Here is a 288,358-nt window from a genome sequence, read left to right on the forward strand (position 1 = left end):
ATACATACATAGTGAAGCGCTGTGTTTTTATTACCTTAGAATCTATCTACATACACTGCGGGTCCCCGCACATGGAATTCACCCTTTTGTTTCTTCAGTATCTCTTAACAGACAAATTGCTATACAGATTACGTTTCATAAATATGTTATTTTATTCAGGAAAGAAGCAAAAACGTGACAACATCTTAGTTCCTAGTGAGCATTTAATATTTATTTGCATTCATTCCATTGTCCACGTCTTTGTTGAATACAATGCAACCTGTATTTAGCTTTTTTGGAAAGGAATCAAAGCATGCGGTCATGTGTAAAAACGTGTCCTTGGTAATCTTCATTTAAGCACTTCATTCACTCCAAGTTTGTTTGACTGCTCTGTGTTTGAGCTTAAATCAATCTCTCTTCGTGAGTTCGTGTTTTGCGTGACAGACTTGTGTTTACATCCATACAGGGAGAAGCTGATAATAATCATTGACTTTGAGGTATAGTAGTGCAAGCCCATAGTGACTTGCAGAATTCTTTTGAAAGCCAGTATTGAAATGGAAGGGGATTGTTTGAATAATTTCCAAATATGTACACGCTTTGAAACCACCTGCTAATGTGATTTACAGCTTTTGAAACAAGTGGAAATTAAATTCTGGGGTTAAAATAAGTCTTCGAAAGTATTAACCTGAAGCAGGCACTTGATCCTCTTTACCTTTGTGTCAGGAGAGTTATCTGTAGATAACTCTTTTAACACAGAACATTCAGTTTGTTTGAAATAATTAACCCAGACTAACATCTAACCTACTTTTTGGACTTTAAACCACAGTGCAATGACAGAATGCATAAAAGTTTGGTGCTCATTAGCTGACACTGAGGGCTGTGCAATCTGTCTATCCACAATCACCTGCCCCTTGTCTTGTCTATGTTAAAAGTCATTGGTAGTCCTTCTCGTTAAAACACTGTATTTTCTGCCTATTGTATTGATATTGGAGCCATGGTTAGAGCACTGAGTGTTTCTGCTCTGGGGCTTATAGCCTTGCTATGCTGGTTCACGTGCGAGCCCGTGCAGGCTGGAAAAGTTCTTGTCACACCGATGGATGGCAGCCATTGGCTTAGCATGAAGATCCTAGTGGAGGAGCTGTCTCAACGTGGACACGAGGTGGTGGTCCTCGTACCTGAGACCAGCATTCTGATGGGAAGTTCTGGTAATTACATCACTAAAAGCTTTCCTGTGCCCTACAACAGTGCTGAATTAAACTTTAACTTGAACAATATTAAGAAGCAGGCATTGGAAAAGCCCCCGGATATTTCATCTTTTTTCACAAATTTACGGAACCTGGTCAAATTCGTAAACCTACAGGTGAAAGGTTGTGAAATGCTGCTGTACAATGAAACCATGATGAGGAGTCTCGGAGAGATGGGATTTGATGCCTTGCTCACAGATCCTTTCCTGCCTTGTGGTACCATCATTGCTCAGAAGTTTTCACTTCCCACCATTTACTTCCTGCGCGGGATTCCCTGTCGGCTGGATGAGGCGGCGGCCAAATGCCCTTCACCTCCATCTTTTGTCCCACGTTTCTTCACTGGCTACTCGGATAAGATGAGTTTTGCTCAGAGAATAAACAACATGATTATGACAACAGTGGAACCTTTCCTCTGTCAAACAATGTTTGCCAGCTTTGACGAACTGGGAAGTAGATATCTAGAGAAAGACACTACATACAAAGAGCTTTTAAGTCATGGTGCGATCTGGCTTCTGAGGTATGACTTTACCTTGGAGTACCCCAAACCCATAATGCCTAACACAGTCCAAATAGGGGGCATTAACTGTGCTAAGAGGGATCCCTTGTCAAAGGTAAGCTGTTAATCTTGAATAAAATGAGACATAGACAAATTTGGCGAAAATTTATAAAATAGCATTGTCTAGTATTACTAGCAATATTAATATGGCTTAAAATAACATCCTCTTAACTTTATTGATTGATTTCTAAATAAGCAAAACTAATATCAAGATAATTAAATAAACATTGAAAAGCCATACAAACTTTAAAAACCATGAACAATGTTACTTTTACATTTATGCATTTGGATGATGCTTTTATCTAAAGCAACTTCCATTGCATGATGCTATACATGTGTATTTGAGAATTTGCAGTCCCTGGGATCGAACGCATGAGCTTGGCGTTGCGAGCACCATGCTCTAACCATTGAGCTAAGGGAAAGCTTTGTTCAAATGATTTATGGAGTAAATGGGATACATGTCAAAGTTAATATTCTAATAGCTGTTATGAGGATGCAGTAATGTTTAAATTTCTTACATGCTCTAACAGTCAGTTTGGGAACAGCAGTGCACAATTTTATAACATGATTCATGCCTGAGCCACAGAAGGAAAAGTGTTTCTCCCCCTTTTCACTGTGGCTGATGTAATTCCTGACAGGATATCAGGAGCCCCTTTGTACTTACAGGATAGACCACCAGAGGGAAGAGACATTTCCTGTAGTTAAAATGTGTTTATGCTACAGTTTATGCAGAGAAATTTTGGGATAGATTATTATTTTAATTAGGGAGTGAAGTGAACCAGTCACTTCAAACAGAGAACCGACAGATCTGATCAGTGATGCCACATAAGATTACAGCATATGGGCATTTCTTTGTGGGTGCTTGAAAAAGAAAAGCAAGTCAGCAAGAAAGAACTGCTTGCATTAAATTGTGGTTAACAGTGGAAAGCGTGTTATTGTACTTTGAGCCCAACACTAATTTCTGTTTGTGTGCAGGAGCTGGAGGAGTTTGTCAATGGTTCTGGAGAGCATGGGTTTGTGGTTTTTACTCTGGGCTCGATGGTGTCACAGTTACCCGAAGCCAAAGCCAGAGTGTTCTTCGAGGCATTTAAGCAGATACCTCAGCGGGTAAGCTAAACTATAAAATAAGATGTTACTGTAAATGCAGAAATCCAACTTATACGCTTGCTGTAAATATATATACATGAATGCAAATGACATACTATAATTATTTCATTATACATCAGCCATTTTTATATAAAGTTTAATAATAAGGTTTATAAGGTAATAAGGTTTCTTTTTTATGTTGATTCCATGGAAAATAAGTGATCCAGTGTGAGATCTTTAAGAAAATGTCAATACGCTCATAAATCATATTTGCTCAGGATCTGCATAATTCTAATGGTTGCACTTTATTTTACAGTGCGAGTACTTCAAGTGTTCTTACATAAGAAAGTACTGGGCAATTTAAAGTTACTACATGAGTTAAGGTTAGGTTTAGGGGTAGGTTCAGGTTCAGTACCTAGTGATTACCCAGTTATAGTATTTACTATAACAAGTACACAGTATGTACATGGGAAAGAGGACTGTAAAATAAAGTGCTCCTTCATGATTTTCATTGGTAGGTGCTGTGGAGGTACACAGGACCCGTGCCTGAAGATGCACCAAAGAATGTCAAACTGATGAAGTGGCTTCCCCAAAACGATCTTTTAGGTAAATATAGGTTTTCTTTTATTCCAGCCCTGGTTGGTGTGAGCTTTTTGACATTACATTGCATGAATAATAATGCAAGTTGTAATTAACTTACAAAATCAATAAATAATAGAATGCTAATGCACAAATCATGTTTTATTTTGTATGTCTTGAAGGCCATCCTAAGGTTAAGGCTTTTATTACACATGGCGGATCACATGGAATCTATGAAGGTATCTGTAACGGCGTGCCAATGGTGATGCTTCCGCTGTTTGGCGATCAGGGAGATAACGTCCAACGCTTAGTATCCAGAGGGGTTGCAGAATCTCTGAGTATTTATGATTTGAGCACAGAAAAACTCTTGGTGGCGTTGAAAAAAGTCATCACTGAGAAAAGGTGATGAAATGTACATGTTATAATTTATGCAACAAGAGTCAACTCTGTTATCTTTTGTAAAGGACAGTTCTTCTGAAATATCACTATAGCTTATGTTATGATTTGGATGCTGGTCCCTCAGTATGTAATGATTTATAATTAGCTGTACCCACCTCACGAGAAAGATGATGCTGGTCTAAGTATACTGGAAAACCACCTATTCTAGCTCTAACCAAGACCGGCATGGAAGTTAATACTTGTCTAAATATTTGTATAAATTTAAGGCATCTCAATACCATCTTTTTTCATCTCTTATTTAACAGATACAAGGAAAATATGACAAAGCTTTCAGCCATCCATAGAGACCGTCCTATTGAGCCCTTGGACCTGGCTGTGTTCTGGACTGAGTTTGTTATGAGGCACAAAGGAGCAGAGCACCTCAAACCCGCAGCCCATGAGCTGAATTGGATACAGTACCACAGTCTAGATGTTATCGGCTTTCTACTTCTCATTCTAGTGACTGTTATTTTTGTGACTGTAAAAAGTTGCATGTTCTGTTTCAGGAAGTGCTTCAGGAAGACTCAGAAAAAGAAGAAGGAGTAGTTAAATTATGTGATTGTGAAGTATTTGTTGCGTTGATTGTGTGTGGATTGTGTCTTTGTCTTTTTAATAACTCTGTAACTTAAACCTAGTCCGGGTTTATGCCTCACATGGCCACATTATTTCGATTAAAAAAATTGTAAAAGAAAACATGCTGTCAGGATAAGACACAGAGTTTATATCAAAGTAACAGGCTTCATTTATATTAATATTGTCATTTCAAATTCATACATTTTAAGAACAGCTCACTTCATAATAAACTTTTCTAAATTCAAAAATATTCTATGATCAGGTACCCAAATGACTATTACAACATTACTAAGTATAAAAATGTAACCAATTTTCTGTATTTCTGACTATGAGTAAAATGAATGAATGAATGATTTTATTGCCAAGTATGCTTACACAAAGGTATTTGTTTTTGTTATTGAGCATTCACTATAGAAAGGACGGAGACAAACAAACTGACAACAAAGAATAAAATAAAGAGAAGGAGATTAAGAATAGGCCTACATATAAAAAAATAATCAAATTACAATTAAACAATTTAGATATATGGTATGTGTTTATAAGAGCACAGAAACAAGTGTGCTATAAACAACAAATGTGTAGAAAATAAGTATACTGAAATGTATAATACAATGTATATACAGCACAAATACTAATGTACAACAACAGATATGTGCAGAGTTCATATAAAATAAATACATGTCTATGGTACATTGTGTAGTAGGCCTTCATATTGAACATTATTTTATTATTCAATACAGCTTGTTGTCACTTTCAGCTGTTTATGAAGTGGATGGCCTAAGAAAAGAAACACTTCTTGTGGTCTGTACGATCAACCAGATGGCAACAATTTAAAGAGGGGTGAACATGTGTATGGCCCTGTGTGATTTTAACAGCACAAACCAAAGGGCATAACACAATCCTGAAACTGTTTTCAGAGACCATTCTGAGATCTCATACCTCACTGTGAAAAAATAGCGACATTTACATTATCTAGGATAACCATAAATAACATTTTTTCCTGGACAGGTCCTGCTCAGATGTGCCTTCGGAGCTCGTATTTGTCGACATCGTATGGGTGGGTTGTGCGTATGTCAAGCAAAGTCAGCTCATGTGAGAGTGACTGATCTTTACCATCTTTGGTTATCTTTGGTGGTCTAGTGGGTTAAACCACTGAACTGGTAAATCAAAGGTTGCTGGTTCGATCCCAGCACCCACCACCAGTGTGTCCTTGAGCAAGACACTTTACTCCATGTTGCTCCAGGCGGATTGTCTCTGTAATAAGTAAGTCGCTTTAGATAAAAGAGTCTGCTAAATGTAAATGTAATGTAAATGTTTACCATTGCTTGTTGCTACTTTACCTGGATGACAGGAAACATCCAGGCACGATGCTAGGTGACAGCGGCCGGAGGTTTATCTTTACGGGGAGCATTCATGATGGCAAAAAGTCCCCTTTTTTAAACGAAAATAAAGTTTACAGAAATATAAGACAGAATGGGAGAAGGGGGTTTGCATGGTTTGCAAATTGCAAATTGCAAGCTATGTGGTAGAGATTTCTCTGTAAGCCATGGTGGAGTTTCACCTGTCAGTGTGCTGCCAGTTCCTTTTCAAAATGCAACGGCTGTTTTTATACATTTACATTTACATCTAGTCATTTAACAGATGCTTTTATCCAAAGCGATATGTCATACAGGAGCATTAATAAAATAGGTGCCAATACAAGGTTACTGGTTTCAACAAAAGCTAGACCACTACCTGTTAAGAGAAAGAGAGAGTTTTTTTTAAGTATTCACAGAAGAGATGGGTTGTCAGTAGTTTTTTTAATGTTGTGAGAGACGTAGTTGACCGGACCAAGTTAGGAAGAATGTTCCACCAGGAAGGAGTTGTGAATGAGAATGAACGGTAAAGCGATTTACTGCCCTTATGGGAAGACAATACAAGATGCCGCTGGTTTGCTGAATGCGGTAATCTTTATGGGGTGTAGGAGTGTAGGAGGGTGTGAAAGTATACCGTTGCAGATCCAGTGATAGTCTTGTAGGGAAGCATTTTTTACTTGAATCTGACACGGGCTTCAACCAGTAGCCAGTGGAGAGAGATAAAGAGGGGTGTCAAATGAGCCCTTTTTGGCTGTTGGAAGACGAGGAGTGCTGTTGTGTTCTGAACCAGCTGGAGTGGTTTGATAGCCTTTGCAGGAAGACCAGCAAGAAGAGCATTGCAGTAGTCCAACCTTGACATTACCAGGGTCTGGACAAGGAGTACTGATGAGCTAAACCTTGCAAGATCATTAAGTTAATGCAATGCTTTATAGGTAAGAAATATGTACGTGTATGCAATTTCTCGTTAGGGGCGCTGTAGTTTGTTTATTTAGCGAGTTTCACTTCTGGTTGCATTGTTATAACTTTTCCTCTAATATCTTGGATTTGACTTGTAAAGTAGTTCATAAATGCATCACTGTTATGCTGATATCCAGATTTTTGTTAATTTAGCCACAGTGTTAAATAAAAACCTAAAGTTGTGCTGGTTTTCTTCAATTAGTGAAGAAAAGTAGGCGGATCTATGTTTAACAAGTGTTGCATCGTTTCACTGTCTGGTTCAGTGCACGTTTCCAGAGTTTGGGAGAAGATGGACCATTATTGGAATTGAACACTGGGCCATATTCAGAGTATGTCATTGTGGGAATATTATTCAATATCATACTAGTTAATTTATTATACAAATGCAAGATCTCACTGAAAATTTTTTTCCACAGGATCATTCACTGGAAACAGACTCTCTTCACGTTAGATACACCAGTGACAGTTGAGAAAGTGGATGCCATCGTGGGCTCCATACGTCTTGAGAGAAATCCGATCAGGAAAACATCACATGTCAATCACATTTTCATGGAACATAAACAGCACAGAAATTTCCAAGGCATTTATTTAAAAAAACTTGAATTACCACAAAACAGTATATCACTATAGCGTCTTTAGAATGCTACATTCCACAGAACTGTTTTCATAGACCTTGAAAGTATGGAACTTATTTCCATATTATCAAACCAGTATACTGCACAAACTCTGACACAAAGTATTTATCTGGCCACAAATGTAGCATCACATGTATTGTAAAAAACATTCTTTTTCATCTTTACATAACCCAACATATTGCAAAAGAGTAAACATGGATTTTATGCATTATTTTGGATTTCGTCTTGGTTACGTCTGTAACCTCAGTTCCCTGATGGAGGGAATGAGACATTGTGTTGAGAACAACAGATGGGGTTCGCCCTCGGAACCAATCCACTCTGACTACTATAGAAAAAGCCGATGATATTTGGCGGATGAAATTTGCATGCCGGTCTCCACCCCGGATGTCCGGTATAAAAGGAAGCCGGCGTGCAGCAATCATTTACCTCTTGTTCTGAAGAGCCTGAGAGCCTCTCACGACTGCAGCAAAATACGATACGTGTTTGTGGCATAAGGGACACAACGTCTCATTCCCTCCATCAGGGAACTGAGGTTACAGATATTAAACAAAACGTTCCCTTTCTGTCGGTCTCTAGACGTTGTGTTTGTGCTTTTGCAGGCATACGCCCCCCCGGATGCCAGTCCTACATGTCGCCACGCAGGACGAGGGCTGACACTGGGTTTACGCGAAGGTTGTGAACCCTTTAAGGTGTTTGGGCATAGCCCAACCCGCAGCTCTACAGATGTCTGCTAGAGAGGCGCTTCTGGCCAGTGCCCAGGAGGTGGCTATACCCCGTGTGGAGTAAGCCCTCACTGCCAATATGCATGGGAGATTCTGAGATCGGTATGCCGTCGTAAAGGCATCCACGACCCAGTACGCAAGCCTTCCCCTTCTGATGTCCTCCAACACAGACAAGGAGCTGGTCAGAGCTACTGAAGCTCTGCGTGCGGTCCAGGACACAACACAGATGGGGTTGGGTCTTCCTGCCCGATGGGGGACGCCTGCAAGTCCACCACTTGGTCCCGGAAGGGAGAAGTGGGAACTTTGGGCACGTATCCGGGCCTGGGTCTCAAGATAACGTGAGAGTTACAAAAGGGCTGGGGCTGGGCTGAATTTAAGGCCCCCCCCAGGAACCACGTTAGGGTCCCAAAAGGGAATGGAGTGGAGATGAGGCGGATTCCGCCCTCTCGCGCCCCTTAGGAACCTGGTTATAAGGGTCGTGCTGCCCTAGAAACTTTGCATCAACTGAGTCGTGATGAGTAGCCATAGCGACTACATACACATTCAGTGTGGAGGGAAGATGTTAGTCTCCAGCTTTTTAGGAAGGACAACACGATTCCGATCGAGCACCTCAGTAGGTCTTCTCGTTGAGAGAGACACCAGGACGAGAAGAGGCGCCATCTAGAGGCGTATAACCACCTAGTAGATGGGGCCCTAGCCTGGATGATGGTCTCCGCCATAGAGGGGGAGTAGCCATCTCAGGATCTTCTCGTCCCGCCTAGAGACCGGGCCGAGGGGGGCCTCGGACAGGGAGTAACAAAGCGGGTAATGGTGGTGTTGCGGGAGGTAAACAGGTTTACCTGGGCCTGTCCGAACAGCAACCAAATGAGCTGGACTGCGGGGGTGGAGTCGCCACTTTCCGCGAGGCATATACTGACGAGAAAGCGCGTTGGCTGTCAGTTTTGTTCAGTTTGCCCAGGATGTGTGTGGCCCGCAGGGAGCGGATCACCTGTTGACTCAACCGGAGGAGGCGTCGAGCAAGTCGTGTTAGCCGCCGTGAGTGTACGCGACCCTGATGATTAATGTACGCCACAGCTGTAGTGCTTGTCCAGCACGCGCTTGTCCCGCACAAGAGGCCGCAGCCTTCTCAGTGCAAGTAGCACATCCCACAACTCTTGGCAATTGATATGCCAGCGCAGGTGGGGGTTCGTCCAACGCCCGGCCGTCTTGGGAACGATGAAGTGCGGGCTGTAACCCACTGAACATCTTGGTTTTGAGGGACGAACTCGATACCTGTTTTGCCAGAAGGGTGTTTACCTCTACTTGAAGTACGGAGGCGTCCCTGCCTCTGACAAAGGGGTCCTGGGCTGCCAGACGTCATGCGGGATCTCGTGGCCTCTAGGCGGCCGAGTCGCTGCGCGGTAAAATGTGGCTAACTTCACCGTCAAAAACTGCTGAGCGCAGTCCTCGACGGTGTTACCAACAACCCTCCCTGCGAGACGGGTGCATCAAGAAAGCGGACTTTCTCTGTGTCACTCTTCTGCGCAAGGTACAGCCGGGGGTGTCTCTCCTGGACCACATCGCCCAACCCAAGGCCCATGGCTCTAATGTGAGATAACGGATCTCACATGGAGATCCTGCAATATACCTGGGCTGGCCTTACCCGTGAGGAGCTCTCTCAACGCCTTGGCCTGGTGGACCTGCAGGATGGCCATGGCGTAGAGAGAGGAGGCAGCCTGGCCCGCGGCAGCGCAAGCCTTCGACACCAGTGATGCCGAAGTCCTACACGCTTTGGACGGTAGCCGTGGCCGATTCCCACAGGTGGCAGCCGTCTGCGGCACAGGTGTACTGCAGCCGCACGTTCCACCCGGGGGATCTCGACGTAGCCTTTGGCTGCCCCACCATCGAGGGAAGTGAGGGAGCTGAAGCTGATTTGACTGGAGCGGGCCGTGAGTGGAGCGCTCCAAGTTTTCTAACACCTCCGGAACCGCCGAGAAGCCCAGGGGAAGGTCGGTGAAGGTAGGGACGATCCGCTGCTCTACGTCGTAGATCCGGCAATGTAGAAGAAGATGAATTCATTGAATTTGTTTTGTTCGTAGTCATGAGTGAAGGCTCTGAAGAACAAAAGGTAAATGAATAGTGCACGCCAGCTTCCTTTTATACCGGACATCCGGGGGCGGATACCGGCATGCAAATTTCATTCGCCAAATTTCATTGGCCTTTTCTGTAGTAGTCAGAGTTGATTGGTTCTCAAGGGCGAACCCCATCTGTCGTTCTCGACACAACGTTGAGAGACCGACAGAAAGGGAAATACCGTTATATGGTTGACTTAATTTATTTTTAAATGTGTAGCAGTAGCAGTAGGTTTTAGTTTATATAATTTGAAGGCTGTACAACAAAGCAGTAAATGTTTTAAAAGCATTGTTTAGCATCATGTTGAAAATCATCATAGGGTGAAAAATACATATTTTATCAAGTCCTGTGTAAATATCAAGTTCTGTATGACTCAAAAATCTTTGTGTAAATACATCTCTTCATTATTATTCTATGCAATGATGAGCATCAAAACATTTTGTGCATACATACACTGTGCATTATGTACATGACAATGAAGCTGCATAGAATTTAGTTTTCCATTGTACTCCTAATTTTGGCTCTTGTTTTAGAACGTGTGTTGACTTCTGATTTCGAGCATGTTGATGAACCTGTGACATAAGGCTGAAATGGGGGATCATGTTCACCTTCCTCATTTTCGCTCTCCGATTGTCCTGCATCCGTCTGCTTCTGGTGCATTCTGCAGTGTTTCTCAAAGGTGGACATCTTTATAAATATCTTGTTGCACAACTTGCAATGATAAATTTGCTCTCCGTTGCGTATGTGCAGTTTCAGCTGCAGATAAGAGGAGCGTGCGAATGCATCCGCGCACACGCTACAACAGAGCGTCCCGCTGTTCTGGTGGCTTCTTTCATGTTGTTTCAGCATCGACACTGACCTGAAGCCCTTGTGACATGTGGTACACATGTACCTGCCCTCACCCAACTCCAGAGCTTGATGGTTAAGCAGGTGGGCTGATGTGCGGAAGGCCTTCCCACACTTGTCGCATTTAAAAGGCCTCTCGCCTGTGTGCAAGCGCATGTGAATTACAAGTCCGGCCTTCTGCGTGAAAGCCTTGTCACACTGTGCACATTTGAAAGGCTTTTCACCTGTGTGTAGCCTCCGATGAGTTTTCAAGTGCGAGGCTCGGCCAAAGCTCTTGTTGCAGTCGGGGCATTTGAAAGGCTTCTCCCCTGAGTGGGTGGCCTTGTGGCACAAAAGCTGGGAGGACTGCATGAACATTTTGGAACATATGCTGCATTTGTACTTTCTTTCTCCATTGTGTGAGCGCATGTGGAGTGCTAAATGAGAAGATGAAATAAAGGTCTTGGAGCAGATCCGGCACGTATGAGGTTTCTCCCCAGCATGGGTGCGTTTGTGCAGAACCAAACCGGAAGATAGGCTAAAGCTTTTGTCACAGTATGGGCATTTGAAAGGCTTTGCATCAGTGTGCATTCGCTGGTGCCTGCTGACCGTAGTTGACCGTTCTTTGGGAGAAGACTTGTCACAAAAACCACAGGGTTGGGATCGAGGCTTAGAAGAGTGGGACATAGCGGAGTGGTTTAAAAGAGCATCGCTTTGTTAACCCTACAATGGAAAAACACTGCATGAGTTAAGATATCATTTTGTGTTTAAGTTTGTTTGGGATGGGAGGAAGACACCTTAAATCTTAAGACTACCTTCAATATTTTAACCACAATTACTTTTTTTCCAGACTTGCATAAAACGTTTTATACTAGCCTTGTATCACTGCATGAATGCTAGAGGAGCCAAAATCTCCTGATGCAGAGACTGATCTGTCATAAGGGATGTAAATGACTCATTCATCCTTCCAGATGCAGCTAAAAATTCCCTTCCTCTATATAAAACCCTATAACACAAACACTTTCTGTCAGTATCTGTTTTTAGAATGTTAAACAGGTGAGGGACACCTTTGACATGTGTAACCTTAGCCCAGTTTTACTGCACCAGACAGACTGAGACCAGTTTTACTGCCCTTATGTTTTTTGTTGTCCTTATATTGTTCCAATTGCTTCTATTGTTTACCTCATTTGTGAGTCGCTTTGGATAAAAGCGTCTTCTAAATGTAAATGTAAGTCCATACTGAAGGACGGAGTGAATATGACTGATCTATTTTTGAATCGGCGTTAAATTGGTTATCCTCATATTGATTTATTATTAAATCATATATATTTTGCTATCGTCATTCATACATAAACGTCTGCATCGGTAAATGACACTGCGTGATTTTTTTCCGTTTGTTTGATGGATGTTAGTGATTCGGAAATCTCTCGTATATAAAACGCACTGTCAGCTCAAATAACAGAAAGGAAAACGAAGTTTTAAGGGTTGAAATGAGAGCAGGTTTGACTAATGCACGCAAAACTAATCAAATCAGCAAGAATCGCTCTGATCCGCATATTTACATATCTGCAGTAGATTATCCACTGGGCGTGGCATGATCCACAGGATGAATATACACACACAGGCGTGCGGTCATGAATCGGACACATTGTGGATTTAACCGCTGTTCTTCCGAGCTGTCATATATGCGCCATTCGTGAGGAGAGAGTAAATGTGACCTACCTCAATTTCCACACATCGAGGAAATCTGCCATAAATAACGAATGCTACTTATGTGTAGAAGGGATCGGTAGAGATGAGACAACTAACAGTTGTTACAGACAATATTGGACTGTAACAAAACGTTTAAGTTTGGAGCAAAAATACGACCCGAGAATGAAACCAAAGATAAATGTGATATAACAGTGAAATATTTCACTCGCATTCGTGTTAAGTCATGACGTAAACTATAAAATAGATTTAATTCTGCCTTGCTATCAAAATAAAAGTCCGTTCAGCTCACGTTAAATCCCTTAAAACCATAATAAACCGTGTAATTGTTGTTCGCCATACGTCTCACTTTGGACAAAACCTCGGCACGTTACTCATCCCGCCTGTCTACCACAGTCAACGGTTTACTGAGGAGACTTTGCTGTGACTTGCTAGGCAGAACCCCATATAGACTTTAAGGGATTGTTCACCCATAACTGAAAAATCTGTCATAATTTACTAACCCTCTTGTCATTTCAAACCAATATAAATATGAATATATATTTTGAAGAATGTTGGTTACCGAACATCAACAGCATCCATTCAAATCTATTGTATGGACACAAAACCAACACGAGTCAATGAGTAACACTGTGGTTTAGTTACCAACATTCTTCAGAACATCTTTCCCCAAGAATTAGATTTATGACTACATTCTGCATACACCACATTTACTAAAACTTTTTCTTGTGCTATCCAACATACCCACACACTCATTAAGTTAAACATGTGTTGCTCAGTCTGTTATTAATGGTATACAAAAAACAGACACACAGTGTCATTGGTGTCATTAAATTTATTCAAAATAAATATGCAGTGTTTGAATAATACTGTACAGTCTTGGCTTAACGCATTTCCTTTTTCCAAGAAATGCAATAGAAAAGATAACAACGGATAAAATCAGGCTGACAATGTAAATTGGTCCTCTACAATAAAATCTCAATCACACACCAAAGATGACCCTGAGATCTGCTAGAGACAGTTTAGTGAATGATGATCCTGTTCCAGACAAGACTTTCTGGGCCAGCTCCTTCTTTTTCTCCTGTAAAGAGGAGATCTTGTCCTCCACTGTCCCTTCACAGACAAACCTGTGGGACATTCAACCACAAATTTAGTATTTGACTTCCGTCTTCTTTTACTCACCCTCAAGTTGTTCCAAACTGCTGATCACAAAGGAAGATATTTGGAATAATGTTGCATTTTCAGTTCTGTGACATCATTGACTACCAAAGTAGATGTGTGGTAGTCAGAGGTGCCCTAGAACTGCTTTCTTTCCTAACATTCTTTCAAACATATTTATTTGTGTTCAACAGAACAAAGAAATGTATACAGGTTTGGAACAACTTGAGGGTGAGTAAATGATGACAGAATTTTCATTTTAAGGTGAACTATCCCTTTAAACAGACATAAATTTTGATCTTCACCTATGTATTGTAACATCTCTGTGTTGTCCCACCCTGTAGATTCTATCACAGGCCTGGTCCTCAAGTGCTGGGTTCCTGTGAATAAAGGCACAACTCATTAACACAACAAGAGAATTCAGACCTGAGAACTGAGTTTGTACTTCTAGGCGAACTTAAGTTATTTAGTAAACAAGTCTGTCTGTGGTTTCAGAGTACCCTATAACACTGACATCTCAGCATTCACAAACGCTAACAAGTGGAAAGGATTCAGATCTTCAATGGAACAACACTGTTAATGATTCACATTTTCAAAAACATCTCACCAGTGCATGTCCATTAGGAAAAGATGATTTCCTCCGATCAGATTTAGACCCACTCCTCCAGCACACAAAGATACCAGCATCACCTACATTACAAAACATCCCAATGTTTCTTCATTTAAGTGGGCGAAACACTTAAACCAGTTATTGAGAGTACCAATTGTTTAACATATTATAAATAAATTAAAATCTATGACACTCTTTGACCTCAATTATGTGACAGAATGAGACAAATACCTGCGGCCCTTTAGGGTTGGTGTTAAACTCCTCTACTAGATCCATTCTGCGTTTGGGATTGACCGTGCCGTCAATTACAGCAAATTTAAGGCCCATTTTTTTCAAGTGACCAGCAACTATTTGCAGCATACTGGTCCACTGAGACACAATCACACTGCCAACCAATTAAGAAAACGTAAGAAGATCATCAATAATAAATGGCTTAAGAAATAATCTGAATTATGTGATGTTTTTATGGAACTATATGTGATTTTAAGGCTACAGTCTCCATTGGACCATTGAAGTATGCATTTGATAGCAACAATCATAAAGGACTATTTAAAATTACACAGTGTGCATCCAGTTTTACTTTCATTGCATGGAAAAGAACCGTAAGAATAATGCAAAAACATGAGAGTTAATGAGTATCATCATTAAATTAATTTTTGTGTGAACCAAAATACTTTATAACTGCAGGTTACGTACCTCTTGTGATCTTTCTTTCGAATCACTCTTAACTCTGTCAAAATGGCTGATATCTAAAATAAAACAACATCATCAGTACATAACACATATTATTATACATGAGAATATACTGCAGAGGCTTTACACACATAGTACATGTGTGATCGGTCACCTTAGTGCTTTCACGACTCTCCTGAAAGACCTCTGAACGGAAGCGGCTGCCGTTCAGCGAGACCATGTCCTTCTGATCAGAGTCTGCAGGCTCAGCCAGAGATAAAGCACACAGCTGCTCTTCTAGAGACAGAGTCACACCGTCCCCCTGCATCTCTGACTGATCCAGGGTCTGTTGAACACATCATTTTCTGTCAGTCAAAGAGGTCACCCAGAGAGAACTATCTTGAGAGATTGTTCATTCATCTAAAAAGGCACTTGCTTGGTTGGACCTCTGAAAGTTTGTGATTTCAAATCTTATTTTGTTTAAAAGTATGGGTATTTTTAACCACTGTCTATTGGTAGTTGACGAATATGCAGTAAAAATGTCCTTTCAAGAAACCCTTACATCACACTTTTTTTATTTAACTTTGACAATGTTTTAAAAATGTAAATATATAAATTAATAAATTATTGGACAAAACATTACAATCTAAGGTAAAAAAAAATAAAAAGTTTCCCCTAGTAAACAATCAATATGTTACTGCAACTTTTCTAGTGTCTCCCTACTGTACAGCACAGCTTATTGTAATTCAAAATATATTCATTAAGATGTTAATTCATTTTATAAAGTATAAGGCTTCTCTTTCTATAAGGAATCATTTTGATTCTATTTTCCTTCTGTGTCTTTCTCTAAGGATCTCCTCCTTGAATCATCAATCATTTTCTCTCTTTAGATCTGTGTGGTCTCTCTTCCTACATCTATTTTTCTCCCTCAATTCTTTTCGTCTCTAAACGAAAGTAGAACCACATTTTATGTATTTTCATGACCCTTACAACAATACATTTTCTACATTTCTGCTTTTTTTTATTCATAACTATTCGTAACCATAACATTTGTGAACACCACAAATTATCAAAAATGAATGAGAAATGAGTTAAATAATTATTATTTAATTGTTTGAAATGCTGTTAAAAAAGACCTTGTCCTCTTGTGTGACAGTGCAGTTCACACCAGTGGACATTGTCAGTCACAACGAAGGACGATTCGCCATTTTGTCTCCGCTAATGACTTGCTGTTTCTAGCTAACCTGTCAAGAGCACAACAGACAAATTGACCATGTACACAAGTCATCTGCCTCACATGGGCTTCAGTAACATGATCTTGAATGGGGTCTTTCTAGCAAATTAATGTTATTGTGGATTTGCCCGATTTTAAAATTAGGATCTGGTATCAAACCGAAAGACTTGGTTTTCAGTGACAAAATGTATCAAGTTCCTACCCCCTTTAGAAATATACAAATGAAAAAAATGATTAACATTTCATAGAAAAGACACTTGTAAAATTATGACTGATGTATTTATTAAAAAATTTAAGCACACTTTAGAAGAATTTTGCGATTTGCCTCATTTCCATGTCATGTTAACAACCTACATTCAGTCTCCACCATATGGCGTAGTTACAGCAGCTACCAGCAGGGGCTGTTGTGACCATGTTAACCAGCCAAACTTTGGAGTGGGGTCTGATTGCGGAGTGCAAGACAGAGGCGTAACTGGTAATGGGCGGAACTTGTAATGGGCGTAACCTGTAATTGTCGCAATCACACAGAACAACGCGAGATATCAAAAACTTCACATTGTCGGCGAGATGGCAGATAGTATAGATACAGCGGTAAGGATATTTTCCCGAGATTAAAGTTTAAATTTAATAGTTTAAGTAATTTTCATGCAATAGTAGAGTAACACACATATTTGTATCGTTTCGTCTACAATTTATTAAAACTAGGGCTGTCAACATTAACGTATGCAATTATTTTTTGTGAATGAGTGAATGGCTGCGGGGGTGAATGAATGAATGGTTGGGGGAGTGAATGAGTGAAAAAGAAAAAAGGGATGTATATATAACTAATAAACAATTAATAAATGAATGCATTGTGTGTTTCTTAAATGAAGATTTGTTGAAGTATGCTGAAATATTTAGAACTCTAACATCTTCAGAAATTGTGTATAACAAACGTAATCTTTTTAATTTATTTGTTTATTAAACTGAACTTGTGTCACACATATAAACTGTGACATTATGTAGTAATGTAGTGTTGTAATGTGGAGGTGGCCAGCAGAGGGAGTATTTTACTATCATGCCATTGTGTTTTCCTGTGCAACGTTGAAGAGTGTTCCCGGTAGGAATCGGATGTTGGACGTCACAGATGGTCGAATGTTCCACATGTAAATAAACCCAGAGTTAATATTTCCTTCCTGTCTTGTAATGGTGTGTCACAAAGGATATCACGCATACATCTGGAGAAGAAAAGCAATTAAAAGCTGCTACCGGTACGGAGCGAGTAGTAACACCGCTAGAGGGCGGAGTCTACTTGCGCTGCACAAAATTAATAAATAGGCCAAATGATGCGTCGCTGAATTAATTAAACTACACAGTTAATAATACACAATAAGTGATTAATAAAGAAATGCTTAAATGTAAAAACAAGATGCTGTTTGTCTTTGTTAATAATTATAGTGTCCTAAGGAAACAGTCGTGACTTTAGTTTCGCGTTTGTATCAGTGCACACACTTGCTCCATGAATCCAAAATATTTACTTTTTCCGTCAAAAACCAGTACATACTATTAAAGCATAAAATAAGAAGGTGATCTTGTCAACATCTCATTTTTGATATCTCGCGTTGTTCCGTGTGATTTGGACAATTACAGGTTCTGCCCATTACAAGTTCCGCCCATTACCAGTTACGCCTCTGTCTTGCACTCCGCAATCAGACACTATTGAAACTTTGTCTAAGTCCTTGATGTCTGTAAAAGTGAGTGTGTGTGAGAGAAACCGTCACCTTTTTGAGCAGAGACAGGTGACAGCAGCACTGTCGAAGTCGCAGCAGGAGTGAGAGAATGTGGATGGTGCTGGAGGCCTGATTCTGCTGTGAAGAAGACATCGTATCCTGCTGAGACATCCCAAACTCCCGAGCGACTTAAACACAAGAACAAACCAGCTGTCTATTATCTCTGAATCATAAATGAACACTCTGATAAACCCCTTGATCTTTATTAACTGTAATAATAAACTCACACCTAAATTAAGCATCAACTAGTAGAGTTGTCGCGTTAACCGCTGTTTTGTACTACTTTGAATGCATGTTCGGCATTTAGCATTGGACAAAACTTTTTTATAACCTGTCTCTCTTTCATTTAAAAAGTTAATGCTCAAGTGAAGTAATAGCCTATTTATTTTGATTTTATCTTTTTATTTGCTGTATTTTTATTTAAACTGTTTTTAGGTGATAGGCTAATTTAGTTTTTCATTTTTCAGATTCAAGGCATGGTTCATGGTGTTCTGTTCTGAATTTAACAATAAACAAAAAAGAAGTATAACCTGTCTCTCTGTCATTAAAAAACAAAATATATATATATATATATATATACTACATGGTAACAACTGATCAATAAATCTTTAAATGCACTAATATATTGATAATTCACTCAGGTAATTTGCAAAAAAAATAAAAGTGGGTGGGTGGGTGCGGTAATACCGCCAACCGCGCTATTGTGCCACCCATATTTACTGCAAGGGAAATTTCCTTACCGCGGCAGGACTATTAAGTAGGTGATGTCACCTAGAATACTTGGCATCACTTTATTTGTTTACACGGTAACAAAGATGCATTCAAGAGTCCTTGATAATGACAGCAATAATTAATCATTCAAAAAAATATATAGTTTTTTTTAGCTGCAAAACATTTAAAAAATTGTCAGTATTGTAATTATTCACGTGCCATTGTGGGTTTTATTAAAACAGCAATTGAATGGGAACAAATTGCCACTATCTCAGTTGACTGATCTGTCAAGCAGTCGTCAAAATGACCAAAATGCACATACCCAAATGCAAAAGTTAATCATTTCAATCGACTGAACAAGAGAACATGATGTCCATAACAAGTCAGTCCATGGTACAACAAACTGTCCTTACCTTTTTCAAAGGGATTACTATGGTCTCCCTTTTTAGTTTCTCCTCCCTCATGTCTTTTAAGGTAGTTCTGTAGTGTGGACCTATAAAAGAACAAAACAAACCACAAAGATTTCCACATCACGTGTACAAACGTCAAGAAATCTACGAAACACGCATTTAGATGCCAGGCTGGATTATGGTATACCTGGATTGTGCAAACACAACATCATACACGGCCTGCTCATCTTCAGACAGCTTTAACCTGTGGACCTCACATGTGCGATCAGGCAGACAAACCTACAACAACAACACAAAGGTTTTATTGACCACTGGGCTAAGCATATGTTAACTTGGACTGTTTAAAAGCTCACAGACATGCTGTCTTTGTTTGCATGTGTGTGTGTGTGTGCATGTACCAGTGGTTTGCCATCAGAGTCCAGCTGGTTTTTGGTTCTTCGGAGCAGCAGCGTTCTGGTAAGAATGTTCAATCTCTCTCCTCCTCTCTTTGAGCCATTATCCACCTGAGCTTTCCAAAGCTTGTACTCATCGAACGGAGAACATCTCAGAAATCTGCACAGCACATGAAGACAGTACTACACATAAAAATCGAATCAATTTAAAAGTATCGTTACAAGTCAATCCCCACCCATCACAGGAAATAAAAATGTATCTTCTGTAGCTAGTGAGCAATGTCATCATATCGTACTTCAGCAGTGAATACATATCCAGCAAGTTGTTCTGAATGGGGGTTCCGGTGACAGCCCAGCGGGATCTGGCCCGCAGCTTACACACCGCCATGGACGTCTGGACTTTAGGGTTTTTAATGTTGTGGGCCTCATCAAGAATCATGCGTGCCCATGCAACTCGCAAGAGGGGAGGCATGTCTGAAGTCTACAACAGCAAAAATATACATTTTGTTAACGTGTTGGTTAAATAAATCTATAACAAGTGTCCAAGATAAACATATCATACCACACGATCAGAATCCTGAGAAGGCTTTTCTGCATCTTCCTTCCTAACAGGGATCTCCTTTGAGACCAGACTGTATGTGGTGATCACCACATCATGCTCAGCAAGGCTGGTGGAAAGACAGATAAGCTACATATTATAGCAACTGAAAATATGTATAAGCAAGCTTATAAAACCAAACCCAAAAACTGACATCTGTCATTTTCGAGCGTGACATCCCCAAAGATTTACATTTGTGTCTACATGAGAGAAACTCCAATCTGAAAAAGAGTAATTACAATATAGAGTACTGGGTCTACTATTCCTTAAAGCACTGCAGATACGGTGGAGTCCCACAACATGAGTTTTGTGATAAACTCAATTTATGAATCAAGACCAACCACAATTTAGATTCGAATCGACCAAAGACATCACACAAAAATATCAGTAAGTGTGCACCCTACACGCTAGCACTCCTCTGTCGGTTGGGGCCATGGTACAAGCACACACTGAGTTGATTGCTCTTCACGCGCTTTTCAATCTCTATCTTCCAGTGATGCACCAGAGAAGCAGGACAGATGATCAATGTCCCCTGAGAGGCCACAAGGGTTGAATCTGAGGACGACAAGTCATAATTTACCATCTGCACATACACTTGGAGTTTCTGTGGGCAATGATTCAGGGATAAATACCATTTTTAGAGATCCATTCCTCTAATTTTTCATCTTTCTTCTTCTGAGACAGAATGAGAGCGATCATAGTGAGGGTCTTGCCCAGGCCCATGTCATCAGCTTAAGACAAAACAATTTTGGTGACACAACACTCCAAAATGTACTGAATTGGTTATAACTTCGCTTTCAGAGCTTTATGAACAATGTCACATTACCGATTTCCAGATAATTTTTTTGGTTGATTAAATTGAGAATTACCCAGAATTCCTCCACAGGGCTTTTGTGTCTCTCTCCACAGCAGCCAGGTCAGAGCTCTCCTCTGATGGGGCATCAGTTCCACCTAGTGAGGTAAAATCATCCTGCTACTGTCACTACACGTGCACATCACATATCCTGCACTACACAGGATAGGATAAATACAGAATAATACTGTATATGTACACTTGCCTTGATTCCTTTGGGATCCTGTGCTTCCGTGTCCTCTGAGGGGCAGGACTCCAGCGAGTTGTGCAGATGGTCGATAGTCTCAGTGGTGGCATTGCGGACAGCTAACAGTCTGTTCTCAGTCATCCGGCCTCCGTAGAAGGCCTGGTCCTGAGCATTCACTGCACACACGGCCAGCCAAACCATCATTTAATACATTTGCAAATGAAATGACATGGAAAATCAATTGTAAGAGGAATGTAATTGAAACCCATACCTCCAAACACCTGCGAGTAGGTCTGGCTCATGTTCAGGCCCAGTGAGCTGCCTGAGGCCTCCTGGGCTGCAGCTGTGGGTAAGAACTTGGTGCCTCCAGGTCGGCTAAATGGATTGGACTGGATGGGTGTGGGTTTCTGCTCTGCCTTGGGTTTGTCTTTATCTTGAGACTCTATAATTAAATAAGAAGGATTTCTTCACATTTCATGAAGCAACTAAGAGTAGTTGTTTGGCGTGTTTCACACTGCTTGCATAAGCACCATTGATGCCTGTCTTAACAATGACAGCTTTTTCTGTAAATATATTTCACCTTGCTTTATATAGCACATACCTTGTCCTACAATAGACTATTCTTATTTTTTACTCGTACATATTTACATACACACATAGCTTTTCTCTCTATATCTTTATCTTATTTTATTGTTTTGTATTCTTAATTTTTTTATACCCCATAGGCCCTTCTTTAAATCATCTGTGTACTGTATTCTATTGTGATGTGGTCGCTGTGTACTGTTGTTCCTGTTTCTGTGTACTGGACACTCCTGTCACCAAAACAAACTCCTTGTATGTGCAAACATACTTGGCAATAAAGCTCTTTCGGATTCTAGTAAAAAAAACACTTCTTTATTTCTACTTTTCCACCTTTTTGAATATACTAAACTCATCAAAACTAGAGTAGCTCAATTGTAACTGTGGGAATTTTGTTACAAATAAAAGCATCTAAAAAACTGTTACATTATAGCTCTTTTTCTATTCAGGGCTATTCTATCTATATTGGCTGTTTTTCCCTTATTATCTGGTCCAAATCATCAATTTCAAAAGCAATTTGTTGCTAATGAAAGAAATTAATGTCGGCACAGCAGATTTAAGCATACGCCTTGAGATCAAAAGATTATTATTAATAATCATTAGAAACATTTCAGTCAAGCATTTCCAATCTTTTGACTGGTCTGCTACTGTATAAAATTCACCAATAACCAAGTCTTTATTATTTCTCACTAGTCTTCACAATATTATCTGATTTTAACTACACAGTTATCACATCCCAAAAAATGCTGAATATAATCACGATATCTACTGAATTTAATGTTTTTTTAAAGGGAATAAATAAATTATGCTATCAATTAAATTAATGTTTAATTTTGTTCATTTTTTGTTTTCTCAACAATATATGATCAATATAATTAACAATATAATTAAATATAGCCAGCCAGAGAAAGAGTCTGTTACCATTCCTGCTCTTAAAGCAAAACTGTAACCAGGTGGTTAATTATTTACGATTATATTACATTAAGCTGGATTTATTTTAGTATGAAATCTCTATGCACATTTATTGTACCACTTATAGGAGATGTGTGAAACCGGCCTTAAAGAAATAAAGTCAGTCTCACCGGACAGAGAAGCTGTGGTCAGACTAAGAGACTCCAACGCATCTTCCAGCTCCTTCACCTGACTTTTCAATCGCTCTCCTTTATCTGGCAGAGCAGATACATTCACCACTGATAGAGTAGCCTAAGAAACACATGAAAAATTTGAGATATAAAAATCTTTCAAAAACATCTTGATATATTTGTTGAATTTGATAATAATGCAATAAAGAAAGAGTAACCTTCTTCTGCTTGAGCTGGGCTGTCAGGTGACTGTGAATGGTGACTGGGTCCTCAGATTGACTTTCGACTTTAGTAGCAGACTGGAAGCCGGTGTAAGAGGTGAGTGTTTTCTGAACAGGTGCAGTCCGAGCTCTCTGCTGGGGGGCAGGATGTACAGACACAACCCGAACATCATCATCATCACTCCACTCACCAAACTGAGAGCTCACGACACCCTTGTGGCCCTTCTCCTGACTGTGGTTTGGTTCTGTCTTCTGATCATTACATGTCGGTTTTTCAGAAACTGGTATATCTTGTAGAGTAGAGCTTGGGGTTGGTTTGCTTTTGCTTTGAGTTTTATCTGAGCTTTGCTTATTTGGAATGACATCCTTCTCTGCTTCATTATCTACTGCAGTTTTCTTATCAAGTCCACATGAGCTCTTTGAAGCACTTTGAGAAGAGCTTCCTGTTGCTATAGACTTCTGCCCCTTCTGGTCTTTGATGCTACAAGATTCACTTGCTTTTTCCGCCAGCTTTTGAACACTTGTACTTTCCTCAGCACCGTTTGGACTTTCAGGGCACTTTGTGTCCTCCGCCGGTTCCCCGTGTCTCTCATCATCAGACACTCTCTTCCTTATCTTCATCCCAGCAGGGAGTTTCTTGCTCCTCCAGGAATCTGAAACTGCACAGTTTCCTCCCTCACCATTCAATCCCCCTTGACCCACAAACCTTCTTTCTGTCTCAATTGATTTGGCATTTCCTCCCTCATTTTCAGTCTTTTCGAGATCTTCAATGTTCACGTGCGTATTGTCTCGTTTCACCTCTTCTTTATGCCGTTCCTTGTCCGGATCTGCCCTACATTGGGTTTTGTCCTGTTTGTTGGTAAGTTTGAAAGGGTTTCTGACTGGAGGGAGGATGGAGGGTTGGTTTTTGTCTGATATATCAGGTCTTCCCTCAGGATCTTTCTGCAAGAACATGTGTTATTAACAAAAAGATGCTCAAGACTTATTTTATTCTAAATGTTAATATGCTAAACTTTGATATTATGTAATATATTACTAAATGAAATGTGTGTACCTCTCTCCATGGAACACAACCGCACCACTTCTGTCCCTGTGTTTTACCCACTGTGCAGCGATAAAACAACCTGATATGTAATGAGTAAAAACAGCACAGTTTCAGTGATTGCAGCATATTCTAACATACAGGTAACTTGAAAACATTTTACTTGTTGTTGTTATATTTACTTGTGTTTGTCATGTTTGTCATTGTATATCAGTGTTTGTAATTCAACCATAGAGTCCTCATGCTGAAGGCAGTGAGATGGGGGAATTCTATACCGACAAGAAAACAGCATATTTTCATACAGATGTGTCAATAAAACACATGGCATTGTCTGTCTTATTAAACATTGCATGCATGACTCTGTATACTCACTCAGTAGGCAGTGCGAAGTTGCAGGGTGTTGAATCACGGGCAGTACAAACATAAAAGCTCTTGCCTTTACTCGGCCCGTCCTTTACACCAGTCTTCAACAAGCATGCGCTGCCTGAGAAACAGAACTTATCATTTTTTCATTCAGTCTTTACAATACACTACAAGGACTTTTACATCTAGACTTGTAGGACAAATCATTTCAAACTCGTTGTGTTCTGCAGTAAAGTACTTACCGTGAATTTCACAAATAATTATTTCCATGTTTATTTTGAAGCTTTCAAACTCCACTGCTAATCACCGGCTTCAGTTTCGCTATGACAAACCCGCTGTCGCAGTTTTGATGACGTCATGAACGTTTAGCAAGCTTTTAAAAATCACATTTAAATGTGATTTTAAATGTTTATGTTCACACTTGTACATTCCGAAGTATAAATAAATAGCAAAGTCAAATAAAAAATATACATTTTGTACATAATGCTTTTATTGTTTGTAATTCAAAAAAAAGACCGGTTCTTTTTGGTTGACAAAATGTTCTTCGCCAAAATACCATAGTAACCTGGAATTTGCCACCACTGCCATAAAAGAAACTGACATGACAGATAGTATAAGATAACAAAACTACAGCGACCTTTCTTACTTTGAATATAACACTTTATGAAACACTTTGCAGCCTTAACATGTGAAAATAACAAATTATAAAACCTTTAGTCTTTTTCCAGCAGGTGGAGCCATGGGTAAATAAATGGAGCGCAAGTATACAAAAAGAGATAAACAATGAGGCTTTTCATTACGGGTATAATAATAGGTATTCAAAATTGAAAACATCAAATATAGGATAGATAATGCATTTGATTTACATGTTTTATGTGAGAAACTTTTGTTGTCTAAGTTGTAGCTTCCTTCTTAATGGCTTCAGTCAAAGGTTCATTATAACACAGAACACGTTCAACGTTACTGCTGTTATTTATGGGTCTTCTCTAAATATGATTTTTGAGTTCAGAGCATGACTTATCTGCAGTATCATCTTGGAGTCTAAACACACAGTTTTTGACAAACATGCTGACAATACAAATTAAGTATTTGCTGAGCTTACACTTCATCTAAACTGTGTTCAGGCAGGAAACATATCTGCATGCTCTCTAAAGAAATAAATGCAGAATTACATGAAATGCCATCTGGAGCAGCAATATTTCATGTCGTCATTAAAGGACACAAGCATGAAAAGTTTTGAAGTTCTGTACATGTGTTTGCATTATTTAAAAACTTTGGCCTCTTTATCCTATTCATTCAACTTTTGCATGGATGCACATAGTCAAAAACAATGTGTAATATTGGGGTGTAATATTGTAATATTGGGGCAGGATCTGTTTTACCCAACTGCCAAGATTCTTCCAAAAAAAATGTGTGTGTGTGCATGCGCCAAAATGATGGTGATGACACAGTGACGAAATTTTTGTATTTATGCAGACAGGCTATTTGTCCTTTGAGAGTCTGATACTTGCAGTAGGACCAAGACAATTACAAGTACAAAAGTACAAGATTTTAGCTCGCAGCACCCGTGAGTTCTGTTGCAACAACTGAATCCCCAAATCCAAACAAGACCACTGAAATTTGAGTTTGGTCATAGTGCATTTGGATGTACACTTAGCTGAATGCAGGTTAGTCAATAAATTGCTTTACATGAAATCTATCAACCGTAGCCCTACCCATAATGCAAAAAGAGTTAGAACGAGTTAAAAAAATTCAAACCTCCTATTTCTAATTGTGACAGTAAGCCCCCGCCTGACAAATCACCATATTCATCACCTGAGGCCTCTGTGTGAGAGGCAACAGCATATGTCGAGCGAATGAAAAGCTGAAACAGTGTCAAAAAGAAAGAAATAAAGGCAGAGAAAGTGTAAGAACGATGATGCTACATACAGCAATTCCAGTGCCGTATGGTTTAAAGTTTGTATAGTGTGGCACAAGAGACAGGATTCTAATCCACTTCTCACTGAAAAGGCTTTCTCCTTTTTCTGTCACAGTACAGATCCTAAAGGCATTGGTTTTCAGTTGATTTAAGACTTAAATACTTTTTATTTAAAAGTTTAGGTTTAGGGTATGGTTAGGGGTGGACCGGTGTAGGGCATTATATCTCAATAAGTTGCTATCATTTTAATATTTTTACAAATATAATGATTTACACTCATAACTGCATAATGTTTAATATTTTGGGTTATTGTAAAAAGCATTGCTGCCTTGAGTGGGCTATTTGTTCTCAGTGTAAATAAACAGTTAAATAAAAATAATACATTTTATTAATGTGTCTAATCACTCATGTCCATTGGAAACATTAATAACTACACTTTTTTGTTTTGATTACGTTACTGTTACAATGATGTCACGGCATTAGTCAAGGTCATGTGTCATGAGCGGTCTTGTCTAAATGGCGCAAAAAGAATTTCAGATGCATCTTACTGAACATAAATGTCCTCATGCAGGAGTTCATCAGCGTTAGCTTGCAGGCCTGCGTTTTGCATGCAGGCCAGCAGTAATGTAAGAACGCGGCTCCCACCCAAAAACTCAAATTTCCTGTTTATTTACTCACCCCAATGGCCATCTGAGATGTAGCTGACATTTTTTCTTGAGTAGAACAATAAAGAAGATTGTTTTGTAAATCCACAGCCCTATTCCCATAATGAGAGTCTATGGGGTCCACCTGTCTTTGAGTTCCTAAAGCACATAATTCCAAAAAAGCGGGTCCTTGAGACATGTTGACGTCTTGTGAAGCAAATCATTCAATATTTTCAGAAAACTTAATGATATTTTGAATAATATTAACCATACTGTGCAGCCTCTGCACACGTTCCGATCCTGGGTGGCATACCAGCGTCTGGGGCGTTTAGCGCTACCTTCAGAATGGGAGTGTTGAGTGTATTTTCTGCGACAATCGCTCAACACCACATAGACTCCCTTTCTATGAAGCAAAAAGGCAGCAGATATACCATACAATCTTTTCTCCATGGTTCTTCTCAAGCAATAATGTCATCTACATCTCAGATGGCCTGGGGGTGAGTAAATAAACAGCAAATTTGAGAATTTGGGTGAACTATCCCTTTAACACTAATAACAGAAGCATTAGTTTTGCCTTTTTATATTGGACCCGAGCTGGACAATAAAACAAGCAGATTGACTAGGAGACATTTGCAAGCAGGAATTCAAGGGACGTTTCATAGAAGTGTTTTAGGGTTATGCGCACACACACAATATCCGTGTATTAAACAGAACAGCTTTCACACCCGATGTCGTGGAAGCTGTTTTTTGACTGTTGGTTTTCTTAGAATGTGTGTAGCGGAATTCTTATTACCAGCTGTAGGACTGTGATGAAAGTGAAAGTAGTTAGGCGCACAGCTCAGTCAAATGTTTACGATCTCTGATAACTAAACACTACTTCAGCGGTTCTTCTTCTTCTCTCAGGAAAACCTTGCCTCCTTGTTTGGCGTATCCATGTGGGAGGAAGTTACAAAAGACACTAGGAATAGTGACATCATGTACCCGGGAAGTAGAGGGTTGTAGTCTCATTCAAGTCGTTCTGTGTAGTCCTTGAAAAGCCAATTCTGTTAAAGACAATATCTTGCTTGGCATTGAACTTTGAGCTTTATAATTTTGCAGGTGTTATTTATGTTCTAACAGCAACAGCAACATCACACTTAAATTGTAAGTAACATATGATTTTTAAGGTCCTACTTTGGTTTATGAGTGTCCAAAAACAAGTTTATGTACATAGAAGGTGTAAAAACCCTATTATGTCGTACTAATAGGCAGTTATTCTTACCTTACTTCTTGACTGACTCTCAAATGATTCATTCCGCGATTCAACCGTCTAATCACCTCCTATCCGCTAGCCTAGTGTCATGTGATTGGTCAGATGGTGTAGTCTGTTTGTGATTAATTGCATTCAGCATGTGCCTCAAACGGAAGGCCTATCATCATTACGGGAGTCTACTGTGATTGGTCAAACACGTTCATCATGTGTCGCAATGGAAAGCCTACCATCATTACTGTATTACGGTTTACAGGTGGTTAGATATTAGAAACAGTTTATAGAGAGAGATGGCGGGGATTTTACCTTACCAGTTTGAGCCGGAGTGTGACGAAGAAACATCCGAAGATGATAGTAGATAATAGGGATGATCCATACATTATCAGCCATATCGATATCGACTGGTAAAAGGTCATTTTTTAATCGTATCGGCCAATAATCAAATTTAGGCCAACATATTATAGCCGATAAACCATAAATAATTTCCTCTGGTTAAACTTCTTCAGCTGCACGCTTCTCACAGTTAAAATACTGTACAGTACTATCTTTCTGTTGATATCATTCATTTATTGCTATTAGCAACATTGTTGATGTCGGTAAAGTATGTAGACAAAAAGTTTTTATAAATGTGTAAATTACAGGAACAAAAGTATATTGTTCGAATTAACTGTTGTCTGAATACTGTCTGTTTTAAGACCTGTTAGACATGTCAATAGTAAAGAAACATTATGTTGGTTGCTCTGGACGAACATCTATAATTTGTTTATTAAATAAGAAATATACCAGAAAAGTTTGAAGGTTAAAGAACTGTTAACTAGTGTAAAGTATAGGCTTGGTACATGATTTTCAAGGGGAAAAAGAGAACTATTGGTCACCTTGTTTTCTGCAGAAAGTGTTTTCAAATTAAAGCAGTTGTACACTTTTTACCTTTTGGTTAAGTCTTAGGGAATTTTATATTAATATTTAGAGAATGTTTATCGGCTATATATCGGTTATTGGCTTTAAATGTTAAAGAATTACCGGTTATCGTTATGGGCCATCAATGTACATATCCGTGCATCCCTAGTAGATAATAGATAGACGATAATAAAAGATTGAACACTTAAATAAGCCGAATACATAGCTAGATTAACAAACTGTAACATCCCAGAAATAACGGTATGGTAATAGTAGCATTATATGCATTAGCTAAACACAGACATAAGGTACACAAATATTTCTTGAAGTTAAGACAAAAATAAATTGTCACACTTTCAGGTTGTGATTCGGTGGAGCTAACAGGTCCAAATAAAGTTGGTATTGAACACAGGTTCTAGACATGATGCACATGCATCACGAATGAGCGACAGTGTTTGGGGAAGGAGGCGGGGACTATTTCTAATGACGTAGATAAGCGACGGTTAGAGACTCGGACTAGGTCATGTCTCGTTTGCGTGATTCAGAGTCGACTCCCTTTTTTACGAGGCAAAAACTTTGTAATTCATTCACCTTCGGACTTACAACTTTGCAGACTGCTTACTTTCAAACATGGCAACATAACAGACTGCATGAGATGTAATTTTCATGATCTAATGTTACCTACTCTTTAACTAAAGGTTGAAAATGGGATCGCGGGGAATGGCCCCTTTAAGCCAAAACAACTCAATAGGGTTGCCATCCTGAGTGAGCCGACAGAATTTGAACCTTGTTGAGGATCCCGCAGACGTGTCCTGTCCATCTTGAGCTTCTCAGAAGAAAGGCAAGAAGAAGAGGAGGCATAGAACAAGTTAATTCATTCTTTTCCAATCTGCCCAACACTGCACTTAATTTGTTTATTTTTAAAAAACAATCATTGGATGGACATGTGTGTCATTGATCTGCTTTGATTTGTTCTTAACAGATCCTGCACAGAGGCGGAGCAAAACCAATGACTCCTGTGTTGAGGAGTTGTGTGGGCTGCTGGGTGGAGTCTATCTATCCAGCACGCCCACCGTAAGACCAACATCAGCTCCTGTACCTGAATGAGTTGAGCAAATGCTCTCAATTTATAAGTGTTTCAATGATTGCAGAAAAAATGGTACTTTGTAGAAGGCGTCCACCCCCTGCCACAAGATCTGGTATAAACAAGGAACCCCCTGTCACACCAGCTCATGTAGCTTCAGCTCCTCAGTGAGTTATACATAATGTGTCGGTGTATAAGTGTTCAAATGTTTAAAGGAAAATTGGTACTTAAAAGTACTTTTGTCTATTTTTAGGCTTCATCCTCCTGCCAGAGGGCTCTTTTAAAGACAGGACCCCCTGTCACACTAGCTCCTGTCTCCTCAGTGAGTTAAACACAATTTCTCAATGTATAACTGTTCAAATGTCTGCAGAAAAGAATGGTACTTAAAAGTACTTTCATTTTCTAATTTAAGGCTCCGTCCTCCTGTCACAGGGCTGTTTAAAAAACAGGACCATCTTGTCACACCAGATGCTCCTTCTTAGTGAGTTAAACATAATGTCTTGATTTATAAGTGCATGAAAGTTTGCAGAAAAGGTACTTAAAATGCTTAAATATTTTTCTTGATTTTAGGCATCATCCCCCTCCACCTGATGTGACGACATTTCAATTTAAACAGCCTCCGACATTTAGTAAGATGAGTTACATTTTCTTCTCTCTGACCAACAGCGTCAGCTTTTTCCTCATTACTTCCCTGAGGTACAAATACAACATCTCCTGGAGGAACAAAAGCCTGAGATGTTGACTTTGACTCTAGGGAGTGTGTGAGAGACAGGACAAAAAATGTATGAATGTATCAAAGCATAACCTTTTACATGAATAATATACAGTTTCATAGTAATTTCTTTATATAAAATGTGTTGTTTACCTGCTATCACATCTAATTTGCTTGAGTATTTTACACATTTTTATCACTTGTGTTTCCTTCTTGACCCACTTTTCTCATCTAGTTTCTTCTTTTCCATATCTGGAATTTAGGACTCACCTTCTATTTTCCATGTTGCCACCATTAATAAACATGATACCCACGCTTTCGAAAGAAAAATTGAAATTGTGTAAACTTGCTACAGTATCAAGAGCAAATATGAGATTTTATTTTGCTAATGTGCCTGCTTAAGGTTCTGAATTTTTTTTGTTTTTGTTTCGGAAATAGCCTAATAAAACAGTTGCAGTAAAGTATTTTTTTTCCATTTCCACTAGGGCTCTCATTCAGACTTAAAGTTTGTGTTTACATAAAATACTGTGCATATACATTTTGTATTCATAAACACATAACCATACATACTTATATTTAAGAAAATATAAGAAAATATTACGTGTATATATAATTTCCATTATTGTTAAATGTAAATAAATACATCAAAATATTTCCTAAATATAATTAATAAAACACTAAATTAAAATGCACAGTAAACAGACATACTGTATATATTTCATATTATGTAAACACAAACGTTTATTCTGGATGGGTTTGAGCTGTTAACAGTCTGCAATGCAAAGACTGTCACTAACCTAAGTTGGCATCACAATGTAATGGTGTTGTGAATGATTGCCCAAGTGTTTTTATGGTATTCTAGGTAGAAGATATAATTTAGCAATATCACTTTGTAACTAGCATTCTGCATGCGCACCAGCGGTGGATATGGTTTAGATTCATTGGCGGACCCTAGCTGAGGACATCTTTTATATTTTTAAACCATATAGAACATCACACTTTATAGAACCAGCATGTGGATGAAAGCTGGAAATGCTCATTTCAATACAATATACTTACACAAACAAACAAGTAACCAGGAGCATATCTCTTCTTCTGACTTAATAAGCCTTTGTGTGTCTACAGTCTGTGAAATATAGAGGGCATGTGTGGGTGAGACCAAATGTGAAACCAGGCAGAAGCTTCAAAGGTATTAAATAAAATGATTTCCTTTGATGTACCCAGTGGGGCTATAGTTGGGGTCAGTCAGTCAGTAAATGAAAATATTGTAACTGCAGTTAAAGCACTCTGGTTAGTTCGAAAAATACAGTTTTTGAACAAAATCTAGTTATGCTGAAGATACCACCTAAACCTGTATTGCTGGTCTCAGCAGGTCTACTGTAGCTGGTTTTCTAAACGTTTAATTGGTTGACCTGTTGGTCTCCCCCCTTGCCAGATGATCAAAACCTCCCCAAAACCATAAAAACATACCATCTTAACCAGGAAGGCAGGCTGTAAGACCTACTGACCTTTTAAGTTTCATTTTCTGGTTGTTTGGCAGAAGAAGGCAATTATTTGCAAGTTCCACTGTACCAGTTAAATATTAAGATTTATTATAATCATAGTTTATTCGCTGGTGAATCTCTGTTTACAGTCTGCTATTGTCACTGGTCTTCTTAGCTGGGAGCTCTTTCATGAGGTGTTGCTTTTAAACTGGTATTGTGTACGTGATTCTGTGTTGGTTTTATGATTAGACTGGGAGGCAGCGTCTGTCAAGTGTGTGCAACCTGGTCCATTATTCTGCTGAAGAGCACATACATGTGGCACGCCGATCATAATGCGTATGTGTAACAATCATTTTTTTTTGTATTACTTGTTATTTTGGTGATAACTCCCTTGCTGTGCTGTTCTGCTTGTTGCGTTTCAAGTCTGGAGAAGCATTGTTAATGTATCATGTTGTAAGTGTGATGGTATAATGATGAGTGAGCACTTCTATATGGGAAAGAAGTGCGCGGAGGGCCAAGGCTCAAACGTCACAGTTCTCTATACTCAAACATGTTTTTTACTGGCCCAGATCATGTTTTTCTCTGCTGCTAAAGTGAAATTCACAGGTTAGTAGTGTACCTGTGAAGGGAATCAGGGTATCTGAAGTACCTTTCGCTTAACAGCACCATTTTGCAATGAGAAAAACACTTTTGTTTTTAGACTACTGCTAATTGAAAACTGAATCCAATTCAAATCCAACTCTCTGCATAATTCGTAAACTCTCTGAAGAGAGTTTTTTTGAAGCTTAGTGAGACTCCACCACAGGAATCAATATAATGGCAACAAATCAAACTGACCTCATTTTCCCACAAATGAAAGCCTTAATTTACATAACACTTAACACAGAAGTAGGTAACTGGAGACCCGGTTTAATAAGAAGGTTAATAATGAAACCCTTCAGCCCAATCTGAAACATTTCAAGCAGCAAAATGAGATGCTAGGTACATTTCCCTAATAAGCAATAACACAGAAAGCAAAACACTCGCTTCGAGGCGAATCCAAAGACAGTAGCCTAATACTCACATGAAGGGCCCTATTTTAACGATCTGAAACGCAAGTGTCAAAGCGCGAAGCGCAAGTAACTTTGTGGGCGGGTCTCGGCGCTGTGGCTATTTTCCCGGCGGGATAAATGGCTCTTGCGCCCGGCGCAAATCTAAAATGGGTTGGTCTGAAGTAGCTTCATTATTCATAGGTGTGGTTTGGGCGTAACGTGAAATAAACCAATCAGAGCGTCATCCAACATTCCCTTTAAAAGCAGGTGCGCAAGTTCCATTATGGACTGCTATTATTATGGCGTATTTACCAGGCGCAAAAATATGAGCAAGCTCAACTCAACTGGTAAGTTGAAGACTAAGGTTTTTAATGTACTTACATTATGGTAAAGGTGATTTCACAGTCTTTTTTTCAGTCTTTCAGTTTTTTTCAGTTTTTCAGTCGATTTTTTTTCCTGGTTCTTGACGGACAAACCAATTTGGCAGATGTCCTTATATACATATATGTCTTATTGCCACTATTGGGCAAAATGGTCTGATCCTTAATTACTACAATTAGCCTGAATAATTTGTAAGCTAGATTTATGCCTATTTTTTCACATCTTCGTGGCACACCACAATGATTTCCGTCATCTCATGTGTTAATAATTTTTTAGTGTAACAATTTATGATTTGCAAAAATAACTGTTGCATCTGTGTAGATTACATGAGCAAAGTGTATGCGCGTTGTGCACGCTATACATTATGGTCAAGCATGCGCCCTTAAAATAGCATAATGAACAACGCGCAACGCGCCACTGACTTTAGACTAGGTTTTTTCTGGTCAGTGGCGCAATTGTTTAATGGAACAGCAAAATAGCACCAGGGATTGTTTGCGCCGGAACACGCCTCCTTTTTTGCGCTGAACCGCCCAGGGAGCGCAAGTTCTTTCACTAGTTTAGCGACGTGCTTCTGTGGAGGGAAAAGCGCGCTCTGCGCGGGTGCAAAATAGGAATGACACATGCGTCGGTGTACAAAGTCAATTGCGCTGGGTGCAAGATAGGGCCCGAAGTGTTCTAGAACAGAGCTCATTTAAACTATGCTGAGTCACTATAGAAAACTACACATTAAGGGTTCATCTATTAGGAATGGCTTTAGATTGTGGTGAGAGCTGGGTATTAAACAAGCTAGCACAACAGAGAACTTAAAGGCAGCAATAGCCTGAGTTTTCGATCATGTTTTATTTGAGGCATGTTTACATATCCGAGAACCTGGTCAAAATTTACCTCAGTGGTCTGATGATGTATTTTATGAGTGAATTCAATCAAATGTTGGTCTTTCAATCCTACGGTCCCTGTTGAAAAAAACAGCATATGCTGGTTTGGAATGTTGATGCTGGTTTCCTGGTTTAAGCTAGTCACATGCTAGTATAAGCTGGTAATGTGCTGGTTTAAGATGGTAATGTGCTGGTGTAAGCTGGTAATGTGCTGGTTCAAGCTGGTAATGTGCTAGTATAAACTGGTAATGTGCTGGTTTAAGATGGTAATGTGCTGGTTTAAGATGGTCATGTGCTGGTGTAAACTGGTAATGTGCTGGTTTAAACTGGTAATGTGCTGGTTTAAGATGGTCATGTGCTGGTTTAAGATGGCCATGTGCTGGTGAAAGCTGGTAATGTGCTGGTTTAAGCTGGTAATGTGCTAGTATAAGATGGTAATGTGCTGGTTTAAACTGGTAATGTGCTGGTGTAGGTAATGTGCTGGTTTAAGATGGTAATGTGCTAGTATAAACTGGTTATGTGTTGGTTTAAGCTGGTAATGTGCTGGTTTAAGATGGTCATGTGCTGGTGTAAACTGGTAATGTGCTGGTTTAAGCTGGTAATGTGCTTGTTTAAGATGGTAATGTGCTGGTTTAAGCTGGTCATGTGCTGGTGTAAACTGGTAATGTGCTGGTTTAAGCTGGTAATGTGCTGGTTTAAACTGGTAATGTTCTGGTTTAAGATGGTCATGTGCTGGTTTAAACTGGCCATGTGCTGGTGTAAGCTGGTAATGTGCTGGTTTAAGATGGTAATGTGCTAGTATAAGATGGTAATGTGCTGGTTTAAACTAGTAATGAATTGTTTTTAATTAACATTTGTTTATAAATTGTTTCATTTGTAATATTTAATACCTATTATGTTATTCATAATTAGTTTGTATATTCTATTAAATAAAAACATATTGTTACTGTTATTATATTAGGCTATATAAGATAAGTTCACAACATTTACTCACAAATTTAAAGGCTGCTATTGGACCATTGAAGGAAAACGTAATATTATGCGGCGCATTACTTTGTAGAGATCTTGCGAACTACTAGCTACGTAAGAAGAAATAGTGCAAACGAATTACGTACAGAGTTAAGCCCATTTCATACTGCACGAGTGGGCTACGCGTAGGTAGAGCGTTAGCAGTGCGTGCCTATTGTCCTTTCACACAGAGGCGTAGCTTACGCAAGGGACGTGTCCCCCGCACTTTTCCTTGGACAGTTGTGTTCTCGACATGTTGAGGTTTTAATGGAGCAATGTATATAAATGCAGAATGATTTAAAATTCAAAAAGATAAGATAGTTTATACATGAGTATACGTTTCTATGGCACCCAGCTTGTCACGTCACAACAGGCACAGAGTGTAGCTTGTAGCTAGGACTTTAAGTTCACATTTAAGAAAGAAAATAAAAATGGCTGGTGCAACCCTACCCTGGTCCTTTGCTGGTTTAAGATGGTCAAACAAGCATGAAAATATAACCCAGCATATGATGTTTTTTTCAATAGTGTTGCTTCTTACCTTTGGATTGTGATCTACTCGATGGGTGAACTTCATAACGGACAGTTTTGCTTAAATGAGGGCTCAGCTGACTATGATATTGTAATATGAAGTGTATAGTCAATAGATAATTGAATCTTGCATCATAAAAGAAAGAAGCAACAGTATAATTGTTGTAGATAATTGTCTGTGAGTTTCGAGAAGAATGGTTCATTACAGATTGTTTAATAAAAAATGTTTCTGATGTCTATTGAGGTGAGGCATGGGTGTTACAATCTATAGGGGTGTTACGCACACCAAAAGGTATTTTTGAGGTACAAAAATGTCAAATTAAAGAAACAGATTGCCAAACATGTCAGGTTTGAGATTAACATGAGAAAAATTTACATTTTATTATACTGTAATGTCTGGCCCCCCAGCTGCTTGAATATGCCCACATCGCCAAACTGAAGATAAAATAATAAACAGTGCTTGGAAAATGCATGTGAACGCATTGGATTTACCTAAAGTATACGAATTGTATTTCATTAGTAAAGCATGTCGACGAAAACCACAAAGAAAAGCCTTCAGTCCAGAAATATATTATTGGTGCATGTTCGAGGTTTGAAAAACAATACCAAGTTTTTGTGGAGTTGTGAAAAAAATTGTTTGGAAGACACGTTTAGAATTAGAGATAAAAACAGAACACTAACTGCCTTGTGTTTTAGGGCTACTATGTTATTACTGATAAAAAGTGAATCATCACAACTTTCATATTATCAGGACATTTTCCTGAAGGTCAATCTGGTTCAGCAATAAAACAGAAAAAGCAGTAAATCAATAAGGGAAGGGCTTTAACAGAAAAAAAAACCTTCTGGAAAGGCCCAGTCAGAGTCTTGACCTCAACCTTACTGAAATGCTTCTGGTCTGACCTAAAGAAAGACATTTAAACCAGAGCTCCAAAGAATATTGCTGAACTAAAAGAGCAAAATTCCTCCTGTCTATTGTCCAGGTCTGTTGAAAGAGGCTCAACCAATTAAATCCAATCCACGCTGTTTTGTAAATGCTTACACAATGTGTTCAAAATAAACATAAAATTAACAATAATTTCTGTTTAAATCTATATTTATAGGGCTGGGTGCACAGTACAGTGCAATAGATGATTGTTGCTTGTCAGACTGACATAATCACAGCGTTCATGCTAAATTGGTAGATGTAGGCCTATGCTTTCAATTTACAATGAGTAATTTTGGATGAAAGTATCTACCAAATTAAAACAATAAAGGTATTCATTTTAGTGAGATCTTCCCAGCAACATACGTCTTTTTATCTTCTTTTCCGCTATTTCCCTCACAACTTTCTTCCAATGCATTTGTCCCTATTTTTTGTCTGAAAAATAGCATTAGGACCATAACCCCTGCTGCAGATGTTATTGAACACTTCCATGTTCACCACAGAGACACGGTGATGATTTCTGCTCTCCAACACTTTTGTGTTATTTTACAAACACTACAGAGGCACACACCTGTGGCACGGGTTTGCTTCCATCAGATAGTAATTCCTTTTCCATTCAGCGCATTCATAGGCCCATGACAAAGCACAGCCAGTCGTGTCAGCAAATTGATTCCGCAGCATTCAGACAGGTAATGTAATGAAGGAGAGCAGGGAGACTGAATTTACAAATTCTGAGTTTCTCCCGCCGGCCAAGCAATGAGAAACACAATCCCCCATACAGCACGGAGGGAGAGAATTATTAATATTCATGAGCAGAATGGAGTTTTAAAGTCAGGATGAGTTATGATATGTGTGATGGGATTTGGTCCTGGCCTCTGGTGGTCACGCCATGCTGTGTAAGCAGGTAGGACAGTCGCAGGAGACAGCACCATTTATCCCGTCTGACAAGCAGACATCGGGTCAAGAGAACCTTTCTCACGAGTGCAAATTAAGACAAGAAAACGGCTGTTGTAAACAATGATGTAAATACAATTGTAAGATGAACTGATAACATGTTTGAGTGTGTAATAACACATACTGGACCATCACACTTAGGAAAACAAAGCAAAAAGACATGTCCTCTTCGATTATAATTCAGACAGCCAGATGCAGACCCCTTTGTCCACTATTTCATGCGAGCAGCTGGAGGGGACTTCAGCTCCAAAGTGAGGTTTCCCCACTGCTAGGAAAGGTTAACAAGACCTGGCCCACTATAATAACACAATCTGCAGCCTCCCATCTCATCCCCTCGCAAGCCAAACTGTCTGACTTATCCTGACCAGATAAGACACTGGAAAATGAATATGTCAGACACCATTGTTACCTTTAAAACAGCGTCTTTAGAAATGTATTTTTTCAAAGAATTTAGTGCTTTGGAGGTCAAGGACAGAGGGGATTTGCAAAATGTACTGATGTTATTTCAGATGCACTCGAGAAACGTGAAGAAACTGTAAATGTATTCATTTTCAGTTTTTGTTTATCTGGTGGATATTCCAATCATATCTGTCAAATCAGTGTGTTACAGTGATAGTTCACCCAAAAATGAAAATTCTGTCATCATTTACTCACCCTCCTTTCATTACAAACCTGTTTGACTTACATTCTTCCACAGAACACAAAAGAAGATATTTCGAAGAATGCTGTTAACTAGTTACCATTGACTTGCATTGGTTTTGTGTCTATACAATAGAAGTGAGTGGGTCTTTGGTCTTTGTTTGGTTACCAGGATTCTTCAAAAGAAGAAAGAAAGAAAATCATACAGGTTTGAAATGACAAGAGGGCAAGTAAATGATGATAGAATTTTCCTTTTTGGGTGAATTAAACACTTTGCTCGATAGACAATTTTGCCAGAAATAAACAAAACTGGTTTAGAAGCACTTGTTTCAGTTTTTCTTTCACATATCTAATCACGTCTTCAAGATGTTTGTTTAACATTTCGATTCCGTTCTAAATGTTTCGTCGGTTGTTTTTTGTTCCAACACTGTTTAGTTAAAAAACAACCATAGTTGTTTTTGTCTTGCAAAATGGTTAGCTTGCTGGGTTATTATGATGTAATGACACAAATTCATAGTCTTATTTTAAAGCACTGTAACCATTCAAAAGAAACATGGAACATGAAGTACCTAAACATACCAAAAACACAATCTAAAGCGCTGTGCACCGAATGTTTTATTGCAATCAACTAACAATAGCAAAGTGTCTTTCAGAATAGCCATTGCTACAATTGAATAAAGTATATGTGAAGGATTAAAAAACACAAAAGTACAACAAAAGCACAACAAGCATATAAAAATCGATGGCAATTATTTTTAAGATTCAGTGCACTATTTTGGTTATTTAAATATTTAAAAAAGAACATAAAAATCACCACTTGAAAAAGCAGCACTGGCTGAACCGAACACAAATCAACACAATGTTTTTTCATTAGTTTTTCCTGCAGCTACACAGCCAAAACATGCAGCCCTCGAAATGCATTGACAACATTGTGAGAACATTATGATTCAGCTGGGCGTGTTGAACTACAAAAACACTATTTAAAGTTCTGAATAATTCTGTACAGATTGAACTGCAATATTACACTGTCAGACTCAATACAATACCACCCATCTCCCACTTGGGAAAAGCCAACCCAGAACCATTTCTCACAGTACCAATTTACAGAACCTGAACGTATAGGTCACACAACTAAAACTATTTACTGTATTACATTAGCAGGTATATTCATTTATTGGATTAAACATCTTGCTTGTTTTAATAGATGTTCACGTACCTACAATACATTTTGTTAAACTGACAATATATTATGAACAACCAGACCGGTTTGGTGGCATTATAACTAAATAATGGTTTAAATCATATTGTTGGATCAGCATGGCCTTCCACAAGGAGAATGGAGAGGGTGGGATTCATCTGACATGTCAAAAATGTCACAACTCTCAGTTTCAAACATGAAAATGTCCCCTTACTCATCATGCACTGTACAGTTTGACAAAACTGAGTAGAGATAAAGAGAGCTAGATTATCAACGTATCATCTGTATGAAGATTTTTCAATCATCCTGATTCACAGTCGGATTATTTCCCATCATCCGGTGACTGCACAGTAAATCTTGGTTCTGCAAAATATGGAGATTTATAAAGTTCACAGATTCGATCTAGTTGTTTTATGGTTCAATAAATAAGACAATCACAATGTTCAAGTGGATCTACATTTCATTTACAGAAAAGCTGCGAGAGGTTTCAAATACAGTCAAGATGCGCGTAACACACACTTGTCGCATTGTCAACGTGTGAACAAATTCTTAAGCATGTTGCCTAAAAGTGAGACGACCATTTTGGTTACATGTCACTGCTACTAGACAACATATTATGTTTGGTAGTCCTTGACATGCTTGAAATAAAAGGAAAATTAAGATACAATCCATTCACACTTGAGCTAATGAACAAATGCTTTCAGTACAGATGTTGGCGAGAACCTTTTCAATTGAAGCGCGCGTGGATTGTAGTGAAGTATAATAATATTTGTTGCAGAAATGAGTTGGCAGTGTCTTTCCAATGTCCTCATGGAAACAAACAACATGGAAACAAACAATAATTTCGATCATACATTAACCTTCAGAAATATACAGCACACATTTATCTCAGAACAATTTTGTGTTTTCAAGTTATGGAATGGCGCATGAAGTTCACACGACTGTTTCACTTCTTTCAGTGGCAGTAGTTTGGGCACCATGTTTCAAACACAAACCCATAGAGAAGAGCAACACCACGTGATGTAACTTACAATATATAACAAAATGTCTAATCACCTTCGTAAATCAACATTTACATTAGTAGGAGCTTAGAATTCATATACACAGAACGTCTCTAAGCTAACAAGATTTGATTTTCTCTCAGATCATTTACAGGGCATGAATAATGATGAAAAGACCTTGGCACTAAAGACGTCCCTGGAGTCAGTATTGTTCTGACTGTCCTTAAAGCCTTCCTCAAGATATTCCAAAATTCCAGAGAGGAGAGAAAAACCCTTCATGCTCGACAGATCTTTTCACGTCAGCTTCCTTTTGTTTCCATTTAGCACAAAAGGGTCATGTTTTGTATATTTACAACACAAACTTCGCTCTGAAGGGTGTTTAGGGGATAAATTGATTTTCTTCACCATTGTGATTGACAAAATTTACCAATTTGTAGAAACATCTAAACACCAGTGATGTGGAAACATGTTAGCATCTCACTGTCTTTTCCAACTGGATGACATCAGACGGTTTGCGTTACTGGATATATTGGACTGCCACGATAGGTTGTTTCTACACAAGCCTCATTTTAACACCGTGGCTTTAAATCTGATTTTCAATGTGTGGCTTTTGAAGTTTAATTTGTCTTTGGCAGTGAGGATGAGCTGGGGTTACATTTATATCCTGGAGTCAGTGGGCAATGAGCGCTCTCTATCGTCTGTATATATCCGTTGAAACGAGGCAGTTCTGAGATCAGTTCCGTGGCACACAAGCACACACACAAAATCATAGAATATACATCCGTAGTCACCCTTCCAAATCTTTTTCGTCCTTCATCCGTATACCGCTTTTTAAAACTTTCATGGTCCAGCAAAAATCTCATGACCTTCCAGAACCGAAAATCAGCACTGTCATGACAAAACAACAAATAATATGATGTGGTTTGCACCAGACTTTATACACAGGAGAAAAAGCAAAAATATAACTCCGCGCTTTCTCATACTGGAGAGGGAATAGAGGCGAGGACGTTGGCATCTGTCACGTGCCACACCGGTAAAATACATCACGGCCCACAGACACTGTACCTCAAAGAAATAAACGTTCTCACACACGAGTATGAATGATAAGTACAAATCATATTTAAAAAAAGAAAGCAATCGAAATGTCTAGGCATCACCACCAGCAGCCACTGTAGCCATGGCAACTTCAACAGAGGAAGGTCTTTAGTCAGTCATATGGACGGATTGACAGGTCAGGCTAGAAGCCCAGATTACTTCTAGTGGCCTCATCGTGGACGAGGAGAAGAAAAAGAGAGAGAAATAGTGTAGATGAGCGAGTCTCTAAGTGAGACGGTGTCACGTCCATGTCACTGTTACTCCACAGAACCAGGGTGAAGGCTGAGAGCAGGGGGGTCCAGACAGGTGGGGGAATAGCTGAGGTGGGGCTCTTTGATCCACAGGAGGGGAGCACCGTTCTTGCCTTCCTGATTCTTACTGTAGCTGCGGCTCTTGTAACGCATCAGCAGGACGGCGATGAGGAGGATGCCGAAGATCGGGAAAGGGTAGAAGAAGACGAAGTAGAACAGCGAGTCGTTGGAACACACCACAGACTGTACAGTAGACACTGCGGGGGAAAGAGGTGGAATGGAGAATGTCAGTCAGATAAAAGAGCAGCTGAATTAAATGTATACTAGTTACTGAATATTGCAAATAGTACACTATCTAATGCATACTATTAACTAAAAATAGTATAAAACAGTAGTAATTTTGCAATGACGAATGTTTATTACAGTACTACGCTTTACTATTATCAACTAGAGGTAAAATAATACATCAATGTATTTTATGTCGCAATACAAATAAAAACTACGCACTGTATTTAAGAGATTTGCCGATTGGTTTATGCTTTGATGCCTATTTAAAGGAACAGTTCACCCCAAAATTTGAATTCATAAATTAATTTACTCACCCGCAGGTTGTTCCAAATATGTATACATTTCTTTGTTCTGATAAACACGGAGAAAGATACATGGAAGAATGCTTGTAACCAAACAGTTCTTGGCCACCATTGAGTATATTTCCCAAATGGGTGAGTAAACGATGACAGAATTTGATTTTTTGGGTGAACTGTCCCTTTACTGGTTGAGCTGCCAACGTACGACCTATGTCAACATGTGTTTTAATGTTTTTAATGTTTTCATCTCGTGCCTCCTTTACAATGGTTTAACTTTGTAATTCCTTTAATATAATATTTTTTTAATTTTATTTTTTAAATGACAAATTTGTTTAATTTTTATTTAAATACACAAATTCAATTAAACATTAAATGTTGTTGTATAAAGACTGAATTCTTTAAAATATTAAAAAAGTTTAAAAAAATGTGTTAATGTTTTGGAAACAAATACATTTTTGTTTTAATTTGATCCAAATATAGTATACATATATACAGTGTGTATACATGCCATATAATACAATATTAGAGGCAGTACACTAGTCTGAATACAGCACAGGGATTTGTTCTAACCAACCAGGACTGCGATGTGCATCATACTTGTTGTTTCCATTCATTTCAAATCGTATTGGTCCTGTGCCAAAGAAGTATTTCTTAAACATAACACATTCTAATGGAAGTGATTCTGTTCCTTCACGCATCATTAAACAGTCAGTACAGACAGAAAAAATACTTATTGCTCTTTTGTAAAAGCAATACTCTGAAAATAATACACCAGATGTCCTTTATGTTCAAGTGGTTTGTGCTTGTAAAAAGCGAAACCTCACCCTGCTCCAGAACGTTAACAATGGTGACCCCGGAGTTGTTGGTGGCCAGGCGGTACCAAGCATTGCGTGGATTCAGCAACCACTCCTCTACGTGGCAATAATAATAGCCCACGTCTCTGAGCCGAGCTTTCTGGATGGTCAGACTGTAGAGATCGGAGGCGGTGCGCTCAAACTGCAGGCGAGAGTTCGGACCAGGCTTCTCGGTGGGGCTGCAGTTGCCGTTACCGAACACGGCATCGTGACCGATGGAGAAGGCGCACTGCTGCTCATCCTCCTCCTCCTGTCCCAGACGGTACATGTACCAGGACACGGAGAAACGGGAATCTGTAGAAGACTGAGAGAGGATCCTGCAGCCCAGGCGGATTGATCCGTCTGCAGCAATAGTGATGTTGGATTCTTCTTCTCCAACTTGTAAATTTACCACTGCAAACAAAAGACAGATTTAAAAATCATTGTCGCATCCTACTGTCTGTTGTCTCATTTTTAACCCATGTGTGTAGGATTTAAAAAAGAACCAATGAGTACTTTGATTTGTCCCATTCAGGAACTGTATCAAAAGTAAAAAAGTCACCATAGGAATAAAATCTGTTTCTGTGTTAACTAAAGGATCAGAGGTTGAAAATGGATTTTCATATTCTAAAATCTCTAATTTCTGCAGGGCGTCACACATTGTGGAACTAGCTATTCGGTATGTCACGCTTAAATGAAGGTGGGGATCATCACATTTTGCATGAGAATTCGCAGGGCCCGAGCTGTGATCGGGCTAAAAATAAGACTTTAAGGAGCTCCTCTTATCTTCCGCTCATGTGAAAAGCAGTGTAATTTCACTTTGAAGATGGCAGATTAGGAGGTGGTGAACTTCTCATCTACAATCTTTTTGTGAATACATATATGTGCATGCTATTTCAGGGAACGACTCTTCAGGAAGGTGATACGATGCTTTTTCACATCCCCGGGGAAATTAAAATTGGAGAGTTTTCAAGCACATCTATATGAGATTTCTCTCAAAGGCAGATCTAGTTAGGCAACGCTAAAATGACGATTAAATGCACTACACTAGAGAAAATGAATTACACAGTTAAGAACCCATAAGATTTTTACAAAAAAGTAGCTTATATCATCACCTGGTCAGTTTGTGTCCTGATTTGCATTATTTATAATAATTGTATAATTTCTTTTCTCGTTCAGTTATCTCACCAGCTAAAATCAACCAACACTATTTTCTGTGCCAAAACTCTCTTTCGTGACCTTCTTTAACTTGGTGGAGCAGATGTCTTGACCACCTGTGCATCTGAAGTTACTTGCTTAATGGCCCAGAGGACAAACTACAGATTGAAATGTGTCTGAGTAACAGCGGCAAGCCGATGACCCATGTGTTGGGCAATAATACTGATGAGGGTGTCAAGTTGGTTCTTTTTTATAAGGATGTGGAGGAGGAATAAGACCCCCGTTCTTCAGCTTTGATACACCAGGCTTGTTTGTGATGCCAAACGCCCTGAATGTAGATGAGAGTAGGCGTCTGAAGTCAGTGGAGGAGTAAAGAAAACAATTCTCACTTCTCGTAATTGAATAGAAAGCTACGCAGGATAAAGCAAATGCTTCACTTGCATTCATAGATTCTCTGGAAGCAAATGTTTTGAAATCAAACTGCTTGAATTTTAAAAGGAAAGTTCACCCAAAAAAAATTGTATTCACCCTTATGTCATTCAAAATCTGTGTATGACTCTTTCTTTAGTGTAACTCAAAAGAAGATATTCCATACAATGGAAGTCAATGGGGGCCAATGTTGTTTGGTTACAGGTTTGGACATGAGGGTGAATAAATGATGAAAATTTTTGGATGATGCATATGTAAGCCAGTGTACCTACACATTTTTTACTATCTATCTTCAAGTAAATATGAGCGCATTTTTTAAATTTGAGTAAATTATTATACACAAAGGGGAAGAAGTAAGTCTTTGTGAAAAGACGGACACTAATCGACCTTCGGGTGTGGCACGGAGGACAAGAAACGGATTAATAGTTGGGGGAGTTTACAGAAGGGGTCTTCACGGGGGGCTGCGCGGGGTGAAGAACGGAACAGCAGCTGTGTGGTGCTCAGATGGGCTTCATGCATAAGGCCTCTGGGATCTGGCTCCTATCAGCTGGGATCGTGACTGCTACTACTGTAGTTTTCGGATTCACCCTCACCGCCCGCATTGTGGGCAAAGTGTGAGTGATAATGTCGGGACGCATGTGGGAGGGCTCACCCGGGGGGCCAACACCCTACAGACTGCCTTTGGAGTTGTCACATGTATGAAGGCTCTGTCTCGTTTTATCTCTTTCTTTTATATGCTGATGAATGATTCAGCTTGGGTAGCCATGAGGCTCAGGATGGCTGAGGTCCACAGTGGTCTCAGGGGGAGAATGTTTTCATGCTGCTTTTTCCCCCAGGCAGATGGCCTGATATGCCCATGGGACTGTGACACACACCTACATCTGAATCTCAATGGTTGCAATATCTTCTATAGGAATACATGCCAACTCTGTTAGTTGGGTGCCAATATACATATTACAACTTCCTTCTTACCTGGCTGTCTCACCGCCACATGAGTAAAGCCAGAGGTGTCTTGTGCCAGGCGGTACCAGGCACCATCGGGGTCCATGAGCCACTCTTCCACAAGGCAATAGTACGTTCCAGAATCACTGGTCTCGGCGCGGTGCAAGGTCAGGCCGTACAACCGAGGAGAGAGCCTTTCCGACTGCACACGGCTGCGCAGACGCTCCTCCTCTGCATATGCTCCGTACTCAAACGCTCCAGTGTGCTCGATCTTTAACAGCAGCTCGTCGGGTTCTCCAGGCTCGGCTTTCCGGGCGTACCACAGCACGGCATGCCGGGACTCAGGGCTGGTTTCAGAGGTGATGGAACAGTTGACGCGCACCCGGCTGTCCTCCAGAAACTGCAAGCTTTGGTTGGACTTGTGCACACGTAGTTTACTCACTATAGGAAAAACAAAAGAAGGGCATTAGTTTGGATAATTATTTTAAAGGAATAGTTCACCAAAATGTTTTATCATTTAAAAATCCTCATGTCATTCAAAACCTGCGTGATTTTCTTTCTTCTGCAGAACACAAAAGAAGGTATTAAGAAGAACATTGGTCCCCATTGACTGCCATTGTACGGACACAAAACCACAGCAACATTATTTATTAAAATATCTTCTCTTGTGTTCGGCATAAAAAAAAGTTATATACAGGTGGTGAAGAACATAATAAATGATGACAGAATAAATGATGACAGATTTTTATTCATTTACTCCTTTCCCTTCAACAGTTTAGGCCTTTTTGCACCAAACCAAAACAAACAGTGAAATGACTTGCATCTGAAGTCAAAAACAAATATTCATCAGGCTAAATAAACACAATTTACCCATGTACAACAAACCGGTTCAAAGGAAACATGGATTTAGGTCTGTACTACAAAGCTTTCATGATTCCATTCATGAATTCCTATTCACAACAAACATTTGGCCTTGATGTGAACAGGCCTTTGATCATTATGGATATGCGTTGTTGCTGAGGGTATGCTGGTAAGGGTTATGCCAGACCGAGACAGAAATAAGACGTAAGAAATACACTCTTAGGAGCGCAGGGCTGCCGGGATCCGTCACATTCTTATTGAATTACCTACAGGTGCATCAGGTGTGACCACCATGGGCAAAGGCTGCCATTTCACACCATGTGTGGATTTATGAGCACCAGAGGAGCTTAAGAAAACACACTTTCACACCTTCACATACAAGTTTCACAAACTTACAAATGCACTAAATATGTGCAGAAAACACATGCACACAAGGACTTAAAAGCGAGGAGAGCAGATGTCCTACATGGGCGTTCCTGATATTTGGCATGGGACAGTTCAGGCACACTTTCAAACGCATGAAACATATGCTACTGCATCACTTCTGCCCTTGTCCCTCAACACACGCACACAAACAGACGCTCGACAACAGAACACAAAACTAGTGAGACTTCATTAGAACAGTTTGTTCTAAAACATATTTTATACCTAAAAAGGAATGAGCATCTGTTTAACTTCACATTCCATTTTTTTCTGCTTTAATGGCTCTTTGCTTAAAATCCAATTTCCACTGACAATTTGGCTCTAGTAATCCCCATTACGCATTTCTGCACTTCTAGCAAAGTCCTGTGATTCATCTCTAAACCTGGACCGTCTCCAGAATAACAGTGGCATGAACATTCTTATGTATCTAACTAGTCCAAAAACAATCCCTGCAGCAAAGCTCTTCAATTCAATTGTATGATCATGTCAAATCTTACTGTTTCACACACTATGTCTTTTCTTTTTGGTGTAAAAACGGAGCGGCATGTTGTTCAATTTTATAAGGACTTTAAACAAATTAAATGGGCTTTGTTCCATATTACTTCTAAGCAAAACCATAAAGATATAGTTTATGTTATATATACCAGATAAAGTGTTATATATATTAACTTACAAAACATGCCCATAAACATACTTGCATAAAACTGAGAAATAAATCAAAGTGATAAGTATATTTTATGTGACAGCTGTGTGTTTGACATACTTCGGTTTCTTACCATACTTATATCTGTAGATGTCAAGTCAAGAGATTATTGCAACACATTCAGGTGCATGAAATGTTTATTTATAGAGTGGTGTAAAGCCTTGCAGAGATGTCGAAGTTAATTTCCCCACAGTATATCTTCAAAACAGAAGATGCCAACAACAGACAAAAACAGCATTGACAAATCACAACAGTGATGTTTATAGAAATAAACTGTTCATTGTCTGTTTGGGTATTGTGTATATTTTACAATGTCCTGCATGCTCCTCTGAAACGACTTAACGTGGTTCTTACTAGTATAAGGAACAATTAAAAATGTTTATTAAAGACAAATAGAAAAGAATTCAAATTAACCAAATGAAAACGAATGTGTGTTTTTTCATGCGTGTATGATTGTAATTTTGAGGTGAGTCAACCAGCTCTTTAAATTTTATACACCTATTAAATACCAACACAAATATATCATTGCTGTCCTTCTGAAACCTCAGATTTCCAGATTTGCTCTTTGTCAGAAAATGTATATGATTAAAGGGATACTTCACCCAAAAATGACAACTCTGTCACAAACTACTCCCCCCCCCCACACTCAAAGAAAAATGTTAGCAACTGGCATTTCTGGGACATCATTGACTATCATAGTAGGAAAACATTTAATGGTACTCAAAGGTGCCATAATAAGGTGTGTTTTCCTAAATTCTTCAAAATATTTATTTTTGTGTTAAAAAAAGATACAATAATTTCTCCTACTACGGCAGTCAATGATGTACCAGAAATGTCAAATGCTAACATCGTTTCTTTGAGTTCAACAGAACAAAAAAACTACACAGGCTTGGAAGAACTTCAGTGAGTAATTCGTGACAGAATATTCATCTTTGAGTGGAGTATTCCTTTAAATACGGTGTATTCAAAGCTGACAAGTACTTATACGGAGATACAAGGTTTCAGAAGGACAAATGCTGTTCATTTTATATATTTATTTTATAATGAACAAAATCTGTACTCTGTACCTGCACAATAACAACAATAAATAATGTTATAAAAAAATACATTTTAAGAGTTTTATATGAACTTTCAGCCATTATCAAAGCTAGCTGGCATTTCTTCTGTTCATGCAAAATGGCATTTTATGTGCCTTCAAAACGTCTTGGTTACGTATGTAACCTCAGTTCCCTGATGGAGGGAACGAGACGTTGTGTCGAGAACGACAGATGGGGTTCGCCCTTGAGAACCAATCAACTCTGACTACTATAGAAAAGGCCAATGAAATTTGGCGAATGCAATTTGCATGCCGGGCTCCGCCCCCGGAAATCCGGTATAAAAGGAGGCCGGCGTGCAGCATTCACTTACCTTTGTTCTGAAGAGCCTGAGACCTCTCAAACTGCAGCAGAATACGATACGTGTTCGTGGCATAAGGGACACAACGTCTCGTTCCCTCCATCAGGGAACTGAGGTTACATACGTAACCAAGACGTTCCCTTTCTGTCGGTCTCTCGACGTTGTGTCGAGAACGACAGATGGGGTTGCCTATGGAAAACGCCACAACGCTGTATCGCGTCACAATCTCTAGCGAAGCGACGGTAACAAGCCTGGGCGTGTCATCTCGAAGCTTTCGTGAGACTGTAACCTTCCAGTGTGGTGGTCGGGGGGTTCCAGAGCTTTCTTGGAGAAAGATGGGTACAGCCCTGACCGGTAACTTTCACGGACGGGGCCTTAGCTCTCTATAGGCGAGAGGCCGTCCAGATCAGTTTACACCGGGTAAGCGCGACTCTTAATCAGAGAAGCGCTACAGAGGCCACCTCCTACCCGTGGGGAGGAATATGGTGGATATAGGTATGGTCTCGTCCTTGGAGGAGAACGCATGGAACGTGCGGACTGAGTAGTTAACCGCGAGGTGGAGGCCCACCTGGGGAAGCTCATGGGTTACCAGGAGTGGGAACCATTCTCATGAGGATACATCAGACGGAACAGCCCACGGAGGGGGTGTTACAGACGTCCGGTAGCACTAGGTCCGGTTAGAGCTATCTGTGATAGCTCACATGGTATCCCGGCCTAAGGGGGAAGGCTGCTCTGCCCAGCCAGCCCCCAGGGGGTGCTTGTTTGGTGATGGATGGAATGCCTATTCTTAACCAGTGTCTGGGTAAGAAGGGAGGCTGGTGAGGTACCAGTTTCTTAGCGATGTGTTCGGGTAAGAAGAAAAGGTAAATAGCACACTGACCCAACCTGTTAGAGGGTGGAAAGGTGCTTTCGCAGGCATACGCCCCCCCGGATGCAAGTCCTACATGTCGCCACGCAGGACGTGGGCTGACACCGGGTTTACGCGAAGGTTGTTAACCCTTGCGAAGGTGTTTGGGCATAGCCCAACCCGCAGCTCTACAGATGTCTGCTAGAGAGGCGCTTCTGCCAGTGTCCAGGAGGTGGCTAAACTCCGTGTGGAGTGAGCCCTCACTGCCAATGGGCATGGGAGATTCTGAGATCGGAATGCCGTCGTAACGGCGTCCACGACCCAGTGCGCCAGCCTCTGTTTGGAGACAGCCTTCCCCTTCTGCTGTCCTCCAACAGACACGGAGCTGGTCAGAGCTTCAGAGCTCTGCGTGCGGTCCAGTACGTACTGGACACAACACTAATCGGGTTGGGTCTTCCTCCCCTATGGGGAGCGCCTGCAAGTTCAACACTTGGCCCCGGAGGGAGTAGTGGGAACTTCTTGGGCACGCATCCGGGCCTGGGTCTCAAGATAACGTGAGAGTTTCCAGGGCCGAGTTTAAGGCAATCCAGGGACACGGAGGATGCTCGGTGGTCCCCTACCCTCTTGAAGGAAGTGAGCGCCGTCAGGAGGGCCGTCTTACTCTATGAGGAAGATCGGAACCTCCGAGGGGCTCTTTGGGGGGCCCTGAGGCTCCCCAGGACCACTTAGGGTCCCAAGAGGGTATGGAGCGGAGATGAGGCGGATTCCGCCCTCTCGCTGCTTAGGAACCTGGTGACCAGGTCGTGTTGCCCTAGAAACTTTCCACCGACTGAGTCGTGATGAGTGGCAATAGCGACTACATACACTTTCAGTGTGGAAGGGAGATGTTAGTCTCCAGTCTCGTGAGGAGGGGAACACAATCCTGATCAAGCACCTCAGTGGGTCTTTCTCGTTGAGAAAGACAACAGGACGAGAAGAGGCACCGTCTAGAGGCGTGTAACCGCCTAGTAGATGGGGCCCTAGCCTGGGTGATGGTCTCAGCCGTATAGGGGGAGTAGCCATCTTAGGATCTTCTCGTCCCGTCTAGAGACCAGACATGGGTGTTCCAGAGGTCTGATCTGGGATGCCAGAACGTGTCCTTCCCCTGAGAGAGCAGGTCCTCTGTCAGGGGAATGGTTCAGGGGGAGTCGCTGTCCAGAGCATCGGCTCTGAGGCCAAGTGCGGTTAGACCGGTGTGGTGTAACCAATAACACTTGGTGCTCCTGCTCCCTGACCTTGCACAGAGTCTGTACAAGAAGGCTCCTGGGGGGAAGGTGTGCTTCGGCCCATCCCGCGGCCAGCTGTGCGCAAGGATATCCGTGCCGAGGGCAGGGACTATCAAGCGGGCAAATGGTGGTGTTACGGGAGGTGAACAGGTTTTACCTGGGCCTACCCGAACAGCCTCCAAATGAGCTGGACTGCACGGGGGTGGAGTCGCCACTCTCCACGAGGCATAAACTGGCGAGAAAGCACGTCGGCTGTCTAGTTCAGTTTGCCCGGGGTGTGTGGCCTGCAGGGAACGAGTCACCTGTTGACTCCACCGGAGGAGGCGTCGAGCAAGTTGTGTTTAGCTGCTGTGTGCGAACGCCACCCTGACGATCTGTATTCGCTACAGCTATAGTGCTGTCCTCGGAACAGCACGTGCATGTCTCGCACGAGAGGCCGTAGCCTGCTCAGTGCAAGTAGCATAGCCCACAACTCTTGGCAATTGATATGCCAGCGCAGGCGGGGGTTCGTCCAACACCCCACCTGCGTGCCCGTTGCACACTACACCGCACCCCTGCAGGGAGACTTCAGTCGTCACCACGACCTGCCTCATAACCTGCTCAGAGGGACCTGAGTCCGTCGAAAAAGTCATAAAGACTAGGGGTTATGGTGCGTCGGCATCAGGGCGGCATCACCATGCGCCTGCTGCCGGTGTGCCACGCTCTCCTCGGAACTCGACTCTGAAACCAGTGTTGGAGCGGTGTCATGTGCATCAACTCGAGGGGTATTAACCCGCGAGGACGCCATGTGTCCCAGGAGCCTCTGAATTGTTTCAGGGGGACCGCTGTCTGCCTAAAATGTTCATTTCAGACAGTTCAACACTGGTTGGGCACAACTGCGGACAGGTGTGCCGACATGGTGACAGAGCTGAGTTCCATACCGAGAAAGAGGATGCTCTGCACTGGGGAGAGCTTGCCCCTCTCTTGGTTGACCTGGAGTCCCAATCAACCTAGGTGCCGGAGCACCAGGTCCCTTTGTGTACATAATAGATCTCGCGAGTGTGCCAAGATAGGCCAGTCGCTGAGATAGTTTAGTACCCGCTCGCCTTCCTCCTCTCAGGGAGAAAGGGCGGTCAGGGACAGACCGAAAGGGAGGACTCTGTACTGATATGCCCGCCTCTCGCACGCGAACCGTGGGAACGGCCGGTGTCGAGGAGGATCGAGACATGAAAGTAAGCGTCCTTCAGGTCGATTGCCACGAACCAATCCTGACACCTCATAGATGTCAGGACGCGCCTCTGTGTGAGCACCCTGAATGGCAGCTTGTGAAGGTGCTCTGTTCAGGGTACGCAGCCTTTGGGGGCAACCCGCCGTCTTTCTTGGGAACGATGAAGTGCGGGTGGTGACCCACTGAACATCTTGGTTTTGAGGGACGAACTCGATGCCTGTTTTGCCAGAAGGGTGGTGACCTCTACCCGAAGTACGGAGGCGTCCCTGCCTCTGACAGAGGGAGAGATGATGCCCCGAAACTTGGGTGAGTCTCTGGCGAACTGGATCGAGTAACCAAGACGGACCGCCCTCATTAGCCAGCGAGACAGTGTGGGCAGCTCTCGAGCTCCCAGGGACTGTGACAGGGTGACCAAGGGGACGGTCTGCTTCATCATTCCCACGGGGGGTGGTTCGTCGGCTGGCGGAGCTAACCATGTCGCGGGGAGTCCCCGGAGGGAAGGTTTTTGCTCCGCCTGCTTACCTGCCTGGCGGGACAACGGCACGCACTGTCGGTTTGAGAGTGGTGACGGCTGTCGTATGTGTACGACCTCACGCCTCGCCAGGGTGTGAGGTCGGTTCGCCGAGCACAGTCCAGTGGAGTGTGCGATCGGCTGCAAGTAAACCCGGGGAGAACAGAAAACTAGTGTAGAGTAAGTGGGCGCCAAGCCCTAACAAGGGCCCGGCTTTGGTGACGAGGCAGGAGTCGTCCCGTACCGACCGATCAGAGCCGTGGCTGTGAAGGTTCGGGCCCGATGTTGTTCTCCCTGGGGTCTTCCCGTCAGTGTCCCTTCTCGCGAGGAGGTTGCTGACGGGGTGGAGGTTTCCCCCTCGACCTCTGCTTCCGGGGTGCCGCCTGTGGGGGCACAGGAACCGGAGCCGATGTCGAAAGGGTCCTGGGTTGCAGGGAAGCAATGCCAGTTCATATAAAACTCTTAAAATGTATTTTTTTATAACATTATTTATTGTTGTTATTGTGCAGGTACAGAGTACAGATTTTGTTCATTATAAAATAAATATATAAAATGAACAGTAGTTAACCGCGAGGTGGAGGCCCACCTGGGGAAGCTCATGGGTTACCAGGAGTGGGAACCATTCTCATGAGGATACATCAGACGGAACAGCCCACGGAGGGGGTGTTACAGACGTCCGGTAGCACTAGGTCCGGTTAGAGCTATCTGTGATAGCTCACATGGTATCCCGGCCTAAGGGGGAAGGCTGCTCTGCCCAGCCAGCCCCCAGGGGGTGCTTGTTTGGTGATGGATGGAATGCCTATTCTTAACCAGTGTCTGGGTAAGAAGGGAGGCTGGTGAGGTACCAGTTTCTTAGCGATGTGTTCGGGTAAGAAGAAAAGGTAAATAGCACACTGACCCAACCTGTTAGAGGGTGGAAAGGTGCTTTCGCAGGCATACGCCCCCCCGGATGCAAGTCCTACATGTCGCCACGCAGGACGTGGGCTGACACCGGGTTTACGCGAAGGTTGTTAACCCTTGCGAAGGTGTTTGGGCATAGCCCAACCCGCAGCTCTACAGATGTCTGCTAGAGAGGCGCTTCTGCCAGTGTCCAGGAGGTGGCTAAACTCCGTGTGGAGTGAGCCCTCACTGCCAATGGGCATGGGAGATTCTGAGATCGGAATGCCGTCGTAACGGCGTCCACGACCCAGTGCGCCAGCCTCTGTTTGGAGACAGCCTTCCCCTTCTGCTGTCCTCCAACAGACACGGAGCTGGTCAGAGCTTCAGAGCTCTGCGTGCGGTCCAGTACGTACTGGACACAACACTAATCGGGTTGGGTCTTCCTCCCCTATGGGGAGCGCCTGCAAGTTCAACACTTGGCCCCGGAGGGAGTAGTGGGAACTTCTTGGGCACGCATCCGGGCCTGGGTCTCAAGATAACGTGAGAGTTTCCAGGGCCGAGTTTAAGGCAATCCAGGGACACGGAGGATGCTCGGTGGTCCCCTACCCTCTTGAAGGAAGTGAGCGCCGTCAGGAGGGCCGTCTTACTCTATGAGGAAGATCGGAACCTCCGAGGGGCTCTTTGGGGGGCCCTGAGGCTCCCCAGGACCACTTAGGGTCCCAAGAGGGTATGGAGCGGAGATGAGGCGGATTCCGCCCTCTCGCTGCTTAGGAACCTGGTGACCAGGTCGTGTTGCCCTAGAAACTTTCCACCGACTGAGTCGTGATGAGTGGCAATAGCGACTACATACACTTTCAGTGTGGAAGGGAGATGTTAGTCTCCAGTCTCGTGAGGAGGGGAACACAATCCTGATCAAGCACCTCAGTGGGTCTTTCTCGTTGAGAAAGACAACAGGACGAGAAGAGGCACCGTCTAGAGGCGTGTAACCGCCTAGTAGATGGGGCCCTAGCCTGGGTGATGGTCTCAGCCGTATAGGGGGAGTAGCCATCTTAGGATCTTCTCGTCCCGTCTAGAGACCAGACATGGGTGTTCCAGAGGTCTGATCTGGGATGCCAGAACGTGTCCTTCCCCTGAGAGAGCAGGTCCTCTGTCAGGGGAATGGTTCAGGGGGAGTCGCTGTCCAGAGCATCGGCTCTGAGGCCAAGTGCGGTTAGACCGGTGTGGTGTAACCAATAACACTTGGTGCTCCTGCTCCCTGACCTTGCACAGAGTCTGTACAAGAAGGCTCCTGGGGGGAAGGTGTGCTTCGGCCCATCCCGCGGCCAGCTGTGCGCAAGGATATCCGTGCCGAGGGCAGGGACTATCAAGCGGGCAAATGGTGGTGTTACGGGAGGTGAACAGGTTTTACCTGGGCCTACCCGAACAGCCTCCAAATGAGCTGGACTGCACGGGGGTGGAGTCGCCACTCTCCACGAGGCATAAACTGGCGAGAAAGCACGTCGGCTGTCTAGTTCAGTTTGCCCGGGGTGTGTGGCCTGCAGGGAACGAGTCACCTGTTGACTCCACCGGAGGAGGCGTCGAGCAAGTTGTGTTTAGCTGCTGTGTGCGAACGCCACCCTGACGATCTGTATTCGCTACAGCTATAGTGCTGTCCTCGGAACAGCACGTGCATGTCTCGCACGAGAGGCCGTAGCCTGCTCAGTGCAAGTAGCATAGCCCACAACTCTTGGCAATTGATATGCCAGCGCAGGCGGGGGTTCGTCCAACACCCCACCTGCGTGCCCGTTGCACACTACACCGCACCCCTGCAGGGAGACTTCAGTCGTCACCACGACCTGCCTCATAACCTGCTCAGAGGGACCTGAGTCCGTCGAAAAAGTCATAAAGACTAGGGGTTATGGTGCGTCGGCATCAGGGCGGCATCACCATGCGCCTGCTGCCGGTGTGCCACGCTCTCCTCGGAACTCGACTCTGAAACCAGTGTTGGAGCGGTGTCATGTGCATCAACTCGAGGGGTATTAACCCGCGAGGACGCCATGTGTCCCAGGAGCCTCTGAATTGTTTCAGGGGGACCGCTGTCTGCCTAAAATGTTCATTTCAGACAGTTCAACACTGGTTGGGCACAACTGCGGACAGGTGTGCCGACATGGTGACAGAGCTGAGTTCCATACCGAGAAAGAGGATGCTCTGCACTGGGGAGAGCTTGCCCCTCTCTTGGTTGACCTGGAGTCCCAATCAACCTAGGTGCCGGAGCACCAGGTCCCTTTGTGTACATAATAGATCTCGCGAGTGTGCCAAGATAGGCCAGTCGCTGAGATAGTTTAGTACCCGCTCGCCTTCCTCCTCTCAGGGAGAAAGGGCGGTCAGGGACAGACCGAAAGGGAGGACTCTGTACTGATATGCCCGCCTCTCGCACGCGAACCGTGGGAACGGCCGGTGTCGAGGAGGATCGAGACATGAAAGTAAGCGTCCTTCAGGTCGATTGCCACGAACCAATCCTGACACCTCATAGATGTCAGGACGCGCCTCTGTGTGAGCACCCTGAATGGCAGCTTGTGAAGGTGCTCTGTTCAGGGTACGCAGCCTTTGGGGGCAACCCGCCGTCTTTCTTGGGAACGATGAAGTGCGGGTGGTGACCCACTGAACATCTTGGTTTTGAGGGACGAACTCGATGCCTGTTTTGCCAGAAGGGTGGTGACCTCTACCCGAAGTACGGAGGCGTCCCTGCCTCTGACAGAGGGAGAGATGATGCCCCGAAACTTGGGTGAGTCTCTGGCGAACTGGATCGAGTAACCAAGACGGACCGCCCTCATTAGCCAGCGAGACAGTGTGGGCAGCTCTCGAGCTCCCAGGGACTGTGACAGGGTGACCAAGGGGACGGTCTGCTTCATCATTCCCACGGGGGGTGGTTCGTCGGCTGGCGGAGCTAACCATGTCGCGGGGAGTCCCCGGAGGGAAGGTTTTTGCTCCGCCTGCTTACCTGCCTGGCGGGACAACGGCACGCACTGTCGGTTTGAGAGTGGTGACGGCTGTCGTATGTGTACGACCTCACGCCTCGCCAGGGTGTGAGGTCGGTTCGCCGAGCACAGTCCAGTGGAGTGTGCGATCGGCTGCAAGTAAACCCGGGGAGAACAGAAAACTAGTGTAGAGTAAGTGGGCGCCAAGCCCTAACAAGGGCCCGGCTTTGGTGACGAGGCAGGAGTCGTCCCGTACCGACCGATCAGAGCCGTGGCTGTGAAGGTTCGGGCCCGATGTTGTTCTCCCTGGGGTCTTCCCGTCAGTGTCCCTTCTCGCGAGGAGGTTGCTGACGGGGTGGAGGTTTCCCCCTCGACCTCTGCTTCCGGGGTGCCGCCTGTGGGGGCACAGGAACCGGAGCCGATGTCGAAAGGGTCCTGGGTTGCAGGGAAGCAGACGTCACGTGAGATCTCGGAGGCCTGTAGGCGGCCGAGTCGCGGCGTGAAAAAAATGTGGTTAATTGCCACTGTCTGCTTCGCCGTCAAAAAACTGCTGAGCGCAGTCCTCGACGGTGTTACCAACAACCCACCCTGCGAGATGAGTGCATCAAGAAAGCGGACTTCCTTGCTGTCACTCTTCTGCACAAGGTATAGCCGGGGGTGTCTCTCCTGGACCACTACCGTGGACATCGTCCGACCCAGGGCCCGTGCCGCCGCCTTAGTCGCCCGTAGAGCGCTGTCAGCGGTGGCACGGAGATCCTGCATTATACCCGGGTCAGCCTTACCCTCGTGGAGCCCTCTCAACGCCCTGGCCTGGCGGACCTGCAGGATGGCCAAGGCATAGAGAGAGGAGGCAGCCTGGCCCGCAACATCGCAAGCTTTCGACACCAGTGATGCCGAAGTCTTACGTGCTTTGGACGGTAGGAGTGGTCGATCCCCCCCCAGGTGGTAGCCGTCCGCGGCACAGGTGCACCGCAGGCGGACGTTCCACCCGGGGGATCTCGACGCAGTCCTTGGCTGCCTCACCATCGAGGGAAGTAAGGGAGCCGGAGCTGGTTTCACTGGAACGGTCCGTGAGTGGAGCGTTCCAAGTTTTACACAGCTCCTCATGCACCTCCGGGAAAAACATGGCACCCGGGGTGGGCGCGGTTTGCACCGCGCACCGACCTCGGGAACCACGCATCCCCGGGTTAGCACGGATGACATCACTTCTGCTTCCTCCTGAACTCGACCGCTGGGGGTGGAGTTTGGATTCGGCAGAGTCGGATGCCAGTCTCCCTCCGATGCTGCGAGCGACATCTCATCTACGTCACACATCGTTTCCGAGTGTGTGCGTGAGGATCCGGACGGTATGCCACCGCCGGTTGGGGAACGTTCAGAAGAGCGAATCGGGGTGCGATCGGCCCGTGAGCACTTGGCTGGCGGGTTTACGTTCGCAGAGTTCCCCGTATCACTAACGCTGCTAACGTGGGTGGTCATCGGGGCCGTAGCCACAGATGTCACAGCCCGGGTAGCAGACGAAATGGTGGCTGGTTCCCGTAGGAAGACAGCCACCCGTGACCGCAACTTCTGAATGACAATCTGCCCGCAGTGCAGGCAGATGTGTCAACGAACGCTGCTTCAGTGTGCTGGACGCCCAGACACCTAATGCAGCGATCGTGTCCATCCCCCTCCTCGATGAGGGTGCCGCACCCAAGAGAACAGCGGGACATGCCGCGCTGGAGAATGCTCAGTCAGTCCTGAAAAGGACTTTTAGAAAAAATCTCTAACACCTCCGGAACCGCCGAGACGCCCAGGGGAAGGTCGCTGCAGGAAGGGACGATCCGCTGTAACACGTCGTAGCACCAGCGTGTAGTTGTAGAGGATTGAATCCTGAGTTGTACTCATGAGCGATGGCTCTGAAGAACAAAAGGTAAGTGAATGCTGCACGCCGGCCTCCTTTTATACCGGATTTCCGGGGGCGGAGCCCGGCATGCAAATTGCATTCGCCAAATTTCATTGGCCTTTTCTATAGTAGTCAGAGTTGATTGGTTCTCAAGGGCGAACCCCATCTGTCGTTCTCGACACAACGTCGAGAGACCGACAGAAAGGGAACTGAGAGTTATTGATTCTTATATAAGACTCTTAAACTCCTGGGAGTCACTCCTCTGGGATTCTCTTCAGAACACTGGCGTCTAATCGCATACAATCCTCTACAGCAAAACTAATGGATAGGATATATGTCACACCATATACTCATTTTAATTTCTTTAGTCGCGAAAACAGAATCTCTAAACAAAGAGTTGCTATTCTTCATTTTTATTCCGTGTGATAAATCGTCTGGAAGTTGTTGTGAATGATCACAGGTGCATTCAGCGTTGCTTAAGCACCGTTTCTAGAAAAGCGTTTACAAACACAATGCAATTTTCAAAGCACCTAATACTGTTGTTTGACTACAGGAATCATACATTATTGCACAGATTAACATGAGGTTATTTATTCAGAGGGAATTGCAGGAGTTACGCGCGGCAGCTCAGAGTTGAGGATTTGTTTAGTTCGCCAGACACCAGAAAAGCAATACGGTAAACATGATTGGAAACATTTGCTTTTACTTCAAACTCCCTCCTGCTCTGTGCTATTCTTGGCAATGGTGTGAAGCAGCGGTGGATTTAGATGAAAACTCCACTCTCTTTATACCCCTTCAATTTTCTAATAAAGAAAATGAGAATCTCAGGCAGAAAAGAGGTCCAACGGTCAATGCACATTCTCCGCGGATGTTCTTTCATTAGCTCCCGGGAGCTGTTATCCAATCGGATTATCTCCACAATAATATTAACCAGTTATAAGCACTCCCTTTGTAGATTTCTCATCATTCTCTTGCTTTTAGGGTTGCCCGTTCTTTTCAGATGATATAGGGTGAGATCTGAACTCGTGAGGTCTCCCGCACGTCTCAGTGTGAAGACAAGCACCCAATTACAGTCTGACAGAATCTTCTCTGACTCCACCGGGCATGATTAAACAATCCAATTAAATAAGGCATTTGTTTCTGACAAAACTGCAAACCATTTTTTCTGCTGTAAATCGAATTGGGAAAATCAATAAATGTACTAAAAAGCAAGCGAGAGAAAGAAGAAAAGGATGCAGAGATCGGAATAAATGAAGCAAATCAAGCCGCACGTTTGTAAAGCTCAGAGGCTGATTAGAGTCAGTTTGTGACGGCTTTCAGAAACGGCGAGGCGGCAGAGGAGGGGGAGGCTGGCAGCAGAAAAAGCAAACAGAGAAAATGTTGAGTGCATTTGTGATTTTCTAAGACGACAGCACCCGGCGTTCCCTCCTCCTGCGTGTGTCCAATTTGTTAGCCCCAGTTAATTGCCAACACACTGAGCTGCCGAGATAAAGATTCCTTTATTTGGTTTGTTTATTGATAAATGATTTATTTATTACAACAGCCACAATCTCCAAGGATAATGCAGACTAGCAGTAAAGAACAATAATAAAAACATCTATTTGCAACGCGATAAACATGTATTGCTTGTAATTCTACTTTTGCACAAAATTTTGAGATACTAAAGAGGTATTGCTTATATCTGTTTGTTGAATGTCCAGTGTGTAGTCTTTTGGAGGATCCTTTGACATAAATGCAATATAATAAACATAACTATGTCTTCAGGCCGTACAGAATGATGCATTGTGTTTTTATTACCTTAGAACAGTGTTTCGCAACTGGTGGGTCGTGACCCAAAAGTTCAAGTGGGTCGCGGAGTGTACAGTTTAAGAAACAACATCAACAACAAAAATGTTATTCTAAATGTTTTGGAAGATGCCTGAGCGAGTGAGTGATCGCTGTTTCAATTCAGTATCTCTGTTTAGGTGAGATGTTATCAGGCTGAATGTCAGTGTCATTATTCTATCGTTATTTTCTTAACTTGTTACGAAATGAAAAGTCATTCGCCTCAGAAAAACGTATTATCGTGTCCTGTCAGATGTTATACAGTGCGATACTGGTTTTCACTGAACCGCAAAAGAACCTACGAACATGCATGTAATATGTGAAATAAATGTTAAGTGCCTGTCAGCCACCATAGTACTTTAAAAGGGAGGGTTGAAGTGAGCCATTGGTTGCAATTCGCAACCTCACCACTAGATGCTGCTAAAATCTCTGCATTGATCGTTTAAGTCGTGATTTACAAAATACTGTAACCTGGCTGAAGCCGCTATTTATTTTAAGTAAAGGTACTATTTAAACAGCCATTTATGAGCACTGTTTATTACCACACTTAAAGAGTTCATAACTAAGGTTCTACATTTTTTTTTATGGAGTGTCCAACAACAAGTTTATGTACAGAGAAGGTGTAAAAACACTATTATTTCAAAATAATAGGTAATTATTCTAACCTTACTTCTTGACTAACTCTCAAATGGTTCGTTCCGCATTCATCTGTCTAATACCCTCCTTTCCACTTGCCTAGTCTGATGTGATTGGTCAGATGGTCTAGTCTGCTAGTGATTGGTCTATCACGAATGAGGCTCACAAGCTACTGTGGTTGGCGGTGAAGAGTAAAGTTTTCACGGCAGTCCTAGCAAATCACAGGCGCGGACTATATGAAGAGCTCTTTTCCAAAACGCATTAAACGCCAAACTTGTCATGCCATTTTGCTGTGTACTAAACCTATTCACTGCTCCATCAATCTTTCATGCCAAATCGCTATATTTCCTTGTTTAAAATGTACCGCAAGATGCAGTTTCTTTCCAAAACCCTTGAAGTCCCGAACCTGTTTTTAGCCTAAATGCGATATGTCTTCTCGACAAATCAATTTGATCGTTAGTGGTATTTGTATGTGTTATTTCTAAATTATTTGTCGTATGTGGTGGAAAATATTGAAACATGAAATTGAAAATATTTATTTTATTTTACTATTTAGTTTGTTTCTATTTATTTTATTTGGCTGTTATTTATTTCATGCATTTGAATTTATTTGATTTATATTCATTTATAGTATGAGTCCCGGATGTCATATGTTACATGTTCTCTTGTTTGTTTGTTTTTAAAAAGAATTAAACAAAAATAATTTGAAAAAAGGATGGATTTGTAGCGTTTTGAAGAAAATTTAAATCAAATTTGAATTTTTAATCGACAATATTGTTGTTTCATTTAACAATCATTGTTTAACATGTTCAGACTGAGCCAACAGATTATTCGCAACAAGTCGATTGTTCACCTCCTTTGTGAGTAACTATGGAAAAAGTGTCTTCTAAAATAAGTACATATAAATGTCAAGTAAGAACTTGAAAACTTTAGAAACCAAAAAGAGCATTGATTTAAAGGTTCTTACACAAGACCATAAACCTAAAAGAAAGTCTAAACCTCAAATATTCCCAATTGGCAGAAAACATTGAGCTATGTCTGGCTGTGGGCAGCACCTGCTGCTCTGAATAATGTCTGAAGATCCAAACATTAGTTAAGAGGGACTGATCTAACTGAAGTGTGAAGTATCAATTTCATATTTCAAAATATATTGGAATCAAATGCAAGAAATAAACTGGCACTCTTAACAAATGCTTTAGACGTTTTTATAAATCACATTATGGACAAAACATGTTTGTGACTTACAATGGGACTGGAACCTACAAATGCTTTTTTTCCATTATTAAATAAGTGATATTTTAGGAGATCTGTTTATGACACAAAAATCACAGGTAGTCATTAGGGAGGAACAGTTAATAGGTAGCTACTAATTTCAACTCCCACTGACAGTTGAAGAGTCCTTACGTCTGTCTATCATTCACAACATATTCATATCCTAGCTTATGCATATTTATGTCTCACAAAAGTACATCTATTAGCCAGAACACGAGAGGAGACCGAGAAACTATCAGGATGCAAACAGAATAGGTTTTTTGGTGTGTTCTGTTTTTAAAAAACGAGAGAGAGAGGGTTAATTTTCTGCCTTGCAGATGTAAAGTGGCTTTGAGTGGAGCATTCACATGTGGAGGTGGATAATCATTATAGATGGAAAGGGCATGCAGAAGAGCGCCAAAGAGGAGAAGACGAACATTTAACACGTAAAAGAGGAGAGGAATTAACAAAGGGGGAAAGTGAACGGGAAAGCGAGCAAATGATGATGTTTTGGTTCGCAATAGTGGTGAAAGAGCAGCTCACTATGAACAGAATGAGGTAACACTTTACACCAAAGATTATGATCAATTTTTATTATTATTTTTAGTATGCGGAAAACAAGAAATAAAGATGTCAAATAAAACATTTGTGACTATCAACCACATTAAAAATTCACATTACACATCCAAATGTGAGACACGTCTGTCAATGGTTAAATATTTGTAAAACTCACAAACACACATGTAGGGTGACCAAGAGTCATTTTTATATAAAAAATCATAAGAAAAGGAAATATGGAAATATATTGTCACCCTACAGTGACAATATTCTAAATTCTCTTTTCTGACCATTTGTGATCAGATGTTAAAGGGATAGTGCATCCAAAAAGTGAAGATTCCAACATAATTTATCCACCCACATGTCCAATCCTTTATTAATGGCCTCCTGCAGAACACAATAGAAGATATTATGAAGAAGACTGACCAAACAACACTGACCCCCATTGACTTCTATTATATGGACACAAAACCACTGAGACATTTCTCAATAGCCTATATAAGATTTTTGGTTCCACAGAGGACAGAGTCACACACATTTTAAGTGGAGTCCACATTTGGCATCTAAAACTGCGCGGATAACGCGAGCCGTGCCGCATTCTCTCTTTAAATGACCCACGGTGAATGCAAAGGCACTCCAAAAAGTTTAACTCTTTCCATCTCGATGCGGTGCTGACGCGCCTATAAGAATATGCAAATATGCACCCTACTTTTGCGCACCTGCCGCATGTCTACTTTGAAAATAACAAACTTTCGCGTGCGAAAGACACAAAATGTCAATCTGTCCTTAAGAAAACATGAAGAAAAATAAATTATGACAGATAAAAGGGTGGAAAATATTTTGGGTAAACCATCACTTTAATACATTATCTTAATAAACTGGGCCAATTAGCTTACATAACTGAAACTACAGAAGCGGAGTAAGTAAAAACGAAAAAGCATCAAAAAGTAACTATTGGATTTTACACAACAGTAACTGCCTAAACCAAGCACCCCAAATACCTATCTTAAACCTCTAAACGTAACTGCTCTTCCCTTAGCCTAGCACGCTAATCCAAGCAGCAGACCCTGCAATGTGCAATACGGTTAGATACAAATAATGCTTAACCCAAGTATAAAAAGATTTTTGTTATTTTTGGGGGGGGGGGGGTGGGAGGTTGTCTTCCCTCAGGAGAGCATTTTAGTCCTTCGTCTGTTACAGAAACATAATGGGAGTCTAATATCCATGCTAATGAGGCCGATGCGTCTCTGATTCTTTTGTGTTGGAGAAAGATTTCCAGTCGTCTTCTACAATGCAATTAGGCCTATGGTAATTATGTGGATCTGTGCTCGGCCACAGATGAGACCTTGATACGTTCAACACTGCTATCCTCCTATAATTCCTCTCCTAGCATTGACATATGTGTGTCCTTTAACTCAACCAGAGACAGATTAGTGTTGGTCCATGTCTAAGTAGCCATATCAGGTTAATGTGAATGAAATCTGTGGTTAGAAAGCGTTGCACGGGAATAATGTGTGCCGAGGTCTACAAGAGTGGCCAAAGTTATGTGTTTATATGCACACGCGGAGAAGCATTCATTAAATCTAAAGTCTTTGGTGTCTAAAGGTGCAACATATTTGTCAGCTTAAAACTGTGACAGCGACCTCTTAATTTTGGGGGCAAAATGACAGATGAAGTCTTTAAGATTTAATTACATGTAAGATTTAAGAATAAAATATTTTAACCAAAAGTGCCACTGTGGTGTTTCATCCCTGATGTGGTCTATATATTCATGCTCGGCTTCAGTAGGTAAAGATTGACATTTAATAAACACAAACTGTTCCGTCTCAATTTTATACTGCTTCTGATTTTCCAACCCCTATGTAAATAAGGCTTACATCTAAAAAACAGCAAAAAAAAAAAATGTTTGACATCTTCTGAGGCTTTGATTAAAATTTAAATGAGAACAGAGTTTATGTCTTGTCCCAGACGCTGATGTATATGTAAAAGGGAGAATTTTTAAAGACACATCATTAATTCAGACAGCTGGTGATGAATACAGACATGTGTTTGAGGGTTGAAAGTGTTCTTATAAGTGGTCTAAAAAGCGCGTGAGCGCAAACAAATTTTCAAAATACGCAAAATGACACTTGACGGTCCATCAGTTAAGATTTTCATATATGGTTTATTAAACAGACTCTGAGCATTTTGAAATGCATTCTGGGATGTCCTTCTTGGCAATAGTCCAAAGGACACATTCAATGATGCACTACAAATAGGCAAAAGAAAGTATCTCATTGCTGCCAACACCTTTTAGAACACCCTATGCAACAGTAGGGCACGGGCACGTATGATGCATTAAAATCCTGGCTGGCCACTATGTGTGTGTCTGTGTGTGTTTATACTATACGGACCCCGGTGAATATGGTGGGAGACAGTGCTACATATACTGACCTTCAGCATCTCTTTAGAGCTAATTAATAACATAACCCTTATGAAATAATTGTTGATATTATTGCTTCAGAAAAAAATGTGGTTCGTCAATCTTCCATTGTGTCTGTGAATGTCATAGAGCTAGGTCTATTGTTTGGGCACCGGGATGAAAAATAAGTCAGTGGGAGAGCTCTAGTGATTGAATTAGAAGCTCAAAGCCAATGAGCTCTGGAAGAAAGATAAGGTGCTCTACATAGAGACTCCTGGGAACAACCTGGAGAATATACAGTAGCAGGTCATTGGTTCTCAGATGTTACAGGCAAAGTCCCAAACATCCATCAAATCTGAACATTTGGGTAGCATGGTGTCACAAAACCGGTGTCACTAATATTTCATGCATGGTGAAACGATGCCACATAAATATTCCCTGTAATTAAACGGACGGTTGACCCCCCAAAAAATTCTAGCATCCTTTACTCACACTCAAGTTTCAAATCAATGTTTTTGGCCACCATTGACTAACATAGTAGGAAGGTAGTCAAAAGTGCCCCAGAACGGTTTGTTTTCCTGCATTCTTCAAAATATTTATAAAAAAATTTCCTACTATGGTACTCAATGGTGGCCAAGAACTGTTTAGTTACAAATTACAAATAAATTCTACAGATTTGGAACAACTTGAGGGTGAGTAAATGATGACAGAATTTTCATTTTTGGGTGAACTGTCCCTTTAAGATAAATGATGATGCTGCAAGATTCTAATCGATTCCATTGATTCCGATTAACTGACATTTCTGCAGACCTAAGGAATTCAAATGTAATCATTAAAAATATTTTGTAATTTGATATTAGCATCCCCCACCTGGATAGAATCAACCAAAACTCTTCTATCAGACCGGATACAAGTAGGCCACTTTTAAAGCTTTATACAGCTCACGATAAAACTGGTGTGTGGATTCCGATCAGCGTCTTATCCTGCATTGTAAAAGAAAAAATGTTGGCCGCGCACTGAAGTCTTAGGGGGCCTACACACTAGGCATTCACACATTTAGCAGATGCTTTAATGCAATGCAACTCACTGTGCAAGAGAAAGCGTACTACAGAAAACTCAGATTCAGAAGGGTGTAGAAAGAGCCTGTTTGAAATAAAATAACAATAGAGTGAATTAGAATTACAAATCACTACTCCAATTGTACCTATTTATTTCTTCTTTGGTCACAAGACAGATTAAATAGCACTCTCTGATGCTCGTAGATGCATGAAGTTAGAGTTTATATGAATTCAACAGTTTGGGAAGTTAGATGAAAATAGTAACATGTCACAGTGAGCACAATAAACATCTTCATGAATACATCAAAAGACAATACACCTGCATGGGATACTATTTGGGATCTTTGGGGTGAATAACATTTTGGAGTAGGGAGTTTTCTTGGAAAGGCTTTTGGGGCGCAAAAAGAGGGTGAAGGATGCTCAAGAGAGACTGAAGCAGAATGTGAAACTAAGCTTTTGAGAATGGAAAAACAGTATCTGTGGGAGAGATGGAGAGAGAAACTGATAAATTCTCTTTGCCCTAAAGGAAGATTGCGGCACATAGTGGAATACTCTGCTTGTAATGAAGATGGACAGCAGCGATCCATCCATGAGAGACATTGATATGGTTTCCAATACGATTCAGCCGGCATCAATTAAGGGCACAGTGAGAGCCATCAGTTGGCAGGCTGGCTGGTGCCCAACAGGCCACGACAGGTGTGGGGGCGCATTGATCCGTCAATGCCAGTACCCATTTATGTTAAAAATGTTTAACACTATAACAGGGGCCGCTGGGACAACACTGGGACAATTAATGAGAAATAGTCTGTGCGTATCACAAACAAGAGGGTTACAAGAGAATAGTAGGAAAGTCTTGAGAGAGAGAGAGAAAGAGGTAATCAATATTAATTATTCCTTAATGGTAACTTGATTACTCTTTAAACTCATAAAAACATCAAACAATGAGCTATGTTCTCTTCATCTGTCTCACAAACATAATTCTAAAGATACTTTAAAGTAACAGTTCACCCTCAAGTTGTTCCAAATCTGTATATTTTTGTTCTAATGAACAGAGGAATATATTTGGAAGAATGCTTGTTACCAAACAGTTCTTGGCCACCATGGACTACCATAGTATGGAAAATGTCTTTATAAATGTCTGTGTTCTGTTGAACACAATATAAAATATTTTGAAGATTGTATGAAAGCAAACAGTTCTTTGATTTCAATCATTCTTCCAAATATATCTTTCTCTGTGTTCATCAGAAAAAAGATTGCTTCAGGTGTTGTGACATTTTTTTCTTATTATTTTTTTACTGCAAAAAATGTAAGATGTATTGATTTATTTTGGAAGCACCGTATTCGCTGTGCAGTAAATGTTCTGTATCTGGTTACATGGTTGTCTTTTGGTACTGTATTCTATGTAGGGCAACACCAATCCCGTCTCTTTTTCATAACTCATCCTGTTCACACTGAGAAACTAATGCAGAAATGTTCATATTCCACATCTGACTGCTTCATTAATCTAAGCCGGGGATGGCCCCATTAAGACACATCCACTGGTATAACCATGCACAGATTAGATTGTGTCACGATGTTGGAAGGTTAGGCAGCATCCCCAGAGATCGGCAAGAACGAAACGTGTTTGTTCTTATTGCATTTCGCACATGCCATAAAAGCACAAACGCAATCACGGAAGGGGAAGAAAAGCCTAATATTCGCATTTAAATGGAGAATCTTGTTTTAAATGTGAAAAGTGTTATAAAGTTGGGCTTCACCAGGGAAAAATCATATTGCAACCCCTGCCGAGATGCTGTTTGCGTGTGAAGGAGAAATCACACTGGATATCTGATGAAATCACCGCTAGAGGAGTTTCCCTCTACTGCACTTAAAGACACAAGAATTCTAATTTGAGCTCAACTTTTAGAAGAGGAAGATGAATATCAACGCCACAAGGCTTAGCATCAACCTGCCAGCTTTGTTTCATTAAGTGGCACGATCGGGACATCTTAATGAACACGAGCAACGCCTGAAGCGACCTACACTTAACCAGAGGGAGGAAACTTCAGACGTCCATCTCGCGCCGGCTTCCTCCTGAGAGAGAGAATCACATAAGCTGCTCTCTCAACCCACGCGGCTTACGTATAACAGAAATCCATCAGGAGGTAGGTGTGGGAGTGTATGTGTACACATAAATATTTAGAATGAGCATATTATGTAGTTTCATCATTCTAGATTAAATGTAAAGTGCTCGGGAGAGAAAAAAAAAGTGAAATATCAAGATTCTGTAGATGGGAGGAGATCGGTATGTTCTTAAAGTTGGCATGATGAACCTTCTCAGGAAAGAAGCATTGATGAATGGAAGGCATTACATAAGAAGTGTGATAGTGTTTGACAGCAATGCATAGCATCTGTCCTCAGGGCACAACCGTGTCGAGCAGACCACCGCCACACTAACTATTCTTTCCCTCAGAAAAACCCTGCAGTCTATACAAACAATCAATTTTCTGCTGTAATTATTGAGATCTTCATTGTGTTTAGATGGAAATAAACAAATAAACACTAAATGCTTATGATAAGTGATTATATGGTCATGTAGCGTACGTAATAATGTGTAAAAGCAGTAAGAAAATCACAATTATCAATGGTAATGATGGTTATTAGCAACTATGAATCATGGAAGTATCTGCTGCATGATTAGTATTTAAGGCTTGTAATAATAAGAGTCATCAATCTCATCCACACGAACATACACACCACTTATCTCTTGTTGTGAAACCTACTGTAAACAAACTGATATCAAGGATGCATGTTAAAGGTTCCATGTTAAATTTGAGGATCTATTGACAGAACTGCAATATAATATACATAACTATGTCTTCAGAGGTGTATAAAGACCTTACATATGAAGCGTTATGTTTTTTTTTTTAGAATTAGCTATTTCTAGCTATTTCACCGCGGGTTCGCTTACATGGAATTGGCCACGTTGTATCAACAGTTGACCTTATTGGACAAACTGCTCTTCAGAGAATTCCTTTGGCAAAGAAGTGAAAACGTTCCGACATCTTAGTCCTGTGTAATCCACCATTTTGCTTCAAATGGGAGGGGTGGAGTCGTTGGTTGTAATTCACAACCACACCACTAGATGTAACTCATTTTCATATACAGGATATTTAAAGGGATATTTCACCACAAAATGAGAATTCTTCAAAGTACTCTCCAAGATGCCATTTCAAACATGCAAGACTAGCTTCTGCAGAACAAAAAAGGAGATATTTTAAAGAACGTTGGAATCCAAACATTGGACCCTGTTAAATGCCATTGTACGAACATTTCTCATAATATAACAGTCAGGGCTCCACATTATGGTTATTTTTGGGTGACCTATCAATTTACTATTAAAGACGAGGCAGACAAAACATTTCAACCCTACTGGTCGATCAGTCTGAACACTGGTATCGAATACAGTCTATGGTGGATATAGATTTCACTGGCACAGTATGTGAGTCTCTCATCTGCTACATAAGAGAAATCCATAGGAAAAAAATTAAACACAAGCAAAAATCTGAGTGTTTTATGGACAGCAACCTACGGAGTGTATAGCATGCAGCAGATTATGAATCCGACAAGCTTCTCATCAAAGTTAATGCGGTTTTCATTGTTTTCTCCTTCTGTTATTCCTCTGATGTACTCAAAGTTTGGTGAAATGTGTATCATACCATTTAACACAGAAATCTCTTGATGTAAAGCATCTTACATCATTAAAGTGATACGAGAGACAAACTGCGAGGAGAAAAAATGCGACGAAGTGAAGAGACAGTGAGGAGAGAGACTGTGTGAATTCTCTCTTTCTTCTCCTCTTGAGAAATGAAGGGCAGTCACGTTTTGTGGCATCACAGGTCTGTGAGAAACCCCTGGGGTGGCCGAGAAAAATGCACAAAGTGAACCATGTATTATATATGAAGAAAAAACTTTAAAGGTAAGCAGATGCAACCAGTCTTAAGAAACCAAAACATCATGTTCACAGGCATAAGAAAGTCTTCTATCAAGGTCTGTGAGCACACAATCCACACTTTTTCAGACCAGTAGGTGTTTGTTTTCATTGTGTGAACCAAACCATTCTTGCAACAGTTCTACATTTATTGCATTTACACTGAGCCGCTCCATCTCACACAGTCATGCGGCGAGAAGCTTTGCCTTATACATATTAAACAGGCACTTCTGGAGACATGATTTAATGTCTCTCAATAATGCATTCAGTCATATCCATGAAGCTTTCACACATCATTATCTCCACTCCTGTTGCCATTTCTCCGAGAGAATTTTCTTCACGCAACTTGTTCCTCCAAATGTCAGCTTGCAACATTTAGCTAAAAGTATTTAACATTTAGAAAACTATTGTTAAAAGGATGAAATGAGGAACTGGAACGGCTCGCATTCAGTTTGTGAAACATTTCTCTAAAATGAACCTTCACGCTGAGAGCCTGTATTGTATGTGGGATAATACGAGGCCTCTTTATTCTTTGTGTAAAAACTTCACAGCCAATCAAACGCTCGGACGCGTTATGGCTGACGGTTACTGATCACATTGGCGCTGAGGTGAGGCTGTATTCAGAGACCGAACATGGCAGAGATGCTTTGAGGATCCATCAGGGCTGTTCTGAAATGTCAATAATGAAGTACACATCAACATTTGTAGGATGAAGCTCTACATTGTAAGAACGCCAAATGTCTGGCAGAGCTGCTTGAGCAAGTGGTAACACCGGTGACACACCTGCCTAATCATCTCATCTTTGACATCCCTAGTAAGGCTAGAAGTCGATGCATATTTGGACGAATTTAGACCCTTTAAAAAAAGAAAGGGTAAGTTTCACAAAATGAAAATTCTTCTTATCTCAAACTTGAATGACTTTCTTTCTTCTGCAGAACACAAAGATATTTTCAAGAATGTTGGTGACCGAGCAACGGCAGTACAGCATTGTTTTTTTTAAAACAGAGGTGAAATGGTGCCACCGTTGATCGTCCAACAACATTCTTCAAAATATCTTCTTTTGTGTTCTTCAGAAGAAAAAAGTCAAACAGGCTTAAAATGACAAGAAATTCTTTTTCGGTGAACTAACCCTTAAGAAAAAGCTCTGTGGATAATGTGTGCGCTCTCTTACCGCATGGCTTTCATTGCAGAACCAAGAGTAAAATGCAAACCTGCGAAACTAAACAAGTGCTCAGGATGATAAGTTGATTCCCAAATCAGGTGCCGGCATTCCTCTTGTGTGAACGAGGTCACAAAGCCAGTGGAGCAAATGCATCTTAAACAGGCGTGAATGCAAGTTTGTGTCATCAATCCTGATTGTGCTTATAATATAAGGGCTTAAATGTAGGTTTCGTTTTAAGAATCGGTGTCATTAAAGGAATAGTTCACCCAAAAATGAAAATCTATCATCATTTAATCACACTCTTGTTTTACTTTATTCTGCAGAACACAAAAGAAGATATTTTGAAAAGTGTTGTTAACCAAACCATGGCGGTACCCAATGACTTGCATTGGTTTTGTGTCCATAAATGTGAATGGGTACCACTGTTGTTGAGTTACCAACATTCTTCAAAATGTCTTTTATGTTTTGCAGAGAAAGAAAGTGATATACAGGACATAAGGGTGAGTAAATGATGACCGAATTTTAATTTATGGGTGAACTATCCCTTTAAGACAGTATACTATAGACGTCTATGGATAATCAGGGAATCTGCTTTACTAAACCACTCTGTATAACTATATATAACCTACTACTGCTAAACCTCTTTCAAGTCAGCAAAAAGCTGTACTCAGAGCTCAAGCTGTGAGAAAAGCATGAGATGCTGCATTTTCTCCCTCAATAACATGAAAGAACTTTAAATGGCATGTGACTCTGATTACAATGTGTAAACGGAGGGAGGTGGAACTGGTTTACACATCAGTAGTCACTGGTGTCACACTGGTCACACACTATTGAGAAAACAGCTGCCCACGACTGCCCACTGACAACAGTGTCGGGTCTGCCGTTTATTCAATTCCATCCTTACTGCCCAATGCCAAACATTAAAGCTTAACTGTTTTCATATCCTTGGATACACAGTCTGCATAGCATACTACAAAACTAGAAAATACAGTAAGTTGAAAGAATAAAATGAACATAGGAAAGACAAACACAGAACAAATACAAAAACAGAACAAAAATAGAAATTAAGCAAAATGCCTGTAGTTTTTCCAGACAGTTATTATGTTATACAGACAAAATATAAAGAGATGCAGAGGAGTGATGTAAATATTGTTAACATTAGCGTTATATGTCAATAAGGGCTTTACATGGAAAGGTTTAATACACACACAGATTTGATCGATAGACAAAATCTTTTTGTCCTGGTTGTTTACATTTACTTTACTGAAGAAAACACTTTTTACAAACCATGCTACCAAAGTGTGACTGAGAAAAGTAGCCTGTTGTCAGCAGACGGCGCACAAGAACCAAAATCTGGACATACTCTATATTACTGATACTATGAAAAGACAATCCTACTTTTTTACATTCTAGTATCAACTTGGTACTGAATTACAATACTTTTTACATTTCTGGGATGTATAGTATGATTGCCTGACAAAGCATTATGTGTCAACTTCCTTCACCAACTTCTGTATTCTTTCTGTTTTTGTCAGGTTTGATACTTCCTGTATAATCCTAGCAGGAACAAAACCTTGAGGCAACGCAGCTCTGATTTCTCAGCATCAGGTAGAACTTCCTGTCTGCAGACATCAATGTGTTAGACAGCCCAGCAGGAAGTTAGACACGGCGATGAAAGGCAAAGGAGCTCACAGGATCCTGAGCTTTCACCCCTCCACTGCATCCTCAATATCTCTCACTTCACTTTGAAGAGACCTTCTGGAACCGAGAGATGTGGCCGAGCAAAACCGTTTAAAACTTTAGCATCTGTTCTCAGTGTACTATAGTGTAGCTGCGAGAAATTATAATAAAAATCAGAGTGATATTCATACTAGTAATTGCTACTTGATCCTGCCCAAAAGCTCAGCATAGAGATAAGAGATGCACCAGCTGCAATAAAGCTTTTGATATCATGATGTGCATGTTCAATTGTGAGTAAATGGGTATCAATATAATAGTTAATAGGATTTAAAATGATAATGGAATTTAAAATGTTTGGATGCAATTGATACATTGCATACGCATGCCATTTTATGATGAGATGTTTTTCTGTTTTTAAAATCCAATATCCTTAAAAAATACAATCTAAGCTTTGTAATAAGGCAACCCCAGGCTGGAGTGAGCCAATGTACCTACAAGGAACTCTTCAACGGGCTGATCAAAACCGCCTGTTGCCAGAGGGCAGGGAGCAGGCCTGAGGGGTAAAGCAGAACATGTTACCCCTTCTGTGTTGTCTCAGAGCCATTAGCTCCTGCCAAGTCCCTCCACCAATTCTTACCAAGGAGTTTATTTACACAAGAAAGCAACAAACACTTGAGAAAAAAGATGAAAATCAATCAAACACGCTTGTGTGTCAAACATATTAAAATTTAACTTCATGACGCATAGTGTTCAGGTTACAAATGAGACCAACTAACTAAAATGCGCAAAAGTACATAAAAAACACATTGGAGATAAAGAATAAACTAGGTTCTGCTGTACTGACTAGGTCATAGAGACACTACAGCTCAGCACATGAGAGGAGAAGTGCGTTTCCATGCCAATGGGCTCTATAGAGATGGTTTGGCTCAGCAACAATGGAGTGTTTGGAATCAGGTGCACTACAGCTTGGGTTTACAAGAAAGCTAGGACATTCTTGCTGTAGAAAACCTGTTTTTCAGCTCCACAAATAATCTTTTAGAAAATGTTTTGAATGTCATTGGACACTCTTATAAAAAATCATCGTAAAACAAAAAACAGCATTTCTTACTGTTGTTCTACAATGATAATAAATCCTTTAAAAAATGGAATGCAGTGTCACAGGATTGGACGCTCTTAAAAAAATGAAAGAAAAGAAAATAGTTTGTACTGATATAAGATAATAAGCATGATGAATGATACTACATTAATATAAAATATTCAAAAAGTGCTTGAAGCTTCCAGAATCTTTCTGTCATTTGTTTGAATTAATTTTGATGAAAAATGTGGTAGCTAAAAAAAGCTACCCTTTAGTATTGTAGAATGACTCACTATACGCTCATTCCAAATGAACAATTAGTAAAGTTGACTAGTTTGTACATTTTTTGTTGGTTAGTTTTCTGGTCAATTATTTCTAACATGGCCACAATTTTTCATAAGAAATTCACTCACGTGCTTGCCTTATGTAGCGTTATCTTTTAGGCAAATAAAAAGAAATAAGTGTAGAGAACCAGAAGCTTTCTTTCTGTGTCTCACCCAGGAGGCCGGAGCCAACTAAGGGGCCTTATCAAACTTGCAAAGAGGTCTAAAGAATTAAAATTATTTAAAATGAAACAAACCGTCATTAAAAAAGCTTTAAAAACAAAAATGATCAGTGTTTGATTATTGTTAATAACGAAAATATGTTATAGTTTAGTATAATATAGTTAAATAAGATCCAAAATACTTTATTGAGGAAATTTTGAGTGGGAGGGGCTTACAAATATCATTGCGGACAACGGGAGTAGGGGTCTTAAAGTCACTGTTCTGTTAGAGCATACTATATTAATAAAAAAAGATTGTTGGCTCATTACAGATGGTAGTAAATCTATTTAAAATTGAGGTAAACCTGTGTGTATGCACGTGTGTGTGCTTGTGTGTGTGAGGTCAGTGAAAGGGGTGGCCTTTTGGGAATGACATTGGCCACTCTTGGGAGTAAAGTCCAAAGAGAGTGAATTTAATGAGCTCCAATTTTTGCACTAATGATCCTCTCTTTCTACCTAAGTCATCCCCCACCCTCCACCATTCCCCTCTTCATATTCTTCTGTAATTGCTTTCTCTGGTATTGAGGATATTAACAACCTCTTTCTCCTGAACTCAAGCCATTCGGAGGGTCTCCCCAACCTTCACACACACATCACAGCCATTTCCATTACTCTTACGAGCATAGAGAGGCCAATATTTCCTAAAACACCCACATGCACACAACATAAGGAGCAGACAGAGTGAATGGAGGAAAAGAGGAAGTTGTGAAACTAGGCCAGACTACAACATGATGCATTAGCAGTGAAATCTTTATTTGTGCAAGTAACAAAGTGTGAATTGTCATTAATGTATGCTTGTAGCATTTATGCTAATTTTTGAATGTTGGAGAATAACTCCAGCCTGCCATGAGCACATTTTGGTACAAACCCTTCGCTTAAAGTTTCTACAAAACTTTAAAGGGCGTTGTAAATACAGTCATGGTTTTCCCTCGTTTTTTTTTCAAGCAGTGTGGTAGCTTACATGTACCTTTCCTGCGTTTTTTAGACTCACCAGGCTGCAGTACATTGATGCCCAGCAGGTTGGAGGTGCGGTTGGCCACTTGGCTCCAGGTGCCATCGTAATTCCTCCTATAAAGCAGGGCAGCGCACTGATATGTTCCAGCCTCCTTACGTCCGGCTCGGGTGACGCTGAGGCGAAAGTTGGTGTTAGTGGCCGTACGATCCACTGTAGTACGCGTGCCAAGGCCCAGCAGCTGATCGCCCCACTGCAGAGTGCCGTCACGAGTGAACGTCACCAAATCCAGAAACTCTCCGTCGCGCTCTGTTGGCTGAAAGCGCCATGTGACTGCAGCAGGAACGCTGGGATTGTGCCGTGGCTTTACAATGCACTGCAGGTCAAACGAGTCTCCGTATGTCACACTGGGCGTACGGGAGGATGCAGAAACGAAGAAGACAGATTCTGTCAAGAAAACAAAACAGAGAAAGGGTTAATGGTGGAGATCGTAGTTTCTGCACCACCGGTTAGAAATTTAAAATATTGACAGTTTTTGAACATTTTTCAAACAATCTCCCTGTCTATCATTGCTGTACAGTACAAACAAGCTGCATTGCAAATCAAGTTAAGGAACCCCCAAATCACAATACTATAGGGAGCCAAAGAGATTGCGTGTTTTTGTATGCCAACCCAGAAGATAGCGGCCCACGGGTTCCCTCGATCGAAAGCCTATGCATTTTTCTCATGGACTTTTGGAAAATAGCAAAAAATAAGCTCTGTGATTAACAAAGGGTTATGACACTTAGATGTTTTGTCTATCAAGATAATCTTTACAAGTTTACACGACATGTATTAAATTTGAAGCTGAAGTACAATCTGCAGAAGTAAAAAGGTAACACAATGCTATCAAAAGACTACAATTAAGGTTGCACTTAATCAACATCCCCATCACCAAGCCTCCGACAACTCTTTCAAACTTTATTAAAAATGTATTCCCTGGTGACTCATTACTCCGTGAATGAATCCACCAGATCTACATTTTAAGATATTTGTCCCAATGTTGAATTATTTGTGCGTTTTTTAAGACACAATTAGGCTTTTCAAAAATCGCAAGTGGGTTATAATTGGTGTGTTTTATGTCATAAAATCAAAGTATTTAGAGGTTTTGTCTACCTTATTTCGGGCGACTTACCAAAAAACCCACCATAAAATTTTGATAAATCAATATGTAAACATTAAATATATTTTAAAACAAAAACAGATTCTGCACTTTTAGGCAAATAAACAAACAAAGACCATATTTTCTAGCTTTACTCATTTTTATCAACACTTGAAGGTGGGTAAGATTGATTAATAAAACAACATTCCAAAAATTTTCATCTTAGCTAATGCATGTACTTATGTTAACAAACACAACCTTATGTTAAAGTGCTACCTTATTGTCGAAGAACTCATGTAAAAGATTCACAACAGTGCCCCCTATGGTATAACTGTAAAAAAGTGTGAAAACCATGTATAAAATATGAACATAGTGTCATGACAACAAAAAAGCAGGTCTGATATAAACTAAATGAAAGGATAAAACCAAAGCGTACTTTAAAAGCCAACGCTATTCTTTTCGCCAGAATTTCATTAACAAATTGGAAATGTACTTTTTGTACGCAGACACAAAGGACTATACTGTATATTTGCATATCAGTTCAAAGCTTGACTCTTTCCTGCTGTGGAAGTAGCTCTTCATTTTTGCTGCTAGCGCCTGTGCCCGAGCTTGTCACACATCTGAACGTAGCAAGTAAATATGATAAAAAAAGAGAACACCGGGAGGCTTAATTGTTAATTCACAGCTGATACTTACGCGCCTCTGAATGTGCTAATGGGCATATAGCCAACAAGGAATTCCTACTGGCACCCATGAAAAGCAATTTTCATCTGCATTGCTCATACTGTACAAGGTCATGAGAAGAAAGATCATTAAGAGGGAATGCCCAACAGATTTTGGGATCGAATTTCTGGAACTGGAATTGTTTTCCCTTTGAAAGAGCAAAGCATCATTTTGATACTTCTCAGCATTTGAAGGAGTTGACAGCAGCTGGAGGCTATATGGCCCTGAGGATGGAAGGATTTATTCCCAGTTTGCTTGCGAGTTCCCTAATAGTGCTACACTGCTGTGATGTGGCAGGGGGCAGGTTAGCACAACACCCACCAGGTCCCATCAGTGGTACCACACAGTCTGTCAGGAGTTGAGAGGGTAAATTGTGTTTGGAGGAACTGTGTCCTTCAATTATGTAAATTATATATTACAGGAATAGGGTAGTCATGTAAGATGACTACATTATAAGGCTGCTACTTCTGAATGTTAAATAGCTTTGAAGAGCAAGACTACGTAAGCTTAAAGAAACCCTAGAGTTTAGATGCACACTGGGTTGAGAAATGTTAGCTTGTTTGGGTTGAGAAGCAAAGCTTAAGAATGGCAGAGCTAGTGTATCGTTTTATTTTGACGAAATTTGGACAATGTGACCTGTGGCCCGCCTACACAACCTAGCAGGCAGCAACATCGAAAAGCTGCCAAAAGTAGATCACACACACAAAGGAGCAAAGAAGGAAATCTTCTCCGGCTTTACTTCTTTCATGAATAATGACATCAGCAAGATGCCAGAATAAGGCCAGAAGATGAACCATAGTGTGACAATCAAAAGAATTCTTAACATATTTTATGATAAAAAGGAGTGGAAAAGAGCAGAAAATAAATGGAAGATGGCTAAAATATATAAGAGAGGCTTGAGTATGTGTGACTCATAGATCTCAAAAGAATGATAGGATGCTCACTGGGAGTGATAAGAGAGAGAAATAAATAGATCAGATGAAAGGGACACAGATGAGTGATTTTAAACGTATATCTTTTATGTTCTGATGGATCTGAGCGCCTAACTCTATTGTAAACACGATCAGAATGTGCTTTTAATCCATCCTGCTTTTCTCTGCAGACAACAGGGAGTCACAATCCATGTGTTCTCCTGAGGGGAAGGCTTCAGGATACAGAGAAATATTCTTTATAACAAAGCACGAGAGCTTGACAAAACAGAATCAAGGGCGTTTATGAATTATAGATCAAGTTACCAGTTTCCTTCAGTGTAAAATCCGTTCCGAACTCATTTTTGGTGCATTTTAGTGAAAACAAAACTGAAATAATGACTTTCTTACTTAGTCTTTTTTTCTTGTTTCCAGTAAAAATGTCTAAACATTCTTGAATCAAGATAATTTTCTTGATGGGCAAACTGACCTAAGAAAATAAGTGTTGTTTTTAGTCCAAAAAATATGAAATTTCAGTGAATTTGTGCTTAAAACAAGCAAACAAATCTGCCAATGGGGTAAGAAAAAGAATCTTGAATTTAGTGACTAAGGAAAAGGTAAACCTTAACTCCAGATTATTTTTCTTACCCCAATGGCAGATTTTTTTGCTTGTTTTTTGTCAAAAATATGAAATGTCAGTGAATTTGTGCTTAAAACAAGCCCTTATTTCTTAGGACATTTTGCTCATGAGAAAATGCTTCTTGATTCAAGAATTTGTAGACATTTTTACTGGAAAACAAGAAAAAAAACTCAGTAAGAAAGTCATTTTTTGCAGTGTATAAATGTTGTAGACCGTGAAAGGTTTGATGAGAGGTAAACCATATCTGTTAAGGAATAGGAAATAAACATTTTCATTAGACTCCCCGTCTCAAGTGTTGTGCTAATGGGTACAAGCCATAATCTTTTAACTTCCCCTTAACAAATAAGTTTGTTTGTGTTTAAAAATGCACCAGATGCCTAAGTGATCAAAAATAACTGGTACACAGTATCATACGCAAACATAAAACGTGAGAATGTCTTGTGAACGTCGCCATAGGCTTGTATTTAGTGTGAATGGAGCCACTGTACAGTATGTTTAAGAACTAGAGTTTTAAATCAATGATCACAGGCTCAACCACCATAACTAGAAATATGGATGAAAGACACTTAAACAGATGTCTGAGAGTGAGTACAGACAGAACCAGACTGACAGAGTTTTCTTGTGTTGACTATTCCAGACACACAGATTTGCTGAAAAAAAAATGTCGCGCACATCCACCCAGGGGGAAAAGAGACGGGAACAATCTTGCGGATTAAAGAGTGAAGTGAGAAGATCTTCACTCAGTCCTGACTTCAGCTTGTGCATCAGCATCTGTAGCCCTTGCGTATTACATTGGACACTTCTCTTCTAACATATACACTTTATCTAAATATGTTGAAATTAATATGCTATGGGTAAAACCAATGCAAGTTAAAAGCCATTTCCCTCCAATGAACCATCAATGGGGTACATGCATATGTGGCGAAGACGTACTTGCGCTAAAATCTCAGCCAGCTGAGCCACTTCCACTCTCTTGTGCTGAGGTAGTTTTTCATAGATAAGGATGTGTTTAGTAAGAAATTTGAAATTCAGCAAACTGACAACACTACGGTTGAACATTGCTATATGCCAAAAGGTTTACTTAGCTTTTTCATATTTGTGAATGTAGTTTGAAACCGATAAAGCCTGAAGCTCTTCTCCATTTTGGTTGACAATGTATGACGTAGTGTTGGATAATTTGACTCGCATCGTTGACTGTAATCCTATCTGGATCAAATGGTTTCAATTCACCTAAGGGCATGGTTGAGGTCATTCAATCTTATTACTGTACCTCGACACAATGGTCTCACATATATATTTATTTATTCCTGACCCTATCATACATGTGTCACGGTTTTAGTCTGTTCAGTTTGTTTGGTTTTGTCTTCTGTGTTCCTTGCCTGTGTTGATCATTAGTTAATTAGTCCCTCACCTGATTCTGTTTAACCTGGATCCGTTACGTTATTTTAGAGTGCCTTACGATCATCCCTGACCCCTTGTTCTGTTTTTTTTATCCCAAAAGCCTGAGCGTGCGGTGTAAGGCACGCCTCCCAGCGAACGGAGTGTCTGCCAGAGCCGACCGCAGACTGAGAGCCGACGGCAGCGACTCAAGCGCAAGTATGTAAGTCTGCAACTGAGCCTGTCATCACCCTGGAGCCTGAGCCTCAACATACTTTTGACTAGGTGTGTGAGCTGGCTACACCGTGCGCCACCGCGGGAGTACTTGTGGAGTTTGACGGGCTAGTGAGCTATTGCAAAGGGTTAGCTGTTATTGGACTGTGCTATATCTGACTGGGTGAATGAAGAGGAATATTGCTGTTCCAATATTGCTCCCTCCGCTGGTCCCGCCCAGCTCTTGCAAATCCTCGTTGGTCCCGCCCAGCTCTTCGTCAGCCAGCACCTACTCTTCAGCCTCCAAGAAGGTCCCAACTAGCCTCCCTCTCCCGTCTCATAGGTTGTTGTCAGCCGGTCCGTCAGCCGGTTTGTCTGGGATACGGAGACTCCTGAGCTCACCCTTTGCACACCAGCGCCGTTGGGTTGGATAATCTTCGGGATCTCCAGCCGCCAGATACCTCGGGGGTTGAGTATCACATGTCTCTGCCCCCAGCCTCCGAGACCCAGTCTCCACCGCGGTGCTCCTACACAGCAGCTACACCTTGGGTCCTTTCTCTCTCATCTCCACCATGGCCCGTCACATCCCACCTGGTCCACCAGGCTCTCTCTTCATCTGGCTCTGCCTTGGTCAGTTGTCAACCATCTGCCGCCTCAGAACTCCAATCCTCTAGCTACGCCTCGTCACTCGCCCCTTTGGCTCTGTCAGGCTCCTCCTTCCCTCTGGCTACCCCTCTATCCTCGGTCGCCTGAGTCGCTGCTTCGCTTGGCCCTCCGGACCATTGGAGTCACCCTGGCCCTGTGTGTGCGGCTCCACCCTTGGCTCCTCTTCCATGTTGCCGACCATCCCATCTCCACCATGGCACCTCCTCGCTACACCCTCACACACTACCTGTGGGCCGTAACCCTGGCTGGTCTGTGGCTCTCACATTTGATCTATTCATGTGTTGCTAAAGCTATGATCTACCAGTTGAGCTACAGAAACACCAAATCTCATATCTCAGCCTGTATCTGCCATCCAATGAATTAATATTGCTTTTGTGGCTATAGCAAATAAAAATAAATAGTAAGAAATGGTGTAAATTGTGTCATATTTTACTGGGCTCACCTCTGGGTGTCATATGTTATCTAGCCAAATGATTCCAGTGCTACAGGGTGGCCTCCAGCCATTCAGCACCCACACCACTACCAGACACTAATGAGAATGTGAGCACTCTGTCTATCAGCAGTATAACACTGGAAACTGAGCCCTGCTTTATACACCCTGTTGTGATACTTCATCCACACAGAGTCACCCGTTATCAATACAAGAACATACAACACGGCTATTTTTACCCAGCCAAACACCGACAGACCTGTCACAGCTTAACACACAACAGACCAAGAGCAAACCAAGACAACCTGAACACATTATGATTTTAAAAAAATCACTTACTTCAACACACCTGTTTTAAGTTTGTACCTGCCAAAGGTGCTTTACGTTTTTCATAGAATGCAGAAAAATGTCCATCTGAGGTATGTTTCCTAAAATATCACACTTGTCTCTATGACAACCTGTGTTAAGTGCACACAAAAATGTGAAATTTGTTTTTGTCGGATGTATACCACTAGGTGTAACTGGTATCTTGTAATGAATCTCCAAGAACCTATTTATGTAAAGTTTAATGTTTCTGTTTATTTGATATTTTTTATTTGACATTAAAATGAAGCTTTGCTGTTCTTCTGTGTCATCTCTGATTACACGGATCTTCAAACGTTTCTGTTTTCATTTTTTCAGAGGGTGGGGCTTTAGAGGAGGGGTGTGGCTGAATATGGCAGGAATTCCAGAATGGCTAATATGAACATTTACACAGTTGATGTCAAGAGATTTGCACTGATAGTTTCAACAGAGCTGATGAAATGCTTCAATAAAGCTGATCTTGACATTAGAGCAAATAAAAATGATAAATTACATCGCAGAGGAAGTAATAAGCAATAAATTACCTAGTCGAACCAATAAAAAAGGGCACGTTTTTGTCATCTCACAAAATCTTAAAATGCAACTAGATGCTGAATAAAAAGATGAACCTTAAAGTTGCAGCTCATTGTTTGGTCAAACAGCTAGTCCCGCCCCAAGCTAACACCAATGTTTGAGCTTCAATCTAAGTGCAATATTTGAGAGTCACTTGTGTTCTGCACAGACCTTTCGGCTTATGACATTACCACAATAGTGATTTGAAAGCACTGATCCTGCATCACTCTTGGAACGCTGATGAGTCTGCGCAGAGTCGCATAAAGTTGAACACACTTAAGAAAGTCAGCCTATAAATGCCTTCCTATAGTTGTTGCACACAGCTATGGGATTGAAGTAAATATTTTCAAGCCTCAAAAAAGCAACCCAGCACAAAGCAGCAGGATAGTGCATCAAACATATTGTATGTTATTAAGAACTCCTCAAGCATCTTTACTAAAAACCACTCATCGTCACATATCTGTTTGAGGATTTGACAATCTCTTTCCTCCAAACTTGCTACCCAGTCAAGTTGTTTCCTCTCTGCAGCGCATGTGTGCATGCTCATTACACACCCAGTTAAAAAACAGACTGGCAAGTCACGGCTATTGATCGTGATGGAGAGCTGACAGCAGCAGCGGTCCACTGGGACTCACATACATGATGCTTTGTAAGCACGAGCACGAGCCGGCTATTGAGTGCATGTGGACGGAAGCCAGCTTTACATCGAGTGAACATGTCACTTCCTTTCTCACTCTGCGCTGCGCTTGAGTGAGTGCATGTTCCTGTCACTGTGGGAGCTCAAGTGTGTTTGTATGAGTCTGTGTACGGTGGAAGGAAGAGGCATTTATGATGTCATAAATATGATGTGATGTTGACAGTAAAAATACACTACACTTGATTTCCCAACATTGCCTGGGGTGGAATAATGTATGGCTGTTGCCTGTAATCCCCAGGGAGTTAATGTGGTCTTTATAGTTCTCTCAAATTGTATTTCTTATTGAACAAACCAATTTCTATTGGGCAGAGCATTAAGCCACCTAAGAAGTCCCCAATAAATATAAAGAAATATATACCATAATTATTATTATATTTCAGATTATTATAATTAATAATAACTAAAATATATATATATACACATTTACTTTATAAATTATAATTAAAACAAATAATAAAACTCAATGTTATCAATAGTCGATGTTAGAATGAACCTTAGAATTTTGTACGAATAAGTTAGTACAGTGATTGACTTACCAACTGATTTTACAGTGATGGACTTCACGGCAGTTTCGTCTCCGATCTGCTGCCAGATCAAGTTGGGGGCATTACCGCTCTGAGTCCACTCCGTTGCGCTGCAGCGGTACTGGCCGTCATCTGTGGGAAGGGTATTGTACAGGGACAGGGTGAATGTGTCAGGTCGAACCCGCTCCACCCAGACCTCCCCGTAGCTGCTGCGCTCCCTAAATGTGGACCCGGGTGTGACTATGCCATCACGGTCCACAGACGCCACGTCCACTGCAGGACCTACCCCCTCCTTATCCATCCACTGCCAGGTCACGGACACAGAACCCAGAGTGTTGTTAACAAAGCAGGTCAACTGGATGGTCTCTCCTTCCATAATCTCTGAAGAGTTACTGAATAATGATACAGTGAAGTTACTTCCTACGAAAGAGAGTGGAGAGAAAATGATGATGAGACAAGAAAGAGGAGAGGTCATTCTATAAAAGACCAACACAGAATAATTATACTTCATGTAACATATGAAATAAAGTCTTCAAATATTTTATTGCATTTTTACACAAGAAATAAAACAAACCCTGACGAAGCTAAATTTGTGAGTTGTATCCTTAAAGCAAAGTTTACTTGGCAGCCAGCATACAATAGATATACAAAGCTCCTATCTTTACTTAAATGAATACTTTACCAAATAATGAAAGTTCCTTCATCATTTACTCCAAACCTGTATGACTTTCTTTCTTCTGCAGAACACAAACAATATTTTTCAAGAACATTCGTAACCATACAACACGGCCCCCTATTGACCTCCATGGTATGTTCCACAAAAGAAAGAGTAATTTACAGGTTTAGAATGACCTGTAAAATGATGAATGAATTGTTTTTTTTTGCTTATCCCTTTAAACGGCAAAATAACAAATCTTAAAAAATGTTTGTTAACATTACATTTCACTTACAGGTCAAATCCTAGATAAAATGTACCAATAATAAAACCTAATGTATTATAAGACCATGAAGCAGCTCACGATAGGTCTGTCTAACATGTAATATATTTGAGCTAAATCAACTAATAATCTACTATTATGCTCTATAGCAGCCTATTGTAATCTTCAGACAACGAGTTTTCGGGGAGAGCTTCCTGATCAAAATGTCTATAACCCAAGAGTTCTTGTGTAGATCTAAGCCTTTGCAGACATCTACAAAGATTTTCCACACAAAAAAACACATTCCTACAACAGAGGCTATTTAGGGACAAAGTATGTGCCCTCCCCACGGGTTATGCATGGCTATGTTTAAAAAGCAAATGCCATCCTACATGGCAGAACCAAAATATATAATGAAACTTCTTCAATTAATAATGTGTGTCATTTCTCAAAGGAGCTGCAATAAGACCATACACTTTATTATACACTATATCATACTCTATCATACACTATTATTAGACACTCTCACCTGTCCAAGTTTTCTTTCTTTCAGTATTTTCTCTCAGTCCTATTGATTTTGATTGTAACACTATCACTGTCAAACAGTATTTATGCATGCAAGTGAAAACCAAGCCCTGCGTCAGTTGTAATCTGTCAGTATTGTGTACTGCTGGTGTATACTGTTTAGTGAGGTCTACAGCAGTAGAAGAAAGCAAATACGAGTACCAAAGGTGCTGTCTCAAATGCTGCAGTTATCAATCTACCGCCCTAACAACCCTACAAACACTTCAGACGGCCTCCGGTGGGATCAAATCAAAAAAGAGCAAGGCATCTTCTAATAAAGTGCTTCATTCAAGAACCTTTCCAAGTGTCTTTTCCTTCTTTCTATGATCCATCCTAATAGGAAAATTGACTGCGAGGGTTGAAACTGATGTTATTTAATACATATTTAAGACTAATGGCTGGAGATCCTTCCGGACCCTGTTAGAACAGGAGCCCTGAGAGATTCATAGAAGAAGGATTTCCCTCAAACTAAAGAATCTGATAGTCCTGTTGCCGGCTCTGCTCCAGGGTCTTCTTGACATCAGGAAGGAAAGATGCCTGAATTGGAAAGGACTCATTGAGAGTGAGTTGCCCGCCCTCCTGGAGCTGTTCTGGGCTGGAAGAGGCTTGAAGGGTCTAAGTGGAACAGATGGATACTCACTAACCCTTTGATTAACCTCCTATTTCTCATCTAACTATCCATCAACCCCTTGAGCCCAGTTGTGGCGTCTTTGCATGGGCACGGCGCAGCCACTTTTGGGACTTTGGGCAACAGCGTACTGCGTTCTCTCCCTTTCTGCACTTTCATTTCATGCCTGTTAGTCTTGGCTTTTCGGAGTAGCTGTCACTTGAAACGCAAAGCTATTTCAAGAGATTTTTAGACCTCTGCAGTTGTGAAAGAAATGTGCACCAAAATATTCATACAGGACACATTATAATACCCATTTAAGCCTTTCAACAGAGCTGGGAAGATTGCTTTGAAATTGTTGCTTTTCAAGCTTCAAGCACGCCTTAGAAACAGAATTAGCACAAGCTAATCACAGGAAGCAGCTAACTAGAGGTTTCGAAGGAGTGTTTATCTGGCACAAAACTATTTTTTAGGGCAAAAGATGTGAAGGGCATTTAAACAGATACATTTAAGCTAAACAAAGTGAACACAGAGATGAACAGCAGTATTTACAGAAGCATGCTTAAGAGTAAATAAGAAGGGAACTATAAAAAAAGTCCAAACTGTTATTTTTTTTACTGTTATGAGGTAAACAAGATCAAAATAATCCACTTTTGGTACACCGAGTTATCTTTTCATTTAATAACTGAACCGTTGAGAGGTATCAGCTGAGGACTAAAGGCCCCAGTCAAAATCAGCTATACCGCCGGGGGCCAATAAGGAACCGTGATACTCACTGAGAGGAGTAACAATGATCTGAACATTACGGGACCGTTTGCTGCGGTCGATGAATTCCCCAGTGAGCGTCTTTTCCCGTTCGGTCACTCTGCAGATGTACTTCCCAGAATCCTCAGGTAGCAGCCGCTGCAGTTTGAGCAGGTGGACGGAGGGGCTCTCTTTCCGTACGGTGAGGAGGCCGGCTGCCTCCCGCTCCACGTAGTTGGTTCCCATTAAGGGCACGGCGCTGGGCCCTATCACGGCTACGGGCGAGCTGCTGAAGACCCACGACACCGAGAAGAAGCGCTCTGGAACATTCTGCGCGTCAATGGTGCAGTGGAGCTCCAGCGGCTCACCAGCCGTGTAGGCCCGGCGCTCTGAGGTTAACTGAATACTGAAGTCCCGGTCTGTGAGAGGAGGAGAGATAAACATATGGAGTGATTAAAATGTACAGTCGGTGAACTTCTGGGCACATCGCAATAATTTAAATTGAAGCTTCATTTAACTCTTTCACCGCCATTGACGAGTTATCTCGTCATTTAAAAAAAAAAAAACTTCCCCGCCAAAGACGAGTTATTACGGCAATCAGTGTTTGTACTGTTGGAAAGCAGGTGGCACTATTACACACCACTGGGAAAAAGTACAGAATCCCAGAACCTAGAACGTATATGTTTTAGTGGTTTTTAATGATTGTTCTGTGTGGAATCTGGGCGGAATCTGGGCGGAATCTTTGACAAAACACGTTAAATATCTCAACAGTTTAATCAAAATGATGCATTTTTGAAGAAACCTACCCACATCTACGGAGTGATAAAAAATGAACAAATGAAGATAGAAGATCAAGGTTTCTTTTGTTTAAAAGCTGAGACTCTGTTCTTTCATTTGACATATTGTTTGTCCATATATTCTTTACAGAAAATTTACTGTGAGACATTAAATTTGGGTGAAAATGTAAAAAAAACGCTGGCGTAGACTGTCAACTTTTTTTTAATGAGGCTGGCGGCAAATGAGTTAAAAAAGCTAATGAATCCTTTATTCTTATTCAAATGCACTGATTCTTCAAGCAACTTTTAAGCAAATCAGAAAGTATTCAAAGACTAGATGAGAATGTTTTAAAAAAAAAATCAACAGGTTTTTCTTTCAAAAACATAAAACATTGTAATGTTCTAATGCAAATTGTTTGCGTTGTTTCAGATACATAAATAAAATCAGCTGCAAAAATCTTTCAATTCATTCATTGCAGTGAATGCAATGTAAGGCCATATAATCACACATTTCCCACATATTGTGAGAAAAAGGAAGCAGTAGGAACCCACGTAAAACCGCTGTAAACACGTTTGAAGACGAACACATTAAAATGATTTCTCCAAACTAGCTCTTTGATACATAAACTTTTATGTCTTCACTTCTGCAGCCCATTTTGTCCCATTACTCAAGACTCATCAGTAGACTCATTTCTAAATGATACACACAGTTTGTGCTCATCAGAACAGCATTTCTTCACTTCATTTAACTTCTTCAGAGGTGATTGCCCTGGGCTCTAATTACTACAACACGCTTCCTGAACTCCCCTCATGCTGCGTAACTACGTGTCTCTCTCGGAGAGCGGGAACTCAGGAAATGTACAGCGGGGTGATGATGTGTGTTTTTACATGCAGTCATTATTTGCGTCTCAAGCTGCGCGCTGCTCTCCAAAATGATGGCACAGTAAACATGCCCGTGCTAAAAACAGAATTTACAGATCACAGGAAAAAGGCCAGTGGCTGTTTTGTTTCTACTTCTGTTCTAAAGCAGCATGATGCTCTATTAGGACATTATTGGCCGCCTGACTGGAGCCGGTCTACGTATTAGGCCTAAATCTGCATGCTTGAGACAGATGAATTAGCATTGAAGATAAAGGTGCACATGGGAACAAGTCAGGGAAAAAAATGCAGTGAGAAAATAATGGAGGGGTGTGTTCGATAGTTTTACAACGCATGATCTTTAACAATTGAAATGTATAAGACCAGAGGAATATACTGAATTAAAGTTGAAAAAAGGTGTAAGGCTGTGGAGAACATGCTTTTCCAATCCTAATTCTTGTTTTCATACCCTTAGTGGATAATCACCACGTTCCATATCTAAGAACAAAGGATGGTTCATGATGGACAACTCCTTATCATTATCAAAAAACAAATACTAGTCCATTTCAAATAAGTATAGTAGTTGTAATAAGGTTCGAACTCCTACTTTTTTATAGTCACTTTTATAGTGAAAGACCTTTCATGTGGCAATGATCAAGAGGAGTCAATGATCTAGGGACCACGCTACAGTACATGTCAGAGCCAGAAAACTTTAGGAGTGACCTGGATTGGAACAATAAAAGAGATAAGGAACAAAAAGAGGAATGTTTCCACTTTAAAAAAATGTAGGTAAATGTTTAAATTATTCAGCATGTAATCCCACAGCTTGTGGTGATGTGCTCGAACGCTACGTGAGGGTAATGGTTTGAGTACAAATTGATATAATATGGAAAGTATGTTATCTCTACTTTGTCATTTCCAGTCCTCTTATCCTGGAAGTGATGACTGACAGACAAGAAGTACTAAAGTGCTTTGTAAATAAGTTACTCAAACTCTTTTTCTAAACTCGTCATCCAACTCAAGGACTTAAAAGTTTCCAACCTGTCTTCTGCTTTTAAGGTCTCTTATAATTTACACTCAACTTTTGACCTACTGTAATCTGTTAAAGAGATAGTTTACCCAAAAATAAACATTTTGTCTTTTATTGAGCCTTGTGTTGTTCAAAATATGTTTATCACTCTCTCTGTTAAACATAAGAGAAGATATTTAAATGTCTCAGTGTTTCTTGACCATACAATGGATGTCAATTGGGGCCAGTGTTGTTTGTTTACTATCATTCTTACAAATGTCTTTTGTGTTCTGCAGAAGAAAGAACGTCAAACAGGTTTGAAATGACACAAGGGTGAGTAAATAATGAAAGAAATATATTTTTTGGATGAACAATCCCTTTAAGTACAATACAACGACTGTGAGGAAATCGCATATCTTTATGACAGAGACACTTAAAAAGTCACATTAATAAAGAACTGAAAATGGGCAGAAAATGTCAGAATGTAGGGTTAACTGTTTAGGGTTAACTGCGTGAATGACTGCCTTATTATTCAGTATGCATAATACAGAAGATTTGTATGACAGATAACCGGAGAGAAAGAGGCAATTGTTTTGTGATGGGTGCAGTCATAACTATGGTAACTAAAAGGTGGGTGTGTGAACACAAGCTGCTGTGTGGGATTCGTTGCCAAAAGCCTCGCCACAAAACGACTCCCTCGATCTGCTGTTCTACCTGCTTCAATGAGCCGTTTGATGTCCTATTAATGCTTACCTCAAAACTTCTGTTTCCCCTCACAGTTCATCAGAGCAATAAACACATTAACACACAGATGAGACATACAAGCGTTTACACACATTGTGCATTAGACACATGGTGTGCATCGAGTTAATGTCAACATTATTATGCAAAACGGAGAAATCGCACATGATCATGATTGTTGCAGTCTTCCTTAACTGGAACACCCCTACTGGAAAATCCTCTGTTTTGGAAGATGGTTTCTATTAAAGTCCAAGCTGGGTATTAGCTGGTCCTAGCCGGTCATTGGTTTGTTGGCTGTCGACCATTTTTTCAAAACCAGTGTCACCCTCATGCCATATGTTGCTGATTTTTTGGTCGACTGTGTTTGCCATGGTTTATTTGGACTGCCTAATGACCAGCTTGGACCAGCTGGAAACCAGCAACTAGAATCCAAGCAACCAACTAAAACCCATTCAACCAGGTCAACCAAAAATGAAAATACACAACTGTTTATCTCAAAGGAAATCCACCCAATCACCCCTGCACTTGCATGTGCGTTTTCAATTGTATCTTCCTTGCCTAAAAGGCCACTGGCTAGTACACAGAGAACATTGTGACCGTCATGTCTAGCTGAAGGGGACTTGGACGCAGCCAGCTAGAAAAGGGGATTACAGAGACAAATCTGTCTTCCTCCGTCTCAGTGTTGCTCTTGAAGTACTCTCTGGAATTTTTAATGAGAATCTCACTAAGATGAAGCCCGGCCTGCGTATACAAGGATAGAGCAGTAATGACTTCACCCTGACTCGCCTTAAACCCAAATTAAAAATATGTCTCACAATAAAGTCTTAAACAAGCCGCATAAACCTTTCTTAAGTGTCAGAATCTTGTAAAGAAGCGGATAACAAAAAAGGGTCTCTGTGACCCTGAGGAATCTGAATCTCTTTGTTTTTCAACATGGCTGTGAATCTGAGCCCAGTTTAAATTGGCTATTTGCTCTGAACACTAGTGGGCTGTCAACGTCATTGTGTGTCTTGTGTTAAAGTACAGTATCTGACAAACTAGGGCACTACAATGCTTACAGTAAAACAGATGACGTTCTCTAAAAGCTTTCATAAACCATTTACTGTAAATGATTCTGTACACTGACTTTCAAAAAGGCACTTAACAATAAACAGGATTAATGAGTTTATAATATGCGATCGAATCACTGAACAATGTTAGCTTTTAAAGGTTCCTACTTCCACGCGTTTGTAGCATTTTATTTTTTTATCCACTTACAGATAAAATTTCTTGCAGTACATACAGTCTACAATTTATAAATGCATAATTTCTCGGAACCTTAAAATTAAATTGTTGCCCTTATCCACACCCTTTCATACAACACGCACTTCTCAAGACCCTTGACCGATAAGACAGGCAGTTTTAAAAAGCCACCCGTAGCTCCCGCCCTGCCGCGTATTTGATGAGGAGTTTCGCTGTCGCCTCCCATTTCGATCAAATCTGCCAGGCCTGTGTGCTTTGAGATTGAGTTACAGCCTTGTGATCAGTCAGTCAGACAGCGACAGGGTTTGTGTCCGCTGTACATGCCGTCTCACGCTCAGGACAGACAGAGGCTTCTGTAATAAATTGGAAAGTAATGGACTGACGCCAGAGATGAGGGAGACATTATTCTGCCCCAGTCTCTGTTTTGTGAAATATGGGTATCCCAGAGAACCAAGAGTTTAGATGTATGACATGCTCTGCATTGTGTCGAAGAAATATTTCACCCCAAACAACAAACTTATATACGGTGTGTGAGGGAGAAACTGAAATGTGTTATTCACTGAAAAACGACTGTAGCTTTCAAATCAAATTTGGCTCGTTTTAAAAGTATTTGCTATGTTTGATGTCAATGACATCAGATGTAACTGGTTCTTGCGTGCCTCATGATTCACTGATGTAATTTTTGCCAACTTGACAGTACCAGTCACCATTCATTTTTATTGTGCAGAACTAAAAGTGTCATGCCTGTAAAAAAAAGTTCACATTTTACAGAAAATGATGGATGTTTGGAAAGACATGTGAAGAATAAACAATCCACAGATGTGCTGGAGTCAGATGAGTCAGGGTGACTGGCTCATTACCTGATATGAAGACACCACTGAGAGTTCAGTATGCTACGAATGTTAAGAGGATCAACCACCTCTTTGGGACCGTGTTTTGTTTCAATATGCTTTTTTACATTGAGACACAATATATTGTTCACTAAATAAGCTTAAAATAGCTTTCTCTGGCAAAAATTATAGAGGATTTAAAACCCACTAGAATGATTTGAATTGCTTTAATGGCAAAAACGTTTTTTTTTTGCTTTAAAACATCCAAAAACCAGCAAGGGGTCTTACTTGATGTTTCACTGTTTCCCGAATGTTTTCAACAATTGAATCTTCAGAAGCAAATTCACAACTCATTGCTTGTCAATTGGGTCATGTCAGTCATATTCTCAGTTGTTTGCATACAGCAGACACAACTCAAAGATGTTTTGGATTTACTATTTATAGATATGTGTTTATGTAAAATGATTATTTTTGTTTTATTCTGTAAACTACTAACAATTCTCCCAAATTTAAAATAAAAATATAGTTTTTACTTGCATTAGTTGGCAGAAAATGAAAACTGGAGAAACAGGTCAAAATAATAGAAATGGTTCTCTGTATTTATTCAGACCTCAAATACTGCAAATAAAACAAGTTTCATGTTCACCTTTAAGCAATACAACATTAATTATCTGTACATAAAATTTGTGATAACCTGGATCAGTTTTCATATGTTTTGTCAGTCTTTCACATTGCTGTTTGATGACTTTATGTCACTCAGATTTGATTTTGTTCAAATTCAACAGACACTGGGCAAAAATGCTGATTAAATGAACATTTGGAATGGTCTCTCACGACTATATGACATCAAAGTATCACATGGGTGATTCAAAAGAATCTGCTCACCTGTGGGCTGCACTTTGACTGAGGTCTTCTCGGACTCTTTCCGTGTCAGCGAGTACCAAGAGCGATCTGGGTCCTGGATCCACTCTGAGGCCTCGCAGTAGAACTCTCCTTGGTCTACTGGCTGGAGCTTGTAGATGGTAAGACGGTAGGAGGTGGCACTTGTCTTGTCCAATCGCACATCTCCTGAGGACAGACGCTGACGGTACTGTCCACCGGGTCTTAGAACGAAGTCCCGAGACAGGGTGACCAGGTCTCGCGGAGCGGAACCGGGCTCATCAGAGGGGCGCACGTACCAGCCCACAGATACATGTGTGTGCTGGGTTGTCTGTCGTGTGACCTCGCAGCTTAGCTGTAGCGTTTCCCCCTCCACTTTCGAGAGAGTCTGAGCGGACGCCGTCACAGCCAGGGTGTCCGGAATCACTGCAGGGAGGGAGAAGAAGAGATCAGGTTAGTTTGAGGATAGAGTTCATGAACAATTAAACACACACGAACAATAAAACACCATCAAAGTCATTTTATTTTCCTCCCATTAACATTTAAACAGGATTCTTTCCTGCAGGGCTGCTCAAACCCAACCTTCTTATTATACAACGTAGTGCCTCAAGAAAAAAGTAACTTTTTATGTCCTTTAGAATCTCTAATTTACCAACTGTCTCCTTTCAGCCTCATCCACCTTTTTCCAAAATATGGCTAAGCAGAATCTAAAGCTTGAGCATAGACACACTCTCCTATGCACGTATACTGTATGTCTACATGAGAGGAGACCAGACATGACAGCAGATAAACCAACATACAAATGCAGCTTTGTGTGATGTGTGCACCAAGGTTATTTTAGTTAGTTTTTTTAGTCAATTTATTAGTTTTGCTTTGTTTACATATTGTCAATAATTTCATTTTTTTAAGACCCTTTTTTTATCCTGCTTTAACACTGCTAGAAGATTCTCTTGTTGAAACAACATCACTCTCCATCTCAGCAGCAGTGCATTTTAGTGCCGTTCTGACCACACGCTTCCATTTGTTACCGCAATGTCAACCCAACATCATATTCTCCATCCTATTACTGCTATATGTCTTTGTGTGTTGCTAGTGTTGATAGCGGCGGTCAAATGTTCAGTCTGAAAACAGAGCCTTGGAGGCTGTAAAAAAAATCGACTAAACCGGGTAAGAAATGGGCATTTATGACAACAATAACAATATTGGCAGCCATAAAACTTATCGAATACATTTAATTGGAGGGTAATAAATATAACACAAAGCTCTACCTTACCCTTCAAAAGTTTGGACTGAATTTATGTTTGTCATGATCTTAAAAAACTTTACCTCTAAGGCCTACACTTAAACATGCAAAATTAGTTTTGTGGACAAATATTGCACCTACGTATGATTTTCATAAAAACACAAAAATTTCATATTCTTATTTAAATGAACAATTTGGACCAGACAGTGAAAGAAAACCAGCCAACAAGTGCTCAGAATACTTGGAAACTCCTTCAATACTATTTAAAAAAAGCATCCCAAGTGGCAACTCATGAAGTTGGTTTGGAGCCGAGAGTGTGCAGAGCTGTTATCTTGGCAGAAGGGACTTTGAAGAAGATAAAAATACTGGGTAGTTTAAATTCATTTAGATTTTGTCATTGAGCAGAGCCATTTTATTTTGTTCCCCAAACCATTTTAAGTACAAGAGTAAGTAAACAATAAAGCGTTTACCATGTTTAAGTATAACCCCATAATATTCATATTTGCGTTAATTTTTAGTTCAAACAATTTTATCCTTTTAATGTGTGAAAAGGAGTCATTCAGAATTATGAGAAGGAGTAATAAAAGAGAAGGTGAGCCTAAACTTATCTTATGGGAATAGAAGTATATTAGCGATGATGGTAAGTCTACATCCGCAAAACCCCTACATCACTGGCCGAACTCCAAGCTGATGATTGTAAAGTGTCATGGAAATGGAAAAGTGCTAGCAGCGCCTGATGAGCTGCATCTGGTGCTTCTTGCACCATGTCCCCCCTCTAAGAATGCAGGACTGCACATCTCCGACATTCAATAGGGTTCCATGTAAAGCCACCCAGTCGGCCATCGGACAGTAAACACAATGAACTGTGCCGATAGCAACCGATTAAATGCTTCTGTCTCACCATCGGTAAACTGCTTTTGAAATTGCCTGCAGGAAGTACACGCTCTTATGAAGTAAACAGAAGTGCCTGAATCACTTGTCACTATATGACACCAATCGAGGAATATCTAATCAAGACCAAATTATACAAGTGACACTGCCCATCTGTAAGGCATAAGCAGGCGCAGATGGAATCCGCATCTGTAGAGGGAAGAAAAACATTATACAAATTCCCAATCCTCTTGTGTGTTTATTAAATATTTTGGTTATACTTTGAGCTACAAATAAATGACGTTATCTCAAAAATCAATAGATATCACTGTTAGTTCATACTGCTATTAACACTCTTTCAGAAAAGCGTATGCCAGTAAACGTTTTTGATTTCCCCATCCACTCAACAATCCTACCAACTGTATATTCTATAAAATGTAGAAAGTGCTTCTTGTGTCAGCTGACCCAAAAGAAACCCCATGCCATTATATTCTCTCAAAGTATGGCTTTTACGGACAGCTACTATATGTTAAAAGCCTTCATGAATCAGTTTACAACAGTGTGTATCTATTTCACCACACTTGTCCCTGAATAAATGAAAACCAATTCTGACGGTAAGCTTCAAGTGAATGTACCAGCACATCTAAAAATTGTCCCTTTGGGTTCCAGCAAGAAGGTTAACCTGACAAGAGCACAATTATTCAACTTCCCGTTTGCTTACCCAATATCACTGCTGATTTTCATGATGCTAATGAAACAGAAGCGAGCAGGGTAGGGCGGGCACGAGGCTTACATAAAACTAATGAAATAAGAGACTGCGTGAGAAAAAAAATGAGTCACAGAGAAGCAACGGCAGAAGACGGCGATGCAAATTAAACAAAGAAAGAAAGAAAGGAAACAGAGGCAAGACGGCACTGTTTAACAGCGGGTTACTTTTGCCGTGCTTTGAAGAATCGCAGATGTTAGATGCAAAGACAGAATAATAAAAGGAAATAGTCAAATGAGGCTAAGGGGGAGTGCTGGGACTGAGGTGGTGGCCCTCCGCTGGGTTTTTTAATAAGGGGCCCAACTGTGTCTCTTACACCCTGATGAACAAGCGGGAGGATCCACCACCTTATAAATCACAGCAGAGAGGGAGAGAGAAGGCAGGAAGACGCGGGGAAAGGATGACAAGGATAAAGAGAGTGGGATTTTTTTACTTGTGCATCTCTGATGTTCTTGCGCTCTTCGTTGTATGTCTAGAAGAGATGATGTTAGTGTAGGAGTGTGCACATTCGGATACATAGATGCTTTTGTGTAGGAGTGCATGCGAGTGTGCGTTAGTATGTAGGCGAGGACCTGAGGGACAATCGTCACTACCGTAGCACCACGTACGCCCCCGCAATCATCTCCCACTCGATATAACCATTATACATTATGATCCTGGTAATGAGGGAAACTCAATAATCGTTTTTCGTCTTAGCATAGACCCATACCAAACAAACAAGAAACCCACACTCCCCAGAGGAAAGCGAATCGATATTTAAATATTAGCTATCATATTCTTCAGATATGAGCTCGTTACCATAACAACCACTCAACATGGTCCCATGGAAACCGCTAGCTGTTTCCATGCCAACATCAAATCCCTAACTTGTAAGGCATATAGCTATTGATGGCATCGAACAACTACTTCATATAAGCTCTTTTGAGTTAAGTCACCAAATCAGGCCTGAAGCACAGAGCTAGTGCTAATCTCAAACTATTAGCATTCACTTCCCCGGCGGACCAAGACTAACAGAGAAAGAGATTGAGACATCTCAGTTCTCAGCCTGTCTGAGCTCAAAACTTATCACTTATGGAATAAGAGAAAATCTAAAAGGACCTGTCAGGCAGGGAAGGGGACTATGACCAAAATCTACTTAGATGCTTTCCAATAGTTCAGTGGTAAGGGCATTGTGTCAACAACGCAAGGTTGATGGTTCGATCCCAGGGGATTGCACATACCGATGTAAAAATGTATAGGACATTGCAATGTAAGTCGCTTTGGATAAAAGCGTCTGCCAAATGCACGAATGTAAATGTAGATGCAGTTACTGTATTCAAAACTGTGATTTATTTTTATCTGCAAATTCAACCCAGAAATGTGTGACATTACTTACTTTAAAAATGATGTGTTAATCTGACAGCTACAGTAATTAAGTAGTTTGTAAATGAAAGGCAGACTACCGAGTTGAGAATTTTCTATATTTAAAGTTCATGATGAGAACAAAAAATATTCATAACAAATGAATAAGTCTAACATAAGTGCTGTGTCACATTGTGCAAAACATTAGTTAAAAACAAAGCATAATAAATAAAATTGGATGAGGGATGTTTAAACGGTTGTAAAAGATGAGGAGCTGTCTAAACTCAAAGCACTCATCTGTTACAGTCTGAAGAGTATTTTGTGCTGTAGCTTTTTTATCTATATTTTTGGCTGTAATATTAAAGGTCCAGTATATGAAATTTTGCGGCCTCTAGCGGTGAGGTTGTGAATTGCAACCAACGGCTGACTCCACCCCTTCCTTTAAAAGCACTACAGAGGCTGACACAACAAAGATGTTGTCATGTTTTCACTTCTTTGTCGAAGGAGATCATTTACAGAACACGCGCTGAAGAGCAATTTGTGCGTTTAGGGCTACTGTAGAAACGACAGTGAATTCAATGCATTTCATGAAAGTCGATAGAAATAGCTCATTCTAAGTAATAAAATCTAAACGTTATATATACAATACAATATATATACAACTCTGAAGACATACTGTAGTAATGCATATAATATTGCACGTCTGTCAATAGATCCTCCAAAATACTACATACTGATCCTAAATTAATAACATCACATATACAGTCATGCCAGAAAGTCCTAACGTCAATCAGATTTAGCAGTTATTCATATATCTGGACTGGATAAGGGTGTAAGTACACCAGGAGCTTCAATCTCAGAGATGAGATGCAGCCTGCAGAGCGAGAAGACAATTTTACATTTGAAGTCTATAGGCTTGTGTCGTTGCCTTTTATTGACTAAAATAATTTTGGAAAGCAAAAGTCAAAAACAGTGCAGCTGAAGCTTGTTAAACTTCACGTGGGTTCAAAACCTGAGTAGATGACATGACTCGGACGCCACAAAGATTCCCTCTTTAGCCAGCTGTCCACTTATGGGCTTGAAACAACTTGATAAAGGTCAGGAGTGGTGCAATTTCCCCAACCGCTGAGACTGACAACCTCCCTGTTAGAAATGAAACAGGGAAACCAAAAATGCCTACTTCTGACAGTTCTTGCTGATTCTGTCACATGTGCAACATCTCATTTTAGCAGCAAATCAACAAGAAGTTTGACTATATAAGAACCGCCATGTGAACTTAAGAAACATGCTTTCGTTTCTTTTATGAAGCTTTATAGATTACTTTATATAGCTCAAACATCTGGATGTGCTTTGTAATGTGCTTTTGCAAAAATGGTGAATCTCTTATATGAAGTGCTCTCCCACAGCACTCCATCGGCGCTGAAGTGAGCAACCTGCGTGGGTACCAAAGGTTAACATGAGAATTAGCTGGGGGTAACTTGCATCCTCTTCAACAGCCGCAATTCAATTTGCCTTACACGTCAGTAAAGAAAAATTCAACTGAATGAGTGCCGATCCCTCCTGGTGCTCCAGCAAATGAGCTACTCTCCGCTTACCTCGTCTCCATTACAATATCAAACAGTGGCTCTGCCAAGAAAAGGCTGACAATTAACATAATCCAGCAGTTAATGCAAACGCAAACAAGTTAAGGATTCATTTAACAATTAGAGGAGAGGAGAGCAGATGAGAAGGAAAGTGGGAAACACCTTGTCAAATACGTCCATCCTCCAAATAGCACAATAGCTTCTTTAAAACCTCCTTGACGTCACTTCATTGTGAGGAAAAAAGCTGTTCAGGATGTTGTTGGAGAGCAAATGTGGTGAGATGTCTTAGAGGATCTATTGACAGAAATGCAATATAATATACATAACTGTCTTCAGTGATGTCTTCATTGGTGTAATAAAGACCTTACATAATGAAGCTTTATGTTTTTAATACCTTAGAATTAACCTTCTTTCGACATACAACGCATGTTTCCTTACATGGAATTTCGTCATGTTTCTACTGTAGCCCTAAACGAACAAACTGCTCTAAAAAACATGTTTCATAAACATGTTATCTCCTCTGTGTCAGCCACTGTAGTGCTTCAAAAGGGAGGTGTGGAGTGAGCCGTTGGTTGCAATTCACAACCTCACCGCTAGATGGCGCTACATTTTATAAACTGGATCTTTAAGTAATTGAATTAAAATGTAGTCTCGTGACAAGTCCACTAAACTGATGGGGGTTTAAACTCTAAAGACACTGAAATTGCAATTCAATAGTGTGTATATCAATCATTTCCCGTTCAATAGTCATGGCACTAATCAGGGAATCTGCAAACCATTGTTCCCTAAAAATTCCCACAAAGCAATGCAGAAACCAGGAAGGAACACTACATTTAATAAAGGTTAAATATTTTAAATATAATAATGGTTCAATGAAAAGGAATCAGAACCTGGACTCGATATACAGAACTGGAATTGGAACTGGAAAATGACTTGTATAACTCAACCCTTCGCATGGCTATATTGAATAAAGCTTTTGACAAATTAGAATTGATGATTGGAACTAAACTTTTTTTTAACATAATAAACATTTGTCTTTTGAAAAGTTAGTTCTCATTTCATGATGATATGCAATAGAGAGCTAAGGGAGCAGAAAGCTGGATAGAGAGCTCAATGTTCCAGTATAGGAAACATTGATACTGTAAACTAGTAATGATGAGTAATACTAGTCCAACCATAACATGTGCTCCAATTGTTGATGTTCCTCACAAGATCAATACAAATCTGCTTTTTAATATACTGATACACAACCTAGGGAGCTAGAGAGCTGACTTAGACACACCCATAGTTTAATATTCCAATAGTTATTGATTCCAGTAGTGTCCCATTAACATGGTATTGAGTATTAAATTAAATTAATATTCAGTAAAGAACACTAAGCTTATTGAAAAAAAATCTGTGATTCTCTTTACATAAAAGACACCGTACACGCAATGTTGTCTCATTGAAATCTGCCTCAAACATGATATCTTAGAAGGCAATATAGGAGACTCCTTTTTGCAATAGCCTTCTTGTTAGAAGTATGATGTTTGTTGACCCAGTATAAATAGCTCACTATTGTATGTTTTAAAGCTACAGTAGCATCAACAAAACGCCTCTCCTCCCGCCATGTCTTCTCCTGCCCTGCATCACTCCGCATTCTCTTCCAAATTTCTTCCAATCATTCTTGTTCCTCACTCTCCCTCCTTACAAAGGGTGAGCAGTAACACACTGGCCAACGATTTAAGTGCAATCACACAGTGGCTGAGAGCAAAATAATGTGCAAACTATGGCCGAACAAAAGAGATGGGGAGAGGTGAGCAGACAGATTGCGACAGAGGAGATTTAAAGAGGTCGTCAGAGCAACAACTTTACACCCCACACTCAGTGGGTGAGCTGCGATTCACTGTCACATCAAAAGCACAGTGGAAAGAGAACACAGGGAAATAGTGCATCTATTCACTCCAAAGCCCTCGCTCGCTGTGACAGACCCTCACACATCAGCGCTAGACTTTCATTTATACAGTCTATCAATTCAACCTTGTCTTCGTGTCCCTTCGTCTCTGCCACTTTCTCTCTATTCGCACAGGCACTCACACAGGGCTCCTTTTGTTTAATGCACGTTTCAATTAAAATGGTTTTGGATGACATCACACGGAGTACTGAGACATGAAGGGCAGGAGAAAGGAGAAAACATCACAGGGGCAGAATAAAGTGTTACAGTGGGTTTTGATAGACGTTGATGTGCTTTTCCTTTTGCACAAATGCACAGGACTGAACGAAAGATTGGTTGTAGAAGACAGTGAGTGATAAATCTGTTGCAAGGATCTTTTGTCCTTTCCTTTCGTCTGCTCTGGTGATGTCATTAATGGTTTATATATCTGACTGAAAGACCGTTGGGGGAGAGTGAGCGAGAGATCCATCCTTTTCTCAGCTGGTCTGGAACTTTGAGGTTCACACTGGACTTTTTAAACGTGCAAAATTACTTTCGGTCACCTAGAACTGTCACACTATGAAAATATATAATGTAAATTCTCCAACAACACCATTAAATTGTTAGATCTCCTCCTGGTGCATGATAATGCCCGGCCTTATGTGGCCAGAGTCTGTAGGCAGTTTCTGGATGATGAAGGAATTGATGTCATTGACTGGCCCTCGCATTCCCCAGACCTTAATCCAGTTGAGAACCTCTGAGATCTCATGTATGTAGCGAAACTTCCCGAATATCTGTGCTTTGAGTGTTCTGTCAGGAAAGTGAATCTACTGTAACTTTTCTTTTGCGGGCAGAGCCATGTTTATAAATTGTCAAGATGGATTTGAATTTCTCTCTGTTGTTGTATTTTAGTTTCCCAGCAAATAAAGTAAATTTAAAGGGACAGTTCACCAAAAATTAAAGTCTGTCATCATTTTTTATATATATTTACTCGCCTTCAAGTTGTTCCAAATCTGTATACATTTCTTTGTTCTGACAGAGAAAAAAAATTCTGATCAAGGCTTGTATCTTTGTTCTGAAGATATTTTATAGAATGTAGGAAAGCAAACAGTTCTGGGGCACTTTTTGGTCTACTACCATTGTAATTTTTCCAACCATGGTAGTCAGTGGTGGGCAAGAATTGTTTAATTACAAGCATTCTTCCAAAATATCTTTCTCTTTTTTCATCAGAATACATAAATTGAAACAGATTTGGAACAACTTGAGGGTGAGTAAATATATATAAAAAATGATGACAGACTTTAATTTTGGGTGAACTGTCCCTTTAAAGCTACTTGTTTGCTGGGAAACTAAAAGAAATTTAAATTCATATCCATCTTGACAATTTATAAACATTGCTCTGCCAGCAAAAGAAAAGTTACAATAGATGCACTTTCCTGACAGAACACTCAAAGTACAGACATCCTGGAAGTTTCGCTACTCATTTAAACAGATACAGCACACACTGATAACGTACCGTCCCATTAGGGGAGCTCAAGGAGCTGTGTGACAGCAGCGCAGTATGTGTCTGTCTGCCAGAAAATGAGAGACACTGTCATTAACCTCGTCCTCATTATGACAAACAGTCATATTGACATATTTAATTATAAATGCACTGCTTTTTCTTAAATTGTTAATTTAAATTTTCCCAGAACTGTTATTTTTAATATTTTTTAGACTACTGCCAATTTATTTTATTGTTAATATTACTTTTTATATTATATAATATCTTTTTTTGTTGCACAATTTTAAATTGTACGTAGCTATGCTGGAAACCTGCTGGTCATGGCCATTAAACTAAACTTTAAGTTTAGTCAAGTTTCAAACAATGAGAGAGAGATGCTGCCTAATTGATTTCCATAACAAACAACACACACACACACACACACACACACACACAGACATGATCTTGAAGTCAAAGCTATGGAGAATCGGCCTTGAGAGGGAACAAAGAATCACATGAATCAGACTCAAGAGCTCTGAATTCATAACATCCATTGAAAAAAAAAAACAGTCCAAGCCACTGGAGTCATTAGTCACTATCCAGTGATCTATGTGCACTTGCACAGGACTTTCCGGAAGTCTTCTCCAAGTACAGAGCCATGGGAGCGTTTAGAAGTGCTTCCGTTCTGTCGTTAAATCCACCCTGCCCACGGGAGGACATCAGAATGCCAGACTTAATTGAGATCTGTTCTCAAAACCAGCCTTTGTTTTCTTCTCTTCTTCATAAAGATGCAAACACGATGTTGAAAGAACTTAAAATTCAACTCTTTGCTCAAGAGAGGAAACATTCTTTCTCAAACTCTTTAAGGGAGCATTTCTGTTGGGCTTCTGTGAAGATCAGTTTGACAGCCCACCAACTCTGGCGACAGACAATAAGATTGATACGTACCAGGTCGGGTCCCATGGAAGAAAAAAATGCTTACCCATTCGAGCTGACACTTACCGCTTTTTCAGGAGTTTAAATTTTCGATCATGAACAATTTCAAGAATATTTAAGGATTCTCCACAGAGCTATGATGAGTACAGAATAACTCACTTTACATTTTTAGACTCTTGCCAAGCGTGAATCACTCTCTGTCTCCCAGAGATATAAATATACTCCACTCTATTTAGACAGTAAAGAGGGTAAATGTCATTTCTATTGGCTTAGTACGGAAATAACGCTTGAGTTTATTGTAAGAGATTGTGGGGTTAGCTGCCCTCTTCAATTGTACTGTTTGCACAGTCTAAAGAAAGTCTCTGTTTTTGTCAAAAGTCAGAAGCAAATATGCCGAGAGCAGAGTGGCCTTAGGCCAGCGATCAATAGTGCGGTTTCAATATGCTTATGTATCAGGCACAAAATAAAAGAGTAGAAGTCATCAACAACACAGGCGATATGAGAGACAAGGAGACTGAGAACTAGGGGGTTGCATTTATAATCCACTCGCAGGTGTTTGTGCCCCAAGAGCTCTGACACAATTCACAACACTGGGAGACATACAACAAACGTTGAGTCAAAAACTTTGAGCTCTCTGTTTGCAGGGGCAGAGCTTTAAAGTTGGGCTTATTTACAGCTGCCGTGTCAGTTGATGCCGACTCCATCTTTGATCCAGGCTGAAATGACACAGTAACCCGTCAGCATGCTGTGTTTGTGTACACTGATGCAGATGAGAGACAGGACAAAAGAACAAATGAGACCCGGACGGATGTAGCGATATGAGTCTGACGTCTGAAAAGAACCAAATCCCAAGAAATAAGACAGGGGAATGTTACGATACGCCTGGGCAAACACATTTCGCTCATGTCTGCAACGGCAAGAAGACTTTCTCGGCTGTTTCGGAGCACATGGGAGAACTCTGTGGGGGTTTCTTACCACTCCAAATCTAATTAGAGACCATCAGAGCCGCATCCATTGTAAAGTCTGCTAAGATAATTAGCTCCTCTAATTGCATTCTAAAATATTGAATATAGGGATATGAAAAAGGAAAACTGCTCGTTTCTCCTCCAGGACGCACCGTCTACATCTCTGATTCACTATCATTTTCTCTTGCTGATAAAGGTCAAATAATATGAACTCAATGATGGTGCTGTAATTGGGTTTCGTTGAGAGAAAACAGTGTAAATAAGGCATTCCTGTGTCTGGCTTTTGAATCTGCCCCATAGCAAAATGACTTTTATATTTGTTGTGAAGGGGCAATTAGTTGTGTATACAAGATAAAAGCCAATCACAACAACTAGGAGCAAAAGCAATATCTTTGATAGCTGTAAGAGATGGATTGGGGGGCTCTAAACATAACTGTTAGCGAAACTAATTGAAATGTGTTGTTGCTGAGAAATGAAAATTGGCTGAAAGCAGTTTTCAAAAGAATACATTCAACATGTCAAATCTTCACGAGCAGGTGGCTGGTATGATGATCATATGAAGCACTTGAATTGTGCACATAGTGAAGAGCATGTGAATTAAATCATAGACACTAAAAACACGAGAAGTTTTACTATGCATATAATGAACAGATAATAATGCGTAAAAAAAAAAAATCGAGATAAACCGATCAACCTTAATACATGACTAGATCAGGGGTCCAGGGGTCCCTCAGAAGGTTGCAAGGGGCCCCCAGGAAATTATAGGGGAGAAGATCAAGCAAATATTGTAAAATTCTTCATTATTATTATTTCTTTTCCAAGTCTTTATAAGCATAATATAAGATATTATCTATACTGATTTGGGGGTCCTTGCCAACATAGAGTGAAGGCCCCATCGATAAGACAACTAGTCAACCACCATGAAGGTATTCAATGAATACAAAAGGTTTAAAAGTTAAAGGAACACATTTAATTGCCCTAAAGGGACAGTTCAGCCAATGATGACGAGAAGATATTTTAAAGAATGTGGAAAGCAAACAGTTCTGTGGAACTACCAACAGGAAATTCAAAAGAAGCACTAACAAACCACCCACTCCCTCACTTCACTCATTCTGACACACAATGCAATGTGAAAAGAAAGGCTACAGCCATGGAAAGGATGATGAGTCAGAGATGGTGAGTGCATATGAGAGGCCAAAGCGAGGATAGAAAAAAATAATGGAAAGAATAGATAATGCATGATGCATGTGGTGGGGGTGTAGGTCAGAGGACTAATGTAAGAGGAAGTGCAGATGAGACAGGAAATGCATTTGCAGTGGGTCACAATCACAAGCCACCCGGATGAATGTGGCTGAAATCTACATGGATCCATCGGACAGAGTCTTTACTGTGCCTTCTATAGATAAAAGCTGTAATTGTGTGCCTGTTAAAATAGGCAGGTTGTTATTAAGATGGCCACAGAGTAAATTGACTTTAACCGTTTCATACAGTACTTCATATAGTTTTTTACAAACTGAATGCTGAATTGCATAAATCTGCTTGTATAAAGCATATAGAGAGCACTGATGCTGCCTTTAATCTAAAAGGACTGGGGGAAATTTTTACAGCCAGGTAATAACTGTCGAAAAGTTGTGAATAAATGTGCCTTTAGTCAATTAAAAGCTTTATTAAAAGCGAAGTCTCCTTAGGAAGTGTCGGACAGGTACCAGATGGTCTTTACTTCCTTTCTCCCTTACACTAGAATTCTGGGTGTTTTTGCTGTCGCTTTTCAGAATATATAAAGTAATAAACACATTTTTTACAGCACTTATGGATTCAGTGATAAATCTAAAATTGTTCCCGCGGTTGTGTGATGTCAAGTTACCATTGTGACAACACAAGATACAAGATTACACAAAGATGTATTCAACTTTTCTAGAAAGGTGATAAACAGATTTAAAAAGAGAAGATTAAAAATAGCATTCCAAAGGAAAGATAAGCTTGAGTTAAGTGTTGATTGGACATTCCCCCAATGTGCACAGTGGGTTAGAATTCAATAGCAGACCGTGATTTATTTCGGTGTTTATTGTATGATGATCTTTTTTAGCTAGGCGCCAACAAAGTTATAAGCCGTATGATGCATTCTAGCATATTAAAGTCCGTTCGAAATGTTAAAAGTGCTGTCGTGTAATTCAGCCTTTAGATAAAGAAAAGATGAGTGAAGAAGAGAGAAAAGAGGGGAATAAAGATATAATGAGAGACAGAACGCTCTGATGTTATGTGGAGTGGTGAGTTGGCTCGGCTCTTAGCCTGCAGAGCTTGGATGAGAGTGAGGGACACAGCAGGGGAGCCATACATAATATAACGCTCAGCAGCTGGACATATAAGCAGGCATGCCCTGCTATGAATCTGTATCTCGTAGAATTCTGCAAAAAACTCAGCAGATCGCCACAGAATTTGAATTCCCCTCATTTTAAGTTTTAAATATACCTAAAGTAGGAAAACAAGTAGGCCTACATTACTATTTTGATAAAACACAGAATATGTTTTTACACGTACAGTATTTAACCACAACTTTCATGCGTCTTGGCATGCTTTTATATTTTTCACATTGCTGTTGGGTGACTTTTGACACATACGGTTTGCTTTTGTTGGAATTCAACAGACAGCAGAAAGGAATGCATCCATAAATGCTTATTTAAGACAAATTTGGAGCGGTCACTTAGTTTATTTGTATCTGTAAATGCATGTGATAGAAGCACTTTTGTGTTCGACTGACTGTAGCTTTTAAAAGTCTGTAAGTGTGCTTTATATAAATTTACACAGTTCAGATAGTTCTAATGGGCTCCACTAATCACACTGAAGCTCTTTTTCGAAAGAATTGGTCACAGCTCTAAAGAGGCCTGAGGTAATTTACTCCATCTGAAATGGAACAAGGAACAAGCGTATCTGGATGGAAAATGGAATATTTGACACAGGTTCCACAGCACATTAATTTGGCAGCATCTTAATTGCGTTGGCGCTTGGCACTGCAGTAGGGATCGATACTTGCGTAGTTAAGGGCAGGCAGGCATCGCCGGCTCCATCTATAATTCAAACGAGCCTTCATAATGAGAGACTATTAGCCATCCCTCTAAAGAGAGCATCCCCATGCAAACCGAGCTGTCAGAGCAGCTGTCAATCCTCATTTCGCATTTACAGGCTTATTAGCCTTCTCTCTTTTAATATTTCCCTTTTAACATGGCGTACTACAAGGAGATCTTTTCAACAAATCATGTGATAATTACAAAGCAAAATGAGAGGAAAGAAAAAATAGATTGTAAAAAACAATGCTGTCCGTCTTCACACCGTGTGTGTAGGTGTGCGTTTTTCCATGAAGAAAACCAGCAGCTCACTAAATCACACTTTGCAGTACACGCTTCATTAGATCCAGTAGCGTAAGAAGGTCACTGTGGTGTGCACCGTAACGATTCTCTCTTTCACTTACACCAACGTATACGTCTACATGCAGAGAACTAGAAACACTCATTCTAAAATTACACCGTGTCCAATCGCCTCTAATCTAAACAGCATGGGGTCCGCTCAGCTTTCACAAAGAAGAGACCAGAGAAAGATGGCAGAAACATTCTTGGTAATACCTCTCACTGAGAGGGAAAGTTGTGCTCATTTAAGACACGTGCGGATAAAAAAGCCTGTTTGCCCAGTGTAACAATTCTCCATAAAAGGGAAGGAAGGAGTCGGGAACCGGAAGACATTTCAAAACATTTAATAAAGTAATATAACAGCCGGCGGCCCCTCACGGACGACCGCCGGCGAACAAAACATAAACATAAATAAAAATACAAACATAACACAATTTCCGGCCCGGTCCTCTCTCTTCGACGGTCCGGTCGCTCGTTCCTTTTATATGCTCCCAATCTCCTACATGATTCGAGCCCGGTGTGCGCACAGCTGGCACTCATTCACAATTACTCACCGGACTCGAACCACGGTCTCGCCCCGCCTACTCTACTACACCCAGTTTCAGTTAGTCAATTTGTTTTGTACATTTTCTTTATACTGTATGTAGGTGGTGCTGGTCTGCCACTATTCTGGGATTTCTGAGTTGTGAGTTCCAAGTTGTCTTAAGCATATAAATTGGTTGCTAGGGTACTGTGTCCCTGCTAGGGTATTTCTAGGTGGTTGCTAGGGTGTTGTGTCCGGTTGTCTGACCTAAGTAAAAAAAGCCATCATTTATTCACCCTTCTGTCATTCAAAATCTGTATATGACTCTTTCTTCTGTCAAAAAGATATTTTGATAAATTTCTCTTTGGTTTTGTATACATAAAATAGAAGTCAATGGGGTTCAATGTTGTTCGGTAACCAATATACTTCTAAATATCGTTTTTTTGTTCCGCAGAAGAATGAAAGTCAGACAAGTGTAGAATGGCATGAGGGTGAGTGCAAGAATTTTCAATTTTGAATGAACGATCCCTTTAAGAAACAAGTGGTGTAACTTGTCCCACTCTCCACTAATACACAAACAACAGTTCAACTAAAACCATACAAAAAACCTTCTCAAACAGCTTCAGCCTGACAAACAACAAAAAGACACGGCACAGGTTAAAAGGCTTTCCGCTGCCAAGAGAGTGGTAATGACAGGGAGCGAGACAAGAGTGTGCCCTGCTGTCTTTCGAAGCTCCAACTGTGAGACACTTAGTATATCAGACTCTGTGGGGTTGGGGCGTGGAGACAGTCCCTCACGCAGCCGTTGCCTCCACCTGTAACCCTCATCAGACATACATCACCCACTGCAGAATATGCCAGAGAGTAATCTGACCTCGACCCCCTCGGCTGTCCATTCACTGATGTGTGGCAGCCGGAGAATTCGGTGAGTGTAATGGTGCAGCGCTCAGGGTCAAAGGAATGGAATGTTTTGCTGGGTGACGAAATGGAAAAGGGGCATTTCCTATTGAGGAAGAGCTTTAATGTGCTTCAATCTGAAAATGAAACATGTTTTTCTTCACCTAAGTCTCTGTGATGGTATCAGATACTATAGTAATACTTGCAATAATGATTCTTTTAATCATGATATATATACACTTAAAGTGGCCTAAGTTGGTTTGCTGGTCTTAGCTGGCCTCTACGTCGCGTCGATCTGGTCTGGTTTGCTAGTTTTGCATCTTCAGTGTTATGGAATTTGTTATATCCTGAAACTACAAGGTAGTCACCCTTCTTAAACTTTACTTAAACTTTCTCTTTCTTCCCCACTTTCAAGACTCATCAGACTGAAATTGCTATATTGGCAGCAAGTCCTTCCGTCTCATTCTCTGATGTTACCCTTTCTCTGTGCGTCTGCCAGATTCATCTCTCTTTCTGTCATTATAACAGTCCTGCAGCAGAATCCCATTCCATACTTCATTCCTTCCTTGTCCCGTTTTCGTTCTTCACCATCCAATTATCTCTTTTCTTTGCATCGCTGTTCTTTCTCAACTTCTGTCACTTTTTATGGCTGCTGAAAACTCAATTCTATATTGAAAAGTCATTGTACATGACTGGACACGCACACACACTATCGGGCCGCGTCAGCACTTTCCTTAAATCAGTCTAATCAATAGCCACAGTAAAACCTGGTTCTCAAGTGCTGTATACAGTAAACCAAAGCCAGTCCCAAGCGTTTACATTCTAGAGTGAAGGGTCTGGAAAGACTGTTAGCAACCGAGAACTGTTTGTTCTCAGAAATTCTTCAAAATATTTTCTTTTGTGTTGAACAGAACAAACACAATTCTACAATAAGGCTTTCTATTATGGTAATCAATTGTGCCCCAGAAATCTCAGTTGCTTACATTCTTCCAAATATCTTTCTTTGTGTTAACACAACGTTAAGGGTAATTCATGACAGTATTTTTGTTTTTGGATGAACTATGGCTTTGAGGAACAAGGTTATCTGAAATGCATTATGCTATACAATAATAGAGCTCTCTGGTCAATTTAAGATCAGTCTCTGTGAACGTTTGTACAGAATACACCAATAAATAACTGAGATCATACTGCCATCATATATGTTTATGTAAGCATTAGACAGTATCTTATAGGTTTTAGAAGAGAGCGAGAAACTCAGCATGAGGAGAAGAGCTGCTTGTTCCATCACTTATGACCCCAGAGCGGTCAGCACCAGGATTTATTAAGAGAATGACAGAGCATGACTGCAAATAAGTGCTTAGAAACAGAAGGCACAATTAAAGACACCTGCTCTCCGAGATGACTTCACCCACACAGAAGCCCTGAAACACAAAGTTTAATGTTGGAATCAGGCTAAGCTAATAAAGTGATACTAAAACAAGAACAAATTGCACAGCATATGTACATTTTGTATAACATAAATACAAAAATGTCAAACTATCTTTGAATTTATCCAAACTAGTGCAGTAAACACCAATTTCCAAATTATAATTTAGTTACAATTACAAACTTCACATCAGCTTATCCCCCAGCGCGTTACATCACTCATACCTGCATCTACTGTATATCTGTGCGAATATCAGCAGGGATGGGCCAGGGCTGATCTGTCAGAGGAAGACTGATAGCCACTTTCCATTTGAAGAAGAACACAGCGTCTGCAAAGTCACGGTACTCTCATTTCCATTACCATTTATCTGCAAATCCATCAGATCAATCTCAAGATTTAGATCATGACTTAGACTCTGTGCACGTGTGTGCATTTGCACTCTTCCTCTTATCCAATCTATTCACAAGCTTCTGTTTCCAAAATTACCAATTTGCCCTTCCCCGATTCCCAATTTAAGATTGTTCTCATTTTAGGCTTACACGCACACGCTTCTGCGATTCCGTACATCAGCGCTGCATCTAAATGAAAAGCCCCTGTGGTTATAAGCGCTCATTATACCTGTGTGCAGATGGAGACAAGCTGCAGTCACCAGGCTGAGATAGGCCCGTGTGTCTCCAGAGACGGGGCCGCCCTGCAGGGGGCCAAAACATCTCGGGCTCAGCCTGCATACACTGTATTCTCAGCCGACATCTGGCTGCCGTCTTCAAACACATCAGCATGAGCCCATATGTCCCTAGCTGATGCACAACTGTATCTATTTTTTGAGACGGAGCACGTCTTTATGCTGATCTGTGTAGTGAGGCGTTATAGAATACAGACAAGTACACTACTAAGTGTGTCACTGACGACAGCTGCACTACTGATGTTGTCTCGGTTCCAATGGAAGTTTGTGTTAACTCATCACAAATCAATGTTTGCTATCCAAACCCACCTGCATGAAATGAGGGACTAGATCAGCAGAAAGTCTTTAAAACAAGGCGTGACTTAATAACCGTTTCTTCATTGACTGTATACAAAGTTGAATTGAGCTTACTTTAAACTTTTAAGTCAAAAGTAAAACTAAACAAAGACACAATACCTTGGCATGAAGCTTCTCCACATCATGACTTAAGGTGCTGTACAGCTGGAATTGTACTCAGACCATCTCTCTTTTCAAGATGAATATTATTGAATTAGGTGTCCTGAAATATCACACCTGTCTCTGTGAGAGGCCTAGGACTGTTAAATTGCACAAAATCCCCTCTTGGGAATCATTCTAGTTAAAGGGATAGTACAACCAAAAACGAAAACTCTCTTGAACAAAAACAAAAGAGGATATTTTGAAGAATGTTGTTAAAAGAACAACAGTGTAACACATTAAGTTATTCTATATATACACAAAATGTATGTCTATGGGTACTGCCGTGGTTCAGTTAACAACATTCTTTAAATTATGTTCTTTTGTGTTCTGACAAAGTCATAAAAGACATAAAATGACAAGAGAGTGAGTAAATGATGAAAGAATTTTCATTTTGGGGTTTTCATTTATGCCTTTAAGGTCCACATTCATGATATTGTGCTAATACTGAGATGACGAGTTGATTTTCTCCTGGTCCTTATGTATTTCAACAAGATATTCGGAAAACACCTTGTGGAAACAGAGGGCATGCTTAAAACAAAACATCTATTTTAAAACATTGCTTACAGCACATTAAAGTGTCAATTTGACACTCTGAAGCATCTTAAAATAAATGCACAAGCTGTGAATTTGAAAAGTACAGAAAATCTATTCATCCCTAAGTTGCACACAACTTTACTGTTGCACACATTGAAAACAAACTGACAAACACACATACTTGTAGATGAGATGCATCTGTGGGCCAAATCAAAGACAATGGAAGACTGTTAAGAATTGTGTCAAGTGCAAAATCACTTTGATTTCTCCACTCAGACAAATCAACCAGCAGCGATGCTACAGAATGAAAATATAACCGGGGAGCAAATTGCACTCTTTATGTAAAACGTCATCTTCTATGCCAAAAGCACCCTTTGAAAAGACCTTAACAATGTGTACATGTACATCAATAATGCGATTATTTCCAATAATCATAGTCAGGACTTAATTGCAGTAACATTTTTACACATGAGAACACCTCTTTGCTCCCATTTACATGGAAGTTTTATTAGTCTGATTATTTGCTATAACAAAGAGCAAAAACGATGATCTCAGATACACTAGTTGTGTGATACTGGCTATCATTTTAATATATATTTGCGTCGAATGCAAAACACCGCAATGTGGATGTATTTCATGGTTATTCGGCACCGTAATGAATATAGAAATATGATGGAAAATAGAGCAACTTGAGTGTGATGAGTGTTAGCAAGCTGAGAACTGGCACCAGAAACTTTCCGGTTTCCTGCCCTGAGCTACTTACACTGTTTGTTGTTATATGTTTACATACTAAATCTATTTACTACATAAACACATGACAACATGCTTAAGTGAGTAAGCTCAAGGTGGGTAACCGGAAAATTCCAGATTCCAGATATTCAGAAAGGAGAGAATTAACCCCGACACCCAACCCCAGGTTGCTCCAGGGAAATTGTCTCAGTTAAAGTCTGTAACAAGATAAAGAAATTCCAGCAACCTTACTTGAGTGGCAATAAATAAATAAACCAACATTCAAGCGATGGCAGCCAGTTGGTCAGGCTAAGAAACCATTCACACTGATGCTTAAAGAGGTCGCCGAGTCGCTGTTCAGTTGTTTGCTAGTTGGCATTTCTACTCGACTTCGGTATACAAGTGTATGTGGAGGGTACAGGGAGTCAAATCAGCTCAATGCTGTCACAACGCCAACAGTCCCTGCCGTCTCAAATGAGCAACTCTCATTAGAAATGACTGACTTCCTAGCTTGCTGAACCGTTGCCTGTTTTAACGCTTTTTAAGTCAACTCTAAGTGAACTGAGTGGAGTGTTGTGAATGAGCTAACTGTGGCTCTAGGTGCAGAGGTTACTGGAGTAACACATCCCTCCAGGGGTTGGACTACAGAGTGTCTCATGGAAGCGTATGCTTGTGTGGGGGTTGTAGGGTGAGATAACCTCTGTTGTATAAGGTGCAAGGTTTTAGAAGGTGAGTTTAGCTGAATCCTACACAAGCTGTTTTTATCCAGCATGCTTCTCTCGGCTGATGGCATGCTAATTATAGTGCTAATCCTATACACATAACACCCCTGACAAAAACAATATTGCTGCTGGTGATGGGTGTTCATAGCAACTCTCTTGCTTTTAATGTTATTTTTTATATGTGATATTTATATCCTCTTCAATATGAAAGTGAATACCCTCGCTCATGTGCCTGACAGCAACGCACACACGTTATAGTACAATTATTTATTTATTTTAAAGACTGCAGAGAGGGAACGGGCAGTTCAGAAACATTACGTATCTCCTCATGCATACTGAAATGTTTATTTAAGTGTGGTGCACTTCAAAAAAATAAATTTCCCTGTGCTGATGATATGGTATGGACTTGAATACTAATTCTTGTTCGAGTAAGCATGAGAAACCATCAATACTTTTCGAAATGTTCACACTTTTGGAATAAACAGAAGCCGCTGTCTCTACTATCAGTTCAGTTAAGAGTATGGCATGTAACTGTAGTTTATTAAAACTAAAAACTATTAAAACATGCCTGTTCATTGAAATCAAATGCATTATCAGCCTACATAAATGTCATTGGAAAACTTCTACTGGGAAAGGAAAATTGTAAAAGTTGTCTCCGCAATAAACTGAAATAAGTTGAGAAACTAGAAATAAATTTAAACTAGATTAAAATTAAACTGAAAAACAAGTTAACTTAAATTGCAATTAAAAAAATACAAAAAAATATAATAAAATAAAAGCACACACTAACATATTTATATATATATATATATATATATATATATATATATAATATAATAACAAAAAAATATAAACAAAAGCCAATAATCAGTCACTTTATATATCACCACTATACCATATATAATCCATACTGCTATTTAAAACATAATATTTCAGTTTTCTTTAGTTATCTTTACATGGATTTGACATCAAACAGACAAATTTTGCTAAACAGTTCAACTTAAATCAACATAAATCATTTTCATAAGATTACAATTGTGAATCGCAGTAAAGGTAAGCAGACCATATTTGAACTCAAAATTTGAAAAAATTAAAGATCCTCTCCTTGAAATCCTATCAGACTTATTTCATTCTGTATTAACAAAAGACATGTCACACACATCAACTGACAGCCACACCCTGAAATGCCCCTCCTTGACCCCGTGGGGCACAGCTGCTCTGATTTCAATGCCACAATGCAGAATAATAAAAGAAAGATGGAGAATCTCTAATTATAAACACAACCACAGGGTCTCTATCAATCCCAGCCTTGGGCACACACGCCGCTTTTATTTGTGTGTGTGTGCGCATGGGCTCAGAGGGCAACCTGACACAGCCGTGCGGTCAGCTCTGCTGCCTGCTGTTTTTGTTGCCACACAAAGAGAGAAAGATCTAAGAGGTCATACTGAATTAAGTCAGTGGGACTTTCCGCCAGCCTCAGTTCAGTAACAACTGTCTTCTGCTATGACAAAATTTCCCGTGGAAAAACGAGACAGGACAACTGGTCTGCCTCAATGGAAAATTGCAGACACCAGAGAAACAACTGGAGCTGCATCATTGTTAACCACAATACTGCTGAGTCAGAAAAGGATGTCTGGGGTTTCGGAATTATAGGCGCATGCCTTCCGACAGCAGATGTTCTGACTTGATTGCCACCTCAATCCAAATTAACATGAAAAAATTGTATCACACATCGTTATATGAGGCAGATTATGCGACAAAACCATATTTCCATGTAAATTTTTGAAGCAGGTGGACGGTAGGGAAGGTGGGAGGGAAAGACGCAATAGGAAAAAAAGTATAGGTTATATTCTTGTGGGTGGTGAATGACTAGGGTTGGGCTAGTAACCGGGGTGTCAGAATCTTGGGGCTCGATCATGTAGCCCACTGAACCAGAATAAATGGTACACTTCAGCTTGCAAACATTAAAAGTACTTCCTGCAAAATTTAAGGTGCATCTTTTGCCTCCGCAATAAAGCAGTAAAAACACAGATCTGAGCATTCCGATCTGAGCATCCTAGCTTTAAAGACGTCTAAAAGTGTCAAAGCACAATTTTCAAGGAGTTTAACACCGTTTCAAACTCCCAGCTGGAGAGGAGAAACCAACTGCGTAGCTGCTTGAGCGTACCAGGACGCCAAGACAGTCAAAGGAGCCTCTCCACTTAACAAAATCCCTGATGGAAGCTTTATTTATAATCATTTCAACAAAAATAACCATTTCAAACACCCTAAAATGTGACATAGCTAGATCACGTCTGGACCCGATTTGGTGTCAGAGCCAGGATTAGTGCAGCATCACCAGATCTTTATCATTGGGATAATCAGCTCATCATTAAGGGGGGAATCTAATGGGATATTAGGGGTAAAAGAGCCCAGTAATCGGATTACAGCGATGAGCTCATTAGCCGTACCTCTATTCCCTAAAACATCAAGTTTTGCAATTTGATTTTCAGAGCTGAAAAACAATAAGCAGTAGCGTAAACAAATCAATAGAGTTAATCTTCAAATCTTCCCAAATGAATCAAGAATTTATAGTGCTGTAATTGGACACGCCGGAGAAACGCAAGAGAAAAACCATTATAGATAGTACAACTACGACAACTAGCAAGCATCTCATTCTCATAATGTACGTTTCAAAGCCCGTTTTGGAATCAGAGAAATGATGTTGCCATCTGAAGCAAAACGCAGACACGCAACAGCAAGAAGTAGATAGAGTAGTGTTGAGAAAAATAAATGCATAGAGAGGAAGGAGGATAACATGAACAACACAACAGCAGGAAGGAAGATGAAAATGAGAAAGGATCAGTGCACACTAAAATTGATGTATGGCATGCAGCCACGATAGGACAATTGATCCAAGACGAAGTAAAAGATAGAATTAAACCAGAGAAATAAACAGCAGTGAACAGAAGTAAATATTTGCCTGTTCACTCAATCTTTCCCGATAACGTTGAAACCTCTTCTGGGAATCCGTCTAGTAACTCAGCCGAACTGGAGTATATCAGCCGGGCTGACTGACCGCGCTGCCAGATAAGTGCTTAGACCAGCAGAAATACACAAGGTATAGAGAGAAGCTTCAAATGAATGCCACTATTTCTCACAATATGTTCTAAAAATCCACCGCACATCCACTTGGACCCCCTGCAGCAGACAGCCAAACAGCATGAAGCCCTGTGGATGGCAATTGGCCTCAAGAGTTACCAAAGTTTGAGTTCAACCATTAATTTCACTATGATTTCAATCTTTACATGGTGTAACTCAGTAACTAATAAAGATATCAAAGTTATATTTTTACAAAATGATCATGTAGAAAATTGTCAATCACAAAAAATACCATAGCTGAGATTTTAAAGACCACTGGGTCCTGTTTCAAACTAAAAGCTAGTTAAAAATATTAGTAAAAAAAAAAAAAACTATGGTGTTTTGATTCATGTTATGATCTTATATATGTTGTCATCAGGGGACTGTTTATTTTCACTCTGTGTCAGTAGTGCCACCAAACAGAACAGCTGAAGTAATGACTTTCAAATAGGTTTACCAAACAATCTCTCAAAAAGTCAAATGTTTTGATAGCGCCACAGAACTCAACATTTCATGGAACTCAACCAAACAACTTAAAGCTGTCTCTGAATATAGCCAACATAAGAAAACATACTTGTCTTATACTGTAGAATAAAAATGGAAAAGAGAATCATTGAAACCAGAGAAAATACATTTTTAACTGTTATGGGGGGTCTAAAAGTACAAGGGGTGACTGTTCTTTCAAGATAAACATTGACATACACAAAACAGGCCTTCATAAGCTCCCTAGCAAATAGCTTGAACCTGTTTACACTGTCTGCAGGCAGTTAACAAGGCAAATTAACATTTTCCCCTTCAACAAAAAAAATCATAATTAATGACTAAAGTAATTTATGTTAAACGTATTCAAAAAGCCAGCTCCATCACAGCACGGATAAAAAAAAAAAGGGGTGAAAATAAGGATTCTGCCCCATGTGCTTCGAGGGATTTGGCACCCACAACACTCCCCATCACTGTGCCCCCGACACAGTCCTTCTGTCACTCACTTGCTATCCTCTCCTGTCTCTCTTTTTCCATCTCGTCTCTCAGTTGTACCCTCAGCGGTACCCGCCCCCTCCTCATGTCTCTCCACACTTTTCTATTCATCTATTCAAAAGCGCCGCCAGTCGCAGATGGGCAACACTGCTGACCAATTAAACAACTCCTTTGGATGGCTAAAATTACAGTCCTTACCATCTGATCGTAAAAGCAGAACACAACGCTGAACTGGCAGAGCGTGGTGCTAGCAACAGATAGGTCATGGGTTTAAGTCCAAGGCATGCCATGATGTGTAATACAGTTTTTTATGCCAGCACGTTGTGTGGGTGAGGTATTGCTCTTGCAAATCAAACGTGGGGGACTTTGTCAAAGGATTAAGGCTACAAAAGCTCAAATAATAAAACCACAATGGGATAACAGGATGTTGTCCTTTGATGACGTGCCAATGAGAAAATCCCTCTAGAATTCCTTTGAATAAACAACCACAAATACTACAGAGACTTCTCCGGTGTGGAAATCAAAGGTAAAAAAGGGTCGTAACGAGAGGTCAAAGCCATTTACGTGCTAGACTGAGCAACCACCGGTGAGAAATCAGGAGCATGTAGGGCCAAGCTAATATCATAACTGGCTACGAACTGTGGACAGAACAAAAGAAAGTCATCCAAGTTGGACTGTGGGGGAAAATAAGCAGGGCATTGTTCCATTAATGATCAACCAGACTACAGGATCACAGGTGGCGCTGAGGGCAGCAGCATTGGATCCCAAAAGCAGGGCATGCACTTGTGAAGATGCCCAGAGGCTTGGCCAGGAGACGGGTGGGGTAGAGGTGGTGCTGACAGGTGGAGGGCAGATGCACCCGTTCCAGTTCAATAAAAAGAAGGCAGGATGTGAGGTAGCGATGAATGAATTTTCCCTACAGAATAACATGCTGGGCGGAGGAGACTGGGAGTGGGCACAGGTGGCAGCATATGTGCCCTTTCCTGCTCTATTGAATGCGACTAAAATAAGCTTGAAGAGATGATATCCAGAACCTCCATTATAACTCTATATTAACAAAGGCGAAATGGAGAGAGAGAGAGAGAGAGCTACAGAATACGCACAAACGCATCTGCACAGCTTCTTGAGCATACTCATCGCGGATTAAGTTTGACACATGTTCGAGTTCGAAACATGTAAGGTACAAATGAGTGTGTGCTCTACCAGACCATCAGGGGGCAGCGCTGAGTCACGTCATTCACAGACCCACTGCAAGTTATTGATAGAGGAAGTCATTCGCCATAGCAAAAATCTGCATCACTTATGTAGGGTTTCAAAAAAGGGGCTGCACGCGGACCCTCCTGATGGCCAAAATTACGTCAATCATGCTGATGGACGGACCATACTCGCCCCTTAAGATGATAATATAGTTTAATGTACATGCAGGTTATATTGATGTCAGATTCCACACTTGATGAGGGCAGGTGATAATGATAAGGGTGACATCAAAATTGCAGACATTGATTTTGTGAATCTGACAAAGCCAATAGCACCACTTGAACAGAAGTATAAGTTTGGGACTTACTGATTTCGACGCTAAGCTACTGCGCTAATTTGCTGTGATTCAGGTTGTCAAACAGCTGAAATTGTAAAGAGGTGCCGGCAGCTGTTTGGAGTAATCCGGATTGTGACATCACCTCAATGAGCTGGACTTTAAAGACAACAGATTGTGGAATTCATCCCGTGTTAGAACCAAGGAAACCCCTGTTGGTGTCTCCATCCACCTCAAAGGCAGTTGCTTGAATGTTGCAGAACCAATCAGATACATTTGCTATCTGTGTTCATGGGAACCATGGAGGTTGGCCAACCATTCAAGTTGAAAAAAGTTATAAAATGACTGCAAGACAATGCATCACAAGAATACAAACCATTTAAAACCTCTCAAAATCCTGAGCTGAGACTCTAAAGGCAGGACATTGGTACGGGCCAATTTGGTAAGATTGTCAATGATGGGTGCATTTTGGATCTAGATGGTGAATTTGGGCATTTCTTCAACATCGAGCAGCTTTACGCCCCATCCATCCATCCATTTTCTACCGCTTATCCGAAACTACCTCGGGTCACGGGGAACCTGCGCCTATCTCAGGAGTCATCGGGCATCAAGGCAGGATACACCCTGGACGGAGTGCTTTACGCCCCAATGGGATGAATTTTATTAAGATAAAAGCTTTAATCTTTTTTTTCCTTTTTGGTCACAGTTAGGTCAGGAAATTACATCTTTACCATGTCCACAACTTTGAAGCAAAACACCCACTTAGACTATCTGACAGCAGGGCTAACTGGACCAAGTTGACCCGAGTTGACTTACCAAACGTGTAACGTGCTCTGCAATATGACTGCAAATACTTTACCTATAAAGAGCATTCAGCCTTAAAGGCTTAGACATCAATTCATTTAATTCCCTCTCCATTTTAATTAGATTCTTGCCAGCTAAAATGCAAATTGACCCTTGCACAAATTATAGACATGGGATGAGCAAGTTCAAACGTTCATCAGGTGTGGAACTGAAATATGATGAAATCCCAGGGACAGGTTTTCACAGAACATGAATCTAGTTGGTTTTGATATGGTCATGGTTGCTTTTGATTTTAAATGCATACCTATCCAGTCTTTTACCTTGAGAAAATTAGACAGGCTGAAGATTTGCAGTAAGTATGTGTAAATGCTCCGTATAATGCTCTGAGGGCACATCTGCACCAAATAAAGCTATTATCTTCAAGGCTTTGAGGACAGGCTCGCTCGACAATTTTAGTTTAAAAGTGTCCTGGATATTCAGAGATGAGCTGAAAACTCCTGCTGTGCTGAAGAAATAAGGGATGTGAAAATCTACATATTTTTGAAATCAACAAAGTGCCGGGTGGCATGAACGACTTGTCGACCAATGAGTTTTAAAAAGCTCTTTATAATGAGAATGGTTATAAGTTAGGCAATCCAATCAAGTGTCATGTTTAAGATGCAAAATAAGTTTTTTATAATCCTGATAGGTCAGATGTCAATATTTGTTAGTTTAAATACCCATGTAAAGGGTCTTTTTTAAAGTTTTTAAAGCAGATTTTTGTTCATGGACAGGTTAATGAATTGCCACACATCCACAATAGTCCATATTCCTTTTAAATGGGCACATGAAAATGAAAATAAAATAACTGTTCTTCGGTCTGTGAAGAATAGTCTCTTCTCCATTTACCGTGTTTTATTGCTTCTGTTTTGTACATTTTATTTAACAGAAATCCTACAAAGTATGTTTAAAAACATGCAAATCTGTATTGTCACATTTTTCTTTTTAAAAATAAAAAGCTCATGTTAAGAGTAGACTTTTCTGATGTCTGGTTACATGAGGTGTTTCAGGCAGGTCTGTTGAGCATTCCCTTTTAGATAGAATGCATCTTTTGTTCCGACACTTCAACTTTTGCTATTTAGTGTGTCTAATACATGCATAGGCTACTTAAAACACACCAAAGACACAGAAAAACATGTGTACAGGTTGATGTGTATGAGCTCTTTAAAAGATAAGACTATTTACAAATTGTTTAACAGCTCAACAGTACAGCAAGCTAAATAAATATGAACGAGAAGCCACTTAAACTGGTCAACCACTTCTGTCGTCTAGGTAGCTAGAACCATACTGTCCCTGAGAGAAAGTTTTGCTTATAACAAACTAGGGGACATACAATCCACTTCAGTTCTTTAGCTCTAAACTAATTATGTCAGACATTTTAACTAAATCAAAATTTTCAATTCCAAATAATGAGAAAAGTGATTAACATTTTAATGAGCCGGGTGAAATGGTAATATCTTTCACTAACTCCAGGGAACGTTGATTATTGATTCAGGGCTACAGTGTAGTTATCCACGCACCGGTGCACCTTGTCTGCCTCATTTTATGGCTTACACAATATGCTGCACACATACAAAGATAAAGCAAAGGTGAACTTGCGATTGTGTTCGAAACAATAGACGGGGAGTCACTTTCGATAATAGCATGTGAATTTGTTAATGGATTTGCATTTTCAAAAAAACCTAATGAACAAAAACGTATGATGACAAGGTCACCTGGACGAAAGACACAGCACATATTCAAGAGACATGATCAAAGTATGATGAGGTTTAATGGGCTGGTGCGGACAGAGAGAGCCTGATGTGCCCGTTCTGATTTATATGATTTATAAGCATCTTATTCATCCGTTCCCCCCTCTATTTATTGCTTCATAACTCTGCTATGACCTAAAGGAGGTGCACAAGAAAGGTGAACCGTCTGGGAATAATTTTAAGCCTTAGTGAGCACCATAAAAAACTTGTACTGCAATACACAGATAGGCTAAAGACGTACTGATGCTTGTATGATAATAAGTTCACAGAGAGGCAACTCTAAGGGCACCTTGAGCGTCTCTCTTTTACACAGATGCGCAAACAGAAGGAAGAAAACACGGATATCTTCATTGACGCTAGGTGAACCGGGGGATAAACAAGTTATACCGGGGGTGTTCAATACCGCACTAAAAATTTGGAGCTGGAACTAAACTCTACAGGGCCTCAGCTCTACGGAAGCCAAAACCAGATGCTGTCAATAGGACTGAATACAGCGTGTGGTCAACTGAATTCATTTACAAACACATTCATGTTCATTCCACAGGATTTTTTCCAGTCATTAAGCAAAGCTGAGATGTAAAAAGCCTGGGGTTTCAAGGTAAGCAAATCAAATCTAAAAAACGACACAGTGGGAATGGTTTGGCTCATATTTCCAATGTAAAGAGGCACCCGGCTGACACCCTCAAAATATAAATCTATTAAGCTTCCCTCATTAGCCGAGAGCTTGTTAATTTTCATGTTATTTGGCCAACGGTGATTCGAGCCATATTCCATCACCACGTACCAAACAGCAAACCATGTTTCTTCTCCCTGATGTGCCCTTTACCAAGAACATGACTAACTAAGGAGCTCCATCAACCAATAGTGGGAGGGGTGTTCTCAGCAAAACATTACCGGACACGTGACTTCCTGTATTCTAGTTCTCCTCCAGCATCAACTTGTTAAACTTTTCCCGTTATGCACTTTTTCCCTTAATAGGTCTCCCAGCCATTTATTGTCGAGTTCCCTTCAATCCACTGATAGCTTTCTGGCAACTGCTGGCTGGTAACGGTGAAGAGTGTTCAGAGCAAATTACAGCTCTAATATTACTGCAATTACTGCTAAAGCCAGTCTGATCGTGCCCGAGGAGGCATCTGGGTACACTTTATACCATTATCCCATTACTCTATAAGCCCTTGCAATCGCTGGTGAGACTAACATGAAGACGGGCAAAATGAAATGAAAAAATCTTGCTCAAAGTGAAGACACATCTAAAGTCAAACATGTCACGCATAATCATACATTCCAAATAAAAAGAAGAAAACCAGAGCGAAAAAATCAGTTGAGGAAGGTTATGGATTCATGCGCAAGTCCAACATTTCTGCAAGACAATATTTGAAAAGAGAAAAACAGAAAAATGCATCACTGAGAATTTCCAGCATATTCATTATGAAATGCGTGGACTGGCATGAACCTGTCAAAGCCAAATCATTTGAAGAAACAATTAATTTCTGTACAGTTCATACTCTCTCCAAGACCACCCATGAGAACCAGTAAAATAAATTGTTCTACTCTAAAAATCTGTGCTTCGTGACAACAAGAGTGAATCACTGATGTGTGAACTGTAACTCTGTCTGAATGTGAATGATATGAAGTGGCAGACCATCCTTAACTACATCCAAACTATGTCTGAAAGGGGCTTCATCCATTTTAGTTATTTTATATTTTGGAATAGATCACGTAAAATGTCCCCACCGTCTGACAGATATCGCTGAAATGGGTGTCTTGAGAAATCACACCTGCCTCTACAACATCCGGAAATGCTCTATCTGTCAATCATGATGCACAATTGGGTTTGCTGAAATGTCTTTGGAAGGTGGAGTTGAGGAGACAGGGTGTGAAGTGATATGTGCAATCTAAATAATTAATGTGGAGAATAAAATGTTCAGGTTTAGAGAGAGATGCAGAAACTGACCAGAGGTCTGACAGAATGAAAGCATACCGATAACAGCAGGAAAATAACCTCCAACACTCCTCCACTGTCTCCCTTCATCTTGTACACCCAGCTTGTCTCCCCCATTCCCTTCTTATAAATCTCTCGCCCAGCATTCTTCTTCCCCGAATTCTCCTCAGTTGTCTAGAATGTCTCGTTGAGTCTTCATATGTCTCCCCCTCTCTGTTTTTATCTACAAACCCAAATGGACGATTTAAAGACTTACTGATAGTTTATACAGGATTCAACTCATATAAAGAATGTATCTTTCCTAAGCCAGAATGTGAAATTGTTCGAGTTAAGTCTGCAGTCTGTCTCCAATAGACCACAGATGGCCATATGAACTACACGCACACCACAGGGATGAAAACAAAAATGAGCGAAAATCGAAAGTGTCACACACATAAAAGCACATAAAGGGACAGCGTAAGGAAATGTTAACAATGTGATTATACCTCTCCCCTCTCTACACACTAAAAACCAATAGTATGCCAGGCAAGAAAATCCTCAAATCAATTTCCGCTTGCAGAGGTGAATGTACTAAAGTCACAGAATAATGGGACAGGACAATTTAGTTGGTTCAAAGAAGTTTAGAATTAAGATAACCCGGATTCTGTATAGGAGATGAGTGCTGATGTCAGCAGAACCATTTTCAAGGGATGGTTCAGCCGAAAATGAAAATTATTTTTTACTCAACATGATCTTTTTTTCTTCTGCAGAACACAAAAAAATGTTTAGAAGAAAGTCGGTTACCAAACAACATTGGCACCTATTGATTTGCATTTTATGGAGACAAACCCACAGAGATATTTCTCTGAATATCTTCTTTTGTAATCCACATTAGAAACAGCTGAGAGTAAAGAATGGTTTTTATTTTTATGTGAACAAACCTATTAAGATACATTAGCCACCACCACCCCACACACACTCTATGCAAATACTTTTCCTCAACCCTTTCCATATCATAATCATCCCCACCCTATAAAATCAAACCTAGCGGAGTCTACTACTTTTTTTTCACTTTATTATTGTGTACAGAAGCTCTAACCAAATTATTATTTTCCCCTAAAGCCTGTCAGCAGAGATCCTTTCATATGTCCACTACTGTCAAAAATAGAACATGTGGTAGTAAATCCAAACCACAGTACAAAAAAGTGGTTGGCAAAAACGTTGTATTGTTATTGTCTTGACTAGTTTGTAGTCGGTCATCATTAAAGGCAGTAAAACACTCTGGTCTTTGAAGTCATTAAATATGCATTACAGATACCTTTCTTATTCAAATTAGAATTGGGCTTCCAGCGACTACAAAACAACTACGCCCCCAGAAAACGTATTCATTTTGAGAAGCGAGCTCCATGTTGCTGGCATAAGCCCTGCTCTCACCATATTAAACATTTACAATATACAGCATTTTCTCATAAAAAACTAATTTCCTCCCCTGCAGGTTCAAAACTTGAACCACCTCAATGTTTTTTTATGAATTCATCCAGTTTAACAGTTTCTGCTATGAATGTGTCTCTGGAGGCTGTAAGCATTGTCTTAAGATTTGGAAATATACTTGTGTTTCCTTTTCTATTTAAAGAGGTGTATTTGACATTTGCTGGAGGTTTTTTGTTGTTAAACTTTGTGTACAGTATATGAAAATTAAACTTATTTAAAGGAGGGGGTGCCGCTGTAGCTAAGTAGGTGAAGAACTGGCAACCCACTTAAAACAAATAATGCAATTCATCAAAGTTTCCTATGGGAAAACCTGTCACCATATACTCACCCTCAAGTTGTTCCAAAACTGTATAAAATTCTTTGTATTGTTGAACACAAAAGAAGAATGGGGCACCGTTGACTACCATAGTTGTATTTCCCACATTATGGAAGTCGATAGTGTGACAGAACTGTTTTGATACAAATATACTTCAATATATTTTTTGTTTATAGTAAACAAATTTACACAGGTTCAGAACAACCTGAGTAAATGATGTCAGAATTTTCATTTTTGTGTGAACAGTCCCTTTAAGATGGCACTGCTTCACTACTGTCGTCTAAAGCAGGGGTTACCAAAGTAGGGGTCAAGGGGGGTCTCAAGGCCGCGCGAATGGGGTCACAAGACGATTTCCAGAAATGTTTTATAATAATGATAATAGGAATAGCGTATTTTATCAACAAGTGTAACAAATATAAAAATATTAGTTAAGGTAAAATAAACCATGCAAATAAAAAGCCATCAGCCTTTAGAATTTCCTCCCCCTCGATCGTGACCCCTGGTGATTACGTCACATTAGCAAACGCATTAGGTTAGGTTCCAATATGTGCAGGCAGATAATTTTTCAGGCTTTAAATTTAGGATATTTTTATTTGTCGAAATGAAACGTTGGTAAATATCAACCAAAGACAACGCAGGAATGCCAGCGGAGGAGGGCGGAGAACCGCTGCAGTCAGAAAGGGCATCTTCCTCAGGTACGAAAAGAGGCCGGGGTTTGCATAAAAAGGACAACCATCAGCACTCAAATCAGTTTGATGAAATTTGACCACCTGCAGTGATAGTTCATGGTTTATGTCTAACAACAGGTAAAATAATGAGTTAATAACTGTAGTCAAATTATGTTAGACTGTGATCTTTTGTGTTGGCATTATGTACGTGTTTGGAGAGACCTAATAAGTTCATTTGCGCAGTTCCGTGCAATGTTTGTATACTTCACCCACCTCCGAGGATAGTGGGGGTCTTGAGTCCCTGTTACTTTGGGGGTCGCGAGCTGAAAAGTTTGGGAAACCCTATTATAAAGAAACAAAGTAGCTTATACAACTTTAATTAAGTTATAATTTTTAACTCTATATTTATATATGATAATTTATGATAATGATAAATATTCTTTTTTAAATCCAACAGGCACTGAGGTATCAGTAAAGTATCCGCACTCTATTAAAATAAAGAAACTTCAGAATTAATTCCTGTCCTAAATGAAACCACAGCAGGTTCTTGAGCTTCATTAAACTAAGGAACTTCCCTGCACTATGTGATGGCATCACTGGATGTTTTAGGCTCCTGTCCAGGATTCTTCGAAAGCCGGGTAAGATCGTGCCTCTCCTCACACTTTAATGAGGTACCACGCCAAACACCAGCCTGCAACCTTTGACTCACGTTAGCACACATCTGAGAGCCGGAGCTTGGCTTCCAAATTACTAACACACTGCTGGACTCCTCTCTGTCAGAATACACTCAATGACAACTTTGAAGAAGGGCTAGCAATAAAGCTCTTTAAGAATCACACGCTGACGCCCGACTTCACGTGTTGTGCCATGATAAAGAGGATGGATCTCTCATCACCAGCTTGGAGTGCACCCTTCCATTCTGTGGGCCTGCTGGTCTGGTTCAGTGTTTAATATTATTCTCAGTGTAATGTAGAGCAGTGAGAGTGTGCATTTATTGGGGGCGGAGGGCTTACAGCCACATTGTGTAAAGAGTCCAGGCTGTTGTTGTTTTTTTGTTGAGATTCAGTGAGGGCTGGTGCGTAGGATGAAAAGCTTGAGATCTTCTCCCACTCTTCTGAATCAATGCTGGAAGAGTCTGGGAAAATGACGGAAGCTCCAGTACTTCCACTCAGATACTACTGAGGCTGATGATATTACACTCCATGTTGGGGAACAAGTAACATTGTTACTTCTCAAAGAACCAATTATATTACAAAGTTTCTTTAAATGGAAAATACAACCTGATCTCATGGAAAAATGTAACAGTTTATGAGGTGGTGTTCTGTAAGAACAGGTACAATGTGAATCGTACAATTTTGTTTAGAAATAAAACAAGGAAAAAAGGTGCAAAAAGGTGCAAAAGCATTGAATGAGAAATGAGCAGTTTCAGGGTTATGGATGTGACATTTCCAGTCAGAACATGAAATATACATTTTCAGAAAATGTGTTTATTACTATTATATTGAATAATTTGTTTCAATTAGACTAAACTCCTGATAATTAAGTGATATCCGTCTATGCACAAGTCTTTTTTATTTAAAAAGAGAGAACAATTTATGAGTTATGGATTTGAAAAAGAAATTTTTATGAGACAACATATTTTATAGTTTTTGTAGGAATAAAACCAGAAACAATAATACCCAGCAAATGGATATTAATAAAACAAAAATTGTTACTATAATTTTATTTTCATGTGCCTATTTATGAGAAATATGAGCCGTTCTGGATGTGATAAGTGAATCGTTCAATTTTATGTTCTATAAAGAGCGCCATCCCTTCTCCATTTGTTGGGTATTATTGTTTCTTGTTTGCATTTTAATTCACCGAAATAATATAAAGTATGTTGTCTCTCAAAAAAGATACTTAAAAAAGATCCTTTAAAAGCTTTTACATATAAAAAAAATCCTGTTTAATTATACTTTTTTTCACAAATATTTTTCAACAGTGGTTTCAACAGAATTTACATACGTCTCCTTTAAATAAAATGAAAAGTAAAAGTACATAATTTATAAACACAGTCAGATATTTCCTCACACTATTAGCGTCCAAATCAACCCAAGTCTGTAACGCAAGTTACGTATATGTGACTTCTTTAAAGAGGGCGTAACACAGGGGGTTTCTGCCAATCTCATAATAATCTTGAGTACCTATAGAGTAATATGACATACTTCGTATATTCGACGAGTATTTGGTTTGATCACATTTATAAAAGAAAGATAGAGCTTTACGATTGTTTCCGAAAACATACGGCGTGTGCTGGGGGAGGGGTAGGCTGAACTAGGTAAAGTTGTTATGAAACAGTTTTAGATGTTCGAAAAAAAACGTTCCAAAACCTGTACGATGGCCGGGGGAGTGTATCGAGCACAGAAATACTACGTAATACGCCCAACTTGTTTTTTTGAGAAGTTGACCATGTTAAGCATGAGAAGACAGCACGTTTAACATTATAAAGAAGTCAGAATGCATGAAACACTGTTGTAGGGACGCTTTAACACCAATTGTACGAATACACAATTACTAACACAGAGCAACACAAACACACTGTTCTCAAGGTTATCAAAACACGGTTACCACAGTAAAAGAAAAAGTGTTAACAGCCATGTGAAATGCCAACGAGATAAAGCCATAAAATTATCTACAACGTATGTGGTCCCACTCAGAATTTTCCCTACCACTCTCAACTCTAGTCACACGATGAAGCGCTCATCACTAATCATAGTGTGTACATCCATTTCTATGTGATTTACAGGTGTATCAGGTTCCAGCTTGTCCAAGTGTGCTGTTGCAACTCGATTCCAGTAATTCTCAGGTAAACGGTTTCCCTTCTTCTGCAGTCACCCTGTTCATAGAATGACACACCTCTGACGAAATGCAATTGATCTCACCTCTGTCTGTCTCGGTCATATGTTTTGCTTGTATTCACTTCTAGCTCCTCGATTCTCATGTTACAGGTTGTTTAAGGTGGCTTGGTTCCAGGGGCCTGACTCACGAGATGTTGTGGAGTATAAGGCCGAGATGTTTGTCCCTGAAATGAACCAGATCGCTTACGTAGCATTTTAACTCCAATCGAACCAAACCGACACATGTAGCTGTGGTGGGGAGTCAATGTTTGAAAGGACTGCATTATTTCACCTCAATACTGTATAGATTTTCTCATGCCACAAATCAATATTTTTGTCACAGTTTTCATATTAATATTTTTGGAAAACAGAGTGAGTCAGCGAGAAAGTAAAGTTGACTGTAGAATAAGGTCGCATACTGTTCGTCCTGAATAGTATTCGATATTGGAATTAGTATGTTGAAACAGGTATTTTCCAAGTACCTAGAAAAAGTAAAAGTGTAGATCCGCAAACACTCAAACAGGCTAATGGGCTAATATTACCAACAATTCCCCTCGAGAGGGCGGAGTTTAGTGATGCTCCACTCTATTAAAAAATTAAATAAGTGACGCATCACCAAATTAATAAATGGAATTATAAAGTTAACATTACATGAGAAACGGTATAAAAAGAAATATATTTTTTTGATGTACGTGAATGACAGATCACAATGTTGTCCAGGCAACAAGCTTGAATATTTCCTACATATTTTCAAAGTTGAATATAACAGGTAAGTTGGTTCTCTGAATGATGGTTCAACCAAAAAAAATGTCATAAAGAGTAAATACATGAGATCATGAAAATTACATTTCATGCAGTGTGTAATGTTGCCGTGTTTGAAATGTTGCCGTGTCTGCCAAGTTGTAAATCCGAAGGTGAATGAATAACAAAGTTATTGGCTAGGAAAAAAGGGACTCGACTCTGAATAACGCAAACGAGTCGTGCTTAGTCTGATTTGCGAACCGCCGTAGATTTACATCACTACATACAGTATAGTTCCCACCTACGTTTTGCTAAGGAGTGCCCGCGAAAACTTCACTCTTCTCCCCCAAACACTGTAGCTCGTGAGCCTCATTCGTGGTAGACCAATCACAGCAGACTAGGCCATCTGACCAATCATATCAGCTAGGCTAGCAGAAAGGAGGGGATTAGACAGATGAATTATGGAACGAATCATTTGAAAGTAATTCAAGAAGTAAGGTAAGAATAACTGCCTATTATTACAAAATATAAGTGTTTTTACACCTTCTATGTACATAAACTTGTTATTGGACACTCCATAAACCAAAGTAGGACCTTAAAAATCCCTAGTTATGTACTCTTAAAAAAAAAAAAAAAAATCCGTTCAAATAATCTTTGTAGCTTTTCAGTTCAATTTGATAACAGACATCTAATTCAGATTTCCAGCGTCTCCTGTTTTAAATATTATTACTTCCTAATTTAACAATTTCTTAAAAATCTCTGATAAACCCACTGACCAATGTCACACTTTATTCCAGCCCATAAAAGCATAATACCCATTCATTTTTATCTCTTTATAAACACATTTCACTTAAATAAAATGCACTGTTCACAAAAATCTCTAATTCATTCCTCTGGGACATCGTGTAAAGCATGTCAGAGCGTGGAACAGTAACTGAGGGGGTTGGATCTTAAAAAAGGGTCAACTGTGTTTCTCTCTCTCGTTATTAATTTAATCTTTCACTATCTCCTGACCTTTCTTTCTCTCTTTAGCCATCCTCAGCACATCTTTATTTTCTCTCACTTCAAACCTTCTCGTAAATCCGATGTGGCTGAATGTTCTCATATGAAACCTTCAGACCACTAGTATAAATCCAGACGGTTCGAACACACTGCAGGGCTTTAAAAGAGAGCAGATAAGGAGAGATTTTGGCATGACCGATGGAAACTTTAAACACCCTACATGCATATCAGCTCCGTTCTCCAGCAAACAGACACGCTCCATATCTCCTCAGCAGGAATCTATGACTTTCTAACCTCAAACATAAGCTAACTCCCATTTCCATGTGATAAAACGTATCACTAAGGTATGTGTTTTTTTATGAGAAAGAAATGAATTAATGATCAAACTAATGTCATGTGTGGTACCTGTGAGACCCATATGGAGCTGAGATCAAAGACCACAGCATGGAAGAGAGAGAAATTAAAGGGTAAAAAGTCACATCAGCACATGCAAACACACACAACACAGTTTGGTGGTAACTGTTTTGTAACAGTGACTGAGGAAGAGATTTGTTTGACAGAAAGCTCAACGCAATAAAATGTTAACTAACAAATACATAAATAAACAAATGCAAAACAAAAACTCGACACAGTGCCCAAAACCCAGTCGTGATTGTATTGCTTTTGTTTGAACAGAGTTGCATCATGGGGACAAAAGAAACAAACAAGCGAGGAGACAAACATTTGAAACGTACAAGGACAAAACTCTAAATCTTCCGCAGCAGCAGCAGCTGTTTAATAAATCATTGCAGCTGAATGAGGCAGATTAGCTGAGGATGTTCCCCCATTTGCTCCATTCTTTTTCTTTAGCAATAGCAGAGAGTGATTCGCCTCAACCCACTGGCATCAGAAACAGCCAGTCGCCAGAAGCACATGTAGAGACAACCATTTATTTTGACGAAATTAACTAAATTAAATCATCTCATTTCATCAGAAGCCAGAGAGCAGATATAGACTACCACAATAAACAGCAGATACAACGAGGACTAAACGAGAGGAGATAAAAGATAAAGCTATGATATTTCTTTCATAGATTGCGCAAAACTACTGAGACTTCAGTAACACCAGAGGTGGAAAGAGTACTGGAAATTTGTACTTAAAAATAGCGCAGTAAAAGTACCGATACAGTAATAAAAATATTCTCCAGTAAAAGTAAACTGTTTTTAAACTACTTAAAAAGTACAATTCCTGAAAAAAATACTCAATTACAGTAATTGGAGTATTTGTAATTCGTTACTTTCCACCACTGAGTAACACTAGAAGTAAGTGCTTGAAAATACATCAGCATTACATTTAAAATCTTTGAGAAGAAGAAAATATTATAATGTGTAGAACCATGTTGCATTGTAGATTTATGACAATTAAAGCACATATCTGTAATTTTTTTATTTTTTATAAGTGATTATTATTTGTATAATGCCATCATGTTATTTGGTATATATTTTTTTATTTAATTCAGCATTATACAGCCACAAATATTTGATGCTATATATATAAGATTTAGTATATTTTTTATTTTTTATTTTACATTATTATTTTCTAACTACTTTCAAATTAAAGCAACTATGCTATAAAACGAAAAGTCATACAAATAAGAAATTATATAAATGTTATATATGAAAATAAAGTCTATTTAGTTTTTTTACCTTTGGTTAAAATATAACACGAATGTTCTTTTTTGAGAGATCGATGCCAAATTGCTTCTGGCTATATACAGGATATTATTATAGTTTGACTTTCATTACACAAAAACCAAAGAATGATAAAAGTAAAAAGTAACAGTTCTTAATTTTTCTTTTTGACACAGTGGTTTTATACAACAGCACGCAGCAGCTGAACTGATGGAAGTTTATAGTGATGAGGAATAAAAAGCAGAGGGGTGTTGCTGTGTAGTCCTGTAACTCGAGAGAGGCCGTGGGGAAGTGGGTTAAGAGGTTAGAGACACACAGAGGCTCCAGTGAGTATCTGCTGTCTTCCCTCGCCTCATGTTCACTTCCTAAAAATACATCTTACAATCAGTACAGCTATAACTCCTTTCTGCATGAACAGAACCAAGTCCTGTCCTACATTCAGCTCACTCAATTCCAGCCTATATATAAAGCACGCAGATCATCCATTAACCCATGAAGATACACATACAAATATCTAAACATGTCAAATCTATCTGATATCACATTCACCACAGTCAACAAGTTTAATCAGCAACATTTCATCAACATGCCTCAGCTGTTAGCTTAACTTAAAAATGCAACACGCACACCCACCCAGTGTGCATCCAGACTCTGTGGCATCCCACACACACCCACAACCTTGACAGTCTGCATGACAGTTTGTCTGAATATCCTTGCACATACACACACACAAACTAACAACACTGGTTTATAGCTGACAATTTTGACCAGTGGAGTTACTCCTGATATACATCGCTTCCTGACAGTGGCTCTGTTCCAAACCCTACAACGCGAGTTGTCTTTTGCTCCTGTATGACATATCGCTTATTGCTTCCTGAACTCTCTGTAAGCCACTTTGGATAAAAGCGTCTGCTAAATTAATAAATGTAAAGTAAATGTCTACCTAGACTGAATTTTTAGGCATCAAAGACACACTTCATAAGCGAAGACTTTTCCAAACAGTGGGAAGCATAATGTAGTATGCAAGTACTAAAAATACAGTTTTGTGTTCCAACAAAGTATTACATTCTTCCTGTCCTCCCTTGCTCATCAAACAGATGATGAACTTTACCACAGCTTTTACCTTTGACCTCAGCCTGGCATTCAGGCATAGTCCTGTCTGACAGAGATATGAGGAGGTTTCTGTGCAGTTGCTGTTTTGATGCCGATGCACTGTGTGAATTTCAGGATGTGATGAAAGATCAGACTAAAGAACAGCTGTGAAGGTCATCGCTGCCACACTCAAAAACACCCTCTACCTCAAACAAACTTGAAGTCCTGTTTCACCCTGTTCCAAGTGGAGGGATTAAGCTTGGATCAACACTGCATTAATTAGAAATATAAAATCCACGCTGGGAGTAACAGACACAGAACAGCATAAATGTGTTTTTTTCACTGTTGCACTTGTATGTAGAAAAACATGACGAGTCTGGGAATTGTAGACGTCATGGAGGATGATGTTTTATTAAAAAAATTATTAAACACTATAGCAGGGGTACTTTTCCTTGAGGTCCAGATTCCCAAAGTACACTGTAAAAGATGTCTGTAGAAATTACAGTATTACTGGCAGCAGTTTGCCAGTAACTTACTGTAAATTAACATTTATGAAATTAACAAAAAAATAAGAAAAAACTGAAAATTAACAAAAATAACAGCCAAATAACAACCTCATGCAAAGCATTTTTGGGAATCAAAATTAGAAGAAAAGAGAAAGAAAATGATCAAATAACAGTCTCATGCAAAGCATTCTGGAACCAAAATCCATTTTTAAATTTAGTAATTTCAGCGTCTGCAAAATAACTACATGTAGACATGTAAATGTTGATCTCTGGTTCCACGAATGCTTTGCATGATGCTGTTATTTTAATATTTAATATATTTATTTATTTATTTATTTATTTATCTGTTAACAAAAGGTTGCCAATAAATTAGATAAACATACATCTACAATAAGTTACTGACAACTAGCTGCATAAGTACAGCAAAAACATTTAAAGTGTATGAACAGGATGCGGGCCAGTTTTTATCTTATTATTTATTGCATTTTCTTCCTTTTATAGCCTACTGTTTTTGTTGCTGTTACTTAAAGGTCATATATTAAAACATGCACACAAATATTGCATCCATTATTTGGGCCTATTCATTATATTTAATTAAAAGGGACATTGTCTTTTTAATTGTATTTTATATTCCTTAATGCGTTTGGTTACCCAAAAATGAAATTGCTGTTAATTACTCATCCCCAGTCCCCCAGTACTTCAAAGATGTGGTCGGCATTGTTTTTTCAATTAGATATTTATAAAGATATTTGGTTGATATTTAAGTCAAATGAATAAAAGTCAAACACGCTAATAAAATCAACACAAAAGTAATCCCTGCCCCTTGACGTTAAACTGGCGTCTAATAAAGCGAATCAATTGTGGTCTGTTGAAGAAACTGAACGCTATATCATAGATAGGGCTATATAGCATCTTCGTGTGGGGCACTTAGAAGGGCAGATCTTTTGAAGTGCAAGTTCTGGAGGAAGATGAACAGCTGTTTTCGTAAATATAGCTGTTTAAATCATACATAATGAATATAGTAATAAAACAACATAGTTATTGCCTTATCTGAGAACTTCCTGCAGTTATTTACAAGGGCAGAAAACATGTTTGGGAACGCGACCTATCATGTGCGCAAACCGACTGCCTGTGGCTGTGGAGTCCCGATTATAAAATTGTAAATAACATTTTGTTTCTTGGAAAGATCGATCAAATCAATTATATTATATAATGTTCAAATATTTATAAAGCTTCAACATCAACAGACTGGCCCATTTAAGCCACATAGAAAATAGAAAGAGCACAGAAACCGGCGATAAAGAGTAACTTGATAGTCTAGTTCTGTGGCTGCGCTATTTTTTATGTGACCTTTTTCTATTTCAAAACGTAATTTGGAAGTCACACCTAATAAATCAGTAAATCCTAATCCCAACCTATGACAATGTGACACAGCATAGGAGAGAGCAAAACGGAGAACAGCAATCTCAGAATGGGGGTGTAGAGCATCATGCCTCTCCATGCACAGGTGGCTCTCAGTGTGACGGCCCCCGGCCCACACTTAACACGACTCGTGACTCACCTATTCCATATTAAAACAATTCCTGCTGGTCCACATGTCATTTTGCGCAGGCATGCCTACAATACAGCTTCTCGAGACGTCACGAGGTGCACGTGAGCCTTACAACACGTCTGCTGGTAACAGTTAAACCCACACAGTTAGTCAAAATCAACAGACGTACTGTTAACAATGAGTGTTTCAAGTTACGGTCACTCGCACAAACATGTGCGACAAGGGAGGATAGATTTACAATGTCTAACAAACAGATGAGGAGACGGGTCGTGTGTGAGCTGAGAGCATAAAGTTCAATTACAATTATAATAAAGAGGACCATTGATACTGATTTGATAGTGGCAGGTGGCAAGGCAGCATTAAAGGCCTGTGCCCTACTTAATAACAGGGTGGGCTGGCACACAGATGGACTGGCATTCTGTCAGGTTGCTTCTCCATTACTCCGGCAGAATAGTGACTGATTCGTGCAACATAAATCCACTCAGGCATTAAAAGTTCACCAATTAGCGCGGATCCATTAACAAGAGCGATGACAAACTGGAGAGGCTTCAGGCTCAAGGCTACAAATAGAAGCACGTTTCAATCAATCTAACACATCCCAGACTAAATGCATAAGGTACTATAAGTGCAACTATTTTTAGTAAGGACTAAGAGAATGGCTCCAATGTCCAATATGTAACTGAATCATTAAGACAGGAACAGTCGTTCATGAAAAATTTCTAGCTGAAGAACATAGCTAATGATTTGGGTGTGGTTCCTAAAGAAAGCCATAAGACAGCTTTAAAGGATAGGATGCTATATGGCATGATTTGCATTATTTTTTAAGCATAAAAGCTAGGATATCTGTATCGGCTAATAAATGGTCTTTTTTTTAATGGTATCTCATCAGCCAGCTGCTAACAGTTAAAATACAGTACAGTACTGTCTTTCTGTCATGATCATTCACTTGCTATTAGCAAAACATTGTTGATGTAGGTACAGTATGTAGATATTTATGAATGTGTAAATTATACAGATACGAACAAAAGCATCTTGTTTCAATCAGACTGCTGTTTGAATGCTTTCTGTCTTGAGACCTGTTAGACTTGTGGCTATTAAGAACACGTTTCTGGGTGGCTCTGGAAGAACATCTTTAATTTGTTTATTAAATAAAAATTATACCAGAAAAGTTTGAAAGTTAAAGAATCTTTAACTAGTGTACAGTAGACTTGGTACATGATTTTCAAGGGAAAATGAGAACTAATGGTTAGCTTGTTTTCTGCTGTCAATGTTAATGAAAGCAGTTATCTACTTTTTGCCTTTTGTTTTAGTCTCAGAAAATGTTATATTAATATTTAGATACTGAATATCGGCAATCATATCGGTTATCGGCTTCCAAAGAATTATCATTATCGAATTTACATATTGGTGCATCCCTAATAAAAGCCACATTCGTTATAACAACACACTATATACAAGCTTTTCATAAAGTCATTTAGGTTTTAAATGATTACATAGTAAGTAAATGATAACAGGGTGAACTGTTCCTAAACAAAAGACCAGACTCACCAGTGAGGTTGGTACGAGCGCTGTAAGAGCCCAGGTAGCTGCTGTCAGTGTTGGGGGTGTAACACTCGAACATGCCCTGGTCAGTGACCCTCAGCTTGGTTATGTGCAACAGGCCCGAGTCTCCACTCAACCTCTCGACGTAGATCTCCTTGTTGTTGACGCGCTGGGAGTACAAAGCATAAGCGTAGTTTTGCTGGGATGTGCTGACGATGCGGATCTCTCTATCAGGAGCGTTGTAAAGGTACATGGACCACTCAAAGTCCTGCTCCACCCCTTCCTTGTAGCCGGTTACGTTACACCAGATGGTGATGTGAGAGCCTTCCGTTCGAATCAGGGGTCCCTGGCTGCACGGTAACCTGCCGCTGGGCTAAGCAAGAGCACGCTGGAGAAAATGAGAGAGAAAGAGACATAAGAAAAACTGGTGAACTATGAAGATTGATGTTGATTTTTCCAACTTTTGTTTTAATAATGGCTGTATAATATAAGGAAAGTATTGTAATATTGTAAATTTGCATATCGCTTGTAACTATTGCAAGCTGTATGCTATATAACAGAGCCAAGGGAAACAAATTCATTAAAAAAGTGTGTCTAAACTTTTGTCCAGAAATAACTGTCTGTGCTTTCGAGAATTTTACACCACCTGCATCTGTAAGATTATAGGTGCGCTGAACAGAGGAAAATCTGTTGACTGACATTCTATCTGCGCCATAGCCTGTCCGAGTCTGACAAAATTTTGATCAAGTGAAGACAAGTGTGAACAGTTGGAGTCGAGGGAACGGTGAGAAAGCCATTCCTCAGATCTCATTGTCCAATCTGTGACGTGAAAAAGACGCAGCCCATCTGCTGCCATGTCACGTCTGGTATTGGTCTGTGACAATGAGTGTCCATGCGTGTGTGGGTGAGCGTTCCCCATGGCTCTGAAGAGACATCAGTGATTTAATTACTTCTAAATATGCATCTCTGGGACAGTTTGCTAGTTTTCCTGCGGTGGACTGAAAGTGGCCTTGATCTCTTTATCGGTTTCCCTCCCTCTTGTATCCCACTCCCACCCATAAATGCCATTGCTTTCCTCATACCGGCCGCCTACATGCAGACACTCCAGAAACTGTGCTAACCACCAGTGAAACAGCATACAAACAACTCAATAGAGTACTGATAGAGAGGTGGGTTACCTTTTTGTCTATGGCACAACAAAGCACATGGGACTTTTGGGTTCAAGTCCAACCCTAACCAAACACACCTGCTTTAAATGATCAAAGTAATCCCAAAGACATCGATGAGCTGGTTTAGCGGTGTTTAAAACAAGATAAATGCTTATCCAGGAATACAAGTGAATGCCCTGGAACAATGTTTCCAACGAAAAACTGCCCTATTAGACAAGTAGGGTCCATCTAAAAAATCCATTCTGTGTTTTACATATTTTTTAATGCACAAAACAATAGAAAGAGGAAAATGATTAGCTGATGTGGTTAAATACACACTTGTTCCTGGAAGACCCCCCAACAGTAAACATTTAGGATGTTCACATCATGGACCTCTCTGTAAATGAGTTTAATCAGGTGTGTTTGATTAGAGAGACAGCCAAAATGTGCACCATTGGGGGCTGTCCAGGAACAGGGCTGGGAACTGTTGGGTTAACAAGGCCATTTACAGGAAAAACACACACAGGGGGGTGTTTGCCGCAGGGAGTGACAGACACAGCAAAGATCATGGACACTTATGCTGGCTCACATGTGAACAGGATTTGAAGCTTTTATTTCCTCATACAGCTCTCAGAATCACTTATAAAAGAAACATATACACTAATATACTACTACAGAATTATTTAAAGGGATAGTTCAACCAGAAATAAAAATCCCATGTGTTGGTAAAAACCTGCACTTGACTCTTTTTTTTGTTGGAATACAATTTTTTTTTATATCTTAATGGTTTTGTGTCCAAGCCATGATGTCCAGTCAATAGGACTAATACTGTGTGGTAAAAAAAGATATTTTAAAAATGAATAAATATATATTTTGTGTTCTGAAGAAGAAAGAAAGTCAAGTTTGGAGTGGCATGAGGGTGAGGAAATTATAAAAGAATTTTAATTTTTCTGCGAACTGTCCCTTTAAGTCCACTGGTAAAAAAATGCAGTGTTATCGGTAGGCCTACGAAATATTCCAAAAAGCTTTCAAAATATTATGAACTGATCAAACAGAGTTTAGAACCTTTAAAATCCCCAGGGTCCATTACGCACTTCCCGTAAGCCTGGAGTGACATCCCAGCATTTAAACCCTGTCATTCAGTAGATAAAAGTGACCATAAACCATCAAGTCTGATTCCAGCGGGATGAAGATTTCATATGACATTAAATCCAGACACTTTTGAGATTTTTAACTGGAACGTCCACGTCAGGCACGTTCCTCTTTTTAAAGCGCCTGCTGAAAGCAGCATTTTCATGTGGGTCACGGAAGACTTCACCAAAATAACCAGCTCGGGCCTGCCTTCACTACGCAGCATTAAATATGGATCACATATAAAACCTGCAACAAATCGTGTTCTCTCTCAATGCGGAGGAAGAGGCAAATGAGAGGCCACACATTTTTTTGTGATGGGAACAAGGTTATTTTAGTGTACTAAAATTAGCCTTATATAATATGTTCTGTTAATAAATAAATATTTTATAAAAACTTCAAGTTAATTATCATTAGAAATGTTACCTCAGCAATAAACTGAAATAAGTTTGAGTTGAGTAACAAAGAAAAAAAAAACTGAATTTTTTTTTATTGAAAAATGACTTAAACACATTACCAAACGGCTATAAAATTATCACTTAGACTAGGCGAGATATAAGTGAAAGATGCGTTTGAGTTTTTTGGACTACAATTCGTTAACTGAAAATATTGATTTATAATTAGAACTGTTGGGTCCAATTTTGTTGTAAACGTCAGACATTCATCAACACCCATAAAAATATGTGTAAATAAATATGTAAAGTGTCAATTGTATGAAGTTTTATTTGATTTAACAGGGATTGCAATAGAGAGGCAAAAGTAACAGACTGCAGCTTTAAATATGCTAATGATCCACAACTGCACTTTTTGCTAATTACAAATTACATCTTGAATTTGTAATCCCCCTGGCTCCTACATCTTCCACAGCTTGAAAGAGAATGACACTTCTGGTGTATTACTAATCTAAACCCTTGGTGATTGGGCAGTATACACTAATGATACAGAGCTAATACCCATCCTACCATTACCCTACAAATGGATGCGAAGAGAGTCCCACGGGAACAAGGAGAGAACATGAAAACATCAGCCACTTCAAAAACATGCCAACAATTAAAGGGCAGATAAAAGACAAAGATACTAGAATATAAAAACCTAGATCAGACTGGATCTAATGCAATCAGAGCATCTGTTTACCAAAAAGAATAAGCTTTAGAGACAATGCAGAGTACAGGGAAATGGAGAGTACAGTCTAGTCTTTGGTCAGCACAAAATTCAAGGTTGCAGGCTCTGATAAATACCGGTCCGTGAGAGACTCCCACATTCTCTCTCCCATGTCTGCTGTTTGTCTTGCTTTAATTGCCTCTCACACCTCGAGCCCTAAACCACTTTAATGGAGCGTCAGTGCGTATAGGCACAAGCCATGATCCTGCGGAGCCGGGCACGGGAGAGTAACTCGATGCCCCTCACAAATACACATGCTCTGGTGTTTTAACAGCAACAGTCGCACAGAAAAACTGGCCCAGGCCATTATCGCTATCACCACACCTCACAAATTCCAAACCCAGCGGAGCAATTACTAAAATATCTTCTGCTCATTTGACGCTAGCTGGAGTGCACACACTCACTCATACGGAGAGCACAGAGGGGCCCGGGTAGGAAATGTTAGCCAATTAGGATATAGCAGCCGGTCCATTGACCTGAAGTGAGAATCTTATTAAGAAAGAATGCCACTTGGTGATAGGCCCAAAATCAAATTTTTTAATCAATTATCAATTTATTCAATCTTTTTTTTCTGAGCGGTGTGAACACCAAATATCCAATCTTTGCTTAACAGATTTGGGCCTCTTTTATATGTGGTCATTAATGCCATTGTGTGACCTAGTGACCCACGTCTTACTTCAGATGGGACAACTTCCATTTTTAACCACACTTTTATAATTGTAACATGCACATAAGGCTTTCGCAGTGGCTTTATATCGTTGGTATGTTCAAAATTAACAATTAAATGTATAAATGAAATGTCTGTCATTATATTCACCTTCATGCCATTTCACAAGTACATCCTTTTAAAAGTAGTCCAAATAGAAGTCTATACAACTTATTTAATGTCATTGCTGCCAAATGATGCCTTTTTATTCATGTTGTAACTTAACGCGAGGAACACATTTTTTCCTTAAAAAAGCTAGAAACTTCTGAATGTATTAAGTATAATATTTTTAATGGCACAGAAAAATAATAGCATATTGGTTAAACATTAGAGTGAGTAAATCATCACCCAATTTTCATGATTAGATTAATTATACCTTTAAGCCTTGTATTGTGATTATAGACTTAAGAATGGAACCACTTAAATTAATTCTTCAAGGTGCTGGATTTCTGTCTGATACACTGCGATCTTAGAATGAGTCAGACAAAATGTCAAGTTGACTCTCATGTAACAGATTGCTGGTTTTACAGTGCTCTGCTGATTTTTGTGTTACAGATTTAAGAATCCCATTCCAACTGAAGATAAGGAGGAATGTGGGAATACTATGGTTACCTGGAGGATAGATTTGAGAGGTGCAAGCCAGGTTCTGTGCGTCTAGTTAAGCGTGCCAAAATGCATAAACAGATGTTTAAGCAAACAGACCTGAGCATCTCTGCGATTTTAATTGCATTCACATTAAAGCATTGAAGTGCGCTAAATTATCCGCATTTCATGCCTTTTTTGACACAGCTGAGGCCTCATTAAGTCCAGCTTGCAATGTTCAGACAAAATATCTGAATTATGGCAGAGTAGCTAAATTATTCATTATCTGGTAAATTTCACTTAATAACAAGCTTAAGCGGTTTACAATAAATAATATATTAAAAGAAAGACACAAATCTTTTTAAATCTGGTATCTGGTATATTTTTGAAATGTATTGTGCAAAAATAGGATTTTTTTTTAAACATACCAATTTATCCATAATAAATTGGTTCAAATATACAATTAATCAAATTAGAATTACACTATATTACCACAGCAGATGACCAACAATTAATTAGGGATAAAAAATCAGTATAAGCGTTCCTGTAAGCTATTTTTGAATATAATAAAAGCCCATATTGCCTGATGTACTGTGGTCTTTCCAAACAAACTGTCCAATAAATACCTTCAAGGTTTAGTGTTTTGTCCATGTTGTACCATACACCTGAACATGAAGAGGAATTTAAAGCAAATATTGAACCCCTCGAACCTCACTTTTGGCAACTACTGTATGTTAGAACAGATGCAAATACAACAAGGTTGTGAGATTTCTATCTAGGAGACAGAAAATATCTTGATAGCTTCATGAATGGGCTTTTCAGTAAGTCCTTGTAATTATAGGAGCACCAACGTGTGTGTGTTTGTTGTTCTCTTCCAGGTCAGGACAGGGACCCCAGTCAGTACCTCAGCTGTGCCGCGTAAAAACAACACAGATCTTTTAGTACACGCAGACGGGGGGTGACACGCTGCTTCCTCTGTGTGTGTGTGTGTGTGTGTGTGCGCGTGTGCAAGCAGCTGGAGGCACAGCTGTACTGGTGTGGCTCCCTATAAACGTGTATGGGTCCAGAAAAGTATTAACTGTATTTGGCTGTTTAACTGCTCAATGTCAGGAAGAGAAAAAGGCAGAGAGTTCCAGTCCCAACGGGAGGCCAGGAAATGAGGAGTAAGCTCATGGTCTGTGATTAGATCAATATAAAAGCTTTCCAAGAGCAGAGACATGACCACAGCAGCCCTTCTGATATCTGCTCTCTGTGGGGATGTCAAAGGAGAATCCTGGTCCAGTCTGTTAAATAGGTTGTGGTAAGACTGAGGCTCTGTCCCGATACCTAGTGAGCTGTCTACTTAGGGAGCATTTTAGGACATCATGGGCACATAATCATGACATACACCCAAAAGGGTCCTTCTTTAGTGAGAAAGCTTTCCCATCATACAATGTGGTACCCCAGTTGCAAAATGCATCATTTTAAAAGATATTTGAAATGGCCAACCTGGTCTTAACTGGTTTTAAGCTGGTCTGCCCAAGCTGATGCCAACTGGTTTAGCTATTCAGCCCAATGGTCTCCTAGTTGGAAAGGGTGTTTGTGTGCGGCCACTTGTGAGGTTCCATTCCAATTATGATGATCTTTTAGAAGGCCGTCAATGTATGAAATAGAAAGCAAAGCTACAAATGAAACGCAGCCTAAATGCCATAGCCTCGGAGCTAAAAGAGCAAACTAGTAGAGCCGTAAGTAAAACCCTTTTGATTCACATTCATAAGAGCTTTCTAGCCTGCTATGTGTGCAAAAACCAGCAACACCAACGCAACCAGCCCTTGAGACCTGACTACAACAGGATATGTAGAATGACTAATGAGGGGCATGTAGAAATACAGGAAAAGAGTCTGTGTGTGATGTAGGGATGTGTCATGCATGTGCGGGTTATATGTAAATGATTGAAAAATAGGAGGGGGCATTTTGATGTCACACAAAAAGTGGATTCACAGTGTTGATGCAAATGGTGTCGGATAAAATAACCAAAATGCCTCGGTCTCCTGGCATGTTTGTATATGGCTGTTACAGAGTACAAACTGGTGTTAAAGGTCCAATGATTAATTTTTCTGTTGGTCCTATTGACAGAAATGCAATATAATACACATAACTATGTCTTCAGAGGTGTATAAAGACCTTACATAATGAAGAGTTATGTTTTTATTACCTTAACATGAGCTTTTGCATACACCATGGGTCCCCTTGCCCGTAATCTGCAATTTGTTTCTACAGTATCCATAAACGGACAAACTGCTCTAGAGAGCGTCTATCATTAATACATTATCTCCTTCGGCAAAGAAGCGGAAACGTGATGACATCTTAGTTCTGTGCCAGCCACCGTAGTGCTCAATGCCACTAAAATTCATAAACTGGACCTTCAAATGTTTTCAAAAGGTTGAAAAATAGTACTTTTAAAATTGTTGTGTTGTGGTCGATCAGCTGTCATTTCTAAACAATCATGTCCATTCCTTGGAAAGTCGTTGCATGTGATACCCAGAGGGTTAGATGGGCAACATGGTTTCCTGGGTCGAGAACAAAACAGGCCAGCAGGAAATAAAAAGAGGTACACAGAACTGGATAATGAACTGAAGGGTGTAATTTGACTGTGGCTATGCATTAGAAACTATGGAGGACCCCGGAGTAGCAAAGAACCCATCGTGCATAGACCACCAGATGTAATTTGTACTGGTTGCAATGGGATCGTTGTAAAACTGGACCCCAGCATACATAAAGAGCAAGTGCATCATTAGTACAAACTGTGTCTTCAGGCACAATTCCCTCCATCAATAAATAAATAACTGTAGTAGCATTTTTTTTTACTTAATGCCGCTCTCCTTTTTCACGCATCCTACCATTCACTTCCATTACAGCAGCAGTCAGTGGACTTCAGCCTCCAAGCAGCGGTGTGCATGCCCGAAAGGCTATTTAGATGAAGAATGAATGGCCCCGTAGACCGTGCCGCGCCCAGCCAGTCGAAAAAACGATATGAAACATTCATTTCTAGGCATGTGGAGCCATATTTACAATATATGCAAAGCTACTCCATCTTCTTCCCCCACCCCTTGGCAATTTTATTGTGCGTTTTTTCAAGTGCACGGTATCGGGATACATTTCTGCTTGAGCTCATGAATCCATTTGAAATCTTGAAATGATCCGCGTTTTTTACTCAGTTTTTGCCATAAAGCATTTTAATAGGATTTACATTCTGAATGTGACGTCTTTTCAAAATAATCACTGCTCAAGGCTCTTAAGATGATAAACTATCTTTCCATAAACTCAAACAGCCCTGTTGATATTACGAAAATGAATTAAATGCAATAAAAAAGACTCCTGAAACGAGGTCTTAAAGAGATGCAAGCGGTTGTCAAGCACGGTCTCATTTTCGTCACAACCCGGTCCATTGTTGGTTGGCTATCATAATTTTGAGTTCCATCTGCCAAACGGAAGTTAAAAAGAGAGTGTCTGTCTGTTTGTCGTGATGTGCATGTTAGCAGCATTGCAGGACAAGAACATGGCGTCTAGATGTCTGATCACCGCTAAAAGGAATGACCACAACATAAAAACCTTATGTCCATCGGAAATTGTCTGGTACAACATCAAGAGCAGTATCATGGATGAGAATTTTATAACTATAACGGTCACACTAAGTATTTTACGCAAATACATAATATAAATCAATATTGGGGGTTAAAAAAATTTAGCAAGTCTTTCCACCTTTATCATTAAGTAATAAAAAAACTTAAAGTCCCAGTGAAATTAACAATTAAAATCACTTCTTTTTAGTAAAATATTGCAGCATGATATTGCAAATATGTGGGTCATTCTCTTTTTAAATTTGTCGGCAGCGAATATATGTTTTTCTGTGTCTTTGGTGTGTTACAAGTTGCCCATGCATGTATTAGATAATACATTTTTTTTTATTAAATTGTAAAAATAAAAGTGTCGGAACAAAATATGCATTCTATCTAAAAGCTAATGTTCACCCAGACTTGTAATGCCTTGTGTAACCACACCTCCACAAATCTATGTCAGTTCGTGGTATGATTTGACTAAGACCGTCCAAATGTATACGCAAGTAAGGTGGGCGTACCTCTCAGTACAATTTCTTTGGAACCAGATGTTCCAAATATGGTTAGAGGCGTTACATTTCCGGTACACGCTGGCTGTAATCGACCAATCACTATGCACTGGTTAACTGGCCAATCATAGCACACCGCTTCAGAGCTGGCGTTTCAGATAGGTGGGGCAAAGAGGAGATACGAACATGCATGGTATGTGAAAGATACAGCGTTTTGTAATGTTAAATCATGTATACACATTGCATTACATAATATTCGATTTAACCGTGTCATATGATATGACCCCTTTAATATCTGAAAATGCACCTGTAGTGACTTCTTCTTAAATGACGTATGTTAGATGGCTTGGGAGAGCATCCGTTAACACCTCCCCTTCAATTGTCAGTCTGCTCCCAGCTTTATTTAAAAATGCAATGGCTGTTTTTATATATCCAATCAAATTGCAGAGGAAGACGAAAGCCCCGCCCACTGTTTTTCTCAATCGAAATTCCATTTTACTCAGAAATGCATCAAAACACGGAAGTAAAAACGATCGCAATATCACCGGGACTTTAAAAGGAGAAAAATGCTATACAAAAATGTACTTCCTGGCTGAAAGAAATCGTTGACTGTTGACACATTGCTGTCTGGTGAAAAGATACTGGAACCAGCCTCAAGTTTCCCTTTCGACACTGTAGTGAATAGTTTTTATTAATTCTGTGTGAATGGTTAGGTTAAAAAATCCTATTTAAATGCTACACAATATCATTGAAGTACTCAAGATATCAGGTAAGCTTTTTCCATCCCTAATTTATTCTCCTGTGTTCATGCTTGAAAAGGTTTACTTCAGTAAATAAGAGGATTGTGGCAAATTGAGGTCTGCACACAATGGCTCATAAAATATCAACACATAAAGTGCTGAACATATGCTCAAGACAACTGATGCGACCTAGAACGAAGTCACACATCACATTTTATTCTTCTCATACAGAGCTACATAACTCAGAAGAAAATACAATAAAACCTTCAATCCCTAGGTTCCCTTTGTCTTTCTCTCCTCACTAAACATTTCTTTCTTTTCTTCTCCATTCTGCTGTTTTCACGTGACCACATGTGAGAGAATTCCTGCTGCTCGTGTCTGTTTCATAGATCTTTGAACCCTTTCAGCAAGGTTTAGCGGGCTCACAGAGACTTCAAAGTAAAACGACAGCTCACGTAGGCTGAAAATGAGGTTCTAAATCCCTCATCAGAGGTGTTCTACCTGCACTCCGACGACCACAGCTGCCTCTCCTAACACGGCATTAACCCACACTCTATTGAAGCTCAATCCAGAGAAGATCAGTGTCTGGGGTTTTGAAACCTAGTAAGCTGCCTACAGAGACAGCATTTTAAGGCCTCATACTGTAGGTGTGCACCTGACACTGTTTAAAACTCCTTTTAAAAAGTCACAGTGAAAAATCAAAACTGTTCTTTTTTTTTCTCTGAATATTGTAGTGTTTTTAATATATGATTTATCCGTTCACTTCATTGATTTTTTTTATTAATACAACTAATTTGGTTCACTTGCATTAATAATTTTTAAATAAAAAACATGAAGAAACTGATCTCTGTCACTTTTCTTCCTTTCACAAGTTATGGTGCAAGGGCGGGGCTATCGGAGACACATTTCTGCCCATCCTTCCGCAACATATCCCTTAAAAGATGCAATTCTGCCTCTATTCGTTTTAGCAATACTCAACCTATCAGTACCCAACAGAACAAATCAAGCCCCACCAATATTTTTCTTTTCATTTTAGAAGATGTTTTACACTGATATGTAACAGTAGGAATAAAGACAATTGCCTCTTCTGTATATGCAGACTTTTAGACACTTTTAGCCTTGTTATAACATAGCATTTTGTATCCCGGAATGCATTGCAGTACAGGAAAAAAATAATCAAACCTGGCATATGAGAAGCACTAAACCGTAACACTGACAAAAAAAGTATTACATTTTAGGCAATAATAAAATACAGTTCATGTAATTCAACTACAAATACATTGACTATACAGTTTACACAATATTTGCATACATTGTGTAAAGTATTATGACATTACCTTAGCGACACGCTAACATTGGCAGCTCACAATTAAAAAACAGGAAAAAAAACTCAACAAATGTACCCACTAAGCACTTCAGCTGTTCTATATTATCAAACTGGTGCATGCCGGACACTTAGCACCGACGTCCCATAGAGAGCTAGAACCAGGACGAACGCACACATGGGATGGTTGTGTCAGGATTATGCACAAATGACAAAGATAAGGCGAATAAAGAACTAATCCAGTGTTGAAGCATGCCATGTCTTCCCCTACAGAGGCACAATCTCAACTTCATTATAGTGTGACACCCTCAAACCTGCTATGGATAATCCCACTTCACACACATACACACACATCTCGGTGTCAGAGTCGCTGTAACAAACGAGAACAAAAAAGCCCCGTTTCTGTGTCAAACACACCCTCTCAGGTGCCCAAAGTCGTCACTTCAAACAGACTCTCAAGATGTGTGCCCTGAGCTCTGAAACTCAGTCCCACAGAACGAACCTTCAAACGCTCAGACGGCATTGCTCGCTCCTTTCTCTTTTTCAACCGCGTTTTATCGGCGCGCTCAGCACAACACAAGAGTAAATGGCAGAGCTTGCACACAAAGCTCGAGTGTTGTGCTTGAATAAACACCTGTGCCGCCAGATACAACAGGCCAAGGGGGATAACAAGCATGGGGCAGAAAATCCACTGGATGTGCTCCACTTAAACACAACCTAGGATAGACACACAGGTACCCTCCAAATAGAGAGAGAAAGAGAGAGAGAAAGAGAGAGAGAGAGAGATAGAGAGCGAGGATGAAAACCAAAGTTCCAGTTATTGTGAAGGCCCTGTCACATGACTCGCATGGCATCAAGGCTCTAATGCATCTTCAAACACGAGTGTTTGATAATGCTTTGACCTGCACGTGAAAGAATCTGCAGATAGTGTCACAGAAAAAAAACATTGACACGTTGGGGAACAAAAGGTCATGAGAAAGGCCTTAAAAAGTATTCTCCACTTCTTGTTAGAGGGCTTGTGACAGTGGAGTGTGATGTCAGCACTTATGTGTTACTTAATCCACATGTTCTATCAAATTCCAGACCACATCTTTATACAGTAGCATCAGAATGACACTGCTGTATGCCATGACTGCAAAACAGCCTCGAACAGCCCTAAGAAACAGCAGATGTCTGACTGAAACATTCTATGGCAAACTTCAGTTTTTGTTTCTGCTAGAGCCATTGAGAGTCGCGTCAACTGTGAAGATACCAATGGGGGGAAAAAAGCAATGGCGGTTCATGGATTAAACAGGTTGAAGGGATTAATAGTTCCATAAAGGTGATAAGGTCATTTGTAAAATGTATGTAAAAAACGTTTAGTTAAAACACTCACAGAGGTAGATAGTGGAACGCAGTAGGTAACTCATTTTTTTAAAAACATCTTGCATTATTTCTAAATGTACACAATTCAACACCTTAAAAATCACAAGAAGACATAATTAACGCTGAAAAAATGAATTGCGCATATATAAATATATACACATTTTAATATATCTAATGTGGCCCTGAGCAGATTATTTCACATGACAGATGTTTACATATAGTTTACAATTGGAAAGATTATTCAACTGTCCACTGGTCTTCAAAAATATCCTCCTAGTCCTGCACAAAGGTTTGATTTATAGCATCTTCTTCATATGTAACAGCTCTTCGACAGTGACTGTATAATGTTAAGATATTTTAACACTCAGGACGACTAAAAGACTAAATTAAATACACAAAATAATTATTCAAAATATTACAAAAGGAGCAAACATTCACTGATGCTCAAGAAGGCAACACAACACACTTACAGTCAGGTGTAAACTTTATTACAGGATAATCTATGTTCTTATCATATAGCTGGGATTCAATCACTAACCATATGCCAAAGACAATCACAGCCATGTTGTTACTCAGTACAACAGCACTTTTGCTCATTCAATAGTGCTTAATTATAGAAAATACATGAGTGTGTGAATGACGTCGCTGTCATTACGAAGCAGCTTTCCACTGGAGAACACAGCATCCTGCATTAGCTACTGAAGTGTGCATTAGCATCTGCCTTTTAAAACGCTGATGCATTAGAAGGCCAACGTGGAGCAAAAAAGCACTTATAAGACTCAGAACAGCTAGTTATTGGAACTGTGCATTTTGCCCCTTACTTCTTAATGGACGTATCACACAAGCAGAAGAGCAAAGGCTATTTTGTCGAGCGTCCCTGTAATTGGCAGCCATTTAGCCCTCCAAAGCCACTCCATCTTTAGCTTCAAAAGGAAACCTGCTGCTAAACACAATAGCTGAGAGAGCTGGCCCCTGTTTAACACGGATTCATTTCTTTCAAGGGATTGGCTCGCTGCAGACCTACGGTTATCCATTCGGAGTATTATCTGCTTTTAAGCGAAAGCATCGACCTCGAAGATAAAGCCAGTTCATGGATCTTGCAGTTGGCTATTTATTGTGGCTCTATGAAGCTGCTATTCTTTTGTTGGGTCAGGATGTTTCTCCACTGGACGGTAGCTGACGGTTTTAGATTAACTGTAGTGCTTGTTTCTCTGTGTTCAGGCACACACTGGACTTATTAATCTTCTACAGTATGAACACTATCCTCAGGACAAGGGAACCGGTGGTAAAGCGGTCCACTTCTGACTGCACATGTACATTAATACAAACCACAGTAGTGTCTGTGGTCAGGACAGCTGATGCCCAACACGCCTCTACATTACAAGGGTCCTAATAAAAAAACTAGGCCAGACAGGACATTTATGTGAAACATGTGTGGACAGCAGTGGAACATGCATGTTATCGAAATGTTACATTTTACAGGGTCAGATAACAGAAAGATAAAAAAGTCTGGGGTTAGAGGTCCAAAAAGGCAAAAACATTGGCAATCCCATATATCAGTCAAATCCAGCTACATACTATAGCTTCTGCACTAAAAGGCCTTGAGTGAGCAAAGTGGTGATAAAATATGTGTGGTCTTGTACGTTTATAAATCAACCGAAGCATGAGCTTAGGATCAAATGCCCATTGAGCGCCCACACACCGTACCTTGACTCTCTTATAAACATGCCTACTGCTTGCCAGTTTTGTTTGCATCAACTAAAAATCATCTGTTCTCATACGACAGGTTGGCTTCTACGCAAATTTTAAGTAGTCGGGGTGCACCAGTCTGCCTGAAAACAAAGTTGTGTTTAAAAGGCACTGGACTGAGAGAATGAGTGCTTTGAAGAAGAACGAATCAACGGATTTGACAGTTTGCAAGTCTGATAGTGCCAATCTTGGAAATATACTTAAACTAGGTGCCAATCTTTGAGCCATTTAAACAAGATACTCCACTTCGGTACTACTTTTAACAGCTATATATTCCAGTTTCAAAAGCTGCCCATAGTTGCCTTACATGACCAATTGAAAGACCCTTCTCGTTTAAGTAGGTGGTTCTTGGCCATTGTATGCTTCAATGTAGACCAGACGTTATATTGTCAAATATTGTCAATGTGAGACTAACTGCACCCAAGATACATTCAAACCCAGCCAGTGGGAGCTCAAAGATCAGTGCTCTCTCTCCCAGCAAGGGGATATGAGCCATTCAGCCATCTGCTGACCTGCTGAGTTCTTCTCTCCATTAATAATCCATCGACCCATCTAACACTTTGCTTTTTACCGTGAAACACAAAGGTCAGAAAGAGGGGTTAACATCTACACATCTCATACACGCATTTTAAATATGTATGATCACTTTTATGTTGCAAAGACTTTAGAAAGACATTAGAAAGTCATAAATGCATTTATATGTTACAGAAAGCGCAGGTTTTGATCTTTCAAATCAGAAATTTTACTCAAACGCCAAGAAAAAACAGGCAGCTAGGTAAATACATGCTATATGTGCTTTCTCTCAAACACCATCATATGCAAAACCTTCACAACAGGCCTGTACATATGTCCTGAATTTTCAGATATGATGACTAAGTGAGTTGGCATTGAACTACTTTGTAAGAAAGGCCTCTTTCACACTCAGTACTTTATATTAAAGGTGACTCATGGGCCTTTAAATAGAATAGAATATGTATCTTCTCCAGCTATAAATGGCTGCTTTAATTACCAAAACAAGTAAAACAGTTGATAAATCTTTCAAAAAAACGATTCCTTTACAATAAGACTTAACACAACTGGATGCAAAAGCCCGTAGAGTTGCAGCTTTATTTCACGACACGACAGCAATACTTTCACAGTTTTTAGTTAATCCTGAGGCAAAGGGGGCCGTAAAATTCATTAGTGCCACAGACAGAGGAAATCGCTAACACATTTAACTTGTCAGCAGTGATACTGCATGCTTTAAATGTAGCTGTGGCGTTTATCGATCTAGATAGTTAATTTACTAGTTAATTTCATTTGAGATCAATATTAATCTCAGTTTCCACTTGCTAATTCTGCAGTATCTATAAAGAAGACGTAACAACAGTTCTGAGCTTCTTTATCTTAAATACAACCGGTTTAACCATGTCCAAACCAGATGTGATGCAACATCACACGTTTTTGGACAGTTTTTGTACTGATCAGCGATCATGGATTCAATATTTAAAAAAATTTGTGGCCTCATGTCACGTCACGTCTGGTTAGAGATGGTGTCTGCTTTCAAACTTCAGTCCTGCGCTATATTATGTTAGACGATGTTTTATATCCCCCAAAGGAACACATGAGAGTTCTTTGCCAAAACCCCTAAATTATGTGTGCTGTGAACAGGTTAACAACATCAAATTTATGACCATTGTTGCACTGCTAGGTAACTTTACCTGAGACCATTTCACAGCTGTAGTACACTGGAGAAGCAAGATAAAAACCTGACAAAAAAGTTTTTTGCATTTTAAATTGTGGTAATTGGAATCAGGACGTTTGAACATACATATTTAATCTATGTTCACTTTCCTTCAGAATCATTGAATCTCCATATGTTGTGTTCACCCTTTATGTTTGTCACTGGTTTTGCAAATATCTAACAGATAAAAAGAGCTTGTCAACTTTGACAATACAGTTCTTTATCATTTTAAAAGTACAGTCATTTTTCATTTTTCAAGAAAAAGTGAAGTTGGACATCAAAGGTTTCAGAACAGAGACAGCGATGATATGATTTGGACATTGGATATTTTGATGCTGCCATTCCACCATTAAACACAACCTCTTAAATCTTATAAAAAAATGACACACTGGTGAAAATGTATTTTAAACCCCATATCTACCTCTAACCCCAAGATCTGTTTTGGTTTGTGAGAATGTTGCTCCAGGACCAAAATGAGGTATTGATCTTGAAATATGTATCACTAGGATAAAATCTCATGAAATCATACTAAGCCCTGAGTCATAACAGAATCTGTTCATTCATCCCACGCCCATACACTGACCCGCCTTATTGCTGTCCCTTGAGTCCCCTCGTGAATTAATCATAATCCGGTAGGAGACACCCTATTTCACAGTTTCATCTATCATTACCGTGGCGTGGACATGGTAAAAAATTCAGTATTTGGGACCAGTCTACTCAACAGCGCTTTAAAAGCCCCCCCCCCCCCATCTAATTGTAATTTCCGGCAGATTCACTCTGTCTGCGATGCTGAGTGTCTAGTCTGCCCGGCCCCAGACCCCCTCCAGACACACAGACCTACTCCCTACTTGGAGCGTTTGTCTTTCCCTCCCCCCTCTCCATTACTCCTTTTGTTTGTTGAGCAGTGTGGAGGGGAAAGTGGAGGTACAACCAAAGAACACTTGTGGACCTGATAACCACAAAGCAAATACATCACACAGGACCAGGGCCTGGTCATATTACGGTTCAATATTTTTCATTCTTTTAACAATATTCAATATATAAACTCAATATTTATGTCCTTGCTCGTAAATGGCCTAAAAGGTTTTTTTTTCAAGAAGTGAAAAATTATTGAGAACTAAATAAATAATTAGATTGAATATGCTTGAAGCTGCAATCTTTAAGTTTTGCGACTATATCTCTGCTTGACACACAAAATTTCTTCACATACTCATCTTTACGAGGGTCAAGAACTGCAATAGGCATATCGCAATGGTTTTTAATAACCAAATGATTTTAGAACTTCGACAAGTTATAGTTTTAGGTCTGCAGAGAGACAAATAAACTGTACCATGTGTCCAGTGGTGTGACAGCAAAAATGTAGATAACAAAATGTTAATAATACATTCTTTTACATTATTAATGTTTGTATTTATTTATCATATAAGATAGCATATAAGAGAGATATATCTTTACTCTTAGTTATTTTCTAAATTGATGCCGTCACACCATAAAACACATTTAATCTGAAATCTCATATCACATTGGTTTGCAAGTTATCAACACTGTTAAAGAAAAAAAATTAGTATGAGAAATCATAAATGACATAATTTTGACAATTTTCTATACTCTTAACTTTAAATTATACATCCTTATTATAAGCGTATCATTGCAAATCAGACTGAGATTTTTGTTTAGTTTCAGTTCAAAAATAGTTATAGATTGAAGCTTAAAAATTAATAAAAGTGTGAATGTTCCATATTTGGCTCACAGTGGAAATGCAACGCACTGAACTTACTCATGCATCCTCAGCTAATAACAGATTTTAGCATTTAACTCAAAATGTCCATCTGTATGTGTGTGCATTCAGCACAACATTGAAAAGGCAACTAATTAACAATTAATTAGTCTCTTCTGGCAGGCTTTCTTAACAATTGTCAGTCACACTTAGCTTTTAGATGGCAGCGTGGCCAGAAAGAAAAGTAGAACCCTTCATCCTCTAATCCCACATTTCTAACCCACCATTATGGCCATCCACTCGCTTCTTTGTTCTAAAGAAAACAGACAGCAGCCATCAGACCAAAGTTAATGAAGCCCTGCCAGAATAATGACGCCGTTATTCTATCGTTTTAAGTGCGATCACTCAGATGCCTCGGGTTTGCTTAAACAGTAATGCAGAGAGTGACTTCAGAGAGTTAGCTTTTCGCCTATATCCAGAAGTAGTTCTCGGGCTCAACAGACACTAATCATTAGGGTTGGCATTGTGACTGGTGTTCAGTCACAATGCCAGAGAGAAGTGGAGACTGCTGGTGGTACCTGGGTTTTGTGAGTGTCCAGGAGCTCTGGTCATGTTGGCTCGACAAAGCAAACTTTCAGTACGTCTTCTACCAATTCAAAACCAAATTTTTCGACTCAAGACTTTCATCCGTGAAACTTGGCACAGTCCTGTTATGTTTCTGTTTACTTTTTTTTCTTACTGATAGGACATATGGCTTTCCTGAAGTGCACAAAATCTCATAGGCTTCCACTGAAAACTTCTGACTGTAATTCTTCCAAGAGCTTTAAAAATGCATCCACCAACCTTTATACAACCCTACAGCTTGTTCTGAGTGGCGTTGCAGTATCTTTACCCATCCCACAATCGAACCCACAAACTTACATTGAAAGTGTTCTTATATCTGTATAGAATAGTTAAGGGATAGTGCACCCAAAAATTCAAATTATGTCATCATTTACTCACATTCGAGTTGTTACAAACCTGTATACATTTTGTTGTTCTGTTGAACACAAAGACAGAAATTTAAAAGAATGGTTGTAACCATTCTGGGGAACTTTGAAATGCCATAGTGGGGGAAAACTACTATGGAACTCAATTGTGCTCCAAAACTGTTTGGTTTCATACATTCCCAAAATATATTTGTCTTATTAAACACAAAATAAGGGACAATTTTTTTGGGAGAACAATCCCTTTAAGAATTCAATCCATAGCTGTCAAATAGTCTAAAAGTAACCACATACAAAGTATTTACAAAGTTTCTATGTGTTAGGTCTACATAACCTAAAACATTTCTTACCCTTAGATTGCTAAACTAAAAAAATGCAAACAGATTTTCTTAAACATTCCTTGTCTGGTTATCAGATGTGCAATGGCAGAAGATATAACAGCACATACCAAATTGTCTTTGGGTGGGTGAAAGGGCTTCTGCTTGGCATTGGGGGTGTGCTGTGTGCGTGTGGGGGGCGGGGGTGCACACAATGGTGCTCAGCTGTTTGGAGATGGGGGCAGGAGGATCTGTCTTACTCAAAGGAAAATTCAAAGTCGTCACAGCTACATTTAAAGTTGGCGCTAAAGGTCCAAAATGCGGACGAAGTATTAATGTTTCCTGGTCAGATCCTCAGAGAAGGCCTAGTCTTCCATGTTACTTTGTAAGTGTAGAACAGCCAGAGGCGGGTACCAGGCATAGATCAGAACCCACTGCCAAACTCTTGTGTAATAGCCAAGAGGGCACAAATGAGTTTACCAACCCCAACCCCCTGCTGCATGTTTCCATTTTGTTTAGATCTAATCTGAGCCACTTCAGGCGAGCACACATATACAGTACCCGCGCACACAAATGCGCAAGGAAGAGACAAAAATAAACCACAAAGCCATGAAAATGCATAGAGACATTGGTGCTTCAAAGTACAATCACGAACACATGAGCCTATATAGTCAAGCAGTAGCAGCCAAGATAATGATAAACAACATGAAAGAGACATCAGACACACCTGAATTAAATGCTTTCTTGATGCTTGATGCCTCTGGCACATCGACATATCATAAAAGGACAAAAAGTAAATTATGAAACATAGTTATAGATCTAGATATAGATCTAAATGTATTTATATATCAGGAGGTAGAATCTTATAAACAGGATAAGGACCCAAACGTGAATTTCCATATACTTGGATTTTAAACGGTTACAGTCCATCAAAGAAAATCTCTTATTTGAGACAACATCGGAAATTACATCACATAAACATCTGAAAAAAATGACAAGTAAATGTGAGGGAAACTTTAAGAAGACTATTTTGAGTCATGTATTGATTAGCATTTAGATGTCAGGCTGAGAGATTACAACGTTGCATGGGTCTCGCCTGCCAGTCAAGTGTTCAGTCAGACTGCTGCAAGGCGGGTGGGCCGTGTAGCCGTTGAGATTGAGAAGACAACATTCATGTTCATAATCGCAAATTACCATCCCACACAAATAATGACCCAGGTGCATTGCCCAAACCAAACACATCTTCCAGATTCTGTGAATACATAACCTGCACTAAACAGATTTGACCAAAACCGGTCAACCTGAAGTACTTTTTTTAAACATCCCACAATCTTTAATCATAAACTATGAAGCGTAAGCCTCGCCATGCCGTGAAAAGTAAAATGAAAACATAACCATCTCCATCTGAAATGTTTACTAGAATAATTGAAGTGGAATTACCAGCTGATGTAGACAGTTCACACAGAGGGTAATTACCTGTGAATATACACAGAAATCATCTCTATGGTGATTAATAATCCTCTGAACCGTGAAAAATGAACACCATGTTACACACACGTCACACATAGGATGTATTACACAGATGACAAACAAGACCGTGGCATATACTTAGGCAAGCATTTAAAAGTCACGTATTGGCGTTTTGGGGCTGAAAGGGTCACTTTAGTGTCAGACAGCTGAGAGTCCCTCAACTACCACGACAGTCGAGGTTTTCAAAGGGCACTGATGTTCTTTCAACAACTGCGTTGCACTAGAGTGACACTCAGATGACTGAAGAGTCATAGAGAAGAACCGAGAGAGATATCACAGAGTTGGGTGGGAGGTGTGAAGAGGTTCTTCTGAAAGACAGCGTTGATCATGGGCCTACAAACATGTATTAGCAATGTATTTGTGCAATGTGTGTGCTCTACAAAAGCTTAACATTATGGTGGGTTTCTTAACTCCATGTGCAGAAGCTGAATATTGGGCATAGACAACACAGAGGTCTAACATTGTAAAGTTTTAGAATGAGCAATGCCTTTAAATGTCAGTCATCTAGTTTTCTGTTTCCACTGAGACAACCTTTCCATAACAATAACAGATTCATTTTATAGAAACTAAACTTGAATGCCACAGCATTACAGAGAATGTGTTATTCTGTTCCAGGATTACAAAATAAGGACCATAAATAAATGTTTGGTGTGGACCTTAACAGACATTACCCTCAAGATACCTAAGGACAATTTGAAAACCAACTACAAGACAAGACTCCATCAACCGAGCCACTAACTTCAGTATTAAAAGTCCAAAGGATACATTTTTTGGAGGATCTATTGACCAAAATGAAATGGAATATACATAACTATGTCTTCAGAGGTTTATAAAGACCTTACATAATGAAGCATAATTTTAATCGCCCTAGAATGAGCTATTTCTATCTACATACACCACTGGTATCCTTGCATGGAATTCGCCATGTTGTTTCTACAGTAGCTCATCCATCCATCCATCCATCCATCCATTTTCTACCGCTTATCCGGGGCCGGGTCGCGGGGGCCGCAGTCTAAGCAGGGATGCCCAGACTTCCCTCTCCCTAGACACTTCCTCCAGCTCTTCCGGGGGGACACCGAGGCGTTCCCAGGCCAGCCGGGAGACATAGTCCCTCCACCGTGTCCTAGGTCTTCCCCGGGGTCTCCTCCCGATGGGACATGCCGGGAACACCTTCCCGGGAAGACGTCCAGGGGGCATCCGAAAAAGATGCCCGAGCCACCTCAGCTGACCCCTCTCGATGTGGAGGAGCAGCGGATCTACTCTGAGCTCCTTCAGAGTAACCGAGCTTCTCACCCTATCTCTAAGGGATCGCCCAGCCACCCTGCGGAGAATGCTCATTTCGGCCGCCTGTATCCGGGATCTTGTCCTTTCGGTCATGACCCACAGCTCATGACCATAGGTGAGAGTAGGAATGTAGATTGACCGGTACAGTACCCCTACTGACAAATAGGGATGCACCGAATGTTCGGACACCGAATGTTCGGACACCGAAAATAGCAAAAACCACATGTTCGGTATTCGATATTCAGTAGCAGAATATGTGAAATGGACGGAAACGGGCTGTCTTAAAGTAGCCGGGCTATTCGTGACATCTTTTGACATCATACAGTGGTCGTGTGCACTTGTAATCAAATGTATATAGACTGTCCACATCCATGTTTAGCGATTAATTTTGATGAGGTGCAGAACTTACATCGAATGAGATGGGTGTGTAGGTGGAAATGTGAGCAGCCAAATTGCTGAAATAGAAACGGCCGTTGCTTGTTGTGCAGCGCTGTCGCGGTTGTTTAGGAAAAACCTCTGATAAAAATGGAAAGGATACGTGGCGTGTAAGCCCGCCATATGTGGAATTGGTATCGGTTTCGGCTTTATTAAGGCTAGCCTAGTGAACGTCTGGGAATGGGAACATTGTTTTTTGTGAACTCCATGCAGTGAGACTAACCTTGGATAATGAGTTCGAGTCAGCAGGAGGTTAATAAAGGCTTCAAACAAACACCTGAAATATTCTCTCTTTCTCTCTCCTGACGTCTCTTTTCTCATCCTTCTTAATATTCACCTTTAAAGTGACAGTCTGCTCTACTGCCTTCAAAAGCTTGCATAAAAATAGTGTGAAATTAGTATACTTGGGGTGTTTCTCAAATGGGACAACGATGCCTATAAGGACCCTTTTTCCTTCAACAAACATTGTGTTCAGACAAATGCGTTGCTTTTATCAACCGCTCACATGCCTGCCCAATTTGAAAGACACAATGTATATAGTCTTGATATAAGAATTAACAACAGGCCATGTAAAAAATGTATTTCCTACGAGTGAAAAAAGCTAATTACGATCACAATGTCTACGCTAAAAAATGTTTTTAAAGTTGCGTTTACCAGTTTGAGGGCCTTTTCACTTTTGTGAACCAGGTTGGTCTTTACCAGAGTCATTGAGAGAGTTGAGTCAACTCCGTTGACTTCAATGGAACAGTTTTTTCACAGTAGTGGCAGTTCATCGATGCTCTCAATAGTTCCCGGAAGTTAAAGTAACGCATTAGAGCTGCAGTTACACGGACCGATTGTGATTTACTTTTAATCCATTTCAGGCGCAAGTCATTTAATGAACAAAAAATGAATGAAATAAAGCATTTAAAGAGAATATATAACTTCCTGGAACTATATGAAGGCATCATTAGTCACGTGACACTTGAGAATTTTTAACTTCCGTGATCGCAAATCTCTCTCAAGGGCTCTGGTCTTTACGGCCTCTCGTGCTATTTCGTGAGCAGTAACAGGATAACACAGATGAGAAGAAAGGGCGATGAGGGAAGTACGGAGCAGTAAAATGAAATGAGGAACGTTGTGCCGTCCATCTTTGAAAGGCTCTGCTGTTTGACCAGCTTACATGCAAATAAAAATTAGCCAATTCGTGTACATGTAAATTTCCTCAAAAACCCTAGAGCTCTTCTCTTCTTCCATCTATGAAGACGTTCTTCACAAAAATATGATCATTTGCGAGTCAATTATTCAGGAAAGTAGAAGCCACATGGAAAGTTGGGGAACACAATGTAAACCTTATAAGCTCATCAATATTAATTTGGACAATACAAAAAACGAATGTCACGTAACCTAGGCATAATGTCCCCGCATTAAAAAGAATATCAGATCTAAGAGTCTAGTTAGTCTCTTTTAAACACAGTCCAAAGAATTATTTTTTTCCAAGCATTTTAATGCCACATCCAGGGCAAAATGATGCATACGATTTCATTTCTGCAAGTAATTCTCTGACCCAAAGCTTGCAGTGCAATAGTTGGCATGCAAGCCCACAGACACGGCTCTCAGCTGAGAACGTACATGCAGAAACAGATGAGAAATCTTTATGTGCTATGAAAGCCAAGAGTCAGCCAACGGTCCATTCTCATTCAGTACCCTCCCTGCAGAACTATGTCTCTTGTCTGGGAGGGTACGGCCATCTGTTGTGTGTGAAGAGGTAGAGAGGTCTGAATGACTATGCTAGACTGGTGATGTAAAGAACGGGGATGAAATTGTTTGGGGAGGGAAGGAGGGTATGTAAAGACGATAAATGTTTCGTCTGAGTCTGACACTAGGTCTTTCCTGTCTACACCAGTTTAAAAAGTGTTTTTCATGCAGAAAGGAAAGTGTTGATTAATGAGAGAATGGGCTGTTATATCCTGACTCTATTTATCTGCTCGTATGGGGGGGGGGCTACAGTCTCTTGGGGTTAGACTGAGTAGAGTCCAGACTCAGTGTCACATTAACCTAGTTTAAGAGCGAAACATGCTTACTGTTTCACAAAAACACTACACACAAACACAAAAACTCCAGCTGTCCAGCAGCTGGTAGTAATGTCTAGACTAGTCATCTTTAATAGACAAACCTAAAAATAATCAAACTAGCAAAGGAAAACAAAAATCCATCCATGCATCTGGTACCGGTGACTAATACACTGTTCCCTTCCACACTGTCAATCATGTCAAATCCAAATGCAAACATGACCCAATGACACACTATTACAGTAAATGACATCATACAGGTGTGTGCGGTCATGTCTAAACTGTGGGCAAACGAAGGTGTGTTGCTTTGTCTCACGTTTCGACAGTACCGTTTAAGCACCCTTGAGCTGTAGGTGAATATTTAAAACAGTAAGTTATCCAAGCATGCTTAAGGGTGAATTGTGCAGTGTGCCAAGATCAATCAATGTGTCCAATGTTTGCTTGATTTAACCCATAGGTACATCAATCTCCCGCAGGGCTTTCTAAACCTACATTAACCTGAGACTAAACCCCACTCATCTGACCAGAGCTGTTAAGAACCAGCTTGTGTTTGTCAAAGTGGGGGAAACACAAGTCAGGAAATGCATCTTGGGTCAGTATCAATTCAGCCACTTGGATTCACATTAATATTAAACAAGGATGGTTTCAGACAACGCTCACTGGATATTCCGCTTCCAAGTGCATTCTCACACCCACACTGCTTCTATACAAGAATCTATAAGGTCTTAATACATTTTATACAGCCAACAGGACAGCTTTAAAATGCATATGATCATATAGCTCAGTGAGGAAACCATCAAACCATTTTCCCTACTTTGCCATTCATCTGACATAATACAATAACTAAAACATTAAAGGACCTGAAAAATATATCAATAGTCAATTTGTCAGTTTGAGTGCAATTGACCACATCAAAGACCAAAATACTAGTAGTGCTATTCTTTTATCTTTACTTCTCTGGCTTATACAACTTGTATAAAAGCTTTAACTATGAGCATCACTAGTTACAGAGGTTGTCTTTATTCTTTCCAATATCAGGGTCATTAATCAAAAATGACACTAAACAGCAACAAGTTTTTATTAAACACAGCCCATGTATAAGATGTCCTACAATAAATGAAAAAACAGACATGCAATTCATCAGCTCTTGGTTTCCATTTAAAAGTGTGAATGATGAAATACGTGGTAAAAGCGTAACTCACCAAAAACAGCAAAGGCTATAATAAGCCATTTGATTTCCATAGTTCCCCAGATTAAGTCCTGATATCGTTACAAAATAACAAAATGTGTTTATGATAATTTACTATTCCGCACTGAGAGCTCGACCTTCAATGATCAGTCCGGATGGAGTTGTAAACGCGTACACCTGTTCGGACCTCGTCAAAGTGCGTATATACCGACTCCAACGACCGACTCTCTTCCAAGTGAGACGTATCTAGCCTGGTTGAAGGATGAATATCCAGCCTCACTGGTTAAAACGCTCGTGCGATTGATGAAACCGTTTGGTTGATGTCCTCGGATAAATAATATCCGCCGTTCACACGAATGAATCCGATATCGGGAGTTGAACGATTGCACAGCGCCTCGCAGATCTCTATTGTGCTGCTGATCCCAGCACGGCGAAATGCGCGCAGCCCACGCGTGGACGAGGAGAGGGGTGATACCAGTTTGTCCAGTTTGCGTCAAATAACCGTGGTTGCGAATTAACTTCTTCAACGTGTGGTTTCTCAGTCTGACTAATTTCTGACAAGAGGTGCAGCTGTAGTTTGTCTCTGTGAAGAGCAATACGATGATGTTGCCGCTCTCGCGATCACCTTCTGCTCTTCTCTATTGTCACACACGACACGGAATGACTCCCACGAAAAGACACTAGGCGGCCCAGCCCATTTCGACTTTCACTCGCGCGGGCTGCTGCCGGAGGATAACCGAATTCTACGAGGACCACGGTGTATAGTTTAAATATCCCGGGAAATAAATGGGATTCAGGGTTTTTGCTTACCAAATCACAGACGTATTCATTTCATTAGTATTGCTCCGTTGCCTGGATTCAGTTGTCTCTAGCGACAGCAGTTTCTGAAGCTCACTTTTGTTTGCAAATTCAGTTTAATAGGCGCTATATACATTCGTTCATTCTGCGTGTACTTTAATCCCTGTTTGTCAATTTCCTCAATTTACCTTCAAAACGCACAATTTGTTTGTTGAAACGGATATTTACAACGTTTGTAAGCGATTGTTTATACATCGGTCGTTGATTTATCCGCGTGCACCGAGCTTTATACGACTATTCTTGTGATTCGTTTTGTTATTGTATTGTTTACATACGCGACCGCAGGAGAAAAGGTCAATTAGGGCAAATGTTGAATATTATTTCCTGCAGTCCTAAGGTTCTCTTTTTAAACTAGCACTCCTCCCACTTTACCGGTAAATAAACCCACCCCTTGGCGGAACTCCAAGCCAAACCACTCCCTTTTATCCAAGTAGGGGTCTCTGCAGGTCCGAGAAATGGGCGTGTCGAAAGGTTTCTCGTTGGTCGAAGGTGCTCTGCCGTGGCATACCACATACGTCATTTCTTTTAAACCGGAAGAAGGTCGCGGTAAGGTCGGCGTCTGTAGTGCAAAGTTTGCAAACTTGTGAATTTGTGAACATAAGCCCTTAAAAACTGAATTTTTTTTCAGATAAGTCTGTGTTTTTGCTTAATTTCTTGGTAATAAAGCAAAGAAGGTAACTAACATCCCTTACTTTTTTAGAAGCATCTGTCGTTAGGTTTTGAGTCATTTTGCATGTTATTGTTTACATATAGGCTAGTAAATCATAGTTGTACTAAAAGATCGATATGCTTTTTACTGTATGACAGATATGTTGTTGCTATTCTATAGTGACACCAAGGAAAGCAATTTATTTTGAACTTTAAAAGCTAGTGCAGTAAGTGTTATTTTAGAGACATTGTACCACCCTTTAAATAATAATTGTAATTTGATTTTGACACTTAATCGGCTGTTCCTTAAATATCAGTTATTTCTAAATAGTTCAACTCCATAATTATGCAATCCCCTGTGACTTAATTTTACATAACAATGAAACGCAATATGATATTAACAAAACCCTATCCTGCTTCTTTTCGTTTTCATTTTAAACATATGTATGTGATTTAGGTAATCTTATGTTCTTATGTTAGGATTCTTTTCATTTTTAATCAAATGACATATAATACAAACACAATATTTTATTGTGAAGTATAAGATGTTTGAACAATAGAGAAGAACAATACACAGGTCATGCTCCAGATTATGTTTAACTAATAAGTACATACAGCCGGACGGGGATAGATATGAAACCCTGACCAAAGTCAAAATGATTTTAGACGAATAAAATCATTTGACCAACGATTGCCCATTATGAAATGTAACCAAAGCCAATAATATCCTGTGTTACCACTAAAGTGACAATACAGCCAGCGGGCAGTTTTAGGTGTATTTGCTGACATCAAGCTGTTCTCGGCGACGCTGACAGCCCGGTGATCACAGAGAACCTCATAACAGGTCGAGGCCACTTATAGGCCCTAGTATCCAAAGAGTATAGAGACACTTTACAGTATCTTTGTTAATCAACTGCAGATACTTGGATTCATATTTAAAATATTCGATACAAAAACACCAGGCAGCATTCGTGGCCAATTGAAAAGACTTTTCTGCACTCCCCTACCTTTCAGAATGCCTCCACCTTTTGGCACGCCCAATTCTCCGACCAGCAGATACCCCTGTCTCTTTTTACCAAGGGTAATAGCTCCCCCCTAGTTTTCAAGCAAGTCAATAAAGAAGCCATAGGTTGTTGGGTAGCCACCTATCAGCATATATTTAAAAAATGTGTATAACATAAGGCTATTATTGATGATATGACAATGATGATTTGTATACTAATTTGAAAAATACTTTTATAATGCGTTTTGTTTTGACTTTCTATGGGGGGTTGTAATTTATCACACCGGTCAACAAAATTTGGATCAAAAGAGACTTTTGATGCCCATGCTCTCAAGTGAATATCTGTGCTCTGACATTTAATACGTCTAATATATAATCTAAAAGTATATTCAAATAGTTATTATATTGTTTTAATCAAACACAATCTTATTGGCATATCATTCTTATCATCAAAAAAAACATTACTGTCTGAAGCAATTCCCAGAGGATTTCAGTAGTCCTGTTTTGGGCACCACCATTGTGTCTCTCAGCACTTCACTTCTGCATCCACAATGAAGGGCTTTTCAAAATCAATTTAAATCAATCTGACGTAAAGGTCAAGGATAAGATTTCTGTCAGTGAAAGTTGTGTTTTACTGTAGCACAAGTGATAAAAATTTTTTTTGCCATTGTTCTGTAAAGAAAAGTGATATAATCATGATTGTTTCAATATTATTATTAAGAGCAATGAAATTGGAAGGAATATTATGTAATGTTTGCATGTATGGTCTAATCTTGCTCTCTTTCAGTAATTTCAGAAAATGATTCAGAATCAGTAATTTAAACTTTTGGTAGTGTTCACTTGTTGTGTTTGACATCTAGATTAGAAGATAGATGACAAATTGATCTATTGATAAACATTTATTTGTCAGTTACCTGTGTGTTTAACTGGTGATATTTACCGGCAGAATGATGCAGAATTCCATGTCTAGTCTTGGGCACTCAGTTACAAATACAGCACCAACATTGTAAATAAATCATGAATTTATACCACTAATATTGGGCAGTGGCAGATAAAAGGCACCCTCATAAACCCCTATTACATCCCATACAAAAGCATTTCATCGGTTAATTCCCAAAACTCATATTTGTAAAATGCACAACTGAGCCATCTGCTTAATGGTTTCCTGGCCCATAATAAGGAAAACGAAAAATGGTTTCATGGTCAGTGTTTAAAAGCTTTATGCAGACTTCAAGCAGCAACTTAACATACTGTTGTTGCCTTAGGGAGATAGATTTGCTTAGGCTTTTCATCTGACTGTTGCATATTTTGCAGCACATTCAAAATGTAAATAAATCATTCATTTCCTCCTTTTGCCATGTCTCTGGGGCTCTTCTGTTAGCTCATAACGGAATAGAGCTCAAATGTGAGTTTTTATTTTTCCCTCTTATCCAGTGTGTATAACACACAAATAAAAATACACTCATATGCCTTAGAATTACAGAATGAGCCAAAATTGGGTTACTGTCTAGATTCACGGTGATAATGTGGAATATCCAATAATTAAGTATAGATTTTTTCTTTTTTTAAATGTCATGATAATCAAACATTATTATTATCAACATTTGGTACACTGTAAAAAGTTTGCAAAAAACTAGACTTAAATTCCAGATGCTAGGTTGCCAGAAACAAACTTAAAATAACATTTAGATAAAATTCAAGTAATCTGTTTTTTATGTTATTTTATAACGAACATGTAATTTGCAGTCTATTTCTGTAATTTCAAAATATGTGAAGTATTTTTTTAAAGTATATGTGTTAACACATTAAAATGTACTATGTCTTTTTTCGATTATTCACATGAGAATATATACATAAAAAAAAGTTTTTTAAAATGTACAAATTAAAGTCACAATAATTTACATGAGGTGGCTGATTTGTATCAATGATATGAATCAATTGACATAAATATTAAATACTAAATCCCCTCCCCTAACCCCTCCCCTTAACCTGTCACTGGTGTATGAATGAGATTGAACGAATAGATACGAATTAGCCAACTCGTAAAATTTGGCTTACTTTTACAAAATTATGAATTTGTGTTAAAACATCATTGAGTTTGATGGATTTTGTCGTGGTACACAAAGGGACTCAGATGCAGGTAAGGTTAACACAGTTTATTTAGACAGGACTCCACAGAGAGAAACATAAGTAAGGCATGGAACTCGGGTCCAAACACTCAGGTACACAGCTGGCTGAGAAAACCAAAATCATCAAAATCCGGGAAAGGTAAACGGGAACCAAACGGTATGGGAGAAAATAATCCAAACCGGCTCACAGATTGCCATGTTCCTACGAATATATGAAAAGGTTACGCACCAAGCACAGCGAGAGCAACACAGTTACAAAATAATTACATCGCCACAAAGAGAGCTGGCACAGCCAAGCTAAAATAGAGGGAAACACAGATGAGGAACAGGTGAGGGTAATTAACAAAGAGAGGAGGCTAAACAGGGTACCAGACGAGATAAATATACAAAGGACAAAATACAGCAGAAACGTAAAACACAAACCATAAAATAAAACAAAAGGCAAAGCCTGACAGGATTCATGTCATTCTGAAAGATTATTATCCTCTCTGTCAAGCAGAAAAGTCTATTTTAAGCCTTTACATGTATTTCCTTTTTTTGTATTGACCTGTAACCTTTTAATGGACCATAAAGCCCAATGCCTATTAAAAAAAAGGTCACGCTGTACATTTATATACTGAACTGGAATTGCTGGCAGTCAGTCTAATAATGTTCCATGAACATTCTGCAAATTCAACACTTTTTTATTGAGTCTGTGTTGCAAAGGCTCTCCTCGCAAATAAAAGTATATTTTCAAGCACCAGTTATGGACTTTATCTGACACACACACATCCAGAGTTACACTGGGGAGCAGTGTTATAAGCTAAAGTAAAATATTCAGCACGGTAATTTAAGTGCAGGAAGATTTGATGTGCTGAATTGCTCGGATGCTCACTTTCTAGCAGATTGTATCAAAACAAATTTAGAACAATAATTAAGTCTGAAACGATCTTGTTTTCACTGTTAGGGCTCATAAATCCACCAAATCATCCAAGTGCCATTGTTTTACAACCGTGGCTACTGCTATGACAATGATTATGTTTCTATAGAACACATTTTCTGTTTTCATATTTTTGTGTATTTAGCACTTCGGGCCTTGTTCTCTATAAGGTTTTCTGAAAAAAACAACGAGTTCCATAATTATTTAGATTGGCTTGAAAGTGGCATTGCCGAACCAATAGACAAATGTTAACCAGAAAGCGCATTAGGTTCATTGGCTTCACCAGAAGAAAGCTAGATGGAACTCGAAAAAAAATGAATATTTTATTAATTTGTGTTAACTTGACTCAGAGGCATGCTTTTGAATAAAACATGACATCCAGTATAAGAGGTTTGGTGAGGGAAGAACTTTTCAAAGATGAAAAGCTTGTATTAATAAGCATTAAGAAGGAGGAAGAGAAACATGCTTTGTTATACTTCTGTATCATTTTTGTTTCTCTTTTTCCAAAATGAGAAGTGCTGACAATAAAACGGCAAGGTCAATAGGACATTACAGTATAATATTTCTCATAACTGAAATAGGAGGGTAATGAAACATATGTGGCTATTCTGACATTACAATCAGATGTCAGAGACAGTCGCAGGGGTAATCCTTTCTCATTGGTGGGCTGGACAGGCGTTTTCACAGTTCCACATACTGACAGGGCTGGTGATAATATCACCTGGAAAGCAAGATATCACTTGTGATTACAACTCTGGAAGGAGATGATGTGTAAATTGATGAAATAAAGTGATTCATGACAGCTAGTGAGAACAGTGTGAGCTCCTCAAAAGAAAGGATGACAGGTTAAGCCAGACAGACCGCCTCCGATTTAGAGACGTCCAATGAAGTTAGCCCTTATTTTGACTGTGCTTTCTCTTTGAGTAAAAATCAGAGCGGGACCAAATAGAATTTAAATGGTTATACATTGTTTTAGCAGAGAGATAGAGAGACAAAGAACAAATTAGTAGTTTAACCACTGTGCATAGACATGTCATCTATGATACAAAATAAAACAGTAAAACAGTCTTCCATGCAGACACCTGGACTTGAGGGCAGAACAAAAGCAAGGTGAAATGACATGTCATTAATACAGAGGGATGTCAAATAGCTACATCTTTCTGGAAATCAAATATTCATTGTAGACTTTTAATGTTAAGTATTAACATAAAATTACAATGCTTTACTAGTACATTTCCTCATTCAGTGTTAAAGAGTACGTAGCATGAGATCATGAAAATGACATTTCATCCAGTCTGTTCTGTTGCAGTGTTTGAAAGTAAGCTGTCTGCCAAGTTGTAAGTCCGAAGGTGAATAAATAACAAAGTTATTTGCTTGTAAAAATGGGAGTCGACTCTGAATCACACAAACGAGACGTGGAATAGTTCACCTAAGTGTCATGGTTTCACCTCTCCTGGTCAGGTATTTCTTGGTTTAGAGGTGGAATCATACAGAATCCTTTGTTTCATGTGGGGAGAGATGTTTTTTGACCTTGTGGTCTTCCATACTCTCCCCGAGTCGCGTCATCGTTCCTACCCTCCTGTTTCCTAGTTTGTGTTAATTAGCTTACCTTGATTGTTTATCCCTTGCACCTGTTCCCTCTTGGTTTCTCTCCCTATAAGAGTCCTCATGTTTCATTGTCCTGTGCGCGTTCATTGTAAGTCTTACCTTGCCCGTGTCTTACCTTGCCCGTGTCTTACCTTGCCCGTGTCTTACCTTGCCCGTGTCTTACCTTGCCCGTGTCTTACCTTGCCCGTGTCTTACCTTGCCCGTGTCTTACCTTGCCCGTGTCTTACCTTGCCCGTGTCTTACCTTGCCCGTGTCTTACCTTGCCCGTGTCTTACCTTGCCCGTGTCTTACCTTGCCCGTGTCTTACCTTGCCCGTGTCTTACCTTGCCCGTGTCTTACCTTGCCCGTGTCTTACCTTGCCCGTGTCTTACCTTGCCCGTGTCTTACCTTGCCCGTGTCTTACCTTGCCCGTGTCTTACCTTGCCCGTGTCTTACCTTGCCCGTGTCTTACCTTGCCCGTGTCTTACCTTGCCCGTGTCTTACCTTGCCCGTGTCTTACCTTGCCCGTGTCTTACCTTGCCCGTGTCTTACCTTGCCCGTGTCTTACCTTGCCCGTGTCTTTCTTTCTTACCTTGCCCGGTTGAAGTCACCAGTTTTCCTTGTACCCTTGTTCCTGTTTCCGGTTACCCTGAGTTCTAGTAAGTGTTAGTTTAGTTTTGTATCAAGTGTTTGTGTTCTTAGTTTAGTAAGTCAGTGTCCTTGTCTTTATTTATATATATTACCCTGTATTGTTTTCCCCCTCGTGGGTTTTGTTTTGCCTCTTTGTAAAATAAATTATCTGTTAACCCCGTCATTCCTGAGTCCTGCCTGCAATTGAGTTCTCCCTGCATTGTCTTCCTTGCAGTTCATGACACTAAGTATCTACGTCACTGCCGCTTATTTCTCCTCCCCCAAACACTGTCGCTCGTTCGTGATCTGTTTATCATGTCTAGAGCCTGTGTTCTACGGTGTGAAACTAAGTCCATCTTATTTCAACTACCAAAGAAAGAACGTCTGAGGAAAAAATGGTTACAATTCATTTTTCCAACGATGCCAAAGGAGTATAACCCCATGGTTGTACTGTGCACGCGTCTTTTCACCGAACATTGGTTTAATAACCTTGGCGTGTTGACTGCAGGGTATGTGAAACGACTATCCTTGAAAGAGGGGGAATACAAACTCTTTTTGGACCTGCTAGCTCCACCGAATCCCATGGAGTTTGTTGTGGTTTAGCGTCTTCTTCCTCGTCAGACTCGGGCTCAATTGGTACGGTAAAATCGCTGCCACCTCTAGCTACACATATAATATACATGACATCCAACCACATGTAAACCGTAATCCTGTAATTATGGTAGGCGTTCCATTTGCGACAAATGATGAATGCGTTTGACCAATAACAACAGACTACACCATCTGACCAATCACATGACACAAGGTTAGCGGGTAGGCGGGGCCTAGACGGATGAATCGCGAAACGAATCATTTGAGAGTCAGTCAAGAAGTAAGGTACAAATAACTGCCTATTATTACGACATTATAGTGTTTTTACACCTTGCATGTACATAAACTTGTTGTTGCACACTCCATAAACCAAAGTAGGAACTAATAAACCATATGCTAGGTACTCTTTGAGTAAAAAATCATAAACGTGTGATTTCTTAAGGCTAAGATTACATATTACACAAACTTGTCATATGAAATCTTTTAATGACACTATGCTATGATTCCCTTAGGCGTTTTGGACTTAAAACATCTTTGAGAGATAGCTAAAAGAACCAGAAAATTATAAAAAGTTGTTGTATTTCCATGGGATCCCAATAAGGGAAATGTAGTTCTTTCTGATCCTAAAATATATGGCAATCGAGAAATATATACTACCATTCGCAAGTCACTTCCCAATCTTTACTTATATGTTTTTTCCACATAGGTCATTTTAAGTGTTCAGATGTCTTAAGATCATAAGATTTTGAACATTTCCGTCAAGTGGTCCAGTGGATGAAATTTATCGGCATCTAGCGGTGAGGTTTGCGAATTGCAACCAACGGCTCAATCCACCTCTCCCAGAGCTGATTCTTCAAATAGGCAAACTATGCTAGTTGAGGAGGGCCCCTGGACAACCAAGGGGCCTCCTTGAGAACTATAAGTTACTATAATGTAAACAAGACGCGGATTCAACTTGCCTTCAGAGGGTTCTGTTACAAACTTTGCAGGAATCATTTAGAAATTTTCTTTTTAATACATAATTCTTTTCATTACTGTGACATACTCGGACAACTTGCAGTGCGTGCAGGTGATGATATCTGCATAGTGTGAGGATGCATCTTACATATGCCTTCGATACAAAGCTATCCGTCTGTAGCGGAAAAACGGTGAAGCAAAAAGAAAAAGAACAAGTTTGTGTTTTGTTCATTTTTAAAGTCTTTTTTAGTTTGATCAACTTATGGAACTACATATTTTCAAAACGGTTGGTTTGACTGGATGTTCGATAGTCATGAATTTAGGGACCTTCTCCAAAGTTATTTAAACATTAATATTCTAACTTCAATTGCATTTACAGGGAATATCTTATTCACATAACCAGCTGTACAATGTTCATGTGAGTCTCAGCTATAATGCACACGACTGTATTTCGTTTGCCCATGATAATATGTAATTTTTGTGTTATCACATTTAGAGAATAATTTCTATAGATAATAAAGTTTTCTATTTGAATGCTTTATTCATGTGCTGTGAATGTTTTATTTTTGTTAAACACTCATTTGATTAATAAAAAGCTAGATGGTTCCAGAGCCATATGTTACTTTATGTAAAAGATTATTTACACGTTAATCAAAATGTTAATTTAATTTATATTTAATTGTTCTTAAGGTCAGTTTTAAGGTTTACAGATCTTACAGCTTTCATTCGTTTAAGTGAGTCAATTGATTTATCATTTTATTTGTTATCGGTTATAGTTGTGCTCATCTAATTGGAACTATTATGACAAGGGTCCCTCACAAAGGTTTGCTAAGGGCCCCCAGACATCTAAGATCGGCACTGACTCCTCCCTTAAGCACTACGGTGGCTGACAAGGGACTAAGAGGCCGTTTACACAAGACCGTTTTCAACTTAAAATGGAAAAGTTTTTATGCGTTTTGTCCGCTCATTTACACAAAAACGTCACTTAGGGGGACTGAAATGCAAACTTTTGAAAACGGATCTTAAAGTGCAAGATTTTGAAAACAACGGCATTATCGTTTCCGTTTAAACTCTAATGGTGATATCATACGCATGCAGATTATGTGTTCAGTCTGTAGGCATGTAGCCTGGTAATACCAAACTCTCCTACTTCGCATTGCTTTGAAGATCGAAATGGCTTGAGTCCGGAATGGCTTAATTGACAAACCGTTTTCTTTCTTGTGGGCAGGCGCTGAAGTTTAAAATCATTGGTGTACCTGAAAGCCAATCACATAACGATGGTTATGATGTATGTTATGCGCCGGCTCAGGCACTTTGAACTTCTGCTGTAAACACAGGTATGCGGCGAAAAAAAAATTATCGAGCGAAATACCGGATTGAAAATGGCTGTGAACGACTTTAAGAGATTATGTGAAGTAAATCTACGCATCCACAGTACAATAAGTGCATCTAAACTAACATTTGACAGTGGAGACAAACAAGAACATATTTGCAGCCCAACTGTCAAAGTTAGGATTAGTTCTGTTCAACACAGGTCTTTGTTCATTTGGAGCCGGAAATTCTGCAAATTAATTGCAAGATCACAGCACGACATGGAAATATTCAAGGATTGGGAAAGAAAGGAGACACTAACCTGTCAAAAGGGTGCAAGTTCAATCTCAACAAATAAAAGAGCACGAAATACACCCTCTAAAACTCCAAGGACCATAAAAAAGGCCATGAACTTCCCATCACGGAGCAGTGTCACTGAGGTAGGTTAAATCACAATTATCGCCATGCCGGATTTTGGTCCCCCCAGTTGATAAATTAAACTTTCCCAAAACCTGTCGGGAGTAGGGACACAAAATTACCTACATTCAAAAGGTGAACCAAAGACTCTTCTTGTTTGGCCTTCAGTTGGCAAATGCCGGGAATATTCCCGCAACAGAGCGAATAACATCCCTTGTCTCAATGTCCTATATCGTTTTAGATTTCCCTAACTACAATCTTAAATTAGGCGCTTAGTGTCTACGTCTCAGCTCGCCCTCTGTTCACTGGTTGGTCGGCTGGTATGGAGCCGGAGATAAACAGGGAGATGGTTTGTAAATCGGACTGAGTACAGAAGCGAAATGAAATTGATATAATAATGACAAAAAAAATGACAATAAAAATATCAATAATGACAGCCTACATGCTGCATATTTGTGCCGCGTGACATACTTATTATCATTTCTCCAGCAAAAAGTAGATTTACTGCACCACTACAACCAGCGGAGACATAGTATTTATATGTACACTAATATAAACACACATTCTCGCCGACAAAGTGTATTAAAATCACTTTTAGATAAAAACAGTGAATTCTGATGTGTGCAAGCATGTTTTTTTTTATAGTGCAACAGCACCAACCACTTGCCTGGGATGCATAATACAGCGCTAGTATTCATTTTTGCTTTATTCGCTTAAAGCCACGGGCGAAAATAATCAGGTTGAACAGAAACAGGTGTGAACTAATTAACTACTAACGGAACAGATGAGGGAACACAGCCAAAACGGGAACACAGAACTAAACCAAAACATAACAGAACTGTGACAGTTTGCCCCCTTCCGGAAAGGCACGTCCTTGCACACACAAGGATAGTCCAACAGAGGAGGGAGGGTGGGGGTTCAGGAGGGGGACGTGGAGCAGGAGAGGGGCAAAAACAGAAACGAGTCCCGGCATAAGTCCATGGGGGCGTGGAGGGTGGTAGGAGCCAATGGGAAGCCAGGAGCAGGAGGAGCTTGATGTTGGTCCAGAGACCAGCCAGGGTGGTGGCCCACAGCGGAGTCCCTGGAGGGAGATGCCATGATGGAGATAAGAGCTGGTGACAACAAGGGGCCGACTGCCGGAGACGACAATGGTGGAGAAGTGGCCCAGGGTGTAGACAAGCACACGGAGAGTCAGGGTGACACAGGGGATCCGGAGGGTCAAGGCTGATCCAGCAGCTCAGGTGGGGATCCGGATAACCGCAACAGAGCCAGAGCGACCAAGGATGAAGGTGGTGCTGGAGGGAAAGAGAAGGCTGACAGAGCCATTGGGGCGTGGTGACGAGGTGTAGCCAGAGGATTCCTGAGGAGGCGGACGGTCGATGACTGGCCAAAGCATACCCGGAGGGACGGGGGAGGCTGGTGGAGCTGGTTGGATGACGGCTACGGTGGATATGAGGGAGGCAGGTACCAAGGTGTAGCCAATGGGTCGGAGGATGGAGGCGGAGACATGCAATACTCCAGCCACCAAGGTAGCTGGCGGCTGGAGATCCTGAAGCTCATCCAACCCAACAGCTCTAGCATGCAGAGTGTGAGCTGAGGTGCTTTCAGGTGTCAGCAGACCTAGGGCTGATGGACAGGCTGTCAGCAAGAGAGGAGGCGGAAGGGGGAGGCTAGGTGGGAATTCTCTGATGCTAGAGATGAGGTACTGGCTGATGAATGGGAGCTGGGCAGGACCAGCGGAGACGAGGAAGAGCTGGGCGAGACCAACAGAGATGAGGAAGAGCTGAATGGGACCAGCGGGAAAGGGAGCAGCCAGAATTCCACTTCATTAGTAACATAATGGCTTTATATAAAGCATGACGAAGGAGTAGAGTTGCAAATAGTAGTTTTAATATGTCCACAGGCAAATATACCACATGTTATTGCAAACAATACCGGACCAGGAACACAGGCAAACACAGGGCTGAACAGAAACAGTTGTAAACTAATTAACTACTTAGGGAACAGATGAGGGCGCACTGGCAAAATGGGAGCACAGAACTAAACCAAAACATTACAGAACTGTTACATTAAGATGTTTTCACTTCTTTGATGAAGTAGGTAACGCATTTACGAAATGTGCTCTGTAGTAGTTTGTTCGTTTAGGGTTACTGAAGAAACAGACATTCTGCATTTATTTCATCAAATGGGCACATAGGAAAGTGCTTTGGTGGTGATTGTTGCTGTTAAGTGTTTTGAAGAAAATTAAATCCTTGGAGCCTTGAAACCTGGCAGGGGGTTTACCAGTGGTTCCCTATCACTGAAATTTTGTGGACAGTGTAGCATTCTTCAGAAATGATGTGCACAGGGCCATCTGGGAAGACGTATTCCCCAATAAGCGTACCATTCACAATTTAATTTCCTCCACCTGCTTCTCATCACAGGTGGGTCATCAAACATTCTTTATTCCTTACATTCCCTCTCTGTTTACAATCAGTGACTCACTCTGTAATAAACATAATCATTGCTATAAGGAGCTGTAGAATGCCAAAATTATTATTTGAACTGTAAAGCATGACAGAGGTGTGTATTAAAGTCTGTTTTGGTATAAGGATATTGATAAAGAACCAGGGGAGCATCTTGTTCTGAGTAATCACCAACTTTCAGTGCTCCTTCTGAACCGCTTTTAAATGAGGAGAGGTACAATTCAGGCTGGTTTCCATCTCTTGGTCTGCTAAGCGCATGTCTGTGTTTTGCCGCTGTCCAATGTGCTGAACGGAGTGCATAATTTGTGCCGGAGTGAAGAAGTTGGTAACCCAACAGTACTGGCCCCCATTCACTTATGTGGACAGAAAACCAATTCAAGTGAATGGGGACCATGTAACAACATTCTTCAAAGTATCTTCTTTTATGGTCTGTGGAAGAAAGAAGGTCATACAGGTTTGACATTTCAAGAGGGTGAGTAAATAAGGACAGAATTTTTATTTTGGGGTGAGCTATCAGTTTAGTCATTTACAATAACAGCTTATAACGTAAATTTATTTGAAACTAATTTGCAATGAATGACACTCTGAAGCAAACATCATAATTTCTACCACTGCTTTTTTGTCCTTTTCCCAGATGTATCCTATGTACTCATTTACATTATCATCACTTAATTATCAATTCTCCAAATTTTGAACAGTTTTGTAGCAAATGTCACATTGTTCGCACTGAGGCACAGCTATGAAATGTTTGCTCATCAATTAGGGTGCGACGATGGGGAGTCCAGCTGCACACCGAGCCCACCTGCTCTGAGCACAACGCCAATCACTCCTCACCCTCCGATCCCCGGCAGCTGCAGGAATGGCCACAGACCGGCACAGTCCCAGCATTCGAGCTGAAAAACACACACAGAAGTTTAATCACTCATTGCAACATGCCTGATGCTGGAAGTTTCAATGTAGTGTCAAAAAGCCTGAGTGTGTTATATAATCCTTTTTCGAGTTTGAGAGGGTGTGAAAACAGTGGGCTGGTTTGGGACACGCAGCGGAGTTGAAGTAGTGTTGAATAGTGAAGAGAGGGAGAGAGAGAACATGAAAAGCAAAGAGTTTTGCCGGGAGAAGGAAATGGTTGAGTGGTGATGATTAATGTTATACAGAGTGAACTTTACTTAAGTAAATAGTTCTCCAAAAAGAGAGGAAGAGAGAGGGAGGTATATGAGAGGAGAAAGTCAAGTATTTTTAATATGTCTTTTCAAAGTGTTTGCTTATTTGCATTTCATCACTGAAACATTTCCAGAGGGATGTGCAAACAAAATTTGACGGATGTCTTTGAAACATTTCAGATTTATAAAGTATATGCTGTTGTTTTCAATGTTTGCACAAAATAATTAGAATGTTTTATCATCGCATCCCAGATTATAAAATCTCTTACTGACTACTTGGTGATACACAGGTAGAAAAGTCTACAACAAACACAGACGGCACATTTAATCACAGTTGTTTAACATGTTTTCTTGAAGTTGTGAAAAAGTGTCACGTTAGAATATTATATGTTTTTGGCATTGCGTGCTGGCAGAGAAAAGACATAATGATATTCAGGTAAATGTAATGTTTGCAAGTATTCCAATTAAATAAATACATGACATGCAATGAAGCAGCTGGCTACACAAAGCTCAAAAAGTAGATGTAATAAACTCAAATTGGGCTCCATCCAGTGGGCCAATAATGACTTTCATTGACTTTCTGAGGTGCTGGCAAATTTCACAGTCAGAATTTATTTGGTAGAGATTTCACTTCACACAGAGCCAGTGTCCTCCCCAGCGCCTGTGTGTATGTGTGTGTGCCCGGCACAAAGACTGACACAGTGTGACTCTCTCTCTCTTTAAAGTTCTGGCTTCTTCCCACACCGTCACTCGCAAGCCCATCTTCTTTGTGTCCTCCCTCTCTCTCCGGTCCGATAATGCTCTTAGCAACACACACAGACAGACAGACATAGGGAGGTGTAGGATGCTCATGAAGAAATAAGTTGCTGTATCTCATCAATAATACAGTTGCCTGGTCAACAAACACATCAGTCCAGGCAAACCTGTCCAAAATTCACTCAATACAGAAAAATGTGTTATATATGACGACTATTTGAGAACTCTATTTCCGGGTTCAAGTCGCTATGCCTCAGTCAAAAAATGTGTGCCATCAGATTTAACAATCAGATTATATGTGTAGAGTGGATGATAGTGAAGTGACAAAATTTGTCACCACATGCAAACTCATCCTTTTTTAGGGCCACAACACTAACATCAAACATGTCTTTTGCCATTTACAAAGTCAACGGCTATTACAAAGTTTTTTACAAAATTTTATTACACACTATTTTACAAAATTTAATTTAGTCTTAATTTAATTGCCTCTATAGCTAAAATATAAAAGTAAAAAAAAATGAATACATTGAATGGCTGTAAACATGCGTTTAGGAATGTGTGGTGGTGTTTACTGCTATTGATCAAATTAAAAAAGGGTAAAAATAAGAATATAGCTAAAGTGTTGTTGAAGAAGAAATAAATCTATATCCTGACTAATGCAGGTTGTGCTGGAGTCTGTCATGTTATTCCTTTTTTCATCACAAACATGAAGGCTATATAAGCGACAGACCAGCTGTGCTCAGTTTAACTGTTAACTTTTTTTCACCAGGAAAAATGACAAAATAGTTGTTGTTTAAAAGCATTTCCCATGTCACAAGGTTCCAGTGATATATCAATGCAGCAGTTCCATGAGCCTTGAGTAATAAGCTCTTTGTTATTGAATCAAAAATGTATGTGTGTGTGTATTAGAGGTTGGCATATATATATATATATATATTTTAATCTAGATTAATCTAGATTAATCTTGAAATTAATCTAGATTAATCTAGATTAAAATGGCTCATTTGAATTCTGCCGAAGGCATTCAGAATATGTGTGCTACCTAAATAATGACTAAAAGTAAGTCTTTGAGAACGTGTTTCTCAAGCCAGGTGGCACATTAGACCAGGGGCTCATCTCCTGTTTCCAAAATGCATCACAAACTGCTTGAGAAAGCTGTTCTACTATCATAATTGGTGATGAAAATAAATTATGTTCAATAAGATATACTTACATTTACATTTACATTTACATGTAAATTTGTGTTTACTTCCGCATTAGCTAAGGGATGCTTTGAGTTTAGGTGGTGCTTGAGACTGGAAGAGCTCCTACAGTACATTTACATTTAGTCATTTAGTAGACGCTTTTATCCAAAGCGACTTACAAAGAGTGAGGGAGCAACAAGCGATATGTCATACAGGAGCCATAATACATTAGATCTCAATACAAAGTTACTGGTTTCAACTAAAGCTAGACCACTACCTGTTGAGAGAAAGTGTTTTTTTAAACCAATTCCGCATTGCACAAGGTGCAAACAACCTTAGTCTTGTCGATGTTCCCATTGGGAAGCTTGATAAAAATAAATTTTCCCTGAAGCAACCCGGTGGCTTCATAGCTGCATCCATGTTAGCATGTCACGTTTGATGTGGTAATTTCACAGTAATGTTATGTTGTGTTCATACCAAACGCGAATGGCGCGTCAAGCGCGAGTGATTTACATGTTATGTCAATGCAAAGACGTTATAGACCTACTTGCGGCGCGAATCGCGCGAATGAAGCCCTGGTTATGAGATCATGAGGCGGGGCGAATGACGCGAATTGCGCGAATCACGCGAGTTGAAAAATCCTGTTCTCGCCCAGTACAGTGCAATTAAGCTGGTATACATCCGCGCTAAAATATCAAGGTAAAAGTCATCATAGCTTGCGTAGTATAGACCCAGCTCCCAACCCAATTTTGAGAATAGACGAACGGCGACATTTTTTTTTATCGCGCGATAAGAGTCTCACGTTAACGCAGCACGTTAACGCCGTTAACGGCCCACCACTAGTGTGTATACAAAGTTTTTTTTTTACATTGTAGGGAGCTTTAGTAAAATCCTTAACCATCTATGATGTAATCCAATAATATGTCTACCTAAAGTCTCCACCATATATAAAATGTGTATGTGTGCTTATTTTACATTTATACACACACACGGTGGGAGCCGACAAATCATCATCTGGAATGTATATACAACAATAAAATTAATATCATAATAAAAATATACAATTAAATGAAATACTAATTTACTGTGTCAACGTCCTTGTTTCAGGGGAACCCTTATTTAATCTAGTCTGGGTTGCACATATGAGGATTAGCAGGGTGAGAGCATGACACACACAATATTCATGTTGGCATCTGTTAATTTGGCTAGCTTCTACACTTGAATTTGTGAATACATGTGGAACTGAAGTCAACATCAAAGATATTAAGCGTTTTTTCACCTTTACAAACCTTTCTATTTTGATATCTAAACTACCGTATGCTCAGGTGTATTGTTGGATGCATTTTATAATTTACATTCAGCATATTGAGATGCATAAACATTGATTTTATCAGATGACATACTGTCATGGTTCCGCCATCATGTCATGTCTATTCTTGGTCTTGGGGCGGAGTCATGGCATAGCTTTAGGTTGTGTGTGGAGGCGGAGACAGTAATCCTATCGGCTTGCTATACTCTCTCTCCACTTCGCGTCTTTGTTCCCGCCATCTCGTTTCCTTTTTACCATCCCATTATTGTTTCATCCCTGTCACCTGGTCCCTGTTAATTATCCTTTGTCTGTCTCCCCTATAAAACAACCTCATGATTATTGTATAGTCATATAACCTGTGCTCATGCATTCTGTGATCATTGTATATTGTGTACCGGTGTTCCTGTTGAGGATTATCATCTGTCCAGTCTAGTAATTGTTCTGTCTAGTTTATGTTAAGTGTTTTTTTTTTCAGTCTAGTGATAGTAAGTCTACGTCCTGTCTTTACTCCGCTTGTCTTTTTATGTTATAGGCCTACCCCTCGCGGGTTTTTTGTTTTCTGTTTTTATTTTATAAATAAAAAATATTTTTGTTTTCACCTAAATGCTGCCTGCAGTTGGGTTCTTTGGAGCGATTCCTGACAACATACATTTTGGGATGAGACCCTCCAGATAAAACCAGTGTTATATCTTTACAACTGTTAGGAATTAACCCTGAAAAACCTTTGATTATTGTAAAAGTAAATAATTTACAGTTTTTATATAAGACTTTATATTCGTCTTTCATGTGTATGACATGAATAACTATTCATGTTTTAATATGATGCAACTAGAGTAATGCATTTTAAAAGGAAATACATTTATTAAGTCTGTGTGGTAAGACTATGGAAATGAACCCTTAAAGTGGTAATTACTTTGAGAAGTGACAGTTGTGAAAGTGGCGTATGTTCAAGATGTAATTGTGACACTCTGAGATTAGAGGAAGAGCCAATGTCAATCAGCACTGAGCATTAATACACACAACTCACATTTCTTCAGTCATGTGGGCTACAAGAATAAAACCTGATAGTGTGGGTGTGTATGGCAGGTCAGCCCTCACTTATCCCTTTCCTTCTCAATGCTTAAGCTTTCTCGGGAATAGAGCACCCAGAAGACTCCATCACCATGACAGCAGCTTAGCCTGAAAGAGACAAGTGGGAGGAGAGCTCAACTGTCAATCATTTAACCCCCAACACCGCAAACGTACACTTTTTGGAATAAACTTTGTTTTATGTTATTTTATACAAAAAAAGAGAAATCATTCATTTGTAATTTTGATATTTCTGTGCCATCATATGTTTGTCAGTGGCACTGTGTATGATCCATGTAGCATTTGACTAAACAGATGATTCACACCGCAGGAAAAGTGAATGTTTTGTGACGTGGGCGACCCACAGGGTATTGTTCTCCACAGGTCCTGTGGAGTGGTTGATGGGTGAGGTGTGGGGAGAAGACATAGGCGTGCATGTTGGTACTCAAAGGCCAGTGAGGGAGGATTGAGCTGTGACTCAGTTGTGACTCAGACTGTGGCAAAGATGCTGTTTTAGATCCACAACAGCACTTACACAGTGGCCGAGTTTGAGCTCTGCAAGCTTAATGTTAACCGTTACCATGGAGATCTCCACAGGGGCCCTTTCTGAAATCTATCAGATTTTGCTAAGTGTAAAGAAGTGCTTTTAAACCAACTTGTTTACGTCTGGTTGTTGCTCTACACACCCTTATTCGCCGCTTGCATTCTTTGCTTGGATCATGTGGATGTGTTATCTTTAAAAGCTGCAATGAGGAAAATAACCCATTAACCAGATGGTTACACTTAACTCTGCAGTCTACTTCATTGCCGCAATGACCTTTCTTTCTTTCTTTGTCTTACTTTCTTGTTTCTTGTCAGGACTTGGTGTGTGTCCGACAAGCACAGATTATTTAGCACCTGTCAGAACACTGAAGCTCTGCCTTGACAGCAGTTCTGCCATTCTATGCACTGCCCTGCTGAAAAAAAAAAAAACATCCCAGAAATTCTAAAAGTTTCCATTAAAACACCATTATGATACATAAACTTTTTGTATTAAAACCATTAAAACATTTTGTGTGTTTTGGACATTATTCCAACATACTTTTCCTGTATACAGTATATATAGCATGCACAGATATTGGGTTATACACTTTTATATACAAAGACACACTACAAATTTACACATACAAATATTTTTTCTAATGATTGATTTGCCTTGATTTATGTTCATACTATAATTCAAGTCAAGGGTATTTCTACAGCTCTTAAATTTGCATTGTGACTACCTTAGAACAAAGCACCTTTGGAGAAAAACACATTGTAGAACAAACACAATACAAATCAGAATAGAAGTTATGTCATTAAGATATAAAAATCGAACTGTTAGATTGGAAGTGATATTAACAAGCAGCAGTGCAAGCGTTCTGGATGCGACATTTTCGTTTAAAACATGAAATATAAATTAAGACAAGAGAATGTATATTACCAGTATATTAAAGCATCTGTTCACATTTTCTTATACCTCTATTGATAGTCTATGCACAAGTTTTCTATAAACGTATAGGAATGTAACAAAAGACTTTTTGAGAGACAACATACTTGTAGGATTTGTGTGAATTAAAATGCACAAACCAGAATCAATACAATTCAACAAACAGTGAAGGTTAGGTAGTCACAGTGCATTCTGGGATTAAAGTCTCCGTAAAGTATTTATGCCTTTCATTTTGGCACAAACTAGATATCTTTGATGTCAGTATTCTATAATTACACGTACACAGCTGTAACTGCTGAAACTGTGATTTCCGCCCCTCAAATGTTGTTGTTGTAGGCAATTTTTTTTAAACCGAGTTAGAATTGAAAACAATATATCAGATATCTCCACATGGTTGACATGATGCTTCTGTGAGGAGAGAGCATAATTAAATAGGAAACAACTCTAATACGTCTCCTAGGAATTGTTTTCCGAATAAGGCAGTATTGAAAACCATAATCTTTCACTTGAACAAAGACTGGTCATCTGTAAAGTCTTCATGGTGGGTCACAGAGAGAATCAATAAACTGCTCTAAAGATGACAATACAATTGCTGGTATTAAGAAAACTCAGCAGTGCTCTGTTGTATCCTCATGACAGATATGATAAAGTCTTTCTTGTGTAAATGAAATCAAACAGCAATGATGTCAATGACACAGAAACAGTCAATAATGTTCTGCCTTATGCAATGTTTTCATAATTCATGCAATGTTTGTCTTATAAAAAATGGTGAATTGTTAGTATAGTGGCTAGATGAAACAAATGTACTGTCTGCATAACATATTTTATGTAATAAATATACTTTCTGTTATCAGAAATGTTCCCCATTTAACAGGAAGTATCTTTATTTTAGTGCTTTGATGCCCTCATTTGATGTTTTTTTTTGGCACAGGCTTTTAAAGGAATAATTCACTCAAAAATAATACATTCACAATACTGTTTTCATGGTCTTTGTGATTCTCAAAATTTCACTCTGATAAACATCCCTTGGATTTCACCAAAATGAAAGAACAGATTTGGAATAACATGAATTTTCAATTTAACTATTTCTTTGAAGATTATATATAGATTTGTAGATTATGGTACATTACTGATGTGACACACGTGAAACATGCATGGGACAATGGAATTAAACAAGCTTAATTAAAAATAAAGTTTTATGTTAAACACGGTCTTTCGAGTACTAATTTGCTGTCAATCAATTATAGTATTTTACTCAACAACAAAAAAGATCTGTGGTTCAACATATTTTTTAATATAATATCAGGCTAAAATACTGAATGCAAATATTTATTTTCCCCAGTAATCTAGTTTTTAAAGGTCCAAAGGAATTAAAAGTTTTTTTGAGATTGTTAAAAAATGTCAACCTTAATGATTTCTTTAAAGTTGTGTGATCCAAAACATTGACAAATTTCACATGTAGAAAATATAAGCATTCAAGCTTACAGTCTCTCACTTCGAACAAAATGGATCATCAACAGTTTTTACAACATTATCCTGCACTTCAGCTTCTAGTCCAATTCTTCTGACCAATCCAGAGCTCTCTAGAATCTACAGAATCTTGCATCCACCCCTACTATTGGCTTTTTAAAAGGGCAAGAGTCTCATTATGTCCCTTCCTAATTTCCTGTTTAACAGGAAGTTACATCATTGCATGAAACAAAGCAACTTAATATTCGTTATTTTTATTCAAATAAACCAGTATTCCTGAAATCCACATGTTTTTAAGTGGATATAAAAATATCCTCCTTGAGGAAGACGTGGGATATAATTTGTCACGGACAAAAAAATAGAGACTGAATTCATGATATCACACTGACACATTAGACGACAGCCTCAGTGATAAAAAAATATAATAAATAAACATCTGCAGTGAATGCAGGCAGCTGGTAAGCTTCTCTTTGGATGACATTTGTCATCCAGTATAAAGAAAACCTGATAAGTTGTAGTATAACGTTTTTTTTGTGTGTGTGTGTGTGTGGTGATTTAGCTGCAGCACACGTCTGGTATCTTTTCAGAATGCTTCACTCTCTGGATGATGGGCATGAATGATCTTTTCTTACCCAGTGATCCCCTTTTTGCTGACCAAGCATTCTGCCTGACATCTGTCAAAAGAGAAAGATGAGAAACGCACGCCGACAAAATCATAGACTCATTGTTGGTGGGGAGAGGAAACATCTGTAGTAATTACTGAAAAGGATTTGCACCAAAACCACAGCAAAATAATAGCCAGGATATGTCTTCGGACTGACTAAGCCCACCTATTGGTTTGTGACTAAGTCCATTATACAAAATGAAACGCACAGAAATGGAACGCTCTGTAATGAGGTTGATGACAAATCACTGAAACATACTTGGGTTTTTCCATTTGCTTCTATCTTTCCATTTGTATGGACAAGTGTCACAACAGCATTATAAACGGATTAGAAGTCTTGCGGTCGACCCGTCTGTTTAGAGGATAATCTTTCTCAGATGACAGGTGAACAACAGGTTTCAGATAAGAGTTTACGTTTTTGTAAATGGGCAACAAAGCACCTTTTGATCAAAGCCCAAACTCTATTCAAGATACTGGGGGAAAAAAAACTTGTTGTCTGACAGACCTCACGACCAATCACTCATATACAGTATATACAGCTTTGTGTGATGAACAGGTCATTCTTTCCTCTTAAATGAGACAAGTCATAAATTAGGTCTGAAAACAAATATGGCACCAAATTCTAATTTGGTTTGAAGCATATATGTACAGCGTGGTCAAACAAAGTTATAAACAGCACCATACGGTTTATGTCCTATTTTGATGCACCAAACAAACAGATGGGTTGAAATAATTTTTTTCAGATTTTTTGCACACTTTTTCTTCAAGCATTAAAGGAGGCATGAATTAAAATCACAATTTTAACCTGAGCTTTGTTATATAAGAGGGAATTGTATTCACGCGAACATCATGTAAGTGTCAGAACTGAGAAGGCCCTTGTTACTGAGATTGCATCTGTTATTGACACCAGGCCCAGCGATCGCTATGTCCTGGAAAGCACATATCTTTGATGACATTGATAGGTTGAACACCACCTCCTATCTTATGTGAGTAAAACATTTTTGTACTATGCGTCACTATGCTTTGTTAGAAATCGCTTGATGTGCCCTGAGCACTGTTTACTCAAGATTAGTATTACCTGGGGACCTCCAGTCATTTGTAATAATTGCAGATGTTGTCTGTGATCTTAAGCCTGTGTAAAAGAGGTCTCTGTGATTTGGTGGGCTCATATGTCATTTTTTTTAAGGTTTTATCCACAGTTTGCGAATAATGGAGGCTGTTTTGAAGTGTTTTTGATATTATTTCGGGTCCTGGGTGATATCCATAAGCAGTGTTGGGTGTAACTAGTTACTAAGTAATTAGTTACTGTAATTTAATTACTTTTCCCAAGAAAAAGTAAAGTAAGGGATTACTCATATGTTTTCTGTAATTTAATTACAGTTACTTTTGATGTACTTAAACTAAATACTTTGTGAAATATATGTGTGTGCAATAGTGTTTTTGACATCAAACTTCAAAGTCTTACTTTAAAATCTGTGCTTTAATGTATAATTCTCACATTTGTAATACTTTGGTCAGTTAATAATTTTATTTATTTGAATGAATTAAATAAGCCCTTTCATGTCTATCCTTGAATCACTTAACTAATCAAGGTTGATGTAGGATATAGAAAGTAATTAGTAATGAGTAACTAAATACTTTTTGGACAGAGTAATTTGGAGAGTAATCTAATTACACTATTGAATATGTAATAAGTAACTAGTAATTAATTACTTTTTCAGAGTAACTTACCCAAAACTGTCCATAAGATACCGGTAGTCTTACGTTTGATTATTTATCATGGAAACTCTCATTTGAGATCCGCGATCGCTGTGATCTTTTGTCCGGTTCGAGATCACTGGGCTCAAATGCTTTCAGTTATGGTCGTATATCATTAAAAGCAATACAAGTATAGGCGATACAAACTATACGCAAAGCCTTGCCATCACATCCGGGAAATAAGTCAATATATTTGAATAAAATCATCCTCCATGAATGCGTCACATGAAATACTGATGTGGGGAGGTCATTTACTAATCACAGGAGGTCTTCTGATGCCGTGCGAAAACTGTGAATGGTGCTAATGTGTAACCTAACGTTACGTCTCAAACCAAATTCACCGAAGGCTCCAACTACACAAGCTGCTATCCAATCAAAGCAGTGGGCGTTTACTTATAAAGTCTTCACTGCGGCACGGCCATTAAAACTAATCGTTTGTAGAGCTGGCCTCAAAACCTATAAGGCATATAACTTCTTGATTTAGATATTATTGAATGTAAAAATCATTTGAACATCATAACTAGACCTCATACAACAGTATTAAACAATAAACATGGCCATTTCATGAGACCTATAAACTAAACCTATAACCCATGTGAAGTAAGAGAACATGCAACTCATCCACTCCACAGCACACCTGAGACACCAGCGGCCATCCTAGCCAGAATGTAACTGAGAATAATTTACCACAATGATGCTGTCATCCTCAATATCTCTCAACACTGGAAATCATTTAATATACCTAACAGTGCTTGTCTGCCCAGCTGAGCTACCTTCCAAAATGTCCTCTTCAAACACACATGTTGTCAACCCATTAGAGAGGTCAGGGCTGAATTAGGCCCTCATCTCAAACCAGGTTGTATTATAATCACATGTTGTAAGAGCTTTGTCGAAGACTGCTTTTTTTAGAAAGCAAATTATGAGTTTTATAATCACGTTGCTCAGGTAAACATCACGTTTGCTATTGTCAACTCAGGGTTAGGGATTTATTCTCTCATACTATTTTGAGCCCAGTAGAAGATTGCTTTTTTTTTAATGATTTTTTTGCGTTTAACTAGGCTGTTGCAGTGTCAGTTTGATTTCTAGGTGCTTGTGTAGATTTGGCACCCTGGGGTGGGTTTCCGAACCCACCATATAAAATCATTTCAGATTGCATTGGAAAAAATATGCCACAACTCCTTGTGTCTTTTCTGAATTCAAAGCGCACGTACAGTAAAAACCACTTGGCCGGGCTGCTTGTCTTTGTTCATTCATGTCATATGCTGTCACCATCCACTGGCCTTAGATGGTGTGTGACAGGGAGCTGTGCTGGTCTGCACGTCAGCCAGATGTGGGTGTGAGGATGAACATGAGGAGCAGATGTCCCCTCTCATAACTCATCTTCTGCTGTCTGATGATAGCCACCTCAGGTCATATCAACTGCATCCACTCTTAGAAGGATGACAGCTATGCTCTGAGAGGAGGGTTAAATTTGTATTTCTCATCATTCACCAAATACTGTACCTGCATGAAAATTCTAGTAAACAATTCCCAAACATATTAAAGGTCCAGTGTTTGACATTTAGTGGCATCGCAATTGCAAATTGTGAACATTTCACTCCAACTCTTTTGAAGCACTTTGGTGGCTGACACAGAACTAAGATGTCGTCACATTTTCACTATTTTGCACAAAGATATGGCGTATTTACGAACTGCGCTCTTTAGAGCAGTTTGTCCATTTAGGGCTACCGTAGAAACAACATGGTGAATTCCATGCAAGGGGACCCGTGGTAGATGGAAATAGCTCTTTCTAAGTATAATAAAAGCACAACGCTTCATTATGTAAGGTCTTGATACACCCCTGAGACTCAATTAAACATATTATATTGCATTTCTGTCAATAGATCATCCTAAATATTACACAGAGCACCTTTAAATAAATGGCAGCATGAATGAACAGTCAATCTACATGTTCATTGATTTTCAGAACCAAAGCATAAGACATAGGAAAACAACAACAGTTATTCTATATGACATGAAAATACCATATTATTAACCAGCATTAGAAACTCCTATAAACTACTATACACTACCAGTCAAGTACCTCTTCCTTCTTAGCATGGACAAAAGGAGCTGCATAGTAGGTTTTTCTCATCAAGAACAATAATTTGAGGGAACACTGGTTATGCAGACAGCACAACATGTTTCAGTAATGATAACAGAATAATTGGTTGTAATCACAGATCTAACATCAGCCAAAACAAAGCTCTCATTGAAGACACAAACCGTGAAAAATCCACATGATGGAAACTGTGAACACTAGTTTGTTCGGTGGCTTGTTGCAAATGGGAGATGCTAACAAAAAAGAACACAAACACAGAGAAATGAATTGTTGCGGATAGAGTGTATGGCGATAGAGTGGCTTATTTAAATGATTTAATGAAGTCATCAACTCTGTTGCATCAAGTGGACCTTTCGCTGCTGTAAATGTCGCTGCGTTAAGAATGAACAGTGTCACGACATGATTCAGAGAAGCTGTTTTCATGGTAGAAAAATAATCAGTGACAACAACATAACGCCTTGTGTTGCCATGACATTGGGAAAAAAGACATTAAGAAACATTCTCAGGTGAAAATGTCACAATGACAAAGATAAACTGTCTGCAACAAAACAAAATTTTGCCATGTCGCTCCAAATATTGAGCATTAGCTGTGTGATAAGAGCAGACATCACGTCTCATTTTGGATTCTCTCCTCACAGAAACGGCCACAAGGGGCATTAAGGGGAAATGTCACATTGACTGTGGCATTTCTTTCCACCGATCGCAATATTAATACAGAGCTGTGCAGGTGAATTGGTGAGCTGCTATCAGATAAGAGTATTGGGTTTTAAGAGGTTTAAGGTGGATTTGTAGATCCATTCATCTTGTCTGTGGCTGAAGCAATGGATTGTTTAAAAAAGATTAACTGTCTTGGTGGATAGGACACAATATTGCTTAAACTAACACTTTTCCAATAATAAAAGAAAGTTCAACTTGTGATATGACAGATTCACATTTGTCCTTGGTACTCACTTAACATTTTTTCTAGAATGGCAATGTTTTTAAGATGAGAAAGTTTGGCTCTGGTTTATAATAATGCGAGTCAATAGTTTGGTTTTAATTTATTTATTTCCTTGGTTCACTGAGCATTAAAGGATAGTTCACCCGAAAATACAAATTCTGTCATCGTTTATTCACCCTCATGTTGTTCAAAATCTGCATTAGACTCTTTCTTCTGTGGAACACAAAAGAAGATATTTTTAGAAATGCCTTTATGGTTTTGTGTCCATAAAATGGAAGTCAATGGGGGACAGAGTTGTTTGGTTACCAACATTATTCAAAATATCTTCTTTTTACTTCTGCAGAAGAAAGAAAGTCATACAGGTTTGGAATGACATGAAGGTGAGTAAATGAAAACTCTTAACAATTTATTAATATTGAATATAAAGTAGTAGCAACTAAAATGAATCAATTATTTTATGGTAAGTGAATTATTAAAAAGACAATTCGCTCAGCACCCTCATGTTGTTTCAAACCCATATTACATTTTTTTCATGGAACACATTGAGAAAGACGCAATACTTGTCTGGAACATGAGGCTGAATAATGCATGACAACATTTTAGAAGTTAGATGTCATACGGAAACTACTTTTTCAGAAAAAATAACTAAATTCTGTCCTTCTCTTCTCAATTAATTTGATGAATAACCCTCCTAAATCTCATGAAAGCTTCAGAACTGTTAGCAGTGCGACTCAGTTTCCTCAACAATATTTGTTCCAGCCATCCCAAGTGTCTGCTGTCAAAGCAACTCTCTCCCAGGGTGCCAAATAAAATGATATGCTTGAAAATCCCAGTATATTCGTATTGTATGTCTCTTCATCATTAATTCATCTTCTCTTTGTGTAGCTGTCAATGTTATTTGTTTGACAGAGATGCAAAATGATTTATTGAAGACATATCTGAGTAATTCCACAGTGACATATGAAAATAATGATGCCACACAGCAAAAAAACACTGCTTGGGAAAGCCAAAATGTCTTCATTGACATAGATTGTTGGATATAAAAACTAAAGAAAAATGATGTTTGCCCATTGTCAAGTCAATTGCAGTGTTTTAACATGGGTTGCTAAGGATTGCTCTATATTGTTTTGCTCTGCTTTATAATGCTAAAGTTCATATTATTATGGATGCTAATCTTCTGCCTGTAGGATATACAGATTTAAGCAGTTTAGCTCTAAACTTTGTGAGATTTCTCGAGAATGTTTCACTCTGTGTACAAAAATAATGTCAGGCATTTATCCATAAGTCATTTGACGAGGAGTCTCAACCTTTATCAGTCTAAGGGCCCCTCGGTGGATAGAAAGAAGGAGCAGAAACATTCTGTTACACATTGTATGAATTTGAGTGTTTTACTTTAAACCCGGCCATAAAGCATGTGTATGGTAGAACAGATTAGCATACTTCGCTACTTTGATTCGTACTTTGCAAAGGTATTAAAATAAGTATTGTCAATAGGATTGTTTTGCTCATGCATATTTTAACAATATGTTATTTTAAATCAAATAATAAAAGCAATATCATGTTATAAGCATATACTGCAAGCTTAACTGTGATTTTGTTATAGACACAAAGTTACATAGACACAGAATGATGAATGCATGAGATGCTCTGTCAACAAACATTTAAATAATGTAAAGTATGTACATAAGTAATGTAAAGTATGTAACAGCTTTCCTGTGGCTCAATGGTAAGAGCATTGCGATAACAACGCAAGGTTGTTGGTTCGATCCCAGGGGATTGCAAGTACCTATGCAAAACGTATAGGATAAAGCAATGTAAGTCACCCAGGATAAAAGCGTTTGCCAAATGCCTAAATGTAAGTAAAGAAAAAACAACATCATCGTTTTAGGACTTGTGTGTATACAGTATATACATAGCCATGGTAAATCAAGAGACCATTTCAAAGGCAATTTTCAGCTGTTCTGAATGTACTATTTATATGTATGTGTTTGGGCAAAATTATTATTTTGGTTTCATTCTGTGAACTACAAAAACATTTCTCCCAAATTTAAACTAAAATAGTGTTTGCCTATATTTGCAGTAAATACAATCTGGAGGAACTTGTCAAAATAATAGAAAAAGAAGCTCTGTATTTTTTTTAGATCTCAAATCCAGCAAAGTTCATATTCACTTTGAAGCAATATAGTAATATTAGTAGGTGTATTTCGGAAAAGTTCCCAAATTATTTTTGAGTGAGATAGCCCGGATTTATATCAGTTTTCATGTTACTTGTCATGCTGTCAGTCTTTCACATTGCTGTTGGATGTCTTTATGTCACTCATAAGGTTCAATATTGTTGAAATTCAACATACACCGGACTGGAATGGCCACAATACATCTAGAAATGTTGCATACATAAAACACATGCTGTTACGAATGGTCAATATGACAAAACCATTCTGTAGTGATGTTCTGACTGCACACAGAGAAACTGACAATGATTCACAAGGACCTCACGACAGAAGATTTAGAAACTGTTTTATGAGCACAGGAATTAAGCTTGTTTGTGGCATCTGGTCTGTGCCTAAAAGCCTAAAAACACAACTGAAAATCAAACTTAATTACATTCACACATATTCATCAATATTTTTCTTATGAAGCTGTCAAGAGAGAACAAAAACTGAAGTTTGAGTTTTTCATAAAAACCTATAGATTGTTTAATACAGTCAAACATCGCTCAAAAACAAACAAGTAAGCAGCAGCTCATGGTGCATTGCCAGTGGAATAACAACAATATCTTGTCCTGTCACCATGAATCTCGCTGCAGTAAGTGATGGCAGAACGACTGAGATTACAAACTGCTCCTGCAAGTCCGAATGAGAATTATTAGTTTGTGGATGACAGTTTAATATATTGTGCAGGGCCAAAAATCACATTAATTTAACTCCCACCAATTTAAAATGACTGTCATGGGAGAAAAGAGTGACCAAAGATGAAGCGATGTTAGAGACCCTCATTCATTAGCATGATCATGTTATTGTGCTTGTGTGATGGAATAAAGCTCCGTAACCAACAACCACCTTTTGTAAATTCCACCAATAACTCTCCATTGTTCAATGTTAAAACCTGAAGCTGTAAATAATTACTGAACTTGCCAGTGAAAGTAATTGGTATTCCCACACCAAACTTGCATAAAAGACAGTCTATAACAACTTTGCCAGTTTAAAAGAATTATTATTCAAAACCAAGTGTTATTTTATTATTGGAGGATGATCTGGATGCTATATATAGTTTATGATATATTCCAAAAAAACAGATCAACAAATGTTCACTAAGTTGTCTTTATCAGTACCAGAATGGGAAGTCCAAAGAATTCAAAGTAGAAAATTTTTATATTCAAAAACTATTTTCAAGTGTCTTAATCTATGTGTCACAGAACGGCAAAAGACGGCAAAAGGTAAGATCTTCAAATAGTTTATTGACAACCACACAGGAGAACAACAGATAAGAAGACGTGGAGAACTTGAAAGACATGGAGAACTTGAAGGACGAGGAGAACTTGAAGTACGTGGAGAACTTGAAAGTATAGCAGGTAGGTAATTATTTTCTGTATTCATGCGAGACCAGACAATGACTGAATGTGAACGTCTTTTTTAAAGTGGTTGATGGGGGTGATCATGAGGAGCAGGTGGCCGTGAGTAAAAGCGAGCATGAGCGGGGTGCGGGCATGGTGAATCAGAAACAGAATGAGTGTGACAACCCCAAAATTCATACAGGCCACAGACATAAAGAACCAACAAAGTACCAGCCAATAGAAAGAGAGCTATGGTTGTGAATACCTTTAATAAAATAAACATGAAGTATTGTTATTTTTGTGACATATTTGTCACTGGTCCAGTGTGTAACTTTTCGGAGGATGTATTGACAGAAATGCAATATAATATACATAAATGTCTTCAGAGGTGTATTAAGACCTTACACAATGAAGCGTTATGTTTTGTGTCATCTTCTTAACAAACTGGCCATCTCTGATGATCTCTGTGCATGTGCCATTTTTAGCGACCATATATTTAAGCTGTGTCTCCCTTTGTGTGGCCTTCATTATGTCTGTGCTGTTGACAGAAGATTCAACTTGGTAAGTTATGATGCAAAGACATGTTTTTTTAATAATAATGATTTTTATTATTATTATAATTGTAAAACAAACAATGGTTAGAAGTAAAAGTTGCACACAGTGGATTTTTCTGTAGTGGTGGGGATGTTATGTTTGGAACAAGTGCAAAAAACATAAAACATGATCACACTTTGATTTGAATCGTATTACCAAGCAGTTACACATGTTTGACATTTTTGGAAAGCTTGTTTGGATCACCGGGTATAGAGAACAAGGGCACGTCAATGCACAAACACTGATACCTACAGACTACTTTTTAGCATCGTTCCATATACAGAATTTTTAGTTTTGTGGGATTTTTCACTTCACTAGCAAGCTGTGTCTCGGGGGATGCTTGAATGTCTTTGTAAAAGATTTAAGAGATCTGATTCTCAGGAATGGCGCTTCCCCAGCTCATCTCAATTCTCCTTCCATATGGGCATTTTCGTGAGAAGGTTTGTGAGCGAAAGGGAGGTTTAGAAAAACGCTCCCAACATGTCGAGAGCTTTTTCTGGAAAGGAGGAGAATGAGGAAAAAGTGCAGAAAGAAAAAGAAAAGAAAGAGAAGCGATAAAGACCTGTGTTAATGTGTAGATGCAGGTGTGAAGAGGAGAGTGTGAAGGAGAGAAAGCGATCTTTTTATAGACCTTCTGTAAATACACTGTGGAGACAGCAGAACATTATGCAATAGAACAGATTTCGCAAGGCTTTTGCATATTACCACTCGCTCTTGAAATTTTAGTTACAGACTGCAGTGTTTCAGACAGCTTTCAATTGAGCACTTTTGTTTTAAAAACAAAGCAGATTTGAATTCACAATATATAAGTACTAAATTGGTTTCTATAATGCAAATAATATGCAAACACTATCATAGTTCTGCTAGAAGGGTAGAAGGGTATAAAGAAAATAAGATCGAAAGAAGTTGGATTTGGAGAGAGAATGAGTGAATATATAAGTGACAATATATGGAATAAAGGAGAGATGAGGAGAGGATAGGAGTAAAGGCAATATGTGAGAAAAAACCTGAATAGCAGAGATCAGAGCCCTGAAATAAGATGAGCTTTGATTTCACACTCTTGTGCATGTGCTGTCTTTAGAGATACAGTGCTAGAGGACCTCTCTCTCTCTCTCTCTCTCTCTCTCTCTCTCGCTTTCTCTCTCTCTCTCTCTCTCTACTTCAACTTTTCCTGAATATTATTTATCACTCTACATCTTTCAACATATCGGGAGTACTGCTCTGTGTTTTTTCATGTGGAGTAAGTAAGTAAGGTTAAGGGATCTGTAATATTTATGAATACAGACTTTTAAGCAGATGGATATAAGTTGTGATATATTAAGCACTGACAACCAATGCATAAAAGTTTATTCAAGTGTGCTTGTATACTCCTTTTAAACTAAGAGTACGTTTACACTATGAAAAATGGAAACGTTTTTTCCTTTGCGTTTTCGCAAAGTTTCACGTACACACGACGGCGATTTCAGAACGATCTGCATTTATATGGATATGGAAAATGAGTAAAAACACTGTATTATGCATACCAGCCCAGGGAATGGCCCTGTTGTGCTATAAAGAAACCCTTCGTGCCTGCGCAGATATCCACACCCATTTTTAAAACTAAAAGTGTTTTTAATACGCATTGTCGGCGTGTATGTGCGTCTACAGTTTGTGTATGTAAATACTATGTTTCTGCAGGTTGTAGTGGTGCAGAAAATATACTTTTGGATGGAGAAATGATAATGGGTATGTCCAGAGTTGGGTAGTAACTGATTACTTTTATTCTGGATTAAAAAATCAGATTTTGAAACCAGGTTTTCAGTGCTCAAAAATGCAGTTGTCGTGTAAATGAACAGCCAAAACACATACCGTACAAAGTTTTCCGTTTTTAGTCGAAAACGGTCTTGTGAAAACAGCCTCTATAATAAAGTATTTTTTCAGTCCACTTTTTATGGACAGTTATATATTCTAAATTATACTTATACTAAAAATATAAATTTGACCTATATGTACATTTACATAATTTAGCCAATGCTTTTATACAAAGCAACATAAAATAAACAAACATTTAACATTTTATCAAATCTTGTAATCAGTCTTTTAATGGAGATCCAGACTTAAAACTATAATTAAGTATCTTAAGTATAGGGGAGAGGGGAGAGGGGGGCACAATATAATGCTTTTTTAGTTTTTGCTCAATCACTTAAGAAATATTTGAGCTTGATTAATCATCTTACACAAGCAGCATACACGTCTCTGCTACAAATCAACACTCAAAGTTTGTTTCTTGAACATACCGATGATGCACATTCACAGCAAAAAATGCGTTGTTACAACTTACCCCATGGGTGGGGTTCATTGTAACAGATAAAGGGTTCATGGTAACACCTGCTAGAAAGTTCTGTTTAAACACATAAAAGATAACTCAATTTATTGAGTATTAAGGTGGATATTGTTTGTACATCTATCTTTAAAATATGGATATCTCCACATGCAGCCATCCCTAATCTAACCATCCTTCTATTATACATCAATACAATGAGAAAAAGTCTGCACAATATTAACAAAAAATCAAAATTGTACATAACTCTGGCTAATATTGTCTTAATTATTACATTGTTTTCATCTCATTGTCTTAGTTGTAACACTGTCACATCGTTGACTTTCGACTAGGTTTTAGTTGGTCTATAGCGCAGTCTATTTTAGTTTCCTCAAAATAGCAATGGCAACAATGCGCCTGAACACACCTCTTTTTCAAACCAGCACGCCCATTGGCGCACAAATGGGCATAAATGCTTTTGCTATATAAACAACGCGGCGCAGGACGTGAAAATGAAAACTGCCATTGTCATGATTCCACTATCATTTCATGTTTATTTCGAGTTATTTGAGTGGAGTCATGGCATAACCTATGGTTTTATGTGAGATTGAACGTTTCTTTCTCGTGTCTCGTCATTGTTCCCTGCATCACGTTCCTCGTCAGCCTCTCCTTAGTGCTAATCCCCAGCACCTGTTGCTCGTTATGATCCTGTGTTTGTTCCCCATATAAAACACCCTCGTGTTCTTTGTCTTGTGCTCGTGCATTGTACCTGTATGCTGTGTGTAATACCTGGTCCTCGTCTGATTTGTTCTAAGTGTTCGAAGTAAGTGTCAGTTCAGTGTCTTAGCAAGTGTTTGTTTTTGTATCCAGTTTTAATTAGTCAGTGTCCTTGTTTATTGTTAAAGTTATATATAGTCCTGTTTTACCCCATCGTGGGTTTTTGTTTTGTTTATTGTTTAATAAATATCTTTGTCAACCCCTTCATCTGCCTTGTCTGTGCCTGCACTTGGGTTCTCCTGCCATGTCCATGATCGTTCATGACAGAATGCACGAGCCATCCAGAACCCAGCAGGCAGTCAAGGTGAACTGCTTGCGGTCCCGCCAGGCACGCCACCTCTGCGGTATCCATCAAGGTAACGACGACCTGGGGACCTACGTCGATAGGTTCCTCGATGCCGCAGAGGAGGTGGTCTTTGGGGAGGAGGAGTTGGCGGTTTTGTTCAGCCGCGGCCTCAGGGATCCTCTGTCGCCAGCGGAGATGAGGATGCTGCGACCGCTGGACTTCGATGTCATGTGGCGGTATGCCACGAACAGGTCGGAGTCCAGGGTCCCAGTACAGTCCTATTTTCCATCTCCGCTGGTCGCAATCCCTGAGGGTCGTACCCTGCAGGTCGGGTTTATGGGCATCACCGCTCCCTCCGCCTCGTCCGCAGCAGCTTCACCACCTCCATCTGGTCTCCGTGGCAAGCGTGGGAGGAGAACTTCTTCGGGGTCTTCCTCGGAGGCCTCCAACCCCGAACCTGCTTTGCCCTTCACCTCCTTCCTTCAGCCGACCACCAGACGGGTGGCTCGGCTGAAAAAGAAGAGGCAGCGGAGGGCAGCTGGGAGTCCGGTGGTCCCGAGTCCGGTGGTCCCGAGTCCGGTGGTCCCGAGTCCGGTGGTCCCGAGTCCGGTGGTCCCGAGGCCGGTGGTCCCGAGTCCCAAATATTTTTTGGGGGGCGCTGTGGGGAGGTCACGGGCCGAGCGTCCAGCCCGGCTGCAGATTCTCCCCAGAAACCGGAACCCAGGCTGGTCCAGCAGCCGCCAGAGGTCGCTGCCCAGCCGCCGTCAAGTCCGGCTGCCCAGCCGCCGTCAAGTCCGGCTGCCCAGCCGCCGTCAAGTCCGGCTGCCCAGCCGCCGTCAAGTCCGGCTGCCCAGCCGCCGTCAAGTCCGGCTGCCCAGCCGCCGTCAAGTCCGGCTGCCCAGCCGCCGTCAAGTCCGGCTGCCCAGCCGCCGTCAAGTCCGGCTGCCCAGCCGCCGTCCAGTCCGGTATAAATATTTATCCCTCAATGTGTTGGACATCGGTTTCTAAATGTAAAGAATTATTGGTTATCGTTATTGGTCAAAATGACCATATCGGTGCATCCCTAGGTGAAACTAGAAAAAAAGAACTGCGCCAGATGTATGTTGAAGAAATTTACTTGCTGTCAAAACACTCTTTGTCTAATATCTCTGTGAAAAGAAATCAAAACTTTTTGAAAACCATGTCCGCCTTAAAGTGGGGCCAATTTGGTCCCCAATAATAGATGATGAGTGAACAAATTATGAAAGAATTTTCATTTTTGGGTGAAATATCCCTTTATTAAAATAAACATACAGAGTTTTTGAAAGTTTTGTAACGGTATATAGGCAGAACAATAACAATGTAAGTCAGACAAAGAATAAAACAATTTGCATTGATAAACATCAACATACAAGCCAAAGTAACTCTGTATATAAACACTTTACCAGTATCAATGAATTGAGAGATACAGTCAAAGATGAACACAAACCCAGGCTCTCTAAATCACTAATAAGGTAAAAAACAGAGTGTCTACCTACTTCACGCAATCCTGAAATAAGGAAAAACCCAGACCTTTAGAAACCCCCCCCTCTCACTCCAGCCAAACTTATCTCGCCACTTCACAGCTCTGGTCTGAAACACAGACAACTAAACTAATACAAAGTGTGAAATATCAGCACTCCCCACCTGGCCACTCAAATTATAGGTAACTCATGCAAATTTGTGAATAAGCAAGGTGGTAGGGTTCCGGGCACATCCTTAAACTATCCCACAATTCTCCATACTGCTCTAACTACAAGTTCTGAAGCCACAATGGCTCCCTATATAATGTTTTATGCCCCCTTTACAATGTTCCATTAACTCATATAAGACAGCTCATCACACCTTCCAGTGCATAAAGATCATAGACAAGCAATGATAAAACTGATAAAACCTGCTTGGAAATAAGATGGGCATGCTAAGTAGTCTAAATGGATGAAGAGACATAAAAGCCAACGAGTTCAATTGAAATCTAGTATCACCTAATGTAACTCAATGAATTCTAGCAATAATGGGTCATCAGTACAAAGTAAATCCCTCCACACATGAGCATTTACCCTATCTCCATTAAACCTTTACCTCTGGTATCCACAGACCCTTGAGTACCACTCACACTAGGCTTTTTACAGCCTAATGCACAAAATGCTCACACCTAATACTCAACATAATCACACAGCCTTGAGTCTGTCCTCTTCAATCCTGTGGCTCTGCTTTCTGTTCCACATGTAATCTCTGCATCATATAACCTCAGGTATTGACAAGCAGGTATTCTTTTATTCATAGGCCTCATGAAATTTGCATTTGCCTGACACTTAAAGATATTGTAAAGGCATTGTTAGTGATTTTAGAGTCCCGATCTCTTGGAAATTACTGTGTTTATGAATTCTTTACAGAACAAAAACATAAATTATTCATCATAGTTGAACTTGCAACCTTTCAACGTCAACAGGTCCACAAGCAATTAAAAGATAAATAAGAAGAGTCCTTGTTGAAATGTTGGAAAAATCTAGTGCGTTGATTGTTAAATGTTTTTCAGGATAATCTTAGTGGACAGAAATTAACAGGTTTTCTGATAAAAAAGATATGAGGAAGACTGTTAACAACTGAGATTTCTGTCGCAACATTGGCTACCATTCAAACAGTTGTCAAAGGAGACCTAAAACCGTTTCTCTAAATTCTTCAAAAAATTATTTTGTGTTTCCAAAGAGAGCCAAACAAATATGAAAAAGGTCTGTGGTAGTCAATGGTGCTCCAAATATCTTTCTTTTTCATCAGAATAAAAGAAATTTAAACAGATTTAGAACAAATTGACGTTGAGTAAATCATGACAGAATTTTTATTTTTGAGAGTAAAAATGTGTCTGATCTAAACATAGGAAAGCCCACACACGTATACATAAACATCACAAAGCATTTTCAATTGCCTGACATCTACAAGGTGACAGAGGGTATGATACAAGCATCTTATGATCAGATAATACTGTGTGGCTTAAATACCAATGAGCATTCTGCCTCAAATGTCATGTTTGAGGTGAGATTAAAAAGTATATTAGAGAGCAAGAGTGTGTATACTTTTGTTGTGATTTATCGTCATGCACTGGTGTCAGAAGAAAAAACACTGGGATAGAACATGGGTTGTATCACTCCACTCGTCTGTGTTCACAGTTTTCCAGGCAGGCAGTCAGTCTTGCATCGCTCGGTGACATGAAATCGTTGATCCTGCTTTGGTTTTCTTGGAAATGTTTATTGTAATTGCAGAAAAAAACTCATCGATATGCAGTATTGTACAGTGTCTAAAATAAGTTATTTTACATTTATTTCCGTTTAATAAAACTATAGTTATACATCAGCTTTTTTAAGCTAAGAGGTGAATGTGACTGACATGTAGAATTTAAAGACATCTCACAGAAATCCGGTAGAATTTACACCAGAACAGCCAGAGTTTGACCATCAGCTAGTAAAATTACCCATGCACATGCTGTTTAGATTTGGCTTTAAAAACATTTTGTCACTTTTTAATGCACTGTCTCCACAAAGTAATGTCTAGAGTCATAAAATGTCTGTTTTTAGTCATCATTTGTCCCGTTTTGTGTTTAATTTGAATAAGAGAACAACACAAGATAACAATAAAGTTGGGGTAGCCTTATCATAAAAAATAGCTTTATTGATTACATCATTGTTTGGATTTTTTTTCAGGAAATGAGTAGATAGCAACACGGTAGCAAACAATGAACAATAAAACAAATTAATAATTATTCCAAGGTTTGTACGTTTTTGAGTAGGCTAATAGATCTTAATTTAAACGTACATTGTGAGACTGTTTACAGTAAGCCAACACTTAGTCAATGACTGCACAACAATAAAGTCATCATACGTGTAAATTTGACCCGATGGTGCTTAAATGTCCTAATCTGGTTTTATCTAAACTCTTTCTTTACATTAGGGGATTGTAAATAACACAATTTTAGTAAAAGTCAATGACTGGGAGACTTGGATATTTTATTGAAATTCTGTTTTGTACAAAAAACATCCATCGGTAAATTTTACCCCATTGCAGCTCTAGGCAATCCTTGACTGCTACTAATACAATGATTATATAATTTTTTGTTTTGTTGAACACAAAATTTGATATTTTTAACACTTTAGGAAAGCAAAGCATTCTGAGGCACCTTTAATGTAATTCATGACAGAATTTTCATTTTGGGGTTGAGAATTCCTTTATCTTCCACTTTCTGTGGCTGAACATCAGACGCTTAGCCAGCGGTCCATTGGCCTGACAGGTTACAGTTAACTCTATTAATAAGGTAAAAACATAGGGTAGACAGGATAACTGTGCAAAACTGGCAGTTTTAATATAAACATTAATTAATTTAGCAGACGGTTTTATGCAAAGCGACTTAAAGAGCTCAGGGAGCATTAAAGCGATATGTCATACAGGAGCAATAACATAAAAGGTGCTTAAACCAAGTGTGGAAAAGTTCAATAAAAGGAAGGAAGGAGACGGGAACCGGAAGACATTTAAACATTTAATAAAGTAATAACAGCCGGCGGCCCCTCACGGCCGACCGCCGGCGAGCCGGTCGCTCGTTCTCTTATATGCTCCCGATCTCCTACGTGATTCGAGACCGAGCACAGCTGGCGCTCTTTAACAATTATTCACCTGTCTCGAACCACGGTCTCGCCCCGCCTACGCCACTACACCAAGTTACTAGTTTCCACAAAAGCCAGAACAATACCTGAAGAGAAAGAGCAAGGGTAAATATTACTAAAAGTAAAAGTAAACATTACTTTTAGACCTAAAGTTTATCATTGGTCTATTGTTCAAAAAACAACAAGGCCTGTTATTATATCAATGTTTCTTGTTTCTGTGTATGTTGGCATAGCTGTAATGCATTCAAACTGCTTTTGGCCTTATATCTGGCCAAACCGTAATAACAGTTGACTTAGGACAGGGTGGATTGAAACACAGTTGTGAATTCTCTTTGATGTCCAAGGTACAGCTGCCTGTTACTTTGTTTTCACTGAGCACAGTGTTCTCAAATGCAGATCTGGATCATTATAAATTATCTGACTCACGATCTGGGATAAAATGAGCTGTGAATTTGTATGCTGTAAAGTATGTGCTACAAAGTGAAATATATAAGCTATTTACAGTATTTTACTGTGGCAATGTAAAAAATGCATGAGCAAAAGCAGACATGGGTTACAAATAGAAAAGAGATTTTTCAACAGTGAACTTTTGCACTACTATCAACATTGAACTGAAATGAAAAAAATATATATAAAAACACTTTACTCGTCTGCTGACAGGTCCTGCCTAAAACTTATAACTGGTTGAGTCAGCGCATGCTTAATATCGCTCGTGTCCTTCTGAAACCTTGCATCTCCATATTTCAAATGTTTTATTTTGTGCTATAAATCATTGTTATTACTCATTCTTTATATTTGTAACTGAGTAAATATCTAACCAATAAAACATATTAAATGTGCATGTAAACACAGTATTTACTCATTTAAAAAGTACAGTGTTTCCATTTCCTGAAAAAACACAAGTTTGGACATCAGAGGTTTTAGAAGGACAGTGACGATATGCACAAGCTATTCAATTGTTATTGTTACAACAATTTATAATTTGGGTAAACCATCTGCAAAAATGTATAAATATAAAACGTTACATATACCCTTCAATGGCAAAAAGTATAAATTTAAGAATGCAAAGACTTTTGATCCCTTCTGCCCATATATTTTACCAGGACCAGATGAGTTTTTATTTATTTATGCCAAAGTCAGTTTCAATTTTATCTATCTCAACCCCTTCTGTCTCCAACAATAGAGGATTAAAAAAAGAAGTTTCCCCGTGGTGAGAGGCGGACGCAAAAAGGCACCATTTTCAATGACACACGCATTACATTCCCTCTTTCTTGCAGAGAAAATAACGTTATTATTATTTCAACACACACAAAATAAATATGGAGGACAAAAAATAAAACAATATATCTCACTTAAATCTCATACATGGACTGTGTTTTCATTTGTTGAACAAATACAAAGACTATTTTTACTCACAATTGCCCATTGAAAAGCTAATTTACTCTGTCTGAATGTAAATTGTGATGTGTAAACAGCTGTGCTGGCTAACAGGTCAACCGTTCTCTATTGTTAAAGGAGATGCTAATGAGGTTTTAAAAGTGGATATGTTTAAAGGATGAGGGGGCACCAGGCACTTAAACAAACACACAGACATCTTTCTGATGTGAGGGACTGAACACTGAATTAGGCTATACATAATCTATATCACCCACTTATAAAACTCGAATCTGAGACTTGTAGGCATGTAAAAATACACGACAAATGAGAAACAAGATAAACTGCTTTATAATTGGAGATACTGAGAGGTATGCTTTGTTTCAACATACACACAAAGGCATTGGTTGTGTTCATTCAGCCTTCTATAACTGCTTTTCAGTTGTATCTTTGTATTGCAGCATTGTATTGGTCTGTGTTCTATTGAATTTACACTACGCATAATGGATCTGGTGATTTTGTAACACCCTGAAGGCTTATAGAAGAGTCCTGATAGGCCCGACTGCAATGTACATTCTTTCATTTGTTATTCTCTTGTGCATGTGTACAGTATTTGACTGGTTTTGCTGTCCAGTTGATTCGTGATATAGTTACTTGCTTAACATGTCATATGAAAAAATCAAACAATCTGTTTACACCGGACGCGCTTGTTGCGACACACGGCTTGTTTTAATGGGATTGTCACGTCGTTCCGCGCCACATCCATTTTGAACTAAATTTTTAATTATATTGGACTCTAATGCGTTCTATTGTATTTTGTCACGTTGTGCCACATCAGGGCTGAATTATCCAATGATAAATGGTCTCTCTTTCGATGCGCCGGGATCATCTCAGTGAGCGGCAGGAAGAAGCAGCACATTCGACAGATGACCCCTTGATGAAATAGAGGCTATGTGAAAGAATATAACCAAAATGGCCGCTTTTTATAGTAATTTGTTGTCCCGTCAAAACTTACAATAGAAACTGAAAATATGTAAATTAAAACTGCTTTAATGTTGTAAATAGCCTATAATCTATAGACTAAATTAGAATACCCTCATGGTTGTCCTGAAAATCTCAAAAGGTAAGAGATTTTTTTAAATGTATCTAGTGGTGTTTCTTTGCAAATTATGAATTTTGATTTAATCTTGATGCAGGTCTAACTGCCTTACTTTACCGATTTTCAGCCTTCATTATTAGAAAATATTGCCAAAGGTTTAATCACACAGACTCACATATAGGCTAAAGAAATATAGCCTACAACATATTCGTTAATGCTGTAACACATTACATGCTTACTTAAGAACGTGAGTCGCGACTCGCGAGGTGTTTGTTACGCAATTAAAGTTTAACAAATGGACAAATTACAATCATTGACAAAGTCTGCCCTTTTATTCTTAGAAAATTAAGATATTTATAAGAAAATATTTTGAAAATTACACTTTAGAATATTCTTAAGAACGTCCTATACTTTTTTAAATAAAGTTCTTATATTTTATCTTATGAACAGTTTTGAGAATCAGGAATGTTTGTGTGTGAATTATGGAAGAATCGGATAGAACTGAATTAATAGAGGTGTGTCATGATCCCGCCATCGTTTCATGTTTATTCTTGGTCTTGTGACAGAGTCATGGCATAGCCTTAGGTTTTGTGTGGAAAGAGAGATTTTTGACCTTTCGGTCTTCTATACTCTCTCTCAGGTCCTCGTCTCTGTTCCCGTTAACCTTCCCTGAGTGTTTCATTACCCACACCTGCCCCTTGTTAATCATCCTTTGTCTGTCTCCCTATATAAGATGCTCCTGTCTATTGTCCTGAGCTCGTTCGTTGTATTTACCTGTCTGTGGTTGTCTGCTTATTGGCTACGTTTGCTTGTACGCCCAAACTAATGCATTTTGCCTAGTTTTCACCTTGCTGTCTACCTTGCCTTGTGTTGACCTTGCCGTGTATTTAGTTAGTCTTGTTCCTATCATTTTGTGTAAGTCGAGTTTCTTATTTTGTCCCCCTAGTGGGAAGTGTTTGTTTTTCAGTTATTTTATTGGTCCTGTCGGGTTTGCACCCCACCGTGGGTTTTTGCTGTGTCAATAAATTGTTTCATGTTTAACCCCTACATCGCCTGCGTGCACTTGTGTTCATGGTTCCGCCATCTTGTCTTGTCTATTCTTGGTCTTGGGGAGGAGCCATGGCATAGCCTAAGGTTCTTTGTGGAGAGAGAGTTTGAGCTTTAGGGATCCTCTCACTCTCTCTCCGAGTCTCGTCTGTGTTTCCCGCCCTTTTCGTCTCGTAAGCTTTCCCTTAGTGTTTGATCTCTGTCACCTATTCCTCATTAATTATCCTGTGTAGTTCTCCCTTCTATAATGTCTTATCGTGTCTTGTCCTGTGCTCGTTCGTTTTGTATTTCTCCTTGTTTCCTGGCTCTGTAAGTGGTCTTGAATATTACTCTTGCCTTACCTAGTCTTGTATGTATTTAGTGTCCTGTCTAGTCAAAGTTTATATATTTTTTGTTAGTTATCTGGTTACCTGTTTTGTCCCCCTCGTGGGAAGTGTTTGTTTTGTAGATATTCTTAGTTTAATTTTCCCCCATCGAGCGTGTTTGTTTTGTAATAAAGTATTTTTGTTTACCCCTTCACCACTGCTGCCTGCGCTTGGGTTCTTCCCCTGAAATCCGTAACACTTGGATACTTCCACCCTATTCTTGTGACAGAGGTGAGGCAGTGTGTGCTTGCAAATGCCAGTGAGTTACAGCAGGGAATTGTCTTGATATTGTTGTTGCTAGTCCAGAAAAGCATTGTTGTGTTGTAAATCCTGTGTGATGGAGAATGTGTATAGGTGTTGATATTGTCCATCAGGTTGTGATCATAGTTTGTAACTTGGCACTGTATTCCTGTATAAGATAGAGGTGTTTCCTACACGTAGTACACAGCAAAATCGCCAGTTTTAAAAAGATCATATAAACTCTCACGGTGTATATAAGCTTAAATAGTGTGAAATATCAAATTAACTCTCATCGTGTATATATAATCCACACTTCAAGAGTGTGGATTTTGTACACACCGTGAGTGTTAGTTTTACCTTTTTCAACACTGGCGATTTTGCTGTGTACCCATTAGGCTATTTCAAAACTTTATTGTGAGAATGTGGGGGATCTACAAGACACGTGTGCCCTGGAGCCCCTGAATTCTTAATCCGGGTGTGGGTGAAGACACGCTGTAAGTGATTCACCCAAGAATGAAAATTCTGTCATTATTTGCACACCCTCTTATGGCTTTTTTCTGCATATGGATTTTTTTTCTGCAGAACACAGAAGAAGATATTTTGAAATGTCCATGGGTACAGCTGTTGTTACCAACATTCTTTAAAATATCTTACTTTGTGTTCTGCAGAACGAAGACAGTCAGGTTGGAAATGACAAAATGTTAGTAAATTACAAGAAAACATTTTTTTTGTAACATTGAATATTTTGTTCCCCCTTGTGTCTCTTTACCTCCCTACAAATAACAAACAAAGGGAACTCAAATAAGTTCGAAGTCAGATGAAAGGCCATTAGGAGGATAAAGATATTAGCCAGGTGAGAATGCATCTCGGGCTTTCTCACAATGCAAATAAATACAGACACAGACACTGGATGGTTGAATGTCCACTTCGACCTTATGAATGTGCAATTTAAACAGAGAGAGGGGAATAACTTGTCAAAATGTCGAGGATGTATTTAGAGTTGTTGGAGGTGGTGTAGAAATCCAGGAAAAGAGCTCTCAGGGAATAGCCCGAAACCACGTGTGGGCAGATCACTGAGGAAACTTCATTGCAGAGAGGATCATTTGCTGGTTGTGAAGATGAACATATTTGTCTTGTTGTGGTTTTGCTGGCAAGTTTCAAATTGAGACGTGTGGGCTTGAGGACACAAAGATCACCAGCAGTCAACACTTGATCACTGCTTGTTCTTGTGAAGCCATAATGAGTTTTTATTTCATCAAAAGCATGAAACAGATGTTAAAGCTCCACTTTCTTTTTAGTGTTTGTTTGAATATGTCACAGTGTATGTGGGTGGTGCCTGTCAAGCATGGTTTCAGTACTTTAAGTCTCAAGTCATGGACATTTTTTAGCAGTGCTCAGACAGAATATCAGCATCACAAGAAATAATACGTGGATAGAAAATATATTTTTCAGGTGGCAAAAGAAATAAAGGGCTGGTTACTAATTAAGACAACAGCAAAAAACAGACATTTGCATGTAAAATAAGTGACAGTTAATCACACCTGTTGTGTGAAACAGGTGTAATGGTACAGCTGAAATTTTTTATTTTTGTAACACTTTGTAATATAAAAAAATAACAATATCAGTAATTATAATTTTTTTCCTTTAATCAGTCATTGGGGTGGTGCACTTATTCTGTGACTGGCAAAAACAGCAATGCATTATTTTGATTTACATTTGTGTATATCTAATTCATAAAGAATAATGATATACTATGTAAATTATTGTACACAAAGCAAAAATAAACAATTAAACACATTTAAGAATTTATTCAAAATTTCAGAACACTTAGAAACAAGTAGAAACCGCTTGATGGAACCAGTGTTGGGTGTAATTAGTTACTAAGTAATTAGTTACTGTAATTTAATTACTTCTCCCTTGAAAAAGTAAAGTAAGGGATTACTCATATGTTTTCTGTATTTTAAATACAGTTACTTTTGATGTTATTAAACTAAATACTTTGTGAAATATATGCGTGTGCAATAGCGTAATTGACTTCAAAATTCGAAGTCTTACTTTAAAATCTGTGCTTTAATGTATAATTCTCACATTTGTAATACTTTGGTCAGTTAATAATATTATTTGAATTAATTCAATAAGCCGTTTCATGTATATTCTTGAATCAATTAACTAACCAAGGTCGATGTAGTATATAGAAAGTAATTAGTAATGAGTAACTAAATACTTTTTGGACAGAGTAATTTGGACAGTAATCTAATTACACTATTGAATATGTAATGAGTAACTAGTAATTAATTACTTTTTCAGAGTAACTTACCCAACACTGGATGGAACTCATGTTTAAATGCACAATGGTGACAGTTTGCTGCTCCCAAACACTTTAAACAGCAAGCTGTCACTCGTGGCTTATTTAGCCAATTACACCATCAAGCAAACAAGACAACATTCCACAATTTGCTTTACCATTAATACAACTATTAACATGATGAACAAAATACCAAGACATGCAGTTAAACTCGCATGATGTGCAGGAAATAAGCAGCAGCACGAATACTTTGGTGAAGGGGAACATCTGGTGGCGGATTATAGGAGCTGCAGGCTAAAGTAACACTGTTCTAAAAAATCGTTAGGAATATCACTTATTTCCAATGGCACATCCTGCGATATTACAACGTTTTATAAAAATCTCTGGAGTGTTTAAAGTTGAAACTATTGCCAAATCTATGTAACCATTCAGCCATGTCTATATCTTCAAAGCTTAAAAATAATTGGTACTGAATAAAGAAATTAAAGCTGCAGTATGTAATCTTGGTATTTGACCACAAGAGGGCGCATTTCCAACAATAACAAAGGCGAAGCTTGATGACGCTATGAAGCAGGTGACGATGGGAGATGTCGTTTTAAATGCGTTTTCGCCATAGCGATGTATCTAAATTGGATAAACGAATCATGATCACGGATGAGGTAATTTATTTGTTTTTGTATTACCTGTATATCTGATCGTATTATTTTATGTCATCATAATTAATGAACTGCAAGGAACGTGAAATGTTATGCTATATTATCCCGTTACAACTTACAGCTATTTGTTAAATGATTTGTTGGGTTAATGTTGTGCAGTGTTACGTGTTTATGGTTAATGCCGTGTTGTTTAACGTGCTCAAACCAATCGTTCTAAAATAAATAATTGATTTGCTTACCTGTCTATCAATACACTCGCGAGAGCAGAGTCTCTTTCAAGTCCAAGATTGTCGCGCAGCTCTCTCCATCTCGAAAACGCCTGGCCGATATTTATCCTGGTTTTATTCCTCCGTTTGTCACACAGTCTGAGTGTATCCTAATATTGACGCTTCCGTTTTACTGGCACTTCAATACTCGCCAAAGAGTAATCGTGATCCATAACAACCACTTCCGCATTTGACCATGTGATATTCTGGTCTACACCGGAACAAAGTATAGAGCGGACATTGCGTCACTGAGAGGCGACATTTCTTTTCCGGGACGGCCAGTTATTTAAAATCGAAATTTCTCTGAAATAAAAAATCTTTAGAGACTTTTGAAATATTGTAAGTACACAACTGGAGGAAATATATCACACTGTGCAAGTTATTTTCTGAAATTTTATTACAAAATTATTACATACTGGAGCTTTAATGGCTACTCATTGGAAGAATACATTTTAGTATATGCATCCCTTTTGCAGTTGATTAAAACACTAGAAATGTTTTTTAATTTTTTTAATGGCATAAACATTTAAAAAAAGAATAAAATTAGTAAAATTAGATCTACAAATTGTATTTGGTTAAATTTGGTTTAAAGCAATGCACGATGAAAACATCAAAATCAGGATCTGTTCTAGAGGCATTTCATTGAGATAAGTGCTCTTATGTAAATGCTATCTAAATGTCTGTAACCGCAAAGATTGAAAAGAGCATAAGTTTCAGAAATGTGTGGTAGTGTTTTCAACATTATATGCAGTATATTATAAAACACCCTGCAGAAATACAGACATGTTCTGTTCTTTGAGACTAATACTACGTTAAGTATTACTTTTATACTGTTTTTTCAACTGGAGTTGTTATACATTGTAATAAAATCAAAACATATTATCCTTTTTGTAATAAATCTTAAAAACATTTTGGCAAAAAAACTCTTAAAAGGAAATCCTGACAGCTCCTTTAATAATTTTTCTATTAAAACTCAAACTACTTTGCTTTGTAAACAAAGATTTGCCGTTCTTTGTACAGTACTCATGGGAACTCACTGGTAGAACCTTTAAAATGTAAAGCTGGGTTTGATATATGATGCCATATGTCATCTTTGGTGTTCTCTAACTGTTGATAATGAACATGTTGGCCATCACTCTGTGTAGTGCTCACATGTTGATTTTGAATGTTTCTTAGTGAATACTCATACACTTGGCTCTCTCCACAGCTTTTTCATGTAGTCTGTCTTCCAGAATGGAAGTCTCCTGCTCCAGATAAACCTCAAAAAGAGATTTATAATATGGCTTCCATTGTGTCATGAGAGATAAGCTTATCGTCAATGCAAATTACCTAGAAGATACGTATCAAATACAATGAAATGACTGGTCAGTAACAAAATAATAGCAAAATAAAGATGAATACAAAGGGAAATATGGCTCAAGGTTTAAGGACACTGAAAATGTTGGAATGAAATCAATATTAAATAAAAAAAATAAACATTGTTAATGCAATTCCAAGGGGGGGAACACACAAGTCCAAGGGGTGGAAGTCTGAATTAGGGCAAAAATGGGGAACACAAAAGTCCAAATAACTCCACAAGGACACGGGGACTGGACTCCTGCTGACACGGACTGGAAGCCTGCTGTCACGGAATGGATTGCCGGCTGACACGGGCTGGATTGCTGGTTTACATGGACTGGATTGTCGGCTGACACTGACTGGATTGCCGGCTGACACGGACTTGATGGCGGCTGACATGGACTGGATGCAGACTAAGGCTGGGCAGCACTCTCTGGTGGGTGGGCCGGACAGGAATGCCGGTGGGAGTGCCAGCTTGATCTATGGCGGGAACAGAACACCGGCTGCCTTCACCCTGGAGGGGAATCCAACGACCTCGACCCTGGAAGGGAGCATGGTGTAGGGAGCCAAACGGCATCGACCTCTCCAGCTACGATCCCTCTGTCTGCTGGGTCCTGTTCTGGCTGGTTCATTCTATCACGTTCGGTCCGGGAGCAAGAACAGATTACCCAGGCACAGACAGCGGGTAAGTGGTTAACATAAGACTTTAATAATAGCATTTAAAAATACACCATGTGGAAAAACGAACTAAGATAAAATGCAAAAACAAAGACTTCCCACAAGGTGGCAAAAAACAATAGAGACAGGTGACACGGCAACATGGCAAGGTAATCCACAAGAAGTTTTAGCAAACGATTCTGACAAGGTTACAAGCTAACTTTACAAACAAGCACAATGAACGAGCACAGGACAACAGAAACAGGGCATTATAAAGCGATCTAATTCAAGAGGGAACAGGTGCTGGGCATGAACTAATTAACAATCAATGATGAAGAGACGAAAGGGCGGGAACAGAGACGAGACCGGAATGAGCATATGGAACGCCCAAAGGGTCAAAATGCCTCTCTCCACATTAAACATGGGATCCTGCCATGATTCTAAAACAAGATCAAAAAAGACATGACATGAAGAGGCAGAATCATGACAGTTTCTGTGCTGGTCAAGGGCAGTCAGGTCTGAGGTGAACCAAGGGCTTCTGTACGGATTTAGGGTCGTACCTGGTGGTTTCCTTGATAATTTAGTAATAATAATTAAGATTGAGGGCATCTATCTTAGATTGTAGGACTGCTGGGGTGTTAAGCATATCCCAGTCACCTAGCAGAACAAACTCTGAAGATAGATGGGTGGCAATCAATTCACATATGGTGTCAAGAGCACAGCTAGGTGCTGAGGGGGGTCTATAACAGGCGGCAACAGTGACAGACTTATTTCTGGAGAGATTATTTTTTTAAATTAGAAGCTCAAACTGTTTGGGCATAGACCTGGAAAGTATGGCAGAACTCTGCAGGCTATCTCTACGGTAGATGGCAACTCCCCCCCTTTGGCAGTTCTATCTTGATGGAAAATGTTGAAGTTGGGTATAGAAATCTCAGAATTTTTGGTCGCCTTCCTATGCCAGGATTAAAACAGGACAAGGACATCAGGCTGATACCTAATGAATAATGCAGACATTCTTAAAAAATGTGAAACTAAGTTGTTAAATAAAAACGATATGACCTGTAATGACAAAAAGTAAATTACAGTAATTCAACAGTAAGCATTCAATTATGGATACATTACATACTGTACAGAATATTAATAAAACGCTGTAAATGTCACTTACCCGAGATTCACTGTCATATTTTCTGAGTATCTTTACTTCCTCTGGAGTTGGTAAATCCTTAGATGCAATTTGCACCCCGGTATCGTTCACACGAACAGTTCTTATGCACACAGACCAATCCCTGTCGATAAACGTAACAACTATCTACAGCGATCCTGTATAAAAGACATGAAGAAGATGTTTCCATATCATACCAAAGTAATACCATCCTTCCTGTCCACAACTATCAGGAGGAAAACAGTAACCATCCGAGGAACAGCACCACACTTAGAGCATCTTCTCTGCCCGCCTACGCAACATTTGTACACGTAACATCTGCAAATCTTTAAAAGCCTATTGTCGATCATTACAAAAAACTGCATGCAAATCTGTGGGCACAGGTAAAGCTAATAGTGCAGAATAGTTACATCTGGAGTTGTGCAAGGGCATGTAAACACTAATTTGAAGAAGATAACCATGGCCATTACGATGACGCATGTCCTGAGGGGTACATTTCTGAGTACGTAAGTGGAAAAAAAAGGAATACTGAGCCATATTTCCACATGCTTAAGAGAACACATAAAATAGAGTGTTGATACAGCAAAGAATCTCAACAGCTCAGTAATACACAGGCATGCAGTATGACACGGTGTTGTAAATATCTGCTTCTTCGCCTGCTCAGTGGATGTTGCAAAGGAAAGGGATGAACCATGCGTTTACAAATTACACATGACACAATCCTCGTTCGTTGGGGTGCAGCCCCCCCACTATTACTGTACTCAACTAACATGTGCATGTACAGTAGGTCACGTGACTCATGAGGCAGATTTAACTCTTAAAGCTAGAACAATATTTGTCACCCTGGATCACAAAACTAGACTTAAGTAGCATCTGAACATTTTTTGTAAAAGACAAAAATACATTGTTTGGGGCAAAATTATATTTTTTTCATCTATGCCACAAATCATTAGGATATTAAGTAAAGATCTTTTCCATGAAGAAAGTTTGTAAATTGTAAAAACTTTCTTTTTGTGAGTAGATGGCATGCAACAGTGCCCTGGATTAACAACTTCAAATGCAATTTTCTCAATATTTCGATTTTTTTTATTTAGAGTTTTAAACGGTTGTATCTCAGTCAGATATTGTCCTATTTTAACAACTCATTCATCAATCGAAATCGTATTTATTAATCTTTCAGATTATGTAAAAATCTAAATTTCGAAAAAATGACCCATAAGACTGGTTTTGTTGTCCAGGGTCACATATACGATGCCTATCTGACGGATGTTAATATATACTCGAAATATTAACGTACTTGACTAATAATCCTTTATTTCCGTTTTTACTAATTTACTTGGCAATAATATCTTTACGAAAACTTTAAAATTGAGTTTTGTATCTTATTTTTGCTGTTTTGGGAAAAGAGTTTTGTATCTGTATTGCGTAGTGACGTCACTCTACTTCTGGTAAACTCACGCTGCGTCAGATCGCCTTGAGTGCTGGCGGTAAACAGTTAACGGAATATTAAGACAATGATATGCTGTAATATTAATGATCACAGTGTTATGGACGTATTAGTAAGTGTTTTATAAATGGATGGATTGTATTTAATGATTTAATTCACGAGTAAGTTACAGCGGTTTGAATGTGTGTGCGCGCCAATAAAACGTTGTGATTTTAACTGTTTAAATAACTGTCTTTAATCTGTGCAGGTGAACAAACGAAAAATGTTCTTATACTGTACTCTCTTTAATCCACCCAGCGCCATCTAAAGCCCCCATAATAAAATCTCCGTCAATTCCAGTTTTTCCTTGTCTTCTATTGCACAACACAGATCTTGGACAGTCGCCAGAATTAGGCAGTTACACCCTGACAAACCCCTTACGAATTTACGTTTACAAAAAAGCAGAATATCTATCTACCCACTGAAGGAACTGAATAAAATATATGACCTGTTGGATATGTGGTACATTAATTAACACGTTTTTTTTTCATCCATTTAATTTGTTTTTTTGTTTGTACTATATTCCTTGTGTTTAGTCGCTAGCTAGATTGGATGCATTTCTGTGATGCCTTTTATCTGCTATTGTTATGTGAGTGTTTGACCTTTATCTCGTGTTACAGTCAATAAAAACCTTTCACACCCTTGACTCTGGATTTTTGAGCTGTTTCAGAAAGAAAAGCAGACTACTGGGTAAAGAGGAACAAGTCTGTTAATGTCACACCGCTATAATTCCGCTTATGCTGCCATACAACATTTACAAAACTAAATGCAGAACCTTCCAGTAGGATTCAATACCCAACACTACCCATCGTGTACTTATTTATATTTTATATTAAATAATAACATTAATATTAAAACTATTTCATACAAAAGTGGTGGTTTGTTTTCGTCAGCAGGGCATTTTGCACTGTAAATGTGGGACACTGCTTCTTGAACTATGAAAGTACAAATGATGCCAAATTCTGACCAAGACAGTTTAACGCTTACAATCAACTGAAAGATTGTTTCTTATTTTAAGACAATGATATTTACAGGATTTTACAATGGTAGATAAAACTTTACAGTGTCTGTTTCGACCACTGGATGGCGCTCGTCTTATGTTTTTATAGAATAAAGGGGCGTGTTCTTTCCGTATGCCAGGAAGTGTTTTCAGTTAAGGAACTTTGCACAGTCCGGAAAGGACTTTTTCATGATTATTTTAAAATCCACATTTGTCACACGACTCTAACTTTACTCACGGTAAGATATCATTTCGTACATATATTTCATTCTCTTGACATTGTAACTAACGCTATAATGACTTGATATGCTACAGACACGAACATTTCTGATGTCCTTAAACCATATCCGTATAAATAAAGACATTTGTGATCAATCAACGATCGAAATGTTTTCAGGAATAGGCGGATGAATGTGCACCACAGTCTATTTTTATGTACTTCATCATGTGGTTGTTATGTAACATTTCATTGCATTCAAATTTCTCTCTGCAGTTCAGTCTCTGCAGGTGTTATGGCAGTGTTTGAAAACTGCATCGTGCTGTTAGATGTAAAGGGTTTACCTTTAAAAGAGAAGAAGAAGCTGAGATTAGCTCTTCTGGATAATGGAGGGAACATTGCCTATGTGATCAACAAGCAGGTGTGTATTCATTTAACAATAATAAAACGGTTTCTGTATGACAAAGTTCACTAAATCTATGCCGATCAATAGTTTAAAGGCCTTGTCTTTATCTTCTGTAGACCTCTTTTGTGGTCACAAACAATGTGGATGAGTTGAGCAGTAACAGACAGAAGAGCATCCAGAAGCTGAAGATCCCAGTGGTTGGGATCCAATATATATGGAGTTGTCTGGATAAAAGACATCTCCTGCCTGTCACAGAGCATATTGTGACCCCGCTGAGAAATCCCAACTCTGAACCAACTTTTCTACATCATCCAGGTATGTCTCTGTAATGTTTTTCAGATGAGACATAAGTCAACTGTTTTGGGCAAGTCTTTACCTGGGATTTCATGTAAAAGTAGTAGAACAGGGATGGGCCTAATGGAAAGGTTTACTGTTGGCATGAAAGCCAGATAAGTTGTGTTTGCTAAGAATGGGTGTGTATTGTTCTGCATGTTTCTGTTGAGAAGTGTTCTTGACAAAGCTAGAAGAAGTGTTAAAACAACATTTTTGTTCACCCTAAAGAGGTAAAAGTGTCCACTCAGATACCAGAAAATGAGAGTGCCAAAGATCAGCCTCAACCTGGGACTAAGATGTTTGAGAAGGGTGGAACCCGTCCTGAGAAGTTCAGGTGAGCTCTTTTGTTCTGTAGATTTATAACTTGTATAGCTTAACAACTTTTCTATACTCGTTCCATGTTATCTGGTTGCCATACGTTTTTATTTCCCCCCTGCAGAGTTTACGAAGAAGGTGACCATGACCTGCCTGAATTTCCCTCAGACTTTCAAGTTGCCAAGTATTTGTTTTTAGAGAAGGTAAGTTCATGCTACATTTTCCCACAGATTCTTAAATCCATCACAACAGCGTTGGTTTGAATGTGTGTGTTACACCTGTCACCTTTTGATTGTCTATGGCAGGTTAACTCAAAGATGGTGACAGTTTTGGAGCTGCAGAGTGCCAAAGGAAGAATGGGCCAGCAGTATCGTGTCTTGTGTTACATCTGGCGTGAAACTGAGGTTTGGTCATCTCCATATCTTTTGCGTCTTGATTGTATTGCAACTATCTGAAGCATTAGTGGCGACGTTTTGTGGTGATTTACTCTCTTGCCATAGAACAAAGCAGTGCGGGACAAAGTTGTGGTCTGCAGCACTTCTGAAGATGCTGTGGAAGCCTATTTGATGCTGATGAAATTAAAGAAGATTCAGGGGTTCACACAGATATCCACAATCCCCCCTGAGGCTGAACATTTGGCATCCTACAGCTTGAAACAGGTTAGACAAACAGAATCCTCTTTATCATGTTTCTAAAGACACTCACTATCTGTGTTTTCATGATGCTGTGAGTGAGTGCAGAATCTGAATCCACGCTTTTTTGCGCAGCTTCTTCTGGAGGAAAGGCTGAACTGCTGCACGTTAACACAGGAAGTGGGCGTCTTTGTGGAGCTGGTTTGGACCGAAGCTCTCGGTTCCCTCAGCAATATCCTGACTGTCCCTGTTTCCAGCATCAGCCTTAATGATGTAAGAATGGGCTTGGATAACCGCATGGCCAGTGATGTAGTATTTTTGTTGTTGTATTTTATACAGTATATCTTTGGTGTGGCAGGTAAGCAGGGTGGAGGGATTGCTACTGCAGGCACAAAAGACTGAAGATGAGGCTAAAGTCAAGTCCCTCCTAGAGGAGGTCAACACTCTTCTACCCCTCCGAATGGCTGACCCTCCTTCCAAAAGCAAACTTGTGTCTCAGAAACTAGACCTATGTCAGGTATGACACATTAGATTCATTCTCACTACTCAACTAGTTCTGTCCAAGGCTTAGATTCTTGCTTGTACTTCAGTAATTTTCTAAAATATTTGACTAATATCACTAATATTTATATTCTAGCTGATCCGAGATATTCTCAATGTGAGTGAGGCCACTCTAAGAAGCCCCTTTCCGTCCTCCCTGGGAAAGTACCGTGCCCTGCGATGTAGCATTGATGTGGTCCCATCAGAAAACCCTGAGTTCACTGTTGTCTCTCAACTACTTCGAGACAAGTATTGTCACCAAATATTCAATATTTCAACTTTTAAACATGGTTTATACAAGAATATGTTTATTAATAATGTGGTTTATTTTGTATCTACAACAGGCCTGTTCAGATCCAGCAGATATTGCGTGTGAGCCGGGGGGTGGAGCTTCAGATGTTTATGGAGAATCTTGGCAACATTAAGCCCCTCCTCCACTCTACGAGTCCTAGCAGTTTTGTAGGGATATTGTCAAGGTGGGAGCACTTTTTAAAAAAACGCACTTTTCCACTCCAGACAACATAAAAATATTAGATCTGTATGTTAAAACACTGAATGTTATGCATATGTGTTTCTTTTTAGAGGTCTGCTGCTGCCCAGGGTCGGAGTGGAACAACACGGTATTGAGAGAACAGATATAGGGAATCTTGGAGGGGGAATCTACTTCAGTGACTCTTTAATGTAAGTGTTTGATATCCTTAAAGAAACGGTTCATGCAGAATAAATATTTGTCTTCATTTACTTGTTGCCAACCTTTATTTTTAGCTTTTAATCTTCTTTTCTGTTCGACAGGACTAGTGTGAGATACTCCAAGCCAAGCTCAACCAACGGCTCTCGGCTGCTGTTGGTTTGTGAGGTGGCTCTGGGAAAGTGCAAAGACCTGCTGAAAAGAGACACCACTTTGACCTCTGCTCCTGAGGGTTACCACAGTGTACATGGTGTCCGCCGCACCTCAAAAATGCCTTCGGACTTTGAGGTGCTATTCCTGGTCGATTTACTTAGTCACCATAAATCAAAGATGACAATTCTTATTTTTTTATTTCCGTGTGTATTATTTGATTAATTCATGTGCCCTCACAATTTGTAATTCAAATCTTAAACTTCCTCTTCAAATTACTCGTCTTCTTAGCATGATATGTCTCGGCTCAAGGGCAGGACTATACTGACTGGCCATGAAGTTAACCTCAAACATCCAATCAATTACCAAAGGATGAAAACAAGCCCCGCCCTACATGTTTCTCATTCCAGATACTGTTATATTCTGATATTTCACAATTCGGAAGACAACACCATTGAGATTTCCGTTTCATGCCTAGATTAAATGATCTGCTTACGGTTGCTGTGTAACCTTTGCGTTTGTTTGTGTTGACAGGATGATGAGTATGTTGTATATAACACAGACCAGATCCAACTGAAGTATGTAGTGCAGTACACTTTAGAGGAGGACCAGCTAACAGATTTTCAGCCTCATATCGACACCTCTGAGGAGCCGCAGCCCACGGAAAGAGCATGTGAGATCTGTGAGTGAGCAAAATTGCCATCTTTTAGGGATAGTTCACCCAAAAATAAACATTTTGTCTTCTTTTATTTAACCTCATTTGTTTCAAAACCTGCATATGAATGAAACACAAAGGAAGATATTTTGAGAAATGTTTCAGTGGTTTGAGTTCATATAGGGGAGGTCAATAGGGGGCAGTTTTGCTTGGTTACCAACATTCTTAAAAATATCTTCTTTTGCTTTCTGCAGAAGCAAGAAAGTCATACAGGTTTGGAAACACATGAAGGTGAACGAATGATGAAAGCAGTTTCATTTTTGTGTGAACTATCCCTTTAAGTATATTTTTGAGAACTATGGACTGTCGATGCCATGGTCCGACAGACCATGTCACAGGAACAGCTGATATTCTGTCAATCTAAATCATTTTGTGTGGATGTTTTTCTCCAGTGTCTAGTGATGACAGTGAAGGTCTGGAGTGCACTAAAAACCCTCTGGAGGAGATGACCGCGGGTCTCCTGGACAGCAGTGGACAGACACTTCCCCTGAAGGCTGTCCATGTGAGGTGCAAGCTGATGGACCTGCTGTGTCAGGTCAGTGACTGCAGTGGGTGTCACATTTGACACATTACATAAACGGAGCATTGGATTATCATTTCCAATTTACTTTCTCTTATGTGTCACCAGGTCATCGTTTTCCAGACTTACACAAATCAGAGTGTAGTTCCCATTGAAGCGAAATACGTCTTTCCACTGGAGGAAATGGCAGCAGTGTGTGGATTCGAAGCTTTTATCAACGGAAAGCATGTGATCGGAAAGGTGCCTAGCATTCAGAATTTGTCAAATGCTTTTAATTCAAACCTTAGTGCTTGGTTTCTTATCCCTTTTTTCTCCCTCCCACAGGTAAAGGAAAAAGAACAGGCCCGTAAGGAGTACAGACAGGCGATAGAGAAGGGCCATGGAGCATATCTAATGGATCAGGATGCACCTGTGAGTAGTGTCTTATACAGTATCTACAGACTCTGTATAGTAGGTATTAACCTATGATGGTCTATTAGACCCTTGTCCTCACACGGAAGGTTTCATGAAGTGTGTATGTTTATGTCAAACAGGATGTATTTACTATCAGCGTGGGGAATCTGCCTCCAGGAGCCACAGTTTTGATCAAAGTGACCTTCATCACTGAGCTGGTTGTGAAAGCCGGCTCTATTATCTTCTCTCTGCCGGGCAGCGTAGCACCGTGGCAACAGAGCGCCGCTCTCAATCAGAAAACTCAGGTATGACACAGTTCAACTTTAATTCTTCACATGCATACATGTAAAATGTGAATTTTCAGGTTATAATAACTATAAAGAAATAAAACTATGGAAATTGTGTTGTATTTCAGACAACTGTTGAGAAGGTTTCTGTGACGGAGCTTCAGTCAGAGGGGTACAGTAAGAATCTCATACTGCGGAAGAAATTTAAGAGATAATTCACCCAAAAATAAAAATTCTCATTTTCACATTTAATACCTGTAAACCAGCAAATAACAGAAGAAGATATTATGCAGAATGTTGGTAACTGAACAACGGTGGTACCAATTAATTTCTATTGTACGGACACGAAACCTAAACCAAAGTCAATAGTGACTGCCGTTGTATGGTCACCACCATTCTTCAAAATTTCTTCTTTTGTGTTCTTGATCAGGGGATTTTCAAAATATATGATGAACCTTTTGTGAGGGACCCCATGGGCAGAGCTTGCGGGGGGATTGGACTCCCCAAACTTGTTATACATCGACGTCATGTTTTTACTCAGACACTACTAGATCAGTCCATGGCAAAACATTGAAAAATACTGCCTTTGATATTAAATTATTAACAACGCAAGGTTGTGGGTTTGATCCCAGGGGATTGCAAATACCTATGTAAAATGTAAAGGATAAAGCAATGTAGGTCGCTTTGGATAAAAGCGTCTGCCAAATGCCTAAATGTAAATGTAAATGAAATACATCTGTTTATAACAAGTCTGCCCTCCTAACTCAAATGTTTAGCTACGTCTCTGAGGAACCCCCTTCCAAAAATGCATATATACCTTTTTATGTATAAAGAAACATTTGAAATGAAGCAATAATAATGTTTAGTTGACTTTACCATTTTTGCATTGTCTTTTCTTCACTTAAATTTTCAAGGACCCCCTTGGGGTCCCCGGACCCCAGTTTGAAAACCCCTGTACTAGATAACAGCCAATGTTTACGAATTAACCCGACCTCGTCTAGATGAATATTTTCACTATTCTTTAAATGACTCTCTCCATCTCTTTCTTCAGGGAGTTCTCTCTGTGTATGTCCATTGAAATGCCATATGAGATCATCAACTTAGAGTCTTCACACCTCATCAAAACCAAGGTTATTACTAAATGCTTTTTATTGCATTCTTTAAAAAACAGTATTATTCATTAGATTAGAATAGATTTTAACAGTATTCTTTTCTACCCCACTCAGAGGACAGACTGTAAGGCTGTGGTCAGTACATTGCCGGGACAAACTCTCGGACCCGATGGCCTCCAGTTGACCTTCAGTCTTTCTAAGATCCACATGCCCAGGATGTGGGTGGAGAACCATCCAGACAAAGACAGTCAGGTAAAGAAAGACACAAGTTTAAAAATACTGTAGACATTTCTGGATGGTTCTTGCTATATTTTCGAAGCAACTTTATAACACTTGTTCATGTGCATTTAATAATTGACAGGTGAATAGTAGCCATTGATCAATCATAATTGTTTTTCCTGCTTCTTGGTTATCTTCACTTCACCTCTGCTATCATCCCTCTCTGTTCCTGTGCACACAATGATCCTTTCAGGCCTGCATGCTGGTGTTCTATCCAGACTTTACATCCAGCTCTGAAGATTCATCCAGTGTGAGTGATGTGGTCATCGTCCTGGACACCTCAGAGTCAATGCGGGGAGACGCCATGTTGAATGCTCGCAGGATTGCTCTTCAAGTGCTCAACTCTCTCGATCGCTCAATGAAGATCAACATCATCTCATTTGGCACTGGTTAGTGCTCAGCCAGTCTGCTGTTCAGATAGGATTCCTTTTACTAACTTTAACTCTGCTATTGATATGATTTTATTGTTAATTGTGTCATATGTGGAGCATTATATTAAATATTTTATTTCCACATTCATCTGTTATGTGTTCATTATTGGAAAATATTACTGGTGAAAAACAACGTGGTGGTTCTTCAATCGAAAGTAAAATCACACTTTGTGTATTAATTCCTTTTGTGGGTGTTTTTTTTTAGATTACAAGGAGGCATTTCCTGCACCAATGCTCTTAGCAGATACCTTTGAATCAGCCAGAAAGTTCATTATGGTGAGTTTGAAACTGTTAAAAACTTATTCTGTGCCTTTAACAGTATTTGTAGTAAAACTATGCCAAATGGTAATCTACCCATCAAAAAACATGGAAACAACAATTACCATAACAAAACCATGGTTCATTTTAGTAAGAGATACCAGCCAGCCAAACCCTGAGCTTTTGGTTTAATCACCCATATTTGCTGAATTTTAACCTCAGTTTTCAGTTCTTTGTGTGTCATTGCATTTCTGAGATCTTTATTAACAGCAGTCTGACGGAGTGGGTGGCAGCACCGAGCTGTGGAGACCTCTGAGGAGTCTGAGTCTGCTGCCTCCGTCACAGGGCATGAGGAACATCCTGCTGCTCTCTGACGGTCATGTTCAGAATCAGCCTCTGACCCTCCAGCTTGTCCGAGAGAACTCCCGTCACACACGGGTGTTCACCTGCGGCCTCAGGTCTGCCATTAGAAAGCCTTTTAGCTCATATTAAAAGAATGAGAATGTTCTCCTACCTTCATAATGTCTCTCAAATTAAAAAAAATATATTTTTGTCTAGCTTGACAGCTAATCGTCATATGTTAAGAGCGCTGGCTCAGGCAGGGGGTGGAACGTATGAATTTTTTGACACAAAGATGAAACACACTTGGGCAGAGAAGGTGAATCACACTATCTTCATGCATCATTGCTTACTCTTTAATTTCATTAGTGTTATCTAAGCTTGATTTACATTGGCCTCGTAGGCACTCTAGGGCTGTTGTTTAAAAATAAAACTTTTTTCAGGTGCGAGCTCAGCTTCAGCGTGTGGAGTCTCCAGGCTGCAGATCAGTGGCAGTGAAATGGCAGCAGTTTAATCCCTCAGCGCCCCCTCCTGTTCAAGCTCCTTCACAGCTTCACGCTCTCTTCAGTGACTGTCACACACTGGTGTACGGCTTTGTGCCGCACTGCTCTCAGGTTAGCACTGATGATCTGATGATGTGCAGATGTGGGTTCAGTTTTTTGGGACTTTGGGGGTATTGAACATTCACAATATTGCTATGATCTTACTGGCAATATAAAAGATTTAGTTCAACCAAAAATAAAAGTTCTGGTTTCATTAATTCACCCTCATGGCATTCATAACTTCCTTCTTCTTTGAAACACAAAAAATATATTTTGAGAAATGTTTTAGTGTTTTTTTGTTCATACAACGAAAGTAAATGACAATCCCATTGTTGTTTGGTTACCAACATTCTTCAGAATATCTTCTTTTGTTTCTGCACAAGTCATGCTGGTGTGAAATGACATGAGGATGAATTTTGGTAAAGACCCTTTTAATGATTATAAAGACTGTCATTAGACTAATTTCATTGTTCTTTCTTGTTTATGATTTGTATGAAGGTGGTAAAATGAGAAGGTACTCGAAACAAAAACACAAAAAGATGAATTCTGTTCAGTTAATCGATTATAAAACAGTTTCTGCATTTTATTACTATAAAGATTTATATTATTATCTATAAATGAAACCAATATAATACAGTTGTGTTTATTTAATGCCAAAGCACATAAAAAACATTATGTATTATTTTCATATAGTTTTTACAGTTTTAGATCTTAAACATTTCAGTCTTCATGTCTGGAGCAGTTCAATGGTTTGCCGAAGACGTCAGACTTTTAATCCTTTTTATGTAAAATATATAATTATCAAGATGTATATCAGATAACATCAAACAATTAAAACGGTAATTTGATGTATTCTTTTAATGGTGGGATATCATCTCGTTTAGGCCACAATATTTGGTGATCTTAGTGGACAGGAGATCAAAACAATGGTGTCCACCACAGAACTTCAAAAGACTAAAGGAACTGTAAGTATAAGGATCTTAAATACTTCATATTAGAGATGAACCGATACTAAATTTCTAGACGATTATTCGGAGTAATATCTGCCGAAACCAATTCTGAAGATTCAATTAATATTTCTTAACTTTCTAAATGTTATTAATTCATATGACAATTAATATTGAACATCAAATATTTCTTAACTGGTGATGTTTCTAAATTCACTGCATTTGTGTCACTTTTGATTAACAGGATATATCGTCCCTGATCCTTTGCTGTTTTTTAACTACTGATACTGATATATTTGTTGATCTATTTGTGCATCTCAGCTTTATATAATCATCAATAACATAAATTGTTTATGATTTTAATTTTATTGAGTTGGTATGTGTAGTTCCTTCACAAGTTAACAGCCAGAGCGATCATCAGGGACTATGAGGATGGCATACTTGGAGACAGTGAGGCAGAACATGAGGTACGATATTTATTCAGTAAACTCTGACAGCCTGCTTAATATAAAACATGTTTATAATAATATGCTTTATAGGATGATTGGAACTTTTGATAAGAGATTATCTTTTTTATCTCTTTATCAGGGTAGGAAGGCTGTGCTGAAGTCTTACATCACTGAACTCAGTAAAGAGTTCTCCGTCTTGTCCCAGTTCACCAGCTTTGTCGCTATTGAAGAGAGGGTAAAAATATTTCTTGCTTCAAGATAATGTGCTTAGATCTTTGATGCTTAAACACATTGTAAAATCAAATTAAACTTTTACAATCAAATACAGTTCACATAAACATTTTAAATTTTGACTCAAAATTGACTGCTGATGAGTTTTAGCCTTAGCTAGCATTAAACTATTATGACTCTATTTTCTCTATGTAGGACCAGAATCAGCTCGACCCTGGGTTCACAGATATTCCTAAACTAATACAAGAAGAAAATGTGGATATTCTACCATATATGAGATGGACTCAGAAGGAGCAGACCGCTGAGATTTTGAATGAAGAGGAGGTATAATTAACAATATGGCTTTAAAACAACATGATTCTGGAATTTATTGTTTTATACAGTATTGTGAATGTAGCAATTCTACATAAAATCTGAACATATTCAGCTTTAACCACAATGCACTTAAAATTATTTTATTTTGTTTTTCAGGGAGAGTCAGAGGAGTTTGTTGGCATGGCTTTTGAATCTGAATTTTTCCATGACAGTGAAGATGATATAGAATGTCCATCCATCCATCCATCCATTTTCCTCCGCTTATCCGGGGCCGGGTTGCGGGGGCAGCAGTCTGAGGAGGGATACACTGGATGCCGTCAACCTAGCCTCTTAGGGGGGGACACCGAGGCGTTCCCAGGCAAGCCGGGAGACATGGTCCCTCCAGCGTGTCCTAGGAATATGTCCAGGTGGCCTCCTATGAAAAAGATGTCCGAGCCACCTCCGCTGGCCCCTCTCGATGTAGAGGAGCAGCTGAACTACTCTGAGCTCCTCCCGAGTGACCGAGCTTCTCACTATATAGAAAGTCAAATGCCAAATTTATTTCAGCCTAATCTGAACAGCGAATTAGTGGTATTTGATGATGCAAGTGAATTCCAAATTCTCCATCAATCAGCGGATATCTGTGATGCTCTTTACGAAGAATTTACAGAAGAATCAATGCTTGACATTGGGTTAAGTTCCAGTCTTGTTCTAATAGGATGCAGCGATGATACGATTTCCAGTGCCAGAGACTTTATCTCGAGGTCTCCGTCTCCACCTGTGACCCAGATTGACTCCTCACTGCCTCCTGCTGCCTCTCCTGTTGTGTGTAGGGATTCATATTTTAGATCAGCTCCTATCATTAAGGCTCCTCTTGCACCTAGGGGCTTTGGGTTTTCACGTAACATGGCTTTCTCAGGGGCAGCTCCTTCAGCTAATGCCTTTGCGGCTCCTCCTCCGCCTCCGCCTCCGCCTGCTTTCTCAGGGTCAGCTCCATCAGCTAATGGCTTTGCGGCTCCTCCTCCACCGCCTACTTTCTCAGGGGCAGCTGCTCCAGATCATGCCTATATAGCTTCTCGAATGCCTCCAATCGTAGGGGCTCCTCACCCGCGTCCTAAATTTGGAGCTTCAGGTCCAACTCCTGTCCTCAAGTCTTCTCTCTGTACATCTTCTCCTCCAGTTGAACTCTTTGAGGCTTCTCTCATGGATTCCACCACAAAAGATTCTGTCAAGGGGATGATTAGATCTAGAAGGATGAGAGCAGACCCCCCTTTTTTACCTTCGAAAATGGTCTGTGCCATTTCTTCTCAACCCGATCTTCCTGTCTCTTTCTCATTTGAACGTTCATCAAATGCTGCATTGAAAGGTCTTGGTAACTTCAAAAGGTCACAGGCTTCTCAGTGTGCCCGTCAATTTTCAGGCTCTGAAATCAGATCACCATCAGATAATGTTTTAACCGAGTGCAGAGCTAAAGAATACATCTCGTCAACTGCAGCTGGTGAGTTAACCACATTGATGTAGAGGTAGATACGTTTAAAGCTGGACTAAAAACGTCTGTTCATCATATGTCTTATTTGTCATTAAACTGCAGTCCTGGCTTTTAAAAAAATAAAAAATAAACCAGCCATGAGAGAAGTATACAGATCACCTCAGATCGCCTGGGATGAGCTGTTTCAGCTTCAACATGAGGTGCATACAGTATTTTGTATTTAATGTGCTACGCAATACAGAGACATTAAATTAAATTAATTTAATATTAATGTATGCTTTCTGTCTGGACATAGGATGGATACTGGGAATGTACTGGGAGGCTGAGTAGCTTCCTCAACCTGGACATTGACTTTTTTGCCAATGTCTTCCTTAAGGAGAAAGGCATTTGTTCCTTGGGTAAGAAGACTATTTTGTTATACTACTTAAAATGCCTGAAATAATAGCAGTGATAACGCAGTGTGCTAGATAGACATCTTTGACCACTGTGTTGAATCAGAAACCAAGCAGTCAACAAAATGATCTGTTGATGTGTCCATGACTACTTTGAGCTCTTCTATATAAAGGGCTCAGCATAATACATTCGAAATAGAAAAACGACCATATGTGACCTGATTTCTAACAAAATCTGGTCCAAACGACAATTCGTTTCACTACTTCGCCGCAGCAAACCAAACAGAACTCTCTGGGAAATTTTTTTTTGGCCGGGAAACACCCTTGAGCCTCCATTGGTCCATGGCCATTAAGTAATAGGTGGGTGTGTTATGTTGCGCCACCCGGTCTGTGGTAAATAAAGCGTCAATAGGCTTGTTCAACTTGATGCGACGGCGCAAGGTCCTACAGGCGATGAAATCAAAGTACAAGGAGAGCGATTTAAATAAAACATAAAAAGTTGGCTTTTGACACGTACTTTGATGTCATCCGCCTGTCGGATCTTGCAGTGCCGCATCAAGTCGAATAAGCCTATTTTATTGTGCGGCCACAAGCGCAGAGGCTATTTGCATATGTCATATAAACCCCGCCTCAAAAGGGGTACTGGGTTGGTGGAAACAATATACAGTCTCTCAATGTTTTCGAGCTTCGTTTTACCCCAAAACGCTGAACAAAAGCGCATTTCGCCAGTGCTATGCCGAGCCATTAAAGCTTTGTTCTCATTTGTCTTTGTTCTTATCCTTACGAGAGAACTTTCACCTCTGCTTTTATCAGTCAGATAGCAGTTAATAAACTAGGTTTCATCTGTCAGGTGTAAAGGCTCATGCAGATATTCTGAGACTGGTTGCCACTCTGTTGGTGCTGCAGCTGATGCGAGTGAAGAAGTTAGCAGAGGGAGAGCTACTTCAGTCTCTCTTCAGTCTGAAAGAGTCAAAGGGTACCAGGTAAGAGTATAGATCACACATGCATTCTCATGAAGTATGGCTCCTCTTTTTTAGAATCATAATGCTTTTCCATGCAGACCGGTACGCTGGGAGACTGTGAAGAAAGCAGTGGACTGGGCTTGTTGGGCAGATAGACAGTATCCATGTGTGTGCAGCAGGCTGGAGTTTGGCTGGGATTGGGAATCATCCACACGTCAGTTACTGGGCTGTGATTCACCCCGCCCGTACTCTCCACTTATACCTGTTCTTGAGAGACGTGTGGTTTATTAACTGAACACATACATTATATCATTTCACTCATTGGTTGTTTCAAAAGTTTGCAATGTGTAGAAGATTGTCTGTTATTTCCACAGAGCCTTAAACAATATTATGAAGAATAGTTTACTCGAGACTTTTTATTGCATTTTCTACTTACCCTGTCATTTTATTTCACTGTTTTTTAGAAAAAATTTCCTTTGCCGTTTTCACTGCAGTTTCATTTGTGTTGTAGATCTGGTGTAGTGTTTGTATGACTGGGTTATTCCAAACTCTATTGATTTTAGCAAGTTATTGTGTTGATTTTAGCATATTATTGTGTTCATGTACATGTAAATATGTCACAAAGAATAGATTAAGCCATATATTAGCAGCCAGATGGTTACTCAGACAGGGTATAAAATAATCCAGCAGGCATTGCCCTTAATCTTTATAGTTAACCTTGTCTTCAAAATGGCTTTTTGGAACACCGATTTAAGTACTGATTACAAGGACCTGGACTATGGGGATCAGGGCCCGTATGTACAAAGCCACTCAGAATTTTGACACACTTTACAGTTATATTTACTCTAAGAATGATGCAGTTTTAATCTTATTCTTACACTTAAGGTTTATAAGTATTAAGACTAGATCTCAGCTCCTGAATTATATGAGAGAGCTGAAGTTGTCTCCAAACCTAGTAAAGAGTAACAAGATGGCAGTACAGAGCCAGATACCATGGGCTTTACAACAAAGAAACAATGTGTTGGAATGATAAGATGACAGGGAGTAAATGAAATAATAAATATTAAAAAAATTAAGGCTTTGCACTTTTTATTTCATTATATATACAGCTTTGTGTAATAGGATGTGTTTCAGCAGCTTGAATATTTAAATTAACAGTTAAAACTCAAAAGTGTAAGAAACAAAGCCAAATTGGATACATATTTGTAATATGTTTGTGCATAATGCAAAATAAATGTTTGATACTTCAATAAGTGCATCTCTGTCGCCATCTCTGTTTGAAAAATGAAGTTGCTTTATGCATTTATCGTCATATGGGTCCGATGTCAAATTTCCCACAAAATCGTACAGATGAATATATAGCTTGCTGTTGTAAATCAGGGGAAGGTAGGCAGAACGTTTTCAACACTGATTTTTATGTACTTGCCCAATAACAAAATTTTGGTTTATTTTACCCAAATAAGTTATGGATTGCAGCTGTATATCAAAAAATACTAAAGTAATGTCGGAATTAAGTAATGTCATAATTCAGTCATGAATAAATGGTGCCTTGCTGCTATGACTTCACCCTTGCAGGCTCCCTATTGGCTGATTCAGATTCATAAAAGTCTCCTACTCTTAAAAAAGTCCTACTTAATAAGATTTTTTTTCACTTGAGTCAAAGTTTAAGACTACTATTTAAGAGCATTTCTGAGAAGTGTTCACACCCAAGAAAACATTTATACCGAAAATAACATTGTATTTAAAACGAAACTGCTAAACCTAAGCAAGTAAAACAAATTTCAGCACCGGTTTAAAACAGGTATTTTAGAAATGTTGGAAACGTGTTTATCTTTTATTTCCAATGTCTATCAATATGTATTCAATTGATAAGTCTTTGTAATGTGTGTTGAATATAAACTCATTTCAGGAATTCCACCATTCATCGTGAATGCATCAGAGAACGTTCTTAAATAAAGAAATCTATTCAGTGATTGGTCCATGCCTATATGTCATCATCTAAAATCCCGTTTTCGGCACAGCACAGTGTCGTAAATCATCTCTGAACCTGACACTTAAAGCGGGCGAAACACACGGGGTATCCGCCAATCTCATATTAATCTTGAGTAGGCCCTACCTATAGAGTAGCATATTTAGTTTGATCACATTTATAAAAGATAAATACAGCTTAATGATTATTACCGAAAACATGCGGCGCACCCATTGTCAACAAAAGACAGACATCAGTTTCACTCACCGCATGTCCGGCATCTTTTAGTGCTGGGACGGCTGCATTTATCAGTTTCAAACGATCTCCAAATCCAGCGTTATATCCACAGTTTATATAACATTCATCACTCAAATGCAGTGAACACATGAACTTTGCGAACGTATGCTCTCTCTCTCTCACCAGCTTACAAGTGTCTGCGCATGCTCCTTCTCCTGCTATCCTGTGGCCGTGCATCATGATTTTTCGGGAGACTTGTCCAATAAGGGACTAAGAAATGTTGTTACAAAACAGTTTTATGTGCTCGAAAAAACTTTCCGAAACCTGTATAATCGCTAGGGGGCGTATCGAGCACAGAATTACTACGTAATGCGCCCAACTCGTTTTTTTGACAGTTGACCATGCATGTTAAGCATTGTAAGGAAGTCAAAATGCATGAAACACAGTTGCACGGCCGCTTTAAGATTTAGTCCTAGGGTGCTTCTCGATTCCGCATCCTCGTTTCCTTTCCTTATTTTCTTTCCTCGCATCTTAGCTCCACCACTTCAGGGTGCAAGGGAAGGGAACAAGGCAAAGAAGCGAGGACTATACATTTATTAATATAACTGACAAAATGGTCTTGTTTTTGCATTGTGACACAGATTCTTTGGGAATAGATAATATTCTTAAAATTCTTATTCTACTTGGAAAATACCATATACATAGAGCAAAGTTTTTGTCAATTTTACCAAACGGTAGATTGTTTTCCACAGATATAAAGATGTTTTATGATTCTTTAATATTATTACTAAACAATAGCAAAGATGTTAAGACATCTCGGCTACTGGAAAAAATATGTAATGTTTTATAACTGATGTGTTTTTTTTTTTTTTTGGTTATTTGCAGGGTGTAATTTTGTACTATTACATATTGTAATTTACTGTATTGATAAAAATAAATAAAAAATGCGATGGTGGAATTAAAAGAAGTGAAATGATATATCCTTGCTCCCTTTAGCGCCACTTCAAAGCGTCGTCAATTAATGATAACTGTACACATGCACATTGGAAATGTCCTTCTAGATGGCTGAGCTCGACCGGTTTCCGGGTCATAGGATGGAGGAGCGAGAAAACATATTGAGAAGCACCCCTACTCTTAACTTAAATTACGACTGAGCTGCTTTATAACCAACTTTTACGCTCAGCTTTGAGCCGATAATTTAAATTACTCTTAAGAAAATTTTTGGCAGTGTTCTTTGGAGTAATTCTAAGAAGCTTGATAAATACGTGTCCAGGGCCCACATTCGTGAAAAATCTTAGGCAGGCAGAAAATTCTTAGAAATGTGGGAGTTTCCGCTGAAAATTACAGAAAAGATCCTAGTAAAGAAAAAAGTAATTCATTAAGCATCTGTTACTTCCACTCTCTGTCTAGGGGTGGCAGAGGGGTTGTAATAAGGATAATTGAATAAAGAAAGAAAGAAAATAACGTTGACACCCTTCTGTTCCTCTGTCCCAGAGTGAAAACACAACGCCAAACTTGGAGGCAAATAAAAAGTTTATTAACAAAATCCTAGTTAACACAAATTATTCAATAAGCATATCTTCAGGAGAAAGCATAGCCCAAAATTACAAGCAAAAAGTAGCTGACTAAAGTTTAAGGGAGCCCTGGCTTACCTGAAAAATGGACAAAAGAAAATAAAAAAACAACATAGACTTCCCTCACTCCCTCTCGAAACAAAAACAGGTGAAAATGGGGGAGAAGGCTCTTTCTCCTTACTGCTTCCAAAGACAAGTAATGAAAAGAACAAGAAAACATCAGGTTCACCATACCTTTTAGTTCCCAAACATTTAAGGAAATTGAAAGAAAATTGTACAAAGCCCCTCTCTTCTCAAGACGTCATTAAAAGTTCACTGAGCTGGCCGCCACTGCTGCTAAGGACATCACAAATTAGTTAAAAGCAGTTTACAACCACGGTTGCGTGCTCTTAATAGAGACTACCCTCTTAAATACACAGAACCACCACAAAACAGAGTATTTCAATCTAGATCAGAGGACTGTGACTTCACAGCCATCTCCAAACTTTAACTCTCACTCGGTCTCTGGCATGCACTCACAAACAAGCTGCAGCTGTAGATGCTTATCCTGTGAACAGATAGAGCGAGAGTAGGACAACTGAGAAAAAAGGGAAAAAGCAAGTCCAAAGGCATTATAACGATTTTAGCTGCACGTTAAATTAAGGATGAGTTTAACTCCCCAAATACGATTCTCCACCAGATCTATCAAGATGACATCCATGAAATTAGTTATTTAAAACGTCAATTTCAGTCAAGGAATTAGTTTAGCTCAAAGGAAAAATATGTATAATAATCGTCATTACACATAAAAATCTTACAATTTCTGATTAGCAGTATAATGATAAAAATCCTATATGTATTCGTCCAGCAAATGCATCAATAATTTTGTACAATAACGTTATCTCATGACCATAAGTAACGTGACTTTATCAAACAGAATTAGGAGCAGAGGTAGCATAGATCATAACACAGTTAAAGTGCCCCGTTTGTTAGTGTGAGCACAGAAAACCCATCACAAATGCCTTTGTTTTTTTATTAAACTTTGCTCTACATAGTAAACATAAAGACGATCGCATAAACACAAACAAATAAATGAAAATTTAAACACAATAGCGCTAGGACGTGCAGAGAGAGTGAGAGAGAGAGACAGAGAGAGAGAGAGAGTAAGAGAGCATGGCCGCGAGGCAGGTAAAACATGTCTGAAAACCAATAAAATAAAAAAAGATGCTCGTGGATGGAAATCTTGAATGGTTTCAGAATGCAGTCCTGTTGAAACGCTGAGATTCATGGCCTAATCGGACTCCCCTGAGGGATGATTCTCCACATTCTCTTTCTTTTCCCTTCCAATTCCTAATTCCCGAAGTGGATCGGTGATGGTGTTTTTAAATGCATGCCTTCCCTGCCCCGAGGAGTCTTCGGGCCACTGCAATGAAAGTGATAAGTGGGCCAGAGAAAGTCCCTTTGTTTCTCATGGCGCCTGATTTGCATTGCTCTGACAGTATGGTCAGTTTGCATTTAATTCCTAAACTTAGTTTTGGACATAGTATGATGCATGCTATGTTTTTATAATATCGCTCATCATATAGGGAATGAAGTGAGGAGTAGTAACATAGGAAACATGCTTAGTTTTGAGCTATGAATCATCCCAACGTGTGAATACATCGAATGAACCCTATATCAAAACTTGTATATCTAACAGTTACAGACTATTTAAAATGGCACGAGTGCCAACACACAAACTATAGATTTCGATACATTTATAGAAAAGGATAATTTAAATCACATAAGTTCCTATTTGTTAGAGAAGTTTCACTGGTAAGCCTCAGATGTTAAGTTAGAAATGAGACAGAGACTTCTCACCAATGCTTTGAAGCTTAGAACTCGTAAATATCCGACAGAGAAACCAAAGGGTTATCACACTATCTTTGAGAGTTCAAAACCTCTAAGGACGGTGAAGGCCAAGACTGTAGCAACATGTCTGGTTCATTTGTTTTCAAGGGACGGGTTTTATGAGGAGATTTTGACCGACCAAGTTACCAACTTTATGTCAACTCTACCGAGACAAGTGTACCGATTGTTTGGAATTAAAAGCCTGCGTTCTACGCCTTACCACCCTCAGACTGATGGACTGACTGAACGCTTTAATCAAACTTTTAAGCAGATGCTCCGGAAGTTCGTGAATGAAACTGGCAAAGACTGGGATTGGTGGCTGCAATATCTCCTATTTGCATATAGGGAAGTTCCTCAGGCCTCCACTGGGTTCTAATCCCTTTGAGCTGCTGTATGGTCGTGAAGTCAGGGGACTGCCAACTTTGCTCAAGGAGGAATAGGATGGAAATTCTGAGGATAAAGAACCTCATAATGTCTTATGTATTGCAGATGAAAGAGCGCCTACGGAAAATGGCTAACCTAGCACAGACAAATTTGGGCAAGGCAAAAGGCAACAGCAGACCTGGTATGATCTGAAGGCCCGAGAGAGGACTGATTGCAGATTGGACAAAATGTCTTGGTGATGTTTCCCACTGGAGAAAGTAAGTTGCTAGCTAAATGGCAAGGACCTTATGAGGTCACGAGAAAGCTTAGCCCCACGACATATGAGATTGCTATGTCAGCACAAGATAAAGCCGGACGGATTCTTCATGTTAACCAGTTGAAAGAGTGGACCCCGCGGATGGAAAGAGAGGCACAGACTTTGATGGTTTGCTGTGTTATTGAAGAGGAAGACGAGCAGTACCTACCGGAGTCAAATATGGGAGAGCTTGAGCTGAGCCATCTTACCGAGCCACATCAATGTCAAGTAAGATCTATTTTTACTAACAAGGTATTTTCTGCATGTCCGGGATTTACTAGATGGTTTAAATTGATGTAGTGTTGAAGCTGGAAGCCGTGGTGAGGCGGCGAAATTACAGAGGACCAGAGAGATGTCAAGAGAGCCAGAAGAAGGAAGTGGCCTTCATGTTAAGCTTGGGTGTCATTGAACCCTCGTACAGCAAGTGGTGTCATCCAGTAGTCATTGTGCCTAAGAAGGATGGGAATATCCGCTTCTGCATAGATTTCAGGTATTTGAATTCTGTCTCTCAATTTAATTCATACCCTACTCCGCGTGTGAGTGATTTGATTGATCGGTTGGGTCAAACAAGGTACATTACAACTATAGACTTATCTAAGGCCTGTATCATTCAAGGTTTTACCCTTTGGCCTTCACGGGGCCGGTGCAACCTTTCAGAGGGTAATGGACCGAGTGTTGCATGGTCTGACTTTTGCGGCTGTCTATATTGAAGATATTGTTGTGTACAGTGACACATGGGAGGACCACGTAAGACATCTTCGAGAGGTGTTAAGACGACTCAAGGAGGCAGGTTTGACTGTTAACCCAAAGAAGTGTACTGTGGCAAAGAGGGAGATCTTGGTTACGTTATTGGTCAAGGGCTGTGCGACCACAGCGGAGCAAGATTCAGGTGATCGAGAAGGGCCCTGTGCCACAGACCCGCAAGGACCTGAGATCATTTTTAGGTATGACTGGATTTTATAATAGGTTTATACCTAATTATTCCGACAGGGTTGCCCTGCTGACAGATGTGGTGGGAGCACAAAGCTCCAACCACAAAAGGTTGAAGACATTCCGGGATCTACAAGGAGCTTTGACTACTGAGGCGATACTCTACAATCCAGACTTTACTCAACCATTTATTGTGCAAACAGACGCCTCAGGGAGAGGTATTGGAGCTGTCATCTAACATGAAAAATTAGGATCCCGATGACCTGTGGCCTTTAACAGCCATAAGATGTTCCTGAGGGAGATGCGTTAAAAATGTGTTATGATTCCACCTCACCTTGTCGGGTATTTCTTGTTCTAGAGGTGGAATCATACAGGATCCTCTGTTTCATGTGGGAGAGAGACGATTTCTTCTCTCCCAAGTCTTGTCATCGTTCCTACCCTCCTGTTCCCTAGTTTGTGTTGATTAGCTTCCCTTGAGTGTTAATCCCTTTCACCTGGTCCTTAATTATCCTGTGCCTGTTTCCCCTATAAAGAATCCTCATGTTTCATTGTCCTGTGCGCGTTCATTGTAAGCTGTAACCTGTCTGTTCCTGTTGTTGTATGCTGTGCCTATCAAACTGATACTTGGGTTCTGCTCAGACCACACGTAACAAAATGAGTGTCTAGCTATAAAGTGGGCCTTGGATTCTCTAAAGTACTACTTGTGAGGAAGAGAGTTTTCCTTGGAAACGGATCATAAAGCGTTAAAATGGCTAGAGGGGATGAAAGATACGAATGGAACGATAACGAGCTGGTATCTGGCGATGCAGTCCTTCCGCTTCACTGTCCAGTATGTGCCGGGGAAAGCCAATGTAACGGCGGATTATTTGTTCCGCTGCCCGGGTGAATCTTTGGAAGGAGGGCGAGATGTGACAGACTGAATGATCAGCCATACAAGTATGGGTATTCGAGCACACATATACATACTTACATCTGCATGCCCTTGTGAGCCCAGATATCCATGCACTTCTCTCACGTTCAAACACACCCACATGTTACATTTGGTTATGATACGTTGTTTGTATATTTGATAGTTTAAAGTATTATTTACAAAAACCACACAGGACAGCAGTAATCTATATCTTTCTTATATTTATGCAGTCATATGCAAATCAGTTAATATATGATTTTGCGTACCTTTTAGTAAACCATATTTCTTTGTATGAGTTACCGGAATGACGAGGTGTCTGCAGGAGAAATTCCGGTCTGGCAAAGATTGGAGTCCGTGCGGGAACGGGGATTTATCCTATTTTGGTTCCGCTTTGATGGACCATCTTTAGCTGAGCCGTGTGGAGATCCTGAAATGGACTGTTTAATTATCTCCTCCATTCGGATTTATATTCATGAGTTGATTTAGTCATTTGGGATTATTAGTCATTATTATAGATGTTCTTATTGTATAATGTTTGTCTTAAAGTGTTATTTGTTATGTTTGGAATCGATTATTTCCCCCTTTCTTTGTTGTGATGAGCTCATCCATTCCCTTTTTAAGAGTGGTGGAAAGATTGGTTGGAAGATTGGTTGGCAGGCACAGAAGTGATAAGTCGATCTATGGATATGCTTGATTAAAGTCTGCATTGTCTGGTGAAGCTTGTTCTCCGAGATTTCTTTAAGTTACATAATGTCTTGTTACCTAGAGAAAACAAAGTAAGATCCCGAAATATGAAGAAGTGGGACTTGTGAGTTGTTTACCTAGACCGGTCGGTCTCTCACAAGATGAATAATTCATTGAATAATAACACATATAGGCATTGTCCATTATTTACCTACGAGGTCCCCATTCAATAAGTTACGAATGTACAAACTGTTTTTAAGCTTAATAAACATGTTACAAAGCTGTAATAAGGAGGTTATTGCTAAGCAAGTTACACATGCATTGTACTTTATCTACTTATGAGGGCCCGTCAGATAAGTTATGAAGGTACACCAGAAAACAGCTAAGTCAAAAAGCGATGGGGTGTACATAGGTAAATAATGGACACACCGTTATTAAGCTTAATAAACGTGTTATAAAGCTGTAATTAACAGGTAATGGCCAAATAAGTAAAAGGCATTCCACTCATAACACCTTTGACACATTACCTGTTGGTATCAAATGTACACACCTTGTTTAGGCTTATGGGGCACAATTGTGAGCTGTAAAACACATCATCACGAAGGCAATTGTCTCTTTTGTGCTTTACAGTTGGTTTCAGCTGAATAACTCATTGAATAATAACACATATAGGCATTGTCCAATATTTACCTAAGAGTACCCCATTCAATAAGTTAAGAATGTACACACTGTTTTTAAGCTTAATACACATGTTACAAAGCTGTAATAAGCAGGTAATTGCTAAGCAAGTTACTTTATCTACTTATAAAGTTTATCTACTTACTTTATCTGCATTGTACTTTATCTACTTATGAGGGCCCGTCAGATAAGTTATGAAAGTACACCAGAAAACGGCTAAGTCAGAAAGGCATCCTGCTCATAACCTATTCGATGGGGTGTACATAGGTAAATAATGGACACACCGGTATTTAGCTTAATAAACGTGTTATAAAACTGTAATTTACAGGTAATGGCCAAATAAGTAAAATGCATCCCACTCATAACACTTTTGACACATTACCCGTTGGTATCAAATGTACACACCTTGTTTAGGTTTATTAGGCACAACTATGCATATCAGTGTGAAGGATTGTGTCTCATATGCACTATTTTATTAGTTTTACCCGAAAAGCTCATTGCCCAGGTTACATAATGACACTTAATAGGCATTTTCCATCATTTACCTACAAGGGCCCCTTTAGATAAGTTACGACTGGGACTTCCTGTAGTCACTGTGAAGGATTGTGTCCTCTTCACTCCATGGTTGGTTTCAGATGCATAACCCATTGCCAAGGTTACATAATGATCCTTAACAAGCTCTGTCCATTATTTACCTATAAGGGCCCCATAAGATGAGTTACGAATGTACATGCCGTTTTTATGCTTCTGGAGCACAAAGATGAGATTTAAAGTATATCATCACGAAGGACTATGTCTCTTAGGCACTCTGCAGTTGGTTTAGGCTGTATAACTCATTGCCGAAGTAAACGAGACCACTGACAGGGATCTCGTCCTGTCTACCAATCGGGGCCGCTTCGAATAAATCGCAGGTGTGAGAAAACTAGGTTTGGATACACATCGCGCTATCGGTGGGCCTCCGATACGTTTAGGCTGCAAGGGGGATGCGTAGGCATGGTGTTGACGGAGGCGTGGCTAGCGGGACGCCCCGCCCAAAATAGGTGAATTGCATACGGCTTCATTCTGACTGCCCGCTCGCCACCTGATCGAAACGCGTGAAGTAGGTTACGGGCATACGTGCAGCCGCCCCCTGGTTGCTTCGCCTCATATTGGTTGTAACCAGATACTGGTATGCAATCACTGATTGAGTCAGGTCTTCGAACTATTGGTCCATTTTAAGTTGAGAAGCATCTTTTACTGGCACTTTTCTCAAGTATCTCAGACACGCCTCTCTGGTAGTGCGGTTTGTTGTTGTCTCCTCATAGATATGTGAACACTTTTGTCTTGGGTTTCTTCCCAAGTGATGATGTCTTGTAGACCTTGGGTAACATATCAGATTCTCTGAAATGTTGCAGATTTATCTTTAAATTAAAATTTTACATTTATTTTTTTGGAGTGGGATCATATTTTCATATACTTTTTTTAAATGTAAACTAATGCTGATTTATTTAGCACATATCTCATACTGTTACAAAACATGAAACCATTTAGCACACACAGTTATTATAATGAGCTTATAATGAAGAAGCTACAGAGGCTACAATCAAGCATCATGCAGCAGAACATCTTAAACATGCACCGGGGAGAAAAGGAGGTGGAGGGCACATAGGGGTGGAATGAAACAAAGTGTATTGATTTCAAGTTTAGGGGACTTTATACATCCCTCTTTTTGTGTCTTTTTTCAGTTAGCAGTTTAATTACTAATTTATCTATTTGAATTGTTTTATTTGTCAGCTTGTTCATATTCTGCTGAAAACATTAAAGATGGAAAAAACTTATTCTCTTGTCATTTCAAAAAATATTTATTTTCCTTAATAGATGTCACATATTTCCAATTGTAAATAAAGCTACTAAAATGTATATACGCACCTATATCTTGTGTATCTAAGGGGATAGTTATTTACAATTGTTTAACTGTACTTCTACACACTGCCTTTACTATGAATGATTTTTTTTGAATACCACATGGTCAAACAACCTTGCAACAATAGTCTACCTGATTTGATTAACAAAACCTGGTGTTTAATAAAGCTGATACGGATAAATAAAGTAGACTGGATAAATAAAAATGGATAACCGTTAAAATATTACATTTGGTTTAAATGGGGTGTAACTGGGTGCAATAAGTCCAAGAAACACGTCATATCTTGTATGAATGTCCGTTAGATGTCTGTGAGTGACATTTGAAATGATGTTGTAAAAATTTTTAAACCCTGTTAGGATGTCACTTGGATGTCAATAATAAACATTTAGAAGATTTTAAAATAGACATATTTTCAACGTTCACTATTTATGTCACTTGGACGTTATCAGTGAACGTTAATAAGACGTCTTAAAAAATGTCATAAATCCTTTCATTCTGGCTCCTCATTAGACGTCTTCTGAACGTTCAGTATTTATGTCACTTGGACGTAAATATGTAATGTTAAAAAGACGTTGCAAAAACCTTTAATCTGGCTCCTCATTGGACGTCTTTTGAACGTTCAAGAAAGACGTTAAATAGTAGTCTTTTGGACGTGTCTTTGTTTGCTGTGTCTCACAGGATCACACGCGGAAGACACAGTTGCACAGTGGATGGATACGCACTTGGGCACAGAGATATCACAGATGACTTGAAGAAGCATTCCCAGAGGCACTCCCACGCCTGGCATCCATGACCCGTACAGAGCACTTCACTTTCTGATTCAATTAAACCCCCCGCTCGGAGCTATAAAAACTACCTCTTGTGTATGTGTCATCTCTCCACCTGCTACAATTCACAGTGTCATATGGTGTAGTTGAATTCAGATTAACATAGACCGGGTGTTTGCTAGTTGTGTATTGACCAGCTTGTAGTTGAAAAGTGAGTCTGATTCTTTCGAAGATGGAAGTTCATCTGAGTGCTTTATGCTTTTCCAGGGACGCACACTCCCGCTGGCCCAGATGGAAGCCGTCTGGATGATGCTGTCTTCAGACATAACTTTCACTGTCCCTTTACAATTGCCGCCACCACTTGCTGCTATTTAGATCAGGTTCAGCAGCTGATTTGGTTGGCAGCTTCTTGGAATCTGAGTGCAAAGTGCACTCACATTAATTCAAGTTTCAATTCAAGTTTATTTATATAGCGCTTTTCACGATGTGCATTGTTCCAAAGCAGCTTTACAGGGACAAACAGGAAAAACAGAAAAGGTAAAACACAGCACAGTGCATGGTGTTTATAGAACAAGCAAGATCATTCTAATAAATAAAATCTAATTAATAAATAAATTAATGCAGTCTCCCGGAGAGCAAGCCAACACTGCCCTGCTGTGGCAAGGAACCCAAACTCCAATGATTGATTAATGGAGAAAAAGTTTGTGATGCAAGTTTAGCATTAAATACCAAGTGTAACTTCAGCATTAATGTGTAGAGGTCGGAGCTGGGATGGTCCGATGGTCGTATTTCTCTTGGGTGGTGGTGGAATGGGCATATGTCGATCATCTGGACCTGGCGGAATTTCTTCCTACTTCGGGATGGGCATCCCGAGGCGAAGGCAGAAGGAGAATAATTAGCGTAGCTGCTGTTCATTAATTCAATTCAATTCAAGTTTATTTATATAGCGCTTTTCACAATGTGTATTGTTTCAAAGCAGCTTTACAGGGGCAAACAAGAAAAACAGAAAAGTTAAAACACAGCACAGTGCATGGTATTTATACAACGAGTAAGTTCATTCTAATAAATAACATCTAATTTCTAAATAAATAAATGAATGAATGCAGTCTCCCGGTGAGCAGGCCAACACTGCCCTGCTGTGGCGAGGAACCCAAACTCCAATGATTGATTAATGGAGAAAAAAACCTCGGGAGAAACCAGGCTCAACCGGGAGGGCCAGATCCCCTCTGACGTGTCATAGCTGCACTCAGACTGGTGACATGTGATTTTAGTTTAGCATTTAATACCAAATATTGTAACTTCAGCATTAATAAGACAAATAGTCCGTCTTTGCTCTTGGTTGGGGATGTAGTGGTCTGAGCTGGGATGGTCCGATGGTCATATTTCTCTTGGCAGCTGGTGGAATTGCCTTAGATGGAGCTGGGATGGTCAGTCAGTCTGCAGCTGTATCTGGTGTAATCTCAAATTGGGGATGGGCATCTGTCGGTCGTCTGGACATGGTGGAACTTCTTCCTACCTCGGGATGGGCATCTGTCGGTCGTCTGGACATGGTGGAACTTCTTCCTACCTCGGGATGGGCATCCCGAGGCAGAGGCGGAAAGAGAATAAAGGGAATAATTAGCGTAGCTGCTGTTCATTAACTATGCATTAAGTGAAAGCTTGGCTGAAAAGATGTGTCTTTAATCTAGATTTAAATTGGGAGAGTGTGTCTGACCCTCGAATAGTATCAGGAAGGCTATTCCAGAGTTTAGGTGCTACGTATGAGAAAGCTCGTCCACCTTTGGTGGATTTTGTTATTCTAGGTATTGTCAAAAGTCCTAAGTTTTGAGATCTCAGCGAGCGTGATGGGTTGTAACGTGATAAAAGCTCGGTTAAGTAAGTAGGTGCTAAACCGTTCAGGGCTTTGTAAGTAATTAAAATAATTTTAAAATCAATGCGATACTTAATGGGTAGCCAGTGAAGCGATGATAAAACTGGGGTTATGTGATCGTATTTTCTTGACCTAGTAAGAACTCTGGCAGCTGCATTCTGAACTAACTGTAGTTTGTTTATCGATGATACAGGACAACCACTAAGAGCATTACAATAGTCAAGCCGTGAGGTCACAAATGCATGAATAAGCTTTTCTGCGTCTGCAACACATAAACTATTTCGTAATTTGGCAACATTTCTAAGGTGGAAGAAGGCTGTTTTTGTGATATTTGAGATGTGATTTTTAAATGACAGGTTGCCGTCTAATATAACGCCTAGGTCTTTAACTGTATTTGTTGGAGTAACAGTGCAGCTTTCAATTTGCAGGCTGTAATCGGAGATATTCGGTTTACTTAATTTTGGTGCTATAAGTAATATTTCTGTTTTGCTAGAGTTTAAAAGGAGGAAATTACTAGTCATCCAATGTTTTATGTCCTCGATGCACTCTGCCAGTTTGGATAGCTTAAAGGAATCATCTGGTCTTGATGAGATATATAGCTGAGTATCATCTGCATAACAGTGGAAGCTAATTCCATGTTTTCTAATAATGTTGCCGAGGGGCAGCATGTATATGGAGAAAAGCAAGGGTCCTAAAACCGATCCCTGTGGTAATCCATAATTGACTTGCGTAAGATTTGACGATTTCCCATTTAAATGGACGTATTGATATCGGTCTGTTAAGTAAGATCTGAACCATTGCAGTGCCTGTCCCTGAATACCGATATAATGGTGTAAACGATCTAGTAGTATTTTATGGTCTACAGTATCGAAAGCAGCACTAAGGTCAAGCAGGACTAAGAGTGAGATGTTTCCTTTATCTGAAGCAATAAGAAGGTCATTTGTAATTCTAACGAGCGCAGTTTCAGTGCTGTGATGCGGTCTAAAGCCAGACTGAAACTTTTCGTGCATGTCATTATTTTGTAGGAAGGTACACAGTTGAGTTGACACTACTTTTTCTAGTATTTTAGACAAGTACGGGAGATTTGAAATCGGTCTATAGCTTCCAAGTTCATTTGGGTCTAAATTTGGTTTTTTGATAAGAGGCTTAATTACAGCCAGTTTAAAGGGTCCTGGGACATGTCCTAGATTAATAGACGAGTTGATTATGTTACAAATGGGCTCAATTACAGCAGGTAGTAACTCTTTTAATAAAGTAGTCGGAATGGGGTCTAATAAGCATGTCGTCGGTTTGGATGTTGCAATAATTTTAATTAAATCTTCCTGATTTATAGGAGAAAAACACTCTAGCTTTTCTTTTTGTCTGACGGTTGAAACTAATTCTTCCGACAAACTTGGAGGTTTGGTTTTAGCTATGTTGTCTCGTATTATTTAGATTTTCTCTGTAAAAAATTTCATGAATTCATTGCTACCAAGGTGCGGCGGAATACCCAGGTCAGGTGGAGTCTGTTTGTTTGCTAATTTAGCAATTGTACTAAATAAAAACCTTGGATTGTTTTTGTTATTTTCTATGAGGTTACGGAAGTGCTCGGCTTTTGCTGCTTTTAGTGCCTTTTTGTAACAGCTTGCACTCTCTTTCCATGCAATTTTAAAGACCTCTAATTGGGTTTGTTTCCATTTTCGCTCCAGTTTACGCGTTTCTCTTTTTAGGGCGCGAGTGGTGTTATCATACCATGGTGCTATGTTCTTTTCATTTATCCTTTTTGACTTCATAGGTGCGACCGCTTCTAATGTATTAGAGAAAATAGTGCCCATGTTGCTGGTCATGTCATCGAGCAATTTTATATTCGTTGGAAAGGTTATTAGAGAAGTCAGATCTGGCAAGTTCTTTACGAAACTATCTTTAGTAGTTGAGGTGATTGTTCTACCTTGTCGATAACGAGATATACAACTGATTTCTGCAGTGCGCAGTGTACATATTATAAGATGGTGATCGGAAACATCGTCGCTTTGAGGTATAATATCGATATTGGTTAGATCGGCTCCGTGAGATATAATCAAGTCTAGGGTATGATTAAGGCGATGAGTAGGTCTATTGATGTATTGTGTTACACCACAAGAGTCTAGTAGTTCTTTAAACGCCACAGCTAATGGATCGTTAGCACTGTCTACGTGGATATTAAAATCTCCAACAATCAGTACTTTATCGACGTTAACCAATACGATATCGACGTTAACTATACATTAAGTGAAAGCTTGGCTGAAAAGATATGTCTTTAATATAGATTTAAATTGGGAGAGTGTGTCTGACCCACGAAAAGTATTAGGAAGGCTATTCCAGAGTTTGGGTGCTACGTATGAGAAAGATCGACCCCCTTTAGTGGATTTAGATTTCCTAGGTGTCATCAAAAGTTCTGTGTTTTTAAATCGTAGAGAGCGTGATGGGTTGTAATGTGATAAAAGCTCAGTTAAGTAAGTAGGGGCTAAACCATTTAAAGCTTTGTAAGTAATTATAAGAATTTTAAAATCAATATGATACTTAATGGGTAGCCAGTGAAGCGATGATAAAACTGGGGTTATGTGATCGTATTTTCTTGACCTGGTAAGAACTCTGGCAGCTGCATTCTGAACCAACTGTAGTTTGTTTATTGATGATACAAGCAGGGGTGTCGCCAGAAATTCTGGGCCCTTTGGAAACCAATATTTCTGGGCCCCCTACAAATTGGAAAATAAAAACGGGGTCTGCTCTTCTGGGCCCTAAATCAGCCTGGGCCCTTAGAATCGTCCTAACCTTCCACCCCTTTACGGCGCCCATGGATACAGGACAACAACTGAGTAGAGCATTACAATAGTCAAGTCTTGAGATCACAAATGCATGAATAAACTTTTCTGCGTCAGCAACACATAAAATATTTCGTAATTTGGCAACATTTCTAGGGTGGAAGAAGGCTGTTTTTCTGATATTTGAGATGTCATTTTTAAATGACAGGTTGCCGTCTAATTTAACGCCTAGGTCTTTAACTGTATTTGTTGGAGTAACAGTGCAGCTGTAATCTGAGATATTCTGTTTACGTGTTTGGAGAAAAGCAAGGGTCCTTAAACCGATCCCTGAGGTAATCCATAATTTACTTGCGTGAGATTTGACTTTTTCCCATTTAAATGGAAATATTGATATCTGTCTGTTAAGTAAGATCTGAACCATTGATTAGATTAGATTAGATTCAACTTTATTGTCATTACACATATACAGGTACAGTGTAACGAAATGTAGTTTAGGTCTAACCAGAAGTGCAATTAGCAAGTGCAGATATACAGTGTGAATAAATACAGAATACAATATTAGGGAAATAATTTACGTTGGGCATGTACTATGAAAATATGACAATCGGTATGTACTATGAACAATATATACAGAAGGCTATATACTGTGAACATTAATGTACAGGAGGTTATGAACAGATAACAATATAGACTATACAATAGTGCAAGTGACTTGAGTGTGCATTAGTTACAGACATTAGCTATTAAAGTTACAGTGCAGTAGATGAGTTAATGTGGTTATTAAAGTTACAGTGCAGTAGATGAGTTAATGTGGTTATTAAAGGTACGGTGCAATACATGAGTAGATGCAGATATACAGTCACAGTGCAGTAGATGAGTTAATGCAGTTATTGAAGTTATAGTGCAATAGATGAGTAGATGCAGTTAGTTATGCGATAGATGCAATAATGCAATAGATGAGTTACAGTGCAGTAGGTGAGTTAGTGCAGTTATTAAAGTTACAGTGCAGTAGATGAGTTAATGCAGTTATTAAGGTTACAGTGAAGTAGATGAGTTAATGCAGTTATGAAAGTTACAGTGCAGTAGATGAGTTAATGCAGTTATGAAAGTAGTCCATTAGTGCAAATGAGCATTCAGTGTAATGTTCCTGGTGTGCAAGTGAGCAGTATAGAGTGCAAATGATGCGTGTAAACAGTCCGGTAGAGCAGATACATGAAGTACTGGTGTGTACAGTTCCGTCATGCATGGCAGCCCTGTAGTGCAATGTAAACATTGTAATAGCAGCATTAAGTTAAAGTTATGAGGGTAGTGAAATCAGTGGGGAGCAGAGTTCAATAATGAAACAGCTCTGGGAAAAAAGCTGTTTCCTAGTCTGCTGGTTCTTGCCCGGAGGCACCTGAAGCGCCTACCGGAAGGCAGGAGAGTAAACAGTCTATGAGCGGGGTGAGAGGAGTCCTTGAGAATGCTGCGAGCTCGACGCAGACAGCGTTTCTTCTGGATGTCCTCAATGGAAGGGAGTGTAGTTCCTGTGATGCGCTGGGCTGTTTTCACCACCCGCTGCAGTGCCTTGCGCTCAGCAACAGAACAGTTCCCGTACCAGACTGTGACACAGTTGGTCAGGATGCTCTCTATCGTGCAGCGATAGAAGTTCACCAGGATAGTTGAAGACAGTTGGTTCTTCTTCAGTGTCCTCAGAAAGAAGAGACGCTGGTGAGCCTTCTTGACCAGGCATGAGGTGTTGGTGGTCCAGGACAGGTCCTCCGAAATGTGGGTCCCCAGGAACTTAAAACTGGAAACATGTTCAACAGCCGTCCCGTTAATGTGGATGGGGTCGTGTGTGCCTCCTTTCGCCTTCCTGAAGTCCACGATGATCTCCTTTGTCTTTGAAGTGTTAAGGAGCAGGTTGTTGTTTGAGCACCATGTGGCAAGGTGCCGTACCTCCTCCCTGTAAGCAGTCTCATCGTTGTTGCTGATGAGACCAATCACTGTTGTATCGTCTGCAAACTTGATGAGGGAGTTAGATCCATTCACAGGCCTGCAGTCGAGTGTGAAAAGGGAGTAGAGAAAGGGGCTCAGTACGCAGCCCTGTGGTACACCAGTGTTAAGGGTGGTTGTGGTGGAGCAGATGTGGCCTAACCTAACAAGCTGAGGCCTGTTCGTCAGGAAATCCATAATCCAGTTGCAGGTTGTATTGTTAATGCCTAGGTTTCCAAGTTTGATGATTAGCTTGGAAGGGATTACGGTATTGAATGCAGAGCTGAAGTCTACAAACAGCATGCGTGCATAAGTGTCCTTATTGTCCAGATGTGTGAGCACTGAGTGCAGCGCCATGGACACTGCATCATCTGTGCTCCTATTGCTACGGTAGGCAAATTGGTATGGGTCCAGTGTGGATGGTAAAGAGTCTTTTAGGTGTGACAGGACCAGCCGCTCAAAGCACTTCATAACAATGGGTGTGAGTGCTACAGGGCGGTAGTCGTTCAGGCATGTCGGGCTGGAATGTTTTGGAATGGGCACAATGGAGGTGGATTTGAAACATGCTGGAACAACTGCTTGGGCGAGGGACAGGTTGAAGATGTCCGTGAAGACCCCAGCGAGCTGCTCCGCACATGCCCGGAGTACGCGACCAGGGATGCCGTCAGGGCCAGCAGCCTTGCGCGCATTTATCCGGCTTAGTGCAGTGAAAACATCTGTGGAATTTACTGTGATGATTGGGTGGTCGGTGGAAGGTGTGAGCCTGGTGGCAGGTTCCTTATTGTCTCTCTCAAAGCGTGCATAAAAGTCATTAAGCTCGTTCAGAAAGGCAGCATCTGTGGTTATGGGGATGGAGTGGTTGGGTTTATAGTCACTAATGGCCTGGATGCCCTGCCACATGCGTCGAGGGTCAGAATTGGTAAAATGCTCCTCTAGCTTCAACTTGTAGCAGTGCTTGGCCTTTTTGATGCCCCTCTTCAGATTTGCCCTGGAAGTACTATAGGCCTGTGCATCACCTGATCTGAAGGCGGTGTTGCGTGCTTTCAACAGGAGGCGCACTTCCTTGTTCATCCATGGCTTCTGATTAGGGTATATGGTGATCTGCTTTTGAGTTGTGACACTATCAATGGTGGTATTGATGTAGTCCAATACAGAGGAGGTGTAGCTGTCAATGTCCGTGTGAGAGCCACTGGTGGCCTGAGAAGCAAACATACTCCAGTCTGTGTGTAGAAACCTTTCCTGGAGTGTGAAGTCTGCCCCCGCAGGCCACACCTTGATGGTCTTCATTGATGGCTTCACACGATTAATGAGAGGTGAATACTTGGGGGTGAGGAACAAAGAAAGGTGATCAGATTGACCAAGGTGGGGGAGGGGGGTTGCGGTGTAAGCTTCAGCCATGTTTGTATAGACATGGTCTAAAGTTTTGTTTCCTCTTGTGTGGCAGGAAACATGCTGATGAAATTTAGGGAGCACTGTCTTTAAGTTTGAGTGATTAAAATCTCCCGCAACAATAAATGCAGCCTCCGGGTGAGCAGTCTGTTGTTTACTGATGGCTGCATGAAGTTCTTTCATAGCAAGCTTGGCATCAGCATCCGGTGGAATATAAGCTGCCGTTATAATGGTGGAAGTGAATTCCCGTGGCAGATAAAACGGTCTACATTTAACCATGAGAAACTCAAGGTTAGCCGAACAGTGTCTCCCGACAATAACAGAGTTCGTGCACCAAGCTTTATTGACATAAATGCACAGTCCACCTCCTCTTGTCTTACCGGATTCCTCTGCCGTTCTATCCGCGCGGTGTGTGTTGTAGCCCGCTAACTCAATAGCGTTGTCCGGTATGCCGCTGTGTAGCCATGTTTCCGTGAAGATTATGACATTGCAGTTCAAAAGTTTTTTGTTGTCGATGATGCGGAGTCGAACCTCATCCATTTTGTTCACTAATGATCGTACATTAGCAAGGAAAATGCTGGGTAAAGAGAGCCGGTGTGGTGTTAGCGTTAGCTTAGCTCTTAGCCCTCCGCGTTTTCCCCGCCTCTGTTTACGATCTCGACGCCGCCGGCGAGCACTTCCGCCGGGCCGTGTGGGGTGCGTAGCATCGGAGGTTTTGACGATCTCAGGGACGAGTTGAATGTTGCTGATATAACTTCCGGGAATGCGCAAACCGATATCCAAAAGCTCATGCCGGGTGTACGTTGTGAATGCACAACTGTTCTTAACGAACAGGCCCGAGATGAGCAAGAAAAACACTATATAATTGCTAAAACTGGAGAGACGCTGAGCCTCGCGATGTTCACGCGCCGCCATCTTGGTCTTTACTTGTAGTGCCTGTCCCTGAATACCGGTATAATTGTGTAAACGATCTAATAGTATTTTATGGTCTACAGTATCGAAAGCAGCACTTATGTCAAGCAGGACTAAGAGTGAGATGTTATCTTTATCTGATGCAATAAGAAGGTCATTTGTAATTCTAACGAGCGCAGTTTCAGTGCTATGATGTCATTATTTTGTAGGAAAGTATACAACTGAGTGGACACGGGAGAGTACGGGAGATTTGAAATGGGTCTATAGCTTCCAAGTTCTTTGGGGTCTAAGTTGGGGTCTAAGTTAATCAAAACATTACAGTTATGATGATATGAATAAAATAAATGACGAGGAACGTGATGCAGGAAACAATGACGAGACACGACAAAGAACTATGTCTTTCTCACATAAAACCATAGGTTATGCCATGACTCCACTCAAATAACACGAATAAACATGACATGATAGTGGAATCATGACATAAGCCCCCCCTTTAATGAGCACCTCCAGGTGTTCATCAAGGGGTAACTAACGGGACAAGACTGACTGGGAAATAGACAAAAACCAGACAGACAAGGAGAACATGACAAGAGGCATACATGACAAGATAACGAATGGGTTGGGGTGGGATAATAAAAATAACAGACATGGGAGGGGGGTTGGGGGCAGACAAGAAAACGTGGGAAGTCCAGAAGGGGTAGGGCTGGGTGGGGAAGTTCCAGCCCTTGGGGACGCGCCAGGGCTCGGAGTCCCAGTAGGCTTGACAGGGGTAGTCCTGGGGGGAACTGTCCTGGACCGCGGCTGGAATGCCGGGCTGGACCAGGGCTGGATGACCGACTGGATCGTCGGCTGGGGGTTGGATGCTGGCGGCTGGGCAGCCGGACTTGACGGCGGCTGGGCAGCCGGACTTGACGGCGGCTCGGCAGCCGGACTTGACGGCGGCTCGGCAGCCGGACTTGAAGGCGGCTGGGCAGCCGGGCTTGACGGCGGCTGGGCAGCCGGGCTTGACGGCGGCTGGGCAGCCGGGCTTGACGGCGGCTGGGCAGCCGGGCTTGACGGCGGCTGGGCAGCCGGGCTTGACGGCGGCTGGGCAGCCGGGCTTGACGGGGGCTGGGCAGCCGGGCTTGGTGCCGGTTGCTGGACCGGGCTTGGTGCCGGTTGCTGGACCGGGCTTGGTGCCGGTTGCTGGACCGGGCTTGGTGCCGGTTGCTGGACCGGGCTTGGTGCCGGTTGCTGGACCGGGCTTGATGGCGGCTGGGCAGCGCCCTTAGACGGCGGCTGGGCAGCGTTGTCTGACGGCGGCTGGGCAGCGTTCTGTGGTGGCAGCTGGTAAGCGCTCTTTGGCCGCTGCTGGACCAGCCTGGGTGCTGGTTTCTGGAGAGAATCTGCGTCCGGGCTGGACGCTCGGACCGTCACCTCCCCACAGCGCCCCCCCAAAAAATATTTGGGGTTTGACACCACCGGACTCGGGATCTCCGGACTCGGGACAACAGGACTCGGGATCTCCGGACTCGGGACCACCGGGCTCGGGAACTCCGGACTCGGGAACTCGGGAACAGTTGCCGGTTGCTGTGCTGACCTGCAGGACAGCAACTTCGGCCTGGGACGTTCTCCACGGGACATTCTACTCCCTCTACGGTCGGTCTGGCCCACGGCTGACTCAGCCGGGCCAGTGGGGGACCGAGGGAGTACTGGGTTGGAGGTCACGTACCTGACCATGTCCGCAAACCCTAAGGGAGCCAGCAGCCTCTTCTCCGACGGTGTGAGGCGCCGGGTGAGGCAGCAGTTGAAGATCGTCTTCAACTCCGCCTCACCAAACTCGGTCACCTCTGCCACCGCCGAGAATGCCCTGGCGAACTCCTGGTCACCGTAAATCCCCTGGCGGAATCCAAGCAGCAAGTGGGCCTGGCGAGACCGCAAGGACAACGTCGTACCGTCCATGCTGCCTACTGGGTTCGATTTTGGCTCGTGCATTCTGTCATGATACTCAAGGTGAGACATGGCGTGGGAACCCAAGTGCAGGCAGACACAGACGGTATTGATGGTAACAGATATTTTTTAGACACTAACAAGACTATAAAAAGACAAAACAAAACCCACGCGGGGGAAAACAATACAGGGAAATATGTAACTTAGAAAATAAAGAACGACACTGACTTACTAAACTAAAACTAAGAAAACAAACACTAGGAACAAACACTAAACTGACACTTAATATACAGGGGAAACAGGAACAAGGCAAGACGACCAGGAACAAGCACAAGAACATAGGTACAAGAACAAGAACAAGAACAAGAACAGCAAACAGCATACAGGAACAGCTTACAGGTACACGGGTAAGAAACAAGTACAATGCACGAGCACAGGACAATGAAACATGAGGACTCTTTATAGGGGAGACAGACACAGGATCATAACGAGAAACAGGTGCTGGGGATTAGCACTAAGGAGAGGCTTACGAGGAACGTGATGCAGGGAACAATGACGAGACACGAGAAAGAACTGTCTTTCTCACATAAAACCATATGTTATGCCATGACTCCACTCAAATAACACGAATAAACATGACATGACAGTGGAATCATGACACAGGAATCAAGTTTTTATATATTAAAGGTAGAAAATGTACAAAATATTTTCATGGAACATGATCTGTACTTAATATCCTAATGTTTTTTGCAATAAAAGAAAAATCAATAATTTTGACCAATACAATGTATTTTTGTCTTTGACTAAAAATGTTCCCGTGCTTTTAAAGACTTGTTTCGTTTTCTGCAATGTGTCGCCAATAGGATTGTTTTTGCCGTCTCACTTAAACATTAGCTGTTTACATCTATTAGGTATGATGACATCGTAATCAGTCGCGGCGAACATTCTGACTCAAAAATGTGTTCCAATCCGCGTGGTACTAAAATGTGTGTTATTCAATATCGACCCCTGGCCGCCTGGTGGTAGTATGTTTTTCCATAATACGACGATAACTACATCGAGTGAAAGCCCCTGAAGCGTTGTAAACTTCGGGTTTTCAGCCCTAATGTAATTTCAGGTCACCACGGCTTTCAGAAAATTTGCGTTGCGTTCAACCGGTCGGTGGGCTTCATCTACTGTTGCCACACCCACCCCTCAGTTGAACTGCTGACTAGGTTGTTCCGTTGTCTTTGTCATGACAGCGCGCGCACATGCACACACTAAGAAGTAACTTTTTTAAACGCGCTCCAATTTGAAAAATGGAGAAAGAGACTGAGTCTGAGCCAGGGGCGATTCTAGGTTTTCAATATTAGGGGGGCTCAGCCTCCAATGAGGATATATATAGAGAGAGACACACTCTAATCACCACATATTGTATACGTTACTAAAATAAATGATTGAGAAAGAATATGCAGAAAAGCATAAATACAAGTTATTGTTATTCAAATGAATATCACATTAATCGGTCAATCTGCAACATTTATATTTCAAAGTGACAACAACAGTCACAAATCCATAAAATAAAATGTCACAATCAACTGCTGAATCATTATTTAGTAAAAATAACTTAATATGTTTCCCTGCCATTCATTCTGATGAGCACTAGCGCTGTCACTCTCTGCATGACTGCGTGTTCATCTATTACCTCCACAATATGTTTTCAATTAATGATAAAAATACTGAAGCGTCTGAAAGCGACTTAGAGCTTCTGTACACTTTTATATCCTCAGAACTCAGAACAATGAATAACACTGCCGCACCGGGCTGAACTACAGTAACTCTTATCTGCCCGTCCTCTTTCCGGAGCTGTCAAAACTAAGGTCGACTCTCTATAACTATAGCACATCATCATTAATGACACTTTCTGTGCGATACAATATCATCTTGATCGTGGAAGTATGCCGTCATTTGTGTTTAATGCTTTCATTTTGCTTGAGGTAACGTTAACAAATAGTTAACGAGGGGTGAACGCACATAAAACTTTTAAACAGTGAATGGGAAAGGGTCTTGTATCGCTTCCACATCATATTAAGATGCATTTATAACAAAGAATGGCAAAAATGCATATGTCATGTTAATGAACACACCTTGTAACGTTACTCTGCTATTGATGTTAACTCTTAGTGATGGGTCGTTCGTGAACGATTCGTTCATTTTGAACGAATCTTAAATGTGACTCGGGAAGAACGGGTCGTCTTGGGAAGTGATTCGTTCAGTGGCGCATGCGCATTGCGCAACACGCTCCGGACGTTTAACAATTGCAAACAATTGCGGGTTTGAGTTGTTCGTTCATCACGTGACATCCCTGCACGCCAATCAAATGCAGTTGGAGCCGGAAAGAGAATTGATTAGTTCACCTCTCGAGTCTTCGGGTTTGAGTCGTTCGTTCATCACGTGACATCCCTGCACACCAATCAAATGCAGTTAGAGCCGGAAAGAGAATTGATTAGTTCACCTCTCGAGTCTTCGGGTTTGAGTCGTTCGTTCATCACGTGACAGCCCCGTACGTATAAGCAATGCAGTCAGAGCCGAAGACTTGTTGTCAGATGAGGTGAGCTAATCATAGACTAAAGCCCCAGGTTAACAATGAATTCATGTTTTCTGTTTCTTATAACATTAACGTTTTGTATTGTTTTTAATGTAATACACGTTTGCATAAGTAGTAGATGTGTTTGGAAAGTAACCTGTAATATTTGAATTATATTTAGCTAAAATGAACGATATGACTCGAAAAAAGATTCGTTCATTTTGCTGAACGAGACTCAAAGGTCCGAGTCAGTAAAATGATCTGAACTTCCCATCTCTGATGTGCTGACGTGTGTGAACTGAAGAATGCGCTAAATAACGCAGCCTAACGCCGTTTTCATAATAAGAGTTTTAAAGGGGGCTATAAAGTGATCTCGAATTCTTGTGCAGATTACATTACACACAATATTTTAGGGGGGACTGAGCTAGAACTTTAGGGGGGCTTTAGCTCCCCTAAAAGGGGCCTAGCAAGGACACTGGTCTGAGCCATTAATTAAAAAGAGAAGGTGTGGGTACAAGAAAGACTGGGGAAATTAAATAGCTAAAGTAAATCGTAAGTGGAAGTGCATTTGTCAATTCATTGAATGTTCAAAATATTCCATTTCATTTTCTACCGCTTATCCGAACTACCTCGGGTCACGGGGAGCCTGCGCCTATCTCAGGAGTCATCGGGCATCAAGGCAGGATACACCCTGGATGGAGTGCCAACCCATCGCAGGGCACACACACTCACTCATTCACTCACGCACTCACACCCTACGGACAATTTTTTTTCAGAGATTGTTCAAAATATTGTGAATCTTTATTTTAAAAAAATATACATTGGCTGGCCTATTCATGAGCATACATCAGGAATTACACATGTTTAAGGGAATAGGGCATTATTAATATACCATGTAAGGTGGTATGTGCTAGAAATGGGTAAACCACTGTCTGTGAGTCTGTGTGGGGAGTGGGGGCACCGCCGCGGCAGCCAGTGTCCCACATTGTCCCTCAGAAACATACCCCTTGTCCCCCCCTTGGGCTTATTAGCAGGTGGTCACCCTAGGTTCATTTCATGTAGGTCACCACGGCTTTCAGAAAATTTGCGTTGCGTTCAACCGGTCGGTGGGCTTCATCTACTGTTGCCACACCCACCCCTCAGTTGAACTGCTGACTAGGTTGTTCCGTTGTCTTTGTCATGACAGCGCGCGCACATGCACACACTAAGAAGTAACTTTTTTAAACGCGCTCCAATTTGAAAAATGGAGAAAGAGACTGAGTCTGAGCCAGGGGCGATTCTAGGTTTTCAATATTAGGGGGGCTCAGCCTCCAATGAGGATATATATAGAGAGAGACACACTCTAATCACCACATATTGTATACGTTACTAAAATAAATGATTGAGAAAGAATATGCAGAAAAGCATAAATACAAGTTATTGTTATTCAAATGAATATCACATTAATCGGTCAATCTGCAACATTTATATTTCAAAGTGACAACAACAGTCACTAATCCATAAAATAAAATGTCACAATCAACTGCTGAATCATTATTTAGTAAAAATAACTTAATATGTTTCCCTGCCATTCATTCTGATGAGCACTAGCGCTGTCACTCTCTGCATGACTGCGTGTTCATCTATTACCTCCACAATATGTTTTCAATTAATGATAAAAATACTGAAGCGTCTGAAAGCGACTTAGAGCTTCTGTACACTTTTATATCCTCAGAACTCAGAACAATGAATAACACTGCCGCACCGGGCTGAACTACAGTAACTCTTATCTGCCCGTCCTCTTTCCGGAGCTGTCAAAACTAAGGTCGACTCTCTATAACTATAGCACATCATCATTAATGACACTTTCTGTGCGATACAATATCATCTTGATCGTGGAAGTATGCCGTCATTTGTGTTTAATGCTTTCATTTTGCTTGAGGTAACGTTAACAAATAGTTAACGAGGGGTGAACGCACATAAAACTTTTAAACAGTGAATGGGAAAGGGTCTTGTATCGCTTCCACATCATATTAAGATGCATTTATAACAAAGAATGGCAAAAATGCATATGTCATGTTAATGAACACACCTTGTAACGTTACTCTGCTATTGATGTTAACTCTTAGTGATGGGTCGTTCGTGAACGATTCGTTCACGAACAAAGAAACAAAGGAACTTTCTCTGGACACTTATCACTTTCATGGCATTGGCCTGCAGACCCCCCAGGAGGGCAGGTATGCATTTTAAAAACACCACCACCGATCCGCTTCGCATACCCTTTAGGAATTAGGAATTGGAAGGGAAAATAAAGAGGACGTGGAGGACAATCCAACGGACACCCCGGCTTGGGGCTCACCCCGGGGAGTCTGATTAGGCCATGGAATTTCGGACTCAGAACCTAAACTCAGCGTTTCAACAGGACTGCATTCTGAAACCATTCAAGATTTCCATCCACGCGCATAGGGATATTGGTCCAACACCGAGATTGCAAGTATCCGTTTCTAAATATAGAGTAGCTGCGTTAAGAGCGTGCCTCTTTGTTAAAGATGATTTTATTGGTTTTCAGACATGTTTTACCTGCCTCGCAGCCATGCCCTCTCTCTCTCTCTCTCTCTCTCTCTCTCTGTGCTTCCTAGCACGTTTGTGTCTTATGTCTTATGTATTTGTTTGTGTTTATGCACATTATCGTCATTTATGTTACCATGTAGAGTATAGTTTAATAAAAACCACAAAGGCATTTGTGATGGGCAGTGGCGAAGCTAGATTTTTTCACATGGGGTGTCCTGGGGGTGGCCAAGGCAACTTCAGGGGGTCCATAGACCATGATAGAAAGTCAGTGTGTAATAGTGATGCGTTGATTGCGGTTAAATCCACGGGCACTACGGATTATCCACGGGACTGGTGTGTCGGGTAATAAAAAAATACATTCGGATTAATTGCGGGTGGATGATATCATATACAATATTAGCAAAATTTCTAAAAAAATATGAATTTGTTTTAATCGCATTTTAAAGCAGGCGCTAATTTGCAGTAATTTAAAAGAAATGTGGCGTGGTGGCGGTTGAGGACGGTCTATTTCTTAAAGCAGATATGGGGGAAAAACAGATCAGAGAAAATATTAAAAAGGGAGAAAGAAAAACAAAACAAAAGGTACGAAAAGAAAAGTACCGTGTGGGAGCGTTTTAGTGAAGTGGTTAGGATGAATCAAGTGCTGGGTGTGTAATATGCAACCGCTGTGAGGCACTGTATGTATATGAAAGCCATAAGACTGGTACCTCTTATATGGTACATCATGTATGTGCTAAATCGAAAGATTAGTTTTAAGTATTTATAGACAAAGACAGTGCTATAAAATTTACTGAGTAATTTAATTGACGATCGGATTGGGGTCGGGTGCGGATATCTATATCAGAGAAAATTATACGTGCGAGCGGGTGGCGGCTGGTGGTGGCTTCTGCTGACGTTAGCCTACATTAGCCAGTGAGAATGCTGGGCGTGCCTGTTGAAGAGCGAGAGAGGAGGAAATGGCGGCCGCTTGCACGTCGTGCGGCGGCATGCTCACGCTTACGTTGGCAGTGGCGCCGAAGAAATGAGGTCCAGTGACCGGAACTCTTGACTCTAGCGGAGGCATCCTCATGCTAGACACGGATTCCGGCGCTGTGGGCCAGGAGCCTGGGGCGGGAAAGGCGGATCTTACGGCGGACGCTTGTGTATCTTGCGGAGAAGGAGTCGCGCTAGCAGCGGCAGCTCCACCGAAGAATTGTGGTCCTGAGACCAGTGCTTGTGTCCCTAGCGAAGGCAGCATGCGCCAGAGAAGTGTTGTTGAGCTGGTGCTCCTGAAGTTTTGTATCCTCTGACACTTGCTTCACCTCACATTTGTTCCTGGTCTTAATATTAGTGTATTTTACTATAGTTACCTATCATTGTCGTTGCCGAATTATTTAGAACTTTATTTTCTAAATTTATATTAATTGAAGCGTAACGTAGCTAGCATATTAGCATGTTAGCTTGCCTTCTGTTTACAGTGTGGAATATCATCTCCCCCTATTTGTCTTGTGTGCTAACTGTTTCTCTTTTTAAGTGTATATACTAAGACTCATCAAGCAACCTTGGTAAGTTAGGATTGCACTTCATACCCGGTGAGTTATGGCTTCTATTCCTATTGTTGTTACTTGCACCTCATGTCATATGTTTAGCTTAGCCTTCTCTGTCAGCGGCGAGGGTTTTACATGTGATAATTGCAGGGAAGTAGTTAGGCTGACGGAGAAGATCTTAGAATTAGAGTCTCGCATCCAATCTATATTTGAGGATAGTAAGAGTGTTAGGACTGTAGAAAACACTTCGGATGCGAGCAATGTTAGCGCACACAGCTCGGTTCCGGTTGAAAATCCCCTGCAGCTGGGAAACTTTGTGACGGTGAGACGGCATAGTCGCAGGACAAAACATCACTCAACCGTTCCGATTAAAGTCTCGATCAGGTTTGCCCCGCTCAGTGACGCACCGACTGAGAAACCTGCTGAAAGTGCCCTAGTGATCGGTGATTCTATTGTCCGGAACGTTAATATAGAGACACCAGCCACCATAGTCAAATGTTTACCGGGAGCCAGAGCGCCTGACATCAAGTCAAATTTAAATGTGCTGGCTAAGACTAATCGTAAATACAGTAAGATTTTTATTCATGTCGGCACAAATGATGTTAGACTCCGTCAATCGGAGATCACTAAAGATAATATTAAAGAGGTGTGTGAGCTCGCAAAAACGATGTCAGACACTGTAATATTCTCTGGCCCCCTTACTGCTTACCGTGGTGATGAGATTTATAGCAGATTATCATCACTAAATGGCTGGTTGTCTGAGTGGTGCCTGCAGAATAATATAGATTTTATAAATAACTGGAAGAGTTTTGAGGGCAGACCTGACCTGTTGAAACGAGATGGTCTCCATCCCTCCTGGGATGGGGTTTCCCTCCTCTCTAGAAATTTGGCACACAGTCTTAATAATGCTAAAGTCTGACTATCTGGGGCCCAGGTCAGGAAGGAGACAGAATGGCTTAACCAACTGTCTGCTTGCCGTCTCGCGTTACAGAATAGACAAAATATACAACATGTAATAATCCCTTCTTACAAACAACCTAAAAATAGTGACTGTGTCTGTCCCCCGGATTAGCAAGCATAAGATATTGCGTAAACCTCTTGAAAGTAATTTAATAAACGTTAAGGATATCAAACATGAACATAATACAGATAATCAACTGTTACGACTCGGATTGCTTAATATTAGATCTCTCTCAAATAAAGCACTTTTTGTTAACGATTTGATAACCGATCATAAAATAGACATGCTTTGTTTGACAGAAACATGGCTAAAGCCAGATGATTATATTACTCTAAATGAATCCGTTCCCCAAGATTATTACTACAAACACAAGCCTCGTCTAAAAGGTAGAGGGGGAGGTGTTGCTGCACTTTACAATAATTCTTTTATCACCTCTCAGAAGTCTAATTTTAAATACAATTCTTTTGAAGTCATGGTACTTCACGTATCGACACCTAATACTAAGGACAAAACATTTTTAAAATTTATTCTAGCTATTGTATATAGGCCTCCAGGGCGCAACACAGATTTTATTAAAGATTTTGGTGGGTTCTTATCAGGACTAGTACTGGCCGCAGATAGAGTCCTTGTCGTCGGTGACTTTAATATCCATGTAGACAATGATACAGATGCCTTGGGACTGGCTTTCAAAGACACTCTTAACTCCATGGACGTTAGTCAACATGTGTCAGGACCCACTCACCTTCGTAATCATACTTTAGATTTAATACTTTCTTATGGTATAAATGTGGATGATGTTAAAATCGTTCAGCAGAGTGAAGACATTTCGGATCATTATCTGATATTATGTTTGCTTCAATGGCCTACGGCTGCAAATCAAACTCCTTGTTACAAATATGGTAGAACGATTACTTCAACTACCAAAGATGCGTTTCTCGATAATCTGCCTGAATTGTATAAAATATCTACCATGAGTAAAAACGTTGACGATTTTGACACTACTATTGAAAATTTTAACACTACTTTCTCGGAAATATTAGACACAGTTGCTCCTCTGCGTTTAAAGAAATCTAAAAATAGCAGCCCAACACCGTGGTATAATGAACACACTCGGACTCTAAAAAAAGCGTCCCGGAAAATGGAGCGCAACTTTAAGAAAACTAATTTAGAGGTATTTCGTATAGCATGGAAGGATAGTACTCGAAATTACAGGAATGCAATAAAAACGTCTAGATCCGCCTACTTTTCAACACTAATAGAGGAAAACCATCACAACCCTAGGTTTTTATTTAACACCGTGGCTAAATTAACAAAAAATAAGTCGTCATCGACGTCAGATTCTGATTATCAGCATAACAGTGATGAATTTATGAACTACTTCACGAGTAAAATCCAAGATATAAGAGAAAAAATTATAACAATGCAACCTGTAGTGAAATCCGCTGAACAAACTAACTACAGCACCCCTAAGGAGAAATTGCAATTATTTTCTACAGTAGATCACGATGAACTGTCTAAAATCATAAGATCATCTAAATCAACAACATGCATGCTAGACCCTATACCTACAAAATTACTGAAAAAAATGCTCCCAGAAATTATAGATCCTCTTCTCAGTATTATTAACTCATCTCTGACATTAGGACATGTGCCTAAAGCATTTAAGGTGGCTGTTATAAGGCCTCTTTTAAAAAAACCCAAACTCGACCCTAAAGAACTAGGGAATTACAGGCCTATATCGAATTTACCTTTTATATCTAAAGTTCCGGAAAAAGTAGTTTCAACTCAATTATGCTCCTTCCTCCAAAGGAATGACATTAATGATGAATTCCAGTCTGGATTTCGAGCATGTCACAGTACAGAGACTGCTTTGATCAGAGTTACAAATTATCTGCTTTTAGCATCTGACCGTGGCTGTATTTCGTTATTGGTGCTGCTAGACCTCAGTGCTGCATTTGACACCATTGACCATAGCATACTTCTACATAGACTCGAAAATTACGTCGGCATTAACGGAATAGCATTGAAATGGTTTAAGTCTTATTTATCCGACCGTTTTCAATTTGTAGCAATAAACAATGAGGTGTCCCGCAAATCACAAGTCCAGTACGGTGTACCACAGGGCCCAGTCTTGGGGCCTCTGCTCTTCGCTTTATACATGCTACCTCTAGGAGATATAATAAAGCGACACGGAATTAGCTTTCACTGTTATGCTGATGATACTCAACTTTATATTTCCGCGAAGCCTAATGAAACTCACCAGTTTCATCGAATAAAGGATTGCATAGCTGACTTAAAAATGTGAATGAGTAAGAATTTTTTACTACTACACTCGGACAAAACAGAAGTGCTACTTACTAGACCCAAAACTGCAATGCGTAACAACCAAGAATACTGCTTAACTATTGACGGATGCTCCATAAAATCCTCGTCATCAGCTAAGAATCTTGGTGTTGTATTCGATAGTACTCTCTCATTTGAAAGCCATGTCGCCAACACCTGTAAAATTGCATTTTTCCATTTTAAGAATATATCTAAATTACGTCATATGCTGTCACTGTCGGATGCAGAGAAATTAATTCATGCATTCATAACATCAAGATTAGATTACTGTAATGCACTTTGAGGTGGTTGCCCTGCGGGCCTATTACAAAAACTGCAACTGGTTCAAAACGCGGCAGCTCGAGTTCTTACACATACAAAAAAGTATGAGCATATAACCCCGGTTCTGTCAACCTTGCACTGGTTACCTATAAAGCATCGCATTAACTTTAAGATCATGCTTATTACCTATAAAGCCCTACATGGTCTAGCGCCGCAGTATTTGAATGAACTTCTATTGTATTACAGACCTCCACGTACATTACGCTCTCAGGCGTCCTGTCAGTTGGTAATACCTAGAATTTCAAAATCGAGTGCAGGTGGTAGATCCTTTTCTTATCTAGCGCCTAAACTTTGGAATATTCTTCCCTGCACGGTCCGGGAGGCAGACACACTCTGTCAGTTTAAATCTAGACTAAAGACTCATCTTTTTAATCTTGCACACACTACACCTCCATAATATTAATCCTCAGAGGATTTAGGCTGCATTATTTAGATCAACCGGAACCAGGAACACATCCAGCAACAAATGATGTACTTGTTGCATCAAAGAGTGCAGAACAGTACTCTACTCTCAGCCAGTCTTGTCTCTTTGTTCCAAGGTTACCGCAGGATGCAGTTCATGCCCAGACCTGATGGCAGAGCTGAGAATGGGAAGTGGTGACCTGAAAAGAGCTGAGAGGATAGAGCTGGATAAAGGACGCGACAACTTTGTTTTTCCTACAACATTTAAAATGCTATTAGATTGTTAATGATAAATCTTAAATCCTTCATTTTTATATTTTATTAAGCCTTGTTGTGCAAGCACTGTTGAGCTTGTGCAGAGGCAGCAGCTTTTGCCAGAGGGGAACTGGAATCCCCTGGTTGGGCCCGGGTTCTCCTGAGGTTTTTTTTCTCGATGGGAGTTTTGGGTTCCTCACCACCGTTTGCATACTGTTTTGCATCTGCCTGGCCGGGGGGGCTGCTTTCGAATTCATACTTGTATTCAATGTGTCTCATGTACAGCTGCTTTGTAACAATGACAATTGTAAAAAGCGCTATATAAATAAAGTTGAGTTGAGTTGAGTTGAGTTTTTAGGCCGGCCTTGCCTGGGGGACCCACTGCATTTGCTGTGATGTCAGGCGCGTAGAGCTGAGATGCCTCTGCCTGCCGGAGGTGCTTAACTGGGATGTCCGCGGTTTCCAACGCGACTAGTGTGCTACCTGGATTAGCTGGATGACTGCTGCGGCGTCTCGAGTGATGGAGGCCATGCCGAGCAGCGGCGGAAGATTGCTCTTGCCTGGAATGGACGGGACCCCTAGCCGAGCCTGACTCGTCGTTGGCAGCCATTCGGTCCGACCTGACCGGCGGGGCGTCTGTCTGGGACGACACGTAGAGGGTGTAAAGCTCTAATTTTGACATTCGCCTGCTGAATGGGACTTCCGCGTTGGTGAGGGCCCTATATCCCGCCAGCCCCAGGAACTGCCTCACCTCCTTTTTGGTCTTGGGTGCGGTCGCAACTGCTGCCGTCTTATCAATTTGGGGACGCAGTTGACCGTGACCCAAGTGGAAGCCCAGATAGCATACCTCCACACACTTCTTCGGGTTAGCCTTCAGCCCTGCCCCTCTCAGCGAACTCATGACGGCCCTTAGATGGTGCATGTGCCGCTCCCAGTCATTGCTGTAGATAATGATGTCGTCGAGGTATGCCGCCGAATACGTCGCATGTGGTCGCAGCAGGCGGTCCATGAGCCGCTGAAAAGTGGCCTGGGCTGCAAATAAGCCGAACGTAAGTGTGACAAACTGGTGTAATCCAAATGGCGTGGTGAAGCCGTTTTTTTCCTTGGATAGAGGAGATAAGGGGATCTGCCAATATCCCTTCGTAAGATCCAGTGTCGAAAAAAACTAGCCGCGCCCAGCCGATCCAGCAACTCGTCAATACGTGGCATCGGATAGGCGTCAAATACACTACCTCATAATTGAGATCGCTTATTCGCCGTGTAACCTCAAAGGGCCCTTGCCACTTTGCGAGTAGCTTAGAACTCGTTGTGGGCAGCAAAACAGGCACTTTATCTCCCGGTGCAAATTTACACAGCCTGGTACCCCGTTATAATGAAAAACCCGTGGAGGCTTGGGGGACCTCTCGTACCGCAAAAAACAAGGGTTCCAGTCCCAATTTTTGGCGTCCTCGTGTACGAACTTAAGGATCATTGCTTTCCAAGTGTGATTAAGGCGTTCGACCAGCCCGTCTGTCTGTGGGTGATAGACGCTGGTACGAACTGCATTAATGCCCAATAACCCATACAGTTCGCGGAGGGTCATGAACGCCGTGCCTTGATCCGTGAGAACCTCCTTCGGAATTCCGGAAGTCCGCTACACTCTTGGCAGAAATGCTGCAGAATCCACCGCTTCGGGGTAACGTGTCGCATAGTCAACTACGACCAATGCGAAGCGATGCCCTTGTGCCGACCGTTCTAATGGCCCAATCAGGTCCATTCCAATTCTCTCGAAGGGGACCCGAACTAACGGAAGAGGGCACAATAGTGCTTTTGGAGTGGCCGGTGGGTTTACCAACTGACATTCAGGACAAGACGTGCACCATCTGGGCACGTTCTCATGAATGTCTGGCCAAAAAAAACGGGCCATTAGGCGGTTTAACGTTGCCGCTTGCCCTAAGTGACCGGCCATCGGATTACAGTGAGCCTTCGGGAAAAGCATTTCCCGACGGCTCCTTGGAACAACTAATTGGGTTGTATCTTTCTTTGATTGAGTGTCTTGGGTCAGTCGATACAACCTATCATTTAAAATGGCAAAATACGGATAGACGAGTGGTTGTGCAGGGTGGAGAAGCTGTCCGTCGATGGTCCAAACCTGATCAAACGCATGTTTGAGCAAGTCATCGTGGGACTGCTCCAGGGAAAAATCAATGCACCGATATAGATGTTGCCTCTCTACGGCACTCCGTTCCCCTGAGTCGGTCCCCCGTAGTTCCGGCTCAGCTTCTCCCGCCTGCACGACCGCCCCCTTCCGTCGCCTTTGATCTCCCAAATAAACATCCGCACATAACTTCCCCAATAGCACAGAAAATATTGGCCAATTCGTCCCCAAAATCAGTAGATGTTTGAGATGCGGGTTAACCGCCACCTCCACTCTATGCTTTTGACCCCGAAATTGTATGGGCACCATCACTAAGGGATAGTTCACCACATCCCCATGCACGCACCATCAATTAAACATGCAGCTCGTATCCGATGCAATGGATTGAATCAGGGGTTGGTGGATAGAGGTCTTGTTACAACCTGAATCCACCAGGGCCTGATATGTTTTCCCCTTTATACTCATGGGTATCTGATTCAGGCCGGCTGCATCGAGGGCAACCTGTGGGTCGTCGGGGATCCGGATCACCGTACCGACCTCAATCACTGGACAGCGGTCGACCGTGTGACCCGGCTCCCCACACCGCCAACAGGTCGTCCCAGACTTTTCCACCGCCCTAGCGGCAGGAAGTAGGCCAATGGACTGGTGAGGAGAGGCATGAGGAATAGGAGGACCCACAGGGTCCCCTGTAGAATGAACGTCTGGCTCCGCCCGTCTCGATGGTCAATGGTTCCCGGTTGGCCTCCTGGCCCAGCCAGCTCCGGAACGACTCACGGACTTCCTGCCTTCCGAAGACTCAGCAGCGCCTGGTGGTGTTCACGGTGAAGACCTGCGAGTGACTGTATGACGTCCGCAAAAGGCGATGAAAATAGGTGGGGTCGGCGTGACTCGGAGACAAGAATTCTTTTATTTACAACTCGACGTTGCGCCACTGCGCAAAATAACTCAAATAACTCCGAAAGTCTCTGGATTTCTCCGGGCTCCGTACATCAGCATCCACACGGATAATCTCCCGATTCTCCAGACTCTGTCAACGCGTATCCACTGTGTAGACTTCAGGGCCTCTTGTCCGTACTCCTTGGCTGTCTCCCAGTCCGTCTCTCTCTCAGCCTTTCCATCTGAGACTGGCTGTTTTTATGCTGTCTCCTCACCAGTCACTGTAATGAGACGCAGGTGATCTTAATCTACACTTGATCTTCTTACTCACCCTCTTTCCCGTGTCTCTCCTCCCCGGTGCAGACGCCACTAAACCACGCCCCCCTTGCCACAGTGATCTCGATAGATCTGATTGAGAATCGTATTTGGTGAGTTAAACTCATCCTTATTTTAACATACAGCTAAAATCGCTGCAGTTGGCTTTGTTAAAGTCTCCAGTAACAATGAAAGCGGGTTCTGTGTGCGCGATATCCTGGTTGCTTGTACTCTTGTACAGTTCTTGGAGAGCCTGGTCTGTGTCGGCTTGTAGGGGATATACAAAGCTGTGATAATGACCGCTATGAATTCCCCCGGTAGTCAGAATGGTCCCCACAAAAGCAAGAGAAATTCTAGATCAGGGGAGCAGAAATACTTGATAGCATGTACGTTCCATTGATCACTCCATGATTTGTTGATCATAAAACATACACCACCTCCTCTACTTTTCCCCAAGAGGTCTTTCACTCTGTCTGCTCGGTGCACGGAGAACCCCGCGACGGCCATGTCTGGAATTCCCGCAGTAAGCCAGGTTTCAGTAAACTAGATAATGCAGTAGTCTCTCGTTTCTAGGTGGAAAGAGATCCGCGCATTCAGTTCACAAAGTTTTTTATACAGAGACTGAACATTTTGCAGTAAAATACTGGGTAGTGGGGGTCGATTTACTTGGTGTCCGAATCTGATAAGAACGGCAGGTCTCCATGCCCATTTTCCATCTGTGTATCTGCGTCCGGGCTATCCAGACAAAGGGCTCTGCCTGCTTGTTTGTTAACAGCGGGTCAGCGTTGAAGTGTTTAAAGGCGCAATTTTAGATTTATAGCAGACACTAGCACTGTATTATAGATTTTCAACGAATCGCCGAGCCGATCCGATGCCATGGATTGAATCAGGCGTTGGTGGATAGAGGTCTTGTTACAACCTGAATCCACCAGGGCCTGATATGTTTTCCCCTTTATACTCATGGGTATCTGATTCAGGCCGGCTGCATCGAGGGCAACCTGTGGGTCGTCGGGGATCCGGATCACCGTACCGACCTCAATCACTGGACAGCGGTCGACCGTGTGACCCGGCTCCCCACACCGCCAACAGGTCGGCCCAGACTTTTCCACCGCCCTAGCGGCAGGAAGTAGGCCAATGGACTGGTGAGGAGAGGCATGAGGAATAGGAGGGCCCACAGGGTCCCCTGTAGAATGAACGTCTGGCTCCGCCAGTCTCGATGGTCAATGGTTCCCGGTTGGCCTCCTGGCCCAGCCAGCTCCGGAACGACTCACGGACTTCCTGCCTTCCGAAGACTCAGCAGCGCCTGGTGGTGTTCACGGTGAAGACCTGCGAGTGACTGTATGACGTCCGCAAAAGGCGATTAAAAATAGGTGGGGTCGGCGTGACTCGGAGACAAGAATTCTTTTATTTACAACTCGACGTTGCGCCACTGCGCAAAATAACTCAAATAACTCCGAAAGTCTCTGGATTTCTCCGGTCTCCGTACATCAGCATCCACACGGATAATCTCCCGATTCTCCAGACTCTGTCAACGCGTATCCACTGTGTAGACTTCAGGGCCTCTTGTCCGTACTCCTTGGCTGTCTCCCAGTCCGTCTCTCTCTCAGCCTTTCCATCTGAGACTGGCTGTTTTTATGCTGTCTCCTCACCAGTCACTGTAATGAGACGCAGGTGATCTTAATCTGCACTTGATCTTCTTACTCACCCTCTTTCCCGTGTCTCTCCTCCCCGGTGCAGACGCCACTAAACCACGCCCCCCTTGCCACAGTGATCTCGATAGATCTGATTGAGAATCTTATTTGGTGAGTTAAACTCATCCTTATTTTAACATACAGCTAAAATCGCTGCAGTTGGCTTTGTTAAAGTCTCCAGTAACAATGAAAGCGGGTTCTGTGTGCGCGATATCCTGGTTGCTTGTACTCTTGTACAGTTCTTGGAGAGCCTGGTCTGTGTCGGCTTGTAGGGGATATACAAAGCTGTGATAATGACCGCTATGAATTCCCCCGGTAGTCAGAATGGTCCCCACAAAAGCAAGAGAAATTCTAGATCAGGGGAGCAGAAATACTTGATAGCATGTTCGTTCCATTGATCACTCCATGATTTGTTGATCATAAAACATACACCACCTCCTCTACTTTTCCCCAAGAGGTCTTTCACTCTGTCTGCTCGGTGCACGGAGAACCCCGCGACGGCCATGTCTGGAATTCCCGCAGTAAGCCAGGTTTCAGTAAACTAGATAATGCAGTAGTCTCTCGTTTCTAGGTGGAAAGAGATCCGCGCATTCAGTTCACAAAGTTTTTTATACAGAGAATGAACGTTTTGCAGTAAAATACTGGGTAGTGGGGGTCGATTTACTTGGTCTCCGAATCTGATAAGAACGGCAGGTCTCCATGCCCATTTTCCATCTGTGTATCTGCGTCCGGGCTATCCAGACAAAGGGCTCTGCCTGCTTGTTTGTTAACAGCGGGTCAGCGTTGAAGTGTTTAAAGGCGCAATTTTAGATTTATAGCAGACACTAGCACTGTATTATAGATTTTCAACGAATCGCCGAGCCCAAACACGACGGTGGCCACAATAGTACAAAAAGATGTCGTTCTCTTGTGACTCAGGGAAGAGATCATGGCCGCATTAGAAAGATCGTAGAAAGAGCGATGTCTTTTATATTTCATAAAATAAAAGGTCTGTGGATTTTAAGTATAAAAAGAAGGATACAAATCAGGCAGGAGCTAGGACCTACACTAATATTTTAAAGACTTTCCAGCAGAAACGCATTAGGACCCGCGGAACTAAGGCTTCTAGCGGAGATATTCAAAGATATCTATGGAGATACTTTCCAGCAGAGTGTCGTTGGAGAGAAAGATCGTCTTAAAACCACCCCTGAGAAGGTTGCATTGATTTGGATTAGTATGTTAGTAACGTTGGATATTCTGTTTGTTACTACCAGTGTTGGGAGTAATGCGTCACAAAAGTAATGTATTACAGTAACTTATTACTTTTTGCTGTAACGCAGTAGTGTAAGGCATTACTTACCAATTTTCAGTAATATTTTACTCATGCTGTCATAATAACAGGATCCCTTGTTTCATGTCGAAAGAGGCTTTAGGCGCTATTGGCGTTCCATAAGCTCTCTCCAGATCTCTTCTGTGTGTTCCGCCCTTTCGTCTCGTTATTGATTGTTAATTAGTTCATGGCCCATACCCGTCCCTGTTTGATCATTGTCTATAGTGTGCCACTTTTGTGCTATCCGTGTGGATTCATATTTAGTCCTGTCTCAGTGGTTGTTTGCTGTTTACTTGTCAAGTACAGTTAGTGTTGAGTTTAGTTCATGTCTAGTGTTTAGTTAGTCTAGTGTTTAGTTAGTCTTTGTATCTGTATTATTATCCCCTGTGTTTATTGCTTTGCCCCCTCGTGGGTTTTTGTTCTTTTTTCTTCTTGTTTAAGTAAACCTTTTGCTAAAGCCCCTTAATCCCCCGCTGCCTGCAATTGGGTTATTCCCCTAGCGATTTAATGACATAATGACCGAGACCAACCGAACCCAGCAGGCAGCCATGGACGGTGCAAGTGTGGTGGGAGGCAATAGCCTCTCAGTCGCATGCCAGAGGTGGCCCGTTCCCACCCCAGTGCCATTTTGATTATATTCTGTATACTATGGGGCTGTTATTCACCCCGGTTATGAAGAAGTATTTATAGGAATGTTTGTAACGTAGTTGTGTTAGTAGAATACTCTGAAATCTCACTAACCCAGATGAGTATTACAAATATTGATAGAATCAACATACTTATGCAATGATTGTTTTATAAAAATATTATAATCATTTTCATCAAGTATAGCACAAATTTCAGATTTCAGCAATACAAAATCCAGTGACGTTTTAAAGGCCTGACCAAGATAGAGCAAATTTGATGATGTCATAGGTCAAACTTATGATACTTTATCGAGCAAGTAATTTTTAAAAACTGAGTAAAGGTTAAAATTCCACCATTAGATACAAACCTTGTTGCCTAAAAATAATGGTGGCAGACAAGAACAATTGGATAACAAAAAATAAGAGATAGCGGGAATTTACCTGATTGGTTTTGAAAGGAAACACCTCTGAGAAGTTTCACTATAACTAGAGGGTGCAAAACACCCGGTTTTCAGATGTTTTCAGAATGACTAGGGACATCTCACTTTGTTTTACTTGAACAATTAATGTTAAATCTTTGACACCTGGACCTTCTTTGTCTGAGCAATTTTTGAACTGCAAGATCAACTTTTTCCTCATTAATAGTTACCCTCTACCACACATCGAGGAACTGTTGTCTTTGTTAAGGGGAGCGAGTGAATTTTCCACTCTCGAATTGGAGAGTGCTTGTTTTCTGTTGCCATAACACAATCAGAGCCGCGATCTGACCGCCTTTATAAATCACAAACGACTTTTCAGATTTTGCTGTGTACTGTATGGACTTGCCTCGGCACCCTACGCCTTTCAGAATAGTTGGGAACAGTTTTACAAGGAACATTCGAATGTTGACTTCCGAATGTTGCCAATTACCTTGATGATATCTTTGTCTGGGGACATACACAAACTGAACATGACCACATACTCAAAGCCTTTTCTGGGGCATATATACACTGACTCTAACTTAATCGTGAGGAATTCAAGCTGAGGAGAATCATCTTTCTGCCATTCTTTATGCACCAGCTCCAACAGATGCACCACAACTCCGCTCTTTCATCGGGCTACTATCGTGGTACAATTAGTTCATTCCCAAATTTGCCAGGATAGTTCAAGCTCTGCTCTATCAGATATTTACCTGATTGGTTTCGAAAGGAAACACCTCTGAGAAGTTTCACTACAACTAGAGGCTGGAAAACACCTAGTTTTTCAGATGTTTTCAGAATGACTTGGGACATCTCACTTTGTTTGACTTGAACAAATAAAGCTAAATCTTTGACACCTGGACCTTATTCGTCTGGGCAATTTTTGAACTGCAAGATCAACTTTTTCCTTTTCATAATTGGCGACCACAAAGGGACCGGAAAGAGGCTGAAGGCATCCAACGACACCCGAGGGCGAGCAATCCGGCTGACTGCACAGATCAGGAGAGCAATACAGGTGAGCATACTTTTGCTTAGAGTTTAAATTTTGACATCTGTGCGGTCCGCCGGAGGTGAGTTCTGGGTAGAGTTGGTGTCTATAAAAAGCTTCTCCAGTTCTAAGAACTAATTGATACTGAAATTGCAGGAGGGTCCCGGATCTCAAAGTAAGGAATGAATGTAGATGAATGAGTGAGATGTCTAGACATTTATTTAATAAGAATTGCCTGTTTTGAGAAGGCACCTACCTGTTTTGAGAAGGCAGGGTAAATAAGAGTTGCCTGTTTTGAGAAGGCACTTGTCTGTTTGGAGAAGGCAGGGTAAATAAGAGTTGCCTGTTTTGAGAAGGCACGTGCCTGTTTTGAGAAGGCAGAGTTAATAAGAGTTGCTTGTTTGGAGAAGGCACGTATTTATTGTGTATTTATTGCATAAAAGAGAACCACGTGGGGATGTAGAATAAAATTCTGTTTTGTCTCTGTCAATGTTCTAAGTAACAAGAAGGTGAGAAAAACTTAAGAGTAAGAAGGAGGGGCTGCTGGCCACAGTTCCAGAATGAATAGCAACTATGTGTATGTGAGTGATCGTGTGAAGGAACAAGGAGCTAGGTAGAAAATAAAAAACTATTCTAAATAAAGCTTTTTCTTTCAAAAGAATGAGTTTAAGATCTTAATAAGAGTTTTGAATGTTTTTTTAAATCATTTTGTTGTTAATAAAAATGATATTTTGATGAAAGAAACATCAGCACATATAGAATTTAACTTTTCGACTAGGGAAGTCACGTAGTCCTCCTGGATCACCTGAAGAAGAAATACCAGACCAGCCTTTGACCCACGGGGTCGGGAAAGGTCTACCCATTAGTACCTCGAAAGGTGACAACTTTGTTGTGGAAGATGGAGTCATTCTTATTTCTGTCAAGACTGCGGGCAATAAATCAACCCACTTTCTTCCTGTTTCAAGTACCGTAGTCGTGTTTTCAGTGTTAGATTACATCTTTCCATGACTGCTGCATTTTGCCGATGATAAGGAATATTAAAATGGCAATTAATAGAAAACGCTTTTGATAAGAGCTGTGTTATCTTCGATGCGAACGAACTTCCGTTTTCCGATTCTATAGTGCCCGGTATTTAACAATGTGGCAATATCTCCTTCGTTAGGATTTTTACCACTGTTTTAGCGTCCACATGGAAATGCTTCAGCCCACTTTGAGTATCGATCAACAATTACCAAAAGATATTTTAGATTTCCTATCGCCGACATGTGCGTAAAATCAATTTGTAGATGTTGAAAAGGAGCTTCCGGATGTGTCAATGCATCGTACTTAACTGATTTGTGCGGATTTACCTGAGCACATGTTAAGCATGCATCCAAAACAAGCTTTGCTGCTGTATGAACATCGGCTATACAAAACAATTGACTAATTGCTTGAACTACTTTTGCACAACTGGTGTGAGATAACCCATGGTAGTGTCTAATTAGGATAATTGACCCTAATTTTGGTAGTGCTATCCTACCCTGTTCATCTCTAATAATCCCTTCCTTGTCAGGAGTGCAAACACTTTTGCTCCAATTATCTAAGTCTCCCTGTGTTAGTTGACTTTGATCAGCCCTTCTGTTGCCTATAGCCTGTTCATCCTCCCCCAAAGCGTGACCCTTGACCTTTACTATGGCCACTTCGAGCGGAAGCTAAACTGCTTCCGTTAACTGTCCTATCAAATTTGCATGTGCTATAGGCTTTCCAACAGCAGTTTTGAAACTTCTTGGTTCCCATATTTTAGCATAATGGTGAAGAACACTCCACGCATACTTAGAGTCTGTGTAAATTGTTACTCTCTTTCCTGTCATCAGCTCACAGGCCCGTATTAATGCTATCAACTCTGCTGCTTGAGCCGAATTGTAGTCTAGAGCAAAAGCTTCTTTTACCTCTCCTGAATCGGAAACCACAGCATAGCCACAGAGGTAGACAGAGGGCTTTGAACAAGACCCATCAACATAAATGTGTTGTAGTGTATTTCGGGGAACTATGAGTTTGATCACAGTAAAAGACATATAATTAATGATGATTTACTATACCTGTTTTATACACTTTATCGGATTCGGCAGACCTGATAATAGCGACAAACTAAATTCACTCGTCCAGCGAGTGATCTGCAGATCGTATATCAAATCTAAGAAATATTACTTTCCTGGCCTTGGAAACATAACTCTCTTACTGTAGTACAGTACCGCTCCAGAAATTATAACGAAATCAAGCAGTTTAAGTGACGTTAAAATGTGATAAGGAGACACAGCAACAGTTCAATTGTAGATAACAAATGCGGGTTTATTGACTACACTAAAGGGAAAACAAACCGACTAACTAACAAAATAACAAATGCTAACAAACAAAACATGAAACATAAATGCAGTAAAGAAAGGTAAGAAATAGACAAAGTAAAGAGTGGCAGTTTTACAAACAGCTATTCACATCTGCATGAACCATCGAGGACAATCTCCTTAGTTCAAAGGGGTTACAGCTTAAACGCACCTATTTAGGAAATAGTTGATACTTGCATTGGTTTCCTTTTGAGTTTGCTTGGACAAGGTTTTGTGCCCGTGGAAAAGTGTTCTCAGAGTCCTGATGGTTTTCAAAGTAAGCGGGTGAGTCCGTCTACTATCTGAGAGCCGGGATTGGCTGACGAAGTTAGCCAAAGTAATTCTGCCGAAAGGAAAAACTGTCTCCGAAGAGAGAGACAGGTCTCAGGAGGTGTTCTTGAACTGGAACACGCGAACACACGGAAGAGCGTCGATTGCTCAGTTTACGGGTGTTTTAAGCCTCGGGCTTCACGCCCCTCCAAAGTGAGTGATCCAATGTGATGAGCTGATTTTGGCGCGAAGTCAAGTTTCTTTGTTTGGCTTATTAGCTCATTTGCATTTAGGATCACTTAGGAGTTTGGCGCTGTAAAACTCTTAGAATGAAATAAAAGGATTATTGTATAAAACACATTACTGTGCTATTTATCATCTTTCAAGGATGTAAAGAGAAACATTTAGATATAAAACATGCCAGGGTTATAAGTACATTGACCTGAAGTTTGTACAAGAATGAAAATATAAACAGAATACAACTAACACACATGCTTTTGAGGTTATAGGCGAGGCCGAATAACATTGGGACAAACATACAATGTGCAGATATAGAGGTATATCCATTTAGAACATTCTTTTGTGGATTAGGAGAAAAGACAGACAATTTCCAGAGGAGATGAAAACCTAGGCCACATTCCTTTTTGAATCCTACAGTGTTCTCCCCCCTCTAGGGGCGTATCCAACAGATCGAACCTAGAAGAGTAAGAGGTGGTCAGTTCAAAGATGCAATCATGTTCAACTTTAAAATCTGCCATGTCTACCATACCCAAAATACCCAGCAAAGCAGGATTAATGTTTGCTGTCGTTTGAATGCTAAGATTTTTCGTTGCCAGCAGAGTAGCCTCGTAACCTGAGCGTCGTTGCGCTGTCATGTGTTGTGTTGTCATGTGTTGTGTTTGCATGTTGTGTAAGATTGCAACTACATGATGGGATGTATATAATGTTAAAGGGTGTGACAGCACAGTTTTCTCAGCCATCTGTACAATCTGAGCAGCTGCAGCCACAGCACTAAAACATGCTGGCATACCTGTGACTATGTTATCTAACTTCTTAGACAGATATGCAACTGGTCTATATGTAGAGCCATGCTGTTGCAACAGGACCCCTAAAGCTGCACCCACTGCCTCCCTAACATGCAAGTGAAAAAGCTTGGTGTAGTCTGGCAGACCCACTGCTGGTGCGGTTGTGATGGCTGCTTTCAAGGCATTGAAATGTTCATCTGCTTCCGCAGTCCACTCCAATGGTGTGTTTGGCGAAGCTTTGTGATCGATCAGACCCCTCAGGTGCCTATCCTGAATCGCGCAGTCAGGTATCCACTGTCTACAATAATTAATCCCAGAGTCAGGGGCGTAAATCCCGGGGGGATAACCCTCGGATAGAGGGGAACATTTCCCCTCCGTCCCCCCCGGGATTTACGCCCCTGACTCTGGGATTAAACCCCTCGATCAATTAAATTCGCTATTGTCATAAATATATTTATTTTAATCTAATCTAATTGTGTAATTAGTAGAAAATACAAAAGCAAAAATGCGTTTTAAATTTAGAAACTGTTGAGTTCCCCCTCCCCTGCCTCTCACAATGGTTTGGCCCAATGCCTGCTCTCCACGTTCATCTCACCTGCGCATTTCGCAACACATTCAAGTCAGTTATGCGGTTCAGTTCATCAGTGGTTGTTGAACTCCAGTAAGAAAGCAATTTTATTCACTTTAAATGATGTGATTCTCTATAATGTAATTGATGCTGATTCATTAATAAATTAGTTGTTTCAAAAAATGCTGATTACCGATGTATTTTCCATGAATATTCTATGTTAGCGATTAAAACGTTACTTAGCTAGTTAACGTTAGCTTGTTGCATAGGACTTCACACACTGCAACTAACACGCCGAAGCCGTTTCGCATTCATTGTTATATTTTAAGCGACCTGACATGATGTGAACATTAATCGCAACTAAGCCACCGATCCTGCCATTCAAGTCCCGTGTCACACACAGCCGCGAACATACCGGTTACAGTTTTGTGACATTGGCACTATATTTAGCATCCACAAAAGGTGCACAGCTTTCATTCAGTTGGAGAGGATCGTTTTCTCAGCATCTATTGTGTTCAGTATGTGCGCGGCGGATAAGATAAACATTCCTTTTACTGAAACTCGGGCGATTCATCAACGAGTACAACACAGAATTTAAGTTTGTTTGGATACACGAACATGAACAAAGTTTGTTGGCGGAGATTGGGCACTACAGGGGAAAATAACAACCAATCAATAATGTCGATGTACGGTTACTTTGTCAAACAATGTTGCAGTATAAATCAGGATAACATTTTAAAAGTTTTTAAATGTTTAAAAAGTGACTAAATGTCAACGTGTAGTATCATGGGTAATTCCTGTCTTCACAACAAAGACAAAAAATATATATAAATGGAAAAAAGCTTTATTGTTCTCAGTTCAGTTATAATATGACTGCAAGTCTGCATGATGAACCTATAAACCTAATGCTTATTGTCGCTTAGTGTCGTAGTAAGTACAATTTTGACTGTATTATTTGTGTCCCCTTCAAAAATTGCTCTTGAGAAATTTTATATGTATCGTCCCCCCCTACTGTTCAATGAGATTTCCACCCATGCCCAGAGTCCCAGAAAGCTTTGTAGCTGCTGCACTGTTCTTGGGGACTTAACCATTCTGATCAGCTGGACCCTATCTGTCGATATTGCTCTGAGACCCAGCATCAGCACATGTCCCAAATAGGTCACCTTAGTTTTGACCCATTGCAGTTTCTCTGTCGAAGCTCTGAAACCTGTTTCAGCAAGTACATTGCAAACAATTACAGATGCTTTTTCACAGTCCTCCTCCGTCTCCCCCGACATGAGGATGTCATCTGCAAACTGAAGAACACAAACTGATGAAGGCAGATCAGTCATTTTGGCCAAAGTTCTGTGCACTGCTGCAGAAAAGACAGCGGGTGAGTCTACGTAGCCCTGTACAAGGCGTTTCCACGAATATTGCTGTCCTTTAAATGTAAAAGCTAACAAAGGCTGAGTATCTGGGTGTACAGGTACAGAGAAAAAAGCTGCACACAAATCAATTACTGTGAAATACTTGTGCGAATGTGTTTGTTCCAGGACACCCTGCTTGACAAAATTTTCAATCAAATGTTTAATGTAGACAGGTTTGTTTGTTTTAAGTTTAGCCCTGTAAGGTTCCATGTCAATGAAATCTGTATCATGCCTGAACTGAGACCATAACAAAGGGTTAATCATGGAGTCCACCCCTGTAGGCACGCTGCCACCAGAGGCAGATGCCTTTGAGCCTCTAGTAGGCAAAGGATTGACGGATGCCTGTGAACTAGACAGAAAAGAAAAAACAACCTTGTGATTAGTAAACGTAATATCCATGCTTAATTTATGCATCATATCACGACCTAAAAGATTTAATGGAGCACCTGGAATAATTGTGAATTTGTGAGACCATCGACCTCCCCATTACTCGAGAATGTTAGGGTCATCATACATAAATCAGAACCGACATCACTCTGTGGGCATCCCTATGCTTGGTTTGAATGCCATTCGGTTGGGTATGAAGCACCCGTGTTCTCATGTCTGCGCTGTGGTGTGTGTGTGCGAAACTTGTGCAACTGTCTGCACTCTCGTTTGTAATGGCCCCTCTTTCCGCAATGAAAGCATATTATTTCTGACTCCTTTGGCTAGGATGCGGCAATTGCGGATTTACAGAAGTTTGTTCAATGTTCCTTTTTCCTGGATAGCCTATAAACATGGCATTCTCTAAAGTCATATCATGCAAATTTGAAGTCGTTATTCTGATCAGTTGCGCTTGTTTATGATTCATGCTATTAAACAGAGTGCTAAAAAACAGAGGCTTTATGTCATTATTTAATGGCAATTTAGAATCTTCAATCCATGCTTTCTTAAAACGCACAAAGAATTGAGCAGCTGAGTCTCTCTTGCTGCCTGTTTCAAAAGATAAGTCCTGTTGACTCCCTAGACATTTATCAAGAAACACTCTTATCTGTCTAAAAAAATATTTCAACATTTGCAGAAGTTTCCCAAACAACGCATGTGGGCTTGCAATCATACCGCTGTTTGTGATTTTATCCTTGGCAATGGATAGTGCGGGCCATTTTCAATCAGCATTTCTTCCATTACATCTTTATCGAGTGTTCTTAACAACACCGCTCGGAAATCACATAGTGAAATGTGCATATATTGTATGAGTTTGTAAAATCGACACATTATTTCCCGCTTCCTGTGGGGAAGGCAAACTTTTACAAATTGCTTCAATATCAGACATTCTTAACGGTCTAACATTTAGCGTGTTTCCAGCTCTTACCCAAACCATTGAACTTTGAGGGTTTGTAGTTGAGTCAGGTTTATTTATCAATTAATTGTATCACCGTTTTTTTAGGCTGTTTTATATCGACTGTTTGTTCTTGACCTTAAGTGTTAGGTTTTGCGCAAGCTTTGGGTTTTATCGACAGTGAAGGTGCAGAGGGAGAAGTCTGGTTTTGGCAAGGGACAGAGTATCCTGGTGGCTTTCTAATGGCCACCGGTTTTTATTTGCAACATACACAACAATTTTTTTTTTTTTTGGGACCCTGATCCCAAACCTTTTTCATGTCTTTCCATACGGCATAAGCTTTATTGATGTATGGATAATCCCACATTGGGTCTCCCCAACCTTCTTTTACCATGCCCTTTGTCAATACCATACACTCATCAGAAAATGAACATAGGGAATATCAATTTGCGGTTTCATTCCCTCTGACCATCCTGCGAGGTTGCTAACATATGGATCAGTAATAAAACCCTTGATTATTTATGTACATAAATGCGACTGGCGTTTCGCCCGGTAGTGGCCTTGAAACAGAACCCCCCGTCTTACACTTCAAAAACGGCAGTGATAAAAACAGTATAAACATAGAAAACCCTCGTGTTCAATCGACCAACAGTTTCAACAATATTGCATGTATTATATTGTGATCAGGGGTGATATCTTTTCCCTGATAACAATATTTCAATATATCATGCAGTATCAGTGATTTAACTGTAAGAATGTTATTTTTTTAAATAAACATCAAACAGAATTTTTGTGAGTAACAAGCCTCTTCCTCTGAGCAAAGCTGACACTTCGATCCCAAATTACAGTGTGATCAGGACTGCATAACCGTTCATATTCGTGCGTTAATAATTGTTTTATTAATTACTGTTGTCAGCCTCGCAGTCACAACAATGGGAAGTCAAATCCCACTAACATGAATTGAAAAAAAACCTATTTCGTCTGAACGAAATATTAATTGACAAGAATCCTACAGGGTAAGCGTTAGATTTCTGTAAGTCAAAAAAGAACTGTATAAAAAAACACTTACCCCTTTTTATGTAGGTCTGTGCCCGATCGTCAGTGCGCTTGCCTCAGGTATGCTTTGTTCTCTTGGTTCTAAGAGAGAAGAGAGTCTCTTCCCCTCTTTCGCAGACGAGCCCCAAATTGTTAGAATGTAAAATTTTTATGTCCCCTTGTCTAAACATTATTCTATGGTTGAAGAGTCCAGTCGACGGAACACACAGTTTCAGGATCCTGGAGACCAAGAATGACACAGACACAGAAGTGCAGTTCAATCAGAGTCCCAAGTTCATTGTATTAAGGACTAATATTTATATGCTTGAAACAGGAGGTAACATTGGTCATGGAAAATCACCAGAATGGAAAATCACCAGACCTTCTGTTTATTCTTACTCCTCCTGAGAACAATCAGATATGATATCACAAAGTATGTATTCGATATGTGTCTTTATACATTCAACATTACAGTATCAAAACAATTGTCCCTTGACATCATTAGGAACCTTGTGTGACGAGTCACCCCTGGCACTATCAGTGTCAATCAGGCAATTGGAGCGGCACAGCTGCCGCTCGACACAGACGGATGCCAATTACCAGCGGCTACAAAAGGTTCACAAGCAGAAGGTGAGAAACATCTCCAGCAGACTTGAATGTCACTGAGACGTTTGTATGCTTATGTTCTGCAGGATCGGACGTTTAGAGACCGGATTAGGAGCACGTCAGCGAACCCGGAAGTACCGGATCCGAGAAGACCAATTCGTACCACTTCAAAGGGGAAGTGAGGAGGAATAAAACAAGACGCCAGTTGACCACACGTCTTGGAGGAGGCTTATCTCAGTGGCAATTCAAGCAAAACTTGTGTAATAAATTATTAATAAAAGTTTTTAATAAAAGAGACGGTCGCGTTTGCTAGATGATCGTTTAGTCTCATGTGTAATCATAGGCTAGTTAAGTGTTAACGAAGTGTCTTCTGAATGCAAGCGTCTCTTTTATCATAAACCCTTTCGACGCATTTGCGATTTTCAGACCACTTTAGACCAATTTTTCAGACCAAGAGCGACCTATTTTCCAAAAAGCGACTAGTGACAAATCTAGCTATTTTCTGAATAAGCCTTGGCGACTTAGCGAAACATTCTGGTTCACTTCTACATCCCCAGTAGAGTGAGTTTTTCCATTCCCAGCACAGCACCGCCTCTCTGTCTGCTCTACAGTGAGAGCACCCGTCAGGGTGAAGCAGCTGAAGACCATTCTGACCTGTCACAGTTTGCATGTACAAATCAGTGTTTCCAAGAACGAATCACTTATTGACCTTGTTTGAGCATTTATGATTACGAAACGCGATGAAACGACATGACTAATTGACGTTTAAACATGAACACAGACGGATTTTGGCTGTCCAACAAAAAATATTGCTGGTGTGTATGTAGCCCCCTCATAAGGGAAGCTTTTTAGTATGTTTACTTTGTTTTATAATTTTACCTATTAACAGCTTAATGCGTTATTCTTGTAGGTAATATATCACTGTTTCTTTGGTTCCCTGTTTTATGCAAAGAGTATATATTTATATGCGTGTCCCCTTTAAGAAGTTTTATCAATGTTGAAGCTTGGTTTATGTGCACTTGGTAAAAACGTGGGTTTCTGCCATAATGTTTGATTATACTGGGTTGATTGGGTGAATAAGTGCTTAGACCCGCCTGTGTAAAAGAAATAAGGATGTGATTGGTCAAGGAGAGGGAGGATAGGAGAAATAAGTAATCGAAAAATATCTGAAGTATATATCCGCAAACCGCGAGTTATATTGGGATTGTCATGAGTGTTTTTGAAAATTGATGTGTACTGGTTGACACAGGCAATGTGTTACAGTATTGTTCACCGAGACTGTTCAACCGTTAGCAAGAGCGGCATCACGTTCGGCTAGCCTTTAAAGGTTCTGTGTGTAAGTTGCAGAGGCCACTACTGGCGATGTAGGAAATTGCAACCTACAGCTCCTCTACCCCCCTCTCCCTCCCATTAGAGAGGCTACGGTTGCTGTCACAGGACAAAAGGGTTCCGTAAATGATAGCGGCCATTATCGGTGGTGTTGATAATTGCAATCTACGTCTCAGAGGCGAACAACAGACTGAAGTTACGGACACAGGACAGAGATGTCGTCGTCTGAGACAGCAGAGACTAACCTTTGCAAGTCAAGTGACGAGGTTTATTTATAAAGAAAAATTATAAATTAAATTTACTTAATTCATCATTTACTCTAATCATTATAGTGAATATTATTGTAACTTGTTAACATTGTGTCAGTGATTTATTCGCTTATTTCGCATAGCATTTTTTGGCACCGTAACTTGGTTCGTAATTTACAGCCTATTGAAACGGCTTGCTAATGCTAAAGCCGTGTAATCTTACCGTGGAAGTCTTAGCAAACGTTTTTCTCATCATCACAGAGTCAATCAGAGGACTGAACACAGGTAGTGAGAGGGAGAGGAAGAGGGCAGAGAGGTAGGGTTGTTTGAGATGCAGGCATGGCGAGGAGAGGCAGAGGAGCTAGCGTTACCCGGGAGGACCGCACAAGATAGGATGTGGAGCTAAGCAGTATTATAATATAACTTACACCCGATTTATGCAAATTCTGATTGTAAGCATGATTTCTAACTTGATTTGCACAAGGACTTATGATACAATTACAAAGTACTAAAAATGTACAAGGAAAAACACTTAATTCTCTTGATGATCATGCTCATCTGTTACCTAAAGCTATCAAACAAACAGTTCACTTATATTGCGGAAATTAGACAAACTTACCGGTCCAATAGAAAGCTGGCAACTTCAGCGTCGCTTAGCAAACCTAAAGCAAAATGCAAAAGCTAAAGAGGCCGTAGACCCAACACGCTGTCCTACCGAACTGAGAACCAACACTGATGATGATGAGGAGATCTGGATTGTGATTGCGGCCACTGACCAAGCTAACAGAGAGGGGGATTTCATACATTGTCGAGAGTCAGTAATAACAAGGATCCGGTGCTCCACCCTAAAGAGTTTAGGTCAGGAAAACCTAGGAGGGCAGGGGATGCTACATGTTTAAGGAGTGGAGTTCACTCACTATAACATTGTTTTTGTTGTCTGCCAACAGAAACCAAAAAATGAGTAATTAAGAACCTATCTATTGTGCATTTGGGTGAATTGTCTTAAAACATTAATTTATACAACAGCTCAGAGAGTAGAGATATCAAGCAGACCAAACATCATATTTTTGATCATCCGCGCACTTCTTTTTTGAGGATTTTCAATGTGAACACACTACTCAAACTATTTATACTACAAAATGGTGTAGAAGAGTGCATAAGTGCTGTGTTTGACCTTTTCTGTTTTTCCTGTTTGCCCCTGTAAAGCTGCTTTGGAACAATGCACATTGTGAAAAGCGCTATATAAATAACTTGAATTGAATAAGTGTGTGATTTGGGACGCAGCTATATTCTCACTCACATACATACTCACTCACGTGTGTTAACAGATACCTGTCTGGCTTCTAACCCCATTGTCCCGAGTCTGCTTACTGTCACAATACTTCTAAACAACCTAAAACACTTAAAAATTAAACTTTTGTTATCTTTAATTCACCCTAATGTCTACTTTTTCAATTGCTTAAGAATTTCTTTCATGTAATGCAAAAATATAAAATGTTGTGATTGGTCTTCTCCATACAATACATAAAATTAAATATGACTGGGGATTTCAAGCTCCGAAAGTGGATAAGAAAACTTCACATATGGACTTAAATCATATCACAGCTTTCTGTTAAGAGTACTGTGGAACAGGTGGTTGAAAAATGATTAGCACAATTGTGCTTCAATGCTGTTGCTCTGCGCATGTGCATACCGATAGTTTCCTGTCACACATAACTAACTTTCTCCCTTTGCAGTTTACATTTGACAAAGGTATTAATTGCCCTTTTATATCTCTATATATAGACATGTAACATCCTGCTGCGGTGAACCAAGCAACATGTTTCTTTTACACTCATTCAGATTGTGTTGCACAATTAAAATATGCTTAATCTTAAAAACAAATTATATTTCTTAATAACATTTTCATAACACTTTGGTATATCTGTTGCCCAAAATGTAGGTTGTGCCTAAATTAAGTCATTCTCATACTTAAAAGGGTAAGCTTATCAACCACATGTGCTTGCATGGCTGGGTAAGCTTATCACCCACATGTGCTTGCATGGCTGGGTAAGCTTATCACCCACATGTGCTTGCATGGCTGGGTAAGCTTATCACCCACATGTGCTTGCATGGCCGTGGGAAGAGACAAAACTTTGATTTCACAAGACTGTCACAAAACCACAGACAATATGTGTGCAAACTGACAATGGGTTTCTTCACAGCAAGATGACTCATTTTAATATGTCATACCTACATCATACCTACTTAGTTGATCATATTTTAGTGTTTTCTTCGTTCAAAATAAAAATGGACCGCTTCTTGTTAAAGAATGTGTAACAGGCAGAATTCCAAAGGTAATTGTTATTGATAAAAAAAAATTCCTTCAGAAGATCAATAATATCAGAATGGAAATCAGTAAAGCTCCATGCGACAGTCAGTTCAGTCTGACTTCAGTACAACAACATCAGAAATTAATACCTCAGACGATTGATCACAAAACCGTGGAGGAAACTGTACAGCATCTAGAAGTGTCAAGCCTTGATAAACTTCCCACATCCTTTTTCAAAAGAGTGTTTAACTGTTTGAAATCAAATCTCCTTAAAAGGAACTTTCTCAGAGTCCCATAAAACTTCTGTTGTCAAACCTCTACTAAAATAGAGCAATCTAGACAAAACCTTACTGTCTAACTACAGACCAATATCAAATCTTCATTTTATGGGCAAGATAATTGAAAATGTTGTCTTCAATCAGCTGACAAAATTCTAAAACTTAAATGGCTACCTGGACAGTTATCAGTCTGGTTTCCGTCAGCATCACAGCACAAAGACAGTGCTCATAAAGGTAATAAATGATATTCAACTGAATTCTGATTCAGGCAATATATCAGTTGTGGTATTACACTCAGTGCTGCCGTTGACACAGTAGATCACACCATACTCCTACATAGGCTGGAAAACTGGGTAGGGCTTCCTGGGTTGGTACTTAAATGGTTCGGGTCATACCTAAAAGGGATTGGTTACTATGTGAAAATAGGCAACCATTAATCTGACAGGGCACCCATGACTTGTGGTGTTCCAAAGGGCTCAATTCTTCCTCTTCTATTTGTATATGCTCCCAATTGGCCTAATTATGAAAAAGTACCAAATTACTTACCAGAGCTATGCAGATGACACTCATATCGACCTATCCCTCTCACCCAATGACCTCAGGCCTATTGACTCTCTTTGACCACCAGTACATTGATGAAATAAACACATGGTAACACGGATTACACTAACAAAGTAAACACATAATTTGACATAAGAGGATTTAAGACACAAAGAAAGGTAAATTATCTTGGTGTAATTTTAGAGTCTGACCTTAGTTTTAGCATTGATGTCAAAGCAATAGGCCAATCAGCGTACTACCATCTCAGGAACATAGCCAGAATCAAATGTTTTGTCTCAAACAAAGATTTAGCGAAACTAGTTCTTTCATCACCTGTGGACTACTGTAATGGACTCCTTAATGGTCTTCCCAAAAAGACCATCAGACAGCTGCACCTCATACAAAATGTTGCTGCCAGGATTCTCACCAGAACCAAAAATTCTGAATCAATCCTCAGGTCCTTACACTGGTTACCAGTTACTTTTAGAATCAACTTCAAAGTATTATTAATTGGCTATAAATCACTCAATGGTCTAGGACTTAAATACATCTCAGATATGCTTATTGAATATAAACCAAACAGACTTCTCAGATCATTAGGATCAAGTCAGTTAGAGATGACAAGGGTTCACTCAAAACAAGGCAGGTCAGCGTTTAGCCATTACACCAACCGTAACTGGAATCTGCTTCCAGAAGACATCAGACGTTCACCAACAGTAGCTACTTTAACATTTTTAAACTTATTAAAAACACACTTGTTTAGCTTTGCATTTACAAGCATTGTGCTGGTCTACATAAACTGCAGTTCTATTTCTAATTTATTTTTATTTTGCTCTTTTCATATATACAGTACACTCACATTTTTAATAGATTTTATTGCTGTTTTATTGTTTCTTAAAATCTAAATGTAACACACTTCATTAAAAGGGAAGGAAGGAGGCGGGAACCGGCAAACATTTAAACATTTAATAAAGTAATATAACAGCCGGTGTTGTGCCGAAAAATGCACCCCTGCCAGATTAAGCACCCCCTTCAAACACACGCTGTCTGATTGGCTAATTCTAACCACTCCCCTCCCCACACCTCATCCTAACCCCTCCCCTAACACCTAATCCTCACCCTAACCATTGTGGGGATGAGGGGGTGCATAATCTGGCAGGGGTGCATTTTTCAGCATAACACCGGAAAGAGAGGAAAAAAAAAAATATAGTCCGGTTCCCTGACATGCTGCCGCTTGTTCCTCAACCATCCGGAGTACTCTTTCGCGGTGCCTTGCGGTGGCCCTGGGGCTTCGGTGGACGGCTCGACCGTCCGCCCCCTGGCAGCCGGCGGTGGCTCCTCCTTAATCTGGGAGTCGGGGCGGGTTCCTCACCGGACTCGAACCACGGTCTCGCCCCGCCTACTCTACTACGCTAAAGTATTTGTAATCTTAAATCATTTGCAATTTAAAGATACGTCTTACTTCTCTCTGTCAATCATTTTATGTAAAGCAGTTTGAATTGCCCTTGTGTATGAAATTTGCTTTTTAAATAAACTTGCCTTTCCTTGCCTTGTCTATGTCTATTTACAGAAACAACAGGGGCATGTTCAAGCTCAAACCGGTGCACAACATTTTGCTACGGTGTCCGGGTTGAACGACATGTTTCCTGGGTCCAAGTAAAGTCGTTCAAATGTGTCTGCTGCAGCTTGGTATACGCAACAATTGAAGATATTATAAGAGATTTATTTTGCAGTATTCAACACGTATTTATACCAATTTCATCAGGCTCTGAATGTTTGAATCCAGAGTGTAAGAACGACGGCATTAGAAATAGTGACTGCAGTGGCGTAAGGTGTAAAGCGTACACAGCTTAGACGCCGGAGAGCTGGGATTTAATACATTTTGTCAAAATCACTCTTTCCCTTTTTCCCATCACATATCATACCATGAGGCATATTTTTTCAAATAAATTAATTGGAAACTTAAAATTAAGTTTAATTCATATAATTTAGGTTAAGGTTAGGGGTAGGGGCTTTATTATCTCAATACGTTAACGTCATTTTATTCATAATTTATTGATTTACACTTTGTTATTATTGCATAATGTTTAATGCACAACAATACAAAGCTGCAAATTGTATCTGCTACTATTTATAAGTACCAATAGCATTTAACTACTACGTTTAATCCAAAGAAAATACAGCTATATTCGCATAGAGTAAAGAGCATGTCACTAAGAAATGATGATACGTTCACTTAGTGTAAACATAACCTACTGCTATTAAAACTTAGTCTAAATAGTATGTCGATATTTTAAATTTTGTGTAAAAAGTAACTATCATTAGTGCAAATAGCCGCGGCCTAAGATAATTGATACTATCTCATAAATTTGTAAGATTCTTATTACTCAAGTCACTGTGGAAATGGGAAAATGTTCTTCTATACTTTCTAACAACAAACATTGTATAGTCTAGCATTAAAATTACATTGATTACATTTAGCTAAGTACAAGTTATTCAGAAGGGCTTAAGGTTGGATAGGAGGGTTTTGATGAGGATGATAAGGTGATTGAGGAAGACTTTTTTAGGGGGGATAGTCCGTTTTTGTCAGAGGGTGCCAATGCTGTTAAGGAGGGTGCCGATGCTGTTGTGGAGGGTGTGGAAGCTGTGGAGGAGGGTGCAGAAGCTTTGGAGGAGGCTGCCGATGTTGTTTAGGAGGGTGCTGATGCTGTTAAGGAGGGTGCTGATGCTGTTAGGGAGGGTGCTGATGTTGTTGAGGAGGGTGCTGATGCTGTTAAGGAGGGTGCTGATGCTGTTAGGGAGGGTGCTGATGTTGTTGAGGAGGGTGCTGATGCTGTTGTGCAGGGTGCTGATGCTGTTGTGCAGGGTTCTGATGTTTTTGAGGAGGGTCCTGATGGTGTTGTGGAGGGTGCTGATGTTGTTGAGGAGGGTACTGATGTTATTGAGGAGGGTGCTGATGCTGTTAAGGAGGGTGCTGATGTTGTTGAGGAGGGTGCTGATGCTGTTGTGGAGGGTGCTGATGCTGTTGTGCAGTGTGCTGATGTTTTTGAGGAGGGTCCTGATGCTGTTGTGGAGGGTGCTGATGTTGTTGAGGAGGGTACTGATGTTGTTGAGGAGGGTGGTGATGTTGTTGTGGAGGGTGCTGATAATGTGGTGGAGGGTTCTGATGGTGTTGAGGAGGGTGCTGATGCTGTTGTGCAGGGTGCTGATGTTTTTGAGGAGGGTCCTGATGCTGTTGTGGAGGGTGCTGATGTTGTTGAGGAGGGTACTGATGTTATTGAGGAGGGTGCTGATGCTGTTAAGGAGGGTGCTGATGTTGTTGAGGAGGGTGCTGATGCTGTTGTGGAGGGTGCTGATGCTGTTGTGCAGTGTGCTGATGTTTTTGAGGAGGGTCCTGATGCTGTTGTGGAGGGTGCTGATGTTGTTGAGGAGGGTACTGATGTTGTTGAGGAGGGTGGTGATGCTGTTGTGGAGGGTGCTGATAATGTGGTGGAGGGTTCTGATGGTGTTGAGGAGGGTGCTGATGCTGTTGTGGAGGGTGCTGATGTTGTTGTGTAGGGTGCTGATATTGTTGAGGAGGAGGGTATTGATGTTGTTGAGGAGGGTGCTGATGTTGTTGTGGAGTTTGGGGTTGATTCGTCTAGAAGATTTATCAGTTTTTCAGAGAATGAAAACCAGTCTTCAGACATCAATACATTGTGTTCTGGAAATCTGTGGTAATTGCGGTTAGCTGTTTCCTTTGCCTTCTCTTGCAGTCCCATCTCTACTAAAGTTATTGCCTCATCTTCACATAGCTCTTCATATAGGTTTTGGTAGGGGTTTTTGAAACAGCACTGAAGTACAATATACACGATGAACCATAATGCTGGTATTGCGAGGAGAGCCCCTAGGCCAGCCATCTATTAAAAAAACCTTAGTTCATGAATAATT

General features: G+C 40.2%; 5 protein-coding genes across 11 annotated transcripts in view; 2 read left to right on the plus strand and 3 right to left on the minus strand.

Annotated features, from left to right (window-relative positions):
* Positions 1-5,145, plus strand: part of LOC130427148 (UDP-glucuronosyltransferase-like) — an 18,709-nt gene extending 13,564 nt beyond the window's left edge. For 4 of the 5 annotated variants that reach the window (XM_056754213.1, XM_056754214.1, XM_056754215.1 and 1 more), the window contains 4 exons: positions 2,755-2,886; positions 3,384-3,471; positions 3,627-3,846; positions 4,149-5,145. In XM_056754213.1, the coding sequence (XP_056610191.1) occupies positions 2,755-2,886; positions 3,384-3,471; positions 3,627-3,846; positions 4,149-4,428 (720 nt within the window). In that variant the 3' untranslated portion in view covers positions 4,429-5,145. Of the gene's footprint in view, positions 1,835-2,754; positions 2,887-3,383; positions 3,472-3,626; positions 3,847-4,148 lie in introns of all 5 variants that reach the window. The other variant, XM_056754212.1, reaches the window with a different exon arrangement.
* A 5,218-nt stretch (positions 5,146-10,363) lies between these two features.
* LOC130427799 (gastrula zinc finger protein XlCGF64.1) lies at positions 10,364-12,995 on the minus strand. The gene is made up of 2 exons (XM_056755474.1): positions 12,784-12,995; positions 10,364-11,784 (listed from the first exon to the last, which is right to left on the minus strand). Exon 2 carries the CDS (start codon positions 11,746-11,748, stop codon positions 10,729-10,731), a length of 1,020 nt encoding a protein of 339 aa, XP_056611452.1. The 5' UTR covers positions 11,749-11,784; positions 12,784-12,995; the 3' UTR covers positions 10,364-10,728.
* Positions 12,996-13,601: 606 nt separating this feature from the next.
* On the minus strand, positions 13,602-25,024 carry ttf2 (transcription termination factor, RNA polymerase II). 2 transcript variants are annotated; one of them, XM_056755877.1, is made up of 23 exons: positions 24,895-25,024; positions 24,662-24,773; positions 24,472-24,558; positions 24,302-24,371; positions 23,245-24,189; positions 23,027-23,147; positions 21,637-21,807; positions 21,384-21,541; positions 21,195-21,276; positions 20,958-21,056; positions 20,730-20,880; positions 20,290-20,395; positions 20,024-20,208; positions 19,734-19,887; positions 19,523-19,614; positions 19,339-19,418; positions 18,206-18,342; positions 15,387-15,557; positions 15,236-15,288; positions 14,771-14,924; positions 14,537-14,619; positions 14,235-14,309; positions 13,602-13,898 (listed from the first exon to the last, which is right to left on the minus strand). In XM_056755877.1, exons 1-23 carry the CDS (start codon positions 24,920-24,922, stop codon positions 13,754-13,756), a joined length of 3,459 nt encoding a protein of 1,152 aa, XP_056611855.1. In that variant the 5' UTR covers positions 24,923-25,024; the 3' UTR covers positions 13,602-13,753. The 2 variants fall into 2 exon arrangements, with proteins under 2 accessions (XP_056611855.1, XP_056611856.1); XM_056755878.1 differs by having other exon boundaries at positions 24,662-24,769; positions 24,895-24,988.
* Positions 25,025-39,575: 14,551 nt separating this feature from the next.
* igsf3 (immunoglobulin superfamily, member 3) lies at positions 39,576-164,646 on the minus strand. Its single transcript, XM_056755113.1, is given in 11 exon segments — positions 39,576-42,780; positions 43,935-44,357; positions 46,503-46,913; positions 76,553-76,960; positions 84,760-85,167; positions 87,612-87,998; positions 93,921-94,340; positions 138,032-138,371; positions 138,373-138,413; positions 163,744-163,906; positions 164,515-164,646. Coding segments are annotated over 11 exon segments (3,384 nt in total). The 3' UTR covers positions 39,576-42,529.
* A 51,317-nt stretch (positions 164,647-215,963) lies between these two features.
* parp4 (poly (ADP-ribose) polymerase family, member 4) lies at positions 215,964-230,003 on the plus strand. 2 transcript variants are annotated; one of them, XM_056755211.1, is made up of 35 exons: positions 215,964-216,074; positions 216,329-216,473; positions 216,575-216,773; positions 217,020-217,125; positions 217,231-217,309; positions 217,412-217,510; positions 217,607-217,765; positions 217,874-218,011; positions 218,097-218,255; positions 218,376-218,527; positions 218,623-218,754; positions 218,861-218,959; positions 219,071-219,254; positions 219,651-219,798; positions 220,224-220,366; positions 220,460-220,591; positions 220,676-220,762; positions 220,885-221,049; positions 221,160-221,203; positions 222,083-222,161; positions 222,258-222,395; positions 222,616-222,811; positions 223,059-223,129; positions 223,382-223,569; positions 223,670-223,769; positions 223,894-224,064; positions 224,877-224,957; positions 225,326-225,406; positions 225,528-225,623; positions 225,815-225,943; positions 226,091-227,411; positions 227,505-227,602; positions 227,698-227,800; positions 228,645-228,777; positions 228,855-230,003. In XM_056755211.1, the coding sequence occupies exons 2-35, from the start codon at positions 216,348-216,350 to the stop codon at positions 229,045-229,047; spliced, it is 5,529 nt and encodes a 1,842-aa protein (XP_056611189.1). In that variant the 5' UTR covers positions 215,964-216,074; positions 216,329-216,347; the 3' UTR covers positions 229,048-230,003. The 2 variants fall into 2 exon arrangements, with proteins under 2 accessions (XP_056611189.1, XP_056611190.1); XM_056755212.1 differs by having other exon boundaries at positions 223,385-223,569.
* The last annotated feature ends 58,355 nt before the right edge of the window (positions 230,004-288,358 follow it).

The sequence above is a fragment of the Triplophysa dalaica genome, chromosome 8 (genome assembly GCF_015846415.1).
Source record: "Triplophysa dalaica isolate WHDGS20190420 chromosome 8, ASM1584641v1, whole genome shotgun sequence".
NCBI lineage: Eukaryota > Metazoa > Chordata > Actinopteri > Cypriniformes > Nemacheilidae > Triplophysa > Triplophysa dalaica.

Bases quoted from the DNA above. Each gene is read 5' to 3' on its own strand.
- parp4 (XM_056755211.1), top strand. From the start codon at position 216,348: ATGGCAGTGTTTGAAAACTGCATCGTGCTGTTAGATGTAAAGGGTTTA. The intron at 218,012-218,096 runs GTAAGAATGGGC...TTGGTGTGGCAG, and splicing joins CCAGCATCAGCCTTAATGAT to GTAAGCAGGGTGGAGGGATT. The intron at 227,412-227,504 runs GTGAGTTAACCA...ATTAAACTGCAG, and splicing joins CATCTCGTCAACTGCAGCTG to TCCTGGCTTTTAAAAAAATA.
- LOC130427799 (XM_056755474.1), bottom strand. From the start codon at position 11,748: ATGTCCCACTCTTCTAAGCCTCGATCCCAACCCTGTGGTTTTTGTGAC.
- ttf2 (XM_056755877.1), bottom strand. From the start codon at position 24,922: ATGGAAATAATTATTTGTGAAATTCACG. The intron at 23,148-23,244 runs GTTACTCTTTCT...TGTGTTTCTTAG, and splicing joins CCCAGCTCAAGCAGAAGAAG to GCTACTCTATCAGTGGTGAA. The intron at 19,419-19,522 runs GTATACCATAAT...GTTCTTTTATAG, and splicing joins GTTGTGTTTGCACAATCCAG to GTCCACACTACAGAACTACC.